At 50.2% G+C, this 288358-nt stretch overlaps 3 protein-coding genes and 1 pseudogene across 13 annotated transcripts; 1 reads left to right on the plus strand and 3 right to left on the minus strand.

The window, feature by feature from the left end:
- The first annotated feature begins 2745 nt into the window (after positions 1 to 2745).
- Positions 2746 to 12222, plus strand: SHH (sonic hedgehog signaling molecule). Its single transcript, XM_045792232.2, has 3 exons — positions 2746 to 3351; positions 8401 to 8662; positions 11373 to 12222. Exons 1-3 carry the CDS (start codon positions 3052 to 3054, stop codon positions 12194 to 12196), a joined length of 1386 nt encoding a protein of 461 aa, XP_045648188.2. The 5' UTR covers positions 2746 to 3051; the 3' UTR covers positions 12197 to 12222.
- Positions 12223 to 31364: 19142 nt separating this feature from the next.
- Positions 31365 to 160930, minus strand: RBM33 (RNA binding motif protein 33). Of its 11 annotated transcripts, none has more exons than XM_045792235.2 (19): positions 160668 to 160930; positions 135614 to 135692; positions 128129 to 128177; positions 124801 to 124877; positions 122115 to 122427; positions 118305 to 118421; positions 105590 to 105761; positions 100273 to 100481; positions 96643 to 96895; positions 91404 to 91462; positions 74417 to 74549; positions 73682 to 74025; positions 72166 to 72453; positions 70164 to 70454; positions 66722 to 67357; positions 50652 to 50861; positions 45865 to 46053; positions 38017 to 38105; positions 31365 to 37689 (listed from the first exon to the last, which is right to left on the minus strand). In XM_045792235.2, the coding sequence occupies exons 1-19, from the start codon at positions 160708 to 160710 to the stop codon at positions 37641 to 37643; spliced, it is 3600 nt and encodes a 1199-aa protein (XP_045648191.1). In that variant the 5' UTR covers positions 160711 to 160930; the 3' UTR covers positions 31365 to 37640. The 11 variants fall into 11 exon arrangements, with proteins under 11 accessions (XP_045648191.1, XP_045648195.1, XP_087716779.1 ...); XM_045792239.2 differs by having other exon boundaries at positions 50652 to 50858; positions 67103 to 67357; positions 96643 to 96928; positions 160668 to 160928; XM_087860653.1 differs by having other exon boundaries at positions 50652 to 50858; positions 66908 to 67357; positions 96643 to 96928; positions 160668 to 160928.
- Positions 80455 to 91397, minus strand: LOC123788745 (large ribosomal subunit protein eL21 pseudogene; annotated as a pseudogene).
- Positions 160931 to 283367: 122437 nt separating the features above from the next.
- EN2 (engrailed homeobox 2) lies at positions 283368 to 288323 on the minus strand. Its single transcript, XM_045793600.2, has 2 exons — positions 287622 to 288323; positions 283368 to 284070 (listed from the first exon to the last, which is right to left on the minus strand). Exons 1-2 carry the CDS (start codon positions 288286 to 288288, stop codon positions 283754 to 283756), a joined length of 984 nt encoding a protein of 327 aa, XP_045649556.1. The 5' UTR covers positions 288289 to 288323; the 3' UTR covers positions 283368 to 283753.
- Positions 288324 to 288358: the final 35 nt, after the last annotated feature.

Raw genomic sequence — 288358 nt, forward strand, 5'->3', positions numbered from 1 at the left:
AGGGCTGGGCAGAGGGAGGGGGGAGGGGAGAGGAGGGAGGGGTGCAAAGGTGGGCAGAGGGGTGCAGGGATGGTTGCAGATGACCACCAGAAAGAAGGGCCGAGCCCAGAAAAACAAGAAACGGATCCTGAGTATCTGGGATATCTGGCCAGGTCAGGCAGAGCCTGGGGTTTGGAACCTCTGACCTGCTTGGGGAGGGGCCCGAATCGTCTGGAGGGGGAAAGGCAACGAGAGGGAGCCATCTGGCGTCTGGAGGTGGAAGACAGCAGTGTCTGGTGTCTGGGAAGTGGGGAGGGGGCGGGATGAACGGAAGGGGAAGTGGGGGGCTCAGCAGCGCCCTTGCTTCTAAGGCAATAAAGGCCAACTGCAGCCGAGTTTTGTCCAGATGTCCCCCCAACCAGCAACAGGGAGCAGTTGCTGGGAAATAAGGCATCAGTGGTGGTACCATGGTGCACTGTTACTTCATTCTTGGGGACGGCCTGTCTTTAGGGCAGGCGGCCCCTGGCGGGCTCTGGGGTGTCCTGGACTTGCGGCGAGATGGAGGGGCATGCTGGGATGAGGAGGCCAGCAGGCCTGGGGAACCTCTGCTCGCCCCAGGAGCGGGAGCGCAGGGCCGAGGTGTGAGCCCTTTCTGCTCCCGCCCCGGAGGCAGCCCTCAGCGCCTGGCCCCCTAGGCACCGGCTCTCTGCTGCTTCCCTGCCAAGCAAGCTTTGGCCTCCAGCCTCCAAGGCGCAAGCAGCAGTGAGTGGCAGGGCCACGATCCCTGCACCTTCAGGAATCACGTGTCCTGGGCGCGCTCTATCAAGCTGGCCCAGTGCTCACGCAGCGTCCTGGGCCTTGGGCACGGGGTCATGACCCAGTGCTGGGCCCCCTTTCTCCTGTGCCTGGTTTGCAAGGAAGAGGCTGGAAGGAAATGGACGGGGGAGGGAGCGAAGAAGGCTGGAGTGTGCCCAGGGCCAGGGGGCTTCTCAAGGCCCACACCAGCCAGCACCGGCGTAGGATGGGTATCCTCTCCGTGTCTGTCTTCACTGGGAGCACAGACGCACAGACACAGCTTGGGCAAGGAGTCTGGCCCTTCATCAGCCCAACGGAGACTCTATTTCACCCGCAGGCCCTCACAGAACTGGGTGCTGCTTTCCCACCTTGCCCAGGGTGGGCATTCTCTCCTGAGGACGCTGATCTTCACAAACCACTGGATGGGGGACGGGGCAGGACGGGTCAACCTCTGGGGGCCTGACTGGCTGAGCCCCAATATTGCTCAGCCTCTCCAAGGCCCAGCTAGATGGCTCTCAAGGCGCTCCCCTCCCTCAGTGCCCCCCAAAGTCATCTGCACAGAGCCTTGTCTGGACTGCAGGGGACATCCCGTTGTTTTGAGGGCCCAGCCTTCGCCCTGGCCTCTCCCACCTCCCGGCTGGGCTGGGGTCCAGGGAGACCTTCAACTTCACAGAGGACACTCCAGGACCAGCACTTCCATCCTCCAGCAAGAGCCCTCCCTCCCTTGCTTTTTTCTAGAGCAATTCCTATGTAGGAGTGAGATGGGGGTGGGGGGTGAGAGGGGAGGGTGTGTTCTGCAAAATGGGGGATTTCAGGTTTTATTTTTCTGGCTTAAATAGGACTTTTGGGTTTGTTTGTATTTTCCTGAGCGAAGCGAAGGGACTGGGGACTCCAGTACTGCCGGCTCTGAGCACTGTGCCCTCCGTGACCAAAACAATGCTCCCCCAGGACCCTGCCCCACCCTGGGCTGCGGCCCCCGGAATCTGAGGGCTGGCTTGCAGAGCCCCATGGAAAGGCAGCTCAGCCCGATGTGGAAGGAGCCTGAATTCCACATTCAGCTCATCCCTGGCCTGCACTTTGCTCTAATCGATTGATCAGTGGGGGTGGTGTGCGCACAGCCTTGCCCCCTCGCCGCTGCCCGCAGGCACAATGGGCCTCCGCCCACCCCTCAGGCCCCAGCACCGGCTCCCTTCTCGGAGCTGGGCTGCAGCACCCAGACACACTTGGTCCAGCCAGCCGGACAGTGCCTCAGGCCGCTCTGCACCAGCTCCCGAGCAAGCCTGCATCCCGTTTCCAGAGGGTTAAAAATAATGCGTTCGCTGAGACACAATAAAGGAGCAGCATTTTCATATTTTTCTAAGCTCTTAAAGCACTTCAAATAGCATTGCTTTAAGTTGTGGTCAGTGAGAATTACCAGCATCCAAGGGTGCTGAACATTCAGGAGAAGGCACAGACCCTCTGTCTTTAAAATGCAAGGAGACCTGGCCTGCATGATAAAGTCTCTAGAAAGCAACAAACAACAACAACAACATTTAAATAGGACCTGGGCAGCTTTGCCCCTCAAACATTTGAGAGAATATTTGTTTGATGACCAAAGCTTGGGTGGGGGGGGGTCTAGACTGTCCTTTAAAACTTAAGTTGGTTTTAACTGAAGCACCTACCATTCTGGAGAAAGGGAAGGGGGAACAGCGCGCCCTGCACAAGGCAGGGGGTAACTGGTGTTATCCTAAGGAGCGTGCCTCCTCCCTCCCGCCCACCTTTGTCTCAGGAAAGATTTTTTTTTTTTTTTAACTCAAAGGCTTCAGGTGAAAATAAGGCAACTGCAGCAACAGAAAAAAAAATTTAGTCTTTTTTAGGGTTAAACATCAGAAGACAAGCTTGCGCTGCTTTGGCCAATCAGATACGCCCCTGCCAGCTATAATATAGCACCGAGGGCAGCCTGTCTCGCAAGCTCTCCAGGCTTGCTACCATTTAAAATCAGACTCTTTTTGTCTTTTGATTGCTGTCTCCAGCCCCAACTCCGATGTGTTCCGTTATCGGCGACCAGCAGCCTGCCGTTCCAGCCCCCGTCTGGGTGGGGACCGGCGGCCAGTCTCCCGCAGCACCGGCCGGCGAGGTAATATAGAAAGAGAAAGAGCCAGGCAGAGAGCGAGGGAGCCAGCAGCAAGCCGAGAGAGGAAGGGAGAGCGCAAGCCCGAGCGCACAGGCAGACACTCGCACTCGCGCGCACGGACCCGCACGGGGACAGCGTGGAAGGCACTGGGCTCCGCGGCCGAGATGCTGCTGCTGGCGAGATGTCTGGTGGTGCTTCTCTTCTCCGCACTGCTGATGTGCCCGGGGCTGGCGTGCGGACCCGGCAGGGGATTTGGGAAGAGGCGGCACCCCAAAAAGCTGACCCCTTTAGCCTACAAGCAGTTTATCCCCAACGTGGCTGAGAAGACCCTAGGGGCCAGTGGAAGATACGAAGGGAAGATCTCGAGAAACTCCGAGCGTTTTAAGGAACTCACCCCCAATTACAACCCCGACATCATATTTAAGGATGAAGAAAACACGGGAGCAGACCGGCTGATGACTCAGGTAGAAACCCAGCGCCGCGGCGTGGAATGTGCTGCTTTCCCGGGGGGCTGTGTGTAACCAGCCACTCCACCACTGAGTCTGTTTGCTCTTCAGGCAGATAGCAAGGCGACTTCACCCTCTCCCTCCCCACCCACCTGCCTACCTACCATCCCTTCCTCTTCTTGGAGGGGAAGGGAGGTGAGGGGTCCAGCCGGAGAAGTTTAGGGTCGGGGTGGGGGTCAGGATGGCAGGTGTGGTCCACCCATGGCCCTGATTTGCTCTGTCCTGCTGGGATGGCCTTCCCATCCTGCCCCAGCTCTGGCTTGTAACTTGGGGAGACCTTCACAATGGGGGCATCTGCCCCTCCAGAGGTGGGAATGGAAATGGTGGGAGGGGGGCAGAAATCCCCCCATAAACATCAAGTGGCTTCCAGGTCACTGTACCAATGCAGCCTTGGGCATGAGACAGGGGCGCTGACACGTTCCCCTTCTCCACCCCCACCCCGCTGCCCCCCACCCAAGACGCTCAGTGGGAAAAGCCAGGAGGCAGTGCTGACAAAAGGCAGGGGCTCCCAAGGCGCCGCCTGGTCCCTGAGAGTCTCACGCAGCTCCGCTGCCATTGCGCCCGGGGCAGTGGTGCCCATCAGAGTGTGAATGTATTGATATTTCTTTAAGGATGCGCTTCCATTCTCCCAAGCCCGCGGTCCTTGAGGGGAGGGACTTAGAACTTGCTGGCATTGCATCACTCCGGTCAACCTGCAGGCACTGGAGTGAGGAGCGACTAGATATTAGCGGGAGGGGGCTAGAACGGAAAACCAAAGCCAAGCACGCACCCCCTCCCTCCCCACCGCTGCTTGAGACTTCTGGCTGCCAGTCTCCCCGCCAACGGTAGACTTTCTGAAACTCCAGGCACGTATAACTGAGCTAGAAATGGACTTCCTGGCAAATATAGGTCAACATCCTTTTTATTGCCCTATTAAAATATCCAAGTCCTACCTTTCGGGCTAGGAGCGCACCACAGCTGACGGAGCAGCGGCGGTGGGGCGCAAGTACAGGGGAGGGTGGGCGGGGATGGCATGGCGGGGAGGGGAGCCCCCTCCGGGCCGCTCGCTTCCCAGCCCCATTCGGGCGGCGAGGCCGGAGGGAGGAAGGAGAGGGGCAGCCGGCCGGAGCTGACGGAAGGGGCTGGAGGGAGCCAAGGAGAGGGTCCTTACCCGCCCCCCCCCCGCGTTCGCATCTGCTCGCGACCACCTTAAATCTGGTCCGCGAGTGTGGACGCGCGCGCCGGTGCCCGAGAGCTGCGCGAGCCACAATGAACTCCGCGCAGGCCGCGGGGCGCCGGGGGCGCGGCCGGCGGCGGGGAGTTCTCCGACCTGGGTCACCTCGCTCCCCGCGGGAGGGAGGCGGCCTTCCCGGGGTCCCCTGGAACAGGGGAAGAGGGAGGCGAGGCCGGGGAAGGCGGCGGGGCGGGGGGCGGCGGAGGTCCCAGAGCCGCGGGGTCGGCGTGCGCGCGGGGCTGCGGCGCGGGGCCGACGCCCGAGAAGGGCCCCCGGGCCCAGGCACAGGTTGCAGAGCGGCGAGCGCGCGGAGCCGCGCACCCGGGCGGCCGCACCTCGGCGCCCCTTGCTCCGGGGTTAGCGGTCCCCGCGGCCGGGGCTCCGACGGCTCCGGGAAGCTCGGGCTCGGCGGGGGCGCCGCGCGGGCTCCGCCGCGTTCCCGGGCCCTCGCGCCTGGCGCCCCCGCCGAGCCCCCGGCCCCGGTGCCCCTTCGGGCGGCCCGCGGGGACCCACGGCCCAGCGGCCCCGCGCCGGCCACTGTCGCCGCCGCGCGCGTTGGCAGCATTTGAACTTCTGACCTTCTGTCAACTTCCCTCCGACTAACGAAACGAAAACAAATACTTTTTTTTCCTTGGGCAGTGGCCATTCCCGTTCCCAGCACAAAAGGACGGGGGAGGGGCAGCCACCGTGGGGGTGGGGTGGGGAGAGCCAGGCCAGGATTGTATCACGCACCCCACAGATGTCCCCTGAAAACGCGGGTGGCTGGCGGGGCGTGCTGGCAGGCGCCCTTCGGGGTCTCCTCTCCCGCCCTTGCTTCTCCCCGGATCTAAGGGTTGGGGCGGGGGCGGGCGACGGGCGGTGAGGGGCAGGGCCAGGGGTGGACGGGTGAAGCCGGGCCGCCTCCCCGGCCCCAGGAGCTTAGCGCTGCTCCGGGACTGTTCTCCCGCTGGCCCCGCATTTAGGACGGCCAGCTAGATTCTGGTCTCAGGTGCGTGTGTCCCCGCTCCCCGGGCTGGCCGGCCCTCCGCGTCTCTGTATGTCTCCGTGTCTCTAACGTGACTGCCGCCCAAGTCCCTCAACCATGGCGAGACCGTCCCCGGTGGAACTTTCAGAGCAGTTCTGGAACGCATGAGCTCCTGGTTAATATTAACTCAGAGAGGGGGAAGCGCAGACAGACACGCTCGCCCCGCAGGCGCGGGTGCCAGGCGCGGGTGCGGCGGCCGGGGGCTCCGGGGGCAGGAGGCCGCCGCTGGGGCAGGGCCTGAGGGCCGCAGGAGGGACAGCCCGGGACGCCACGCCGAGCAGATTTCTGTGTGCGTGGCGGCCCGGCCCTGGCGCTCAGGTGTGGTTCGAGGAGGGTGTTCCTGGTTGGATAGGAGGGGTCTGTTTTCCCGGAGTGGGGGTAGGGGGATGGAGACAGGTGTGTGGGGAATGGGGGGGGGTCTCTTTTGAAGTTGGGACACCCCTCCCCCCGCACTGGGAAAGCCAGGCGGCCGTTGGCGGTGACAGTCCCTGCTCGGGCTTCTGGGCACGGGGCGGCCGCGAAGACTGGGGAGGTGGCGGGGGCTCAGGCGGTGGGGACCACCTTGGCCTCCGCCGACACAAAGCCCGGCCCCGCGGCCCCGCTAGGCTTTACGGTGGCTGCACAGAGCCGGGCTTGATTCGCGGCACACGACCCAGGGAATTGCTAACCGGCCTGGACTTCCCGGCTTTGCTTGCGCCTCTCCGGCCGGCGGGTGCACAGCGTCCTGCAGGTGCGGGCCGAGGCCGTGCCACGCCTTGGGGAGCCGGCGGAGGGCGCGTGGGCAACGGGGCACCGCTTGGGCCTGGCTCGGCCTGCGGCTCCTAGCCCGGGGCCCTCCACCTCGTGCCCAAGTGGCGCAGCTCCGGGCACCGGGGGCTGGAACGTGGCCTCCTGGCCCTGCCCTCCCCTCACCAGCTGCCCCGTGGGAAGCCGCGGAAGCTTCACCTGACCCCCAAAACAAGGGGGCCGAGGTGGCGTGGGGCTCGGGATGCGGGCTGTGTGCGTGTGCGCGTTGGTGGTGTGCGCGTGCGCAGCCGGCCTCCAGCCCGGCTCTACGCTGACCCTGGTTTACTGATTGATTTTCATGTAAAACGCGTTCAATCCTCAAGATGACCTCACTCAAACTCTGCCCTTCCGACTTTTTTTTTTAATTTAAAGAAAACTGCTGGCAGGCAGGCCCAGGAACCATGCCAGCGCTGACCTGTTAGCAGGGCCGCCCCGTAGCCCCCTGCCCCCCCCCATTTGTTGTATGTTTAACTCTACAACCCTATTACTGGTTTTTACTGCTGTCCAACACGCAGGACTTTTCCTGTTGCGCAATCTTCACATCCCCGCAAAGCGCGGACAGCCTACTTGCGAGAGCTCCCCGCCGGCTCGGTAGGAAAACAGTCCCCTCTTCCTCCCACCCCGCTTGCCAGGTTCCAAAGCCGAGCATGCGCTGCCTGACGGAGATCGGCCCTCCCCTCTGCGGGAGGTCAACTTGAAATTGCCCCTCGTGCCCTGGGTCGGCCTCCCCTGGGGATGCCCCTTCGTGATTCTGCCACCATTTCCCCTTGTTTGAATCCCACACCTCACCGTCAGAGTAAACGCCCGGGTAGTGAGTTAGTACACACACGCACGCACACACACACTTGCCATGGCTCTGTTTTCTTGCATCCTTCTCTGAATGTGACCCGAGAATCAGGCGGGGGCTCCCCAACCCCAAGTTCCACTTCGCCCTGGTGTGTGTCCTGCCCATTCAGTGTTCCTTCACTCCCACGGCACAGGCAGCTTCCTTGTGGGTGCGTGGGGCGGGGGGGACTCTCCAGGGGCTCTGAGGCCTTGGGCCTCTCTGCCTCCCCATCCCCCACTCTTCACGCCCCGCCCCCTCCCTCCACCTCTTAAGTTTGCTCTTCAAACTTGCAGGACGCCATTCTGCTCTGGGGCCAAGAAAACAAGAGGGGGGAAGGGAACAGGTTAAGGAAAACAAGAGACACAATCAGACCACAGAAAAGCCAGAGAAAAGAGGTCTATGGAGAAGAGGAATGTGGCTGTCCAGATAAAGAATGTTTGTCCTCAGGCCTGGCCCGCATTGAAAATTATAACTCACCTGCTTGCCTTTCACTTCGGGCCCCTCCCGCCCCTTCGGTGTGGCTGTCAGCTTCCCACCTCCCTCTCGCCCTGTGGCTGGATCTAGGACTCAGAGAGGCACAGGGTAAGAGGGAGGGTCCAGAGATAACCCAAGGCTTTTCACTCTTTACGAAGCCTACCGCCTGTGTTCTGCAAAGTCGCACCCTGGGCCTCTCTCCGGCCTCCTGGTGAGGGAGTTAGGCCAGGCACAGGGTGGAGCCTTGCACAGGTGTGGAGAGATGGGGCCACGGAAAAGGATGGGGGGAGTAGAGGGCATCGTGGTGGAGGAGTGAGCCATTCCCCGGGGACGGGGGTTGCCTCGCAGGCCCTGCAGTTACTGTCTGAGACACACGCACTTTACTTGTCTCAAAAAGATGTCATCTCCTTCTCAGGCCACGGGAGGGGCTCTGCTAGGTCGGATTTTGGAGAAAGGCCCTCAGTTCATCCGCCAGAGGACTGGCTCCTCCAGCAGGCGCCACCCACTGCTCGCACCTCGCTGCACCTCCACGGAGCCGGCTGGGCGCCCTCCAGGCCCGGTCCCCCTACTCGTCCACAGAGCCCTGACCCTTAGGGACTGGGCCGGGCAGCCGAGGCAGGGGCAGGGAGGGGTGGCAGGCTTAGTGCTAACGTCTGCGGGGGGGGGGGGGCCTTCTCTCTGCAGAGGTGTAAAGACAAGCTGAACGCCTTGGCCATCTCGGTGATGAACCAGTGGCCCGGCGTGAAGCTGCGGGTGACCGAGGGCTGGGACGAAGACGGCCACCACTCAGAGGAGTCGCTGCACTACGAGGGCCGTGCAGTGGACATCACCACGTCAGACCGCGACCGAAGCAAGTACGGCATGCTGGCGCGCCTGGCCGTGGAGGCTGGCTTCGACTGGGTGTACTACGAGTCCAAAGCGCACATCCACTGCTCCGTGAAAGCAGGTGAGGCAGCAGCCCAGCCTTCCCCCTGGCCCCCACCCCGTGCCCACGAAGCCCCTCGACACCCCCCCCAGCAGCTGCAGATCTGCCCGAGAGACATCTCCATGGCGCCCTGCAGTAGGAGTCAAGGGAAAGAGACAAATGTGTGTGGGGTAGGGGGAGGCAGGAGGGGCAGGAGGGGCAGGGAGGGAGGGAATTCGCATCTCTGGTGTGGGAACATGGCCTGTAGAGGAATTGCCCCCACCTTTGAGGCCACAGAAGCCGAGGTGCCCCGAGCCCGGATGCAGAGGGCATATGACTTCCCGAGCCTCCCCCCCAACCCCGCTTCCGGAGCCCCCACTGCAGGTGGCGGCGACAGGGAAGATGGGGGAGGGAACGTTCCTGGTGCACTGGTAGCCAGGTCTGGCCTAGATTCTTCCTCTCATTGAAGGCTTAAGAATCAGCCAGCCCCCGCTCGACCCTCAGCACAGGAGGCTCTGCGCAGGGGGTAGGCCCCTGGTCCTCTCTCCTCCCCGCTGAGCGTCTGTGGACACCAAACTAACTTAACTCGCTGCCTAAGCCTTTGGGGAGAGGCCTGGTGGGAGGTAATGAACGCAGTGGTTACCGCTTCCAACATCTGGAGGCCACGGGCCCAGAAGCCTTGTCCTTGTCAGGAGCCAGCTGGGTTGCCCTGAGCCGCAGACGGGGCCAGGAGCGCCAATGGGAGTCTGCAGCTGCAGGCGGCCCATCCGTGTGCTGGGGACTTCCCTGGGCCTACAACGCCACACGCTGTCGCTGGCGAGGAACAGCCATGCCAGGAAGGCGCTGTGCCCACGGCAGAGATCCCAACTCCGAGGCTATTTATGCCGACCTCTCCGTCTCCACGCAGCAGCGGCTGCGTTTAGCGCAACAGCTCACAGTGAATTTCGGAGGAACTGTGTCTTCCCCGCAGCCGCCCCCCCCCCAGTGTTGCCTATCTGTCTCCTAAACGGTATTTTAGTAGCATGTGTTAGTAGAAAAACACTTTCAAGGTGTCAAGACACACTTCGTAGGGAAGGAAAATAGTGGCTTCTTATCACAACAGAAAGAAAAGGTGTGGAAGGGGCGGTGCGGGCGGTTGTGCTGCGCTTATAGCCCGAGAAAGGGAGGACCGGCAGGCGTCGCCCCCACTTGGAAGGGCTCCGCGGCGGGAGGCCCGGGGCGCGCCCTTCCCGGGACCCCGCGGTTGCGCTGGTGGGTGCGTGCGGCCCCCTCCTGGGCCAACCCTGCCCCCGGGGTCCCCCTGGCGGGGGTCCCTAGAGGTCTCCTCGCAAGTGAGCAGCGGTAATCCCGCGCCAGGATTCCGCCCGGGGAGGGCAGACCCCCGGGGCGCGGAGAGCCGCTCATTGGCATTCTGCGCACAGGGGCCGGGGCGCGGTGCGTTGCGTGTCAAGCAGGGTCGTGCGACTCGACGACTAGGGCTCGCCTGCGCCCCAGGTCGCATTCCGGGGGGCGACGGCGGGCCTCCAACGGCCAGGCCCGCACTTCATGCCGCAGAAACCGATGAGAAGATTAAAAACCCTCTGTAATTCCAGCAGGAAGATTCTTTCTCGCGATCTCTATTTGCAAAAAGCATGATCCCGGAGATTGGAATGCAAAGAAGACCGGGCTCTCTCCGCCCCTCCTCCGCGGCCCCCTGCTCGCCACCCCGGCTCCGATCATTGTCCTCGGGACAGTGAGCCTCAGAGAGCGACAGAGGGCTCGGGAAAGCGGGTAGTCAAGGGGCCTTGAGAACCCGGCCGCTTCCAGTGCTTGGAGCAGGCCCCGCCATTTAAAATTCAAATACACATCTTGAGTGCTTGGAAGAGGCCTGGCTGTGCAAATAGAGCTTGTGAGGCCCGGGCTTCTGGAGAGCCCGCGTGTGAATCGCAGGGGAGCTTGGGGGGGGGGGGTGCACCTGAGCAAATAGGGAGGGGGCGGCTGAGAAAGGGGAGGGGGGAAATGGAAGTGGCCCCTCTTCCAAGTGTCCCCCATTTATTGCGGAGATCACAGTGACAATGCTGGGCCCTTTATTGGATTTTAATTAGAAAATCTAAACAAGGCCCGGATTTTCACACCTCGGCCGATTCCCTGGAATGTTTGTCCAGTTGCTACAACTACTATAGCTATTTTTCGCTCCCGCCCCCCCCCCAAGTCCCCTGCAACCGGCCGGCACCAAGGCCCCCGGCTGGGCTGGGCGCTGGGGGAGGGCAGCCGGGGGTCCCCGCCGCGCAGCCCGGCTGCCCGGCGCACGAGGGGGCGCCGCACCCCGCGCCGGGGGCGGGAAGGAAGGAGGTGCACCCCGGCGCCCGAGGGAGCTCAAGGAGGCTTCCTGAAGAATCTAAGTGCAGAGCAAATAACCTGCGAATTCAGGGCGAGGTTGGGTGTGTGCTGAGCCGGGGGATGGGGTGGGAGGAAGGCGGAAGGAAAGGAGTGTAACCGGCCTCCCGCCGGAGACGCCAGCCAACCTTTGTCACAGCCAGTCCAATCCTGAGAGGGTCGTTAAGGAACGTATCTGCATATGAATTTTGTCACCGAGACGGTGGGGCTGAGGGAGAGAGGTCTGCGCTGAAGGAGAGGGGACTGTCTCCTCGGATCTGCGCGTGTCCCGAGTCTGGTGCGCGGGAGGGCAGGCGTGCGCCCTCTGCCCCACTTGTGCGTCCTTGTGGGCGCTCACCACCCTGTCCCCTCTTCTCTCCCTTCTCCAAACCCGCAGAGAATTCAGTGGCGGCCAAATCCGGCGGCTGCTTCCCGGGCTCGGCCACGGTGCACCTGGAGCAGGGCGGCACCAAGCTGGTGAAAGACCTGCGCCCCGGGGACCGCGTGCTGGCGGCCGACGACCAGGGCCGACTGCTCTACAGCGACTTCCTCACCTTCCTGGACCGCGACGATGGTGCCAAGAAGGTCTTCTACGTGATCGAGACGCGGGAGCCGCGCGAGCGCTTGCTGCTCACCGCCGCGCACCTGCTCTTCGTAGCGCCGCACAACGACTCGGCGGCCGCGGAGCGGGAGGCGCCGTCGGGCGCGGGGCCGCCGCCGGGGGGCGCGCCGGGGCGCCGGGCGCTGTTCGCCAGCCGCGTGCGCCCGGGCCAGCGCGTGTACGTGGTGGCCGAGCGCGGCGGGGATCGCCGGCTCTTGCAGGCCGCCGTGCACAGCGTGACGCTGCGCGAGGAGGCCACGGGCGCCTACGCGCCGCTCACGGCGCAGGGCACCATCCTCATCAACCGGGTGCTGGCGTCGTGCTACGCAGTCATCGAGGAGCACGGCTGGGCGCACCGGGCCTTCGCGCCCTTCCGCCTGGCGCACGCGCTCCTGGCCGTGCTGGCTCCCGCGCGCACGGACCGCGGCGGCTACGGCGGCGGCGGGGGCGGCGGCCGCCTGCCCGCGCCCGCGCCAGGTGCGCCTGATGCGCCAGGTGCGGCCGACGCGCCAGGTGCCGTGGGCATCCACTGGTACTCGCAGCTGCTCTACCAAATAGGCACCTGGCTGTTGGACAGCGAGGCCCTGCATCCGCTGGGCATGGCGGTCAAGTCTAGCTGAAGGCCGGGGAGCCGGGGAGGGCGCGGGGCGGGGCGGGGGTGGCGGGAGGGAGCGACGGCAAGGAACGGCAAAGACACACGGAAAAGCGCACGGAATGAGACTTTAATTATAATAATAATTAATAATAATAATAAAGTAGGACAGTCCAAAGTAGACTATAAGGAAACAGAGACCCCGGGAAGTTTTGTCGTTGTGTTTAGTTTATATATATATTTTTGAATTTTTTGGTTGTTTTATTTTGGTTATTTTTTTCACCTCTCCTGGCTATTTATTTGTTTGGTATGAATAGATGTTTTAAATAATATGAACCGGACCTTCAAGAGCCTTAAATAGTTTGTTTCTTGGATAATTTATTATTATCATGTGAACTCTACTCACAGGGGGAAAGATTATTTTGTGAGGCCAAGCGACCTGCTCAGAGTCTATTTTTCTACATGCCCCTCGCCCTGACTTTCAGAAAGCGAAACTCTGCGCTCTGCATTCCTCGTTCGCCACGCGCCTGCTTCTTGGCAAGTGTAAACTAAAACATGCTTCACGGGGGTCCACAAAGTATATTTTTATACACAGAATTGTAAATTAGATTTTTTGAGAGATCAATACTTAACTGAATTACATTTCATTTTTGAAATAGTGTAAAATATGAAAATATATTATTTTAATTTAACTAGTTTCCAGTGTAACACCTCCCGCACGTCTTCATGGGTTACTGTTTGCTCCGTCATCACCATTTTGGCCACATTCTTGGAAGTCAAGACTGTTACACACACACGCACACACACACACCTTTTTTTTTTGGACAAACTGGAAGAACTCTTATTTTTAACTTCAAAGAATTTATTAGAAAATAATATTTTTTAAAAGCACACATAGTGAGGAGCCCACGAGGATGGAGCCCGTAGTTTGTACAGAGAAAAACAAAGGATGTTTTTGCATTAATAAATTGAGAAATAACTGCTGTAAATTTACTAAAATGTATTTTTGAATATTTTGTAATAGTTTTATAGAAATAAAATGTGCCACGCACAGACTGGTTAGTATATAAGAACTAAGAATTCCTGTCGCAGCCCCGTTTTCTTTTCTGTTTTGGCTTCTTTGTTTGGGAAACCCGGTGCTGACAGGAGCGCCCAGCGTTTTATTTAGACGTGTTGCTTATACTGTGAATTCAGATCAGCTCAAGTAGGAAACCAAAGTAGGGAACCAAACCAGCTTGTTGATTTCCATCACTGGAGAAACCTCAGCTCTGTGTGTTTGTCGTGTGAGCGTCCTCGTGCACGTTACAGGCCGGGGTGCTGTGTGCAGGTGCCGTTCCGCTGCCACCCCCCCGGCCCTTAACCAGCGCAGCCCAACGCCAAGGCCCGGCGGAGGAGGGCTGCGGGCACCCACCCAGAACTCTTTTCCTGTGCTCCGTGTAGCTGCGGGCGGATCTCATGCCCTCGGCTTGGTTGCCCCACGTTGGAGGGCCTGGTCCTCTGGCCTCGAAGGGAGGAGGCCCCTAGCTGCTTTGTGAAGTCCTGGGGTACCCTTTCCAGATGGGTCCCCAAGGAGAGGGCCAAGTGTTGATCTTCTCTGAACCACCCCCCCGGGACCCTCGTGGCAAACCCACTGAGGACTGCACATTGTCCACCCGCTCTCAGGGGGGCCCATCTCCCCTCCTCCCCAGTCACAGCTGCTAGTCTCAGGGCTGCTGGGGTCCTCGGGCCGCGTTGGTGTTGTCGAGTCCAAGCCGTGTGTCCAGAATGGTTGTTCGGTGTAGACTTTCGTCCCTAGGGCATGGTCCTACTTTAGCGTGTGCCCTGTGGTTGGTGCCCTATGTCAGCTGGGTCTGGAGGAAGCAGTCCTCTATGCTTGATCTTGTGTCATAGACTCAGCTGAGAGGGGCTCAGCCCTTGGCTGTCGCTCTCAGTGCTTTGGCTTATCAAAGGCTACTGTCCTGATGTGTGTTTTGGGCCAACTGTCTAAGCAGGCTCGGCTTTGGAAGGATGGCTGTGTGCGCATAGGGTCTCTAAGCAACTTAAGCCTGTCTGGAAGCTGGTTTGGGTTTGGGGAGCAGAACGGAGCCTGACGGCTTCAGGCAGGCTTCAGTCCCCCCTGGGTGGGGGCTGGAGATCCTGCCCCTAAGGTTAGGCCTGTGGTGGTGTCTTCAGCCAGAAACACTGGTCCCTGAGGGGCTTCTGTGCTGAGGTCTGGCATGGTGTGCCTTTTCCAGGAGGCCGTGGGCCTGGAGGGACGGCGCTGGGGCCAGGGGCCCAGCGTGCACCCTGGAGCTTGCCCTCTGCATGCTTCCAAGGGGCCAAGCCCTCCAGGCGGGAGTGGTCCTTGGTTTTTCTCTGTCAGAGACTTTTCTTTGGTCTTCTCGGTAGTTAGCAGGCGCAAAGTTTGCAATTCCGGGTGGCATTTGGTGGTTTCTGTTCTGTTGACTGTTCGGTTCTGAGTGGAAGCCCTGGCACCCCGATGGCTCTGGCTGTGCTGATTGGCAGACTTGTTAGCGGTCAGCCTCATTGGCCAAAGAGAGAATTGGAGCGCCAGCCAGGCCCCAAGGGACCCACCGTTGGTGACGACCAGTGCTGGGGCACCGTGGCCCTCAGTGGCTACCCCCCCCGGTCAGGCGTGGTGGCAGCACCCTCCCGCTTCCCCCCCCACCCGGTTCCATGGCCGCAGCCCCTTTTCCACCTTTACATTCGGAATCCTCTCTCTCACAGCCACCAAAAGGGAGCCACGCGGTCGAGAACCTCAGCACAGGGCGTCAGGGTGGCGCAGCCCGGTCCCGCCAGCCGAGGCGTCCGCTCCACCTGCAGGGTGGACGGTGTGAAGAGCTTGTGCGAAGTGTCCGCGCAGTGTTGCTGCCAGCCTCCCTCGTGACTAAATGCATATCTATTCCTGTCAAAAGCGTGTATCACAATGTACTTGAAACTGTTCTCTTTGTGCTCTATTGTCTGAATAATTAAAGAAGTTACAGAGACGTCCGGCCATGTCTGTTCTGTGGCAGGCTTCCTGTCCCGTACGGTCCTCTGCGAGTCTCACTTTCCTCCGCGAGCTTGTGCTGCCATGTGAGAGACGACGTCTGTGGGAGCGCCAGCCGCGCGGGCCTCGGTGGTGGGGCGCGACCGGGCTGTGGGCGCTGAAGCACGTGGCTGGGACGTCCCGTGCAGCTGCAGTGCTGGGGGACAAGGCGGCGCTGTCTGCTCCTGGTGGAGTCCCTTGGCTGCCGGCGTCACACCCACGTGGCAAACTTGCACAGAATGCCAGCTGGTTGCAAGATTTGGCAAGAAAGTGGCAACGCGCCTGTGGTGAGCCAGCTGCAGGGCTGTGCGGGGCTAGGTCTCCGACCACATTCCGAGTTCTCTGATGACCCATTCTTCCAAAAGAACACGGAGCTCAGAGGGGTTGGGAGGCCCTGGGAAGTGGACTTCCAAACAGCTTCTCATGAACAAAGCACCCAACACCTGGTGAGCCCTGGTTTTCTGCAGGCGCTCTGCTGGGTGTACGTTCGCAGACAGGCGTTGGCACATTCCCCCGAGAATAATCCGGTCCTTGACCTGTTCTTACACAGCCCGTGAACTGAGGTGGGTTTTCACGTATATTTTTTTAACGGTTGAAAACAAAAAACCTAAAGAATAAGATTTCATGACAGGTAACAATTATATGAAGTTCAGACTTCAGTGTCCATCAGTAAAGTTCTCTTGGAACTCCCCCCCCCCATTCCTTCACACGCTGCCTGGGGGAGTCTTGGGGCACAGAAGTTGCATCAGGAACCACATGGCCCACAGAGCCTGAGATATTTACTCACTGGATCTCTACAGAGAAAGTTTGCTACCCATAGTCTAGGATGGGAAAACCTAGGTTGTGGGGAAACTGAGCCCCGCCGTGGGAGCAGGAGGCTGGGGCCGGAACAGAGCGGTGTGTACACCAACAAAGCCTGTTTTCTGTTGGGATCCAAAGGACCCCCCCCAATCCTCCTTTCTCAGAACCGTAGAGGGGGTGACAGATCCAGGAAGAGCCGCCAGCAGTCCCTTGGCCCTGGTGGTGTCCCGGGCAAAGCTGAGCGCTAAGCGGGTGTGGGCTAAGCGGGGAACGGGTGATCAGCAACCCCGGGCAAGGGCCGGCACCAAGAGCAGAGGAAGACGGGCGACAGTCGTGTCCGGGCTCCGGGAAAGCAGCCCCACGGTGAGAAAAGAGTCAGATTTGGAGATGATGTGTCCTTTCTTTGGCTGAGTTTGATTTTCTCCAATTAAGAAGAAAATCATAGGAATTCACAGTTTACCCTATAAGCGAGCTCTGGGGCGTGCTCCGCGAGACGAGGAAACGGAAGATCGCCTTTTCAATGCCTCGCTGTGGTTTTCGCGACAAGGGCCCCTGTGTTCCCAGACGGGGGGAGCTGGCTTCAGTAAGGGGGTTGAAAAACCTGAAGACTGAAGATAAATTAGAACAGATATTATGTCCAGAATCCAAGGAAACCATTCCCCTGAACAACAGAACTCGGCTTCTGGATGCAGTCCTATTTATCCCAGGTCAGGGCCTAAGTGTTTGCTTCCAGGGGAAAGTGACACCCTCTCCCCTGGATGCCGCCCCTCGTCCCCGTGGGGGAATTCCTTCCTCCACACCCCAGGAGAGGTCAAGGACTCCCTTTGAGAACCCTGGCCCCTGGCACTACAAGGCAGGAAGGCAGCCCCATGTCTGAAAGGAGCCTCTGCTCACTGGTCCCTGCGTCTGCCGCCCTGCCGTCCGTGTCATCCGAGTCCCAGCAAACCCTGCAGCCAGACTGTGCCCACGCTCCTAACTCAGCACTGGGCCACCCAACAGGCGGGCCACGCACGGGCCCAGCCAAGCAGGAGCCTTGGCAGAGAAGCGGGGTGGGTGGGAGGAGGCTGTGGGAATCTGATATTTGGTGTTTCGGAAAGAGCTCCCGAGCGTCAGCATCAACATGAGAAGACCAAACATCATTGGACCTGCCCACTCCCCTCACGGTTTATTGTCGATGCTGCCCTTGTGCTTGTTGTTGGGACCTGGTGATGTACGTGGGAAGGCACAGTCATCTCTCCCGTGCCTGGGGCTCTGAGGCTCTGAGAGCCTTGGCCCGGCCCCCAGCTCCCAGCTCCGAGCAGGGCCTCTGCGGCTGGCTTCCCTCCTGCGACTGCACAGCCCCATCACCGCCAGCACCGGGCAGCCAGCTCCCACGGCCGGCTGTGCATCCAGCCCTTAGGCGGGCTTCCAGCTCCGCCGCCTGCTACCCGGGCACGCCGCTGGTCCACACGGCTGGCCTGGGGAGGCTGGCAGGAGCGGAAGGCTGCCGGCCGCTCCCAGGTGCAGGCCGCCCCGCTCCTCTCAGGGACTGCTCCTGGTGCTGCCCCTAGCATAAGGCTGAGCGTAAGACGAGGCCGGCAGCAGAGGGAGCTGGGGAGATACGGGGTGCTGGGTCAGCGTGGCGTGGGTCAGCGCGGCACGCTGCCTGTGGCTCCGTCCCTCACCCTCGTCCCTAAAGGTGTCCGAGTGCAGCCAGCATCAGCAACTACATCCGGGCTGGAGACGCTCCGGTGAGTGGAGTCCGAGCGCCCTCTGCTGGTGACGGTGGGAGAAGGCGGGCACTGGCACTGCAGAGGCCGCAAAGCGGGGGGAGGGTGACCACCAGCTGGGGGTTCCTCAAAGTGTCTTCAAACAGAAAGCAAGTGACAGCAGGTCAGCCCCCAGAGAGGAGTGTCAAGGAGACGTGGTGGGTCCAGTTAGAGTGGGCGGCCCGGGCCGTCCGTGCATTCGGAGCGGCCTGCCTCCCTCCCGCCTTCCGTGACCCAAATTAAAGCTCAGCCGCCCCAGTGGACCGGCCCGAGTCGTGGGTCGGCGCTCTCCAGGATGACTTTATTCTTGGACGCCCGCGGTCAGAAAGGAGCAATAAAGATGCCGCCTTGGGACACGGAGAGGCAGTGTTACTTCTCTACCTGGTGCTGGAGGGGCACCACGGTCCCCCACTTGGTCTACAGTGGGGTTGAGGCCTCCCCTTTCTGGGCACGAGGCCCTGCAGAGGGAGGGGCGGCTGCTGCCATTTACAGGGCTGAGGGGCTGGGCAGACCCTCCCCCCAGCGGTCTGGGGCAGGGGCGCCTGGAAGGAGCGGGCTGCTGGCTGTGGGGGCCTCGCTGGGCTGCGCGGCCCTCGGCTCCTCTCCCTGGACCCACTTCGCACACCTTGCGGTAAGTGGGCGACCTGAGGGGAGGGCTATAGGGAGGACGGGGCCATACAGGGGGACAGTGGTCATGGGGCCCCTCTGAGAAGTCCTGGGGCACCATAACCGTTCTCGTCTGTGTGCATTCAGCCTCAGCGAGAGGGAGCCAGGCACTGGGGGCCCCTGTGGCCCCACCAGTAACCCGCCTCAACACTGCCTGGCCTCTGTCTGCTCACGGGGAGGGAGGCAGCAGACCCACGGTCCCTTGAAACGTAGAAATGCTCCCGCTTGAAGGCCAGCCATTTCCTACAACCGATGCTTGGGCTCCTCCCGGATCCAGGTGAGGCTGAACAAGTCTGTCTACACCCAGAGAAAGACTACCTTACAAAGTGAACATTCTGGAGATGAAGGCATTCTGATTCTCTGGGAGCAGACCCTTGGGGTCGCCCTCCGTGGGGTCACTGCCATCAGACACCAGCAGTCTCCTGAGGGCCGGTGACCACACTGGGCGGGCCACTGCACAAGACACAGAACAACGTTACAAAGCGCGACTTCCTTCCAGGGTGGCCCACCTGGAGGGGACCCCACACGTCGTCAACAGGAAAGAGAGGGCGGCCTTCCGCCAGCCGGGTATCCCGCCCAGCTCCGTCGGGGGCAGTGACGCTGTGAGGACAGTACCGTCCCACTGCAGTCCAGGGCTGGCCACGTGTGAGCAGGGTGGGTGTGCTGCAGCTGGGGTCGGAGGGCAGAGCTGCAGTCCCAGCTCTCTCGCTCTCCAGGCCACTTCCTTCCAAAAAGCACTTTCCTCCTGGGTGCCCCTGATTACAGCCCAGGGGTCACTTCAATGCAGATCCAGGGACACGGTGAATCTCTGGGTGGCCTCCGGGGCTGGGGATCAGGAAGAGCGTCCCTCTCAAGGCTTTTTCCTTTTTTTAAGGAAGAAGTTTCAGGAACAACAAGACGTCTAATAGACCAGTGTTCATCAGATGTCCAGAACCTTCCAGCAGGAGTTGGCTGTAACTGTGTGCTACGTCTGACCACGTCTGACCCCCACTGTGAGAAGCACGTCCCTGGAGCGCAGCCCGTCTTTCCCACCCGCAGTGAACTCTGGTATCTTGCGCGCTTCCTATCCAGACCAGGCCACAGACTGATTTCGGGGCCTGCCCACGGGTTTGGGGAGCAGGGGTGAGGGGCTCTGCATCCCCCCAGGGCCATATCGGAAGCGAGAAAAGGAAGCAGGGGGACACCTCCTCCAGTGGCACCGAGCAGTGCGCCCCTGTCCTCGTGCGGTGGCCCGGAGGACCTACCCCTCTGTCTGGCCTCCATCCGGCTCCAGGTGAAGACCCCCAGCGCGCATCCCCGTGACAGGCACCGAGTGTCCCACGGACCCCTCCCACCCCGTACCGGCTCTTCCTTCCTTCCCTCGTGGGAACTCCCTTTCTTCCCCAGGCCAAGCCCGGAGGGGCCAGAACCAGCAGGGAAACTGAGCCAGCCCTCCCCGGCGCCTGGGGAGTTGGGCAGGCGGGTCAGAGAGGGCTGCCTGGAGAACTGGCCTCGGCCGAGTGGGCGTCGTACATCATCGGGCAATAATTATGCACCACTGTGGGGAAATACAAGTAAAATCTAAAGCTCCGAGGCAACTTGTCAAAGAGGGGAGAGCAGAGCCGGGGGTGAGCGGCCCCCCGGGGCCTGGCGGCTTCCCAGATGAAGTGAGCCTGGGGGGCATCAGCACCCCAACATGGCTTGGTTGGGATTTGAGGGACTTTAGCTAGGTGCACGTTTATTACATTTTCCGTATTTTCCTAGTTCAATGTAAGGAACACACTTCCATTGTTCAAAAGAATAAACTCATTTTTAGATTTGTGGGGCTCAGATCCTGCCACTGTCAGCACACAGCTGTGGTTGGCGGTCGGGCCCGCCCTCCCTCACCTCTGTGGGCCGAGATGCCCGCGGCCTTCTGTGCCTCCCACACCTGTCCCGAGGGGGCAGGACTGGCAGCAGCGGGGGCCCCGGGGGCGACCGGCTCCAGTCCACGACGAGCCCCAGCCCGGCCCCGCCCCGTGTTCTGCCCGTGCAGCGCCCCATGCCGGGACCCCCGCTCGGGGGCCCCCAGACACCTGCAGGGTCCGGAGCTGTCCCCAGCGGCCTGCAGGGGCCACAGCTGCCTCCCCGGCTGGGGTGCTGAGCTATTTATAGGCCGTGCTCCCGTGTCGGTCCTCAAGACCAGGTGTTCAGTTAAAAAAGAGCCTTTTTAGGTCAGGGAAATGAGTTTAAAAATACTTCTGTCTGCCTGTGAGTATGCCAGGCCGAGGGACACAGGCTCTGCCGTCTTGAGCAACCCAGGCTGGCTTCTTCCAGAGACACGCACTCTGGGCAGGTGCAGGCAGCACTTCTGGCCATGTCGCTGCCCCCCCGCCGGCAGGCTGCTGGCCCAGTGTCCCAGCTCCTAGAGACTGGGGCTTCGTCACCTGGTCCCCTGCCCCTCCTGCCACCCGTGACCTCTGCTGTCCTCGTGGGGCAGGTGGGGCCCAGGGCAGCTCTGGGGAGGCAGGGCTCCCGCGGCTTCCCCTTCCCACACCACGGAAGGTGTGGGACATGAGGTGGCGTCCGCACACACACACTGGAGAGTGTTTTCCAGGGTGGCTGTGTGCACCTGTGTCAGTGTTCTGTGGGTGTGAGCGAGTGTAAGAGGCGAGTGTGAGTAGTGAGTACGTGTGCGTGAACTGTGAGCGTGAGCGTGCAGGTGTGTGCACATGTGTGAGGTGTGTGCATGTGTGCACGTGTGTGCATGTGTGAGATGTGAGGGCTGAGTGTGCACGGGTGTGTTATGAGGCGTGTGGCGAGGGTGTGCAAGCATGTGTGGGTGTGCGTGAGGGTGGAAGAGGCAGGCAGCGGGCGGACAGGAGAGTCTCTCTGGGGCGAGGGGTCCATCTTGCCCACAGGGCAGTCAAGAGCAGGTGTCCCGCCCGCGCCGGGTGTCCCGGTCAGGGAGCAGCCTAGGCGGCCGTCCCTCCCGTGAGGAGAGCGCCAGCCCAGGGCAGTCAGACTCGCGGGCGCTTCTTAAATATCAAACCCTCCTCTGAGAATAGCCTTTGAGAGGAATGGAACGGGGAGGGTGACAGCCCTGGGACAGGCGTCGGGGGGTCGGAGGGCAGCGGAGAGGTGGGGGCAGGCGGGGTGCAGGCAGCCCGGGCCGCCAGCTCACACGGGGAATGCTTTCCCTTCCCGCCCTAGCGCGAGTGGCGGAGAAAATGGGGCACGAGACAAACGGGATTCTGGGATTTCTGGTTTCGGTCAGTAAGTTGCTCGTTAGGCTCCTTAGGAACTTACGAGGCTGTTCCAGGTGCTCACGGAGCTCTGAGAGGATTCATGCATTCGGGGCACCTGGTGGCTCGGGCAGCGAAGCGTCTGCCTTCGGCTCTGGGCCTGGTCTCAGGGTCCTGGGATCCAGCCCCGGGGAGCCTGCTTCTCCCTCTGCCTGCCGCTCCCCCTGCTTGTGCTATCTCCCTCTCTCTGTCTGACAAATAAATATAGAAAATCTTTTAAAAATGTTTAAAAATTAAAAAAAAAGAATTCACGCACTCTTCAAATTTCATAGCAGGAATGGAAAAAACCCACGTTATTACGCGTGAAACATTTGGAGAGTGGTTTTTTCTTCCCATCTTTATCACCAATACGTGGCAGCAGCCCGCACGAGGCTTTCATCCTTCTACGGCACCAATCTCCCCCTTCACAGAGGACAGACGTACCTTTAGGAAAGCAAGTGGTTTTTCCCAGATTGCACAGCTAAGGGAAGGATCTGGGCTGCGAACATTCGGCTTCGGAGCTCCCTGTGCCTGCTGCTTCATCCATCCACCCGCTGCGAGGAGGGAAGGAGGAAACCCGTGCGTCACCCTCCCTGGACCCTTCCTCCCAGCTCGTCCAGGCCTGGCCTCTCTCCCGAACAGCGATGTCCCCCTCTTCTTCCCACATCTTTAAATTCTGCCTGACGCCCAGGCCCCAGTTCCACAGAGTAGATGGTGGGAGAAGTGGGAAGAGGAAGAGTATTTCGGGTTGGCCGGGGATTGGGGTTGGACGGCCGTGGGAACTGGTGTCACTGTGCCACCAGTAAGGCATCAACGCCAGGCGTTCCATGTGCCCCTTGGCTCAGCAATTCTGCTGTTGGAATTTATCCCAAGGAAACGACCAGATTTGCATATGCTCTGGGTCTTACCATGCTTCCAAGGTGGCGTCCACATCCTGCAAGCCTGGGCCGCGGCTTCCGCCTCCAACGCTAAGGAATTGGTGAAGTAAATTCGGGAGAACCACTCAACTAAACGGATCGCGGGTGCGGTTAGGTGGTTAGGCCAGATGACGCTAACACATACCCGACCTCATGAGGGCTACTTACAACGTATCACACGGTGAGAAAGAGCCGGTTCCACATTGTGTTAGCTTCGATCCCACTTCTGTGTGTGTGTGTGTGCGCGCTTTCTTAGAGAAAAGTTTGAGCACGCTGAAATGTCACCACTGTCTCCAGGTGGCGGAGTGGCAGGCGACCTCATTTCGCCCTTTTGCTTATCTTTATTTTCCATGTTTGTCTCAATGACAATTTAGTACTTTGTAAGCAAAAATAAAATATTTTCATTTGAAAACATTTAAGCAATTCCTTGTTCCACTTCGCCTCTAAATCCATCCTGGTGACCCCAGGTCACCAGTGAATCCTGGAACAGCCACCAAGCTGCTGCCCAAGTGGAAATCCTAGAGATCTGGGCACCCGTGCATTTGCTATTGCTTCTAGAAGGTTCTAAATGATCAGGAGTCATTTGGAGAAGCATCTCGTAGAGTTTGGGATGAAAACAAGTAAGGTCATATGTGTCCATGAAGTGCTGAGGCTCGTTTTACCAGGCTCAAAGCCAGCACCGAAATGACATTCCCCAAATGTTCTCATTGGTGGAAAAAGTGCCTTTGCCCCCCAGGAATGGGGCCTTCCCCATGGAGGAGCACAGGGGATAGGAGAGCCGGGCTCTGCTCTCAGATCTCCACAGCCTAGCGTGGTCCCCCACAAGCCACAACGGCTCCCACGTGTTCTCCGACCCGTGGCCTCAGTGCCCTGGGGCAGCTCTGTGCCTGCGCGTCACGGCTCACGGGGTGGGGGGGCAGGGCTGGCGTGGTCTTGCTCGAGGCTCTGTCCTCAGTGCCCGCCACTGTCGGGAGGCCATGCGGCAGGCATTCTGTACGTACTGAATTAATGAGTGACCGAGCAAGCCCACAGATGAACGAAGGCCGCGGGGGCATCTTGCGGGACTGTGCCTCGGCCTTCCCCGGTAGGAGAGCACCATCTGCTGGGGAGCCCGAGAGGCGGCCTTGCTCAGCAGGGGAGCAGGCAGAGTTCCCTGAGGAGCCCGCAGCCCGCACCCCCGCACTCCACGCTCCTGTGACCGCCCCGGCAAAGGACGGGTGGCACGGGAGACTCGCCCCCAAGGCGGGAAGACCACCCCCCAAGATGTCAGGTGTGGAGCAGATGTGCACACGTGAAAGCGTCCCCTGTTAATATAATGTCGCATTTTCAAACGTAAAGGGGGGGCCTCAAAACATGGAATTCACTATGAATTGCCTTCATATCTTCCTAAGACTCTTCACAAATCAACAACCCCACTTTCTGCGGCACGTGTGGCTGACGGGCAGGCACATCACGTGAGCGGCCCCGGGGAGCTCTGGGACACGAGGGCATTGGTGCCCACGCCGCCACAGCACACTCGCGGTGTCCACTGTCGGCTTGGGGTCACCCTGCTGCAAACCCAGCCAAATGTGGCCTTCCCCACGGGAGGCCGAGGTGCTGTAACGGAGCCGTGCCGACCAGGGGCAGCCACAGGCAACCGCTGGGAGGCCCTTCTGGACACCAGCAGGCAGGGCGGAGGAAGGGAACGTGTGGCTCTGGCCTCAGCAGTGGGATGGGACAAGTGGGGCAGACGCTGAGCGGAGCCCCTGGTCCACCGTCCTCTCGGCTCGGGTGGGGAAGTGAGGGAGGAGGACTGGACTTCCGCTCTGCTGGCAGCTTTGCTTGTCCGTCTGCACAGGTGGACCGTTGGCCTACAGTGACCTCGAGGGTTGTTCTCAAGACTCCGGGTTTCCCAGGGCAGGTCCTGGGCCCCGTGCTGGGCGACTCTCCGCGCTTCAGAAAGGCTCTCTCTCCCCTGGGTGCCCCTGGCCCCGACACCGGGAGCGTCACAGGCACGCCGGGGGCACAGACCTCGGCCAGCACGCTTCGGTCCACCAGCCCTCAGCCACGCGGTCTACAGTCAGTGCCTGCCCCCCTGCTGGGGCACCAGGCGGCCATCGTCTGATACCTACATTGCTTCTAGAGCCCTCAGTGGGGAAGGCTCTGGCTTTCCTCGACAAAGAGCTCCTGCCACTGCCGTCCGCACCAGGGCGTCCGGTAAAACTCCGCCCCTGACACGCGGGCAGCAAGTGGGAAACGGATGCTCCCCACACGGCCCCGTGACTGTGCTCTGGAGCCACCATGTGACCATTTGGGGGCATTGCAGACAAAATGTCAGACTGTGACTCCGCAGTCCTGCCCCCAGAGTCCCTTTGAGACAAGCGTGATCATGGCAACATGACTTCTATCTAAGTGGACGTGATCCAAGTGGCCTCCGACGTGGATTTGGTTAGTTACCGGTTAATCCAATGGAATACTTGCCAGAATGAGCCACAAGAGGCTTGACAGCCTTGTCCCCGCCTGGCCCACGAATGTCCGAGCGCGTGAGAGAAGCGGGTTAGCACAGCCCAACGGTTAGCACCCCGCGTGTATGTAAGTTGCTGGTTCAGAGTCTGAAACTCCGCACAGTCTACCGGTTTTCATGTACAGAAATGGAAATCTGTGCTTCAACCGATAAACGCACAGGAACCTCCCTGGGGCAATGGCCACGGACGTGCCTCGGCGGCAGGATTTCAGGTGACATCTACTGTCTCGGGCCGCAGAACAGTGAAGGCGCAGCCTCCGGAATCAGAGAGCTGGGGTCCAACGCAGGCTGCAGGCTGCCCGGAGCGCCGTGACGCCAGGACAGCCTCACTCGGGATGTGCGGGACCGCTCCATGTAAGCAGCACGCGTGCCGCACACACGTGCATGCCACACACGTGAGGGGCGCTCCGGCATCTGCTACAAACGACGCCTGATGACCAGCGGGCGCTGCCGGCCGCGGCTCTCATGGCCTGGGCCTTCCTCACACGGAGCTCAGGTGGGTCTCACGCGCCCGCCAAGGCACTCGTCGTCGGCGATGCCTCCAAGAGTAACAGCAGCACGTGTGCAAGTGCGTCTGGAGTGATTGCTGGTGGTGGTGACCGTCGGATGTGCCCTCCTGGGGATGTCGAGGGTGGAAAAATGGAGTATCTCAGAATCGGTGTAAGATAGTACATTGTAGATGTCTTTTCTAGAGAATGTTAACTTTGTTTTATAAAGAACAAGCACCATGGGGACACCCGGGGGGCTCCGTGGGTGAAGCGTCCGCCTTCGGCTCAGGTCATCATCCCGGGGTCCTGGGTTCGAGTTCCGCACCGGGCTCCTGGCTCAGCAGGGAGCCCGCTTCTCCCTCTCCCTCCGCCCCTCCTCCCTGCTCGTGCGTGCACTCAAATAAATAAATGAAAACTTAAAGGAACAAAACGAGCACCATCATGCCGCACCGTCCAAGGAGCACTTCCCGTCCCTCCTCGGGTTTCCGTCAAGTGATGGGAGGCATGTGGGCCACAGACCGAACACGCTCTCCTCTGCCAGGTGGCAGTCAGTCCTATGGGGGCTGACAAAACAAGAGGATGGGACCTTCTTCCCATCACGACGTGGTGATCACAACCCAGGGGCTCTCCTCCTGTAACAGGCACCGGCTGCGACCCCACACCGTCAGCTCCAGGGTCACCCGGGCCCGTGCGTGGACGAACTTTCCTGACTTCAGCGCACAGGGATGGAGCCCGCGTGGAGGGCCGCAGGGGCTGCTGAGGCCGCTGGAACCTCTGGTGCGGGGTCTTGAAGCACATGTAGCTCCACGAGGGGCCTCCAGAAACCCGCAGAGGGTCCCTGTAAGTCCCGGCACGTGTCCGGGGCAGGGCGCTGTGGGGCCGGGCCAGCCACCGCGGAGACTCCGAGAGACACGTGTCCGGCCATCAGCGCACTGCAGCAAGGCCTTCCCGGGATCTGGCCAAACCTGGCTGGAAATCAAGTCTCAAAAGGGCCAACGAACCCTCCATTCGGTCGGCTGCCCTTCCAGAACAAAAACGGACACTAAGGCAGACCCCCAAAATGCCGTGTCCAGAATGTCCGATCCACAATTACCGGACGTCCTGAAAAGCCAGCCACAGGCAAGAGCCCCCGGGGGAACCGCTCCAGCCCAAGGGCCCAAGCGGGCAGCACGGCACGGGGCCGCGCTAAGGCGGAGCAGGAGCCGGCCGCGACCCTGCCCGGAGAGGAGCGCTCGAGGCCGCGAGGAGGGCAGGGCACAGAGGCCTGCTCCTCCCTGAGGGCTGCTGCCGGGCAGGGGGAGCATCAGGAGGGTGGCAGGGAAGGATGTGGGCTTTACAGGATCCTTCCCGCTGACGTTGATAACAGACGGCGGAGGTAGGGCGGCTGCGGGGGTCCAAGGGGGGCCCTTGGAGACCAGTCGAACCCATGTGACAGAGTTTGGTGGCTTTCGCTGGGGTGGTAGCTGTGGAGCGAAGGGAAGGGCTGAGATCCCAGACACTCCTGGAAGACAGAGCTGGCCGAGTAGCGGGGGGTGTTGGAGAAGGCACCGCTGACCCCAAAGCTTGGAGTTCCCACCTCCTGAGCTGGGGGAGACCGAGGGAAAGGTCAAGAGCTCCGTGTATTGAGTTTGAAACAGCTGCTGAACATCTAAGCAGAAAGGGGGGTCTGACTGCCTGGGGTCATGCAGGGAGAGTGGGGGAAGTCCAGGGGCTCCCACCTTCAGCGGACAGGAAGACGGAGGACGAGGAGGACCCCACCAGGAGACCAGAAGGCAGATCCCAGCCAGGCAAGACGGAAGAGGTGTTCTGACGGTCACGGGAGGAATGCCACCGCTTTTCCTAAGCTGACGGGTCGACAGGCGTCCTGAGGCGCCTATGGAGCCCATGTGAATTCTTGGCAGAAGTTTTGGGGAAATGTTGGGTTGAAAAGCCAGGTCAGTGTGGATTCAAGAGGGAATTTTAGGGAGAAAATGCAGACAGCAAGAAAAGAAAGCCAGCCTTCTTGGTGAGTTTGCAAGCAGTGGGGAGAATCAGGTTCGAGGCGGAAAGGGAAGTGGAGGGAGTCTGTCTGCTAGTGGAGAGGACTGGCTGGGAAGAAACCTGCGGGCCGACCAGACTCCGCAGGTGCAAGGTCTTCAGCAGGTGCATGGAAGGGGGTGCAGTGCAGGTGGGGAGCTGGCCTTGCCCAGGACCGGGAACACACGCCTGCCAGGCGGGGGACAGCTGGCGCCATGGGGGCTCCTGCGGGCAGCCTGGCAGAGCTGGTGCCCGGCACGGCGGCCGTCTGTCTTAGTGGTGACATGGGAGGCCCGGGATCACCTGCGAGAGAGCAGGGGAAGACGATGTGCGCGGGTGGAGTGACAGCAGAGAGGAAATACTCCCCCACGAGAGTGACCGTGAACTGAGGAGGACTTCCCTGGAGCCCCGGGACCCCAGCTGGACTGCAAGGCTGGAAGCACAAGGAATCCAAGCTGTCCAGACGAGCACCCTGAGCCCCGGTTCCAGGAGAAAAGAAAACACAGGGAGTCAAAGGTGCTCAAGGAGGCGGTTATCGAGGACAGTCAGAAAACTGACTTTGGGTGAGAAAGGAAACCTCACACCAGGGTGAGGTGGTGCTGGCGGGAGGGGGCCCCGCAGGCGAGAATCGCCGGCCTCCAGCCTGGGGAGAGCTGAGTTCCTAGGGGGTGTGAAGCTCCGAGACGCACAGGCCATGGGGTGCTTCCTGGCCATGACCAGGTCGGCATAAGGCCTGGCACTGGGCGGCTCCGCGGGGTCGGGGGAGAGGGAGGCCCCGTCTCAGAAAGACCATGCTGTGGAAATGACAAAAGTCATGGTGGAGAGGAAAATGGGGAGCTAGGTCAGCCAAGGGGGGAGGCGCGACCCTCCACAGAGGGCGGCCACCGGTGGGTGGTGGGGAGCTAGTCTCACCTCCAGTTCTTGCAAGGATGTGGGGTCTCAGGCCGGGTTCCCTGAGGAAGAAGGAGGGCCCCTCAGTCACCCCAGACCCCGAGGCATTGGGGCAGCAAGGGAGAAATGCAGCCGCAGTCCCAGGCCCCCACACGTAGCAACACCCTCCGGGGCCGTGGCCTTGGCTCGCAGGGTGGGGTTTGGGGGTGCCGAGGTGAGCCCCTCGGGAGGATCCAGTGTGGGGGTGCCTCCCCGGCCCCCAGCAGCCTGAGTGGACTCTGTCAGTTTACGGGGCAATTGTGGGCCAGAGCCCGGGCCCGGGAACATGGCACCATGGGGGTCTTGCGGGTGGAGAGCGTGGGCCCAGCGCAGCGCCATGGCCCAGGGTAACCCCGGGCTCATTAGTCCCAGAGCCCTCAGCGCCACCCCCAGGCCTGTCTCCGCCCCCTCCCAGCACCATGAAGGGGTGGTCAGGGGTGCCACACGGGGGCCCCGGGAGGGGTGGGTGCGGCAGACCCGCCAGGTGTCCCAGGACCCGGCCCCGCTCCAGCACCACCCGAGCTCAGGCGGGCGTCTTACATCCCATCTCTGCACGGGCCCCCCGGGCCGGCCCCTCGTCTCCTTCCGTTGCGCCCCCCCGCCTCCACCAGCCACCCTCTTGTCCCCAAGACCGCCCCCTCCGTGACACTCTCCACCCACCCTAAGTTCTGGTCGTCTGTGAGGCTCCTGGCGCTGTTCTTCCTGTCACCACCCAGGCACAAGTTTGGGCGTGAGGGCGGCGCTGGGGCAGCCTCCTGAGGCCAAGACACTTCTGGAATTCGAGTGAGGCCCCCCAGCCCAGTGAAAGGGGCTCTGGTCACCCCCCAGCTGGGTGTGGGGCCCCGGCCGGGGAGGCTGAAGGATGGCTGGCCTGAATCGCAGACCCGGGAAGGAGACCCCTCTGCACACGCACCCCCCCCCCCCCCCCGCCCCACGCAGGCTCCGGCAACAGCCAAGCGCAGCCGGAAAATGCCGCTTCCGAGCGCAGATCTTGTAAGCCAACGTCTGGGAGCCGCCCTCCAGCCCAGCACCGTGCCTCCTGCCCGCTGTCCCCGCTCGGGGCCACACTCCCTACGCACTGCCCCTCTCCTGGAGAACTAACTCTCCCCTATTCTCCCTTCAGACTCGCCTGTAACTCCTCTCCTTCAAAACACGGGAAAGTGCGTTCTGGTACAAGCGCCTGTCGGAGGCGGTGGACAGAACCTGCCAGCGGTGCGGACTTCTGCTGCCCTTCCGGGGTGGTGATGCAGGAACAGAGCACCTCCCAGCCCACCCCCGCATCTGCAGGCGGCTCCCACCGCTCCCCAGCGCCTGCCACACGCACGCAGAACCCCACACAAACCCCACCCCAACCTCGGGGGTGCGGCCCTGCGCGGGGACCCAGCGTGGAGAGAAACCTCCGAAGGAGCTCCTTTCCACCTGGTACCTCCCACTTGCTCCCCGACCCCTACGGGCACTGTCAGCCCCGTCTTCTGCAGAGATCTCATCACTCAAAGCAGAGGCCAGGCTTTAGACAAAGAACAACTTACCCATGGAATAGGGATTAAAATGGAAGAAAAACGGTTTTGGCTTCAGTCACTAGCCTTCTGCAGATTCTGATTTAGGGTTAAATTAACTCCGTTAATTCGTTCCTGAGAAATTAATCCAACATGTAGACCTCTGCTAGGCATCGCTTCCTCCTCACTCAGACCCCATGTAAGGCCTCCTCCTCCTGTCGGGAGAAGAGGGACCAAGGGTGCCACAGGAGGTCTCTAGCTGGAACATTTTTGTCAGTGAGGCCGTGGCGGATGCTTGGAGGGGAGTCAAGGCCCTGCCGCTGCCCGTCCTCCTGCAGCCACCCCCACTTGTGGGGGCACCGTGGTCACCCCCTCCGTGTTGGCCTTTGTCACTAGAATTCAAGTAGGTACCATGCAGAGCCCAAATGAGAGAAGGGACCGCGGCCTTGAGGCCCGCAACGGGTGGCCGGGCTGAAGAGTGACAGTCACTCTTAAGAGAGAACACAGGTGGTTTTGTCCCATGAAGGGCACGAAGACCTTGTCAGGTGAGCCCGTATCACCCACACAACTCGAGGGACTTACTGGGGCAGCACGGGGTCCCAACTGACCAACACCGTTTCACTGGATCTTCACAAGGTAAGCCCCCTTCCTACAGGTAAGAAAGGTGGGTTTCAGGAGGTGAGGAGAGGTGCAGCCACCAAGCACCTCCCGCCTAAATGCCGTCCCAGCACGGGTGTGTGCGTCAACACCTGGATCTCTTCTCAGAGGTTTCCGTGAACGGGTGGGGTGGCGGGTTATTTTCAAAATACTTTGTTTTCAGAACAGACCAGAACTCAGGAGCGATCTGTAGCAACACGGAAAGCGTGGATGATGCACGAAACGGAATATGGACGCCCAGCTGCGCGCACCATGCAACTTCCCAAATGAAAACCGGGCGCCGCACGCAGCGGCAGCACACGGGCGTGACATTGCGGATGACCGCTGCTCTCCGGCTTCAGTGTACAGACGTCCTTTGAAAAGTAACAATTATTTGTAATGCCTTAAAAAATGTAAAAAAAATATAACTCCCCCACTTCCAACAAAAGAAAATACTGTCAGTTGAGATCTCTGCAGACCATAGACGTGGGTGAAGACGAGAGGTCGCTCTGACCTTCCTGGGGGTCCACTAATTAGAGACCATTTCCAAGCCAATGCCTACAGCAGAGGGGGCAGCTCTGGGGGGCCTGGGATGCCCCCACTCCCCGGGGAAACCCCACCCCGGTCTTCTGCGGGGTGATCACAGTGCCGTCTGTCCACGTGGCTAAGATGTGGGACGGACCGCGTCCGAGTGGCGAGATCAAAGAGAAGGTACACGACAGAAGCAGGAGCCGCAGAGTACTTTATTGACACATCTTTCCAATTACAGTACAGTCCGAGACACGCCTCGGGACGGAGTCACACAAATGATACACACATAATACATTTCCTTCCAACCACGTCACTACTGCTCTTCACATAGATTCCTGATAAAGCTGTCACAGTGATCAGCACAAAGTGAAAAATGGGGTAAAGCAAGGCAACGTCCTCTCCCACAACGCAAGTGCAGTGTTGGGTAGAAAACATGAAGGAGACCAACCCAGAGGAAAGCAATTCGGTCATCTGCGGTGTCTGAACTCTCAACGCACTCCCAATAAACACAGCGTCCGACTCCAGCTCGGAGCTGCCAGGCGCCGGCTCGGCCGCGCGTGCGCACTACGGTTAGGAAGGATCACGGCGAGAGCAGTAACAAAGGCTCAAACGGGGCGCCACTTCCAGGGGAAAATAGGCACGCCCCAACTAACACTGAACTCATGCACAAGAGGTCCTGCAAAAGTAGAGGGTGAAAACAAGGGGGTGATTAATCACACGCTGCCCGCCTGCGGCACGGCCGGGCGGCTGGGGGCGCCCCACACTCCTACAAGTCAAACTGCAAAACAACAGAATTCAGGTGTTATTCTCTCCAACAGAGACCTGGGGGAACAAACCATGAGTCAAACCTGTCAAAGCAAAAGATGAGATGCGATCGAATTCCCACAAGTGCAAAAAGATTCCCTCCATTGTCGTGCCCCCCCTCCAAGAAGTCTGAATGTTAGGACCGGACACGGGAGCAAGAAAGAACGCAGCACCGTCAGCCGATGAAGAAGTCCGTCACCAAAGGCAGGTGGGGAGGAGGAGGAGGACAAGTCAAAGCAAGGGATTCTCCAGAAGGGAAAGGAGCGCTCAGTGGTGGCTGCTGGCAGGCAGGCTCAGGGAAGGAAAGTGCAAGAGAACAGGAAGGAGAGGGGGCACGGGGAGGCCCCCAGAGGACGAGGCGCCCAACACGGAGAAGCAGCTCGGAATGGAAGGATTTCAGGCTTCGCTGTGGTTGAACCTGGAAGTTAAAGGGTGGAATTAGAGATGAAGGTGGAGAGCTAAAATCCTCACAGAGGAAAAGCGATTCTGGATCCCATGCCTGTGAAAAGCAAAGATGGATTATCAACACAAAGGCTCCCCTGCCCTTCGGCTGAGAGTACAAGCGTGTGCTGCTTCCAACACCTACGTCAGCTAGTCCGTCTAAGGCAACACTGCGGTGTGTAAAACTCAAACAGTCCTTAAAAAATTAGCTTCCACTACGTGTGCCCTTACGGAGAAAACAAATTTAAACGAAAATCATGCTAAAAAAAGTCAGGATCTACTTTCTAGAGTATATTAAGTACTAAATACAGAATATATTAAAATAGTACATCTGTCTACTCTGTGCAACGTATTAAAACTATAAAACTACATTTTTTCTTTTTAAAGGCCCTGTATTTTTCTACATCGTTTTAAAATTAAATAAAACAGAGCAACACACCAACATGATCTTTTTACATTTTAGTTGGTTAGAAATAAAAGGGAAAAGCAACTTCTCACTAAAGATACCTGCTCTCCCTGGCCATCTTAATGAAAAGATTTCCTACCACAACACGGCACAGAAAAGAGAGAGTTACGAGTTTTAAAAAACATCCTCTAGAAAAGGCAGGTTACACCGTGTAAAAGCAATGATCCTTCCCAACCATACGCCACCAGAAGAAGGTGTACCTGGGATCCAATATGAATCAGTGAGTTTGCTTTGGTTCTAGGACATGAAACCATAGGCGTTTTAAATGATGACAATTAAACAGGTTGCAAAAAACCTTACACAAAATCCTTAGGATTTACTAGTGAATCAAGGCCGAATGCCTTTGGAGAATTCATATTCAGGAACATCCAAAATAACACTCCAGTCGCAAGTTTTAAAAGCAGTTGAAAAGGTTAATCGAGGTGCTCATTAAACACAGTAAAATAGCTAAACTCCCCACATGATCTAAACTCCTGTGGCTTCCTGGGGGGGCAGCTGTCTCCTGGCCCCGTCTCTATCACCCGCCCCCGCCCACCGTCCAGGAAATTCCCTTTTAGAACAATGTCACTTAAAAATTTGTAAAGAACCAAGGGCTACTTCTCAGAAGCACCCCCCCACCGACTCCAAATAAATAAATAAATAAATAAGGTGGGTGGGGGGGTGAGGGGGTGGGACTCTACCTGACTGAAGGAAATAAAATTAGGTCTACCAGTGAATATATGAAACCAGAACAGTCCTCCAAGCAGGGAGGGAGGAAAAATTTAAAATGACCCAAGAAGGGCAGTGCACCCGCCAGGGAGCCCAAAGCCGTCTGCTACGGGCAGCACAGGCCGACGGGGATGCACGTCCTGACGGCCGGGCGCGTGGGCGCTCCAGGCACTCGGCACACAGGCCTCTACCAAAACCCAACTGTCCGCACCAGGGTCCCTGTCAGTCCAGCGGTCTACCAGCATGGTGAGCTTACCTTCAATTAAATAACAAAGAAATTAATTTAAAAAAACCAACAAAATAAACAGAACAAAACAGAAAATCACAAGCCAAAAGAAAATGAAAGAAAAAAAGAATGGAAGTGATAGGTTCTCAAAACCAACCCTCTGAGCAAGGCCCTGCCTCCGTGCGTCTCTACCCCATAGGAGCCAGTCCGGCCTCCTCCTGAGGAAGAGCTCAAGGCCCACGCAGGGAAGGGTGGCTCTCCCTGACAGGTGGGCACCCTCCCATCCCCCAGAGAGAGCCTTCTGCGAGCCCACCCTCCGTCTCCCAACTTGACTGGCTGACTCCTCTTAAAAGAGTCCGTGTGTCCGAAGTTCATTATAATATACTTATTACAACTCCTTCATTCTGCAAAACTCTCCTCCCCCCACCCTTCCCATCATTCCTCACTCCCTCCACCGTGGACAGCTCTCCCATTCTCCTTCCACGGGCAACAAAGTCTTCTGTTTGCAAATTAAGGAAAATGTTCTTTGAGAAAAGACCCCTGGGTGCAGGATCTAAGCTCTGTCACAGTTTAGAAATGCTACAGAACCAAGCGTCAACAATCGTTTATCCAGGACCGTTACAAATCAAGAGAAGAACGACCCAATGAAAAGTAGCTCTTATGAAGCCCCCCAGCACCTCCAGTCCCCCCCTGGGGCGAGGGTACAGGCACCTACTTAGGATGCTGCCTGTCCAGAAAGGGGGAACCCCTCAACATTTCTTTTGGAAAAAGAACAGGATTTCTCCTTTAGAAAAGTATCAGCAGAAGGACTTCACAAGCGGCCGGACCAATGGTAATGCAAGGTTATGCTCAGGTAAGCGGCTACGTGATCGTATAGTACAGCACAAAATCAAAACAAGACAATGCAAAAAGAAAAAGTAACTTGGCTCCACATCATCACCTATTGTTTACCTTATGCCATATACTGGTATTTACTGACTTTAGGCCTCTTGAATTTGGGAACAAATAATACACAGGTCAGGATAAATGTATTGACTTACTACCATCTTTATAAAAATCGAATATACACACAAACACATCAACAGTTATGGAACTGTATCCATGTAACTTTGATAAGACAACACAAAAGAACTAACAAAGAGCTAATAAGATTGTTGCTGAATTGAAAGCATTTCCAATAACATTTTAATTTTAAAAGGTTCGTATTTACATCGTATGTTAAATGCTTCTGCATCTCATTTTAAATGCATGATAAATAAAGAACAAAGATAATGGTTGCAACAGATCTTCCAAGAGGGCTCAGCTGACGGTGGTCTGACTGCACTGCAGAAAATGCACCGACCATGGCAATCCCGTTACTCTCTAACTCTGCTTCTCTCCTTTTCCGCAGTCCCCCTCAAGGAAACTAAGCTCCTGCTCCCGGCCCGGGGCGGGGGCCCTGAGGGGGGCCGCTCCTGATGGCCGTGCGCGCGGAGGCGGCGGCGCTGAGCCTTCTACCCACCTGGCCCACGGCTTTCAAGAACATCACAGCAAGAGGACGCTTCCGCGTGTGTGCACACTTACGGACACACACGTCCCGGACACCCGTGTCCTACTCAGACAATGCCAGAAGCAGACCTTAGAGCAGCCTCAAGGGCTGTCTTCAACAGTGCCACCCACGTAGGACTGGTTAGTTCATCACCACTAACTAGAAAATGCGTGTTTCTGTGCCTACTTTCCAGAGACAACGTGCAGCTTTTCGGTTTCAAGGCTACAGCACACTCAGACTATCCCATTTTACGGCGTCAGTTGGTCCTCGGCGATAGAGTAAGTCCGTCAGCTGAAAGCCTGCCCACTGGCCCTCGAGAGGGAGTGGTCGGAGCTCTCAAGGAGAGGTTCCAGGCCGTCAAGCTCTTCCCTTCAATGCGGCTCTCGGTGGGCCAGACCAAAGACACTACACTTTTCAATACATCAACACATCCGTGTCTACTTGTGACAAGCAGACAGGACCACCCGTGCCCGCCAGCTGAGGGCAGGCTCCCGGCCCTGACTCTGCCACGCTCCGCTGGACCAGCAAGGCGGCCCAGCGCACGACACCGCCTTCCACAGCTCCGTCGGGCCTTCAGGAACCAGCGAGGCCGGGCACCTTCGCTGGAGGGTGTTCTACTGTACCCTACGAGTGCCTGTTTGTTTCCTGGCACAACGCCTTCGGCAAAGCAGCCCTCAACAACCACCTCCATCTTCCGGGCCGACTCTCAGCACAGGACGCACTTCAGATCCACGCTGCAGCCTCACGGGGTCTGCACACTCCCCTCCAGTTCAGCTAACTTCAACTGAAAAAACACTAGAAAATGTCACCTGGGGAAACACGACGACACAGGTTCCCAGGGCCTGTGTCCCAGGGCCCAGAAGGCAGAGGCGGGAGGACGCCCGGCTGCAGGGGCTTTGCGGTCTACAGGGGGTGCGCTGGGCTCACCGGAGGCGGCAGGTGGCAGCGGGCTACTATCTCCTCTAATTCTACTAATAAACCTGACGTGAAATCTTAGGTATAAAACACAGCTAAAAAGTCAGAGGATGCCCTAGTATCTAGTACTTGCTCAAAGAGTTCAGGTCTGCATGAGAATAAATCCACAACAGTGAATCTCCTTCATGAGCGGAAATACAATAAGGCACTTTTTTAAACATTTGCCCAGAATGAATTTTACTAAAGGCTGCTTTATGGGGAGTAAGTGTCTCACCTAAGGAACCTACCTAGAACTCCTCAAGCGGGTTCATGGCGATACGAACACACTGCGACTTCACTTTGGGCTTGGCGGTCCCTCACACCACACTCCACAAGGGGCGACCTGCTCCTAGTCTGCGGAAGGACGGCGCAGCCCTGCTCAAAGGCCTTCCAAAACAAGAAGTTAATCGAAGCAATGATAACCAGGTTCCCAAAGAATGCCCTATGTTACCGAGCCAGGGACACAAACATGCCCCTATGGGCTGCATTTAAAAAAAGGAAAAAACCACGACACAGGTCTGTTCAAGCTCCGGGCCGTCCCTCCACCTCGCGTGGTAGATGCGTGCTGTAGCCCGCCCAGCAGGGCGTTCCGGAAGGGCCACGCGGCGGCAGCACTACGGGCACCTTCCCTGGGCCCAGGGCAGCGGGTGGCGCCTGCCAGGTGTGCTGCCTGATTTGGGAAGGGTAGAGGGGTGGGGAGTCCCCTCTGGAACTGGGAACGCACAGTCGGTGCTTTTGGAGTATTCACAAGAAGCAGAATCTGCCACACAATTGGCACCACTCCCAACCACCCTCATACCCCGCTTTCCAGGATGTGCAACTGTCAGTCATAATCACCCACATTTTAATCTACGTTTTTCCAAGAGCCTTTTGAGGGCTTTCTGAGAAGACAGCGCAAGTTACGCTGGGCTGGGAAAACACTTGTCTAGCCTGCACTGAAGATAAGTGCAACCATTATCAAGTATTCTTTGCTGTGAAAAACTACTTAGAATTTGTGACGTTAATGTTCCTTCCTGAATCTAAGTCACTGTGATCGATGACACAGTACGATCACGAAGAACGATGTCTACATGCACTGTGAGCACTTGGAAAACAAAAGCAAACAAAAACTATAGTTCTCTGTGGTGACAACAGAACATGAAGCTGTCTAACAGCAAACCCCAGTCCGCCGTGTCCCCAAGTTCAGCTCTGCTGGAATCGACACTGGGCCGTGCGACGCTCCGAACAACAGTTACGCAAGACTGCAGACGGAGAGGCCTACACTCGCGGGGATTCTGCGCTGCAGCTTCCGTGAAGAAATTCCACAGCGCGTACAGTGTCAGGTCAGCGTCTCCTGCTAGAAATCACTCAACAATCAGGGCCACGTTTATGTGGGACAAATCTATCATGTGCCTGTGGAAAAGCAAACAAACAGTCAACGTGAACTGAACTCCACACCAGCAGCCAACTCAGCAAGGTACAAGAACACTGAAGTCAAGCGGGGGGTCCGGAGTAACGAAGATGGTATAAAAATGCAGATGGACAGAGATCGATGCAAAAACAGGGGGCTGATGACCCACATTACAGAAGTGTGTGCCGCGTGTGCTCCTTACACACTACTCGTGCATTTGTACAGCAGCTGGTGGGCACACGCACGCATGCGAGACCACAGCCGCTTTGGCGGAGAGGCTCTCCCGCCCCCTCCCACAGCACCCTAACCACGGAACACACCGTAGGTACCTGTGGAATTTCTGCTGAAATGCTAACGCATGAGCTGGTTCCTTGAACTTAGCTATGGCTTTCCGTTGCTGGGGAAGCATCTGTAAACTCTAGAGGAAGAAAACAGAGAAACGTTTTAATATCATGTACGTGTTTAAAAAAAAAGAAAAAAAAAACACCCAACATATTTACACGTTAGCTTTAAGACAAAATTCGAGTCCAGGCTGATACTTGGATCACTGAAGAAAATTCTATCTCCCTAGCAATTTTTCTTATCTTATCCAGAGTATCTATCCCAAAACGGTCATTCCCACAAGTACATGTATAACCTCCAGCCTGGTGTTCATCCGGCCACACGAGCCACTCACTCTTCCCTCAACCTTCTTTGTGAGGCCTGGTGGCAGACACTCTTGGAGAGTTGCTTCCTGTCCGCATGCCTTCCTGCCAGGCGTTTCTCTGAGGGGCCCTCACAAAACTTTCTAAAATACTCATCGGACAAGAGGAAACTGCTGCTTGGCAATGGGACTCCCCAGTTACCACCGGGGTGAGAAGAGGCTTTTCTACACCTAGCTGGTCACGAGGCACGGCTTCGCCGGTGGCGGCTGTCAGCATAGTGTGGTCACATTTCGTACTGAGAAGCTGATTACTAAGTGACATCGCAAATGAAATCTTCAGGAGCTAAAAGCAACCATTCCAGAGGCCACTACTGTCTATAGCGAAAACCAAGTTAGTTCGTGAAGAAGACAGACGGAAAGAAATGATCCACCGAGTGCAGAGAATCTTATTCATCTGAAAAGCAACATCTGGACAGAGGTATCTCATGCCTGGTCCTCTCGCCTGCCCTGAGGAGGACACACGGCTCTGAGTTTTCCCTGAGGCCTTGGGGTTTAGGATCCGAGGATCTGGGAGGGGCAGGTCAAAGGAGGAGACCTGTGTGATCTCTCAGCCAATCCCCCTCTTGAGAGCCTCATGTTTCCCGAGTACCCTGGGGACGCAGCCAGCTCAGCTCGTGTGTCTGGGGCACGGTGCAGACTTCAGCCTCTGCAAAGGGCAGGGCACGCGGCAGCTGAGGCGGGACCCCTGCTCACCCCAGGACACACTGCCCAGGGATTGCACAGGACCCCATGCCTCAGTGTCTGCGCTTCTGTCTAGTGAAGTCGGACAGCCAGGAAAAAACCGATGGTAACACAGGACCCCTGGAGTGTTGACCTAGGAGACGATTTCATTTTAAAACACGTGTCAAAGATCTACAATGGAAACACATGGCTGAAACATCAAATACTCTTCACTTTAGTAACCACAGAATGTCTACCAGTTAACACGACTAGGAGAGCGCTACGAAAGCAGCCACCTTCCCCAAAGTCACTTCCGGTGCTTTACAAAGAACGAAACCGTGTCAAGTCTGCAAACTACACTGGCTGTGCACACAGACCCCGGAAGAGGAGCGGTCAGCTGGGGGCCCGCCCAGGAGCACAGCCGCCCAGCCGGCGGGGACGGCTCGGCGGGGATGGCCCCTCGGGCAGCGTGGGCTGGGTCTGCCTGCCTGCTGTGCTGAATGAAGCAAGCTTAGGACGACCCGAGATTTCTTCTCTTCTTTGGGATATAAAGCTTCTTTAGGATATAAACACGAGTCCTCGTTGGCTACACCCTTGACTACACCCTCGGCAACGCGGCCTCTCTGGCCTCGGAGGCACACCTGATATGCTGGGGACAGGCCTGCTTTCCCTTCCAAGCGGCCGGCCTCACCCTGCTGCCCACGCCCAGTCTGTGCCTTGTCCGTGACTGAGTTCAGGCTGGTGCAACTCTGGAGCTCGGTCACCGGGTGGGGCGGGGGGACTACGGGCCAAGACCCGCGCCTCGGTTCACGGCAGAGCCAGCTTCAAATCCCACCTTGTCCCTGAGCACCTGCACAGGGCCCACTGCCAGGCCCTTCTTTTTGCTTCTGTGTGCCTCTGGCCTGCTCTCCTCTCCTCCAGCCACGGTGCTCGCAGGCGCCAAGGGCAGCGCTCCCACAGCGACTGCCACCAGCGCTGTGACAGACCTCACGCGCGAGTCAGAGGAACTCATCTACACTCGCCTCATCTAAAAATTTAAGAATTTCATTAGGAACAGACAGGAAAAACTAACTTCTTATGAAAACCCAAGTAATTATTGACACTACAATTCACACGTGGAATCTGGACTATGAAAATACCATGTTCTTTTTTTGAGAAAAAAAAAATGTTTCCAGATTTCTAGGGTGATTTCCTTTGGGTGACTTCACAATGTGCAATGAAGGCATGAAGCTTCATTTTTACCATTTACCACATAAACGTACATGGTAAAGTGCCTGATGCAAGAGAATTTATTTGTACCTAAGTAGTTATACCTCAGGCTGACCGAGGAGGTGCCAGTCCACACAGCATCAACCCTCAGTGAAATTCCTAACAAGGAACGACCGGGTTCTCAAGTAGTCAACACAGGTCATGAGCACATGGTCTTAAAACCTGCGTCTTATCTGTTCCCTTTTATTGACATTTTTGTACCTTCTTTCAAAAAACAAATGATGTTTTCTAGACAGAAGACTGGATTACAGGAAGTGTCCATCTCCAACCACTTCTGACTTGTCAAAATGAGAGCTACTACTAATTTCTTTACTGGGAGTAGAGGAGTAGACACTTCGCACTGAAAGCTGAAAGACTTCTTTACGCTCACTGGCTTCCACTCGGAAAACACGTACATCTACAAATCAGCAGCACACATTCATGGTGAAACACCAATTCACACAGAAGCCAAAACTCAAAATGCGTCTCAAGGCCTCTCCCACAAGTGCCTTACCGGCATGCAGGGGGGAAGCTAACACACCAACTCTCATCCTGACTGACTTCTCGTTTTCAGAGTGAGACTACTTCATTTCCTGAGAGTAAGTAACCGTGCTTCTCTACGTAGCAAAATGCATGGAGCTTTGGTTGGCAGCTGCCTGCGTGGACACCCTGCCACCCCACACGGGGCCGGGCCGCTCTGTCCTGACACGCAACGACGCGAGCAGTGACAAGCTCTGACAGCCTGTGGTTGGATCCCAGGAAGACGTCTGTGTCGCTCAGAGCCCTGGCCTCTTTCCCCCATTAAGAAAAGTTCCTTCTCCTTCTAGGAAGTGCCTGTTTGCCTGTGTGTGTGCGTGTGTGTGTGTGTGCATACGCTCAGATAAACTAAAATGTTATGGAGACACAGGGTTCTGCAGCACTGAACATCTGTTTAGACTTCTTCCCCTCCAGGGCCACCTGGCTCGCTCAGTTAAGCATCTGCCTTGAGCTCAGGTCACGATCTTGGGGTCCTGGGATCGAGTCCTGTACCTCTCTCTGCCCCTCCCAACTCATGTGTGCATGCTCTCTCTCAAATAAAATCTTTAAAAATAAACTTCTTCCCCTTACACCTTCAGTGAGTAGCCAAAAACGGTACCAGTTGCTTTAAACACAAGTGACACTGCTTGAGAGCAGCCCCACTGCAGCCTGGACCCAGACACTCATGGATGGGCCCCCTCTGAGGCAAGCCCGAGCGCCATGGAGAGCACAGAAGCCTCCCCTTGCGGCCAGTGCCACCGACCTGCTCTTCCCCAGGCCCAGCAGGTCCGAGTCCCCACGCAGCACAGGGCGCCCGCAGCAGCACACGGCACTGACGGCAGGAAGCATGCACCGCACAGCGGGCCGGCCACACACTCACGCAATCAGCCCCCCTCCCGTGCCTCCGACACGCACATCTGCTGCTGCAACGGGCCTGGTCCGATCCCGTCTGCTCCGGTGCCTGGTCGGGGTCATTCCTGAGGTCCCAGGGCTTCGGCACATCCCCCCGTGGTTCCGCATGCCCTGCGGCATGCCGCTCGTGCTGACGCGGTGCAACGACCTTCTGATGGCCACCCGCCACTCCTCTCGCTGCTGTTCCCGCTTCCCTCCAAAGAGCTCTCGTGCTGTCGCACTGGTCTCCTGAAAATCTGTTCTCCTTTTGGGTTACTGACATGGTGTTTTCAGGGAGGGTTTTTCCCCAGTGCAGCTTCAGATCATGTGTCCACACCTTTATTTTCTTTACACCTCGTGGCATGGGTCTGTCATCCATCTACTGCTGACCACACCTACTGCTTTCTTTCTCAAACGTCCTCAACTTCGCAACGACTCGAGTCGAACCTTTTCTACCTGGCCGACCAGACTCGTTGGTGGGTCAGAACGAGCTGCACCTTCAGAGCAGGTCCGACTCCTGGACATGAGCCCACCTCTCAGAGCAGCTCAGAGGGGCTCCACGTAAGGTGGACTGAGATGCACTGCAGGACGAGACGCCCGGGAACTGCAGTGTCGGGAGGCAGCGGGCAGGCTTGGTGGGTCCTGGAGGGCTGTCCTCTCCAGCCTGGAGCAAGTTCAGGAGCGCACACCCTCTGGGCCAGCAGCCCCCTCCTGAGGGCACACGCGGACACCTGGCGCACCTGCGGCTCGGCTCGTCCTCCCGGTCTTGCTCGCTGCCCCTCGAAGGTGATGTGGAGGCAATCTCTCCCATCCCCCAAGGTCTGCCAGGGCTTGACGGGACAGTTACAAAGGAGCGGTTAAGTTCTCCTGTTGGTGATGAGAGTCTGATGGGAGGACAAGCGCTCTGAGAATTACACACCAAGAACCGGCAGAACTGGGAACCTGCCCCGAAGCCTCGTCTCAGAGCCCGACACCGGCTGCGACCCCGGCGGCACGGTGAGGGGCCCGTCCAGCCTCAACCACAAGCTGCCCGGGGCCACCTCCACTCTCGTCCCAGCTCAGGAACGACTCACAGGACTGCTGGGAGAAGTGACTACAGAGAGCAGCAGAGAGAATGCGCACAGCACCCCTGCCTGTTTGGTCTCGGTGATCCTAACACAGAACGGCCACAGAGTCTAAGTGATTTCAAACGTTCTGATTTTGTGAGGAAACTACTTTTCTGTTTTTACACCATGACGTTTCATTTATTTATAGGATAACAAATTTTTCTCCTTGGCACCATTTTAGGCATAACCCAGTACACAGGGAAACAAAGACAATGAAGCAAAAAAGCCACAGGTGTTTTAACTAGCTTACTTCCTGACGTTAAGAGCCCCCTTGGCTCCCCTGCTTCAGGACAGAGCAGGAGGTCAGGGTCACTCCTGCGGGAAGCCGTGCAGGTCACCGGAGAGCAGGGGGCGTGTGCTCAGCGGCTACAGCGGCCCAGGCCCTCCCTGAGAGCAAGGTGCCTCCCGCTGGGTCTGGGGCTCCGAGGCACGGCCTTCTCTCAGACGCAGACTCGTGGCATCGCTGCTGCTGAGCGCCCCATGGCTCTCTCGCCGCGCCCTCTCCCCTGAAATTCTGAATACGCTCCTGTACTTTTCAGCCCTTGCTACCTTCCGTTGTAACACGTCCACAAAACCTTTCCGTCTCTCCTTCTGTAAAGAATGGGTCAATACAGGACTCGAACATGGACTTCCTAAGACAGACTTCGGAGTACCATTTAAGGGGATACTGCACTAATCTGAGAGAAACGTGGCGACCTTGTCACAGCCCACTGTCATAGTTCAAGCAGCAGAGCTCACATGCAGTGGCTGTGATTTTCTCTAATTTAAAGGCCCAAAGGAACAGGGGACCTTCCTGCTCTCGACACCACCACTTGCCGTTACACCAAGTGGACACGAGGTGGTGCCAGAGTCCAATGCACACAGAAGACACACACACACACACACACACACACACACACACACACACACACACACACACACACACACACACACACACTTCCTGCCGGCAGGACCGAAGAAGGTCTGGGTTACCCAGAGCCATCCCCATCCAAGCCCACTTATACTTAAACCATAAGTGAGTCTTGTTATAAACATCTTTCTAAAATGTGTACTTAATCGATATATCACTCTTTAGTTATCTAACATTGGCATGGACTTGTTATAGGAGTTATTTTTTTTAATTAAGAAACTTGACATTTTGTGAATGCAGTGTTTAAAAATTTATAAACTTGCCCTCAAAACCATCTTATGGGACTAAGACTGGCAAGATGTGAGCATCTGCTTTGTTCCCCGGGATGGAAAAACAGGCCCTTATCTAAGTGCTACATTCATCATTCCACAGGGACTTCACCAGGGGCATATGAAAGCTCACCTTCACCCCATTTGAAGGGTCACTGATGTAACCTAAACAATTCATTCTCCTCCTATCTTTCTCTCGCTTTCTAATTAGAACAAGGCATTAAATAACCCAACATTGTTTTTGTTCAGCTTTAGGCTCCCTCAGTCAAACTTTACTTATAACACCCTGATCTCTAATTCTTTTCCAAAGAGGAAGGAAAAAAAAAAAAGGCCATTCAAGAGATCTATAGGCCCCAAATGCAAAATTAAAAATTCAAGTTTTAAGATGGTTAAGATCAAGGTTAGGTGGCTTAGCAATGGCTCCAAGCAGCCACTGACCCTCAGTGTGATGACAAGCAAGCAGCACCACTATTCAGATGTGGACCCAGAAAACCACATCCCAGCTGAGGACGCTCGGGAGAATTATCAAGACCGCATGTAAGGAAGCAAAGTGGCTCACGTGTAGAAAGCGGCCATGCTGTCACCCCCCCATCCCACATGGAGACAGAGACACGGGGACATGAAATAGCCCACGAGCCCCCACAGAAAATACCAGTCCTCAGAACTCCCACATTAGGCTCTGGCTTGTTAGTCTGGACTCACTGGTACTGGAGCCCAGATTCTCCACCACCACGCGCAGGAGAGTCTCAGACCAGGGCGAGCATGTTAATAAACCTGCCATGCTCCAGTGTCAGCTCTGCTCCTGCAGATTCGTCCCCATCGTGGTGACCTGTCTGAAGGGGCTGCCTGCAAACACAGCACAAGAGCTCCGGGTGACCGACAACGGTCTCCCCCGCACCACCGCACAACCGACGGCACTGAGCACGGAAGCCCAGCGTTAGCTGTCTATTATGACACACAAATAGAAACCAACCCCAACCATCTCCCTAGGAATCCAAAAATGAAGGTGGAAGTTGTTATGCCTGAAGAACAGGGCGGGTTCTGGAAGGGCTTTCATCCACGCCTCACGTTTTGAGACTCTCAACAGCAGACAGATTTCAGACATGTTGAAAATCATTTGTATCAACTCTAGCCTGAAAAGGCTTCCCCATTCACTCCTGCAGCAAGAGGCTATAAAACATCTTGAAATGAAAGCTCGCAGAAATCTGATATTCACACCCCACGCCTTGCCCACATGAGCTCTGACCGGTGCAGACGGCGGCTGGGACGGGGACAAGAGAGACGCATGGCTCAAGGAACACCAGGTCAACCCGATTCTCTGCTGCTTTACCTACAGGACTTGAGAAGATGCAGACACGAGGGGTCTGAACAGAGCTTTCTGCTCACTGCAGAACTGGAGACATACTGCAGCCAGCTCAGTGAACACGTTCAAATACAGACATCAAACTATAGTCTACGTTATTTCACGTCTGTAAAATCTAAACCAAGTCTCACAGTAGTTAACAAGTGAGCTATTTCTGGGAATTATGGCCAAGAAGGCTAAGTGTTTTAAAAGTTTTCAGTTGTTACAAACAGAAGTGTGTGACAGCACAAAATGCACCTATGCACAGATGCCTATGTAAACCTTAGGATAACGTGAGGGTTTCAAAGAATAATTTGTTCAGTGGGACAAATTATTTCATAAATTTCATAACTGAGCACCTGAAAATTTCCAGATGATCTAACTCTAAGGCAAAAGTCCTGCTATCAGGTACGCACAGTCAATAAAATACGTGTCTTTCTTCCTGAACGTGCCACTTCAACATAAAGCAAGCCACACAGAGGGACTGTGAGTCAGGACAGCACAGTCCTGGGGCAGGGCCCAGGCAACCCACCTGAATGGGGCCTACTGACATCAGCAGGTTCTTCAGCTGGACGTCGGTGGTGGACGAAGACAGCCCTTCCACAGACACGACACAGGGCTGGGGCTTACACTCCACCACCCGGAGGTTCTGCTTGTTCGGCATCAGGCGTCCTCGGCCCATCGCTCCAGCCACGCCTCGGCCTCTCCCGTGCATGAGCACCTGGCGACGGCAGAAATACCATTTGACTTTTAAGCTTTGGATTTTTTCCCCACAGCTACTAAGATTATACAAGTGGGCAAACTCAGAATCCATTAAAATACACCACAAGCGACAATATCGTCTGTACTTTCCATCCACTACCAGAGCAGGGCTTAATGTCGAAGTGAACCCACCCCCAGCAAGTCCGCGTGGAGGCAAAGGAAGGAAAGAGAAGTAGCTAAGTGTGACTCCATCTAGGTACCAAGAGCAGTACGAGGAGGCACTTTCTGCGTAACCACCGTGCGCAGACGAAGCAGCAGGATCAGAGGGGTTGAGAGACTCCCATTTACAGTCCTAAAAGGCCCAGAGCCCAAACTGCCCCCAGCGTACACCACGTACCCACAAGCCACAGTGGTGACTCTGTGTGGCCAGCACCCTGAGAACCTGCAAGGCGGGTTCTGTAGCTAGGGTCACCTTCCGGATGCTGCACGCCACCATCCCACACACCACAGCGCTTTAACAACACCAGAAAAAAACCCAAGCCACAACAATGCGTGCCCATACCCACCACAGTGATGACGTCACTGGTCTAAGGCAGAGCCCAGACCTCAAGAGATTTTTAAGTTGCTCAAGGGTTCAAAACCACTGTTCTGGGGTCTTTTAAAGAAGAGGAGACCGCTGAATCTTTCTGTTATTTTCTAATTAGAAAATTAGCTAAAGCGCCAAGTGCTAAGTGCTTTCTCCAAAACAGAAGTCCACCTCTGCAGGCAGCGGTGAAATGCAGGCAGCAGGTGGGCTGAACAGCACCAGAGCTTCCAGAAACCCTAACCCCAATTCTGGCCTAGAGTTGGGTACAAAGGGACAAAATGGCCCCCGTTCCATCACAGAAAAGGCAGAGAGAAAGGTAAATGGACATCAGAATGGAACTTCTGAACATGAATGGGCACCACACGAAGGGAAAGGCGTACAAAACAACATTTCTTAACACGTCGCAGAAGGCGGCAAAACTCCTCCTGGGAACTGAGTTTTTGAAAAATGCAAAAGGGTATTTCAAGAGAAGTCACACTGGAAAACACACATCGAAAGGTGAACGTAAAACACATCAGTAAGAGAAAGGATAACAGTATGATCATTTCCACAGATGCAGAAAAAGCATCTGACAAAATACAATATCCATTCACGACAAAAACCAACAAAATAGATCTAGAGGGAACATACCTCAAACGTGATAAAGGTTATATATGAAAAACCCACAGCCAACATGTTAGTCAAGGTCGGGAAACTGAGAGCTTTTTGGCAAAGATCGGCAAGGGGGAAGGGGTGTCCACTCCCACCAATGTTTTTCAACACAGAACTGGAAGTCCTAGCCACAGCAATCAGACAAGAAAAGGAAAGAGAAAGCATCCAAATTGGTAAGGAAGAAGTAAGACCCTTACGGTATGCAGATCACATGATACCATATACAGAAAAACCTAAAGACTCCACCAAAAAAACCACTAGAACTGATAAATGAATTCAGTAAAGTCGCAGGATTAAAAAAAAAAAAAAAAAGCAATGTACAGAAATCTGTTGCATTCCTATACATTAGTAATGAAACAACATAAAGAGAAATTAAGAAAATCCCATTTACAGTTACACCAAAAAAAAGATACCTAGGAATAAACCTAACCAAGAGGTGAAAGACCTGTACTCTGAAAACTATGCAACACTGAGGAAAGAAACTGAAGATGACATAAAGAAATGGAAAGAGATTCCATGCTCACGGCCTGAAGAACAAATTATGTTAAAATGTCCATGCTACTCAAAGCAATCTACACATTTAATGCAATCCCTACCAAAATACCAACAGCATTTTTCACAGAACTAGAACAATCCTGAACTTTGTATGGAACCACAAAAGACCCCAAACAGTCAAAGCAACCTTGAAAAGGGAAAGCAAAGCTGGAGGCATCACAATTCCAGACTTCAAATTATATTACAGAGCTGCAGTGATCAAGACATTATGGTACTGGCACAAAAACAGACACACAGATTAAGGGAACTAGACAAAAAACACAGAAATAAACCCACAACTATCTGGTCAATTAATCTTTGACAGAGGAGGCAAGAATATGGGAAAAAGAAATAATGGGAAAAAGACAGTCTCTTCAACAAATGGTCTTGGGACAACTGGACAGCCACATGCAGTAGAATGAAACCGGACCACTTTCTGACACCATACACAAAAATAAACTCAAAATATATTAAGGACCTAAATGTGTGATCTAAAACCACAAAAATCCTAGAAGAGATCACAGGCAGTAATTTCTCTGACATTGGTCATAGCGACATTTTCCTAGATTATGTCTCCTAAAGCAAGAGAAGCAAAAGCAAAAAAAAAACCTGCTAGGACTACATCAAAATAAAAAGCACAGTGAAGGAAACAATCAACAAAACTAAGAAGCAATGGAATGGGAGAAGATATTTGCAAATGACGTATCTGATAAAGGCCTAGCATCCAAAATACATAAAGAACTGATACAACTCAACACCCAAAACCCAAAGAATCCAATTGAAAAATGGGCAGAAGACAGACATTTCTCCAAAGGAGACATCCAGATGGCCAAGAGACACATGAAAAGATGGTCAACATCATGCGCCATCAGGGAAATGCTGATCAAAGCAACAGTGTATCACCTCACACCTGTCAGCATGGCTAAAATAAAAACACAATAGCTAAACTGTGGAAGCAGCCCAAGTATCCACAGAAAGATGAATGGAGAAAGAAGATGTGGTGTGTGCGTGTGCACGCACATGCACGCACGCATGCGCACACACACTGGAATGTTACTCAGCCATCAAAAAGAATGAAATCTTGCCATTTGCAATGACGTGGATAGAGCTAGACAGTATTATTCTAAGCAAAGTAGGTCAAAGACAAATACCATGAGTTCATTCTTACGTGGAATTAAGAAAGAAAAATGTACAAAGGAAAAAAAGAGGCAAACCAAGAAATAGCCTCTTAACTCTAGACAACAAACTGGTGGTTATCCGGGGGAGGCTGGTGGGTGGATGGGTGAGACAGGGGAAGAGGACTAAGAGCACTTCGCACGGCGAGCACTGGGTGATGTATGGAATTCACCGGATCACTATACTGTACACCTGAAACTAATGTAACACTGATGTTAACTACAACGGAATCAGAAAAAACAAAGTTGCAAGTAAAACTGGCTGGAAACCTGCAGTAAGTATTCTTATGTTCTAGCTATAAGAAGTTATAATACTAATAAAGTATTATTATATAATATTAATACTATTAATATTATTTATATTATATATATTATATATATATTATTATATAATATTAATCAGACAGTATGTCCTTTACCAAATACTTCCTTATACACCAGGGACCATGCTATTTATACACATGTTCTTAGGAAGTCCTCCCAAGAGCCCGCATGAGCTAGGAAACTGCTGCTCTCACTTCGCAGGAGAGTAGATGAAGCCTTCAGAGGCGCACAGCTGTATGGGGGAGGGGGCCTCTAAAGTCACTCCTCATGGATTGACTGGGGGAAGCCCCTGACTGAAGCCAGTTTAGACCTGAGCAACCTTCAAAGACTGAAGTTAAGATTTAATGTCTGTACCCATCTTCTGTTGCAAAAAGGGAATAACTATTTTCTCCTACATATTCAAGTGCTTATGAGATAATACAAAGTCACTTAAATACTTCAAAGACCCAGAATGGCCTCCATATTAAGACTATTACTACTTAATTATCAGAAGGACAAGCAGATAGGAAGAGCTAATAGACTGCAGAGCTTTCCAGAAGAAACTCAAAGCAGTGTTGCTGCTCTGCTTCCTCGCTGGCGTAATTCCATCACACAAGGGGAATCTGACTTAGGCGCCAAGAGGAGACAATATTTACTGTCAGGCAGAGAGGTGAAGACTTTGGGGAAGCTACAGAGACCAGCTGAGGGGAAGGGCGCCCTACCATGGGGACATAACAGGATGAGGTGGACGCTCCTCTCCTAGGGGAGGTTTAAATTCAGTGTGCGAAAGGAGAACACGCACCTCCGTGGGAGGCATTCTAGATGCCTTTGTCTCTCGTCACACAGTCCGAATCAGAGCCCCTTCCATCCCCAGGGCGAAGGAAGGAGGAAAGATCCAGAGTCAGGGCCACTTTCCTCGCACAGGATCCTTCCCCTGCAAAGGCCCTGCTTTCCCCCTTGTGAACTGGGTAACAGCAAGGAAGTGGCTGAGCAGAAGTCTCTCTGGCTCTCTGCCAGCAGAGTCTGGAGAACCAGTGAGCAGGGGGACGAAAGATGCCCGACTGGGATCTATGAGCACAGGGTCGTCTCCAGGGCAGGGGTCAGAGCTGTAGAAAACAGCCACAGCCCCGGCTGTGTAGCCTTTCCCCTATGTGTCTCATGACAAAGTCACTCGAGGAAAGTGCTTCTGTGAACACATTAACTTTCAAAGCCAGAACAAAGGAGATTACTGTTCATTTATAAATCTGCTTGGGCCCTCCTACTGCGCGCGAGGCACTCCCATCGGAGAACTGCCCAGACGCCAAGCGCTGTTTTAACTAGGAGGACATCTCCGCGTTCCCGGCCCTCGGCCTCGGTAACAAGCAGTACCTTCTTGGCCGGATGAACTCCCTGGATGCTCTTGATGGCCGGAGGGCCGGCCGAGTGCACGTGGGGCCCCACCGGCGGGTGTTGGGGCTGCTGAAGGGCCCCCTTGGTCAGCGTCACCTTGCGGGCGGGCTGCTGTCTCACTTCTGGGGGCTGCGGGAGCCGCTGGGGCTGGCCCTCAGGGTGAAAAAAGCCGTCGCTCTCTCCTCCCTGCTGAAACAAGGCAGCGTGCTGGTCAGTACCCGCGCGGCTGGGCGGCCTGCCCCAGAGTCGGGGAGTCCGCCTCGGTGAGCGCTCAACCGAGAGCAACGCTATCTCAAACAAGTGAAACACCAAACCCTCCATTTCACTACAGCCACTAAGGAAATTTCTCATCTGACCGTGTTTGGGTTTTAATCATATTACTGAAATTTAAAACACGAAGATCTTTAATTACTGTACCCACTCAAGAGGTCTGTGATTAAAGTAAGTGCTGTTCAGCCCAGTGAAATACTGCTGAACTTTTTTAAAAACACTTCATACTCAACAAACATTTGCCACTTTCGAGAGAGTTCTTGTTAAAATCTGACAGTCCGCATAGGCAGTGGTTTTAAACTTTTAACCTGTCTTCAGACCTAATGCAAAGGGGACTGTCGTCAGGACGCACCTCACTGGCCCTGGGGACACAGCACTGACCCCTGGGGTCCTCTCTCGGCCCCTCCCTCCCGTGGAGCCGCAGCGCCTCATCCTCCCGTCAGCGATCTCAGACGAGGGACTCGCGCGCCTATGACAAGCTTTACAAGGGTCAGAAATGTTACCTTTTGAGTCTTACTAACAATCCCTTGTTTCTTGACCTTAAAAACTGTTGTATTTGTTAAAAAGAAAACCACACGCCCGAAATGGTGTCACTTAGACGGAGCTCCCAAACTGAGTCATCAACCATCCCCATCCCCCCATCTCCCCCCCCCCCCCCCCCGCGCCAAAGGTGGTCTTCGCTGGTCAGTCGGGAAGTTCCCCCTGGGGAAAGTGAGCTCACCTGCCTAAGACCCTCACTTTTCCCCTAAGGGAGAGTCGCCTGCCTGAAGCCAATAGCTTCCCCGCCCTATTCTCCCTCTATAAGCAGCTTCCATTCCGCATACCTCCTGGGGGGCTCCTCGGCTTGCCCGATGGGATGGTGCCCAATTCGCAAATCATTTAATAACGCCAGTTAGATCTTTAAAACGTTCTCAGTCAAATTTCTGTTACTGAATACATTCAAGCCGTACTCTTTATGTTTATGATACCACCGGGCAGCACAAGCAGTCTCTCTAGATGGTGCCTGTGGGCTACTGTCAGTATTAAGTGCATCGTCTCTCCAAGAGAGTAGCTGGTGACCAAGAAAGAAAGTGTGGACAGCAAGAAAATCCTATCTTGCCCTACTAAATTACGTAATCTGAGCAGAAACGGATGCCTGAATGTGCGCAGTGAGGCTCCGACCCTGGTCAGCATGAGGCTCCAGTCCTCACGCCCACAGGAGCCCCGGGGAGCGGTCAGTGAGCCCAGCCTCGCGGCTGGCTCAGTGGCACTAGTGCTTCCGAAAGGAGCGGGCTGAGTTAGCTCAGCAGCAGCCTGTAGCCTGTGCCTCTCCGTCTCTACACTTATCTTTTAGAGGCAGTGAAATGGAATAAAGTGAAGGGACAGGGGCTGCAGCGAGATAGGTGTAGATAAGATTTGTGTAAAAACTGCCCAAAGTAATTGGGACCCAGGAGAAACGGGATTAAAACTGTCACCTACGGCAGGGCTTCTGGCTACGGCAGGAGGAGAGGACAGCAAGTCTCCCCCCACCTGCCCCCCCCCATAAATATCTGACTGACAAAACCACCCAGAACAAGCATTTCAGGTCTCTGGGAGTCAAAGAAAGTGAAATGAGTCACGGAGCAGCAACTACTCCTCAGACCTGGTGTGCAGGGCAGGCTCCCAGTAGACGGGGAAGGGGGTGGGGGCAGAGCCGGGGTGGGGGCAGAGCAGGTGTGGCCTATCAGCCTGGGAAGCCCCAGCAGCACTGTCAGTACCAGCAGCAAACTTGGGGGGAAGAGAATGGGGAATGCCCACCGGGCTCTCAGCCCAGGACCTCTCTGAAACCATAGCAGACCAGCCAGTATCAGAGGCACAATGGGAAATTCTGGAAATGAGAGCTCCCGAAGGCCTAGGTAAGTGCTCTCCACGAGGGTGCCAGGGAAGCTCACACGGGTAGGGGGCGGGTAGGAAGGGCTAGCTGAGGTGGGCTCTGAGAGCTGGTGCCCCCCACTCACAGACCACCCGCCAATCTCTTCCCTAATGACTGACTGGCCGACCAACAAGCTATGTAGCAACAGGGTTGACCCCTAGGAAGCCAGGCTAAGAAATGAGGTAAGAATAAAAAACTCATAAAAAAATATTCTGAACTGAATAAAAATGAAACGTATCAAAATGCAACATATCAAAAACTCTGCAACTGAAGAGTTATGTCAGAAAGGAAAGAAATCTGAAATCAATAACCTGAGCTTTTATCTCAAGACGCTAGGGAAAAAAGGAAATCAAACCTAAAATAAGAGGAAGGAAAAGATAAGATCACGGCAAAAAGCAATGACACGGGAAACAGAAAAACAACAGAGAAAAATCAAAGAAACCAAAAGTTGCATTTTTGAGATCAACAAAACTGATGACCTCTAACTAAACTGATCAAGAAAAAGGGAGAGAGGGTACCAATGACCAAAATCAGAAACAAGAGAGCAGGTCATCAAAACAGGTCCCACCAAAATGAAAAAGGACGTCACGAACAACTTATGCCAACAAGTCAGGCCACTGAGGTGAAATGGACAGACTGCATAAGAAATGCAAAACACCAAAACGGATTCAAGAATAAAGAGAAAATCTGAAAATTCGAGAAGACACTGAATTGGTAATGAAAAACGTCCCGCAAAGAAAAATCCAAACGGACTCACTGGTGAGTGGTGAGCCCTGTTTCAAAGGGAAGACGACCAATCTTACACACGGCAGCCTCTCTCAGAGAAGAGAGGAGGAGAAAGAACCTTCCCACTCACCCTTTGAGGCCGGCATGACCCGGACAGAAATGCTAAAGACCTCACAGGAGAAGAAAGGCACCAAACCACACCCTAACAAACATAGGTGAAGAAAGGTCCCTACCAAAATAGCAACAACCGGACGCATCCACAGAGAAAAGGGACCGTGCCCCACGCCCGAGCAACACTGACCCCAGGAACGCAAGGCTGGCTGGACACCGCAAAACCAAGGAGTCTAGCTACACGGGTCTACTGACTGATTCTCCAACTTCCACCCTATTCACCCATGTGAATAAATGAACTGGCTAGGTACCGGATAGTTCTACGGGAAAGCCCTCCACTGTAGCGACGTCGGGGGTCTAAATAAACTCCCTGGGAGCCTACGGACAAGGGACAAGTTCGAGGATTCCTACAGCATACACTATCCTGTGAGCATCTACAGAAACCAGAGGTTTAAACCCTATCAGCCTGTTTTGTGCACCAAGCTGGAATTTCCTGTATACATCAAAGGTACTGAGGTTATCTACTGAATGAGTTCATAAATAGTGCATCACACTTGAAAAACAGGAGTTCTCAACGTGCCAGAAAAAAGAGCATAGTATCAGGAACCTAGGTTACAGCCACTGCTGGGTAGCACACGGGTATTTACTCCACGTCACTACGATACTGACCAGGCCAGCTTTCAAGGTAGCAGCACTACCTTGTGTGTCAAGAATGATTATGCCACGCTGCAGAACAGATAATTAGCTGGTACATACGGCCTAAAAGGATGATGGACAAAAAGAACGAATGTTGTCATCATTTTCTTTCTTTAGTAAGCCAAAGCTAAAATCATGACCTAGACAGTGAACTTTAACTTAAAAAGAACAACTTGCACCAAAAGTTAAGATATTGTAACTTGCCTCTTTTGAGGTAGACAATGTGTATACATATTTGGATGATAAATATAGAACACTGGTGATCAGATGATTTTTAAACTGCGAACTGAATCGAGAACATCAACATTTAGTCAAGAAACACTCCAAATAATAAAAATTCTCTTCATTGTTATTTTGGGTAAGAGACTGGTGGTAATTTACTATAAGAGGAGACGTTAATGTCAGATAAAAACCCTGAAAAACAAAGTTCCGAACTTTCATTTTCCTTTCACGAGAAGTTTACTTTTTCAAGTAGGCTTGATCCCCTCAAAGTTCAGGAAAAACAGGTACCACAAACAAAAGCCTCTCCTTTCCTCATCTGTGAGGAAAGCAACTCAGCTTTCCTTCTGCAGAGTATGAAAGCTCGTGAAACGAAGAAAGGGTCCCAGTCATGGTGTAAAGGCCTCTTTCAGGGTTTTCCAAGAGATCACCTGAAGAGATCACCTGAAAAGACACGGTGATGACACCATTTCTGCAGATCTGCACGCACCTCGTCTCCTGCGGCTCTGGCCCCAGGGCGCGCACTGCCGGCCAAGGGGTCCCTGTCCTCTTCCTCCCTGCCTGGCCTGCATCCTCGGAGGCCCCCACAGCACTCTCCGCCCCCAGGGCTCCCCAGCCAGTAAGTGCTTTGTGCTTCTTCATGCTGTGCTGTGCTGCGGGGGAGCCCCACGGGAGGCACCGGTCCCCACAACATCCACAGCATCCTCGGGAGACAGAACAGAGCAGGTGGATGGCAAACACTTGCTGAGTTAATGACGCACGCAGAAAGGGGGATGTTGCAGGCGGGGACTGGGAGGAGTGCCCAGCTTTGAGGAAAAACTGTTCCTATCAGTTGTTTATTGGAAAGCGGAGGAAGCCCTAGGTAAGCTCTGGAGTTGCTCATATTCGAACCAATTTGTATACCTTTACAGCTGTAAATGATGCCACAGACTCTGTAACAGAACTTCCAAGGCATTCCTAGGATCCCGATCACCAAGTTTTGGTATGATTAACACGTCCCACGGTCGGGAGGGTGGGAGGGGCTCGTGTTTCTGGAATGTCTACAATGTGACAAGAAGTGTACTGGGTTCTGGACAGACATCGTTTCCTTCAATCCTCCCTTCAGGGTAAATACTATTATCCTCATTTTGCAAATGAAAAACCTGGAGGCCCCTGGTCACCGGCACCGGGAGCCGGCACCCGCGGGGATTCCTGTCTGTGGTCAGACTCCACCTTCCTAGGGGAGGGCTCAACCTGAACACAACTGTTCTCAGCAAAAGTTGAAACAGAAAGGACTAGCCCTCCTGCAACTGCATGAAGGGTCACTGTGATGCTTAAATAGAAGTTATTCCATTTTGTAAGAAAAATGGAGAGGTTTCCTTTTTTCAACAGAGAGAACAATTATTCTCTTTCAAATCAGCACAACGAAAAGCTAGTTCTTACATTCCAGTTAACACGTGGAAAATTGTCAAGGCATTCCTGACTCTGTTCTGGACAGGAGTGTACTGCTGACGCCTACACTCACACACAGACCCAGACAGAGGTCAAGGAGAAGCAAACTGAACGCGCCCGTGCATCTGGAATCTTCTGCAACTTATACCAACAGTTACAATGCACTGAGAGAGGTCCTAAAATCGTTAGTACTTCGGTGTTTACCTTTGAAAATACTGTTGAATTCAAATTAGGATTTTCAGAAACCTGCCAACACTAATGTAAGGAGACTGGTCATTTGTGGATGCAAATGATGGCCTCTTCAAAAAAAGTCAGTTCCCTTTCAAAGTGCATCTCTCTAGGTGGCCCAGCTCCCTCTCAAATTCCTTGTGTAGATGCGAGTTTAAGGATCTGCCACTTTCTCTAAACACAGATGAGGCGAAAAAAGTTTAGCCTATCTTAGACCAAACCATAACTATTTTGTTGGTTGTCTTCTCAAATGATTCTCTTTTAATGAATACTGTAAAATGTCTTCTCAGAGTAGTTTTTCTTTTTTTAATGTAAGAGGTACTATCTGAAATTAAGTAAGCCTAGGGAACACTCTGTATCAGCTTAATCATTACCAAACAATGAAGTCTGAGGCCAGCAACATTAGCAGGACAAATTTATTTATAACAAATGGTTTAAATGCATAGATAAAAATGCCCACTGATACTGTCAGGGTTTCCTGCAATTTGACAGATCAAATCTTATTTTCATTCTTAAACCCCGTGAAGAAGTGATATCACTGACTCGCATTCACTAGTGAGCAAACTGATTAATCCCTCTCTATAGAAATCTCAACTCTTGATTACACCTATCAGACGTTAAGCAGCATTATTCTAGAGTGACAACACTTGACAAATTCCCCAACCATTTTTCTCAGCTTTTGTGGCCCTGCTAGCTTGTATTAACCCTGATGAAAAATTAATTTCCCTTATCTTCTTCTAAACCCCAAAATCCAAATCCGCCAAACTGGCAACTCTTTCTGTAAAGGTATTATGAAAACCTCTAAAAGATTAATTGCATGTCTTCAGGTGACATTAAATTAATTTCTGTACTCATGACAGACATTTGATACTCCGTACTGAGAGGACAGATAACATTGTCAGGACACACACAAGGACAGTGGTTAGGGTCCCAGGGCAGCCTCTTATGAATTCTCCTTCCGATAAGGCCCACTTCACTGTCATGGCAATGCTGCTGATCTTATAGCCCACAGACCTCACGGAACAGGCTTCTATTAACTGCAACAATGCTGGGCCTAGCCCTGTAATCTTTAGAAAGCTCACTCAGGATCTGGACAATAAATGATATGCATGCTATGTGAAGTTTCTAAATATATACATTTAAGGCTCTATTTTGTTTTTGAAGACTACTCTTTAAAGGAGAAAAGGTAAAAGAAAATAAACAGGCTAACATTTTTTTCCCCAGGTTCCCAGGTCAATTCCCTAATTGGACTGTTACAACAGAATAGGAGGTGAGAATATTTTACATTTGTTGATTCTCTGCAATCAATTATCCTTACCCGTAGCAAGCATGCAAAACACGTATGCAACTTCAGTCTACAATACTTCCCGTAAAATTTCAGTAACAGGCCCACATGAGTTGAGTGAAGCAAAATCCATAAGGTTAAAGAGACCAGGGCACACAGACCCCGTAAGTGCCTGGGCTTCCTGATAAAAGGACCTGACCGGCATGTACGCTGGACTTTACGGTACGGTGCTGACACGGCACAGTTCTCGAGGGCCCGCCCACTTTCTCTCACCGTTCTACCCTTCTGAGATGAGTCAGGTTTGGGGATATCTTTAAAAAACAAAATTAACTGGCCTTTGGGGGAACAAAACAAAGCCCCAAGCCCCCCCGGGACTGCCCAGGACTCCCCAACCTCTCGCACGAATGGACGCCTCTCCAAAGGAAAAGGTGGCTGAGGGTAAGACAGTGGGGCCCTGCACACTCGGGCTCTCCAAGCAGCAGGGCTCCTGTAAACTTGGGCTCTTCCAGCGGAGCCCCCCACGTGGGTGGGGCTCCAGGCCAGGGAGAGAAGATTCCAGCTTGCACTCGACGAGCAGCTTGGAAGGAGCTACTTGGCGGTGTGAGGCCCAAGGCAACTTCCCTGCCGAGGCAGCATGGCTCTATCTTTGGCAGTTGCTGCTAGTCAGGAGAGGGAAGTTACCGAAGACACCAGAGAAAAATGTCCTCCTCTGCTGGGGAGAATGAGTTACTGCATCCCGATTCCTAGTTATACATGAAGTACTTCTGATTTAAGCACTTATCTTACTCCCCAACATCATACCCCTTAAAAACCCCCAAAATTAACGTAGAGAGACGGATTCATTACAACCGATTTTGGTCCTCTAACGAACAACTGCGGATTTTGCCCAAATTTAGAAGCCACGTGTTTAAGAATGCTTAAAAAGTCCTTTCTCTGTAAGTTATTACTTGTGCCCACTAAAGCATTTCAAAGCTTTATATACAATAGCTTCCGCTCCAAAAGGAAGTTTCTGGAATATGCATATCCTCAAACATGGGACTAATCAGGATTCATGCCCCAAGTCTCTTCCGCTAGTTGCCTTCAGGCCGTTTGATGGCTTATCAGCACCTGTCACAGGGAAAGGACCCCGCAACCAATGAGCCCACCTCCACCCCATCAGCCTCCCCCCTACGGGAGAGGGATGAAGCCTGCAAGGCAACAGCGTGGACTCACCCTCGCCCCCGGCCCTCCTGGCTCCCCCATCTGGGTTCAAGCAGCTTCTCTTACACTCAGTTTCCCTGACCGTCTGGTCTTCCCAGAACCCTTCTATTCCAAGTCCACAGCAGCTCTGTCCTTTCGTACCTCACTTCCAACTCACTTCCACCCAACTCACTTCTTCCCGATCCTCGAGCATGGTCTCAGCTCCCAGGGACTGCCTGACACCACGTTAGCTTCTGCCAGAAATCAAGTGAGTCAAGAGGGCCGTGCCCTCTGCGCTAGTGAGGCAGCTCAGCGCAGGTCACAGAGTGACCTCCACAGCGTGGGATGCGCTCTGCTTTGGCCCACATCTCCACACGAAAAGTCCTCCCACATACCCACCACTCAACACAACCCAAAAAGTGCCAACTGTACGCATGATATAATCCCACTTTGTACATCAAATAAAAAGGAGTTTGCGAGGGAACCATAAATGTTAGCGTGAAAAGACAACCAGAAGAATTAATAACAAGAATTAATGCTATTTTCCCCCCATTTTGCTAACTGGTGCCATCCCCATGTCTACAAGAAACAGCTATTACTTTTACAACCGGAAGTATTCATGGAAAAAACACTGTTCAAATTTCTTCTTCGGTATTTCATTAAAGAAACCATACACAATGTCCAGATTTTTAAAGGGTTAAGATACTTTCTCAATCTTTTCAACAAATGTTTTTTTAAATATTTATAACATTCCTGAAACTGTCTTCCACCCTGGACACAAAAAGTGAGCAGAAGCGCAAGCCCAGCCTCAGTAGGAGCAGTAACCAGGAGACAGCTCCGTGAACCCGTGGCTGTGCACGGCAGGTGGCGCGCAGGGCAGGTAGCCAGCAGGCTAGAGGCAGGAAACAGGCCACATCCGGAGAGCAGGAGGCAGCGAAGGTGACCAGTCCAATCCCACCCTCTACGCGTAGGAGCTGCAACTCCTCCTCAAAGCAGGAGTCCCCACACGAAGACAGACGGCTCCAGGATGAACACTCTGGCTCTAAATCCAACGCTCAGGAGTTGTGCCTATGACTTTCTGTGTATTAACATGAAGGTAGAGCCTCAGAAAAAAACCAGCAAGTAAGGACTAGTTTAGACATATACTAAAAAAAAAAAAAAAAAAAGGTTCAAAAACGAGGTCCATAATCCCTCTGCTGAAACTTCCCAAAGGCTCTCACTGCTCTAGTGATCAAGATCCGAGGCCTAGAACAGTCTGTAAAGCCCCCTCTCCACTTACTTGCTCTCCGCACTCTGGTCCAACCGGCCTTCCTATACCTAGAAAACTGGCCATGACGTCCCTGCCACAGGACCTTCATCCAATCTCTCCCTCACCTGCCCAGAAGGCTCTTTCCTTTCCCCCTGCCCTCCTTGCTTCAGCCAGGTAGCTCCTCCTCTTCACTCAAAGTCACTTCATCAGGTCTCCCTATCTTGCTCCTCACAAGCCCCTCAACCCGCACAGCACCCAGGCTGTGGAGCAGCTCCTAGTCTCCTCATGCAGCGGCAGGAGCTGCCACCGCACGCAGGGCTCCTCAGCCCCCATCATGTTTGCCTGACACGCTCTATCCCAGCTGCCCTGCTCAGGAACGCCGGCACCAGGGGAGGACCCTTCTGAGATGGACCCCACCCCGAGAGGGACTGAGCTGTGTCCTAGCTACAGCTGCCAATAAGCCCTGCGCACATGCACAGCAAACAAAACAAAATGCAGAGCTACAACTTCGGACCCCTGCACCTCCCAAGACCACCAGGCCCCTGCCACGGAGACACACTCCCTCTTAGTACTGTGCACCTCGGCCACTGCTAGCCTCCCTGTCCATCAAGACCCTCATGTTCATTCACACAGTATCTCTTTTTGATTCATTTTTCTGCCTCTGGAACTCACAGTGGAGGGCTGGGTGTGTGCAGACAGGGCCCAGAGCAATGGCGCTCGGAGAGCACACCCGGCGCCCCCCTCTCCACTACGCCAAGGCGGGACTGACCGCAGAGCTGAGCTTCCCCTTCTTGCACCAGATTTCAGGATGTGTTCAACGAACACAGAGCCACCCTGAAGGGGCTCTCACTGGCCCATCTGGGACAATTCGAACCTCAAAACCAACAATAGTAACAGTTCACTGGATAAAGTAAGAATCCATAAGCCCATACTGCTGTAAATAAATGAACCAATAAGTAAGTGAGAGAAAAGAGGAAGCTATCGCAGTAAGCGCACAGAGTGTGCTGACATTATAAAAATGTCAAGGCTTGCTAAAAACAGTGAAAATCTGACTAGAAATGAGACATTTCCATAGTCCAGAAGTATCTTCTCATAAATTACTTATCAATTACAAAGAGTGGGACCGTAACCCTAGGGGGAGACTTGGCAAACACCACCTCGCTCAAGTGATCCGAGTTGCCAACGCTGGACAAGCCCACCAGGAGCCTCCCGACAGGACCCACCAAGGACACGATGTCCTTCTGTGGGGCTCCTGCCCAAAGCGCACAACCTGAAACAGCACGAGGAGAAGTAAGACAAATCCAAATTAAAGGACATTTGACAAGACCACCAGCCTCTCCTTTTTAAAAAAGTCAAGGGCAGAACACACAAAGGCCAGAGATGCTGTCCCAGAGTCGTGGGGACTATGAGGACCGCACGTGCCCCTGCGCCGGGCTGGGGGAGCCGCGCTGGGGTCACAGAGGAACGCTGTGCCGATGCTGCGTCTGAAGTTCTGATGCGTGTACCTGCGGGCTGCGCGAGGGGACAGCTCCCTGCTGAGGAGAGACGTGGCACGGCTCCAATGTCCTCCCCAACAGTGGCGGAGCATGTGAGTGCGAGGGGGGCAAAGAGAAACGGCAATGCAATGTGGCAGAACACCACCTGCTGAAGCCGATAAAGGGGGCGCAGGAGTTCCTTACGCTATTTTTGCAACTTCTCTTAAATTGTAATTACATCAAAATAAAATGTCCTCCACCAAACACAGAAAATTCAGGTATGTACGTGTTACCTCTTCTACCAGCTCCTAAAGAATATCTGAGAATAACTTCTGAGCAAGGGAGGGTGGGAAGGAACCTACGAATACAATCCAACCCCTGAAAGCAAGCTCAAACACACAAATAAACTGGGACCTTTTGCAAGCAGCATTTGACAGCCTTTTAAAAATAAAACACAAGAGTATCACAACTGGACAGCTGGCCTTCCTGCTGAGGCATTCTGAGCTTCTCCCATTTCTCTGTGTGGCCAGCAGGACAAAGGACTGTTTACTTAATTTGCTGCCAAATTCTTAAAATTTTTATTACCTCAATTAGAATAAAGCCACTGAATTCAGAGTTTGCTTTCATCTTCTTAAAGAGCATTAGGAAGTCCTGCTCTGAAGAAGCCACTGCTCCTCCCTCGGGCTTCAAGGAAAGGGTGGTCGGTCACCCTCCTGAGCGGCTCCTTGCACCCGCGACCACCTGGGAACCCCCCCTGCCCCCCCACCCCCCGCCCAGCCAGCCTGGGGGAGCATGCCGCATTTTCCCAAGGAGACCGGGGCCCACTGGGGCCACGAACCAAGGTTACCTGAAACCACGACCCAACGTGCCCTGACCTGGACACGGAGCTGCAGTCCTGATTAAAGTCCTTCCGAGGAAGTGCCTGTGGCACATGCCTGTTCTAATTCTATTTCTGGTGCATGATCACAAAGGATGGCTGCATGACTATAAGTTTACACTGAGTAAACACTACATTTTTGTATTTGCTCTGATATTACTTGAATAGTTTTCCTGGATTATGTATTGGTTATGAACAAAATCACCATTTAAAAAGATTGCTCTTTGGGTTTCTGAAAATTAAATACTTAAGTAGCTTTCCGAGAAATGAGCAAATGAATTTTTCCATATTTTAAGAGTAATAAAAAAGAACCATTCCATCAAATACAGCTCTTTAGGTAAATTACTTATATATAAGTAACCCTCAGGGAAGCATATGAAATTCTGGAACTACTCAAGAAAATTCAACACATTTCATAAACCACCACTCTACACACACTTACTCCTTTTGTAATCTCACCTAGCAAAGCCAGACCACAAAATAGGAGTGGGAAAACTAAAATCCACATATATATTGATGAGCCATACAACACAGGTCTCTTTAAATAGCAAATTCCCCTGATTTTCACCCCAGTGTTTTATATATAAAATGTGACCTAATTTGACTTATACAGAAATGTTCAAAGGTTCATTTGGAGCACACGGCAAGGTACAGCTGCACAGAGCCAGGATACCCTGCCCCTCACTGCACCAGATCAGGGGCCAGGGGCCCTGAGCTTACCTACACGCTACAGTTCCAGAACAGCAACGACGGAAACCCGGCCACTCTCCAGTCTTGTAACCACACAGCTGCGGCTCTGCACCCAACGTGACACTTCTCTCCTACTTTGAGAATCCTTCTCAACACTTTCCAGTCACTCACTACCACTTGGGGTTGGCAAAGAAAGTGAAACCTAATCATCGCCCTCATTCGAGAAGCCCCAGCTACAACTTTTCTGAATCAATTCTGCTACGTACTCACTGGAAACAGTTGAATATTATCCCTGATCAAGAACTAAGGAACACTTTGGAACAATGCAGCAGCAAGAACAACCATTATGAATACTAAGAACCTCAGCTCTACCAACAAGTAGCCGGGTGGCCCCAGGCTACTCACGCAGTGTCTCTGAGACTGAATCTACTCCCCTGTGAGACGGGAATCCAAGTCTCCACCTCGTAAAGATGCTCGGAGTAGATGCTAAGCACTGCTTTATGGCCACCACTACGTTGTAAGAAATGAAATCACAGACTGCATTCCTGGAAGGGGCCTTAGGAGCACCCCAAAAAGAAAGCAGACGTTCATGGAGTGCCTTCCACGTGCCAGAAGGCTCATTTACTCTTTCCCACAACTACTTGATAGCCCTGTCCACAGCCTGGAGCCTGGGGTTCAGAGAAACGATGGATAACACACGCCCATCCAAAATGCGGGTCCTCCTCACACAGAGCCACAGTTTCCACCACACCGCGCCACCACGGACGGACGGACAGACAGAAGCGCTCGGTCCTGCCGAGGGACAGCTTCAACTGCTACCTTTCGTGAAAGGGAATTTCACAACAACCAATGACCAAGAAGACACTAACAGAGAGCCCCCTGTGAAGGTGAAGAACCACTCTTCGAGCTTTCCCACGCCGCTGCTCGCCATGACTGTGAGAACCAATGCCAACAAGGAATTTGTATTAAATTCTTTTTGAAAACACTTCCTACGCCCGTGATGCATTAGCCATAACAAAGAAAAACGATATAAAAGGACGAGAAATTCCCTTAGGATGATTAGGGTGAACTACAATCACTTTAAAAATAAAATAATAAAAGAGAAGACTAAAAATACAACTACTGTCTTAAGACTCGGGCTCTTTCACATTTTAAAAAACCCAATTTAATAAAACCCAAAGATAAATTATTTGACTATAAATAATGAAATACAGAAAATAACAAAAGAGAGCTCTGTATTGATTCACAATCGCCTCACAGGTAAAAGTACACCTAGAGAATCCAAATTAAATTTTAAGGTATTTCCAGAATAAGAGTTCCAAGACTTTAACCATTCGACGGACACCTATCTGAGCTGTGATCTTCACCAGGCCACTTTCTAGCACTGCCATGGTCCTGTGCCCTCTCTGGAGACCAAACAGTAGAACTAGAGGAGGCGACTGAATGGAAAGAATAATCTAATTGCATATATTTGATGCCAGTTTAGATTAGAAAAAAGTAAAGGGAACAAAACTGACTCTCTCCAGAGGAAATCTCTCTAGGAAACCTCATAAATACAACATACTGTGTCTTTGTACTAATAGGATGTATAGAAGTCCAGGGCTCACAACAAAAGACAAGAACATGAACAGACAATGAGATGCTTTTATTCCATTAGTAATTATAAACCTGAAATGCATAAATAATATTCTGCATGGGTGTGATGTGCTAAGCCCGTCAAAGCCTTACAGGGGTGCTGGCTGAGCCCCAGGCCACGGCCCACAGAGGAAAGAGGGAGGGCCAGCAAGGGCAGAAACAAGAGTCAGGAGAAATGTGAGCTCACTTAGCACCTAACAAAAGAATTTCTTCTTTATATCACCTGCACAATTATGAATAAGCTCTCTTAAAAACAGTCCCTACCCACACAAAAAAATCCAAAGCCTCTAGGGAAATACTATTTTTTCCAGTTCAGAGACAGACACACAAGGGACATTTATCCTCTGGTAAGTGGAAAGCTGCCAAGATGCTACTGTAGGACTTGTTGGAATAAATCCTAAGATACAGAACATGCTGGTGCTATTTTCACGTAGCATTCCTCTGTTGTTTCTCTGTGTATTGTAAAATTACACAGCATAATTCTGGAATACAACCTTATAAAAAATACATCGCCCCCCCCCCGACTGGAGAAAAAAACAACAAAAATTTAAGTAGATAAATTCTTCTAAAGGAGAGGTGCTTATTAGTTTGAAAGCTGTGCCCTGCACCTCCTAGCCCACGAGAGGCTCTCACTTTACACCAGCCACACCACACACAGCACCAATCAGGAATGCCACGGGAGAAGGGCTACTCCCAATCATGGCCCCGTGGCCCCATGTCCCCTCCTCCTAAGTTTTTAACTCAAGTAAAAAAAATGAGACATTGACGAAGTCTCCCTAAAACAAGGTCAAAACAGAAGACCAGAGATACCATGAAACTGCTTAATGCCTGGGTTCTGGCCTGAAGAAAACAAACACGCACAATGATAAAACACACTGATGTGATAGAGGCCATCTGCTTATCCACACTCTGAATCACGACGAATGGAGGTGAGAAAAAACAGATTTGAAAAACCAGCACTGGATTTATTAAAGATAGAATTTCCTACTCATATCATTCTATCAAAATTTTTCTTATCGCACGTGAGAAAGTCACACTTTTAGTCTACAGACCTAGAAATAAAAACAATAAAACTCAACTCGTGAAACCACCAGTGAGGAGCCGTTCCTAGGCCGGCACAGCCGCGCCCCTCTGCGCCCGTCTGCACCCGTCCCCAGAGGCGCGGCGAGCTCCGGCTGTAGGGCCACCCTGGTCTGGCGGGCCTGCTCTAACAGCCCGCGTCTGCAGTTCCTCCCGTCCTTCTGCAACATGCAGCACAGACGGCGCACGAGGGGCAGCACGGCCCGTCCCGACACAGAGCCAGACCGCGGGGCACCTGCGGCAGGACTCGCCGCCATCCGCACAGGAGAGGCAAGAGCACACGGCCGGGGAAGCAGGTACGGATGCTACAGAGCACTCCCTGATGGAGAACCGTCTGCAGGGGGAGTCTCTGCGGCCACTGTGTTTACTCTGACCACAGGGTCAGCCAAACCGCAGTGACTGCGCCTCACTAAAACTCATCTACAAGGGGCACCGTCCAAAAGGAAAGAAAGGAGGCGCGCTCCACTTCTGAAAGCATATGGTCAGATCATACATGATTTCACTTTAGAATTCCGTTAATCCTTTTGTGTTTTCCACCAGGGGAGATTAGCCTGAAAAGAGAAGACAGGGAACAGCCTCCGAAACAATTCTGCTTGAAGGGAGCCACGCCACAGCCACGCTCACCCCCACCCACAGGTGCTCCCTGAATCTAACGCTACACACAACATATTACTTGTTTTGTGGTAAAGGAAATTTTATTTTTAAAACAAACTTGATGGTTCTATCACAAATTATCTACAAAAATAAGCTAAAACTGAGAAACATCTAACTGGGGGACTGTCACACGGTCTTTCATGAAGACTCAAGACAGACAACTGAGACAACATGGGTCTCGGTCAAGAGAATCTAAATGACAACTATCGTCACCGACTGCAAGCACGGAGAGGCTGGGCCCCAGGACGGTAACAGGCGATTCTGACCTCCCTTTCTTCGAAACCCTTCTCTGGGAATTAGGACATTCTGAGTGAAGCAGATTCCAAGAGGCACCAGTTACCTCGTCAACTTACCCCGCCTGACAACTTAATCACCCTGACCTTGGAGCTGACGTGCGGCCCATCTCCGCCACCGCTGTTTGCCCGGTGCATGACAGTCCTTTTCGCGCCGGGCTTGGCGTCCGGGGGCCGGCCCTGGAGGGACGCCACTCGAGCGGTCTGTGAGGGGGGTGGCGGCCCCTCCCCGTCCGCAGGTTTTACCTGCAGGACTTTGTGCTGAGCTGGACTCTGAGGTACGGTTCTGGCCTGTCTCAAATGTTTCAATGGTTTCATCTGTTGTCCTTGATACTGCAAGTTAGCACCAGATGGCACAAAATTTGATGTTTTGGGTTGAACATTTGAAACAGTGACATCTTGGTTTTTCACGAGAAGTCTGTTTTTCACATTTTGTCTGACCTGGGCACCTGGGAAGGGTAACAGTGGGTTTCCATTGGTGGGCGACGGCGAGGCCGCCGGCCGCTCCTGCTCTGCCACGGCGGGGGGCAGGTGCAGCTGCTGCTGCTGGGCCAGCCTCTCGAGCAGCTCCTTCTTCCTCGCGCCCGCCTGCTGCTGCCGGCGCAGCTCCTTCTGCTTCAGGATCTCTTCCCGGAGCCGCTTCTGTTCTTCGATCTTCAAGCGATACAGCCTCGTTTCTTCGTCTTCGTCAGGAAACTGCAAGAGAACACATGCCTGCTTTACTGCGGAGGAGGAGGAGGAGGCGAGGGTGGCCGACCTGGTCGAGCGCAACGGGCTGAGAACACGCACCTTCCAAAAACGCTCAGTTCAGGATCGGCAAGAAGCCATCTGACATCTGCGTATAGACTTTAAGTCTAACTCCCTCCTCTGGGGAGGGGAACAAAATTACACACAGCTAAAGCTCATTTGGAAAGTCTTATCAGAATATTAAAAACTATTGAAATAATGTAAATTTCCACTCATTTACAAGTTTGAAACCAATTAAACTATTCATTTACGATATCAAAATATGTTTCGAGTGGAAACGGCAACAGTGGGGAGACCGAGCTGCCACAGAGGTTTTATCTGGCTCTTCTCTGACGAACCAACAAAAGGTGGGTGTAAATGACCTGAAAGGGCCTGATTAGAACTATTGATTTTTCGTACAGAATTTTCAGCCTGATCTCAAACTCATTTGTCACAGAATAATTGGTGATAATGAACAGCACAAGTCAATCTCTCTGACCTTGAACTCATGCACTCTCCACAGAATCAAAATGCTGCCAATTGCGGTATTCGAATATTAATGGTGTAGAAGGAGAGCCTTTAGTATGCCAGCCCCAAACCACTCTGAAAGTCTGCCCAAAAAATCTTTGAGAAAGTTAGTAACTTTCATAAAAAGCATCCCATGAGGAGAGTTTATTAAAAGTTAAACATTCGTTAAGAATTATAATAATTTTCTTTTAAAAAAAAAAAAATCGCAGCTACCGTCATCCAAGGATCCTTTACAAAAGAACGTAATAGGATTTAATCTCTCTACAATTCAGCTAATAACAAATAAACCTTAAGAATTAGGAATTAAGACCAGAAGGCAGCTGAGGAGTCCGTGGGTGCTCCTAGAAGCCAGGCAAATGACATACGGGACAGAGTCGGGCCTCATCAGGACTTGCCTGGCATTTCAGAAGCCATTCCAACCAACCTGGTTATCTATTTTCAAAGTCTACAACACATCTACAGCAAACCGAAAGGCAGATGAGCGCTCAAGTAGGAATCGAGAGCAAGACACGCGTTAAAGGGAGGAAAGACCAACAGGAGGATGTAGACAATAGCTCAAAGGCGCTGGGGCTGGCCAGGCTTTCAGGGAGAGGCAGACTTCTGAGGGAAGCATGCAAGTCCAGAGCACCTGCTGTCTCAACACAGGAATAATTCACATTCACCAAGGATTTTCCCCCAAGCAATCAAGAAAGAATTAAACTATGTTCAAATACACAGGAAGAAATACTTGTACACAGATCTGTCCTTTGTGATATCATTACCAACTGGGTGAATTTAAGAAAATAAACCATGTTTACCCAAGCCAAACAAATACAAGACTTCTTAAAAAGTAAAACGGTCTCACTCTTGGTCCCACGGCATGTGTCCACAGAATGACAAGTGAACACATGAAAACAGTCAACTTACACTACGGCTCCCCGCAAGTCTCACTTCAGAAACAAAGCACCTGCTGGGTGCCACAGAAAACGTCCCCCAGAAGCCGGCCTCAATCAACTGCTGTGAAGAGAACAGCCCGAAGAGGCCCGTGCTGAGCCTAAAGCTCATTCTGCTCAGTTCAGCCAGCCAGCGTGACTAGAGAAGTAAAGGGTCACGTGACTTAATTTTTCTGAGCCAAATGAGGTTACACGTGCAAGGAGCTGCTAGCTATTGGGACTACAAGCAGGATAAAATTTTTAGCAAAAACTTCTTTTTATAAACTACCCGAACCCACGTTATAAATCTACCTAATTTTTTCATATATTGATCTTAAAACCAAGAAACTCACCCCTTCTTCTTATGATCTTAGTAAATATTAACTCTATATTTTTACTTTGTGTTTACTTCCTCATGTGGCAACATTTCACTGCTGCAAGAATTTATTAGGAAAACCTGGGCACTTGGGTGGTGCAGTCGGTTAAACATCCAACTCCTGATTTTGGCTCAGGTTGTGATACCAGGGTCGTGAGATCAAGCCCTGTGTGAGGCTCCACACTCAGCGAGGAGTCTGCCTGGGATTCTGTCTCCCTCTCCCTCTGTCCCTCCCCTCCACACACTCTCTAAAAAACGAATAACTCTTATCTTAAAAAAAAAAATGTATTAGGAAAATCTGACCCCACCCCCAAATTTCAATGGAAAGATAAGTGATTAAGAAAACGTGACTTATTCTTTCACACCTGTATTACCTAAGGAAGTTCTTCACGCTCATATTTTCATTATGTTATGTTAATAAATGATACTAACTTACTATATACGTTCCACGTAGTTTTTAAAAATACTGGTGTAACTTCCCCATACTCATCTTTTCCCACATCCCAGACACAAAGGCCACTGCTAGCAATGGTGGACCCCTCCCAGGGCGTGTTACTAACCTATGGACAGTAGACTCCCGTTCTTGGTCAGAACCTACGTCTCACAGATACTACTCAACTGCTGCATCTGTAGGTCTAGGGAGCAGCCTGGGACGGAACCCCCATCGCACGGAAGCATCAGGCAAACAGATCCGATCACTTGCTCCCCCCTCCCCAGGAGACAACATGTTCGACAGCATCAGTTACAACTGCAAAATACAGAAACACTGTCTGACACCACACACCCGTGAGGATGAAAGTGTGTCTCATGTGGACATGCTGTTAGGTTCAAAGAAGGATCCGGTTAGAAATAAGTGAAGATTTTATGAAAAACTCACTGGACGAGAGTACGCTAAGAGGTACAAGTTGATTATAAGGCTTCCTGTTTGAGATCAAGTATTTTTTAATCAAAACAGTCTTACCTCTGGTTCTGTTTTTGCCTCCTCTTTGGGCTGAACCACAGGGCTGACTGGCTTGACTTTGGCTTCGTTCTTGCCCTGTGCGCCCCTGGGCCCACCCCCTGGCCTCGTGGGCCCCGGGGACGTGCTGGCGACAGGTTTTCCTGGAGCTGCGGGCGTGGAAGAGCAGCGGCTGCTACTCATCTCCATAACGTGCGACGGCGCTATGGGCAACTCGCGCAGGTTACTGTTTCTTGGAGCAGTTGGCTGCATTGGCTGCATTGGCCGTTTGGTTACATTCTGAGACGTTGTATTCTATCATAAGAAGAAATTTGAATTACAACAGGATACTTGGGAGAAAGAACATAAAAAGGCACATATTATTAGATGAAAATATTGTAAAAAGCATTTTAATTAGTAAGTGACTTCTTCTGGGGTGCAGATAACTTTCCCATGGCGAACATTTTTTTTTCATGCACGAATGTTCCTGCTCTATGGGGCAGCACACGCTACTGCTGAGGGCAGGACTGGTCAAGGTTATCCTACTTGCCTATAGATAGGCTCCTTTTAAAGGGAAATTACACCAGGGGACCGCAGTTGGTACCTGAGTATGGGGACCGACATTTCTAACAGAACTCATAGGGCCAACAAAGGATTACTGGCACCACTTTTCCTGGGCTCCCTAAATTTAAGGTGCAACAAGAAAAGAATCAAGCAGTAAGTCAGTGTCCTAAGAAAGCTATACCCTGCCAGAAAAACATGCTCAAAAGTTTTACCCGAGAGGAAATTCTTAGTCACTCTCATCTCCCGGACTCTTAACAGAGACCCAAAAGCTGGAGGAGCTTACAGGTAGGAGGGATGGCTGGGAGAGGCCTGAGCTCTGAGAACACCGGGTCAGTATTTAAGAACACAAGGCAGGGCTGTATCTGCCACTGCTGTAACAAAATGAAGCCTCAGTAACAATGCACCTCTCCGAAAGTCCTTCCTCATTTCTTCTATCATGTTAGTCTCAATGCTACTTTAAGAAAGAAAGAGGCTGGTATGAGAAAAATTGAAATTAAAAGTAGCTAAGTGGGGGCGCCTGGGTGGCACAGCGGTTGGGCATCTGCCTTCGGCTCAGGGCGTGATCCCGGCGTTATGGGATCGAGCCCCACATCAGGCTCCTCTGCTATGAGCCTGCTTCTTCCTCTCCCACTCCCCCTGCTTGTGTTCCCTCTCTCACTGGCTGTCTCTATCTCTGTCAAATAAATAAATAAAATCTTTAAAAAAAAAAAAAAAGTAGCTAAGTGGCACGCTTAAAGCTGCGGGTCAAAGGGACAATACTAAAATGAAAATCCAACTACCTCCCCTTGGCCCAACGCTCTAACCGTGAGCCTCTTTAAGGAGTTATTAATGGAGAACAAGGCAATAGCAATGACTACTATCTTTTGTTTGTGGAGCAATGCACATTTTCGAGTTTCTGTCAATGGGGACCTGAGCCTGTACCCTCACAACTAAATGCATTGTTAACCCCCCACCATTAAATACAGGCTTCATGAAGGCAGGAAATTGGTCTCTCATGTTCACTGGTGCATTCCCAGGAACTGGAATGGTGCCTAGCAACAGAGGCTAGCCAGACAATTCTTCCTGAATTCTTCTACTTATTTATTCAGAGCCCAAGGAGAAAGAGACAATCTAGCCAGCAAAAAGTAAGCTACTGGCAAAGGCAGAGTGCCCACCACCCACAACTATTTGCTGAAATTACACGTCTACGAATAACACCATCTATCACTATGAAAATACCTAGATACACGAAAGATGAGCAAGTACAGAATATCAACGCAGTCTTTTAGGCACCAACGGGGCTTCATTAATTTCTGTAGTCAAGAGTATCTGTTTCCTAAGCAGTTTTTTAAACATACACTAACTTTAGAGAAACGTACCATACACGTTTCAGTCATTAAATCAGAAATGGAAAATATTCCAGCTCCCAGGGTCTGCCCCTTAGTCCCGTGCCCTCCAAGCCCCCCCCCAGTAAGACACTCACATGCCTCAGCCCCTGGCGCTGGGGGCACTGCATCCGGCCGCTGCTGGGCGGAGGCTGGGCCGTCTGCACGTGAGGCCTGAACTGGGGCTGCGACATGGGCATGAGCGGCGGAGGCGGGACGGAGAGGTGGTGGTGGTGCTGGTGCTGCGGCTGGTGCGGAGGCTGCGGGGGCGGCTGGTGCTGCGGGGGCGGCTGGAGCGGGGGCTGGTGCTGCGGCTGGAGCGGTGGCTGCTGCTGGGGCTGGGGCTGAGGCTGGTGCGGAGGGGGCAGTGGCGGGTGCAGGGGCCCCTTCCGTGCCAGAAGAAAGAGAAACAACGGTTTGTAAATGTAGATACTTGTGACGTTCCAATTTGGCCATCCCCTTAAAACCCCCAACACCAGAAACTTGAAGTGGTGCTAAAATTCATTTAGAATTTGCAGTTTTTAAAAAGCCAAAAGCTATGCTCGTGCATTTTGTATTTGCCCTAAGTCCTCTTAACCCCCAAATCCAGGGATTTGTTCTAAGGAAACAACTGAGGGTGCAAACAAACACAATGTCAAGGATTCTAATACCTAAGTACTGAAACCAATAAACACGTCCCAAGAGCAGTGGCCGCCATAAAACACACACTTGTGCAGCACTTTTTAAGTGACACAGTGAGAGGGAATTCTCGAACAGGAGATCCCACCACGTTAACAAGAGCATGGTGACGAGGACGCACTAGGACAACTGGGGAGACCACACAAGCACCCAAATCCTGGTGGTGACGTTCCTAGATGATGGGATTTCTCAATTTCCTTTTTAAATTCTCAGATACTTCTGCAAAGGAGATGCATTCATATTTTTTTCATCATATTTTTTAATAAAAAGAAAAATGAAGACACATTTAATGCTACTTTATCACCCAAAATAATATTTTTTTTTTTAATTTCAATAGTCTACATGTTTCTAAATAGTTGATTCAAGTATACCATCATTCTGTATCTTACCAGTAAGCTTAAATCTGAGCAGAATCACATGGGGCAAGAAGGATCTCCCAGAAGCTCCAGACCCCCATGAAATACAACCTACAGCAGAGGGCACTCAAATCTTTCAAACAACGGGGTAACAGCAACTCCGTTTTCTCCTCCATGCGTACAATCTTTCTGCTACATTTTGCAGGAACATTATTTGACAAAGAACTTTACTTCCATTCGTGAACACTTCCAGAATCTTCCAATGATGAGCAAAGGTATTATCAAAACATGTCCTAACTTTATTAGCAGTACCACCAAAAAATCTGAATACTGAATTTTTTCATTTCCCCCAAACTGACAATCACTTTTTTCTATTTTTCCTACCATATTAGGGAGAAAAACAATATTGTCAAGAAAGTTGCCTTTAATAAGTAGCACATTTAAGACTAAACCCTTATTCTTTACATCATCTCCACATTCTAGAAGACTCAGATAGCAACAGGAAACTTCATTTTACGAAACACAAAGACCCAAAGCTCCAGGTGCACGCCTCCTCCCCACAGCTCGCCAAGATGCATACCTGCAGATTAGGCTGTGCATGGGTGGGCAGAAATGGCTGTCCCGGACCAGGCAGGAAGGGCTGCCGAGGAGGGATGAAAGGCCGCGTGGCCGCTGAGCCTGGCTGGCTGAAGTGAAGGATCCCCACTGGACCTGGCGGCTGGAGGGTCGGCCTAACGGGCCTCTCTCTCGGAAACACGGGCTGCTGTCCCTGCTGACTGAACGCTGGTCCAGGCTGAGTGAACGGTAAGGGACTAGGAGTGGGCACTGGGTGAGTGCTGCTAAGAAGCGTGGGGGGCGGTGGCGGCGGAGGGGGGCTTCGCTGTTCCAGAAAGAGATGACTCGGGAACCTTGGTTCACCTGAAACTGAACGGTGGTGCAACATTACCCTCGGCTTGTACACAACATGCCCGCCGCACAACAGCTGTTTTACGTACCATCTTACCAGAAACAATTACAAGTGGTGGGCAGATGTGAAAGTCTGAAAAGAATCCTACATTTTACAACTTATTTCTAGATTGCCTCATTACTCATTTTCTATAGAGCAAGGACTGCCTCCTTTGTATGAGAGTCTCACATTGCAGCTATCAACAACGTCCAATTTTAGCATCTGAAATGACAGGAAGTGCTCTGGTACAAAAAACTGACACTCTTTACAAAAATCTCTTACTGGAAGCTCAATTCAATCTAAAACATGAATGTGTTGAGGCACATCACCCAATACGACTTTGTTCTGGGAGCCTGCACCAGTCTTTACCTCCTAAGAAGAAAGGGTCTCGCTCCTGTGGCGGGGGCGGGGCCCTCCACTGGTCCTGGAGAGGAAGTCGTGGGGGCTGGCTGAAATTGCTGGGAACAGGCCCAGGCGTGTGCTGCGGGAACTCTGGAGGGCCCTACGGAACAACGGGAAAACAAGCTGAGAGGCAGAATAGTCTGCCATTTCCAGACATGGATACATATGTGGTTCCCACCTGAAAACATCAAGGAACTGCCTTCCATAGCCCTCCCCCCCAATATATAACTAGATGTTACAAAGTAAGTGATCCCACCATAATGAAACAGTCAACATCAAAATGCAGCATCGAAACATGAGTTCCATTTTCTAACATCACTATAGCAGAACAAGAACATTATTTTTAAGCTTCCTGAAATCCATGCAATTATTGACCCTTCTTGCCCATTAATCTAAAAGGCTAAATGTCTACTTTCAGCGTCCTTGGCATTGATCTTCCGGAACGTGCTATAATTTGCTACATTTTGAACACAACCATAAGCTACACCTATGAAGCTGCTTTATTTCTAAAGAAGAAAAAGACATTGAGTGTGTCCCATAATAAACATCAGTAAGCTCTGACAATGGAATATGTGTAAGAAACCATATTGCTACAAAAGAAATGTTTCACAGTCGGATTCCACTGGATAAGACACTTTGAACTCTTACAGATTAACATTCTTCCACTAGAACTCTATTTAGAGACAAACTAAATTACTTCATTTTTCAATTGGCCTTTTAAGTATTCGTGGAGATCTTTAAAAGCACCACATTTGCATTTTTTTTTGTGAGGCGTTTAAAGAAAGCCTCACCATCTTTTTTCAGTTCTCCAGAAAGAATTAATTATACAGATCATCAAAATAATTTTCTTTTAAAAACATCTTCTTTGAAACTCAGCCAGTATTTCTCAACTTTTAAAACTCACATTCCCTTCTCATGAACTTGACCTGAGCTCATGAATGCACAGCAGGAGCAGAAGTCCCATTTCACAGCCAAGGAAATGGAAACCCAGGACATTAAATAATTTGCCCATGGTGATACCATTCTATTTTCTTTTAAATTTTATTTATTTTATTATAATTTTTTAAGTAGGCTCCACGCCCAGCATGAAGCCCAATATGGGCCTGAACTCACGACCCTGAGATCAAGACCTGAGCCCAGACAAAGAGCTGGACGCCCAACCGACTGAGCCTACCCAGGCGCCCCTATTTTTTTTTTTAAATCAGAGATTTCAGTACTCAAGAAAAACAAGTTAAAAAGCTCCCAAAGGGTTCATTTTATTCCTGACGTGAGAATGAACGAGGGGAAGTTTCAACCCATATGATATAAATCTTATTCAAATTACTAAATGTGGGGATTTTAAAAACCAGATCTTCTCTTGAGTTAGACATGAAAATGACAGCCTACAGCCAACTCAGAATTGTGAATTCTGGACACCATCACGTCATACACAAACCTCCGTATTTCATACCTCATCCCTCTCTTGGGAAAATTTTCACTCTACATGCTGTCTCAGCCAAAATGCAAAATCTCTACAGAGAAGGGCTTCTCCTTAAGTCCTCGGGACAGACACTCCATTTTCTCCTGCCCTACTTCGCTCTCTCGCCAGCTCCCTGTCTGGCCGGCTCATGATTTCAGGAGACCCACCCTGCACATGGCCCATGGAGGGACCCATGCGTCCCACTTCTCCACACACCACTGAGTTGCTGGATGAAGCTGCAATCACTGGAAGTGTGGATTTAACTTTAACTGGCCGATCAATGTCCCTTGGCAGTTTCTCATCTACTCCTGCTCAGGTGCTCCCACCGCCCTCACGATGCTGTCCTCCCTAACACTCCTATCACATTAGGTGCTTCCTCCTCTGGGCTGACAAGGACTCCCAGTCCTCTCCCCCTGCAACGCTCTCTGCATCCTGTGTCATATCTGCTTTCATTCCCCTCTATCTACACAGAACATTCTAGCATGAATAATGTGCTTGCCGCTAATTTTCACTCTATTATTACAGTGGTCAGATTTTTCATTAAAAACTAGGAACAGTATGCTAAATTATAACCAGGGTTAAAAGTATTACATTACTGATTTGCTGGCAAGCTTTCATCCTGAACTTGAGTCAGCAAACTTCAGGGCTCGTAATTCATGAGCTGCATCAGTCGCTTCCATGTTAATGAGTTGACCAAAAAATACAGACACAAGGGCACAGTGTCAGAAAAGAGGACAGACAGAATAAAAGGTACTTTCTGAGAAAGAGGGGGAGCCCTCCGGGGTTACTTTCACTCAGCCCTTAAATCCTGTGTTGTAACGAGAGCTGGAAAGCAGCGGCATTCATCATGAGAACCTCTTATGAACTTACAACTGTTTCACCTATTCCAACAAAGGGGAGAGCAAAGTGTAATTTCTCCACTGTCCTGAACCACTCCTGGATCAGCACTGCTCTCTCCTACCCTAGGCAAGCCCGACCTACACTCCTTTCCCGTGAGTGACCTACAGGACCCAGTCTGCGCAGCACTTTCCGTCAGGGTCACCCACACCCGGTCACCACCCAGTCCCAGGGAACTGCCTCTGGAGCTGGCACTCCTTCTCGCGGCTGCACGGAAGCCGGCGACCAGCAGTTTCTCCTCACCTTCCGTCCCAACTCTACTCACAACTATGGGAAGGGGAAAGAGGATCCTGACTTTTCTGTCTCGACTAAAAACCATGGCTTACTTCGTGATTTAGTATGTGAAGACCCGATACTTTCTGCTAGTTTTCTCGCCAGGCTCACGTCATGCGGTGCTTACAGAGACCTGGAAAATACTCGGTTTCTTCTGAAATCTGTCGTAAGCGATAAAATTCCACAACTGTGTTTTACTGGCCCCCATCCCTCCCCTGCTGATGAAGCCCCAGACAGGACTGGTCATGTGGCTGCAGCAACACAGCTCTTCACAGCCTTCGTTTTCTCCTTCTGTTAGAGAGTTAATTTCCAGTCCTCCAAAAGATAGGTTTCTCATTATAGATAAGGCAAAATGTAACTGGAAAAGTAGACTGGATCCCCTTCCATTATAAGTAGAGGGTCTGCTAAGTTTTGATTTTGACTTTGCCATAGGCTGAGATCCAGAAAAGTATTCTCAACCCCCTTCATCTGTTTCTAAAAGGAAGCAGTTACTGAATTACAAGAATGAACTCAAAGAGAAACCAATGTGGTTCGTTTTCAATAAAAACTCCAAGCTGCCTGAGAACTAGGTACATTCCTGGGAGATTATTTTAAATATTCATTTAAAACTTCTAAAGACGCTTTTTGTATTAAACTGAAAATACACTGGGATCATAAATCTTGCCCCCTTTGGAATTCTAGTATTGTGATTTTCATCTCTTCCCAGACCTTCTTTCCTTTTACTAATTATCTACATGCTGTCTAACTGCATTTAGACACAAGTATTCAAATGTAAGAATATGTAACAAGGCCCCCCAAATCCTTTCTTCATCAGTCACTATTCAGCCAGAACATCAGTCTTCCAGCTGGTCCTCTCTCCAAAAGGTGTGGGCTAGCAGAAGCTGAGCGAGCGGGTGGCAGCGTCGGCCCTCCCATCACCTAACACAGCCCCAAGCATGCAGCCGAGCCTCTCTGGGCCTCTGTTTCCTCATCTGGAAAAGGCAGACACTGATGGTGCCTGTATCTCATGGGAGAAGATGAAAGAACACGTTCAAAGTACCTACGACAGTAGTGGGCAAATAACAGAAGTGCTCAATGTTTGCTATTATTGTCATTTGTACATGACATTTTTGCAGACAGCATTCCATACCGTAAGCCTAACACAGAGCTGCTGACAAGCGGCCTGTCTCCTTATACACTGCAAGACAGATCAGCACAGACCCCCTTCCTGCATTCTCACTCCTGAGTCACAGAAGGAGGCCTTCACAGATGAGCCGTCAATATCCGAGCAATTCCACCCGGTCGCAAATCCACTCCCACTGCTCTCTGCCCTTCATCTGACAGGTCCGCGAGGGGTGAGACCATGGTCTGTTTTATTCACCAATGTATTTTCATGCTTGGCACAGGGCCTGGTACACAGACGCTTACAGGTATTCAACAAATGCATAAACTGCCTATTTGTAATAGCAAGGAAATCCCAGCCCCACATTCGAATCTAAAGCCTGGCTGCCCACAAAGCATACAGACAGCAGACGGCTAAGTGCTCGAGGAAGGACACAGCGAGGCGGGAACAGACCACCCAGGCACTGGGCAGTGAGTCCCAGAGGCTCATGGCTAACAGACTCAGAAAATACACAGTGCAGCAGGACCAAAGAAAAGCCAACATCAACAGAATCTAGTTCTCTGACTTAACCGTAGGATAGAAATCATTTTAACTTGCTCTATCATGACATAAAATACTTAGAGGAAAAGTGAGATGAACGTGGACTCTTCTCCACCCTGCAACCACTCCCTATTTTTAGAGAACAGAAAATGAAGAATGAAAATTAGATGGATGGTCTGTGGGATTTCCTTCCAATGCTGCTGTTAAGGCGCATGGTCTAGGCCAGTTTTCTTCTGGGCTGTAGACTGAACTTTAGAATCCTAACACCCGTGGGCTGCCTGGGGAACTCAGTCGGCTAAGCGTCTGCCTTCGGCTCAGGTCATGATTCCAGGGTTCTGGGATCAAGCCCTGTGTCAGGCTTCCTGTTCAGCGGGGAGCCTGCTTCTCCCTCTCCCTCTGTCCCTCTGCTCATGCTCTCTCTCAAATAAATAAAAATCTTAAAAAAAAAAAATCATACACCTGTAAAGATGCAGGACGCTCATATAAACACACAGAAGAACTAGAGTAAAATGAAAAAACAAATAAACAAAAACCCGCTTCATTTTACTCAAATGGTAGTACTTAGCAATAATCGTGCACCACAGATATGGTAACAAGGCATTTTTACAGGGTCAATCCTAAAAGTAAATACAGATGAACAAGTTAGAACTATAACCCTTCAGCCAGAAAATGCTCAAGGAAAAGTAAAACATGGTAGGACCAAGTCTGCATAATGGCAAACCTGACCATACGACCCTAACAGCATGATAAAATACATCCATAAGTAAAATATATATATATATGCATATCTGTATATATATATATATGTATATGTATATATATGTGTGTGTGTGTGTATATATATATATATATACATATATATATACATATATATAAATACAAACCCATTTGTAAAATGTAAGAAACATAAACCAGAAAGTATACAATATAAAACTAAATGCCATTTTCTGGATAGACCTATATGGCAATCTGTCCAAGTTCTAAAGATAAGGATAGAAGTGGATGTAATATCTTGTTAATGTTGCAGGGTGCTCATGAAATAGAAGTCAGTCTGTATTTATGAGCTTATTTGGCTTTCTATAAAAATTAGCCGCCTTCCTCCCCAACGAGGACACAGACCCCTGACGCTCCCCACATGTGTGCCACATCTTCTTCCTGAGCACCAGCCAGGCTCCGTTTCCCAGCCAGTCCTGCAAGGCAATGTGGCTGGCCGTGTGGGCACGTGCAGCCGACAGCACGTGAGCAGAAGTGATACAGGCCAGTCCCAGCCCTGGCCAGTTACAAACTCCCAGGAGTGACCCTCACCCTTTCCCCACCAGACAAGTGAACGCAGAGGTCTGTGGGGCCCAGAGGAAGTAGCCCAGAGGGCGAGGTGAGTAGAGAACACCTCGCAGTACCGAGCCTCTGAGGGCTCAGGGCTGGTCAGTCACTGCACTTCAGCGGATCCTCTCGTGCGGGACACTCCGGGGCCATCGCCACATCCCCTTTACGTGCAGGTGCCGCAGGCCCCAGCTGTTGCAAATGCTGTCCTGGCCGATGGGTGCTGTTCCTCCAAGGCCTGCCTGTGACAGTCCAGAGCGGACAACTCTGAGGGAGGGCTTATGCTCCAGAGGCCCCCTTCCATCTGACCCCAACCCCACCCCCGAGGATCAGGCCAGGGCCAGAGACTTTGACCTGAGACTACACGGTAGCCCAGTTCCACCCCCTTCCCATCTTGCATCCCCAGCACCCTTACCTAAGCCTGTGCCCCCAAATCCCCATCTTGGGCTGTGTCCCTGCTGATCCAAGGTTGCAGCCCACCTACTGCTGCTGCTAGCAAACTGCAAGGGACTCCTCTGCCATCTCCTTCAACCCCCAGAATGCCCTCTGAGGTAGGGATTCTGCTCACAGCATCTTCTGAGCATTTCGATATTTCATACTCAGTACACGGCGAGAAGTGGCAGAGCCTGGACTCACTCCCGGGTCACCCATCTCCACAGCACACAGTCACCCAACCGTCCTTGTTATGAACGGTTATTTCATGTTCTGTCGTCTGTCTTGCTGTTTCATTATCACATATGTATATGTAACTGAGGGAGAGTATGTGAGTGCTGGAGAGTCAAGAAAAACCAATAAATACGAAATCAAGTCTACAGTCACAAAGCCATGGAAATTCCATGGCTGGCCTGAATGGTAAGAGAAATTAGCAGTTCTTATCTGATCAACCTATGAGAAACTGATAAAGGAGGCCAGACCAGAGATGTTATCTACAATTTAGAAGAAAGCGCTGACTCAAGTTGAGTAAACAAGGGAATTTCTGGCTTTGGTATTTGTCCAACAAAATAAGAATGGAAACAGAGGGTTCTGCCAGTGTAACCTTGAAACCACAGGCTGACACCAGCCAGGTGTGATAACCCGGGGCAGCCAGGCGGAGGGCACTGATTATGGTGGGTCAACCAGGCCCAACGACACTGGCACCTGCGTCAAATCTAACCAGAAAGAAGCCCATTTCCAAGATGCCAAATGCCTGCATAAGGGCCAGGGGGTAGGAAGATTAGAAAAAAGGGGCAGATAATACAAGATATTATTCAGAAAGAAAGTCAATGGCTGATACATGAAATAAACCAGAGTGACAAATATTACTTCTCTGGAGGGAGCAGTTCACGACCGACACAAAGGAGAAATCATCTGGGGAAGACACGCGGGCCCCTCGTCGTGTCCACTGGCCTCAATGGATAACAGAACCCCGAGAATTTGAATACTTACGTGAACTTTAAAACTTTTAAGCTTTAAGATCCTAAAAGCTTGACTATCATCAGTATGGCCTTTTTGAAATAGAAATTTAACAATTAGCAGGTATCATGAAGCTCACAGTGCCATTTTCCTCACTGGTTTCTCTTTCACTCTGAACAGAGGTCACTTTCTTTTTCTGTATTTACATAACTTAAATTCCAGCCTTAAGTTTTAGCCATGTGGAAAAGATTGCTCATTGCTTACCTAGTATAAATTCTCACTTCTTCCTAAGTAGTAAAAGGGCAGCACTGCCCATCTAAAAAAACCTTAAACTTGTAACAAGGATGGTCATGTGACCAGGTCCTGGCCAACAAGACTTCGCTGGCATTGTGGGATGGGGGCTCTAGGGAGGCTCCTTACAGGCTAGGCTGCCTCAGCTGGCACACAGCTTTTGTCCCCATCCTTCCTCCTCTCCTTTGGCCTGCAAGTTGGGCAGAAAAATATATTGGTCCCTGTAACATCACAGAACTGCTATATCAACCCAGAACTTTCTCATTTTTATGCAAAAATAAAAGATACTTGGATTAAGTCATTGTTAACGGAGTTTTCTGTCACGTGCAGCCTCATTCACATCCTGACCCCAAACAAGTCAAGTACAACACCGTATCTTTCACAAACACAGTGCCAAGAAACAGGCACAACAGACAACTTTCCCTTTAAGGGATGAGGAAACTCAGGTTTACAGAGTTAAAAGTGGATTAGCCCAAGTTCCACCGTCCACACATAACTCAGGACATAAAGGCCCATTTTCAGACTCCTGCTTTATAAATTGCTCTTTCTGCCGTCACACACTGCTTTCTGCTGTGACCAATGTGTCTTCAGGTAATGCTGAATAAGCCATGGTTCCAGGCTGGCATTCCCCACCTCAGAGGCTCTCCTGATGGGAGCATTCATTTAAGAACTTCTATCATTTCACGGGTATAAAAGATAATAAATTACCAATTCCCTCTACCAAATGCACAATTATTTTAAGACTGTTAGTGAGCTGTGAATACATCACTTAACAGAACTTTCAGTACTAATTCTTCTGCCTCTTGAAAGAAAAGGCTACCTTAATCTTTTCGACTAATTGCTCTATTTTGCTTTTCTTTATATCCCTTTAAGAGTCTAAGGTAAAAAAAAAAAATTATCATTCTTTCTCATATAATTCTTATACAAACTGCACTCTCACTTGTTCCGCATCTCTTGTTAATTACATGATGTTATCTGTGTTAATCCTACTCCGGGAGAACTGACAACTTCAACCACAAAAAAAAAAAAAGATGAGAACTCTGCATAAATTGCTTAGCCCAAAGTTAATCGTATAATGCGGAGAATAAAGAGGCTCTAACAGCTATTGTATGACTTATCAGCTTCCCTAACAGGGTCACTTGGTATATTTTAATAAGACTAATTAAATATCTTAACAATGTCATTGAGACTTCATGAATCTTTCAATGAATTACAACCATCCTTTACAGCATGTTTTCATTTATTAATCTCACTTAAAATGCAAAGAACTATATAAGAGACCAACAGACACTTAAGAACGCCTCTCAGTTAATTCTGATTAAATGTGGGTTAAATGCAAAGAATAAAGACCACTAGTGACCTCTGACAGAATGAAAATTATGCCCTTCTATCACAATATTAATCCTCTTATTTTGGTATTTTCATAGATCTTTTTTCTTTCAGATTGTGCCTTGTTTAATACCTACATTTATTCCCTAAAAGGTACTTTTGGTATTGGGAGATGCTTTCTAAACGTTCTGAAGCAGCACATACCTAGGGCTAAGCACCAGCCTTCACAGATGGGGGACTGGGGCAGGACCCCACATGGACTTAAATACATGAAGATAATGCTATTGGCTCAAGCAGTGAAACCAGAGCACGTAGCACACATTGTAACATCTTTAACTTAGTACAAAACACTGCTTTTGATGAACATACTGAAGCCTATTTATTTCTCTTATTTCATACAATGAAAAGCCCTTTATCCCTGCACCTTACCCCTCCCCATTGTCCTCCCCAAACAATCCCACCCAAGGACAGGAGTGGCCCTCCCAGAACAAACAGCCACTTCAGCTCTTACTGACAGTCAAAATCTTAAATACAGTTCGGATCCAATCTGCCAGCTTACTCATGTGCATTTTAATACTCAGGAAAGGGAGAGGTACACCATGACTAAGAGACTCAGGACTGCCGGGGCTGCAACCCCATCTCCTGCACACAGTTACGTGAACTTGAGCAACTGAATCTTTCCAAGACTCAGTTTCCCCACCTGTAAACTGGAGAAAACGTTACCTTCACATGGCTGTTGAACACAATCTCTGAGCAAACTCTGAGACACAGTGAACACTCAGTAATTCTTTCCTTTCCCAATGATTTGCAACAGTATGTGCTGAAGACAACGATTTCCTCACTCAAAAAGGACGGAGTTAAAAACCAGACCTGCAGCTCTACCAACTGAGAGCACAGTCTGTTTAAAAATTCTCATCTGTGAATACACCCACCACATGACCCACAATCCCCACGCCTAGCTATTTACTGACAACTACGATCACAAAGAAAAGGATGCACACGTTTATACCAACTTTATTCGTGAGAGCCCAACTGTCCACGTAGTGAACGGACAGACTGTGGTACATCCACACAAAATAATACTTGCCAACAAAAAAGACGAGCCACTTACAGGTGCAACATAATGGATGAAAGAATCTCAAGAGCACTGTGGCAAGGGCAAGAAGCCAGACTCAAACCAACATGCCACAGGAGTCCACTCACAGGACAGGATTTCAGCGACAGGAAACAGATCGTAGCTGCCAGGGGTTGGGATGGGGAGAGGAGTGACCACAAAAGGGCAGCACGAGGAAGCCCTTCGGGAGACAGGACTGCTCTCGACATCTTAACTGTTGTGATTACACAACTGTATGTACTTGTGAATTTTCACAGGCTTGCGCATCAAAAGGACTAAGTTGAAAAAAAAGAGTTTAAGTGTCTCATCTTTTGGAAGAAGTACTTTCCAGTCCTTTATAATAAAATAGGGCCTCTTTCAAAGCTTATCTTTAAAAATGCATTTTAACACAACTACAGGTCTTCAGAGACTCCAAAGAAAATAAGAATTTAAGATGAAAATTGGTGTGCTTTGCAGGATGCATCAATAAAAACAGGCCATCAAGATGTTCTTGGCACATACAGGAGGTTCCGAGAGTTTGACAATCTGGATTATAGTCAACCCTGCACTGGCTGGATTGTTACATCACAGATGGGTAACCTGCACTCGAGAGTTTTAGTCTACTATTTATGAAAGGATGCATGAAAGGTTTTCATTTCAACGTAACAGTTTTACTTAGCCAAAGACTCAACACAACAGTTTAGCACACACTTTTAGAAGGTAGCTTTATAATGTGGCCTACTGGCTGACTTACTGTATTAGAAACCTACTTCATATAATTTCAGTGGGTACTCCCGGGGCTCGGACTTATGTGTGCGGACTCCTGCCCAGCCAAAATCTACCCGGCACATACAATGTACACTGGCAGGATGGCAAGTCAAGTCAATGGGGTGCTGAATCTCATAACCACCATACTTAATAGCTGTTACCATAGTGTTTAGCTGTTCCTCTTATTGCTGCAGATGGGAATTCATTGATATGATTAAATTTGATGGTATGATAATATATGGTAATCATGATTAATCAGAAACCCACTAGCAAATGGAGGCTGTTGGGTATTATGTCACCTGCATTTTAAACTGCATTCTCTCCCTGCAAGCCTGACAATTTTTGACAGCTGGAAGGCTCTCATCCCACACTCGCCTCTACTACTCGTAGATCTGATAAGAGAAAATGCCCATCATTCCTTCCTGATCTTAAGTGCCAATAATTACAAGGCATTGCAGGCAAGTTGTAAAAACAGTTAGGGGTTCAAAAGAAAGGCTGGAATAAAGTCTAGATTCACATCTGCAGGGGCTCTAATCAGAAAGAAATGGAATTTGAGGCAGCAGTCTCATCAAACATGATTTGCATGAAATGCCATATAAAACACATCCAGGACCTGTCAATCACCACCACCTGATACCATGCACCCGCTCCATGGGAAAAGAATGCACTCAGACCTACCTGTGAGGTGCTATTAGCTCCACAGTAAACACAAACGGAAATCTTACTGGGTTAACCTAAATAATAATGTAATTGCTAAGAAGACTAATTTAAACTTATTAGTAGTCTTTTCTTTAAATGCAATTGTTAGTTTTAATTACAACAAAAATCACTGAGAAATTACTCAGCAGCCAAAGTACTTGGTATTTAACTGGCTACCCTGAAATACCAGCCTTTACCTAGTACATCAATTCAAAATCAATGACTGAACAGGTTTCAAAATACGCTCCTAGGTCAAGAATCTTTACAACCTGAGTTACTCAGGATTTATCCATATGCTTAAAACCAGCAACTGCACCAAAACTTAAAACAAATTAGGTTAGCAAAATCTCAGAGCAACACTGTAAAATTATTATTAACCAACATTTTAGTGATACTTTTTTAAGTGGGCAAACTTTAAAAACAATAAACACCTGAGGATAAATACGTAACTAGAAAATATACTTATGGATAAAAACAAGACTTTGAACTTTACATTAGTGGCAAAAACATCAGGGACAGCCTTTGTGGAAAGGGAAACCTATCAGACTAACACAAAACAAAGAGCATTTGGAAATGAAAACAGATTTGAAAGACAAAAGAGAACAGCTCACGTGCAGAAAGGTAAATGAGCCTTCCCACCCCACTCCCCCACAAAAACAAAACAACAAAGAAAACCACAACTGTTCTGTGAAACTACATTCAAAGGTCTTAACGTGAATGAGAGCATGAGGGATGGCAGGTGGTAGATGGCAAGACCGGAGGAGCACACAGACCAGACGCAGTGCAGAGCGGACGCGCCCTCACGCAGCACCTGTAACACCTAAGGGCAGACGCTTACTTCCTGTGCCGTCAGCTCCTGGGAGGACTCATTGTTCAAAGAGCTGAGCCGTATTTTACATTTGGCAGAGTCACTGTGATACAAAAATGAGTATGTAAAGAATTCATTCTCTGATAACGCTATCAACTGAGATATATTTTTATGTGTCAAAGAAAGGTTCACAATTCAGATCTGAAAAAATAAAACAACCTGGGAATTAAAGTTTGTGATGAGAAATGTTTTAAAGTGCAGAACTAAGAGCTGCATCCGTAGCGAAACTTACATACACAGATCTAACTCCTGGACGCAAACCTAAATCACAAAGCACTTCACCTAATTCCAAAATGGGGTGGGGGGGCCAGACACAGAGCCTGATGGGAGCACAGAAGGGGCAACTCGATGCCAAGAGCTAAAGCAGTATTTTCCAAAAGAATCAAATATAAGGATGCTTCTGAAACTTATTACTTTGACATTCAAATCTTTGTCTTAGAAACTCTTTATTCAATTCTCAATAAAATTCACCAACAGGAAATAAAAATATTAGTTCTCCTACTATATCACGCATAGCCTAGAATACCATATTTTCACCTAAGATTTGAATTTTTGAAACAATCTTAAATAATTCTATGGAAAATAGGTTTAATATTAGGTTGCCTAGAATTCTCTGATTTTTAATTAAAAAACTAGAGGCATTACCACCTAATACAATTTCTAGGCGTACTAGTTCTAAATTAAGAATTTCTCAAGTTTTCATAAAACTGTCAAGCAAAATGGATTTTTAGGAAAGTAAAGCTTGTCACTGTAGGGGAAGAGCAGGAATACCTTAGCATTAATACCAACTAGATACTAATTCCTTTAAAATTTGGAAATTTAATGGTACTTGTACTGGCTGCCTATTTTACTCTTCAGTCAGATGGGTAGAGCTTAATTTTTGTAAGTGAGCGTGATGTAATTCTCCAGAGCAAATTCACGTATGTATCCTTGAAAACAACAAGTAAAAAAACTAAATTACACACCCCTTCTCCCAACTATTCATTTTATGGAGGGTTCACCATGGAGTCTGTCTGAGCCAGCAGACGTCCCTGACACACCAACAGATGTGAACTACAGAAACGTACTGAGCGGAGTGAAGCTCACTACGTCCTGTCCTTCCCCAGCCTAAGCCCCTTGAATGACTCCGTACTGCTCCTTGCATCAGTGAGGCTCTCCTGACAGCTCAGGAGTCCCTGACGCACGTCTGCAGGTCAGCTTCCATAGAGTCCTACTCGCCCTGTGCCCAGCAGAGCTGGCCTAGCTCTGGGCCTTGTGCACACAAAGTGCAGGTAAACAGCGGGTGAATAAGTGACACAGCAATTTAGTACTGAGCGATCTTGCTGCGAGACTACAGTGAACTTCACTTTGCTCAACAGATCAGCGTGATTCACACCTGTTCGTGTGCCACGGAAGTCTACCGATTCGAAAAGACCCATGATGATTCCGAAGTCTGGCTTCCTAATGCGAATGTTTTATCAGTTTGGGGGAGGTCGTCTTACGAAGCAAAATTCAGTTTAGTGAAAGTAAGAGGACAGACCCCGGGGCAGACTGCCATCAGTAAGAAATCTCCAAGGGGCTTTGTTAAAACACAGCAAGACTGTCCCCACTAGTTTTATAATTTTACTCTGGTCAAAACTGGCTTCACTGAACTAGCTACTCTGTTTTATGGTTTGGGACTAGCACTAGGCAGAAGCACTTGGCATGAAGGAGAAACTCAACATGCTCACAAAACTACATTTACACTGAGAGCAACCAAGTCCAACCTAGTAGAAAAGGAAAAAACAATTTTATTCAATAAAGATCTGGTCTACATAAAATAACAGGAGACGGCCCAGAGTTCGTCCCCCTTCGTAATGATATTTTAGACTACAGAAGTTAAGTAGAGCACTGCACTTTCCTTTCTTTCCTTTTTTTTTTAAACAGTCTTGAGGTCTTTTATTTTCTTTACATTTATCATGCCATGAATTCATAAGGAATGGGTTCCAGCAGTTCAGGCTCCTTTCCACTGGTTCTCCCAAAGTGTGCTTCTCTGGGTGGGGCAGGCTCGTGCTTCAGCTGAACCCAAGTACCTTTCTCTTTGGCTTCCTTCTTTTTCTGATCATTTTCCTTCACACGCTTCAGGAAGCTATCTCGGCTCTTCGAGTGTTTAATATGCTCCATGCATACATTAATTCTCTCGGCAAGAGTCTTGCCCTTGTTTGTTGACAATGCCAACAGCATGCTGGGTAACACTGTAGACACTTCCAGTTTTGCCATGGTAACATCTGTGGGGCATTCCCTTTTGAACAATGCCCATTCCCTTGATGTCCACAATATCACCTTTTTTATAGATTCGCATGTATGTGGTGGCCAAAGGAACAACCCCATGTTTTCTAAAAGGCCTAAAGAACATACAGCGGGTACCTCTCCTCTTTTCCTTTGTGTTGGTCATTTTGGTGAATTACTGGAAGATGGGGGTTCTGGCCGAAAGGAGCACTGCACTTTCAAGACCACGGGTACACTGTAACTGCAGCTCAAGATTCAGCATTTGGGACTTAAAAGGTACAAGAAGTGTTAGACACTGACAGATACATGAGCTGAAGAGTCTCTCCTACCGCTGCACATACGTAATTCCTGTGTAGCCCAGCCACTTCCTGCCACCCATACATACTGCCCATCTCAAAAATAGTAACAGAACAAAACATCACACCTTGCAGAAACTTTTCCAAAAGCAGTTCAACAGCATTTACTACCCCCACAGTACTACATAACTTAAAAATAAGTTCACAATTTCGGGGTGCCTGGCTGCTCCATTGCTGGAGTGTGTGACTACTGGTCTCGGGGTTGTGAGTTCAAGCCCTACGTTGTGTGTAGAGACTACCTGAACATAAAATCTTTTTTAAAAAAATAGTTAAGTTCAGTTTCTCAAAGAAATATTTTTTAGGGGCTCCAGGGTGGCTCAGTAAGTTAAGCGTCTGACTCTGGATTTCATGATCTAAAGGTCATGATCTCAGGGTCATGGGACTGAGCCCTGTGTCAGGCTCTGTGCTCAGTGGGGAGTCTGCTGCTTTCTCTCTCTCTCCCTCTGCCCACCCCCCTTGAGCTCTCTCTCTAAAATAAATAAATAAATCTTTTAAAAAAAGAGAGCAAGAAAGAAAGAAATTTTCTTTTATTATCCCCTTATCCTCCAGTATTGTGTGGTTTGCTTCTTCTAGGATCAGATAAATTATATTTGCAGAATGGAAAAATAAAAATAGATGAAAATTACAAATGATTATTCTAATTTTATATTAATAAACACATTTTTATAAAAATATCAAGTACACACAACACTGTTTTATGTTTTTCTTAAACTAAAACTGGTTTTCACATCAAATTTTATCCCTATAATGCAAACAAAACACAAAAGCAAGTGTAATAATGATTGTAACACAGTTGCTTACGTTTCTGAAAAACAGCAAAAAGTACTTAAAATATTAGTACTTTATAGTAACTAGCAGTTGAACTAGTAACTAGCAGTTAAACGTCACCAGAGAAATGTATCTAACAACTAAATCACATGTGCCTATCACTGGGCCATGCAATTAATAAACCCTGGCTGTTACAACAAGTGCTTTGAACAGAAAATTGTACTCAATAAACACCACCTAATTTTAAAAACCTAGTTTTTGTTAGCACTTTGTAAGTAATTTAAAGGAAAGATTAGTTATTATAAGGGAATAAGATCATTAAGAATCAGTTTTAGAAACCACATAATTCATAAATAACTACAAATCAAAGACGTTTCTAAAAAATACTCTGAACCTTAAATCCAATATGATTTTATTTTTGAATAATCATCTGACTGGACACCTAGAGCTCTCGTTAAAACCCTTCTGCTAAATGCCTTATAATAAATATGCTATCTACTTAAGTGTCAAAGCCAGGGTCAAATATATCTTGTAGATATTTCCTGAAATCAGAGATTATCCAGTCTCAACAAAACTGTATCTGTTTTACATACAAATGATACTAAAATTTTACAGTCGGATCCATTTTTTTTATCACTGTAAAAAGAACATGTCCTCACTGATTTAATGAAACCAAGAACTAATGACAAATCTAACCCAAAACCCAAAGAAACCCAAAATTTATTTAAACAGATGTAACTATTTAATGGACAATTTTCTTCTAGTTAAAATGTACTGAAGAATGGACGAAGTTAAGGAAAGCACAGCAAAGTATGGAGGGGGGAGAAACCTGTGCTTTCTTGTAAAGATATTTTTAAAGAGAAAACCTTCATTTTAAACTATAAAACCCATAGCTCATTAAGACTTTTGAGGTTTGGCTGGTTGTTTTTTTCTTAAGCAAGTGAAGAGATCTCTCTCTCCTTTTTTTTAAGATTAACTTATTTATTTGCGAGAGAGCGCACGGACAAGAGACAGGGCGGGGGGGGGGGGCAGAGGGAGAGAGAATCCTAAGGCTGAGTGTGGAGCCCAATGCAGGGCCCAATCCCAGGACCCTGAGATCATGACCTGAGCCGAAACCAAGAGTCAGACGCTTAACCAACTGAGCCACCCAGGTGCCCCGAGAGATCGTTATTATTCCTTAGAATTTCACACACATACCCACATGAACACAAATTCACATGTGCGTGCATGCACGCACACACAATAATAAAGCAAGGCCCTTTCTCACTTAACATACAGCAATAATGGAATCAAAATTCATACTCTTTAAGATGAAAAGCGTTGTATGATGATCCTGATTCAACACTTTTACAGTTAAACAAAATTAATTCCATTCTCAAAAATCCATTGACCTTAAGCTTTTAACAAACATTTTCCACTGCAAAAATTATTGTCAATATTTACAAATCTTTAAACTTATATTTAGTTGGAACCACTTGTATTTGCTGTATTAATATTTCTTAGTGAATGTATGCTCATCCCTATCAGAGCAGAAGGAGCAGCTGCTACTCACTGGGAATCTCTGGGGCCCCACGGCGGGTCTCGGCTGGCTCGGGACTGGCAGCAAGGGCACTAGAAGAAAACACCTTTGGTTACAAACACCGTTTACTTCACAAACAAACCCACCGACAAAGGAATACAATATGTTAAGTTTAATATAAAATATATACTATGTGTAAAATACCAGTAATATACTAGGTTTACACTTAACCTAAATCCCATAAAAGGGAAAGGGAGAGCAGAACGCTTGCCAGCATACAACAGCATATGCAGAAGATAAAATTTCAGCAGGGAATTCCTATTTAAAACTAAAATTTTTGCAATAGAAAAGAGCTTACTCCTCTAAAATAAAAAACAGCCTTGTGTTTCACATCCATATCCCAGTTATCCAGACTATCTATTCCAGTCACATTTTCTGACCCCAATCAAATACAAATTTAAATCTAAATCCTCTAGAAACATAAGGGGGTGGGGGGGCAGAGAAAGGAAAACACACACACCCATGGTAGTGTTACAGAAAACCATCTACTGAACATTCTACTATGCCAAGACTTCGGTTTGGTTTTGGCTGTTGTTTTTTAAACAAGCAGAACTCCAATCCATCTACCGGAAGAACACAAAACCATGTCATTTTAATACAGGCATTTTACACCAGGGAAGAAGCCGCCTGTTAATTTTATACCCTGGGGCTAAATCAGGTACACTGAAGCTACCTGAAACACACGCGTTGTGCTGATCTTGACTTTGGAGGGAGGGAAAAAAAAAAAAAAAAAACCACACCCGCCTGGGGAGGGGACTGCTACCCGGTGGAGCGCTGTAGCTGTCATTAAAATGTGCGGCCAGATGCACGTAGTAAGCTCTCAGGCGTTCAGGTGTCATGGGCCGACCTGCGGCCCCCCTCCCAAATGTGTAGGCTGAAGTCCCAACCCTCAGTCCCTCAGAACAGGAGTGTATTTGGGCCGGGGACCTTTAAAGAGATGATTACAGTAAAATGAGGTCATACGGGTTGGCCCTGATCCAGTGTGACTGGTGTCCTTATAAGACATCAGAACACAGACATGCACGGAGAAAAACCAAGCCATGTGAGGATACAGAGAAAATAAAGTATCACATACCAAATTTATTTAAAAAATGTCTGGTGAATGAGAAACAGAAAAATGATACAGCTTAAAGGTCAAAATTACTTTAAAAACAGAACACTAAGATAAATATTATTTACTACAGGTATTCAAGGCACTCTATACGTCAAGCCTTGTAATGAGGGTCAGACACCCACAGGTCCAATTGAAAGTGCTAGCGTGTATGGGACAGAGTCACTACCCATTCAACACGAAGTGTGGCTAAAAGAAACTTACTTGGATAAAATGTAAAATGGCAGAAGCCCGAGAGAGAGAGCCCCTAATCCAATGAGTCAAAATTTCAAAATGAGAAGAGGTCAATTTGAGAGACTCTACACAGAACAAGCTCCAGCCCCCAAGTCTGCACAGCCTCCTAAAAGGCACTGGGGGAGGGGGAGGGGGAGTTCATCAATTTATCTGAAACAAAATAGTAGATTGTGAAGTGGAGAAAGAAACAATCAGAGTCCCTCAAAAGATTATAATGAAAGGGAAGGAGAAATAAACTACCTATTAAACAATATAAAGACGATGGTGTTTAAATTAAGACCAAATATAAAGTACCCAGACCTTCAAGACTATGTGCCACTAATCTTTAAACTTGGCATTTAAACATCAATTCCTGTCAGAAACCTCCAATACAGTGAAAAGATTTAAAGAAAAAAATTAGGTCTCTTTAACTGGGGGGAATGAGAGCAAGAAAGCTAGGAGCGATCCTGGGAAGAAATCTGATTATAATTAACAGATTTCTTACACAGAAGGAACCTGGTTAGCTGGCTTTTATTTTGCGGTGGGGGGGGGGGGTGTTTGTTTGTTTTAAGTAAACTGTAAAAAGCAACAAAAAAGAAAAAAGGGAAGAAGAACAGAAGCTGACAGAAGAGAGCACCTAAGGATGGTGCGAGAGAGGCAGATGAGAACTCCAGCCCAGAGGGAGGGTTCCGGTCAGCCGGCCAAGGCCTCTGCAAAGTGTCGCTCAGGAGCTCTGCGGGCTCCTGGGCTCTCGAGCAGGGACACTTCCAACTGGCTGCCTTCCTCTGCGCCGGGAGCAGAAGGATTTAATACTTGTAATGGTAACACCACCCTAGTTGAACCCTGGACTCGGGATATTTGATATTTAACATTTACCTTTCTATTGTCCCATGTATTTAATGGACTAAACTGATTTAAGTTTTTAATTCATTATAACAGTTTAATAGGGAAAAAATCTAGAAAATAAATTTCCATCAAAACTAGTTAATTATAATATGATGGAACCTTCTTCATCCCTGAAAATGTGTGCCAGTAGGAAAAGATGTGCTTATGCTGTTACTCTTTTTTTAAAACAACACTTTCATGTACCTTTCAACGGCCTGCAGCTCAGACCCCGGGGTGAGTGAACGGCCTATGCACAGGAGACACGCACACACCGACAGCCTCCCTCAGGAAGAGCTCGCTCATTTAGCGAACACACGACTCGTCAATGGTGCCCTGTGTGCACGCCCAGCTAGGACAGGGCTGCGCTCTCTCCCCCAGCAGCCTAGCTCAAGATCAAAGGTACGCTAGCGAGAAGGAACATGGGCTCTACAGCAGTCAGCTTCAAGTCGAAAAATCATTTAGCTGGTTCGAAGACTGTAAAAACTATTGTCAGAAAGCTGATCTTGTATTTACTGAACAATGAGCTTTGCGGCGTAAGGCCTGCATTCTGTATCTGTCAGGCTGCTGACTTTTTGACAAGGCACACGGTTTTTGTATCTGGAAGACGTCCTGGGGTTTCCTTGGAGCTTTCCCACTCCGGACTTCTAATACTATTTGTTTTTATTGGGCTAAAGAAAATCTGTGCACCCTACCGTCTGCCAGTTTTCCACTCAGTGTTTATGAGGAAATACAGAGTAACAGATGCCGGCCTCAGTAAAATGCTTCTGACAATGACGCTGACTGCAGGTGCCTGTCCAGGGAAGCCACTGTGGAAAGGGCTACTCCAACGTGGGGGTTCGCGCATCCCACAGCTGCTGCAGGAAACACAGGCTGTGTGCCAGGCACAGGGACGGCGGCAGGGAAGTGCAGCCGCCGTCCTGCTTGCCTCGGGAGCCCAGAGCCCCGGCAGAGGAGACCAGCAAGAGATTCCAGTATAAGGTGGGGACAGGCGGAGACTGTCAGGGGGTCGGGGACCTGCACTGACTCTGCTTCCCAGGTGTCTGACACAGGAGCGGTCTCCCATCACAACACACCCAAGGTCAGCCTGCCACTGTCACCATCACTGACATGGCTCCAAGGGCACAGCACGATTTCAGAGTGCCTCCAGGCCACCGGCCTCCTCCCACACTTCAAGTCCCATCTCGGGCTTCTCCCCAACTTCTGCAACTTTGGGATTCCAAGTTCAGTGTCAGCAGAGCCCATGGGGGCCTCAGCCACGTCCTTCTCGCTCAAAGAGAAACCCAACGCTCCCAAAGATGGGGCTGTTTTCCTCCCTGCCAGCTCTGTAGGTGGGGTGGGGTCCCTCAGGGCTGTCAGTGCTGTTTCAGACCCCAGCTCTGGCGCTCACATCATCTGATGTGTCACACCTACCTCCGGCTGCTGTCTGTCTACTGGCCCAATTGCAGCTCTGTCTCCCAGAGTTCAGCTCCTGTCCTACCACTGTCTCCAGCCCAGTCTCTGGTCTTCACAGAGACCATGCTTCCCAGACCCGGGTCCCCGACTACTGTCCTCTATCCCTCTGCAGCCACATCCAAGACCTGGCCGTCCAGGTTCCAGGCCTCGGGCTCTCCCCACACTTCAACTTCCTTCCTCTGGGCCTCTCGACCTGCCTGCGTGACAACCACCCTGCAACTTGTGCTTGCGCCTAGACCCCCTCGTCCGAACGCTTACTACCTCTATACCAGACACCTCCACCTGCAGGTCTCGTTAGCACCTAAGACGCAGAACACCCGGAACAGAACTTGGGGCCTCCCCCCTCAACACGTACTCTGCCCCACCACACGTGGTGGCACATCCATCCTTCAGACGCTCAGACCCCCTGGCCTCACGTCCGCCTTCTCCCTCCCGCACACCCATCTGGTCCACCACCGGCTGGCTCTGTCCTCAGCTCTATCTAGCAACTGACGGCTTTCCACCATCACTGCCACCGTCCCAATCTGAGCCACTGTCATGTGTTATCCGGATTAGTGTCATCTTCCCCTGGCTGGACGCCGGCTTCCAACCTTACCCCTACAGCCCACTCCCAACAGGGCAGCAAGAACGACCCTTTTAAGACAAACACCAGATCACATCACTCCCCTGCTTAAATTCCTCCAGTCACAGTCCATTTTGCTCAGAAGAAAAGCCATGGCTCTTAGAAGGGCTTGAGGTCTTACATGACATGGTTCTTTTCTGTTCTTACTCCACTTATGTCATGGCATCTCTTTTCGGTTTCTGGAACACTCAAGGCATGGTCTCACCCTCTCTTGCTGACCCCTCTGCCTGGAATATTATCCCCTGAAACAGTGACATTACTGGCTCCCCAACCCCCTTCAACTCTGACCTCTGCAATGAATCCTACCCTCATGTCCCAAGTTACACAGCCGACCCCAGGCCCTTGCTCTGCTCTCTGTCCACGGACGTGCTGCACACATTCTAACTGTGATATTCCTCGCTCACTGCCTGCCTCTGTGCGCTAGAAAGCAAGATCACCACTGCAGAAAACTTTCTGTACTGTTTTTCAGCAATGTATCTCAAATGCCAGAGATAGACAAGTATCTCAGTGTGTGCTGAACAGATGCATGAAGATATGCTCCACAGCCCCTGCTCAGAAGTGGCTTCCTAGCTGCAGCAACATGTGTCTGTAGTAACAACACTGCAGGTTATTCACTTAAAATAACCACCAGAGCATACCGAGGGGCAGGCACTCACTGCGCACACATTCCCACTAGAGAATTCATGAAGGGTACGAACTCGGGCATTTCCACAATGACCTCTGCTGCCCCTGAAATTCAGAAGTTGCTCAGTGCTCCCCACCACATTATAGAATAAGAGGTACAAATTCTTAAGCAAATGAGTTGGCCCGTCAAGCTGACACAGGGCAGGGGGGGGCTGTGCAAAGACGCCAGGTTGCCCTTACAGACTTGCTCGTGACAACGGCCTGGCCACCGCAGCCTGCGGCTGTACGACAGAAGACACACGTACCTTGCACGGGCGTCACCACCGCCCCTTTGAAGTGGGGGTTTATGTGTATGTTCTTGGGCTGCTGCGGGGTCACGGGGGGAGGGGTCATCATCACCCTCGGGGCCTCAATCTGGGGCGGCAGATGCACTCCCTGGGGGGGCGAGGCGTGGTGCGGGTGCTGCAGGGGGAGCAGAGGCTGCAGCTGTTGCTGCTGGAACAGACTCCGGATGGGCTGCTGCGGCGGCGGCGGCGGCGGTGGCGGTGGCGGCTGAGGCTGCGGAGGAGGAATTAATCTTGGAGAGTGCGTCTGAAAACCAGCAAAAACAAAGACAAGTTTACAGAAATCAACACTTAGAGGGAGAGTAGCGGAAGCCTAAGGCCTCACAGATTTACACCGGCTCAACAGGAAGAGCGGCGGCTGAGAAGTCCGTGCACAGCGACAACCTGCACGAACGCAGCGGGACCAGTACGCTGCGCTGCTGTTCCCGGCCAGCACCGCGGCCTCACAGTGTGAATCAGCTCCGGGCAAAGAGGGAAAACTGCAGCCTCAAAATAACTCACATAGATCCCAAAAGTTAAAAAAATTTCAGTTCAGCCAATAAAACCCCCCGGAGCGAACCAAGCGCTGGCGCTGCGGGCAGAGCCCAAGCTGCCCTCGGCCTCCTTGGAGCCAGTCCTGCTCCTCCTCTGCCAGAAACACCGGGGAAGAAAGATGGGGATGTGCACAATCAACCGCACCAGACGTGAGGCCTGCCTAGCTCCCAGGAGGGGGTGGGAGAAAGGACGGAAAGGGCAGACACACACCTGCTGGGGAAAGCCGCAGAGCAGTGTGGCCACAGCCATGGAGGCAGAAGACGCACGGGGGCAAGGGTGTGAGAACAGACACTCGAAGCAGTCAGGGGTCCTGGTGCGGTCCCGTCAGACAACAGTCCCGAGGGCAGGGAAGTGGCCACAAGCACGGCGACTGCCGAGCATGGGGCTACCCCGTGTCGTAAGCACCTATTGCAAGGTCCGAGTACAGAGTAACTGGCTTCCCCCTGACAATGCGTGGAAGGGGGTCCTCGTGAAGGCCCTGCTTTTACGAATCAGGAAGCTGGTAAGTGGAAGAGCTGCAGGTGGACCGCACACCACCTGACTCCCCAAGTCCTGCTCGTGGCCACGCTCCTCAGCACAGCTGGTGCGGTCTCACGCAGCAAGCTGCCTTCCCTGCGAGAGTGCCAACAGACGGAGGCTTCCAAACTCCACCGCTGAGGGAGGGACCCGTCGCTCCCGCACACACCGCGCATATGAGGAACTACGGACGGTGACGTGGTGGACGGAGTTCACAGCGAGGGAGACAGACCACTCAGCAGGCCATGGCAAGAGCTGAATGGAAGAAACAGCCAAGGATGGATGAAGAGCAATAGGGAAAGAGACATTTCAGAGAAACAAGGAGAATTCTGAAACCAAACTCTTTGACCTTGGTCTCAGGGAAGACTTTTCCAGAGATTCCAGTGCCAGGCTACATCCGCGGCTATCCACGCTCCAAGAATCCCTCGTGTTCCCTCTTCTAACTCATGGCAGGTGAAACGTGCACCTCTGCACAGGACAGTTAGGGATCCTGTCCTATCACCATGGACAGAGGGTCACCTGAGTCCGATCGGAATTGAACCGATGGTGAACACACTGCAGGGTCATCCACTCAAGAGCACAAAGGCGTCTTCAGGAAATCCCGTGTATGAAACAAGTGAGTCAAGGGGCCGTGAGACGCCTGGGTAGAGAGGCACAGCGCAGCTAGAAAGCACACGGGGAACTCGGAGCTGGCAAGAAGTGAGGGCTGGAGACTCAGACTTGCACAGAGAGGGCCAGTGGCAGGAAGGTGATGCCGCCCAGCAAGAGCTCTGACCAAAAGGAGGGCTGACAAGAAGGCAGCTAAAGGAGGGAAAGGAAGGACAGCAGAGCCCAGGCCTACGTAGGAGAGGCTCAGGGTGCAGAAGCTCACTCGGACGCCCGAAGCGCCAGAACGCAGCAGGAAGGACTGGCCCAGGGGAGGCAGCGATTCTGAGAGCACCCTCAGGAAGAAGTGAAGGGAGGGGAGTCCAGGCGGCAAGTGACCAACCTAGGAGAAAATGCACTGATGTAAGGACATGAGAAAGAATATTCTTCCCAGAACTCTGGAGAGTCAAGAAGACAGACAGCTCTGGGGTGGGGAGTAACCAGGATCGAGGGCGTTTGTGGTCTGAGGACAAAGGTGGGAGCGAGGTTAAGTTCATCTCTGACAGCTTTGGTCCTCCCGATAAAGTGAAACTTTAAAACACCATGGCTAACAAAGGTGGGCATAGAGCTTATAGCCCAGAGCACCACGAGGCCGAACAGGTCACGCCACAGGCTTATCCCCAGTTCGCAGTGAGGTGCAGAGCCCACCTCGGTCATGAGAATTCTGGAGACACCACACCCCCGGCGGGGCGGCCAGGCCATCTTCCACTTGGCTAACAATGTTGAGGGACTCACAGTTCCTCTCAGCCCAGCCTCTCTTGAGGGAGGCTGGCTGGGCACGCCTCCTCTCTTTGTGGATAAGAAAAGCTACCTTTCCAGGATCACAGAAATACAATTACACAAAAACAGGTCGCCGTGTGTGGTTGCCCCCCTCTCTTCCAAAGAGGCCAACATAACCAAACTGGCTCTTCAGTACATGGCAAGGTGAGGCTGGGGGTGAGGGTACAGAACAGGGAAGACGGTCCAGCCTTTTTGCTATGTCAGAAGCTTAAGATCAAAACAGTTGTACGAACAAATAGCAGTTATTAACATCATCAACTTCTCTACACTGTCATTAACCCACCAACTTCTCTCTCCTTCCTTTACTTCAAAATTGGAATTCTCATGCTGAAATAGTAAGGCACCTCTTCTACCTTGTTATTTCACAAGTGAATGCATCCTAACATTGACCATTTCTTCAAAGAGGCAAAGTGTGACTTTCCCCTAAATTCAGATAAAAAGGTAGGAGGACATGTGGTAGACAAAGTGGAAGGCATATTCGTATTAAATAAGTTTGTCCTTCAAGACTGACTTCTGAAGGAAAAAGCCAGAAAATCCTAAAGCTAACCAAAAGAACATAAAAATCACCATAATTCCTTGCTTTGCTTCTGCGATTATCTCATCTTTGAAATGCAAACTGAGCTGAAATTCCAAGTACATGATCATGGACAGGATAGGACAGTTACTCTACAAGAAACTGCTATACTTAAGGAGAAGCCTCTGGTAAAGTGTATAAAGGAAAAACTATTTGATGAAATAAACAATACCGCCTCCATTCTACGTGTACCACAGCCACCTTTTTGAGCACGGGTACTCAGGAGCAGCAGCCCTCTACGAGCAGGGAGAGGGCGGAAGCCAGGCTCCTCTGCGGTTCTTGTCACTTGAGGACATAAGCCTCTTGTTACTTCTTTCTCCATAAGGAGCTGCGAACAGAATTCTCCTTTTACTACGTGAATACCAGGAGGACTGAATTAATAAGACCATAGATGAGATCATATTTTAAAGAAACTTTCTCCATTATTCCCACTATTAAACCTTAATTTCACATTAGGAGATATACACCAAGTATGAAACCCACAACGGCACACTTTCGTTTGTTCTAAAGTCTTGGACTATCACAATAAAACTAAACATTACCACGCCAGGAGGCTGCGTCGGAAGCAGGGCAGGTCTGTGATCTTTTATTCTTGCACGCTCGCTGTTCTCTCTCCTCTGGTCTCCCATTCCGCGACACACCACAGAGCCTCCTCTCCTTCCTCCCCGCCTCGAACCATAGCGCCCCTGCTTATGCTGTCGCTCTCTTTCTTCGAATTCAAGCAACGCAGCTTTGGCTTCTGCTGAAAGCTCTATTTGAAAAGATGCATATATGTTAGATATCTTCAAATAGCCTAAACCAGATTTACAGGCAGAAAACGGGGAAGACATACATGACAAGACATCCTAAAAGAGCAAGTGCCTCACCCCCGGGGAGATAACTAGACTAGCGACAGCAAGCAGGGCCCAGCCAGAGACACCCACAGCCTGTTAGCGACACCTGTTAAATGAAGACATGACCCTCCCAGGTACCACGTAGTGAGGTACAGGAGCCACACACAGAATTTTCACTTGAGACCACAAAAACGTACAGAGGAAGCTAAAAGGAAGGGGCCAGGACCCGACTTCACACAGCCCTCAAGCCGCTGCGATCCCCTCCTCACTGCCGGCGGGTGGCACCAGGGAGGAGCGGGCTCGGCCAGGCCCACGCCAGCACAACGACCTCAGTGAGACCAGTACAAGTAGTGCGGGTGCACAGCGGCACGCAGACTCCAAATGAAGAGGTAAAACACATTCCTGCTTGTTCTGATGTAAACGAAACTATTAATGAAAACACTCTGAAATCTATTTCATACAATGGAAAACTCATTATCATTGCAGATCAAAAAAGATCTTTACTCTGCGAAAAAAAGACTTCTATCCATGCGGTCCGATATGGAAGCTGTATCTGATGAGAGCAAAGTCACAGAAGAAAAAACTCATTAATGCAAATGCTTGTGGGACACCCAGGAGATGCTCACCTCTCTGACCAATGCTTTAAGGACACAAAACACACAGACTCTGGCCCTACAAGGCTTCAGTTGGCACATTATTCTAAATCCCTAAAAGGGAAAAGCTGACTTACTCATATACAGTTCCTTTACTTTAAAATATTATCTGAACTGTGGTATCTTACATTAACAAATGTATACCTTCTAAAGGTTTCACTGAATCCCAAGAGGCATTCTTATACCTTCTTCTACAGTGAAGGGCAAATTTTAAACATTACCAGTTCATCTCCTACCTTGGATTCCATAATCATCTCCAAACTCTCCAAAATCTCTAAGCCACATTTCATTTTCTTGATATTGTTTCTATGGTATTCCCCTCCCCTTCAAATAAATCTAGACCCCATTCAAGAGAAAATTTAATCTCTTCGTAACAAGCACAGACTTTTACTCTAATCTTGACTACATGATTGGTTCACATACACATTTTATGCAGTGAATCAGCAATTATTTTTCTAGTGGTTCTAAGTGTCAAGATTAATTTCACTATCCCCTGTAATAAAATGGTTTCAAATGACATCTTTAATCAGCAAGTAAAAATGCTTTCCTCCAATTGAGACAAGCTGTCACAAAAGGTCACCAAAATATGACAGGATGGAAATTACATTTGTAACTTCAACTGAAATGTTAATTTCCTCTTACGTGTTTTCTGAACTATGTCCATATTCTAAAGTAGAGAGATATGGCTCAATGAAACAAAGTTTTACACTGTATTGTCCTTTTCTAAAATGTGCTTAAGAAAAACATTTGCATACAACTAATTTTTATAACAGTTGGACTAATGCACAATGAATAAACATTTATAAAATACACAGCTTATTTGGCAAAATAAAAATAACAAATGATAGTCTGAATTTTTTTTTTTACAAGAGAATTCGGATCAAGGAATTTGTAAAAAAAACCTTGCTTGTAATACAAGGACCGCTGTGTAAACTGAAGCCAGGATCCTACTGCCAGCACTACCAATCTTGAACTGTTTATTACTAGATGAAAATATTCTTCCCACAGATCCTTCGCCTTGAACAAAATTAACTAAGGATATTATTTCAAGAGGACATTATGTGGACATGATAAGAATGTTCTTTAGGCTAAAACAATAAAATACAATTTAATGTATTACATGTGCCAATAAAATTTAGAATATTGCAAAATCTAGATGCCTACTCATAGACTAATGGATAAAAAAGGCCTAACTAACATGAATGTTGTCTTTCGGGTACTGTGTGTACTGCCCTCAAAGAGAATCTCAGGTCTGCCTCCTAGGGCCAAAGAACCAGCAGCTCTGAACTTCTGTGCTGAGACTTTAGGAAAACCAGTCACGGACACCTACTTTTCAGAGATGGCTTTTGACATTTCCATTCAAAATACATCACTCCCTTACACACATCAGTTCTAGAAACCCTTCTCAGCTGGGTTCCACAAGAGAGTTAAGTCCTTAGACCCCACGGCATCCTTCGTAGAAAACGAGCGAATCTATCTGCTAAGCATGTGGTTGTGCACCACCCTCCGGGAAACTGAGAAAAGTCACATTCGCTGAAAGGCTTAGTTCCCAGAATGCTGGCTTGAGCTCCTTACTTAAGATCTTAACCTACGTGAAAGCCCAAAATTCTACGTGAATTCAAAATACACATCAGCAACTATGTGTCAGGTTCTATAGCCATATACGAATCCATGGTCTCCCCACTGAAGGACGGTGTCCCCGATCTAAATGCGAGAACCACTAAGAGAGACCCAGCCCCTCACAGGTTCTGAAGGGAACTCACGACCCACACGCAGACCAATGGGTCAGGACGGGGGACGCCAGAGCGTGAGTCCAGTTTCCTTTTCAAAGAGTGGAAGGTTCTCAACATTAATCGATGATACCACAAAATCATTTTTATTTGTATTCAAAATGTTAAAAGACATCATTTGTCAAGAAATACATACATAAGAGACAACAAATGGACTCTGGTAGCAAGACATTTTAATCCCATTACAAAGAGTGGGTAAACAGCTTTATACAGTCAAATAAATGTTAAGTATTTCTATACAGAACCTGAAACTAATATCTCTATCACCAGGAGCACACAAATAAACTGATGGGTAAAGCTTATGCAGATTTCTAGTTTACCAAATACTGTAGCAGCTTTTCTTTCTCAATCAGTATTTTCTTATATGTAAAACTAACCTTCTGTTGGGGGGGGAGATCAGGGTAATAGCGTGCACTGTTTTAGGAAACCAATCTGTAAATGGACAGAAAAATCCTTTTTGTACTGGGAATAAGTCTAACTCTGAGTTACTAGAAAACTCGTGTTTCAAACACTAAGCTTGCTTATGTCAGGGCTCACGCATATGGAATAGAGAAAGACACATTTAAGCCCCATTTCCACTTGCCCTATTACCTGGCCACAAACGGATTTAAACCTCATTTCTTAATGTTTAAAAGAATGTCTCAAACTGTTTATGCTTACAGCCCCTCTGCCTCTGAGGACTCCAGACTCTCTCCCCCTGTATTTAAAGGCTCCAGCTTGCCTACCACTAACCCCTTCCAACCTCTTCTCTCAGGAGGTACAAATGACCCTGAGAAAGGCAAAATGAGGCAAAGGTCCTGAGATGTAGGAATGAAAGCAACACAGATGATGAACAAAAGCAGGATGGACGCCTCAAGATGTGCTGTCAGTGCCTGGGGCAGCTACAATGCACAGAGAGAGATGACCCCGGCTGAGGACAGACGGAGGAGGGCGGTGTCGAGGCTCAGGGGAAAGTGATCTCCATGCTGGCCTATAGGGAGCTGGCTATAGACGGGAAAGGCCCTTCTCGGTGTTTGCCAAGTGATTTCACATCCTTAGAACCTATAACTATCCCAGTTATAATCTGATACATCAAGTCCCCAACTTATGTGACAATGTCACAGCCACTACAAAACTGCACAAAAGTGATGAATTCACCCCCAGCCCCAACCCACCTCTCGAATAAGATGCTGCCCGATACCCTCCGTTGTTCAGCCGGGGCACTCACTCTCCCTTGTTCATCTTTCTCCAGCCCAAGCCTGAGATGTCTGCTCCCGTATGTAATGTTACCAATTCCTCCGGCTGAAAAACAACTTTTGTGGGTTTTTTTCCCCATCCTCCTTTTACCCAAGGCCAACTTCAGATCCACTTTCTTAGAAACTTAGGTTGTCCTGCTTCAGACCAACTGGCAACTTTACAGCATAATTTGAAAAAAGTCCAGGGAATTCTTGGGTCAAAAGCTAGAGGAGGAGGAAATCAGAGGGCAGAGACTGCCAGGAGTCTAATAAATTAGTCGAGTAACATGGTAAAACTGGCTCACTATTGTTAATCTGTCTACACTGGGAGATTGGCTTCCTCATGGAGAATTTACATCTGCCACTTACAGATACGTGCGCATGTTTCCAAATGAAAAGGGCTATAAATAATGGTTTAAGAAGTAATCAACGTAGTGACTGACGGTTAGTTTCTTGATTTTTATCTTGACCAAGATCCGAAAGCGGGTAAACCCTGTGTCCTTCCACCCTCCCTAGAACACAGTACAACACCCCAGTGGTTCTTAAAGTACAGGTTCCCGGGCAGAGCAGCAGCATCACCTGGCAACTCATCAGAAATGCAACTTCCTTGGGTACCACCCTAAACCTACCGAATCAGAAGAGCAGGGAGTGGGTTCCGGAATCTGTGTTTTAATAAGCCTTCTAGGTGATTCTGTTGCTCACTCAAATTTGAGAACCACTGTAATATTCTTGGCAAAGGACCCTGGAAAAAGGAACCACTGGGGGTAGGGTAGGGTGAATAGTGAAAAAGGCTCTCTGCCGACCAGCAACAGCCTGCCGCAGGTATCTAAAAGCAGGGTTTGCTCAGAATGATGTTCAATTGATTAGGTCTATAAACAAGTCACCTTATCTCATAAAACATGGAGAGGAAATGACATCCAGAAAAAGAACACAGAAAAAAGATGGTTGTAATGACACTAACAGGTACAAAATACAAATAGTCTGGTCCAGAATCAGCCCTCCAGAGGGGTCAAATGGCCCTGCACCACGCCCACACCACCTTCCCAGAGCCAGCCAGGACCTGCACGGTGTGCACGAAGCATAGGTCTAGGCCATCGACTCCAAAAGAAAAAGCTATTTAAAAAAATGAGCAATCAAATACTTTATTCAAACATTTTTAATCCAGAAGACAGTCATTTTTATAGAATTTATAGAACGACTTTTACAGCACCGTAACTCAGCTCTAACTTCACACACCATCCACTCTGGATGGCACGCACAATAATCTACAAAGTCGAGCTGCTTCTACCGATTTCATCAATCATAACAGCACTATGGAGGAAGTTGAAATGGGAGTGAAGAAGGATGGGAGACAGGTAAAAAAAGTTACCCAAAGTTTCTGGAATGTTCCTTCTCTCTCTAGTTACATCTGAGAGCCTAATAATTGTTCCTTCTTTCCTTTCAGTTTTGAAACGTAATCGTCCAGACTCTTCATCATCATCATCTTCTTCATCTGATTCTTCTTTTATGTCCTTCTGTAGTTCCAAAGTTTCCATACCTCCCTACAAGGCAGACATACAAAACAAAAAGGGAGACTGAGTTCCCATTCTTTTGAATTAAATACTAAAGCATGATTTTATATATAAATATGAAATTTATATATATAAATATAAGATTTATATATATAAATATGAAGTTTATACATACAAAGATTCTTTATGTTTAAGATGTAAAGATACTGTAAAATGTTCCATGACAAGGCCATGTAGAACACTAAACTGATTCCAGGAACAAATAACCTCAAACATTTAAAAAAAGTTAAAAAAAAGTTCAATTCCTACTTGTAATTAATATACAATATATACTATTGTTACATATACTTCTGAGAGAGGACACATAAATTTTTTTTTCTATTTTTAAAATTTTTTTAAAAAGTAGGCTCCATGCCCAACTTGGGGCTCGAACTCACAACCTTGAGATCAAGGGTCATATGCTCTACCTACTGAGCCAGCCAGGGGGCCCAAGAAACGAAAATTTCAAAAAGTCCCTGCTGGCCTCAAGTCTGATCCAGATTCCAGCAAAACTCAATATATTCATTAAACTAACACTGGAGTTCCATGAGTTCTGTAACTCAGATTCGATGAGAGCATACTCCTTCCTGTCACACAGGCTCAGCACTTCCAGTAACTCCTGACCTCATCTACCATGATTTTTACTCTAGGCACGCACCCCAAACCTGCTGTTAGGTTGGTTGGTTGGTTTCTTCAGACTCCAAAATCTTTCCTCACTCACTCTTACCCTCTACTTTATTCCACTGTCCAGAGTTCGTGCATCACTGCCTCTGGCTCAGAATACTGCGACAGAAAAACTTTTTTTTTTTTTTCAGTCACACTAAAACCAGCTTTTATCTTTTATTTTATTATGTCAGCATTCCTGCAAAAATACTGTCTAATCTAGTCCCAAGTAAAAGTAATTTCTTCATCAACAATTCTTACTCTACATGTTCCCTTTGACACTGACCACTTTTCCCCTTGTACTAGGTCTTAGTGGCCTCCTGTGAGATAAGACAGGGGCTTACGAGTGCCAGGTTCACTTCAATACTTTTTGTAAACGTAAAGAAAACAGAATTTGCCCCTTTATTTTCGTGATTCATTAATTTTAAATATCCTTTACTCTTAACAGAAAATACCCAAGAAACAATTTAACATAAACCAAAGATACAATTGTTTTGTATTCTTTTCCCGACATTTTCTGTGCAAAAAGATAAACTACAAATGCATACTCATTGCTATAAATACTTCAAGTCTCTAACATCTTCAGGAGTTCAAATGCCTGAAGATAAAATAATGAATGTAAACTAGATTTTAAGCCTAATGACTGTGATACAACCACCTTTCAGTATTCTGACATTTAGTATACCACGGAATTTTAAAGTACCAAAGTCTTGGCATTTTGTTGGTTTGAGATCGTTATTTCTGTCTTACTGAATATCTGAAACCAAAATGAGTAACATATGATGGACCCAGCTAGGTTTGCGCTGTACTACACTCAAATCAAACAAAGGTAAACTCATTTACAAAGTACTCTTCCCTACTTCCCTAATTCTCCAGAGCAGTGCTTCTCAAATTTAATGTTCATTCCCATCACTGGGAATCCTGTTAAAATACAGACTGTGATTCTACAGGTCCATGGTGGGGCCTGGGACTCTGCATTTCTAACAAGCTCCAGGTGAACCTAACATGCTGGTCCAAAGACCACACATTTTGAGTAGCAAGACCACAGAGGAGAAAAGAAATGGCTACCAATGAAGCAAATATTCTACTTCCTACAATGGTCATTTCTAATTCAACCATTAACAGTAATTTCAGTTCAAAGACTTTCCAAACAAGTTTTACATAAAACATGAAAGACTGAAATTAATAAAGCTTATTTTGCATCCAAATCGCCATCTAAGAAATCTAAAGAGGACGAGTTGAAAATTGTTTCTTTGAAACAAATGCTACAAGCCACCAAAAACAAATAAATCAAGTCTATGATCCAACGATCGCATTCCTAGATATTTACCCAAGAGAAATGATCATTTACATTCATGTAAAAAACCTGTAGGAAAATACTTACTGCTCTCTTTTGGATCACCAAAACTGGATCAATAGTAAGGGAATGGATACATAAATCGTATCTACCCAATGCTTGTGAGCAGTAACAAGGAATGAGCTATTGATACACACGTGGGATGAAATCACAAAAGCCACGCGGGATGAGAGAAGCCAATCGCGATACACTGCAACGAGTCCACTCACAGGACATTCTCCGAGAGAGAACCATCATACCAGTTCCAGTGGTTAGAAATGGAGGGAAGGCAGGACTGCAAAAGGACAGCATAAGGTAGTTTTCTGAGCAATGGAATTCCTGGAATGCAAGCTTCTTGTCTAAGTCTCAGAGGCCAGTTAAGCCTTGCACTACATGAAGGACTACACTGGAGCGGGGCCTAGTCTCGCCTGCCTCGACTGCAGCCTACTTACTACTAGACAACCTTCTCTGAGCCAGACCCATGCCGTCAGGCACTGGTTCCTACCTCTGATTCCAAACACTGGGCTCAAAAAAAAAAAAAAGGCATCTCTTTCGGCCATATGATTTACAGAATCAAATAACCTATCTGCCAAACTGCTGACTTTCTCCACAGTTTTTAACTAGTATTCTATTCACAAGTAAAACTCCAATGAAAGGCAGTGTCAATGACATAACAATCAAATTATCCTAAGATTCCATTGTGTAAGAAGTTAAATATGTGTGTATATCTGTGATCTCATTATTAGGCTTTGCCAAAAATACTCAACGGCTTGATTTTTAAGTACTTAATTATCTTGAAAACCTGAAAGATGTAATTGGAATTCTTAACAGAGGGTACACATGAAAACCATTACGAAAGTTCCTTAAAAATAGACAACTCTATCAAAATCTTACCACACACAGTTGACCCTACACAGGTTGGAAATGCACAGGCCCACTTATATGTGATTTTTTGGGGGGGATAAATACAGTGCTGTAAATGTATTTTCTTTATGATTTTCTTAATAACATCTTTCCTCTAGCTTACTTTATTGGAAGAATACAGTATATAATACATATACCAAACAGGTGTTAACCGACTATTTCTGTTCCCAGTAAGGCTCCTGATCAACAATAAGCTATTAGTAGTTAAGCTCTGGGGGAGTTAAAAGCTACACACAGATTTTCAACTGAGCGAGCACCAGTGTCCCTAACCCCAGCGTTGCTCAAGGGTTAAAAGTATACATAAAGAATTACAAAGTCTAAGGGGAAGCAAGACGCAGACCTGCATATACTTTCAAGTTCTCCAGATAATTCTGAAATGAACCTTTGATCTCAGTGTTTTAAAAGAAAATTCAATATTCTTTCCCAAACTCGAGGGGAAAAAACAGGTAGTTCTCTGACGGCGGGGGGGGGGGGGGGGGGTGTCGGCGGAGGGCATAGAGACCAGTTTCAAAAAACTTCCCAAAAGTTTTTAATTGCTTACAGGATATTTAACAGAGAATAGTTCTTTATTATACCATGAAATACAAATCAGATACAAATACTAATTCTGCCAATAGTGAACATTTAGGGGCACCTGGGTGCCTCTGTCTATCAAGCATCCGACTCTTGATTTCTGCCCAAGTCATGATCTCAGGGTCCTGAAATTAAGCCCTGCATCAGGCTCCGCACATGGCAGGGAATGTGCCTGAGATTCTCTCTCTCCTTCTCCCTCGCCCCCTCCCCTCTGCTTGCTCTCACACACACATACACACACACTCTCTCCTGCCCCTCTCTCTCCAAAATTAATCTTTTCTAAAAAATAGTGAAAATTTATAAGTTGTAAAGATAGAGCAAATTGCAAAAAAATTCTAAGAAAATTACAGACCAATATTCTTCATAAATACAGACACAAAATTCCTTTAAAAAACAAAAGCACATGGCATCCAGCAAAATATAAAAAGGAAAATATATCACAACCAAGTGAGGTTTAGCCAGAAGCACAAGGCCGATTTAAGATTCAAAAAAATCAATTTAACAAATCTTAGAGAAAAATTCCAAATATATGTAGATAGCACTGTCCCCAAACCCTCTTCCAGAGGTGGAACTCCAGTCCTTCTCCCCTTGCTTTAAGGGCAAATTACTAGGGACTTGCTTCTAAGGAATAGGAAAAGGAAAGACCATACTTCACAGACCTACTACCTGTAACTGGCAAACAGGACATGACCACATGATCAAGACTAACATTGCCAGGGAGGTCTTGTACACCCAGTGGTATGATGGATGAGAAGGGCACCGAGCCTCCGTGGCATTCCTTCCAAAAAACCATAACCCCAGTGTGATCACGAGGAAAGGATCAGACAAGCCCAGACTGGAAGACATGCTATAGGATATACCCCTAGACTGGCACGGCTGTGAAACGCAGGCGAAGACTGACAAACTGGCACAGACCAGAGAAGACACAACAGTGTGGGCCCCTGGACTGGATCCCAGAACAGTAAGAAGACATAAAAAATGTCTTGTTTAAGGGAAATAAAGTCTGGAGTATAGTTAATAGTTTTTAAAAAGCCAGTTTAATTCACATAAATAAAAGAAAGGATAAAAGCCACAGGAGTATCTCAAAAGATGCAAAAAAAGCACTGACAAAATTCAACACCATTTCTCATTTTTAAAAAAAATCTCAACAAACTAGATAGAGAAAAGAGCTTCCATCTGATCAAACGAACACAAACCTCCAGTGAGCTCCTATTACTTACCTGGTGAAACACTGAGCACTTCCCCTACCATAGAGAACCAGGTAAGAATGAATGCCTTCAGTATTTCTAGTCTTTCACAGAGGTAAAAGACATAAAAGCACAGGTAGGAAATGAAGAATTAGAGGGTGTTTATTACAGGCAACAGGACTACTAAGGCATTAGCTTTCCCCCAGCGTGACGGAAAGATAATAATGCGTTCTCTATCAAAATCCCAATCAGATTTTTGGTAGATATTGGCAAGTCAGTTACAGAATTTATATGGAAATTCAAAGGACCTAGGATAGCCAAAACAATCTTGAAAAGAAAGACAAAACTGATCGATTTATACTACCTGCTTTCATGCCACAGTAATCAAGACAGCGTAATATTAGCAAGGGAACAAAAGAGGTTCCAGAAAGAGACCCAAACTTAAAATGGTCAATTAATTCCCAACACAAGCACTAAGGCAATTCAATGGGAAAGGAAGATTTTAAAACAAATAATAGTGCAACAATCATATAAACATACAGAAAAAAGTGAAACTCACACACAAACACATAAATATTATTAGTTGAGATAGATCATAGACCTAAACTACAAACAGCTAATACCACAAAGCTTCCAGAAGAAAACACAGGCTAATATCTTTGCAACTCTGGAGTACGCAAAGATTTCTTGGGTCACAAGAATACCTGGTCTTCATCAAATCAAAATTTTCTGCTCATGAAAAGATACCTTTAAGAAAATTAAAACAGAAACCACAGGCTCAGAGAAAATATTCACTATACATATAAACATCTATCTGTCTATCTAGGGGCACCTGGGTGGCTAAGTCAATTAAGCATCCGACTCTTGGTTTCGGATCAGGTCACGATCTTGTGATTGTGGGATCGAGTCCAGTGTCGGGCTCTGTGCTCAGTGGGGAGTCGGCTTCAGATTCTCTCTCCCTTTCCCTCTTGTGCACACTCTCAAACAAACAAATAAATTTTTAAACAATCTATCCAGAACACACAGTAGATATAGATACATATACAGATATATGTTCTATGCAGAGACTACACAGACAATATATATTCTCTACGTGGTGTCTGTACACTATGTACAGCATAGACAGACAAAGATTAAAAAGAACCCACAATTTTTTAAGACTAAAAATGGACACAAGGAAGATCTAGAAGGGAAATCAGCACATGGAATGGTGCTCAATATCGTTAGTCATCAATGGAACACACACTAAAACCATAATGACACACCAAGTCAAAGGACTACACAGAAACGACTGACACTATCAAGTGATGGAGAATGGAGACTCTCAGGCAGGACTACGGGGAGTACAAAATGATACAACCACTCTGGGAAACCATTTGGTGGTTTCTTATAGAATTAACTTCTACTGTCTCTAGTAACTCCATTCGTACTAGGAAAACAAAAAGATACATCCACGAAAAGATATGTAAAATAATCTTTATAGTTACTTTATTCATGACTTTAGAAAAAAAGGAAACCTGGGCACCTACGTGGCTCAGTCGGTTAAGCATCTGCCTTTAGCTCAGGTCATGATCTCAGGGCCCTGCGACTGAATCCCACGACGGGCTCCCTGCTCAGCGGGGAATCTGCTTCCCTCTCTCCCTCTGCCCCTGCCTGTGCCCGCTCTCTCTCTCTCTCTCTCTCTCTCAAATATCTTTTTAAAAAATATTTTATTTATTTATTTGCTAGAAAGAGAGAGAGAGAGAAAGAGCACAAGCAGGGAGAGAGTCAGGCAGAGGGAGAAGCAGGCTCCTCCCTGAGCAGGGAGCCCAATGCAGGGTTGGATCCCAGGACCCTGACAACATGACCTGAGCTGAAGGGAGACGTGTCACCAACTGAGCCACCCAGGCACCCACTAATAAAGATTTTTAATAAAAAAAAAAAAAAAGAAAAGGAAAGAAAGAAAGAAAAGAAGAGAAAAGAGAAAAGGAAAGGAAAGAAGAAAAAAAAAAAGAAACCCAAATATCTATTATCAGGAGAATGAACACACACACGGTACACCCCTGGAACGGAATGAACTACCGACATACACAACTACTTGTATGAGTCTCAAAAACATGCTGAACAAAAAAAGTCAGACACAGAGTAATAATTGTACTACCTGAGTACATCTATGAAGTCCTAGAGCAGGAAAGACTAATTTAAGGGGACAAGTAAGAACACTGTCTGCCTCTGAGGAGTCAGGGCGGACAAGAAAGAAGAGGGAACATTCTGGGGCCACAGAACCGCTTCCAAGCAGAGGAAGCATGCTGACTTGCACACACACTCGGGTCCAAACACTGAACTGCACACTTCAGATCGCTGCCTACCACGGACCGTAAATGGCCCACAATTTAGAAAGTAAATATTTTCAACAGTGCACAGATTTCTTGACACGTCTCTCACTACTCTCCCTCTACATGAAGAAAGCATCTCACGCAGCAAGCCTGTTTAAACCACGGGTGACGACGACAAGCACAAATGGCCCTGGGCATCTTCATACTCACGTCCTTCTCATCCGCGGCGAGTACAGAGAGTCTTTGTTCTAACCAAGCAAGATCACTAATGAAGCGGAGTCCCCTCGAGCAGGCTTTCCAACTGAAAGGCCTCCTCGGCTGCATCGTGCAGACGCTAACAGGTACTTCAAGGCGCTCCCGGACCGAGGCCGTGTGCAGGACCCCACCGCGCACCGCGCGTCCTCCCTCCTCCCTCGGCTCTACGCGCACCCTGCGGCCCCCCCACCTCAGACGCTGCAGGGGTGCCAGCGGCTGGTTCATCAACACCCTGCAGACACTTCAGAAAACGGATGAAAAGGCTAGAAAGATATCCAAACACAGGCACTGTGGAAGACTAAAACCGTTACTCCTTAAGGACTCTAGTCTGACTTCTAAAAAAGATGGAACAGCAGCTCTCCAAAGGAAAACCTACCACAAGGTACTAAAACAGCACGTGGCACCTACTTTTCAACACCTGAAACAATAAAATGCACACTTCTCAATAATGGTATTTTAGGCTGCCTGACATTCAGTGATTCTACTATAAGAAAGCAAACAAGCCCCACATATTTGTTGGTAGGGGCAAGACCAGCACATTACTCGCCTCCAAGAAGGATGATCAAAAAAGTCCAGAGAGCAAAGCACATTACAAAGAATTCTCAGTCGATACAAAACAAGCCACATAAACAAGGTAAACTTAAAGCAACCATCAAGGACAGAAAGATAGGAAAGTAAAGATATTTAAAACCCTGTTACAAATACAAATACATTAAATATACAAAATACAAATGCAGGGGTGCCTGGGTGGCTCAGTCGTTAAGCATCTGCCTTCGGCTCCAGTCATGATCCCAGGGTCCTTGGATCGATCCCCGCATGGGCTCCCTGCTCAGCAGGAAGCCTGCTTCTCCCTCTTCCACTCCCCCTGCTTGTGTTCCCTCTCTCGCTGCCTCTCTGTCAAATAAATAAATAAAATCTTTAAAAAAAAATACAAATGCATTAAAAATATTTTAAAATATTTCAAGCAACATAAACAAGGCAAACGTCAACCAACCATAAAGAGACAGAAGGATAAGAAAGTGTAACAGTGACTTTTTAAAAATACTTTCAAATACTAAATTTAAAATTAAATGATGGGACATACAGCTCAAAAGAAAAAAGCAAATACTATACCTCCTCACAGATGGCATTAAAAAAAGAGAAACTAATCAATCTGGAGGAGAGTTTACCTTCTGCTCTATAAAAAGACTCATACTGAAAACCACCTTTCGGATGTTTCATGCGAGACTTAGCAGCTAGAAGTCACAGGAGTTCACAAGTGCAATCCCATTCTTTGCCTTATTCCAGGGTCAAAATCTTAACCATCTTCTGTTTCCCATTTATAAAAGTTATTCTTCTCATAGCAAAAATATTTTTAAAATATTTGGGGTACGAAGTATCAAATAATCCCACCATCTAGAGGTAATCCCGGTCATCGTTTTTGTCTGTATCCACACAGATGTGCAGAGTGACACAAACATCCAGACGTGCAAGGTTACAGGGAACTTAGGGGAGGAACTGTACTATCTTCCTCTTACACTACATGCCCGACAGAGAGCTAGAGCATCCTTCACTTAACCTTCTAGAAAAATCTACATTGGTTCCATTTATACTCCAGGCTGCAAACGAATTAACTGGAGCATGTATCTTTGAATACATCTTAGATGAACTCTTCTGGATGACTTTATCAAGGTGGAATTATTGAGTCAAAGGACTTAAGGCTTTTGATCCTGTCAAGATGAGTGGAGAGTGTGAGATTTTCCCCTTCACGCAAGGCGATGAGGTAGTTTGCCACTGTTTCATGGAGGCTGTGAGAAGCCATTCGACCCTGCTCACAGTTGAGGATGATGCATTACTCTAACCCAGAGCAGTGGCATTTTGGGGCCGGCTCCCTGAGCTGATTCCCAGTGTGCCATGTGAACAAACGGGGCTGTGCTACAGGAGAGACTCTGAGTTTAGGGACCCCCAGTCTGTTAAAAGGAAGAGAAAGCATACCTACCCCAGGTCCCACAGGAAGATACTCCATCTTTCAAGGCTGTGTGCTTGAAAAGACAGCTGAGAATAAAGGGGCAGTCCGTGCTTTGCCCACAAAATATGCAGAGACACGAGAGACCCACAGAAAACAGTCTCTGGGCAGTTAACACCTCTAAAATGGTCCCCCAACAGAGACTGTATCTGACCAATAATTCTGATTTTTGCCAGTATTAAAAAAGGTTAAAATTACCAATTTTAATTTATTTTATTGAATATATTTTATATGCTTAATGGTCATCTGCTTATCTTATTTTTGGATTACTTTCTCATATTATTCACCGTTCTTTCTACAGGAGTGCTCATCTGTATATACCGATTATATTAACTTCGCTAAATATATTAACTCTTAGGCTCACATGTAAATATTTCCCCAAATTTGTCATTTGTTGAACTTCTTTGTGGTGTTTTGGGGTACTTAAGAGATGATCAAATCACTCTTTTCCTTTACTACTAGAAGTAGTAGAATGGTAATAACCAAGACAACTTGGTGCTCGTTTTTCCTCATTTTCTATCATGTCCTTAATAATAAAACTCCCAATTTTGGCTGAACACATTGTCACCTACTATCTTCACCAGTTTCCCCTGCTGTAGGTTCAGGCCATGTGACCAAGGCCTAACTCCTGAGATGTTTATATAGGGCTATATGAGAACTCTGGGACGTGGGTTCAAAGGGTGGCATGGTCCCCTGTGGTCCTCCTGCAATCCACTGTTTGGATGTGGACCACGCTGAGAAAGGCAGCCCTAGAACTTACTAGCCACGTCCAGAAGAAGCCTGGGTACATGACTACCTGGTGAGGCCTATACCAGATCTGAAACGTCCTCTGGAATTTTTTGACATTAATGAAAAATGAACTTCTCACATTTGCTGGGTTTTCGGTTTTGCAGGTGAGCTTAAGGCCAGTCGGTCACCATTATTAAAATATTTTCTTCTAATCTGCTGACAGTTTGGTATAAGTATGTGCATGTGCACAAGTGTCATGTCTGGTTATTTTTTACACAAGAGTCAATCAATCTGAGATCCGCACTGGTACAAGGTATAAGGGAGGGATCTAACTTTTCCCCAAATGATCAATCCTTTCTAAGTGTGTCTACAATACTCTGTCATATTAACACACACATGTTATGAGTTCATTTCCTTTGAGGCTGGGTCCGATCATTAATGTTCCTCCAAAGACATCTCTTTCTCCAGAAGATACTTGAAAATGGAAGACAAGATTACATTTTTTTAAATAATAAACCACTTTTGCTTTAATATTTTAATGAATACAGTTCAGAAATCGAAAGTCTGAAATACCTAGATCTACAAGTCAGACCCAGAAGGCACTTCCAGAAGGCACCTAAGCAAGGGTAACACCTGATTTTCTTTGACTGCTTCACTCAAAAAAGTTTATCTCCAGAGATCATTAGACCTTTCCTCATTCTAAAGTATCCTATAAACACAATAATATTATCAAAGGGTAAAGAGACTATTACCTAAAATACTAAAAGAATAAATTACAGACAAGTATCAATGAAATTAATTTTCCAAACTCAAAATCCCACACACTAATAAGCAGGACATGAACTAACAGGTTTCCCTCTCAACTATTCACCACTGGGAACAAACCCTGCAGCGCCCTATCTGCGCCTTCCCCTTCTCTCCCTCATAGCTTCTTAAGAGTTTTCCTTAGATGCCTTCTGCCTGAATCAGCCTCTCACAGCTATGACCTAGACGTGCTCCAGGCCCCAGGCCAGGCGGAGCGCTACAGGACAAACCTGCACACAACTCTGGTTTCAGTGAACCTCGGGGCAGCGGCTCCTTGGGACAGTGGCTCGTTACTGCCGGCACAGAGTAATCGTAAGGAGGGGAACCATCTCTAATTTAACATCTTCTTCAGCTTTGTCTTGGTTCCTTATCCTGGTTCCTTCTGCAACTGGAGAATCTGGGTAAAGAATTCTCCATACTATTCTTCTATCTTTTCTCTAAGTTTCAAATTATTTCATATAGTAAGAGACAGAAAGCACAAAAAGAAAAATCAAATTTAGCTTATTAGGGAGGAGAAAGGATCTGTCCTGGAAAGTGTCTGCCCACAGCATGTATGTCGACGCACTCTGTCACAGCACTGTGTCAGGGAAAAGTAAGAGTAAACAAAATGACCTGTATACTGAGTTTCTAAAGCACTGGCGTAAGTATCTCAAGTAAACGACCTACGCCACTGGAATACTGCTTTTCGTGATTTTTAAAGGAAATTACTGAGGAAAAGAACATTAATAAGGAAAAACCGTTTTTAAACCAACAAATCCTAAGGCTATAGAATGACTACAGCTTACATGCTTGGCCCACCAGACAAGTTCTAAGGTTGGAAAATGGACTCTATGCCTCATACCACCTCTATTCATCCAAACGACATTTATTTTTCAGACTAGCCCACAGATCACCTCTTCCACAAAGCCTCAACGCCCCCCCACCCACTTTCCCCATGCGCTCCAAGACCCACTCCCAACTAGAGGGCCGCTCCGTGAGCTCCCGAAGCAGGGACTGGAGCCTCTGCGGGCAAGCTTCACTTCTCCTAGGCTTACATCACAGAAACTTGCCCACACGTCTTCCCTCTCCTGCATTAAGCAGCACGTTCCTCAGTACAGGGGCCGAGCTTCTCAACCACCCTCGTTTCTTTAACACCTAAGACAGCCCTAGGGGCGCCTGGGTAGCGCAGTCGTTGAGCGTCTGCCTTCGGCTCAGGACGTGATCCCGGCGATCCCGGATCGAGTCCCACATCGGGCTTCTCCGCTGGGAGCCTGCTTCTTCCTCTCCCACTCCCCCTGCTGTGTTCCCTCTCTCGCTGGCTGTCTCTCTGTCACATAAGTAAATAAAATCCTTAAAAAAAAAAAAAAAAAAAAAAAACAACACCTAAGACAGCCCTAAATACAGGAACCCGGAAGTGTTTTTTTAATAATGGTCATAACTAACAAATGGTAACTAATTTAACATGATTACAGCACTCCTTTCAAAGCACTAACACATACATCACATTTTTAAAAGATTTCTACCCACGCCCCCATAAAACACTGAAAATACTCTAACACTTAAAGGGCAAACAGCTATGTGGAAATCACAGCTCACCAGAACTCATTGCCCAAAGACTCTAGAAAGCTCAGGCTTTTTACTGCCCTCATAGTTGAAAGAAGAGATGCAGTAACTTTTCACTAATGCTTAAAAAAAATGCTCATTTTAAATCTGGAAGAAAAAAAAAGCACCAAATTTTGGACTCTTTAAAAGACGAACAAATACCTCTTCAGTTTCAGGAGCAACCTGGGGGTCAGTAATCTCATCTAATTCATCTTCAGCAACACAGTCTTCCTGCTCTTGCAGCCCTTGTTGCCCACAAGCCTGCAAGTATTCTTCATCCTAACAGCCATTAAAGAGAAAATAAGTCTTCCTCATAGAGCGTCAGGTTTTTGAAAGCACTTTTCATCTTCACGACTCATGCTTCATTATTTTAGCAAATGTGACTATGGCAATTACCCGACGAAGCAGAAAGCACGAAGCACGCACATCGAATGTGGCCTCCCCTGTGTTAATGAGAACGGAGTGCAGTATGCTGGCCCCATCGCTAAGGTTAGTGCCACAGCTCTGCTTCAGCCCCCAAGCGCCCTGATAAATAGCTCTTCTTACAACTAGCACTAAGGAAAAGCAATCCTCAAAAGAATGTTCTCCCACAGTGCAGCTCAGCAGCAGGGAGGGAGCTGCAGTCACACCCGACGTGCACCATTTTTACGGCAATAAAAGACAATGAAAGTATAAGCCATTCAATTCAACACAGGAGCTTTATTAAAAATCATGTTAGAATCTGCTTCTCCATCAGCCCATCCCGTGAATCAGAGGGTGATTCCAGGTTTGTATGAAATGTGAGGGGCATGTCAGCAGGCAGACATCCCTTGAAGGGCATATGGAAGGAAGCAGACAAGCTGGCTAGAGACAACTTCAAGAGAAGGAAGGGTTCCTACAGATAATACCATCCAGTAATAAGAACATCTGATCCTTCGTGGGGGAGCTGAACTTGCCAGCATCTCCCCGCACTGGCTGAAATGAACAGTGGTTGGTTACAAGACAAGCAACCAAGACGGAGCACGTACAGAACCTGAGCAAGTACGGGGGGGGGGGGGGGGGCACAGAAGCCACACCTACAACCCCCAAAGAAACCAGCTGTACTCAAGGTGACAAACTATCGTAGGTCCCACAAATGTCTCTCAAGGCTATCTGAACTCACTGTATCTCACTCTCCAGATGAAACCATCACATCAAAAAGAGAAACTATCACTACCCACAATTCACTAGCAGAACTGTTGGATTTCAAATAAGGCCAGACGATGCTAATCAAAATTTTCAGTTAATATGTAATGGAGAATAGTCTATACCACTGGGTCCTCCCCAAGAAACAAAAATCTGCTACCCAATCTGAAATTGTTTTTACAGAACAATGTTTTATGAAATCACAATCTGTGGTAATTTTAAAAACCCTGAAAAGATTGTGCTTAAAAGTATACATCACCTGACAATTTTCTTATATTTTGTCGAATAATAAGGGATAATCGTCTCTTAATACAAGACTACAAGTTTTTAAATCAATTCCCATTTCGCTCTCAAGAACAGGACTGGCGAAATTCACAAAACCCAAGGCCTACTTTTGAGTGTAACAGGAAAGAACAATGGAGTTCTACTACCAACTTTTAAATGTGGACCTCAGCTTCTTCCTATGTAGAAGTGTCCCTTGCAACTGTAAAATTCTGTGGCTTTACGACTCCATTCCCCGTTACACGCAAAATCCGTCCACGCAATTTTAGGAGTGAGCCCCAATGGACAGAACGTGCTCATGCTCGGGTGTCACCGAGCTGGGTTCCAGCTTGAGAGGACACGTTAACAGTTCCTAACTAGGACACGAAGCACAGTGAGATAAACCATCCCACAAACTACGACGCCCCTGGGATACACAGGGGCACAATCGACTCGTGCGCTCGCTCATCCTCTCCTGACTACTTCCCTCATGGTGCACCCGTCCCAGAGCCGGAGCAGGGTGCGTCAGTTGGAGGCCAGCTCTCTCCTCCGTCCAAAGAACAGGTAATGGTACACTCCACCACCGTGGGAACTGTGAAGAAACCAACGATCCGGAACAAACAGGGGAGAGAGTAAGACTGGCCAGGGCTATGAAGCCAGATGTGCGGAGGCGAGCGGACGCGGCTCGCGGGTCACTCGCCTCACCTCTCAAGTCTACAGCTCCCTGTGAAAATATCAGGACACTTTCAGAAATTCTAAGCAAAACTGTTTAAGGCTTTTTTTTTAATTCAGAAAAAAAAATTCATTTTGACGTGGGCAAGTACTGTAAGTCTACTGAACTGACACACTGTTTTTCTTCTGGATACCGGACTCTGAGACCACAGATGTCAGATAACAAAGTTGGATTTTATACAACCAGGAGCCTGAACGTAACCTCTAGCTTGACAATGGAACACAAGGGACGGAAGGTCCCGACCTATGAGAATTCCTTGGACAACAAAGTAGGCCAGAAGGCCACGGTGAGAAACACCTCCTATGCGGCACACTAGTGCTTTTCACGCTGATCTATTTCACCAAATTCTAAGTTCACAGAAGGCAGGGGCCATGCCTCATGTCTCATGTTTTAGCAAAACTGGTGCCCCCAGTGCCTGGACATCAGTAAAGATGTGCTGAACTGTTGAATTTGCAAGGGAAAAGGACCCGCATGTGATTAACCAATCGTCTTCTCTTACCGATGAACAGGAGAAAGAATAAATGCTCTAACCAAGGAATAACTAGGTACATTTTTAAAAGATCTTGGCTTAATCTTTAAGAATCATTTTAAATTTATAGTATCCCACTTTCAGACAGTATACAAACACACCAGTAAACCAGAAGAGAGCCTGTCCACAACCGTGAAGGATTTATTACCAAAACAAACCGTTGCCGTTAACAAAAGACCAAGTAGCCATGAGGCCTTTTACATGACTCCATTTACCAAAATGACATTTTTTCATTACTAGATCTGCTAAAGAGAAAGCATTCAAAATGAATCAAATCTTAAAAATAACTACTGAGATAAATAAACACAATTATGATTAGAACTAAATATTCTAAAGTTCCACATAAACAATGCCTTTCAAAATTACTCCCATTTTTATATATGTATGACCAGTGACCAAAATTCAGATTTTGAAATTTTTTCTCAAAACCAAGCTTCCTCTGAATAAAAACATTAGTTAAAGGCAAAAAGCTATTATCCCTAACTCTGCATGCCTCCACCCAGCCCTGCAGCACTGCGGACAATGCATCTCAGTGGAACTACAGTGCCACGAAAATCCGAAGATTCTACTATGAATATCACGTCCTTCCCACACAAATTTCATTAAGTGCGTATTTTAAAAGAAAGTATCTTTTAATGATGAATCATTAAGACAGATGAGCAATCTTCACCAGTACCTTTTGCTTTCTTGACAGTTCAACTTTAAAAATAGCTACCTATCAAAATCATCTTTCTGAAATAGAAACCAGCACAATCTCTGCTTCCCGATTACAGATAACAAATTATGTGTGACATTTCCAAAACTAACCTCCAATCTCTTTATTCATGTTTAGACGGTTCTCAGTTACAAAAAAGGATGAATGAACAGGACATCAATCACTCTGGAATATTAGCACCTTAAAGATGTCTTTAGCAGGTCAATAATCTTTTCACCTTGGAAGGACTTTATCAGATCTTGTCTAAAGCCTGGATAAAAGCTCTGCATTAAGTACTTCTAACAATTGACAGTGTATCTCCACCACACAAAGCTGTTTTCTTCCTTAAGGTGCAATCCTCAAGGTCACAATTCCGCGCAGCCTCCCACAATAACAAAGGGGCATTACCTCCAGCCAAACAAGCTGTCAACACAAACTTTGTCATAGCTCAGATAAAGAAACTGGCAGACAGTGATAATAAGGTCTAATTTCCCTCCCTCCCGAGGGAGGGGAAATAGATTTCAAATCAGTCTAGAAAACTATGCCCAGGCAGCCATGTTATCTTTGGCCATACAAAGGAAAAAGACTCACTGTGAACTCATCTAAAGGCTCATTGATCTCGATGTCTAACACTTCATCATTGTACAACTGCTCCTCCTCCGGCTCCTCCACATACTCCATGTGGTCCTCTGTCAGCTCGGCATCGTGGCCTTCATACTGTCCTTCTTCTGGGTACTCGTGAGCGTACAATTCAGATCCATCGGATTTGTGATAAACAAGTTCATCCTCTCCTTGTTCATACTCGGATTCCTGTTCTCCAGACTGGTCGTTAGTGTTGTCAGACAGTTCAAATGATGTGACCATGCCAGATGTGGTATTTAAGCTAATTGTGACACCCTGAGAACTAAAGAGAACAAAAATATAAAGAAAGGTGCCCAATTAGAATCAAGTTCAAAATTAAGTCACTACCTGCATAACTGTTACAAAGACGTAGACTATGACCAGTGAAAAGCTGTTCCCGACGACTGATAAACGCCCATCACTCCACCTGTGAGGAAAGCAGAGCTCAGCGTGCCACGGTGAGCCTGCACCCCACGCTCCGAAAGCAGACGGCACCCGCACATCACCAGCTGCAGGTTATCTGCCCAAAAGAATCAGATCAACCAGATGGGAAACAAGTCTGGCAAAACTCCAGGGCTGAAAACAAATAGACTATATTTCATTCTAACTTCCAGAACGAAAAGGGTGGTGGTATCTGTTTTCTAAGACTCCGACGTAAAAATAGAGGAGTATTACTCTATTAACAGAAAATGAGACTGAATTTTAGAACAATTTGTTCTTTTTAAATCTACAATGCAAATTATAAACTCCTATTTAAAAAATCAAAATATTAAAAATCTGTGTGAAAATACATTTCAATATTCAAATAAATAAAATTTGTACTAATCACCAATTTCAAAAAAACTGGTTTATAATTTCTGAGTAAAATACCTAAGACAGTTTTAAAACCACACACACAAAAAATCTTATTCCACCCACTGAATCACAACAGCTACATGCCTAACAGTAAGCTGCAAGATAGCAACACTTACAGCGCAAGATTTTGCAGAAAAACCTAAGTGCACACATATCAATTAGATATCTAATCCTAACAAGAACCTGAATGCACCATACAGACTTAAAGACATTACTTGGCTGTAAACTCCAAACTGCTGTATTTCGAGGGCAAACTTAACTCAACAGACCAAAATATAATAATGATGTCAAAGAATGGAACTGGGTAACTTAAATAACTGGGAGAAAAAACTAACTTAAAACTGTATTTCTATCCATAAAACTCATCTTAAATTAGAAAACCTGTTACAAATCTGTAGTTCAGGGGCACCTGGGTGGCACAGCGGTTAAGCGTCTGCCTTCGGCTCAGGGCGTGATCCCGGCGTTATGGGATCGAGCCCCACATCAGGCTCCTCTGCTGTGAGCCTGCTTCTTCCTCTCCCACTCCCCCTGCTTGTGTTCCCTCTCTCGCTGGCTGTCTCTATCTCTGTCAAATAAATAAATAAATAAATCTTAAAAAAAAAAAAAAAAAAAACAAGAACAAATCTGTAGTTCAATAATAAATGGCATATTTATTAACCTCATTTATAACCGAGAGATGTCTCTTTAAATTTTCACAACACTGAAAAAATTACTCCACCTACCAGAGTATACAAAATACCGCTTCCTCTTATAATGGAGCTATGTCAACAACAAAAAGACATTCACAATTGCTGCGGACTGGTTATTTGTGTCCCCCAAAACTCATCCTGTTGAATCTGTAACACACCCAGTGTGATGGTGCCTGGAGGTGGGACCTTTGGGAGATGATTATAAAGGTCATAACGGTGGAGCCCCGTGAATGGGATCTGTGCCTTTACAGAAAGGGCCCCAGAGAGCCCCCTCCCCCTTCCGCCCTGTAAAGACATAGCAAGAAGGCGCCATCTATGAACCACAAAGTAGCAACTGACCACACTGATACCTTAACCTTGGACTTCCTGGCCCGAAAACTGTGAGAAATAAATTTGTTATGAACTACCCAGTTCATACTGTTTTGCTGAAACAGCTGAAAAAGACTAACATAACTATGTTCACTAAAACAATGACATTCAGATAGTCAAGTAGAGTCTAAAGCACAGTCCAAGGGCACCTGGGTGGCTGGGCTGCTGGAGCAACTGTCTTCTGCTCAGGTCATGATCTCATGGGTCCTGGGATGGATACCCATATGGGGCTCCCTACTCAGCAGGGGGTATACTTCTCCGTCTGCCTCTCCACCCCACCCCTCAGGCTCTCTCGCTCTCTCTCAAATAAATAAATAAAACCTTTTAAAAAATATAAAGTACAGTCCAAAGGAATTTCCAAAATGGCAATTCAGTAAACAGATTTCATATAAATAAAAACGGTCTAAAATAACAAAAGGAGCAACATCAAACTGCAGCCAACAGTATTAAGAGCCTGAGGCCATCGCCCCCATCCAGATAAAGGAATTCTTTAGAAGAGCAGTACATACCTTTACTGAGTTTTCATAATCTGTACTCAACAGAATTTACAGAGGTCATCAAATGCAAGACCAATACCTATTTACACAAAAATATATATGGCTTCCACATAAGAGAGTTATATTAATATCCTGTTTAAAATAAAATCATATTGAAGATACAATACACATTATCAATTATATTCCATTATAATTATAAATTAGTTACTAACAATTTAAAGAAAATTTTTAATGAGCTAATAATACCTGAAATTTTCTTCATCCTCATTATCACTCTGTAAAAGATCATCGTTCAGCTCTTCATCTGACAAATCCGACTGATTCTAATTAAAATAAGAAATCTAATTAATGCAGGCCACTTCCACAAAGACTTGTTACAAGTATGCAAAATTACATTGACTGCATTACTTCTAACCTTGTTATTAAAGCATGTGCCATTCAGTAAGCTATCTCACTTTGATATGACAGCTAACAATTGAGAAATTCCACATATGGTATACTTGTGACCCCAAATTTTCAGATGCAGAGTCAAGTAAGTATAGAAGCAACAGGCCTAACGATCACATTTATTCTAAATCTAACAAAAAAGGAAAAAGAGTCCTTTAGCAGTATCCTACAAATATTTTTCCCATCATACACACACAAAAAAAATGGTATCCTTAAGATTTGACTAAATTTGATTTTACTCATGTGGAATTTAAGAAACAGAATAAGAAAAATGAAAAAATAAGACACAAACCAAGAAACAGACTCTTCACTATAGAGAACAAACTGACACTTACCAGAGGGGGAGAGTGGGGGATGGGTGAGATGGGTGATGGGGATAATAATAATAATAATAACATAACACAGACCATGTAGTTTTCTTGAAGAAAGGAGAATGGATCTGTATGTAAAGAAACAGACTGCTTAACAAGGCCAAAATAAAGTTTTGCTTCGTTGCCCACATAATCTGTCCTCTACTAAAGGAGATGAGCCAGGCCTGCCTAAATTTAGCTAATTTATTAAATAAAACCACAGGAAATCTTTAAAAATTAACAATTCGATGAAAGCCAAATTTCATTCAGTAAGAGTCTGCTTGAGTTTTTTAGTTAAACTTTTAAGGACTCCTCAAAAATCAGTGAACAAATAATTCACCAAACAAACAGAAAGGAATGTATGCTGTGGTGGGCCCTGATGGTGATCAGATCTTACTTTTGGATTCTGAGGATTCAACCTCCCGTATCAATTCTGAATGTGAAGAGGAACATACACAGGAGGCAGCTGACCAAGATACCACTTTGCTGATAAAGTGGAGATGCGGAGCTAGACTCAATCTCCGAGACAAAAACTGATTTTCAACCACATTCCAAAGAACTGAAGTGAACTGTTTCCTCAGGCAAGGGTGGAGTCACCAGGGAGGATCCTGTTCTGGGTGGTCTGCAGAAAAGAGCAGCAAACACAAGCCCAGAGAGGAAGAGAAAGTGGCAATGAACACTACGGAAATCCTTTCTCCCAACCTTACCACACAGACAGGTCATTCCTCTCCCGGAAGAGACCCAAGTATGAGAGAAAAAGCAAGCTTCTCCGGGACTCCCCAGAAGGTGGACCGTCTGCGGTAGATCTGGAACTGGCACAGAGCCCCTGTCCGGCAGTATAGCAGCTGCTGCTGCTGCCGTAAAACAGAGAAACTGAAGAGGGGGTCACGCGCTGGCAGGCAACTGGCACCAAGCTTCCCCCATTTCTCAAGGCTCTATCTGGGTCATGCCAGCATGCTTCATCTTGAGTTTGCAACCTTTCCTTTTTCACCTGTATTTAAAATCTCACCCTCACAACTTCCCTTGTTGAGCATGTCCTCGAGTTGCTCCTGTCGGTCTGATGCTGTCACTATTCTCAGTATGTGGCTGTGCGGCCCTCTGACCCTTCAGCCTAGGAGCCTCTGTCCAGACAAAGCGACTTCACCACTGCACAAGGTGGGTGAGGGCCTTCCCACTGAGCAGAGGCTGCAGAGTGCTCCATGGGAAACACACCAATCAACTAGTCCAGTAAGAGAAAGAGAGCCTACTTCCCCAGAAGAGTCAGCATTACTATCCAAACCAAACTATGCTTTTCCATCTTTATTGGTAAGAGACCTGACCAAAGCTTTTACAAGATGGGGACAAATGTACACCAAAAGAATTATCAGGGCTGGCAGAACATCCTGATAGAGACACGGGACAAACTATGCTCCCCAGGCTTGCCAAGGATAGAAATCCAACTTAAGTAAAAAATATCTTACTACATTTAAACATTTTAACATCTAATTGGTATTCTTCACTAAAGTATCTTAAATAATTACAAAGGAAAAAAACACATTTACGTTAGGGTAGTGAACTCCCAGGTACACTGAGAGCACTTCAAGGATGTGCGAAGTAATTATCACCGAGTCATCAAGAAAACAGTACCACCTTCCCTGTGACCATGACACAGGAAGGACTAGCCCTGCAGCCCGAATCACACGACACATGCAGGGCACCCTGAGACCGGAGCATGAGCCCCTCACACAAGGACGGGCTGAGGAGCCATCTCTTCTCACTTTCAATATTTTGATGTTTCCCCATTTACTTACATGAGATAAGTGGATCTACAGGGAACTCAACTAATTTTTACTGAGAGTGACAGGTGATGAGACCCACTTAAAGGAAGAAAGGCTGAGGCAGGCTGAAGCCAGGCCACCTGAGGGCCAGTGATGCAGTAAGAAACAGGAAAGAGAAAGGAAAGTGGCTTCAAGAGAATCCTGTAACAAGTTCATGTATTAGCAAAAAAGCTAATAATGCAACATAGGAAGTTTCAAGTAAATGGCAACACTGGTACCTCTCCTACTACAAGATCTTCATTAGCTTTATTATAAATGATATTAAAAGGAAAATATAATCAGATGTAATAAATTAGACAAAGGACGTGACCTTATCACCTAAAAGTATAATGAGTTTACATATAATAACTATGGACAGTAAGAAGCCATCACAATCTTAAGACTTTAAAAAAATAAGCATTAAAAAACTACCTTGACACTTAGTTAAGAACAAGTGTTTTTACACTGTTCACACACATACATTACACATAGGTATACACATATCAGAGTTAATTACTGCAAAGTTTTGCTTGATCACAAAGATTTAGAGAAACCTATATTGTTTTAGACTTTAAGTCTCATTTATCTGAATGCGTGTTACATTTCAGTACAGCTACCTTTGAGCTTATCTCCACTTTCAAAAATGGAATGCAAACTACTAGCCTCCAAACGTTAGTTTTCTTGTGAGTGAGTGGTAGTTTTATGTTGCTGCTTTCACAAACTCAACACCTGAGTGCCTTGGACTGAGTGAGAACTAAAATATTTGCATCAAAGGACTGATCACTTGAGGAATAAGTTACTGGAGAACTTACTAACAGACTAAATACGTCAGCTCTCTGTGCATTTAAAAGATAATTCGATTCACAACACTGTAACCCGCACCCAAACTTACAGTACCACATCCCATTCATGATATATTCCTGTATGATCAGTACAATGAAGCAGCTGGAGGCTGGCTTCAGAAAGACCTCGATTTCTTACCTTTTTGCCAGACAGCAAATCTTCTCCAAGTAAGTCATCTTCAAGTTCGCTGGAGAGAAAGAAAAAAAGACATGCCAATGCATTATTCCTACAACACTGGAAAGTCTGCAGATCCCTGGGAAATCTCCCCAGGACTTCGGGGTTTGGGTACTGTCCTGTTTGCTTGCTTCAGGAAACTTGCTATGCTTCCCTTTTGCTTTATTAATAATGAGAACATTTTCAAATATACAGGGAACATGTGGTCTTTTAAGAGAGGGAGGCTCTGCTAGAGGAGGTGGCTCTCACCAGACTTCTGATCTCAGTTTTTACCTCAATCTGAGATCTTTTATTTCTCTGGGCCTGTTCAGTAGTCAGTAAAGGAAGAAACTACAATAGGTAACATCTAGGCTTTCTCCTGCCTTGAAAAACCTATCATGAAATAGGAAAAGATGTCCAACATCATGAACTAGGAAAATTAAAACCAAAACCACTGAGAGAGACCATCCGACACTCATCAAACTGCAAAACCAAGATGAAAAAAACGATGCTGATGAGAGCACACAAGTACATCATCGTGACTAAGAGTTATCTTTGTAAACATGGAAGTCCTATCAGTACTCTGAAATGTTTTGTCAGCATGCTCATGCTCTGAAGTGCAAACGAGGAACAGATTACATCACAAATTCAAAACCCTTACCAGATCAAAAAGCTAAAGAAATTTCCCACTTTATCTATTTTTGTGGGGTTTTGTGGTTGATGAAGAGGCTACCACTGAATTACATTCTCAGCGCTGGGGAACCCAATGTCTTAAGAACAAATATGCCTTTTAAGGACAACATCTAGAAGGAGAAAATCAGACTATGCTTCCAGGTGCAAATGCACCAATATCCTTATTAGGGCTGTTACTCTTTTTTATAAGCACTCTGCTTACCAATTTCTGTAGGTTTTGGGCACAACTTTATCTGAAAACCTTGTTTACTTGAAGTCTGCTACTTTGCGGAATACCAGAATATACAGAAACACCTAGTGGTGGAGTTATGACAGAAACACCCGTTTCTATATGCCACGTTTTAGAACTAGAAATAACTCGACAAATCTTTCCATTCATGCACTGAATACCTTTTTGTTATCTTATTACCCTATTAAATCCTTTACACCCTCATTTTATAGATAGAGAAAACAAGAATAAGAGATTAAATAATTGGCCCAGGGGGCGCCTGGGTGTCTCAGTCATTAAGCGTCTGCCTTTGGCTCAGCGTTCTGGGATCGAGCCCCACATCAGGCTCCTCTGCTGGGAGCCTGCTTCATCCTCTCCCACTCCCCCTGCTTGTGTTCCCTCTCTCGCTGGCTGTCTCTCTCTGTCAAATAAATAAATAAAATCTTTAAAAATAAATAAATAAATAAATATAAATAAATAAATAAATAGCCCAAAGTCAAACAGCATGGACAGACCCAGGACAAGAGGTTACCCACGGGGTAGATCTTTCACAGACCTGTATGACTAAGACAGCTATCAGAGAATAACATGTAACTTCTTCCAACATTTCCACAAATCACCTAATCAGCTTTCAGATACAATGTCTGCATCTTCAGTGTTAAAATCATCCTCTATAGGTGAGGGAAAAAAGGATCTAGTCACCATACTGACAGGAACCCCATTTGAGAATTGATTCTAGACGACCAGGACACTCGACCCTTTGAAGACAAGCACCCCCGCTAGGCCATCACTCTAAATAACCAAAAATTAAAAGGTAACACCACCCGCCCAGGGGATACTGAGAACTCTTAAAACCAGAATACAAAAAGGTGCTGGTAAATAGACAAGCAAAAATCTAGAAACTACCTGTACTGTTTGCTAACAAGGGATCTATACAGAGGAAATCAGTCTTTGAGGACCACCCATTTTTCCTAAACAAAAGCATTTTTTAAAAGAAGATAAAGGAAAACTAACAGTTATAAATGAGTGGAGTGTACAGAGATGGAGAATAGTTGCTTCCCTGACTAACAAAGACAACAGCATGAAATCAGAAAGCAGGACGGGAGACAGAAGGATGAGGTCCATATAACCACAAGAGACATAAATGACAGCTCAAGAAGTCGTGAGCTTCCACTGAGTATATTACTTCAGGAACCATTCTAAGTGTTTCACGTGTAGTAGCTTTTTTGTTGACACATCAACCCCATTACATAGATATTTACATCATCCCCCATTTTAAAATGTGAAAACAAAGACACAGAGATGTTAAGTAATTGGCTCAAGGTCACCCAGCTAGGAAGTGTCAAAGTCAACAGGCAAACCATGAGACACTCTAGCTCCACCAGGGTCCAAGTCCTATAACCACTACGCACAAACCCCACCCAGAAAGTAACTGTACTTCCCTACTGTCATCAACAAGTTGGATCCTTACAAAAGATGTACACAAAAGGAAAGAAATTTATACAATATAAAGCACTACCCAAATCACACCAATTGTCACCAAAAACAACAATGAACTCATGGGAGTGACCAGTCCAATCCAGTCCTTGCAAAGAGCTGAGCCTCAGCGCCTCTGCGGATGACCGCAGCTGTGTCAGGAAAGGAGAGCAGCACAGGACGGACTGAGACTCCCTGTATTCAACTGTAAGACGCCCTCAGGCTCTCCCCCACCATCACCACATGAGGAAGAAGCACCTCTTGGGCAGCTGTTTCTTAACCAACATTAGGGACAATCAGCGCTTTGACAGCAAGTATACTTTTACTAGTAAACAGGTGTACAAAGAAAGACACTTCCAGGAAACAAGTATTTTGTAGTCAGCCACGTGGCTGCAGCCTCTCAAAATCCCAAGTGTAAGTGACAACAAACCTCGCACTCAGTCCATTCCCTCGGTGTGCCTGCCCCCTCCAGGCCACCCTCTTCTGGTCTCTCCCAACTCCGTTTCCGGAAGCTTTCTCTGGGGAGACTCGTGCAGGCTCCCCCGGCCTTTGCTTCTGGATGGTCTTAGCCCATGGGATGACCCAATGGAACATTACCAACCAGGAGGAGAGAGACTGCCCCCTCCCTGACACCTACACAGTCCAGCCCCACCTACTGCTACCACTGAGACCTCCCACCGGCCCTAGGATGCCACTTCTTCCCCCTAAGGCCTCGGGCTACGCCCTGACACCCAAGCAACTCTTACTGCTTCTGTAACACCCTCCCGTACAGAGCCCGGCATCAAAGGACTTCCAGTTGGAGCCTCGAGTACGTGGTCTTTCTCCTGCATGGATACAGATTGATACAAGCACATCCTTCAAAAGAAACTTCAGAACTTCAGAACTTCAGGGGCGCCTGGGTGGCTCAGTCATTAAGCGTCTGCCTTCGGCTCAGGGCGTGATCCCAGTGTCCTGGGATCCAGCCCGGTATTGGGCTCCCTGCTCCGCTGGGAGCCTGCTTCTTCCTCTCCCACCCCCCTGCTTGTGTTCCCTCTCTCGCTGGCTGTCTCTCTCTCTGTCAAATAAATAAATAAAATCTTTAAAAAGAAAAAAAGAAACTTAAGAACTTCAGGTGTTGGTTCAACAACGGCACCAGGTTCTTTCAAATACACCATTAATGCAGCATCGCGGCAAGAGCTGGTCGTAACAATTTCTGACTCCCTCTTCTCATTAACTTTCAAATTTCTCCCTCTATTATCCAGTACACTGAGGAGGTGGCTTTATGTTTTTAAAATATCAAAGAAACACACAAGATATAGAACCTCCATATGCAAACACGCACTGAAAATGAAAGAAGAAAGGAGGCGCCTGTTGGTAAATCATGCTGGGACAGCTGCCATTCACAACAGGGAGGACGAGAATGTCCGTGAGAGCAGAAAGCCAACTACTTCTTGACAACTGAAAGTCCCACTGAGCGGATATTGGAACGGTTCAAATGTTTTTTTTTTTTTTTAAAGATTTTATTTATTTATTTGACAGAGAGACAGCCAGCGAGAGAGGGAACACAGCAGGGGGAGTGGGAGAGGTAGAAGCAGGCTCCCAGCGGAGGAGCCTGACGTGGGACTTGATCCTGGAACGCCAGGATCACGCCCTGAGCCAAAGGCAGACGCTTAACGACTGCGCTACCCAGGCGCCCCGAGGAACGGTTCAAATGTTAATAAAAATAACTGCAATGAATTAAAATACATATGCAGTATTTAAATCTATGAGTTGGAAAGGATTCAAAAATAAAACTCACCTTTGGAGAAAACCGGTAAATAAAAGTAAACAATCAAGTACTTATTTAGTACCTCAGAGGAGACAAACAGTTTGCAGAAGTTAACTGGGATCATCCATCCTCCTGCCCATTTTCAAACCTAAACCTAGATCAACTCCTAGACCTATCAATTTACAGAAACTGCAAGAGATGAAAGAACACATTAACACTCCAGGGGACAAACCAGCAAAAGCAGAAACTCCACAAGACAAACCACCTTGTTTCTTCAGCAAGTTGCAGAGAACTAAAAAAAAAAAAGCATGAAAACCTACACATGAAACAACACTTGGAAAACCTACCCATCAGTTGCAATCAAGGGATCTACTATGGACTCCACAAACTATAAAAGAGCATACAGACCCATACCCACACTGTGTGTGTGTGTGTGTGTGTGTGTGTGTGATACACGGATACTTAACTTACATGAGACAGTCAGTAATAAGACATTAACATCCAGGGAGTTTTTCAAAATGTAACTCTGTTGTGGTTGTCTTTGTAAATCCTTTATTTTTTAGAGAAATACAATCTGAAATATTTTCAGATGAACTTATGTCTGTGACATGAGGAGCGTTACAAATTAACAGATAAAACAAGACTGGCTTTATACCAACCAATAACTGTTGAAGCTAAATGATGGTACACTGGGTACACTGTACCAGTCTATTCACACATTTGCTTGAAATTCTCAATAAGTTAAAAATCAATCAATGTAATCAATTTCAGGCAAATTATAGATCTTAACTATAAAAAATAAAAACATTTCACAATTTTCATAGGAACATGCAAAACATTCCAGAACACAGGGCAGGGAAAAATCTCTTAAGGACAGAAAGTGGCAAACACCTTTACCACACACCTCCGTTAAGTGATGCCCTCAGCAAGCCTACAGCATTGCCAACGAGTATTCCTGACCAAATACACAACTTAAATCTATTCTGAAGAGACACCTGCAAATCCATGCCGAGGGGAGTCTACAAAATAAAGGGCCTGTCCTCTTCAAAAATGTCAAAGTCCTAAGAGGCAAGGATACATAATTCTTCCAGATGTATAAAGAGGGGACAAAATGCACTGCATGATCGTGAACAGAAACTTGAACCAGAAAAAAATAAACTCATTTTTGGCTATAAAGCACATTTTTGGGAGAACTGTCAAAACTTGAATAACCACTGTAGATTAAAAAACACAATTCTGTGTTTGTTAACTTCATGATTTTGAAATGATCCAGTGGGTATGTAAGTGAATGCCCCTGTTCTTGGGAAGCTCACCAGGAAAACTACATGCTGAGGCACATGGGAAGCACAGGGCCTGATGCCCTCAGACCACTGCGCAGCAGGGCAAGGGGGGGGACCTCAGTGAGCGGGTGCGCAGAGGGCACAGAGGACAGCAGGCGGACGTGGCAAGAAGCAACTGGAAGTCTGAGGGCCCATAAGAGTGTCTGTGTCACTCTTGCAACTTTCCTCCAAGTCTGAAAATGATTCCAAAGGACACTGTTCATATTTTAATAAAAAAATAAACAAAAGCCATAGATGAAAAGATTATACATTTGATCATTTATAAAAATCCACCTGAAGGCTATTGTTTCAAGGAACGCACATCATCGACTGGGAGGAGATATCTCCAAGTACAAAAAATAAATCGCAGGGGCACCTGGGTGGCACAGCGGTTAAGCATCTGCCTTCGGCTCAGGGCGTGATCCCGGCGTTACGGGATCGAGTCCCACATCAGGCTCTTCCGCTATGAGCCTGCTTCTTCCTCTCCCACTCCCCCTGCTTGTGTTCCCTCTCTCGCTGGCTGTCTCTCTCTGTCGAATAAATAAATAAAATCTTTAAAAAAAAATTAATCAATAAATAAATAAATTGCAGAAAGCATAAAGAATCCCTAAAACCAATAAGGAAAAGACAAACAGCCATAAGAAAAATACACATAGATATGAATAGACAACCGACAGAAGAGAAAATCCAAACGGTAAGTGAACTACTAAAACACATTTTTTACTCACCTCCCCATCACAATCTTTGAAACACAACTACTTATCAATACTTCCAGCAGGGGCGTTTCTCTTACAGGAGATTTTGTTGAAAGCTCTAAGTAATTTTTATAGACTGCCTAAGAGCCACTAAAGAATAATTATCTTTATGTAGGCTCTAAGTTTTTAATGTATATAATTTTTAATGTAGATTATTCTGTAAAACTCCTGGAGCATCAGTTTTCAAACGGCAATCACGTAATTCTTTTTACTGCAGAAGATCATTGTTGTTCTTTATTCAGATCTATTTACCTTTATTATTAGATTTTCTGACTGCAACTACAAGGTAATTTTTTTACATTTTCAGCACAGAATATTTAAGATCTTAATCAATACGTAGGGGTGTCTGGGTGGCACAGCTGGTTAAGCGTCTGACTCTTGGTTTCCACTAAGGTCGTGAGTCTCAGGGTCATGAGATGGAGGACTGCATGGGACCCGCACTAGCATGAAGCCTTATGATTCTCTCTCTCCCTCTTCCTCTGCCCCTCCCCCGAGCTCTCTCTCCAAAAGAAATAGATCTTAAAAAGAAAAAGAGTGTGAAGAATAATCCTCATCTGAGAACCCCACCACCCAGACTATGCCCCCATGTACTTCTCCCAGTACACATCCCTCTAACTTCTACTAGAGCTGCTCACCAGAAGTAATCACTATACGGAACTGACATTTATCACGACTATGAACATTTTTAACACCTTTAGTGCATGTGTGCGTGTCCCCAAAGATACTTTCATCTTCACCAGTAATCAGAGAAATAAAAATTTAAATTCCAGTGAGATACTATTATACACATATTAAATTGGCAAAAATTTTAAAGTCTAGCCAAATATTGGGTAGGCTACAGAACAAAAGAACCCTGGCAATGATACCTCTGGGAATCCACCACATCAACACCACCACTGTGCAAAAACAGAGACAGAACGGACAACCAGGGCCCTAAAGACATACAGGCCTAGAACTGGAGCCCACCAGAAAGCCTTCTACCTGGAAGGCCTGCCCTTGCCCTCACTTCAGCCGAGCAGGGACAGGCGCACTTGGGAAAGAGCATCAGGGAGCCAACATACTGTTCTCAGTGAAGATCTCTGCAGAGCCGGGGCACCTGGCTGGCTCCGTCTGTAGAGCACACAACACTTGATCTTGGGGTTTTGAGTTTGAGCCCCACACTGGGTGTGATTACTTAAAAATAAAATCTTAAAAAATATATATATGTATCTGCAGAGCCAAGTGGCAGAATGAAAGAAATGAGCACGGACTACAAGTAACCAGCTTCCGTACCTGTCCCAGTCCTCGTCTGCAGCTCTTCTTCTCCAAGATCGCTCTGCACCGGGCTTATCAAACTGGTCAAAGTCATCATCTGTGAAAGACAGGCCATGAAAGTCAGTCTTACTAAATTAAAACAGACACAGATATTCAAATACTGACGGCCCCTGACTTACATGTTAACTTACGATTTTCAGCTTTACAATGCTGCAAAAGCAATATGCGTTCAGTAAAAACCATACTCCAAATTTTGAATTTGGGTCTTTTCTCAAGCTAGCAATACACGGTATGATTCTTCCTCATGATGCTGGGCAGTGAGCAGCAACAGCCACAGGTCCCAGCAGCAAAGGGATCATGAAGGTAAACAATCAATACACTAACAACCATCTCTACCCACACCACCATTCTGTCACTCTCAGTACAGTAGTCAACACATTACATAACTCAGTCAACTTTATTATATTATAAAATAGGCTTTGTGTTACATGATTTTGCCTTAAAGTAGGCCAGGCTAAGCTATAATATTATGTTCAGCAGGTTAGGTCTACACATTTTTAAATTACAGTATTTTCAACTTACAGCAGGCTTACCAGGACAGAACCCCGTAAGCTGAGGAAGATGTGTACTGAAACAACTTGTTCCTTTTAAGGATTCCTGACGTAACATTTAAAATGTAAAAGTTCTGGCTCTCTGCTCCTTACTATCTGACAGATGGCCACTTCTTCTTATGCAGTGTCAGCTGCACCCCAGACACAACGGTGAAGGTCTACACGTTCCAGTTACGATTCCACCCACGGCAAATTCAACGGCACAGTCAAGGCTTATCGAGGAAACTTGTCATCAATGGAAAGCCCATCTCCATCGGCCAAGAGCAAGATCCCACCAACACCGAATGGGGTGATGCTGGTGCTGAGTATGTTGTGCAGTCCGCTGGGGAAACGGAGAAGGCTGGTGCTCACTTGAAGGGTGGAGCTGAGAGGGTCATCATCTCTACCTCTTTTGCTGAAGCCCCCATGTTTGTGATGGGCATGAATCATGAGAAGTATGACAACTCCCTCAAGACTGTCAGTAATGCCTCCTGCACCACCAACTGCTTGGCCACTCTGGCCAAGGTCATCCGTGACTGTGGACGGCCCCTCTGGGAAGCTGTGGCTTGATGGCCGAGGGGCTGCCCAGAACATCATCCTTGCTGCTTCTGGCACCACCAAAGGCTGTAGCCAAGGTCACCCCTGAGCTAGCTGAATGGGAAGCTCGCTGGCATGGCCTACTCTGTCTCCACCCTCAACGTGTCAGCCATGGATCTGACCTTCAGAAAGCCGCCAAAAACAATGACATCAAGAAGGTGGTGAAGCAGGCATTGGACAGCCCCCTCGAGGGCACCCTGGGCTCCACTGAGGACCAGGTTGTTTCCTGCAACTGTAACACTGACATCCATTCTTCCACCTTCAATGCCGGGGCTGGCACTGCTCTCAATGACCACTGTGTCAAGCTCCTTTCCTGGTATGACAATGAATTTGACCACAGCAACCGAGTGGTGGACATTACGGTATACACAGTCTCTGAGAAATAAGAGCCCCCTGGACCTAGCAGGGGCACAAGAGGAAGAGAGAGGCCCTGCTGAGGAGTCCTTGCCCAACTCCTCCCCCAACACACTGAGAATCTCCTGCCCTCCATTAAGTTTCCATGCCAGGCCCCCTGAAGCGGGGAAGCGGCTTAGGGGGCCCTACCTCATCATGAATAAATAAATACAGAAATTCCACACACAACTATTATAAATGCTGGGGCACCTGGGTGGCTCAGTCGGTTGAGCGTCTGACTCTTGGTTTCAGCTCAGGTCATGATCTCAGGGTTGTGAGATGGAGCCCTGTGGCGGGCTCCACACTGGGCATACAGCCTGCTTAAGATTCTCACTCTCCCTCTGCCCTCCCCACCTCCACTCATGTGCACCTGCACGCGCTCTCTCTCTCAAAAGAAAAGTTAAAGAAAATTTAAGTACAAAGCTACCGAACACAATTAGGCATGAAAAATCACTAACTAGAATTTTTTTTAAATCATAAATTTTAATAAGATATTTTCCTTACGAAGGAAGTTTTTCAGTATTTATATTACAATTACATGAAAGGGGAAAATTGCTGCTTTACTAAAAGTTAAAGATACTTTTATAATATTTTTCCAGTCTTTATATTTTTCCAAATTAACCACAGAAAACAAAGAGCTTCTTTAGGGGAAGTAGAGATAACAGAGAATTGCTGAACAACAGAAATAAAATGCAAGTCACATATGTAAGTTTTCTATTAGCCACGTTTAAAAGTAAAAAGAATGAAACTTTAACAGGTGGCATTTTAACAACATATTTCATTGAACCTAGCATATCCAAAAGATTATAGCATGTAACCAATACGGAAATCATTAGTAAGACATTTTACGTCTTCCCCACACCAAGTGTGTATCTCATTTTTAAAAAAATGTTATCAGGAAAAACAGAATTAGAATGGGAGTTTTTCCTCTTGGATACACACGCGAGCCAGAGGCCTGAGGAGCAGCGGTAGACAGACAGCTCCCCAGAGAGGGCCTACTGAGGGGAGTCAGACAATAAACACCAACAATGCCCCAGGAAGTTTTCCAGCCCAGGGCTAGAAACTAGCAAGAGTTCTAATAAGGTAATAATACACCAATTCCAACCACACACTTCCAAACAGAACAAATGATTAAAAAAAAAAAAATCCAAGAACAAAGTACTAGAAAACTGGTATCCTTGAGGAGCTCCACGACCAGCATGACGACACGGGGAGCACCACCAACCCCACTCCCTGATGGAAAATATTTTTATTGAAATATTTTTGAAAATTATTATTTTTAATGACATGACCATTTAAAGTCTCTGGAACTGACTCTAAAGACATACATCAAATGAAAAACACTTTTCCAAGAAATCTATTCAAAGAACAGCTGCAAGAATCTGTGGCTTTTGAACCAGGACCTATTATTCCCTCCTCTCCCTCCCACTTCAGTGGGGCTTCAACTCTACTCCAGACTGGCGCAGCTAAGAACTCAGACCTCCGCATTCCTCATCCTGTCCCTGGTGCACAGGCCTGGGCTAAGTTCTGGGTGAGTGCCACTGAGAGGCAGGAGCTCCCCTCTTCCTTCCATCCAGGCCCCAAGGCCCAGATACAGCTCCTAACCCAATCCATGGGGTTTCGCACGGGGAGAGACGTAGGACAAGGAGACCTAGAGCTACTCCACCCCCCGCCCCAGCCCCACCACCCAAGGCACTCAGCTCCCAAAGCGAGGATGTCACTGAGAGACAAGTACACCACTGTCCCCACCCACAGCACAAGAGCTGTGACTCGCGGTTTGCCCAAGGAGAAAAGCAAGGCTTAGACCAACAGAGCTCCAAAACTCTCTCAGATGAGCCAACTTCACGGAACAGAATGCAAAAAAATTCTAGCCAAAAGGTACTCTCAGAAACAAAACTGTGGAGAGAGGTAAAGGGAAAGAAAGTAAGAGTCACTGGAGGTAAGAACTGAATTGTCAAAAGACAATTCAATCATGAACATAAAGACTGAACTTCTCTCTGGCTGCCTACCATGCGAGAGAGAAATAGGAAGACAGGTGGGAAGGGCTCTCCTAAGTTAAAACGGATCTCAAACACTGACCCCAGATACCATCCAAAGGAGCCTGAATTTAACTGGATCAATTTACAAAGCAAATTACACCCCAGGACATTGCTAAAGGTGTGATCAGAGAGAGACACTCAGAAAAGAACCCAGCCAACTCACTACTCTCCCAGAGTGACTACATTCCCAAGGCTGTGGCCTCTGAGGAGTGCTATCAGAAGTTTCACACAACCCAAAATAGAGTGGGGGATGGAACAGACTTCACTTGAACAACCTAGCCAATCACCAACAAGTAAACAAGCAAGTAAAAATAATAAGCCCAGGGGTGGGAGATAGGGAGGTCAACACCCAGAGTGGACACAATACATTATCTAAAATGTTCAAATTCCAACAAGAAAGTACAAGACATACAGAGAAAGAGGAAAAGCATCACCCATATCCCACTGGGGAAAAAAAAGTAGGCAACAGAAACGGCCTATGAGAGGACCAGATGTTAGATTTAACAGAAAAATCTGTTGTAAGTACATTCAAAGAGCTAAATGAAACATGACTAAAGAACTAAAGGAAGGTAGGGGCGCCTGGGTGGCACAGCGGTTGAGCGTCTGCCTTCGGCTCAGGGCGTGATCCTGGCGTTATGGGATCAAGCCTCACATCAGGCTCCTCTGCTATGAGCCTGCTTCTTCCTCTCCCACTCCCCCTGCTTGTGTTCCCTCTCTCGCTGGCTGTCTCTATCTCTGTTGAATAAATAAATAAAATCTTTAAAAAAAAAAAAGAACTAAAGGAAGGTATGATGACACTGTTCCATCAAATAGATGATATGAGTAGAAATTATAAAGAATCAAAAAGAAATTCTGGAATTGAAAAATAACTGAAATGAAAAATTCACTAGAGGGGCTCAACAGTATATTTAAACGGACAGAAGAATCTATATCCTAAAAAGAGATCAAGAAATTATCCTATCCAAAGATCAAAAAGGAAAAAAATAAAAATGAATATAGCTTCAGGGAAACGTGAGACACCATTAAGCATACCAATATATGTGTAATAGGAGTATGAGAAGAGAGGAGAAAGACAAAAAGTATTTGAAGAAATAATAGCTGAAAACTTCCCAAATTTATTAGTAAGTATTAATCTATAAATCCTGAAATCCCAACAAACTTGAGGTAGAACACACACACACACCCTAGTCAAAATGTTTCAGAGACAAGGAAAGGCCCCTAAGAGCAGCAAGATAAAAACAACTCATCACTTAACAAGGGAACTGCAAGTAAGATTAACAGGTGATTCTCATCAGACACATAGCTGTCAGAGACCTATACAAAGTAAAGTGCTCAAAGAATTCTATATCCAGCAGAAATATCAAAAATTAAGGTGAAATATATTCACGGATAAACAAAAACAGGAGGAATTTGTTGCTAGCTGACTCTGTGTAGCTGACTGAATTGCATGCCCTAAAAAGACATGTCAAAGTCCTTTCTCCCTATTCCCCCACTTATGAATGTGACCTCATTCAGAAACAGAGTCTTTGCACATATAATCATTAAGATGAGATTATATTGGATATCAGACCTAAAAGACAAATGCGGGACACTCAACCAACGACAGAATAGACATTCTTCTCACGTGTTCATAGAAAATAGTTGACGGTATACGTTAGGGCATAAAACAATTCTTAATAAACTTAAAAAGGACAAAATCACACCAAGCATAGTCTCTGACGAAAATATAATAAAACTAGAAATCAGTTAATAGAAAGAATACTGGTAAAGACTGAATGCTTTCAATCTGGGATCAGGAACAAGGTCAAGATCGTCACTTTGACCACTTTATTAGCATTGTACTGGAAGCTCTACATAGTGCAACCAGACAAGAAAAAGAAATGAAAGGAATCCAGACTGAAAAGGAACAAGTAAAACTGTCTTTATTCATAGCAAACGTGATCAACTTCTTAGAAAATCATATGGAATCTATTTTCAAAAAGTACTAAACCTAGTATGTGAATTGAGCAAGGTTGAGAAACATAAGATCAATACTAAAAAATCAAGAGTTTTTCTACATACAAGTAATGACCGATTGGAAACTGAATTAAAAGTCAAAACTTTGCAGTAACATAAAAAATATGGGATACTAGGAATAAACTTGATAGAAGATGTTTAAAGACCAGTACATTAAGAACTATGAAAACTATGCTGACATAAAGTAAATGAAGCAACAGTGATGTGAAATGTTGCAGTTGGGGGTCAAGAAAGAATTCTTAAGACGTCTTCAGTACAAAAAGCATGGTTTTATTAAAGCACGGGGACAGGAGCCATGCGCTGAAAGAGCTGCACTGGGGTCGGGAGGAGTGGCCCATTATACACTTTCAAGTTGGGAGGGGGTCAGGGAGAGCATAAGTCTCTAAGGAATTTGGAAGCAAGGTTTCCAGGACCTCGAGGGGCTAGCTGCTGTTAGGAAAGGGCCACTTACTACTGTCTAGGAAAACCACAGTCATGAGACTCTTCAGATGTGTACTGGTGGGCCATGTGCTTGGAGGATGCCACCAACACATATTTTGGGGGAGAGGTAGAGATAAAGGAAATTTCCAAAAAGACTTTTACAGGATCCTGGAGGTCAGGCTAATGTCAAGCTAAGGCTGCCTTTCGCCTGCAGCAAAGTATTCATCTTGAGGTGGCCGAGCTCCTTGAGGAAGGTCACCCTGCCTATCCCAGGAACTTGTCAATGGGCTGCAAGTTGTAAGGGGAGTTAATTTTTTCTGTATTCTTTTGCCTTTGTTCTCACATCAAGAGATCCTGTTCACGAGTCAAGACTCATTATTACTGAAATGTCAATTTCTCCCCAAATTGATCTATAGATTCAATGCATTCCCAATCAAAATCCTAGCAACTTTTCTGTAGAAATTTAAAAAGTGATTCTAAAATTCATACTGAAATACAAAGGACCTAAAATAACCAAAACAAATCTGAAAAAAGAACATGTTGGAGAACTAACATCATCTGATTTTAAGAATTACTAGAAAGCTGTAATAATGAAAACTGTGGTGTTGGTATAAAAATAGACAAACAGACCAATGGAACAGAACAGCTGTCCTGGACATACATGGACAACTGATATTTTACAAAGATTCAAAGAACAGCCTTTCCAAATTGTACTAGAAGAATTGGATTACCATATGGGAAAAAAAGGGCGGGAGGAGAAAGAGAGAAGGATGGAAAGAAGAAAGGGGGAAAAAAGTGAACCTGGATCCATTCCTTACAAAAACACAGAAAAAAATCTTTGTGATCTTTGGGTCAAGCAAGGACATACTGGTGACAGCAAAAGCACAATCAGTAAAAGAACAAAATGACAATCTGGACTTCATCAAAATTTAAAACTTCTATCCTCCAGAAGTCATCATTAAGAAAATGAAGACAAGCCAAAATAACAGTACATCTTTGCAAAGTATATGTTTATTAATAAAGGACCTGCATGCAAAAATATTAAAAACTCTCAAACTCAACAATAAAAACCCAACTTTTTCTAAAGGGAAATTTTTTTTTTTAAGATTTGGGGCTCCTGGGTGGCTCAGTCCTTAAGCATCTGCCTTTGGCCCGGGGCGTGATCCCGGCGTTCTGGGATCGAGCCCCACATCAGGCTCCTCCGCTGGGAGCCTGCTTCTTCCTCTCCCACTCCCCCTGCTTCTGTTCCCTCTCTTGCTGGCTGTCTCTATCTCTGTCAAATAAATAAATAAAATCTTTAAAAAAAAAAAAGATTTTATTTATTTATTTGAGAGAGAGAGAGAAAGAAAGAGCCGCAAGCAAGGGGAGAAGCAGAGGGGGAGGGAGAACGGGGGAAAGAATCTCAAGTTGACTCTGGGAGGAGCCTGGACACAGGGACCCATCAACCCTGAGATCATGACCTGAGCTGAAACCAGGATTCAGATGCTTAACCAAGTGAGCTGCCCAGGCGTCCTTAAGGGGAAAAGTATTTAAATACAGACTTCATCAAAAAACATGTACATATGACAAAGAGCATATGAAAAGATTTTCAACATTACACTGTCATTAGGGAAATGTAAATTAAAACCACAGCAGTATACCAGGACAGAGCTATGAGAATGGCTAAAATTTAAGACCTACTATACCAAGTGTTGTCAAGGGTGTGGAGCAACTGAACTCACACTCTGCTGACAGGAATGAGAAGCGATACAACCGCTTAATAAAATAGTTTGGCATTTTCTTTTTTTTTTTTCTTTTTTTTTTCTTTTTTACAATTTTTTTTTATTTATTTGAGAGAGAGAGAGCACAAACGGGGGAGTGGCAGAGAGAGAGGGAGAAGCAGGCTCCCCACTGAGCAGGGAGCCCGCTGCGGCACTCGATCCCAGGACCCTGGGATCATGACCTAAGCCAAAGGCAGATGCTTAACCAACTGAGGCACCCAGGTGCCCCATTTTGGCAGTTTCTTAAGAAGTTAAATATACCCCTACCACATGATCCAGCCATTCCACTCCTATATAACTACCCAAGAGATAAAGAAATATAAATCCATGCAAAGGCTTGTACACAAATGTTCATAGGCACAATATTGGTAAAAGCCCAAAACTGGAAACAACCCAAATGTTCATCAACAGGCAACAGATCAACAATTGTGGAATATCCTTGAGTACAATTCTACTCAGCAGTAAAGGAGAGTTAAATACTGACATACTCAACAACATGGATGACCTTCAAAATAATTATGCTGAGAGAAGCCAGACAAAAACCAGAACACATGTTCTCAGATTCCTTCTTATAAAATGGTACCATTACAACAGTAACAGAATCAGCAGCTGGAATCAGGACACAAAGACACTTCTGACAATGACACATTCCTTACACTGACTGTGGTTGTGGTTTCATGGATGTATATACATATCCAAACTTACCAAATTGTGTGTTTCAAAGATATGCAATCTCCTGTATATCAATTACACTTCAATGGACTCCGTTTTTAAAAAAGATAATCAAGAAACTTTGGTCAGGGATGAAAAACTCAAACGTCTACAGGAAGTACACAGGGGAATATAAATGACCAAAGCAGACTGGGTGGGAATTACGTCAAATTAGCAGGACTTTACCTTGCTTAGAGCCTTACCACATATTACAGGAAGTGCAGGCCCAGTGAAGGCAGATTCCAACTTTTCAAGAGAAGACAAAAATATGGATTGTTCCCTAGTTTTTAAATGTAAGTAACTAACTCAAGTTTCTGGGGGTGCCTGGGTGGCTCAGTCGGTTAAGCATCTGCCTTTGGCTCAGGTCATGATCCCAGCGTCCTGGGATCAAGCCCTGAGTCAGGCTCCCTGCTCAGCAGAGAGCCCTGCTTCTCCATCTCCCTCTGCCCCTCCCCACCACTCATGCACTCGCGTTCTCGCTCTTGCTCGCTCTCGAGCTCTCTATCTCACATGAATAAAAATCTTTTTAAAAAATAAATAAAATAATTTACGTTTCTGTGGTTAGTTTTCTGTTAGGTTTCTGTGTTAGTTTTCCTTCCTCCCCTGAATTACACACTTCATGAAAACAGCATTCCGCAGCTACAACAAGAAGAACAAAGTCCCAACATTTTATAACCAGAATGGCTTGTTTGTGGCTTTTTTCACATCAGTTCACAGTGAAGGTATTAATGGTCACAATCACCCTTGGCAGACACTGCTAATTACAACACCTAATTCTACTGAGGACAGAAAACCCTTATGCCGAGGTAACAATCACCTAGAAACCTTGTTAAAAATTATACGATCCCTAGCCCCACCCTGATTCTGATTCAGTGGGCTCTATTTTTTGTTTTTTAAAGCTTCCAAGTGTGACAACAGCTAGAGTTGGGAATCCCTGCCCCCAGTCCACCACAATCCATCAGAGAAGATACTCCACAAGGAATTTTAACTGTCATCTTGCTATATAAGTACTTCTTGCAGTTAAAACCACAAAAGTCAAAATTAGAAGAAAAAACAGTTAAATACTTCTCCAAAGGAGAGACCCCCATAAAATGTCCAAGATAATTAGCTATGAAATCATTCCAAAACAAGGATTAGTGCAAGGTGAGAAGAAACTATGAACACAACTGAGGTCGTGAAACCCACATCCTTCATTCAACAATTATTTGAGCACCTAATGTATGCCTGGCATTGTTCTAAACACCTGACATACAGGGGTGCACAAGATAAAAATTTCCACCACATATAGGTTAGAGTCTAACAGGTAGAGACAAACCAAAACCCCATGAATAAATATATATATATGGAAAACAAGGAAGAGGGCAGTAGGAGGTGCTAACCAGGCTGATTACAATTTTAAAGAGAATGGTCATTGTAAAACGCATTAAAATGTACCTGGGAAGCACTGCCAATATAACCAAGGACACTGGGGCGCCTGGGTGGCACAGCGGTTAAGCGTCTGCCTTCGGCTCAGGGCATGATCCCGGCATTATGGGATCGAGCCCCACATCAGGCTCCTCCGGTATGAGCCTGCTTCTTCCTCTCCCACTCCCCCTCCTTGTGTTCCCTCTCTCGCTGTGGCTGTCTCTATCTCTGTCAAATAAATAAATAAAATCTTTAAAAAATATATATATATAATCAAGGACACTGTAATAGCCCCGTACGGTGACAGACGGGAGCTAAACTTGTGAGCACCCAGAAGGTACAGAGGCACAGGTACACAGTCGTCAAATCACTGCTGTAACCTTGAAACGTAATATTTTGTTGATTATATTCAAATTTTTTTAATTTAAAAACAAAATGTACATGGGTTGTCTCTTTCAATATTTACTGTATTAGAAATTAAAACCAAGGCATTTAAAAAATATTTTATTCACAAATTGATGTAAAAGAAACAATAAACCCATTACATGTTAACGTAACATTTCTTAATGAAAACTGTATTTTAAAAAAAGGATTTTTGTTTTGCAAAACTCTTTTAACATCTGTCTTTATAGAGGACAGCTTGATTTTCACATCTGCTTCTGCATTCAATCTCCTGCAATATACTGTTCTGACTGAAGTGCATGAAAGAGATCCAACTTCAAATATATGTGACTCTGTAAAAGAGTATTAAGTGTTTTCAGATAATTTCAGATATTCTTGATACTATGCCAACACTCGACAAGTGGTGGTTTCTCAAAGGCTATTTGCAATGCAGAATCTGAAGCCTTATCAATGAACATTTCATACTCTCATCTCACCTGTTCAAATGCACTGGTATGTCTTGCACTGTTAATGTATCTTATAACATGAATGATTGTATAACGTCTTGAAAATACTGGTTCACTGAGTTATGCTGTGCTTTCAAATGTGGACACCTTTCATTATTCAATATCAAAAATTACATTTGTTAATAGAACCACCAATCTCATCAGAAAAGTCTTCAAGTATTGGGACATTTTCAAGTTCACCACAGCAAATACAACTTTTTCAAAATTCTAATTTTTGCTCGAAAGCTTGGATTTTCTCACTGGCAATCAATACTGTCAGTTGTTCCCTTGAATAGACAGGCTCACTTCATTTGCAAGAAAACATCTGCCAACTACTAAAGTCTGAATAATTCTAGTTTTGTCAGTTGTCTTTTCAAGTAAGACTGGTGTTCTACGAAAAAAACAAAACAACAAACAGCAAATTCAGCTCTCAACTCAATCAGAAAAGTACTTTCCCTAGAAGCCCCAGGTGGTAGTGACAGAAACACCTTATGCATACTTCCCATTTTGTCACAAACCTTTTTTTTTTTTTAAAGAGGGAGGGAGGTGGGGAGGGGCAGAGGAGAGAGAGAGAATCTTAAGCAGGCTCCACATCCAGCGTGGAGCCCAAGAAGCACAGCTGGATCTCACAACCCTGAGATCATGACCTGAGCTGAAATCAAGAGTTGGACACTTAATCAACTGAGTCACCCAGGTGCCCCAAACAATATCATTTTTTTTTAAATGTACCTCAGGGTCAAGATTTAATAAAATTAATAACTTTACTGCTTCATCAAGGATCTTCCTAAACAAACTGCTGTTTTGTTTTTTTTCTATGTGGCCTGACTTCTAAGTTTGTGGTCACTGCCCTGATTATGCTAAGGCAACAAAATGACTCACCATTACTTTTGCAACATTGGTGCGAATGAAAGCACAATAAAAAAGGCACATCGGATCTCAGCACTCTTAGGAAAATAGCCCTCACAGACACTCTGAAATAGTCTTGGGGTGTCTCTAAGACTTTGAAAGCTGTTGTATGGACAAGGATGCTCACCAAAGCATATTTTATCAACAGGGGAAAAGTGGAAATGGAGCAAATACCCAACAAAAAAAACTACAGAGCAGAGAGGTAAAATTAAAATACAGTCTTGCAATTGTATACTAGGCAGCAATAAGAACTATCACTAGTATTGCTATATTTTCTGACATGGAAAAATGTCCACAATAATATAAAATGGGGGAAAACACTGCACTGTATCATGCAGTATAATGCACCACTTTATGTGTAAGACATATACGTGTATGTGTGTCTGGAAGGATATAAGCAAGACCACAAATGGCAGTTATCTTTCTGTATGGAATTAATTACAGATTGTCTTCTGTACTTTTCCTTACATTTTTACAGAACCTATTTTCTTTCTTAGAATAACAGCAATGTACTTACTAAAGTAATATACAATCATAAAACCTTCTTGCAATACCTAAAAGGTACAAAGGTACTGAAATCACCCCAAATTTCTCTGATCAGAAATAAAAGGGCACCTGGGTGGGTCAGCTGGTTAAGCATCCAACTCCTGACTTCTGCTCAGATCATGATCTCAAGGTCAGATCAAACCCCACATCGGCCTCTGCTGTAGGCATGGAGCCTATTTTAAGATTCTCCCTCTCTCTCCCCCATCCACGGCTAGAGCTCTCTCTCAAAAAAAAAAAAAAAAAGAAAGAAAGAAAAATAACAATCATAACACCAAATGAACATCATTCTAAGTGTTTATCTATGCACACATTTGAACATACAACGTGCAAACTTTAAACAAGATGGTACGATGTTTTTAGATGTTTTTAATGAAGTATGAAATTTCATACCATTTAAATTTATCAGCAGAAAAAGCCACTGAAGCTGTGCCTGGGTACCTCAGTTAAGCGTAGGACTCCTGATCTCAGCTCAGGCCTTGATCTTAGGGTCAGGAGTTCAAGCCCTGCGCTGGGCTCGATGCTGGGCATGCAGCCTACTTAAATATGTATCTTAAAAAAAAAAAAAAAAAAGGCCACTGAAGTAAAAATCAATGGAATATCTGAAATTCAAGTAAAAATTTATTCAACCCAGGAGATACTTTGAGGTTAATTTCCAGGCACCACCCCCGCCCCCCCGCACAAAAATGCATACAGCATGACAGGAGTTGGGGAAAGTGAAGTTTGGTTTTACAGTAACAGAGATGAAGGATGAGCAATGACTAGATTTATGACAAGCAGATGGGCATACAGGGAAGACAGCAGAGAGGGTGAAAAGTGCTGTTTAAGCCCAGAAGACCGTGAATAGTTTGCTGGTTTGAAACAGCCATTCATGGAGAGAAGCAACATGAAAAATAAATGCTGAAAAGGTAGATTTGGGGCACTGCTGAAGAATCAGTGTGAGAAATCCACACTTAACACGCAACATGACTGCAGTTTAGAAAAATTATCTAGCAGCAAAAAGCAGCAATGACTGAACTGATAACAGATAAACAATGGTCTGAACAACAACGTACTACAAACCAAGTAATAAAAAAAAAAAATCCTGGCTAACATCACAGTAAAGAATAGATGGGTAAATAAGACAATGGATAAATCAGAATCTATTTTTTTTTAAGATTCATTTATTTATTTTAGAGAGGCAGAGAGAGAAGCATGAGCAGGGGGAGGGGCAGAGGGAGAGAGAGAAACTCAAGCAGACTCCCCACTGAGCGTGGAACCCAACTCTGGGCTCAATCCCACAACCCTGGGCCGAAATCACGTCGGATCCTCAACCGACTAAGCCACCTAGGTGCCCCGGAATCTGTCCATTTAGAAACTCCAAGTCATGCCAACTAAATGACAAGGACAAAAGAGAAGTCAAAGAAAACATCAGTATTCTGAATCCAAAATATTAGAGGGATATGAATTGAATGATAAATGTGCTGGTTTATTTTGGGGTTGGGGATGGGTAGAAGGTAATGAGTTTGGTTTTTAAAATGTTGCATGGGTCTTATTACACACCAGGCACCTTTTGTAATACTAAAAGCAAGTCTGACTTGCTGACTGTACAGGACTGAACAGTCTCTGATTTTCAGACCCTAGGCAGATCTTAACAATTCCATTCCATTCTGACCCTCATAATCCAAAGTTAACAAAGAGGTTAAGGGCTCAGTCTCACGACACTGCTCCACTTTAGATGGTCAGCTGCAAATGGGGTGCCCTGGCTACCCACACTTCTATTGGCCAACTACAAGTTCAGGAGTTCCCACAATCACCCTTCCCCCAGGTTAAATAATTAACTCGAACAACTTGCAGAACCCCTCACAGAACCCAGGAAAACATGATACTCTGACAGTTTATTATAAAGGATAAAAATGAAGAGCCAGATATAAGCAGGATGAAGCTAGGAAGAGTCCAAGGGCAAAAGCCTCTGTCCCCATGGTAAGGGTATGCCACCCTCCCAACACAGGAATGTGGGAAGCTATCCCAAATCCCTTCACTGAGGGATTTTTATGGAGGTCTCATTAGATAAGCATGCCTTAACCACTGACCAAAGATGACAGAACTCAATCTCCAGCCCATCTCCTACGTCCTAGGAAATGAGGTTGAGGCTGAAAATTCTAACCCTTTAAACATGTGGTTGGTTTTTCAGGCAACTGGCCCCCATCCTGAAACTATATAGGTGACCCTCCCAAACAGTGAATCATTCATTAGCACACAAACGACAATAAGCTCAAAGGGTTTTAGGAGCCCTGTGCCAGGGAACCTATTCACCAGAACCTCACAATGCAACCTTATTTAGAAATAGGATCATTACAGATATTGTTAAGAGGAGGTCATACTGGATTAGGACGGGCCCTAAATCCAAGTGGCAATGCCACTTCTGGGTATACTTACAAAAGAACTGAAAACACAGGTTTGAAGAGGTATTTATACACCCATGTTCATGGCAGCATTATTCACAATAACCAAAAGGTGGAAGCAACCCAAGTGCCCACCAATGCATAAATGGATAAATAAAATGTGGTCTAGCCATGCAATGGGATAGTATTTAGTCTTGGAAATTCTGACACCTGCTACAACATGCATGAACCTTGACAACACTATGCTACGTGAAATAAGCCATTCACAAAAAGACAAATGATGAATGACTGCTCTTATACAAGGTCCCAAGAGTAGAAATCACCACTACAGAAAGTAATCTGGTGGGTACCAGGGGACAGGGGGAGAGGAATGGAGAGTTAGTGTTTCATGGGGGCAGGAGTAAGAAGGTGGAATATAGATGAAATATGACTGGCCATGATTTCATATTGGTATAACCAGATGATGGACATACAGGAACGGTGCAATTATTTTTAAGTTGAAATTTTTCCCACAATAGGTCTTTTTTTAATAAGAGATATTTTAAAGTAAACTATGAATAATTTCCTACTTCCGATAAATACTCAAAACATCGGACTGTATACTGTTGATGAGAGTGTGGGGACACAGGCATTCGCTCTGACTAGTGGTTAAGTGCAAAATGGCAAAAACCCTACACGAAACTGTGTTTGACAGTATCTGGCAAAAATCTACACGTCTTTATCTCTTTTTCCTCACTCGACAAGTCAAAACCAAAGGCACACTGGAAAAATACGAAATGACGTACCCACAGACTAACCTTCCTGGCATAAAATAAATACTATGTATTGGTTACGAATACATATACCCAGATGTATTTCTTAATTTAACATCTTGATGTTAACACATAACAGAAATATATATTGGAAACACACCAAATTCTTGACTGTGAGAGACTCTGGAGAAGAGTTAGGCGATCATGCAAAGCATAATGGGGACCTTATCTGTAATACTGGCCTTCATTTAAAAAACAAACATGCCACTGTGACCAAATGTTAAATGCTAATTCCAGCTGTGAAGTTAATAGATTTGTCCTGCTATTCTTTCACAGATTCTTTTACTGAATGATTTCTCCGGCACACAGGTCAACAGGAAGTGAGAGGGACCCAGACAGTATTGCTTTACACAGGTTACATGCCCTCTCAGGCAGCTTTGGCCACGATGTACGAACATGGAACAGATGCTTGAAGGCAACCGTTTGACAGAGAAAAGGTATTTGTTTTTTCTTTCAATGCAGGAGCAAGCCATAACGTGTAGATGTCTGTGTGCAAGGTAAAAGTGATCAAACATGAGGGTGAAGCAAAGGAAGGAAAATTACTAGCAGTGAGGTCCCAAAGGGAAAACTGCTGGGAATCCCAGTCCAAGTGTAAATCCCTGCAAGCTTCGGGGAAAAAGTTTGTGGCTGAAAAGGCTTTTTCTGAAGAAAGCAATCTCATCTCCTGACACCAAAGAAATAAAAAAAAAAAAAATTTAAGTAGTGCAGTGAGATACAGCTACAGCAACAGTGGGAGCAGAAAACAACTAGAACTTCCAAAAGGAAGTAAGAATGACTCTCAATGTGGGTGAACCTGTGCCTGGACAAAGACCACATGTAACGAAGCAGAAAGCAAGCTTATTTTCTTCCCCCTGGAATACGGAATATAAAAATGCAGATGGAAAGGACCATGACACGAAATCCTAGGAAATACACTAAGACAAGAACTCTGGGCCCATTCTTATTATTCTTACATTTCCTACAGTCATTTCCCTTCTGTTCACCTTTAGAACACGGATAAATCCTTTTTGTAAAGTTGCAGTTTATATCTGCCACACTGAGCAGAACCAAGAGAACAAAAGGTGTCCACACAGGCCGGCTGAAGCAAGAACAATGCACCCCTGAAGACCAGGGGGAAGATGAGCTTTCGCAGGACAAGCGTGGTCCATGCCCCTGCCCACGGACTCTCCCTGGAAGGCCAAACGTGGTGCTAGACATTCATTCTATTTCCATAAGGGAGCACCTCTCCTTAGAGCAAGATTACAAGGATCTACTGGAATTTTTACACCTTTCAATTACACAGCAACCAGATGTCTATAACTAATCCAACTCTCTTAGCATTCTCACTATTTCCTCTTTTCCAAGAACCCAAACTTGGATTAGAAACAATACAGAACATTAGCTTGAGTAGGGTTCTTGTCAGTTGCGTAGTCCAAGGGCCAGCAAATTACAGTCCACAGGCCAAGTAGGGTCTGCCACCCATTTCTGCCCAAATTTGGCTACTACTTGTTTATGTAAGTAAGCTTTTATTGGAACACTGTATGCCAATTCAATTACATATTGTTCACAGCTGCTTTCAACCTACAAGGGCAAAACAGTAATTGCAACAGAACCCATGTGATCTGCAAAGCCTAAAATATTTACTATTTGGCCCTTTAGACATAAAGTTTGCCAATCTTTGCTCTAGTTCAAAGTTCTCAACCTTCTTTTTGCCTCAACATCACTCTCGTGAATAATATGCTCACATTCTGAATCACTAACAGTCAAAATTCCGTATTTTATAGGCAAGTAAATCTAGACCCTTTAAACTATAACTAGAAAAAACAATCAGGATAATGTTCGAGACCTTTGAAAGTGAGCATATTAGCCCTACAGAGTAAAACTACCAAATTGAGTAACCAAGCAAAATATTCACATAGAGCCCCTATACCATGTTGTTCGGAAAATAATTTGCAGTCATTCTTTTAACAATCTCTCACCTGGGGCGCCTGGGTGGCTCAGTCTATTAGGCTTTGGACTCTCGATTTTGGCCATGATCTCAGGGTTGTGGGATCAGACCCCACATTGGGCTCATGTGCTGGATGTAGAACCTGCTTGAGATTCCTCTCTCTCCCTTTCCCTCTGCCCCACACCCAAAATAGTAAATAATAAGTAATCTCTCACGTATATGGGCCCCTGGAGAGGTTCTCCCTAAAATGAACTTTGTATTTTGTTTATGAATTGTAGTGCACATTGACCATTTTTGCCTGTCTTACTACTGAATTTCTCCTTCCTGTGTTTGGATATCAATCACAGTGAGTCCTAACAGAAGACAGGGCTCTGCCTCCCAATATGGAAACTATAAAAGGTAGGTCCTTGATTCTCTATCAACCTGGGCAGCCTGGAAGAGGACAAGTGGTCTTAGCTCAGCCAACGAGATGGTCCCATCATGACTTAGAATCAGAGGAAATGACACCCCATTTCTTTTCCCAAGAATCTAGACCCTCTTTTAAAAAAGTGAAACCTTCAAAAATAAAAATAAAAATAAATAAGTGAAACCTTCTAAACTGGTGAAGATCAGCTGCTAAATAGGTGAAATTTAGGGAAGAAACGTCAAAGAAAAGGAGAAAGTCCACCCACCAATCCCTCTTTTGCCTTCCACAGACATAGGAAACACTTGTGCTGACTGTGGTCACCATACTCGCCGCAAGGGTGCAGTGGAAATGCAGGAATACGCTTCTCAGAGCCTTTCTTTGTGGGGTTCTGAGTTAGGCTGTATGGGGCGAGGCAAGGCACTCGCAGGAGGTTTGAGTCCCAAGTATCATTACAGTTATCCTCAGGTGGCAGAGGCAAGACACACACACAGGACAGGAGGCCGTCGGGAAGGGGGGAGGAGCTCCGGAAAACCGCGTTGCTGCACCTGGGCTTGCGAGAGCCGGGAGAGTCGGTGGTGACTTCTTGAGAATCGGCAGGGTCAAAAGTCAACACCTGCAGCGCCGCAGACCAAGAAGGCCCCCAAGCTTTCCCAGAGTCTTCAGGGTCACAGGGCTTCCAGGCAAACTCCTGAGCTGAGATTATCCGAGAACGTTTTCCTGACCGCTGTACCTCCACCTTTCTAAGGATTGTGTAAGCCTCTAATTCCTGTATTAAAATAGCTTCATACCTGAAATGCATAGCATGGCTTCTGTTCTGCCTGAAACACAGACTGATAAACTGAAATAATCCCAGCACTACTGAAGAGCTTAACAGAGGCTTCATTTTACTTCAACAAGCTATCGGTTTTCTCCTTTAATCCAACTGCGAGTTTTCCCTTTACAGATGTGAAAAACAAAACTAACCAAAGTTAGGAAACAACAAAACCAGTTTTAAACTCACGTCTACCCAACACCAAGTACAGCACTCTTAAATTTATTTAGGAAGCCCCTGTAGTAATATACCCTCTGATTTCCTATATAAAATATTATAGAGCAACTATGACTTCGTTGATGTTTAGCTAGGAAGATCACTTATTCATGGCACCTACTAAATCACGCGGGCAAAATCGCTAAGTATAGGCTGCAATCTGGCGGTGTACAAGACGCATACTCTCTGAATTACACTGTCTTTTCTTAATTGATTTAATTGTTAACATTTTTAAAGTGGTATTAACATGTAAGTGTTAGAGTCCCACCTTCTTTCAAAAAAGAGAAAAATATCAAAAGATCCAGAACAGCAGACACATTTAGCCATAACTAAAACAGCTAAAGCTAAACAGCATGTGGCCCAAGAGGAACAAAATCCCTCCTACTGAAGGAGTGGTAACCTCGGAGCATCCTTGGAGCACAGTGCCTGAAGGAGCAGCCGAGGGCGTGTCTGAGGCCCCAGAGCAGCCCTGTGCTTCTCCAGCCTTCATCAGTGACATATTCTTTTACTTCCCTCGACGAACTACCAAAGTGCCTATCTTCCCAAAAGCATCTTAACGAGATGTCTCATTATTCTTATGTTTTGTACGTAACTGAAGCAACGGAAACCAATAAGAGTTTCAGAAGGTGTGAACAGAAGAGATGAAAGGAAAAAAATACAATTTCCCAGAACTGAAAATGCACATTTCCACACTAAAGCGTCCACCAAATGCAAAGCACAATAAAAAGACCTACACTAATGAAATTTTGGAACACTGATGAAGAATTGTTAAAATCCTCCAGGGAGAGGAAATGGTTATGTACAAAGGAATCAGAATGCCATCAGACTTTTCAACAGAAGTAGAAGCCAGAAAACACAGCAACCAAAAATCTAAGGAAAAGGAATTCAAGTCTAGAATTCTGGGCCCAACCAAATCATCCATCAAGTATAAGAATAAAGAATTTGTTCACACACCCATGAGCCTCAAAAAATTTACCTTTAACAAACTAGAAATGGTAGTATCGAACCCTACATTAATTCAAAAATATAAACATAGGGGCGCCTGGGTGGCTCAGTCGTTAAGCATCTGCCTTCAACTCAGGGCGTGATCCTGGGGTCCTGGAATGAGCCCCACATCGGGCTCCTCTGCTGGGAGCCTGCTTCTTCCTCTCCCACTCCCCCTGCTGTGTTCCCTCTCTCACCGGCTGTCTCTATCACTGTCAAATAAATAAAATCTTTAAAATATATATATATATAAAGAATTGTTTTTCCAGAAAAATTTATCAAAACTGACCAACTGAGGGGCGCCTGGCTGGCTCAGTCAGAAGAGCATGCATCTCTTGATCTCGAAGTCATGAGTTCAAGCCCTATTTTGGGTGTAGAGATTAAACAAATAAATAAACTTAAAAAAAAAAAGATCCAGAGATTTCTAAAAAGCTAAATAGGCCAATAATGGTAGAAGAAACTGAAAAATAAAGAGCTACCAGACCCAATCAATGGCTTTGCAGTTCTTCCAACTTAAATTTGACAGAGATTTTTATACTGTCCCAGAAAACTTCACAACTCGTTCTAGGAAGCCAGCATTTCATTAAAAAAAAAAAAAAAAAACCAGGATAGTACACATGTACAAATACGAAAGAAGAAAACTATAATCCAATCTTTCCTATGATCATTGATAAATCCTAAAATGAAACCCAACAATATATTTAAAAGAACAAAGCATGCAGAAGGTTTTGAGACCAAGAATGCAAGGTTGGTTCAGCACAAGAAATCTATCAATATAATACATTAAGAGATTAAAGAAGGGGTCTCATAGATCACCTCAACAGATGCAGAAAAAGCATCTGATAAAATTAAAAACCCAACTCAAAAAACAATTTTCTTTGCCAAAAAACAATAACTATCAGAAATCTACAGTAAACACCATATTTAATGGCAAAACATCAAAAGAACAAGTTAAAACTCAGAAAAGGGGCGCCTGGGTGGCTCAGTTGTTAAGCGTCTGCTTTCGACCCAGGCCGTGATCCCGGCCTTCTGGGATCGAGCCCCACATCAGGCTCCTCCGCTGGGAGCCTGCTTCTTCCCCTCCCACTCCCCCTGCTTGTGTTCCCTCTCTTGCTGGCTGTCTCTCTGTCAAATAAATAAATAAAATCTTAAAAAAAAAAAAAAAACTCAGAACAAGATGACAAGATAGAGATGCCTGTTGCCACCTATATTCTTCAACATCATACTGGAAGGCTTGACAATGAAAGCCTCCGAGACAAGCAGAAGACAAAAAGAAACGAGAGTTATCAATATCAAATAGAAGACTATTAAAACAATGTTCCAAAAACCAGCTATATATAATTCAATTATATTTTTAAAAAAGCTTTTCTATAATAGACCAATAACAAATGTGAGAATGTAATAAGATAAAAATCTACGCCATCCACAATGACAAATATAAAATATTTAAGAATAAAACCAACAAGAAATGTGAAAGAACTACCTAAAGAAAATTTTAGTGGGGAGCCTGGGTGGCTCAGCTGGTTGGGCATCGGCTCTTGATTTCAGCTCAGGTCATGATCTCAGGGTCAGGAGACGGAGACCTGTACTGGGCTCCATGCTCAGCAGGTAGTCTGCTTCCCCCTCCCCGCCTCCCTGGAGCACAGGCGCACTCTCTGAAATAAGTAAGTCCTTAAAAAAATTTTTTTTTACTTAATGTAAGTTCCTAAGGGTAGGGATCTCTAGTATATTTGCTATGTACCCCAGCCTCTTAGATTAGTGCCCAGCAGAGTAGGTACTCAACAAACATTTGGTAGAGATGACTGACTGACAAAAAGAAAAGCTTGACAGAAACACTCTTGTTACTAGATGAAAGGACCCATATTGTAAAAATATCAAACATTCAAATTATGTAAATAAACTCAATGCAATCTCAATAAAAATTCCAGTAGAATTCTTTATAGAACATGACTGATGATTCTGAAGTACTTTTTCTTAAAAATGCGCAGGACTAATTGAAGAAATTTCTGAAAAAGAACATGCCATCATACATACATAACATATACCCGTACATAACCACATATATATGCACACACTACGAAACAGTAATTCTAAAAAACTGTTAATGAAAACTTAAGATATTATGAAGATAGAAAAGACGGAGAATTCCATAAATCATATCAGAGCTGTTATAGGTCCCCAAAGCACACAACACCCAAAATGAAACTCCATATGGAATAAAAGCTGAATATAAAAAAGCACAGGGGCTCCTGGGTGGCTCAGTCAGTTAAGTGGCTGCCTTTGGCTCAGGTCATGATATGGAGGTCTGGGATCGAGCCCCCCATCGATCCCTGCTCAGTAGAGTCTGCTTCTCCCCCTCCCTCTGCTGCTCCCGTTTGTGCTCTCTTTCTCTCAAACAAATAAATAAATAAATCTTAAAAAAAAAAAAAAAACAAACCACCATAGAAGCATAAAATGTTAAAAGCATAGAGGAATTCTTGGCATAAAGCCACCATTACAGAAAGAAAAAAAAACTTATAAAACCAAGTGACATATTTCAGAGTAAAAATTTTAAACTTCCATATGGTGAAAAGTTTAAAACAAAGTTATTTATAGGACAAGCACAATCTTTTTTAAAAAGGGGGCTAATAATCCTGATAAAATATACAAAGAATAAAAAATATATAAATAATGACAAAGATCAACCACCCCATAAAAAAAAGGGAAATGATATAAACATGCAATTCACAGAAAAATAATATATGAAAAGATGCCTAATTTCTCTGGAGATCAGGAAAACATAACAACATTATGGCTATTTTTCTGTCCCAAGATGAACAAAAATTAAAAAGATTCTTAGAAAGGGTATGGGAAATGGCGTGCTCCCACACACTACTGGGGGAGGATAAAGCAGTACGAACTTTTTTTAAAGGACGACTTGCAATAGCTATCAAAATTTTAAATGTATATAACTTGCAACACAGTATTTCCACTTCTAGAGGTATGTATCCTCCAGAAACATCTGCATAAGCACACTAAATTGTGTCTATCGATGTTTTGCACAGAATTTTCCACAGTAGCTTAAAAAGCAGAAAACTGAAATGCCCATCAATAGAAAAATGATTAAATGATCAGGAGTGGATCCGTAAAACTCTCACCTACTGACATGGAAGATTCCCCACGACTTACTTTTTTTTTTTTTAAGATTTTATTTATTTATTTGAAAGAGAGAGAGAGCTCGAGCCCGTGCACAGGGGGCGGAGCAGAGGGAGAAGCAGACTCCCTGCTGAGCAGGGAGCAACACTTAGGGCTCGATCCCAGGACCCTGAGATCATGAAGTCAAATGCTTAACTGACTGAACCACCCAGGCACCCCCCACAACACCCAAGACCTACTTTTAAGTGAACAAAGCAAACTGCAGAATACTACATGATTCTCTTGGTACCATAAAAGGCCACAAAGCTAAAACCGTTCAACTTACAGATGCACATAAAAGGGTATAAAAGGATTCATAAGGAAAACATTTCAAACTTTAATTCACTCATTTGTCAAATTACTGGCTGAAGATACACAATGTGCCAGGAACTTGGAATAAGCGGCAGGTAAAACAGGCGTAAAACAGGCAGCATTCCTGTCTTCATAGGGCTTACAGACTAGGGTAAGAGAGACTTAAAAAAAAAAAGTAGTACTAAATAACAAAATGAAATTACAAGTTGGGATAAATGTTCTGAAACAAGGCTACCACAGAACAAGAGGGAGGGAGGGAGGCTCCTACCAGGAGGTGGACAAACCTTAGATAAGAATGCCTCCTGGGGAGCCTGAGGCTGGCTAATGAGCAGCCAGCCCCCACAAGAGGGCGGGAACAGTGCTCCTAGAGCCAGCAGGAGATACTCGGGTTTTCGGTGAGGCCCTAAGAGCCAGGTCACGTAGAACTCACGAAGATTTTGGCTTTGGTATAAGAAGGGGAAACCAGGTGCCTGTGATGAAATGGAAGGCAAACCCCAAAACATCAGGGATAAAGCCTACCTAATCCTCTAAAACAGCAATTCTCAAACTTTCTAGACTCAAATTCATCGAGGGCACCGAAATTCTTTTACTTACATGAACTGTATTGATTGACATTTACCGTCTTACAAATGAGAAACTAGTAACTTGAAAGAACATGCCAGCACACATTCCAGCAGCCATCTGTGTAACATCTTCACACATCCTACAGCCTCTGAAAACCGCCACCGTACACCGTGTTTGCTCTACTAATGAAAACAGTGTTGACCCAGGAGTTCCCAGACTACACTTAAGGAGGATGATACAAAACACCGGATTCTGAACCCCAGAAAGTAACCAAGTAAGGGACACCATGCATTTTCAAACTTCAACTAGAAAGCCTCACCTCTAACAAGCAAAAAAATCGCCTGACAAAAAGGCGGTACCTAGCAAACTTACTGCCCAAAGTGACATATCTGCGTTTAGTCTCTGTGGTTTCTTCCATTTTGCCATACAAACGTTTTAATATTCAGACCAAAGCTCTGAGCAAGAAGACTGCAATGTATTCATAAGGAAGCATGACTCAAAAAGACCTCTACAGTGGACACTGGAAAGATGCTCTTGTCGATGATACTTGGCCATCTAAGGGGCTCCCTTCCTTTACCAGAGCTTTCAAGCAATCATTAAAGTCACTCTCAAGAAGTTTTCAATATTTAAGATTTAAAAAAAAAAAAAACACTTCAATCAACAAAATGTGATTTCACCACTGATTTTACCTGGAATTTGTTGGTGTCCTGTCAAAATCACTGATGCTTGCGAAACCAGAGAAAACCACCCAAGGAAACGGATTCAGTATCTAAAGCTCTTTTGCCCTGTTTCGTCTCTGTAAACTGCTGATGAAGCACTCAGAGACGTTCGTTGGACCAGTGAGGAGTTCACGCAGTAGACCCACGAGTTGGGGCTCTCCCCTAATGACCCCTAGTTTCTGAAACGCCGCACTGCCCCACACTTCTGCACAATGGGGCTCTCCCAGCCGCGTTTCTGCCCCGGGCGCGGAGCCCACCCATGCTGGTCAGAGGCCACCCTCCCACAAGCTGGGCTCGCCGCGGCCCGGCAGGCCACAGCCTTGCCGCCCGGGACCGGCCGCCGCACCGAGGGGCCCACGGCTGCGTGCAGGCTCGCGACCGCCAGCCCCGGCGCCGAGGCTCGCAGGCCACCGCGGCGAGGCGACCGACGGGGGAAGCAGGACAACGCGGGCCGAGAGAGCCCCGGCCCGTCCCCCAGCGCAGGGCGGCTCACGTACCTCCGGCGCCGGCTCCTCCGCCCGCTCCCAGGGCGGCCGCCATGGTGCTCGCGGGCCCGGCCTTCAGGGTCGCCCCGCCAAGCCAGCCGGTGGGCCACCGGCCGGCCGGGGCCCGGGGACGCGCGGCGGGGACGGGGGACGGCGGGCCGAGACTGGGAACAGGGCGGGGGCGGCCGGGGGTCTCGGCGACTCCGGCCCGGCTCCTCCGCAGGAAGAAAACAACAGACTATCGCAACATGGCCGCCGGCCCGCCCGCCGCCGCGGTGCACGCCGGGATGATGGCGACCGGCAGGGCGGGCGCGGGCCGCCTCCGCGGCGCAGAAGCTCCGGACCGCCTCCAGAGACGCAGGGCAAGCGCAGAGGGCGAGCAGGCAGGCAGCCGCCGCGCTGGATTCCTGCAGCTGTAGGATTTGCAGCGGCGGCGAGGGCGGTTACCGGCCGTACTCCGGTCCCGGGTTCTGTCGTACGGCGCTTTGCAGCAGTTGACGCCGCGCTTTCCGGCCGGCGGCCCGTGGGGCGGTGGGCGGGTCAGCGGCGCCGTCAGGACCGGGGCAGGGCGTGCTCGGAGAGGCGGGGCGGTATCTGGAGGCGGGCTGCAGGTACTACCCGGACACGCTGCGCGACGGGGCGCAGAGGTCAGTGGGAGTTGGCCCTTCTGAGCAGCGAGAAAGGCCAGAAAACGAGGTGCTAGTGAGTGACGTCAAGGAAAGGACGCGGGGTTTGGGGAGCCTTGGGTGCTTGTTGGCACTTGGGGTGTGGAGGCTGTGAATGCAATGGGGTCGTAGAGTACGCACGAGCTGCAAACCTGGACTCAGTGACGGCGAAGGTGGGGGGTTTGCGGGGGAAGGAAAGAAAGGGCTGTCAGGGTAGAAAGAGGAGGCTGAGCAGAAGCTCAGAGATGTCAGAGGACTTGCTAGGAACCGAGAACTGCCCGCAGTGCGTGCGGCCGCGAGCGTATTGGAGGAGGGTGCTCCGTAAGCAGTGACTGCAAAGGGGAGCAAGGGCCAGATGCACCCAGGACTTTGGGGCATTTTCCTGAAGCTGTAGGGCGCATGAGAAGGTTCTAACAACAGAAGTTACAAGGTAAAATTTGTGTTTTAGGAAGACGGCTCTGACACCAGGAGACCGGATGGGCAGCATGGAGAGGTAAGACACTCTTAGGAAACGGCCGCTGCGGTCCAGAAAGCAAGTGGCTTCCTGCATGGGAAGATGGGCATGTGACAAAACCTTAGTGGTAGACTACATGAACTTTTATAAAAGTCTTAGGACTTTGACATACGTTTGAAGTTTTCCATAAGAAAGTGTTTGAAAAAAATAAGCTTTCCTGGATTAATAACTAATGTAAGTAATCCTCATCTAAAAGATAAAAACCAAAGAACAATTTTAAAAGTTATTTTGATTCAGCCGCATGTCATCACTGCAAAAAATAATGATAAGCTTGGTAAGCAACCTGGAAGAACTAAGTCTCCATCAGAAAGCACATCCGCACATCCACATCTCAAATGGCTTGAACCTCTAATCCCCTTGCATTATTTTTTGAACTGTGGAGGATGGAATTCCTAACTTAGATGTTTTTCAGGATTCACTGGTGATCTAACACTCCACACACACACACACACACACACACACACACAAACTGGTGATCTTGAGAAGGACGATTCAAAAAACCAAATACCCAGAGATGAAGCAATCTCATAGTTACTTTGTAGCCAGGTTGTAATTGAGGAAAGACCTCTATCTCAGTTGTGAATGACCTAAAAATGAATTTCTTTAGGACAAGAATCTACATTTTTTTCATCAAACACCCACTGGAAAAACTTGAGCATGGACACCAAATATTTGAAGATGCTGACAAATTACTGTGAGTAGAGGTTTAACAAACCCCTTTTCTTCTCATCAGACAGATTTCACTTTGGGTTGACTTTTTAGTTCGTCCTAGAAACCCAAGGAAGTCAGAATGTCAGCTGTGTTATAAAACATCATTGCTTGTGTTAAAGATGCACTCTGGCTGGTACACTGCTGCTCGATGGAGGAAACTGAGTGATCTTTAAACATCTGTCAGGAAGCCAGACTTTGGGCTCTGTTTTTACTGAGTTTGGGGATCTAAAAGATAAACTCGGGTAACTTATTAGATGTATTAGTTCCCAGGGTCAAAGACTTCTAACCTAGGGCCAGTCCTACTCCTTCATCTTGCCCCTGCGTCACAGCTGGGGAGTCACAGAGCAGCTCTGCCAGGAGCTCATGCATGCCTGTATGGACTGCAAGGAGGAGCACCCGATAATGCCCTGCCCCCAACGTATGTTTCTTCTCTATCCGCTTAAATGAAGCTGCTGCCACGTGTGGCATTACAGGAGTGTAAATGGTTAAACGTAAGAAGACCTCCTAGTGAGCACTTACAATTTCATACATCTGAAAATCTTACAAGTTCAGCTTTAATTTGAGTTAGAAGTGAATACAGAAGCTTTCCTCTTCTGTCAATATGGATGGAAAAGTCTAGGGCCCCTCCCTCCTGCTATAAAACGGATTTTGCAGAAAAAAAAAACAACTTGTTGGATTGCTGGATTTTAGAAATTAAAACAAATCTCCAGGGGATCGAGAGAGAAGGGGGGAGAAAAGGCCTGAGCTGTAAGTGAGCATATAAGAAAGGGTTCCCTGAGGGAAGGTACCCCTACTAGCACTGCTAATAGGAAATACGTTCTTAGACCTCTGGCAGGGTGAGAGAGTATGAACATGAGGCTCCCAGATTAAGCCATTGATCCTGGAAGGGCTTCCTCAAATTATGCTTCCATGTTTTTCACAGTTTAGGATCAACCAACTGTGAACTTACAATCAGAGATCACAAAATATACAGGGGAAGAAACCACTGTAATTGAGAGTTGGAAAAATATAAACTGTAGATTGCCCTCCCAAGGACCTCAGCTATTGAAATTAACAGCAACAAAAATATATGAACTGTTTAAGGAAATGAGTGAAAGTGAGAAACCAAGGGGAGACCCTACAGGGACCACAGAGCCCTGTAGCTGTCCTTTTCTTCCCAGCCTTCTCAGTCTTGTCCTAAAGCCATTAGGTGACACCGGTTTTATGGCAGGGGTGGGGGAGGTGGAGATGGCTGTGCTGACCCAGATCCGAGTATTAGACCTCATGCCCCATACGAGGGCTGCCCAGTATGGGAAGTGAGATCAAAAAGGTGACGAGTATGTCCTTGTTGGTTGGCAGGCCAGGGTAAGGACTCACCTGGACAGAGTAAGGAAGGCCTCCACCCAGGGGGGCAATGCAACACGGAGAGTCCCAGCCTAGGCAGGATACCAGGACATCACCCTGGGGTGTGGACCCAGCATGAGGTGGGAGTAGCTCCAGAGGGGGTGAACTGGGATGTCAGCACATCAACCCTGTGAGAGGGCTTCCGTAAAACTGTAACAAAATTAACCGTTGAAATAAAATGGCAACAGAAAAGTTAAACAGATGAGACCCAGTTAAGGGTATTTTAGAGTTGAGGAGAGGCAGGAAAGGATTGCCGAGAATGGACCACAAAGAGGAAAGGCGTGGAACAGTGTGACTGAGGCGTTGAGGAACTGGGAGGGCAGAACAAGAGTGTCAGACTGGAGGTCATGGAAGAGAACAAAGACCACGGAAGAGAGGCAGTATTTGTAAACATGACGCTTGAGAATTTTCGAGAACCAATGAAAGACATCAGTGCACAAATACAGGAAGCATGATGAGCATTAAGTTAGAGAAGTTGGGAGAAATCTACACCTAGATGCATGTGATACAACTAAAAAATATATCCAAAGAAAGAGGAGACCTTAGAAGCAACGAGAAAGAACCTGCCACATCTGGTCACGGCACAGCAGCAGGAGCAGGTTCCCCCCATGAGTGAAAGCTGGACAAATGTGAAACACACTCTTTTCTGGCATTGGACAGCACACAGCACTGGACCACAGTCACCGAGAGAGGAAACCACCACGGTGGGCCTTACTGTCCAGTTTTCTGCCGGGAAGCACTTTCTGGACTGTGGGGGAGGAGGGGAAACACAAGTAAAACACAGCAGTCGTAATGCTTTGAGAGATCAGAGTCTCGAGGTGCTGCTGGGGGGCATTTGTGGGGCTCAGTGCTAGAGATGATGGAGCAGTGTCGGGAAGGAGCTCCAGAAATCTGCGTCGGCTCACCTTGAATATTGCTGCAGGTGAAACCCCAAGAGAATGGGAAAAGTACACCGAGAGTCAGCTGTAAATGGAACAATTCCCAGAGCTCACACCACTGTCCCCACGACCTCCACGGCCAGTGTTCAGAGTTCCTGAGTTACGTGCGGCCCACTTTAGATATGGCTGCTCCCCCAATCCCTAGACCAGTGTTTCTCAAAGCGCCATCCAGTTTAGAAATTTGCTTTAAAATCAGTTGGGGGGGGGGGCGCCTGGGTGGCTCAGGCAGTTGGGCATCTGCCTTCAGCTCAGGTATGATCCCTGGGTCCTGGGATGGAGCCCCACGTCAGGCTCTCTGCTCAGCAGGGAGTCTGCCTCTCCATCTCCTCCTGCTGCCCCTGTTTGTGCGCTCTCTCTGTCAAATAAGTGGACCATAATCTTTAAAATAAATAAGATCACATTTGGGTCCTTGTGAAAATGCAGATTCCTAGGTTTCGTGCCAGTTTTATCAACTTTTGATTTCCGGAAGTTGGATCAGGAAATCACTTCCCAGGTGCCTTTTATGCTCAAAGTATAAACACAGCTCCACAGATGTGTCAAGTTGGGAAATGTTAGGTTATTCAACTTAGTTCTCTTGCACCTCTCCTATTACGGAACTCGATGATGAATTCACATTTTACAGTGGAGGAGCTGTGTGCTTCCTTAATTTTACAACTTCAAGCTCAGGAGTCTAGGGGCATGAGGTCTTTAGGAAACTCTGCGGCAGCTTCAGGGTAGTGTCAGTGCTGATGGGGTAAGTGATGTCGAGGAAGGTGAGGGAAGGAGGCTCGCCAGGCATAGATGTCCAGCACGTGGCAAGTTGCTAGACTCCCGTCTGTGTAGTTGGGTGTGTACCTGGCTTCCTGTGGTGCCGGGGAGAAAGCGCACGGCTGAGTCCTCAGGAGAGTACCTTACAATGCAGACTGCTTCGGGCCAAGGCAGAAAAGCTGATGAAGCCACACTTTGTATTTCCCCAGGGAGCTCAGAATCCTCATTTATCCCCCACACATCACCTATGGTAAGGCAGTGAAGTTGCCTTACCTTACTGGTGAGAAAGCCAGCTGGCCCAGATCACAAAAGGGGCTCATGATACTGTCCCCGCTATGAGAGCCCACCCTCCCCACTCTCCTGGGTGCCCTGTGGTATCAGCAGGGTAAGGCCTTGCCTCTCCTGGGACCCCAGCACAACAGCACAAACCCGTCTTTCAAACCCTGCATGCACCTGCACGTGCACCCAGCCAGGCCCCCCCCCCCCACTTTGGCCTAAACCCTCACAAACTCAGGCATTCGCACGGTGATCCTTTTGAGGGGTTCGTTGCTGTGACTTACATATTCACCCTGTTCTTCTCAGTTATTACTTTCTGTAATCGTTCTTTTTATGGTGCTTTCTTTTCTTAGCCTGTTTTTCTCTCGTTATTAAGAACATTTGCTTCATAAAAATATGGGAAGGATGTTGTCCTAAGTCACACTAAGAGTTAAATATCCTATATGAACTGGATAATTTTAGATGTAAAGAGGCTAAATAATGCATTTAGTGCTGACAAGCAGAGTAGCCAGCGAGACGTCAGATACACACCTGAACAACCTACTGTAGAACAGCATGCAAACCCCAGGTCCCGAGCCTCGTGGCTTGCTCGAATTTCAGTTGCATCGAAGTATAAGCATAAGATGGTAACCGACAGATTGAAGACAGAACAGTAGTAAGTCTGATTCTCATTTCTAGCGTAGGAGCAGAGCTCCACACCGGAGACAGCCCCACTCCCCAAGTACAAGTGTGCGAAGGAAACCGCTGGCGCCCCAGGATGTTCCTTTGCTAACAGTGACTTACCGTGTGACACCTGAGGTCCCTGGTGTTACTCTGGTAAGATACTGTTTGCAGTTGTGTTTCAGATATGGTCACCTAATCCAGCCAAGAAACGGGCAGAAGACATGAACTGACATTTCTCCAAAGAAGACATCCAAATGGCCAAAAACACATGGAAAAATGCTCTACATCACTCAGCATCGGGGAACTACAAATCAGAACCACAATGAGATACCAACTCACACCAGTCAGAATGGCTAAAAGTAACAACTCAGGAAACAGCAGATGTTGGAGAGGTTGTGGAGAAAGGGGAACCCTCTTACACTGTTGGTGGGAGTGCAAGCTGGTGCAGCCACTCTGGAAAACAGTACGGAGGTTCCTCAAGAAGTTAAAAATAGAGCTACCCTACAACCCAGCGATTGCACTACTGGGTATTTACCCCAAGGATACAAATGTAGTGATCCAAAGGGGCACCTGCACCCCAATGTTCATAGCAGCAATGTCCACAATAGCCGAACTATGGAAAGAGCCCAGATGTCCATCGACAAATGAATTGATAAAGAATATGTGGTCCCCCCCCCACACACACACACACTGGAATATCACTCAGCCATCAAAAAGAATGAAATCTTACCATTTGCAATGACATGGATGGAACTAGAGGGTATTAATGCTAAGCAAAATAAGTCAATCAGAGAAAGAATTATATGATTTCATTTGTATGTGGAATTTAAGAAACAAAACAGATGAACATAGGGAAAGAGAAGGAAAAATGAAGTAAGATTAAATCAGAGAGGGAGACAAACCATGAGAGACTCTTAACTCCAGGGAACAAACTGAGGGCTGCTGGAGGGGAGGTAGGTGGGGGGATGGGGTAACTGGGTGACAGGCATCAAGAAGGGCACGTGATAGAATGAGCATGGAGTATTATACGCAACTGGTCAATCACTAAACTCTACCCCTGAAACAAATACTACATTATATGTTAATTGATTGAATTTAAATTTTTTTTAAATTATGTTAACCTACAGACAGTGCTTTTGAGCATTGCAGATGGCGCTGGCAGCCCCCCTGCCAGCTCGTTGCCTTTTCCCTTTGCTGTTTTACAAATGGGAAGCAGGGAGAGAAAGGGTCCCAGATGTGCCAAGGACAGAGAAGAAGACAAAGCTCCTCGCTTCGCGTGCAGTCCGCCCAGTGGATGACTCCTGTCTGATCATGTCCATGTTGTGGAGAGTTGTGTGAAATCACCGCATGATACTAATAGCGACACTGGGAATTGTATAAAAGCAAATAAAACTGTGCTTCCGAAAGCAGCAATGTCAAATCACCGTTTAAATTACACCTTCTGTCCGCTTGGGACCATAACTGATGTTTCACCGTGCGTGTGTTGCGCGTTTGCTCCTAATGAGTTCAAGCTCCCACCTTCTCCTTGCCTTGTTTTATATTTCTGAGTCCAAATTATTTGGGCTATCCAAATAGCCCTGATTCTTACTTCGCTCTCCATTGTACCAGCTAACAAGTAGTTACGCGTGTGGCCCTCCTTGCCTTTGGTTGCCTTCCAGAGGGTGAAGTACGGCAGTCCCTGTGTATTCACTTCCCACCAACATTACATGTTCACCCAGCCACCATGTGCAGAGGCATACCAGACCTGGGAGGCATGAACAGGACCGAGGTGCCGCCCTGCCCTGGGGAGCCCTACCTAGCCTGGCATCAGCCGACAGCCCTGTGCGGTCCTCATGAGAACAGCGCTGTCCTGGAGTGACTCTACAAGCCTAAATCATTAAAGCACACCGTATTGAATGAAGTTAGAAATCCCTCAGAATCAATATGTCATGTCCAAAGCTGACTGTGTTGCTCTAACAACCATAAATTTAATTCCTCGAGTATTGACTATTTATTAGATAAAGCAATCTGGCCATGGATTATTGCAACTCAACATTAAACTGTTGTTTGTCATTTTAACTAACGACAAATCTCATGAGGCCACACCTCCACAGAGCCCAAAACACTTTTTGGGAGCCTTCTATGGTGTCTAACCCCACAGCAGTCACTTTCATGTGGACCTTAGCTTCCTTATTTATGGGGGAAGGGCAGGTGCTAATGTGTCCTAAGGCACTTAGGGGCTCATAAGTACGCTGTGGAGTTTCTGTAGCTTCAAAAACTTGAGGAGGGCTCAATGTCCTACAGAGGTCTCAAAAGGAGAAATCCTTTGCCCTATTCCTTCTACAATTCTAGGATTGTGAGACAAAGTGCATGCTGGGCTGAAACAGAGGCCATGTGAAAATCAAGGACTTGACCGAGGTCACAGAACCTAGAAGGATCTGAGCCAGGACTGACACCCCATGAGTTAGACACATTCTAACAAGTTAGGGAGAATTACCCTCCTCTTTGGGTAATTGCTGTCTCCCACCCCCATCCCAATCTGTGGCTAGCGGGGGCCACTGGGATGCTATCTCCCCAGCCTTAGTAGCTGGCTGGGGTAGAGCCTGAGCCCATGGTAGAATCTGTCCAGCACACTCCCTCCCACCACCCCATCTTCTGAGACTGCCCAGACAGTTGGACATGTAACCCAAGCCAGGGGTCCTGCTCAGGACACTGTGCACCACAGCTGGGGGATGGGGCGGGAGCTTCCTTTCCAGCAGTGAGGTTGGGAGAGTGTGGCCTGAAAGGTGCCAGTGGGCCATGTCCTTCCTCCAGAGAACCCTGGGCTCAGAAGATGAGAACAGAGAGCAAGAATGAGAGAGTCCAAAAATAACCTCTTGCAACTTCAAAGGCTGGAATTTTCACCAGCAGAAAATGAAAGGAAGGTGGGTCGCTGGTTTCTGAGTGGTAGATAAATATTTACCAGCCATATAAAGTCTAAACAATCCTGTCCAAAGGCATTCACCCAATGTTTTTTCAACTTTTCGTTTAACCACCTGCCATTTTAACATGCTACACAAAATGCTGGGAATGATAACAGTCTAAGCCATCTCTGGCCAGGGGAGCTTTGAAGGGGCCTAAGTGATGAGGGAAGGCCAAGTGTGGGGCACTAGCAAGCCACGTAAGTAGCTGGAGGAGGGGGAGGCATTTCGAGAATAACGGCCTGGACAGATCGAGGGGAGCACGGTCCGAGTTTGTGGTGTAATCCACATCGAAGGGCATACAACTAAGCCATTGTTAATTTTCAAGTCCTCAATACTGAACTAGATGTCTGGACAGTTCGGAGATCTCCTTTTTTAAAAAGATCATGTATTTATCAACTATTTCACTTGAACTGAAAACCATCTGTACAAACTTTTGCTGCCAGAGTAAGTGTTAACATTTTAAACAATTGGAACAGTGATTACTGAGATTACCAAAGTTGATACATTGGGAAAGCCACTAACAAATCTCATTGACCTATGTTGGAACTTAGAAAAAAAATCAATGTTTTGATAAGCATTTTCCTAATAGAATTATATCAATTCAGTGAGTAAGGAAAGATCAAAAAAAGATTAAGAAGAAAACAGCATAAAGGCAGAGACTGATCAATTTGAGCTCATTAAGATTTGAAACTGCTTTGTATGTAAAGATACCATTTAAATGTGAGAAGGCAGCCATAAACTAGGGAAAGGTACTTGCACTTAGACTAGCAGCAGATTAGTGTCCAGAATATACATGTATCTCTTACTAACCAATAATTATAAAAATCAATAAATAGTCCAATAGGAAAATGGGCAAAGGGTATAAACGCAGAGATTAAAGATGAGGAAACTCTAATAGCCAAGCATAGGAGAAGCTGCTACCCCCCACTTTGTGTAAGGGGTGCACAGACTGAAAAAAATTCACAGCTATCTGATTGGTAGAAATTTAAAAACCGGACATGCCAAATCTGGTGAGGATGTGATGCTGGTTGAAGCATAAACCAGAATCAGCATTTGGGAGAGTAAGCTGGCAATATCTGAAGAAGTTGAACAGGAGCATTCTCTTCTACCCAGCAGTTGTACTTCTGGTTGCATAGCCTAAAGAAATTCTTACTGGGCGCCTGGGGGGCTCAGTCAGTTGAGCGTCTGACTCTTGTTTTGGCTCAGGTGGTGATCTCAGGGTCATGAGATGGAGCCCCATGTCGGGCTCCATGCTAGGCAGGGACCCTGCTCAAGATTCTGTCTCTCCCTCTGCCCCCAACCCTAAAAAAAAGGGGAAAAAAGGAAGGAAATTCTTGCACGTGTGTGATAAGTTGTGAACCAGAATGGTCCTGCTGTATTACTATCACAAAAACAAGCAAAACCCCCCAAACACATAAAAACATAAAACAAGAACAGTATCTAAATGCACAACAATGGCAAAGAATGGATAGATTGTGATATATTCACCAAGTCTACAGCATGCATTCCAAAACGCAGCAATCTCAAAACAGTGTTGAAAAAAAAGATTCAAATATGACTACATCGAGCTAAAAAGCATCTGCACAACAAAGAAAACCATCAACAAAATGAAAGGACAGCTTACCGAATGGGAGAAAACAATTATAAATCATACATCTGATAAGGGACTAATATCTAAAATATAAACAACTCCTGTAACTCAATAGCAAAAAAAAACAAAAACAAAAAAACAAACTCACAAGTAATCTCATTAAAAATGGGCAGAAGACATGAACAGATGTTTCTCCAAAGAAGACATCCAGATGGCAACAGAGACATGAAAAAATGCTCAAAATCACTCATCATCAGGGAAATACAAATCAAAACTACAATGAGATATCACCTCACACCTGTCAGAATGGCTAATACCAAAAACACAAGGAATAACTGGTATTGGCGAGGACATGGAGAAAGGGACCCCTTACGCTCTGTTCGTGGGAATGCAAACCAGCGCAGCCTCTGTGGAAAACAGTATCAGTTTCCTCAAAAAGTTAAAAATAGAGCTACCGTGTGATCCTATTGTGGATTGGTATGAAAATGGAAAGTCAAAGAAGAACTTTTATGCCACCTAGAAGCTCCAACCGCGTGTGAAGACGAATAGATGAAGAAACGGCATGTCAGAGTTATGAGGGGCATGTTGCGAGCTCAGTGGGGCACACGGGAGGCTCCAACCCAGCCAGGACTGTCAGGGACGGCGGCAGGGGAACGGAGTTTTGCAGAAATTTCTGAGCATCCAGTGCGGTGTACAAGTACAGCGGACAGTCATCATTTCCTAGCTCTGTGATCCAAGGGTTTTTTTTAACTCTTAAAAGTAATGTATTGAAAGAGGAACTGAGGTCTGCATGGTGGAGGTGTGACAGTGACCGCTCAGCCTCTCCTCCAGCGTTTGGAGCAACACACACCCACGCGCCCACCCACATATACACATGCGCGTGCCTCACCATGGAACCAAGTGTGGGGTCTGCCTTCCTTAGGCTTCTGGGTCAGGGAGGGAGTGGCTTGGAGTGTTTTTCTTGGAGTGCCCCTCTCGAATGGAATTCTAGTAAACATAATACTTGCCATGCTCTACATGTCTAGTGGGTTTTTATGTGTGTGTCTCATGCAGACTGACACGGCAGGAAACTGCCCAGCTGGTCCACCCTTGGAGGTGTTGTCGACCAGATCTCTCCACTGTACAGTTACTTTTCCCTTTGTAATTAACAAGTATCTCATGGGGAGATACTTTGAGACTACGTCAATAGTCTGTTTCTAATCAAACATCATCCACTAGTTTAGCGTTCATGATTTTTGCCTGAATTGATTATTATATGGTGCCAGGTGATGCTTTTATAAAAAACTTCATAATTCTACACGTATTACTTATAATGCTACCATAAGGAAGAGCTTTCACAGCTTCCTGTTATTTGTTCAATTATTTATTTGTGTCCAGATGGACTTGTGAATTTTTATTTTTTTCTATAGATGATCACCTATTGTTATCATTATTTCCTATGTTCAAATTGTCACAGATTTGCACTTTGAAAAACCCTTCTAGTTGGATCTGGTACCCTCTCACCTTTAGCTTTAGAGGGTATTATGGAGCAAATGGTCCCCCCTCCACCCCTCCATATTCATATGTTGAAACCCGAACCCTCAATGTGACAGTATTAGCAGATGGGCCTTTAGGAGCTGATTAGATTTAGATGAAGTCACAAGTTGGAGACCCTGTGATGGGATTAATGCCCTCAGAAGAAGAGACGCCAGGGCATGCGCTCTATGTGAACAGACAAGAACACGGCTGTCTGTGAGCCAGAAGAGGGCTCTCACCAAGAACTGATCTGCCAGCGCCTTCAGCTCAAACTTCCAGCCTCCAGAAATTGGAGAAATGAGTGTTTGTTGTCTGAGCTGCCCGGGTCGGGGCTATCTCGTTACCAGAGCCCGAACTAAGAGAATATAGTCAAATTACTGGTTCCCAGAATTACGAGTCCTTTTCTTGTGCCCCCCCTTCCATGTAGTGATGTTATGTGTTTGTAATACAGGTAGGTTCATTTGTTCCTGTTTGTATGTCATTGGAGTTCTTCTCAGTCCTTATTGACTGACTGGCTTATGGGGAACATTCATTTGGGTCTGCAGCCAGAACTACGCGAAGGGTGTGTTCAGGGAGGTGTCCCTCCCAACCTGACCCTCCACTCCCACCTGCCCTGCAAGTAACCGGCTCTTTCGGCCCTGATTCCTCCTTCCTGAATTTAGTTTTTACACAAATGAGCAGATAATGCATGTTTCCTTATTCTTATTTCTTACATGAAAGGAACTCCAACAACTAGACACACACAGGTTGTTTGATTCTTTCTCTTTTTGAAGATTTATTTATTAGAGAGAGAGAAAGAAAGAGAGAGAGGGTGGGGGTGGAGCAGAGGGAGAGAAGCAAGACTCCCCACTGAGCGCAGAGTCTGACACGGGACTCCCTTCCAGGACCCCGAGATCATGACCTGAGCTGAAATGAAGAGTCAGGCGCTCCACCACCTGAGCCTCCCAGGTGCCCCTCATTCTTTCTCTTTCGCTGGTGTCCTGTTATTTGGCGTCTGGGGCCTATCATCAGTGACCTTCATCCTCCTTGGGTAGGATGTGGCCTGTGGGTCCACCCCCTCAGCTCTCTTCACTGGAAGTGCCCATTGGGAGCACAGAGGAGCCTCGGAGACTTGAAGGCTGCAGTGGGCCATCCCTGGCCGGGCTCCTTTGTGTGGAGATGCTCCAGAGAGTAGAGTAAATACTGCAGAATAAATCCCATTATCTCGGAAGCTGTCCTGCAGAATGATAGAAACAGATGGTTACTAGGCAGTGCCAGGGATGCCCTGCTTCTCAGCCTGGTCTGGACACACGTCTCCACTATCCCATGCTGCCAACATGGCATGCGGCCACAGGCCTGCGCCCTACTTAACTAGGAAACCACAATGAAGTCTTCAAGAGAGGGTTGAAGGGAGATGGTTATCGCAGTAAGTGCTTTTAAGGTGGCCCCCGGCAAAGTCCAAGCCCCCAGGGGTGGTGTCAGGAGGGCAGAGGGAGGCAGGAGGTGCAGTCCGCATGCAGCACTAGGGCCAGCTGCCTCCTGGGGAGTTTCGATAGCCGTGCCTGAGGGGCTGGGCCGGTGCTGGGGCCAGACTCCCAGGTGGTCCTAAGGTGTGTCCTGGTAAGGTCTGTTTCCAGGCTTGAAGCCCAGGTGTCAGCTCGCCTAGTTCAGGGAGCTGAAGCAAACTGCATCCTCCCAGAAATACACAGCTGGTCTGGCCGCGGGGTCCCTCCCCAGGCCCTGAAGGCCCAGCGAGATGGAGAGCGTGGGACGCATCCTCCCTGCTGTGCCTGGACCATCACAGAGGAGAGGAGGAGGGTCAGGCAATCCCAAGCCTCCTCTCAAGCGTTAAGTGCAAATTTATAAAAACCGATCCTTTTTGAATAATTCCTACTTGATTTTATTTGACCTCGTTGTAGATTTTCTTTTGTATAATAGATGAGAAAAATAAGATTTTTTTTAAATTTTCTGTTTTAAAGTCATAGCAGTTAGAGTCACACTGTGGCGGTGAGATAGGGGAGTCAGGAGACCAGACCAGCCACTGTGGGACCCTTACCAAGTCTTGTCCCTCTTCGCTGTCTCCCTGTGCTCATGTGTAGGGTGGACGATTATAACGTCCATCTCTGGGGCTGTAGACGGGACTGAGCGAATTAATGCACTTAGACCGGTCCTTGGCATTGGGTAAATATTGATCAGTGCCAGCAGCTTGATGGCTTCTCCATCAGCAGACCAACAACAACACCATCATGGACCACTAACAGGAACACCACTACCATCACCCCCACCACCGTCATCACCAACACCAACACCACCGACACTGCCACCACCCAGCTATTGCTAGCAGAATGTAGACACTGAGTTAGTCTGACAGCATTCAGATAACAATGAAGTCCAAACAGCTGGTGAATACCAGGTAATGGATCAGAATCCGGGTCTGACTCAAGTGCTCTCTCCATGGTACTGGTGATTCACTTGGGGGTGGGAGTTGGGGCTGATTTAAAATACAAATTCCTGGGCCCTGCTGTCAGACACTAATGCAGCAAGTCTGGGGTGGTGTCCAGGAATCTGTATATTTAATAAGCACAACGAGTGGTTCTGCCACAGGTTCCTTCGGCCCACACTTTGAGAATCATTGTGCCACCCCAAGCCTGGGGCTGGGGGATATGGGTAAGACCCCAAAACCATGTCCCAAGCTCCTCCCCCCTTACCAGATACAATGTAAAGCTTGTCACTCATTAATTCTAATTTATAGGAAAGATGTAAGAAATGGCCCATCCATCCATTCCTTGACCTGACATTCCGTTAGTTCCTGTTAAATATCTGCCAGACGCTGCTCTATTCCAGTTGGAATATGTTAGGAAAGAAAATGCAAGGATCCTTGCCCTCATGGAGTTCTATTCTTACTGGGAAAAACAGGAAATAAGCAAAACATAATGAGTTAACTAAATAGTCCACCGGGTTGTGAAGGTGCCCTAAATGGTAATGGAAGTGTGCGGGTGACAGACGATCTGGCTGGTGCTAATTGCGGCAGCCACGGTGGGCCTCGCCGAGAACGTGACATTGGAACGGAAACTTGGAGGAGGCAAGGGCCGAGTCACAGAATATCGGGGGAAAGCTGCAGGCAGAAGGAAGAACCAGTGCAAAGGCCCTGGGGCGGGATGGCGCCTGGAAGCTTGAGGACAGAGAGGTCAGCCATGGGACAGGCCGCAGGACTAGGAAATGAGGCCTGAGAGGTAAGGACTCTATTTTTTAGTCAGTTCTTAATTTTTAAAAATATTCAGTTCCCAAATAGTTGAACAGCCTCTGTGTATTCTTGAGTCTTTCCCTGTGAAAGTTGCTAGTGAGACATTCAGGTGGTGCTGCCAGGCCCCTGGGTTTGCTTTTCAAGTTGTGCATTACTACCCATGAGTGGGCGATAAAGTCAATTAGTGGGTCATGGCGAGCGTTTTATAAAAATGAAACCGTATAGAGGTGACTGGGTGGCTCAGTTGGTTAAGCATCCAACTCTTGATCTGAGTTCCGGTCTTGATCTCAGAGTTGTGAGTTCAAGCCCCACACTGGGCTCCGCACTGGACATGGAGCCTACTTTTAAAAAAAAATTACATATATATGTAAACATATATGTAAACATATATACATATATATACATACATAAAATACATATGTATGTATTCTCTCTATATATATATATGAAATGGTATAGAACAGAACAAAAAGCACCTAGCTACAGTGTTATTACACGAAAACTTTTGTTTCCTGTGTGTAACAGAAAATTAATGGAACAGAAGCATATGCTTAAAGTGAGCTTTGAATCTTATTGAATCAAACCTCTGCTTGCGCTGCTGAATGAAATTAATTAGTGACCAAACTGGCCTTGTTTCCAAAAGTCCTCACGTAGCTTCAGACAACCGCTCCACTGTCACTCAGCAGAGAGGAAGAAGGAGCACCTTACCCTTTCTGGAGATGAAACGGCTGGATAATGTGGATAATGTGGAGGGGAGGAGTGCCACGTGCAAGCTGGGTGGCTTAGATCACGGGGCCACCTGGACCTGTTTTCTGACCTTTAGAAGGGAGTGATTCGAAGCCTAGTGCGCTTCACAGGGATGGTGTCAGGATTGATGATGTAACAAAGATGGACGTGTTTTAAAAATACAATTGCTACCCAACGATAAAATAGAAAATTTTGTTTTAAAGATTTATTTATTTATTTATTTATTTATTTGTGGCGGGGGGAGAGCACTTGTGAGCGGCGGGGGGGAAAAGGGACGGGCAGAGGGAGTGAGAGAATCTCAGGCAGACTCCGTGCCGGGTGCAGAGCCTGACGCGGGGCTCAATCCCACCACCCTGAGATCACAACCTGAGCTGAAGTCAAGAGTCGGACTCTTAACTGAGTGAACCACCCAGGTGCCCCTAAAATAGGATATTTTTAAAAACCTTAATGATTGGCAATCATGAAGCTGTTTCTACAGTGAAAACATGCATAAATCATGAAGTTTCCATGTTAACCACGTCTAAGTGCCCAGTTCAGCGGCGCTAAGCACACACACGGTGTTGTGCTACCACAACCACCATCATCCACCTCCAGAACCTTTTCATTTTCCCAATAATTATGAAACTTCATTCATGAAATTAAAGAGTAAAGTTCACAGTTTCTAGTATACAACTATATGAGTTCTGACACATGGATAGAATTACAGAACCATCACCTCAGTCAAGATCTAGAATACTTCTGGGGCACCTGGGGGGCTCAGTCGGTTGAGCATCTGCCTTCAGCTCAGGTCATGATCCCAGGGTCCTGGAATCAAGCCCCACATCGAGCTCCTTGCTCAGCAGAGAGCCTGCTTCTCCCTCTCCCTCTGCTGCCCCCCTGTTGTGCTCTCTCTCGCTCTCTCTCTCTATCAAATAAATAAATAAAATCTTTAAAAAAAAAAAAGATCTAGAATACTTCCAAATCTCGCCAAATTCCTTCTCGTTCCTTTGCAATCAACCCCTCCTGCAACACCAGCCCTCGGCAAACCACTGATCTGTTCTTTGCATTTATTTTGCCTTTTCTAGAATGTCACATAAATACAATCACATGCACGGAATCACACAATACGTAGTCTCTACATCTGGATTTTTTATGTAGCATGGCACATTTGAGATCCATCTATGTTGTTCAGTGGGTCAGTGCTGGGTAGCATTACACTGTGAAGGCAGACCCCGGATTCTTCATGCATTCACTGGCTGATCTGGGTTGTTTCCAGTTGTTGGTGATTGGGAATAAAGTGCTTAGGCAGGTTTCTGAGGGAGCGTACGTTTTCTTTCTTTTGGGGTTGAGAGCATTGGAGTGAAACAGCCGGGTGATGTTGCTGCACTGTTGCCTTTACGGCAAAGGAATATGAGAGATACAGTTGCTCTGAGTCCTTGTGGGCACTTGGTATTGTTAGTGTTTCGTTTTGTTTTTAACGTAGTGATCCTCAGAGATGTGCTGTGGTGTTTCATTCCATTTTTGTTGGCATTTCCCCAGCGGGACCAAGGATGCTTCAACAGCTTCTCATGTGCTCCTCGGCCACCCATCTCTCTTCTTCAAAACGTGTGCCCATTTTTAAATTAGGCTCTTTGTTTCCTATTGTCAAGTTTTGAGGGTTCTTTTTATATGACAGATGCAAGTCGTTACCACACGTGTGCCTTGCAAATATTCTCCTGGTTAGCGACTTGTGTTTTCCTATCAGTATGAGATGTCAGCCGGTATCTTTCCAAAAACAGAAGTTTTTAAATCTAATGAAGTCCGATTTATCCATTTTTCTGTTATGGGTTGTGGTTTTGGCGTCCTAAGTAATTTTTGCTTAACCCAAAGTTGCAAAGATTTTCTTCTAGACGCTTTATGATTTTAGGTTTTACATGGAAGCCTATGGTCCTTTTTGAGTTAATTTTTACTATGGTACAAGTTATGGGTCAGGGTTCATTGTTTTCATTAATTTTTTTTTTTCGGTACTAAAAGATATGTATGCCTGTTGTAGAAAACTGAAAATAGAAACAAGAATAAAATTACTCATAACCTAGTCATACATGATAACTACTTTCAACCTCTTGTGTGTTTCCTTCCTTTATGCATGTAATCTTACACAGGGTATCTAATACTGTGTATTACATTTATACCTTCCTCTTATCCACTTAGTATTTCAACACAAGCATTTGCTCATACACTCTTAGTTAATTTATTTTTTTTTAGATTTTTTTAAAGATTTTATTTTTCTATCTTTTTATTTCATTTTAAAGATTTATTTATTTATTTGGGGAGGAAGAGACAGTGCAGTGGGGGAGGGAGGGGCAGAGGGAGAGAGAGAATCTCAAGCAGACTCCACACTGAGCACGGAGTCCGACGCGGGGCTCAGTCTCATGACCATGAGATCACGACCTGAGCCAAAACCAAGAGTTAGACACTTAACTGACTGTGCCACCCAGGCACCCCTAAGATTTATTTTTAACTAATCTCTACACCCAACATGGGGCTCGAACTCACAACCCCAAGATCAAGAGCTTGTGATCTTGGAGCACGTGAATGCTCTACCGACTGAGCCAGCCAGGCACCCCAGCAAATTTATTTCTTAAATAAAATATCTTTTTAGAGTTTTCTTATCACTGGAATAAACATGGTTATTGCATAAAACAAAAGAAGTAGGTAAACAAAAGAATAGTGTGAAAAATACCCATTTTAAATCATTTAGAAACGATTTGCCTACATTCTTTCATATGCTTATCTCTGAAACTGTGTATAGGTATCATTCTATTGACTAAATATGTATAATCATGTGAGTTTTATAACTTAGTTAACTATTTTATTGGCGATATTTAGAATGTGCCCTGTGTTTTTCTCTTGTGTGCACTGCTGGAATAAACAACCTCATCCATTATCTTTGGATTTGAGATTTTTTTTTCCTGGATTAGATTCCCAGTAGGGTCACTAATGAGTCAGAGGCTATGAACATTTTTAATGCTCCTGAATCCCTGTCCACATCTCCCCTGCCCCCAAGAAAGATTGGATCGATGTATCATCTCTCATTCGGTTCTTGTGATTAATACATTTTTTTGTGTGTCATAATTCGACTGGTGGATCATAACATCTCAGTTGGGGTTTCCTTTGTATTTGATTGCTCCTGAGGTCAAACACGCTTTCCAATGTCCACGATCCTTCATAATGACCTCTTTCATGATTTGTCTGTTAGTCCTTTTACCTGTAAGGTGGTATCTCTATTAGTAGGCATGCTAAGGCAATTCCCCTTTAGATAGAAAACATCATGAAGTCCTGTCAGCTTGACATCTTTCCTGTTTAGTATAATGTGCAAAAGAGACAAGGAAAATGCATTTCTATCGATCTTTATGTTGTTGGCCTCTTGATTTCTTGAAAAATAAGAAAAACAAAATAGAATTTCTGACCTTTGAATTTTCAATTCCCATGCCACGCTTTCGAGACGATTAAGATATAAATATTCTTTATATAGGAGCTTGTCCCTCTTAATCCATGCTTGATACCTTACGTTGAAGTGGCATGGTGGCACACAAAAGAATTGTCTCAGAGAATTCAGATGTTCACGAACGGGGGGTTGTCAAACATGTTTGGGAAGAAGACAACGAAGAGAGAACATAGTTTGCCTTTCTTAGCTGTCCTGACAGTATCACGGTAGGCTCCTAACACCACTCGAACTCCCCTCTGGGGGACTGTCACGTCACCCCTGCTGGTGGCTGTCAGCACTGCATGGACAGCTCCTCTAAAAGGACCCATTTTGGAACGTGGGCTGAAATTTGGATTGAGGATGTGGGCCTGTTTCGTATTTCTGACTAATATATAATGCATTTTATAAACATAAGTTGTTCAAGATGGTCTGTTCATTGGATTAACAATGGAATACAGACGGTCTGAGACCTAACCGTGGTCCCACTTACGTGGTTTTTCCACCTTACGATGGTGCAAAAGTGATACACACTCAGTAGAAACCGTGCTCCGAGTTCTGAATGTGGATCTCTTCCTGGGCTAGTGATAACGTGGTCGGAGCCTCCCCCGTGATGCCGGGCAGTGGCCGAGCTCCCAGCAGCCACGCGATCACGATATACCGACAACCGTCTGTCCCCACACAGCCGTCCCGTCCATCACTTTCGGTACAACAATCCGTGCATTCCAGGAGATATTTGACACTTAATTGTCCAAGAGCCTTCCTGTTCCATGACTTTGCCCAACTGTGGGCTAACGTGAGAGCTCTGAGCACACTTAGAGTGGGCTGGGCTACGCTGTGATGTTTGCTAGGTTAGGTGTGCGAAATGCATTTTTGACTTAATGATATTTCAACCTACAGTGTGTTTGCCAGAACATAACCGCATTGTATCTCTTCACTCCATTTATTCAGAGGGAAGACGGGGCGGGAGCAGGTGAGTTCAAACCATGCCGTGCAAGATGTTCTTCTTAAGGAAAACAAGATCTCTGAAACTCCAAATTGGTAAGTTGGATAATTTAAAATTAGAATTTGATTGCATTACAGAGGATTTTTGCAATTTAGAAAAACATACTTTATATTTCTGATAAATATCTACTCTTTTCATTCATTTAAAATACTTGAGCTGAGGGGTGCCTGGCTGGCTCCGTCCATCGAATGTGAAACTCTTGATCTCAGGGCTGTGCGTTGGAGCCCCATGATGGGTATAGAGATTACTTAAAAATAAAATGGTTACAAAAATAAAATAACCGAGGGGCGCCTGGGTGACACAGCGGTTAAGCATCTGTCTTCGGCTCAGGCGTGTTCTCGGCGTTATGGGATCGAGCCCCACATCAGGCTCCTCTGCTATGAGCCTGCTTCTTCCTCTCCCACTCCCCCTGCCTGTGTTCCCTCTCTCGCTGGCTGTCTCTATCTCTGTCAAATAAATAAATAAAATCTTTAAAAAAAATAATAAAATAAAACAAAAATAAAATAACTGAGTCAACACATTTTTTCATAATCACCACCTTCTTCTCCTTCTCCTTCTTCTTCCTCCTCCTCCTCCTCTTCTTCTTCTTCTTCTTCTTCTTCTTCTTCTTCTTCTTCTTCTTCTTCTTTAGTGCACCAAACCAGTATCTTCAAACTAGTCTGAAATGCAAAATCTTACTAACCTTGTATTCTCCCTTATTCTCTCACAGTTTCCATTAGTTACATAGGGAGACAGTAGACCGAACAGGGATACACGTCGTCAGTCCCTTTCTAACTGAAACGGGACTCATCAGATATTTATCATTCAGTGTTTGGGGAAAGATGCGCATTTTTTTTCCTTTCCAGTCAGAATGATTTTTTTTTTTCAATAAATTTCCTGCTGGGAAAGCATTTGGGCTGAAATACAGGAGCAGAGCAGACCCATTTAGGCCTCTTACACAATGCGATGTGCTCGTCACAGCTCAAGTCTGAACCAGCTAATGATTTGCAATTTGGGACGATAAGCCTGTGCAGACACCCAACTTCTCAACTTAATCATTTATTCCACGAAGGCTGCTGTTCTCGGAGCTCCCAGTCCATCAGTGAGTGTTAAAACGAAACAGAAATGAGCTTTGGGGACCCGAGAATCAACACAGGCCTGCGTGTTACCCTGTTTCTGCGTCTTCAGTCACGAGGAGCCCTTCCGGTCAGACGTGGCCACCCGTTAAGTTGGTGGGACCCTGAGACCCAGGCTGACCAGCACAGACACGCCCGGCTGCTCAGGGCTGATGGGCGCTCGTGGGTCCGCTGCTCGGTTCTGAAGAGCCCCGTGTGTGTGGCCACGATCTCATCTCACCCCGCGTGGGGGCTCATGGGGGGGGGCGGTGCACATAGACTTTCAGGCAGTTTTGTAATGAAGGAGTATTCGTGACAGATGAGCTCATCCCAGGAATCTTGCCTGCTTTGTGCAGCAAAAAGAACATCTCCCGCCTCCCGGGGAAGGAGGCCTTGACTGACGTCCCAAACGGAGGGAAAAGCTGTGATCTCTTCAGAGGCCATCAGCTCAGGGCTTTGAAGATAAATGAGTATGTACATATTTCGACGTGCAAAACACTGCTCCGTAACTTTAGAAGAATCTCGCATCCCCTTGCCTTTTGAAGCTCCCGCAGATACAAAACACAGTCATTTTCCTAGGTACCAGTTAGTTTATTGATCTAGTCAGACAAAAAAGAGCAGAACTATGAAAAATTACTCCGGCAAACATTTCTTTCATCTTCTGGCGGTGAGGCATCTTTAAAATCTGATGAAAACACTTTAAAACAAATGAAATGGCTTTCGGTTGAACAGCAGCGGGAGGTCCAGGGATCTCCCCCGCGTCTCTAAGCTTCGGGAGCTCATGTTGAAGCCAGAAAACCATAGTCTCCAACCTCAAGCCTGCATTCTGGACTATGTTTTCCTCCATCGCCCTTTTGCAACCTCTGTTGTGACGTATGTAATTCGTTTCTGGACGCGGTCTCCTGTCTCTGCTCCTAGGTTCTGTGCAATTTGGGGACCAGGCACAGGTTGCTCCAAGGGTCCCAGCCTCCCTGCGATCAAGGAGACGGGCTCAGATAGTGGGAGTGGCCAGGGCAGCGGGGGGCACGGCCAGGTGGGACGGGAGGCTGAGCTGGTGCAGATGGTGACCACCCGAGTCGGCTGCCTACCGCCCTCTTCCCGCCCCTCCACCTCCCCTTTGGACGCATCCTGGGTGTTAATTTTAACGTGATGTCACTGATGTCACGTGTTTTGAGAACTTCTTATACAAAGACATGCCCTATGACTCGTGGCAGTGGTTTGAAGGCAGAGAAACAGCCAGTAAGCCCGTCCATGCTTCCTGGTGGCAAATGAGCCTGGATACTTTTGAGGAACTGTCTATTCCATATTGTGTGGCCTGCACTTTTGGGGGAGGGAAGGGAGGCGCAAGTGTCTGTATTCTGCAAAGTTTCCGACAGTGAATTGAGTTCCCTGTCCCCAGCTCCCCTGCCTCTTCCCCCGGAACCAGTGATGTCCCTCTTTAGATTTACAAAGCTGTCTGCAGACACCTGTACTCATTAACTCTTCTGGTAATGGGGAGAACAGGGGGCATGCCACGGTCACCTGTTCCAGAAGAGCAGGAGTAAAACACGCCACTCACCCAGCCTTCCCGTGAGAAGGACAGGAAATAAGCTAGAAAAGACTGCTTGTGAGGGGCCAAATTATTGGTCAGAAGCAAAGTCAGTCTTTCCCATAGCTCAGATTTGTGGAACGCTAGTGATAAGGTGACAGATCCTGGTCACAGGAACTCTCACGAATAAGTGAGAATTTGTTTCTTGTGAAATTAACTTTTTCTCATTAGATGTTGGGGTTTCGTACTCTTCTTCCCCTCGGAGGTTGTTCACTGAATATTTGTTCGTTTGGTTTTTTTTTTAAAGATTTTATTTACTTGACAGAAAGAGAGACAGCCAGCGAGAGAGGGAACACAGCAGGGGGAGTGGGAGAGGAAGAAGCAGGCTCCCAGCAGAGGGGCCTGATGTGGGCTCGATCCCAGAACGAAAGGATCACGCCCTGAGCCGAAGGCAGACGCTTAACAACTGCGCCACCCAGGCGGCCCCTGAATATTTGTTTTTAAGAGGAGTTTGAGTTTAGGGTGGCTCAGTCGGTGAAGCGTCTGCCTTCGGCTCAGGTCATGATCCCAGGATCCTGGGATCTACTCCCTCTGGGCAGGGAATCTGCTTCTCCCTCTGCTCCTACCCCCGCTTGTGCGCTCTGTCTCATTCTTTCTCTCTTTCTCAAATAAATAAATAAAATTTAAAAACAAATAAAAAAGAAGAGCTTGAGTTTAGAATTATAAGTAATATTTCTTTAAAACATTCTTTTTAAAGATTTTACTTATTTATTTGACACAGAAAGAGACAGCCAGCGAGAGAGGGAACACAAGCAGGGGGCATGGGAGAGGAAGAAGCAGGCTCCCAGTGGAGGAGCCTGATGTGGGGCTCGATCCCAGAACGCCGGGATCACACCCTGAGCCAAAGGCAGACGCTTAACGACTGAGCCACCCAGGCACCCCTCTTTAAACATTTTTTAATGGAATGCATTGTAAATCTCATGAGATTTTGCTATAAAAGTGATACGTCAGATTTCCAAAGCAACGCAACTTCATAGTGTGAACTGCATTTTAGTGACTGAGAAAATATTCAAACACGGAGCAGCCTCTCACACCTGAGGGCACCCTAGCACGGCACAAAACAGGCTCGAGACATCTGAGCCTCCAGCAGGAACTGGGCAGCCTCCCAGCGACTGCGGGCCATCAACACGAGAGGAGAGCTGCAAAGTAAAATAAATGTGTGCAAACAACTCCTAAGGGACAGGACTCCAAATATAAACGTGGCCAAATACGGGTTATGTGCAGCCAGGAAACGCCACATTCAAAAATAATTCTCAAGAAGTTCAGCTGTAAGTTGATTGTTTGGAGGTTTGAATAAATGTTTCCAAAGGAAAACAATTCCAAACGCTGGGTGGCTCCTGGCGGCCGGGAAGCCTGGGGGCCTACCGCAGCTGGCAGCCGGGCCCTGGACGGCTCCGCTCGGGCGGGAAAGCTCGAGGGAAGGCCCCGGGAGGCTTGCAAGTAAATGAAGGTCCCAAGGGAGAGCAAGCAGAGGCTGCTGGCTCAGAGCTGGCTGGCGCCCGGGGGTCAGCCGCCATCGCGCAAGCTAGGTAGGGACACAGAGGCAGGCACGGCGGTGGGACAGCCTCAAGGTGGAAAAGGGGGGTCAGGTGAGCCCTGCAAGGGTTGTGGGCACGGCACGCAGGCGGGGTGGGGGCATTGGCTAATGGAAGCAGCATGCTACAGGATGAGTCAGGGGAGTGGATTTGGCTTTCCCCGTTGGCCCCGAGCTGGAGGCGGGGGAAGCTAGGGTGGCTGGCCATTATCAGTCAGGGCCTGGCCATTCTGGCCCAGCTGTTTCAGTGCTTCCTGAGCTGGTCGCTCAGTAGAGAGGTCCAGCATCCTGGGAGTGGGGCTGGCTCCTGGGCTGGTCCCTGGACGGTGGGATGCTTTCCAGAACTGGCCCTTGTGGGCTGCGGTGTTTTCATTCTGGTCTGGCGGTGGGCCTGGGCCATCCAGTCTCTCGGCCCTGACCACACCTCTGGCCTCTCACAAGCCACAGGGCCGACGGGACGGTCCGTTTTCTCGTATGTAAACCCACATGTTTAGAGTACACGGTCACCGGGACAGCTGCCGCTCTCAGTTTCCAAGCAAAGAACAAACCTCAAGAATGACAGTTTCCTGTCCACTGAGGGCCTGCACGCACGCCTACCCCCAGGCCGACCCTGAAGCCCGGCCACATCCGTGTGGAGCCACCCCTGGTTCTGCCGGCCTGCCCGGGGCTGGGAGGGTCCTTGGACGCTCTCCAGCCCTGGGCCCCCAAAGTCCAGAGTGGGGAGAGCCTTTCCCAGCTGTGTGACTCCGAGCCCAGGACAGATGGGCATGTGGGGCGGAAGCTCCTTCACTAGGCGTTTCCGGCAGACCCCCGTGCTGCCAGGCCTGCAGCCGCAGGGGCGGGTTGCTCTGAGGCCCCAGAGCAGCCCAGCATCTGCCGTGGGTGCGCAAGCAACACATGGGTTCTGCTGTTGGGGAGGAGCAGACCGCTCTTCCCAGACACGAGTGTCCCGTTAGACCCGGGGACCCACCTGGGAGCTGCTGGGGCCACTGTGTGGGTGACGCCCGCGGGGCGTCCCTGGGCAGACAGAGCCCGGGCTGCCCACTAACGTTGGAAGTGCTGCCTCTGGCGGGATGGGCGCTGTTTCCGGGAAGGACCATCCGCACTCGTACAGCCTTGATTATTTCCAGTGGAAACCGGGGAACATGCAAAATGCTAACACAATATTGTTTATGATCCATTCGCCCATTATTTTGCAAGCGTGAGCCTGTTATACACAGCCCTGCCATGCTCAGGCAAGCGGGCACACATGTTCCCCAACCCCTATTACAGCGAGATCAGAGCGGTGGCCGCCCTGCTGCTGGGGAAGTTTCCTGAGAGCCGGAGACTCGCAGGGCCCACGGGTCTGGCCAGAACGGTGCTCCCAAGGTCACAGTCAGGGCGGGACCTGCCGAGTGCAGCCAATGAGAACACTGGCCTCTCGTGCCAAGTTCTGTTTCCCGTGGCTTTTAGTTCAAGGACAATTGCTGAAATGTTCAAGCTGGAAATGCTCTTGGAGTTCACGTAATAATATCCTCTTTTTTATCGTTGGAAAGATGGAGCCCTGCAGTCACAGGGAGCTGCTCAGGTCAGTCTGTCACGGATGCGTTCAGAAGCTCTGTACCAGTGTCATGGCCCACCCTCCAGGCTCCTCCAAGCAGATGGATTGGCAGGGACCATCACAGTGCGGACGGAAGGGGGCGCTCTGAAAGACACTGAGCACTGCCCTGGGGGCACCACAGCCAGACCCAACCTTAGACTGGAGGGCAGGCAGGTGTTCAGGGAAGGCTTCCTGGAGGAGGTGACGCTTGAATCAAGTCTTGAAGGACCAGGAGCAGTTGGACAAATAAGGAAAGGTCTGGGAAGGGAGGACCAGCCTGAGGGGACACCTGTAAACGGGGTGCAGAGGTCTGAAGAAACATGATAGGGAACGTAAACCCAATGGCAGAGAGAGAGGCCGGTGGGCTGGTTGTGTGGGACTTCCACACCAGTGCTAAGGACACTGCGTTTTACCCTCAGGGCGGTGTGGCTGCCACTTGGGTATTGGGTCTGAGTTGCAATTATGTTGGTGTCTTTGGAGCAACTTGGCTCCAGCCTGGAGGAGGCAGTGTGGTGGGAGCCGCGAGCTGAGCCGTGTAATCCAGACAGGGAGGAGGGGGGACGGTAGGGTAAAGAGGGGATGAGAGACATCCAGACACTCAGTGGGTTGTTTAGAGCAGAGCAGAAAGGGTGTAACCCCAGGCCTCCGTGCAGGACCCCTCCTCCATCCCTCCCCAGCCCTCCCTGAGCCCCGGGAGGCCCACCCACTGGGGTGTCCTCTGCTCCAAGCCCTCCAGTGCCAGCACGGTGGCCCGAAGCTGGAGTGTGCAGGGTTATGCTTGCTCCCTGGGTCGGCAGGGGGTGTGGGCGTCCCTCCACTGAAGGTCACGATTCGTGAAGCCAGCCTTTGTTACGACTGTCCTCTCCGAGCTCCGGTCGTCCTTCTGGGCTCAGAGCTGGCGAGGCCCCAGGGACTGCAGTGTCCTTCCCACTTTGCTTCAAGCTGCCAGGCCCATTAGTAAACTCCCCTGAAATCACCTGTTTGCTCTCTGCCGTGCCTAGCTTAGGGGCCTGGGGACAGCAAGCAGCTGGAGGTCGGAGCCTGGTGGCCCATGTGTGACCTCTGGCTCCGCCCCAGGTCTACGGTCCCCAGTGGGGTCTGCATGTCCAGGTGTCCCTGTGGCTCCCTGTCCCAGTTCCCATCCAGCCCACCTGCTGGGGCGTCAGCCTGCTGCTCGGGGGCCCAGGTCCTGAAAGGCTCCCACAGCAGCAATATTTCTCCCAGAAAACACAAGACTCTGATTCTGTCTCTCAGACAAATACGTTGAAGAAAGGAAGGTGAGCAGGGAGAAAAGAGGTCGGATGGAGGAGATTCTCAGATTCTCAGCTCATTTTCCTTCCTCTTTCTAGAGTTCCTTTGCGGCAGCTTAGGGAAAAGCTCTTCTGGCCAGTCTCTACACCCAAAGGAGGGAGCTCCCTCCTTTGCTGGCCAGCGGGGTTAATTGTCCAGCACTCTTGCTCCAGGGGTCCCTGCCGCAAGTAAGGGTGATGCTTTTTAGAAACAAAAGCTCGTGCACATGCAGGGTGTAGAGGAGGCATTTGAAGCCCCGGTGGGAGGCTGGGGGCAGGAGGCCACTTTGCCTGAGGACACCCTGGAGGAGGGCTCGCTTCCTGCCTGCACCAGGAAGGAACCCCGAGCCGGGAGGGGGGTCGCAGCCCTGCTTTCTTCCTCTCATACATCCGTGAATCTGTTCCGATATTCCGGCCATGACACGTGCGCTCCTTTCTTTAATGCAAGCGGTTATTGTTGCTTCCGATGAGGAGCGGGGGGTCACGCCGGCCGTGCCCAGGAGGTTCCAGTCTAAGTAAAAGAGACAAAACAATTCAATGACAGAAAAATACCTCTCCCAGTAAATGAGATGGTGCTTGAAACCTCAGAGGGGTGAGGTTATTGGCTTTTTCTCTTATTCATTCTTTCTTGCCTCGAGGGTCAGCTCAACACTACCTTGCCACAAAACCTTTAAATGGGAAATGCTATGTTAATACAAGTTGATGGCATCCGGTTCAAATAGAACAAATACATTGATTTTATTTATTTTTTAAAAGATGTATTTGTTTGTTTGAGTGAGAGAGAGAAAGCGCAGGGGGGAGAGAGAGAGAGACTCTGCAGCAGGTCCCTGCTGATCACAGAGCCTGATGCGGGGCTCATCTCACGACCGTGAGATCATGGCCTGAGCCGAAATCAAGAGTCGGACAATTCTAAGGATTTTAAAATTCTAGGGAATTAAAAGACAATTCTGGGGACGCTTGGTTGGCTTAGTTGCTGAAGTGTCAGCCTTTGGCTCAGGTCATGATCCCACGGTCCTGGGGTGGAGTCCCGCATTGTGGGGAGTCTGCTTCTCCTTCTGCCTGCTGCTCCCCCTGCTTGTGCTCGCTCTCTGACAAATAAATAAATTTTTAAAAATAAATAAATAATTTAAAAAAGAGATTAGCAGGAGATAAATTTTGAACATATGGCAACCCCCAAAATATGAGGCTGATAGGGCGGCCAGGTGATTGAGGCTTACAGAACACCCCAAGCAGAAGGAAGGGATGGGGTCCGGGGCTGCAAGGGGGAGGAAGGCCAGGCAGAGGAGGTGTCTGGAAAACACAGGCTGCCCTGTGATGCAGGTGGGTTTCCTAGGTAAAGAGGAATCTCTGGCTTTAGCTTCCTTCCTGGCCCAGGTCCCCTTCCCAGTGGAAATTTAGGCAGCTAAGGGGGAAGTGAAGAGCTTTTCCTGGATCTGCAGTTTCTTAAAAATAATCAACCTAAAATAATCCTTATGCCAAAGAGGCATAATCTGGGGCGACAAAGTCTGCTCCCCTTCAGTAGCACATGACATCATACGCATGGTTTGGAACCTTTTTTTTAGCTTAAATATACGTTTCGGGGATGACCCCATAGCAGTACATGAAAAGATGCCTTCACGCAGGACGGTACCATTTCCCGCGGACGGTGAATTATTTCCGACCACCGCTGTTGCGGTGGTGCTGCCGTGCGTGACCCTGAACCATTCTGTCCCCGTGCAAGTGTGTGTGTGGCGTGGATTCTAGAAGTGGAATCCTGGGGTCACCCCCTATGCGTATTTGTCGCCTGAGGGGCTATCTGGACACCACCAGATGGCCTCGCACGGAGTCCATACCCGTTCACGACGTGGGAGGATGGCGCTTCCTCACGCCGGTACCAACTTGCGGCGTGACCAGCTCTTTGATTTTGCTCATCTTCCCATTCAAATCCTTATTCAGTTTTCCGTAGGTTGTTAGATTAGAATGTGTTTTGTTTTGAGTGGTCTGTATTTTTTAGTTTCACAGCGATAATGAGCAGAATTTCTGACTTCCCATGTACCCTCTGCACCGCCCCCCATGGCCTGTCCCGTCATCAACACACCCCCATTTGTTGCCTTTGTGACCAACGGTGGGCTCACACTGACACGTCTTCATCATGCAGAGTCCACAGTTTACACTGGGTTCGAGCCTATAGGCTTGCACAAATGTATACGGTCACGTGTCCACCGTAACAGGATCACCCAGGGTACTTTCACTGCTGTGAAAATCCCTGTGCTCTGCCTATCGGTTTCATTTTATTTTTTAAACCATTATAGGAGGAGGGACACCTGCCTGGCTCAGTCTGTAGAGCGTGCGGCTCTCGATCTTGGGGTCATGAGTTCGAGCCCCACATTGGACGTAGAGATTACTTAAAGAGAAACGATTACAGGAGTGTTCTCCTTCTTCTGTGTTATGGATTTTTTTTCTGTTTTGGTACTGGTTAAAAAGCCCTGTCCCATTCTGCAATTATATTAAAAATACTCTCCCATAACGTAGTCTAGTATTTTTATGGTTTTGTTTCTCAGTCCATCTGGAGTTTGCCTGGGGTAAGGTATACTCCGAGACCACTTCTTGAACAGCCCCCTTTTTTGGAAAGCCCACCTTCCTCCTGTCCTAAGGCCTGTTTGTGAAAAGCTTGCTCTGGCGGCATGGGGAGTAGAGCGGGTGGGCTGAGGGTGTCCTGGTCAGCACCTGCTGTGGCTGCTGGTGGGGCAGGTGGAGGTGGCAGACATGGAGAGAAGCTGACCCATTCCAGAAATATTTAGGAAACAAAATCGACAGGATTGGTCCCGAATTAGGTATGGGGCCCAAGGAAAGGGGTTGCTAGGGAAGACTTCCAGGTTTCTAGACTGTGTAATCGGTGGATGGTGGCCCTGCAGATAGAAGGAAACTGGGTGCTTATTAAGGGTCCAGAGACCCCCAGAGCTGAGGAAGGCAAGCCAGACCGCATGGGGTCTAGAAGGCTCTCACTCACCCCCCTCTGGCTCCTTTGCTGTCTCTGGGGTTACATGGGACACGACCCCATGCTCCATTTTCCTCTTCCTCCTGGCTCTTCAGCAAGGTCCTTGGGTCTCGCCTCCAACAACTGCACTGGCCCAGCCCAGCTTACTGACTGGTTCCTCTGGAATGGGGTGACCTGCTGGTCCAGGAGGCTGGGGTTCGCTGGGGCTGACACGTCTGCACTGCAGACTAAGTAGACTGTCTAACGGGAGGGGAAACAATCACCTCTCTGCTCTCCTCTGTTAGGAATTTCATTCAGCTTCTGGCAACATAATGCCAACAATAACAATGGCTTAAACCTGGAGGAATTTACTTTTTCCCTAGATGAAAAGAAGGCCAGAAGTTGACAGTCACGGGGCTGGTATGGAAGCGGCACATAGGCCTCACGGTCCAGGCTCCTAGGTTCTCGCTCTGCGTCTGCTCTCAGCTTTCCAGCCTCAAGGCTGCCTCAGGGTCTGGGATGCCTGCGGGAGTTCCAGCCATCAGATCCACATTCCAAGGAGGAAGCGGAAAGCGCAAAGGAGAGGCAAGAAGGACCCATTGCAGCTGCCTTCCTGATGTGGAGAATAAAGCAAAAGAAACGTAGAAAAAATTAACTCTCCTTACAACTTGCAGCCCATTGACAAGTCCCTGGGATAGGCAGGGTGACCTTCCTCAAGGAGCTCGGCCACCTCAACATGAATACTTTGCTGAAGGCGAAAGGCAGCCTTAGCTTGACATTAGCCTGACCTCCAGGATCCTGTAAAAGTCTTTTTGGAAATTTCCTTTATCTCTACCTCCCCGCCAAAATATGTGTTGGTGGCATCCTCCAAGCACATGGCCCACCAGTACACATCTGAAGGGTCTCATGACTGTGGTTTTCCTAGACAGTAGTAAGTGGCCCTTTCCTAACAGCAGCTAGCCCCTCGAGGTCCTGGAAACCTTGCCTCCAAATTCCTTAGAGACTTATGCTCTCCCTGACCCCCTCCCAACTTGAAAGTGTATAATGGGCCACTCCTCCCGACCCCAGTGCAGCTCTTTCAGCGCATGGCTCCTGTCCCCGTGCTTTAATAAAACCATGCTTTTTGTACTGAAGACGTCTTAAGAATTCTTTCTTGACCGTTCGCTCCAATACCCCACTTCACATCACATCATTCCCACTTGTTTTTTTTTTAAAGATTTTATTTATTTATTTGAAAGAGAGCACGAGAGACAGAGAGAGAAGGGACGGGCTCATGAGCAGGGGGGAGGTGGGGAATGGGGAGGGGCAGAGGGAGAGGGAGACGCACACTCCCCAGTGAATAGGGAGTCCGATGTGGGGCTCCATCCCAGGACCTCAGGATCACAACCCGAGCCGAAGGCAGATGCTTAACCGACTGAGCCACCCAGGCGCCCACATCATTCCCACTTTTAATGAGTTTTTCCGGCGTCCCACCCAGCTCCTTCTGCTTACAACTCAGCACCCAGAAGTTCGTCTAGTGGCCATCCCTGATCGCCAGGAGGCTGGCACCGGAGCCTTTTAGCCGGGTACCCTGTTGCCCTGATGGGAAATAACGTCCTCGCACCCAGCACGCAAGCTGGTGCACGGGAGCAAATGGCTAACTGCGGAGGCTTAGGGGGCATAGCAGGGGAAATGAGCAAAGAAACCCTGGAGAAAACGGGGGCCAGCTTTCGTGCTGCTGGAGAAGGGACTTAGTAGTGTCAGAAAGGGAGGTTAGGAAGAGTCCGAGGTGTGCTGGATTGGGCTTGGAGGTATTGTGTCTGCTCGGGCATCGAGATGTGTGTTGGGGGGTGAGTGTGTCTGAGCCTGTGGACCCATACACACATTTCCTCCTCTTCCACTGAAAGAGACTGGAAACAGTGACATTCCAGTAGCAAGAAACAGTGAGTCCCCCAAACTTGGCTTCCAAATGCTCTTCTCCACTAAATGGTACCAAGGCACCTAGAAAAACAGCCTATTGGGGCTGGGGCAGGAGCTACAAGTGATCCTGAGACAGCCTTCCCTCCTTTCTTCCCTCCCTTCTTCCCTCCCTCCTTTCCTCTTTCTTTCTTTTATCCCCCTTTCTTTCTTTCATCTCTCCCCCCACATCCCCCGAACACACCCCCACTTGCATCTTCTGTGAGCTAGCGTTGTTTTAGTAGCGAGGGGACGAGCCTTCACGACCAGACTGGACAGAGTTGAACCTGCTGTGCTCTCCCAGAAAACGGAGATCAGCTAAATTGGGGGAAATTTATTCACTCAAAAATACTTACCCCTTTTCTCCATCTAAACCCCGCCCCTACAGCCTGCAGCTGGACGGCAAGCCTGGCCCTGGAGAGCGAGGAATGTGTGGGTGGGACCCAGGAATGGGGGAGGTGGTACTCGCTGCTTTCCTGGCGAGATTTCCCTGAGACTCATTTGGATAAAAGATGCCCTGCTGCTTTATCAAAGCAGCGTCCGTTTAAAATGTAAATGTGGTGCTCGTGCATCACCCTTTCCCCGTACCTGGCTCTGGGGTGGGTGGGCATAGGGTGGGAAGGAAGGGGACCTACAGACGGGTGCAGGGGACACTGGGGAATGGGGTGGGGGGACCAGGGCAAGGACCCCCACAGGAGCCTGGAGAGGAGCTCCCCCCCACCACTGCGTCTGCAGCAGTGCTGAGAACAAGGCCCAGCGGTGCCAAGTGACCGGCAGAACGCACACCTTCTCCCGCAGGGGAGCACCTGCACTCCGCAGCATGGACACCAGAGCCTGCGGCTGCATCCAGGGGCCGTCTGCTCCGGGGAGCTGAACCCACTGATGCAGCAGCTCCGGGTGAGGGGAGCCAGGGCGGGCGTGAGGACTGAGGGTGGGACCACAGACCAGGATGGAGCTCGGAGACCTGGGATGGGGTTGGGGGTTGGGCAGGGATGCGGCCAAGTGGGGGGTGATGAGCTGAGCCGAGGCCAGCTGCCAGGGTCTGGTCACAGGTGCAGGTATGGCACTTGCAGGGCGGGCACTGGTCTCCAGGTGACAAGATGACACCTCCCACTCCCTGGGGGCGCCCAGCAGGGGGCCAGCTTCGGAGGAGTTTGGCTGTGAAGCATGGGGTCAGTGCTGCTGCTCGTGGTCCTGTTGGCCCTGCCGGCATGGCCGGCGCAGGCCCTGGGTGCTAAGGACCCCGACGTGCTCTGCGGAGGTGAGTGTGGCTGCTGGACGGCTTCTCCTCTGCGCCGGGGCACCCAACCGAGCAGCCGTCCAGGGCTCTAACGAGGCCCAGGCATGGGTCCTGCTTTGGAGCCGGCTGGGCCTCCTCTGCCTGCCATGGCTCTGTGGTTTGGCCAGTCCCTTCACCTGCTAGCCTCCCTTTCAGGGTGGACTTGGGGGTGCAAGGCCAGCTGTGGGGGTCAGGCTGGCACACCCACCCTGGAGCACTTGGGTGACATCTCTTACAACTTATTTCAGCAAATGCCCTTGCCGGTTTTCTCGTCATAACATTGGCCCCTGGATTCTAGAAGCATAGGTGGGTTTAGGTTTCCTCGTCGTTAGGAGGACAAAAGGCAGCAGGGGCATTCTTCCCGTCTCTCGAGGTGCTCGGGTGAGAAGCAGGGGACGGAACAGAGAATGGCAGTCCTGTGATTGCCCTTCATGGTGGGGACGGGGCCCCTGTCACAGAGAGGTCTCCAGTGCTGGGACAGAAGCCTGGATGCTTCCGGTTGGCTCTGGATTCATAGCTGAGTCTAGCTCTGCAGTTGATGCATGCTCCGTGGCCCCATCGCGGGGCCCCTGGGTCTCTGAGTGGAGGCAGGCCGCTCCTGCCTATCCAAGCTCTACTCTGACCTGTGCTGGCTTCCCTGGCTGGGCTCTGGGACCGGGGTGCAGGGGAGTCCTGCCAGTGCCCTGTGTGGCCAGGACTGGGGGCGTGGGAGGCAGGGCAGTGCTGGGGGCCCCCAAGCCGGTGTGAGCAAGGCTGGAGAGAGGATGTGAGCTGGGGACCGAGGAGTGAGTGCTGGGGGAGGAACAGGGTGCAGGTGTGCGCGATGGGCACTCTGCTCAGAGCGCCCATCATCTCGCCTTTTCCACGTGGCCTCAGACATGGTCCCCTCCCCACCCCACACACAACCAGCAGTCACCCCTGTATCGTCCTTCGTCTGGACCCAATGCCTAACATCACTTCCTGCTAAAATGCAAACATGTAACTGAGCCTGGGAGGAGCCGTGTACCGTGTCCCATGTCCCGTGTCCCGTGTCTCGACGAGAGACAAAGATAGTTTGCCAGGTGATCCAGGACAGAGCCATGCTCGGAGAGGAGGAGGCACGGGATGAGTGAGCTCTGACAAAAGAAAGGTGTTTGGACCCGTCCAAAATTCTTCTTAGCAGTAGATCCCTCGTTTCCAGTGAAGTTGTCCGCAGAAGCATTCTGTGGACAGTGGATAACAGGGCCGCCTGGCCGGTCCAGGGTCTCCAGACTGAGGCGTATGTTTGGAGAGAAGGTGAAGAGCCCGGGGGGCCAGGAAGGAAGTATTAGACCTTCTATTTATGGATCTTTTATCTTAAAATGATACATAGTATATTTCGAAGGTGTTTTCGAGCCTATGTATAAAGCTTTGAATCGACGTATATTGGGGTGCTCACAATTCCTTACTTACTGACGTGCCTCGGACCCACCCATGCAGGGCTTGGGGTCCCCAAGTAGCTGCAGAAGCAGGAGCTCTGAGAAGGGGGGTGGAGAGTGAAGAAGTCTGTCTCAAGGCCCTGGGCGTCGCTGTGGGAACCAGAGAGAAACTGAGGCACCAAGGAGGGGCTGAATGTGGCTCTCTGTGGGGGTTCCCCGGCTCCCCCAGGCCAACCCCAGCCCCACTCGGGAAATCCTGCCCCCATGGCTTTGTCTCTTTTCTCTCTCTCTCTCACTCTGTTTTGCTCTTTGAAAATCTCTTTCTGGTTATCCTTGCATTTGAAGCAAACTCATTGAGGGAAACCTGGGAGGGGACGTCCCCTTCCATTCGGTTGAACCCCGTCTCTCTTGCACAAATGGCCCTGAACACTGACAGTTGATGCAACGTGGCTGCTCTGTGCCCCGAAGCAACTCTCCTAGTTCTGCCATAGAAGGAAGTAGAATACAGAAAACTTTCCCAGCGGGGCAAAGGAAGCACCTGCCCTCATTGTAGGAGTAATATTAGCAATAAAATGCACGAAATCAGCATTCTCTGCCACTTTCCCCCAACCCTTGTCCTTTTTGCCGAGAGTGTCGTTGGCAGAGCAGACCGCCCTGGACGTGGTTCCTCTCCCTGATCCCTGGGATGGCTTCCCTCTGAGACCCTCTGTGGTCGTCGGCTGTTCTTGGCAGGCTCTGTGGGAGAGGCCAGTAGGATCGAGAACTGAAATTCTGTCTAATTTCTGTGTCCAGCACGGACATCAAGCCGGCAAAGTTCGGCACGGTTTGCCTTCCTCAGACCTGTCACGGCCCCGTGAGCCGGCGGGGCAGCCGATCCATCGGTGGTTTCCTGTTGGGGCCTCCCCGGCACCTGCACCTGCACCTGCAACAAAGAAAGCATGCAAACAAGGGGCACGGCTGTGTTTGAATAAAGCTTTTTTTTTTTTTTAAGATTCTATTTATTTGAGAGAGGGAGGGAGAGAGTGCAGGGGGAGGGACGGAGGGAGAGGGACAAGCAGTCTCCACGATGAGTACGGAGCCCGACTCTGTCTCTACCCAATGATCCCATAACCCTGAGATCATGACCTGAACCGAAACCAAGAGTCGGACGCTTCACCAACTGAGCCACCCAGGTGCCCCCCAATAAAGCTTTATTTATAAAATCGGGCGCAGGCTGGATTTGGTCAAGGGCTGTAGTTGGCCCTGTTCTCTACAGTGTCCCGGGGTCTCCAAGGATTGCGCCCCTGCCGCCCACACTGAGGCATCCTCTGCTCTCTGACCTTACTCCTTTGTGTGATGGGGGGGGACGCAGCTGAACACTGGCAGATGGAATTATTACCCTCATTTGACAGATGAGGAAACTGAAGCAGAGCCCAAGGTTTTTTTGCCCGAGGCCGTTGAGCTGGGAGAGGGGAGCCTGGGGTCCTGTCCTGGTGGGCTGGCTCTGCTGGCCCTTCTCAGGCGCTAAGCTCTCTTGCATCGCTTCATGTTCAGGCGGCCAGCAGACAGTGGGCCGTCTGGGCACCGCTGGTACCATAGAGATAGAAACTGTGGCTCTGTAGACAAAAGGAGGTGCACAGACGAGCTGGGTAGCAGCAGATGAGAGGACTGAATCCGCAGGGGGCAGGGATCCATGCCCCTCCCCCCACGGCGGCTTCCACGTTGACAGATCCCAGATCCGGGGGACCTTTCTCCTCTCAGCTGGGCTGGTGGGCCGAGGCTCTGCGCTCTCCGTGTCTTTGCTGTCACGCTCTCCTGGTTTTCTTGCTAACACTCTGGCTGCTCCTTTTCCACTCTGCTCTGGGCGTTCCCTCCCCTGCCCATGTCCAAGTGTTGGGGGCTCAGACTTGCCCACCGTGAGCTTCCTGGTTCACTGTCTCAGTAGACACCCTGGGGAAAGACTCCCCCTCATGGTGCCCGGCCCTCGGGACGTGGAAGCCACTTTGGAGATGTGACGCCTTCGTGGACCAGACAGCCCCCAGAGCGGTTGAAGCCTGCGGGCATTGCTGTAAAACTGGCTGATGGCAACTTTATTGCAACATAGCAGCATGAGACATGAGCGTGTCTTGTAAATATTTGGTACTTACGATGAGGCTGTGGTGCTTCAAGCCCTGCATGCCAGTCCACCATCAGTGCGCTTGGGCAGCCTGACCCAGAGTGTCCCATCCTCCTCATGTGATTAGGCTGCCAGCGCCTGTTGCTTGGCCACCGAGGATAAAAGGCACATGACACCCAACTGGCTCCATGGGGGGTGGAGGGCTGGTGGCGCCAGTGGCCTCTGTCTGGGGCAGCCTGGGGCAGCGGAACCACGGTCGGCCCGTGTCGAGCTGACTCTGCTAGGAAGGTCTCCGTGCCCTTCTGAGGTTGTCAGTCCCACAGCTCCCCACCCTTTCTCCAGCACTGGCAAGGGGTAAGCCCCTGCTGAGATGGTAGGAAAGTAATCCTGAGTTCCTTCCTTTCCAGGGAAGCCCCTTCCTTCCCTGCCGAGTGCAGGCAGGATGCTGCCCTGGTCCCGCACAGCCGGGGTCTGTAGAGAAGGGTACTTTCCCAGAGGAGGAAGAGCCCGTGTGCTCTGCCCATGGTCCCGGAAGAACTTTTTCCATTAGGTGAATCCATCCCCGTACTCGATTTTGGTGATCTCAGCCACGGCCTGGCATCGCTCGTCATGCCACGCCAGCGGCTCCAAAGTCCCTCTCCACACGGCCATTTTCCTTGAGTTCGTGGTCATATGCACAACCCCCACTGGTATTCCACCGAGACGTCCCACCCTCCCGTGTCTACACGGACGTCTGCACTCGGTTCCCCGCCTGTGTCACTTTGCTGAATTCTCTGTGTCCCTAGAACTCTTTCAGGGGATTCATTTGCATTTTCCAGCTTTCCTCTGCAAGTGATTGTCAATTAGCTTATGTCTTGCCGATGGTTCAAACTTTCCAGCTCATTCTACTTCTCCAGATGGACCCTTTCCCATTCGGACTGGGACCCCAGACCTTCACACCCTCGTCGGCCCATCTCTATGGGCCCAGAGCTCCCAGGGTCCCAGACTCACCTACAGACATCCATCCTGCTGCGCTCCAGCCCCAGGGTGTTCCGTGCTTCTGCCCCAACAATATCCCATGGTGAACCTGTTCCCATCCCAGGTTCTGCCCGAGGGTGTGCACTTGGGGAGGTGGCCTCTGCGTGCAAGGATGGATATGTACGGTCTCAACCCTCCCGGATACGTTGGCGTCCTGAACAACTTGTTCTTGTCATCCTAGACCAGCTCCCCTCTCTCTTAGTAACACACACCCTCTTAGAAAGCTGAAAACACCAGCTGGACCCCGTCCGAGCGTTCCTGAAACCCACATCCTTCTCGGTGGGCGTGTTAGCTGCTGCCGGCGGGGGGGGGCCGTCCTGGGGGAGCAGGGCCCCGCAAAGGCTGGCGCTTATCCCCGGCACCCACTCTGGGCTCCTGTCCCAGGATTTACTTCTGTCCCTACTTTCACTGAGAAGAGACAAAGATGGAGCGAGTGGGGAGAATCCTGCTGGGTGTGAGCACCACAGACACAGTGAAAACGCTGCCCTGGTCCCACCGCACGAGTCGTCTGTGCAAATTGCATTTCTTAAGGGAGCACCTGCATCGTCGTCCTGTTGTTCTCGGGATGCCTGCGACACGGAGAGGGTCACCTCTCTCCCCCTCTCGGGGGCCTCGGAACGGCGGACAGAGCAGATTTTTATCTCTCCCTGCCTGCAGCCCGATGGCTCTGTGGAGGGCACGGGGCGGTCTCCCGCATTGTGAGCAGACCTTCGCGTGGGCGTCAGCCGTCAGCTTGATGGCCGACGCGGGCTATCGATTTAATGACAACGATCACTGCAAGGAATTGATCTAATGTTTTCATTACACTAAAAATGCTTTAACAAGTTCATTCAGAATCGGGCGATGGTAAAGGTCCCCTCGGTCCTGACTGTGTCCCCGAAGAAGGGTGACCCGTAGGCGACCTTCTAGGAGAAGAGCTGCCCCCCATGCGGTGACACAGCTTCACGCTGCGTGGCCGCCTTCTCCGCCGACACCAGAGACCTCACTGTCTCTGTCAGGCCTTCCTGCTTGGAAATACTGAGGGCGGCGGGTGGCCGGAGCTCCCTGTCCAGGGGCCCTGCCTCTTCCTCGCCTCCCCCCGCACCCCCTGCACGTGGGTCTTCCTGTCCCAGTTCTTGGACAGGCTCAGCCCCCGCTCTGCCTGCTGTCAGTCTGCACACAGGGAGGTCAGCTTACCTCCCTGGTTTCCCCGGCGTGAAGGGCGTCTACAGCGTGTGCGGCCCTACAGTTTGAGTCCTGACTGCTTCCCGGCCACGGGACTCGGGGCCCCAGACAGAACTGTGGCTGAGCCACGCCTGCGGGACTCAGTCGGTGAAGCGTCCGACTCTTGGTTTCAGCTCAGGTCATGATCTCAGGGTCCTGGGATCGAGACCCGTGTGGGGCTCCACGCTCAGTGCCGAGTCTGCTTGAGTTTCTCCCTCTCCCTCTGCCTCTGTCCCTCCCCCCGCTGGCACTCTCCTTCTCTAAAATAAATAAATGAATCTTTAAAAAAAAAGGAGAAGAACTGTGGGTGAGAGCACTTGTGTGTAGGGAGGTCACAAGTATTCAGTGTGAGGTAGCAGGAGGCCGTCTCTCCCCGCGGCCTGGCTGGCACCCTGGGCTGCAGGGCCCCCAGCCAGCTCTTGGGTCTGACTCCTGCCTCACCTGGCCCCGGTGCCCTTCTCCCAAGTCCCGGTGCGCAGCCTGGCCTCGTTCAGAGGGCTGGCTTTCTGCTTTGACTGCTGCTCTGAGCTGGCAGTCAGCTATGGGTCACTTGGTCCCCATGACTGGACCCGCTGTATCATTTTTGAGGCCCAGTGTGAAATGGAGATGCAGGGCGTGTTCACAAATCGGGAAGAATTCCCAGACAGCAACACAGCGCGCTCACGGAGCACAGGTGGGGCCCGCCCCCGAGCCCCCCGCCCCACCTGCCAGCCTGTGTCCCAGGAACCGGGGTCATAGCCACCTTGGGGCGCAGGTCACCTGCCCAGAAGCCCTAGCAATAGACTACTTGTGGCCCTTCCTTATGTTTTCTCTTTGCCTGGATGGGGTGCCTGGCTCTGGGCCTGTGGGGTCTGCTTCCCTGGGGGTCCCTTCAACTGGGCAGGCCCGAGATCAGACCCACGGGTTCACCAGCAAGCTCCATAACCCAGGGAGGCCTGAGGCAGGCGATTTGTTCCTTTGTGGGGTTTTGTGCTTTTTTTTTCCCCTCAAAAATGTGGTTCTCATCTTTTCTCACGTGGCAGGTGAAATCCACACGTCTTGGGGGGTAGAGGTAACAAATGACCCCCAAGCCCTGTGTGTATGCCACTCGGCACATGGCAGCCCCAGGGCTGCCTGGGCTTGGAGCTCGGTGGGTCCTGATCAGAGCACAGGCCCAGACCCGGAGCTGTACTCACGCTTGTGCTCACTGTCCGTGGGCCAGGACCGGTGGTTTGTCACCACCCAGAGCCGTGCAGCGGGGAACGCCACCTTCCCACGGGCCAGGGAAACGAGAGGCGTTCACCCTGCCGTGTCTCTGAAGAGGGGCCGGGTCTAAGCATGGTTCCCAGATGCCAGCATGAGTCAGTGGCATTGCTGTGGAGGCCAACACAGGCCCAACCCATTTATTTAAAGGAAATAAAAGCATCTGGGGGTCTTTCTAATGCCCATCTTCCCTGTGCTGTGCGTTAGGCTACTGGACCTGAAAAACAGACAAGTAACAAAAAACCCCAGCATCTGGCATCCACCCCCAGCCTCGAGGTTCTCCATTCTTAATTGATTTGGACATACATTTCACAGGAGTTCTTTTCCAAATGCGACTGATGAAATGAAATGTCCAAGCTTATGGGGCGCAGATGCGGCAGTGTGAGATAAGTGCATAAACCAATTCGCTTTTATAACCTGGCTTCCCATTCCTCACCCCCGTCACACACTTGTCTCCATACTGTGTCAGTCAGCTATCGCTGGGTAACAAACAACCACAGAATCTCAATAGCATTCGTCTCATTCCTCTCACAAGCCTGCCAGTCGGCAGGGGGTCAGCAGGCGGCTCAAAGGGGTAGGGCAGGTCCACATTCGTGCCAGACGGGACTCCTCCTCCTCTGACCCACGGGCTGCTCGGGACCTGTTCTTCTCCAGCAAGGGATTGGGGCTCCAGGGCAAGTAGACATAGATGACAACTCGGGGGCACAGGCTCGGAACTGACGGTTGGCACTTCTACCATAGTCCACTGGCACGTCGGATGTCTGAGCCCAGAGGCCAGGTATGGGCTAGCAAGCCCTGCAGACCTACGCAGCAAACAGCACGGATGGAGGGCTGTAAGAAGGGGGGCAATGACCTGACATGCCATGTGACTCACCTCCTTGTCTTCAAATACCCTTCACAATCGATGGGGGAATCCCTTCCCCGGCTCTAGCTTCAGCCTGATCTTTCCCTGGAAGTTAAACCAGGGCTTCAGCAACCAGGACCGTGTTCTCCCTGTTGTCCCCTCCTCAGCGCTGCCCCTTCCCCTGCAGCCCCAGCTCACTCCCTCCCTGCGGAAAACGAGATACTGGTCTGTGTTTACTTGGCACATCCCTGAATTAAGGCGAGGGCCGGTTTGTGCTCTGGGAATCCTCATCGCGGCAGTGTTGGTGGTGGTGGCAATGATTTGTGGGTTTTTCTTGGAGTCCTCAGCACTCAATTTAGAAATGTAAGCCCGCTTTGCCACAGGTTTGCCTGTGTGAAACACAAAAGACACAAAATCCTGGCTTTTAACGTCATTTTTCCTCCTCTGATTTGAATCCCCACTAAAGGCACACAGATGGCATTTTAAAGGTGGGGACACGATAATGTTATTCACCCCGGTTAGAAAAGCAAACTCGCAGGTGCCTGGGGGCTCAGTCGGCTGAGCGGCTGCCTTCGGCTCAGGTCATGATCTCAGGGTCCTGGATTCCAGTCCCGCATCGGGCTCCCTGCTCGGCGATGACCCCGCTTCTCCCTCTCCCTGCTGCTCCCCCTGCCTGTGCTCTCTCTGTCTCTGTCAAATGAATAGATGAAATCTTAAAAACCAACCAACCAACCTGCATGATTCCTGTTTTGTTTGGTTCTCGGAAACGGTTGCTGTCGGCAGTGGACATGTTCCATGAGGTTCTTTATCTAAGTGGACTGTCTTGTGAGTGTCTGGTTGGGCCAGTGAAGCCAAACCGGTCAGTGCAGGGGCTTGTCAGTGCCCACCAGCCCTCACCAGCCGCCCTGTCCGGCCTCCTTCCCTCTGCCCTGAGGTACCTGAGTGGACCAGTTTCTTGGTATCAGTTGGGGAAGGCTGTGGGCTGTCTCTGGAGGTGGCTTGTAGTGTGGCTTCCTGGCCAGATACCGTGGCCGTGGCCGTGGCCTGTGGATTGGGAACCTCTTTAGCAATGCTCACGCCAGGGCTGGCGGGAAGCTGCGTGGTTTGGCTGCATGGACACCGGACACAGTGGCTCCGGCCTCGTCTGTGTGTCCGCACAGGGTGCGTGGAAATGTGCGGTGCTTTGAGCCCAGGCACCGCCCAAGGGCGGCTCAGACGGCAGGGATCCAGGGGGTCTTCTTCCTCTGCGCTCTGCAGGGGGTCTGCATCCACAGAGGAAGTCAGGCCCAAGCCTTCAAAGAGCGGTGTGCGCCCCTGCTCTGGAAATGCCCACGTGGCCACAGCCAGGTGCCTCACTGCCGAGTGGGATTCGCTGACGAAATGCCCCTGGCTTCCCCCATGGAGCCAGAGATACGCTCCGGCAGGAGAGCCGTGGCCTTACTGGAACCCACGTGGGCCAATTTTCACTGTCGGGAAGTTGCTTTCTTCCTGGGAAAAGCAGGTGTCTTTCTGAGAAGACGCGTTGGGGAGGCTCCTCTTGGCAGGACTGGAGCGCTCCCGGGTATGCAAGAGCCCACTGGCGCAGAGGGTCGGACTCACGGCCCGTGAGATGAAGTCAGCCTGGGCTGTTTCGTGGTCGACGTTAGAACTCACGCCATGTCCTGCATTTCGGCTTCCTCTTACGACCAAGCCTTTTTAATGAAAATGATGAACCCTAGCGAGGGTCTTTCCAGAGCCCTCATGAGATGACATGCTCACGTAAACTTGCTCTCGCTATTGTCCTTGGAAGGCGCCCTACATGCTGGTGCTCGCCCATCACCAGGGGCATTAATGCCTCTCCACACAGAAGGCGTTTGAGTGAAATGAGGGTGAATTCTAGAGATGCACGTGCTCTGGAAGCTTGGTTCTGCAGCCTCGTGTGACCAGAAGCAAGGCACTTAACAGCTTCAAGGCTCAGTTTCCCCATCAGCAAGATGGGATGACAACAGTCCCTACTGTAGAGAGCCTCCCATAGGCTTCAGTATGATGGCATGTGGAGTGCCCAGTAGTCCACAGATGAAAGCCATTGTCCCCTGGCAGGGAATTCACCAGCCCCCCCATGCAGAGCACCAGAGCTGACTGTCCCTGGGGATCCTTATTCACATCGTGCATGGTGTTAATGGACAGGGACCCAAAGGACGGAAGCCCTGCTCAAATAGCTGTGTCTAGGCCTTGTGAACATAGCTAAGTGACCAATTTCCCAGACTTTTCTTAACACTATCAGGTCTTATAGAAGAAAAATGTAGTACTCAAGAAATGGACAATAAAGAATTTCTAAGAGCAATCAGAGGGGGAACCGCCTGACTAGAATAAAGCGATTTCTGGCGGGTGTTCTGCTTGGTTGGATTCTGGTATCCGATGGCTGCTCAGATACCTGTGTTTCGCTAGTTCCGGAGATCTTTCAGCTGTGTGTTCGTCTGCATTTCTCCCAGAGTAGACAGCATTTGCTGATCTTAATTATCCCTTCCCTTGGTGACTAAAGGCCATTATCCTGAACATCAAGGATGACTGAGTGAGACTGGAGGTAAATAGAATTATAGCGAAACTAGAATGTTCCCTGGAAAACAAACACCACCAATAACAAATTCTAATATTGCTTCTTTTTCTTAAAATCCTGTAGATGGAAAATGCCTGTGGTTTGGGTTCTGAGTAAAGTATTAATACGACTTTTCTCTTCTGCCATTCATGTCTCATCTTTGCCTCCTATCCAGAGCATCTCAAAGTTGCTAAAATGAGTTCTCCTTCTCACAGTGACTCTGATTTTAGGCCTGGAAAATATAATTTGGGTTAAAACTCGATGGGGAGTCGCTCACACGGATGGGTTGCCGTGGTGATGTGTTGGCGAGGGGAGATGAATGGCCAGCGGTATTTGCAAGAGCCTCGGGTAGGGCTTTGTCTCTGTACCAGCTGGTGGGCTCCTCTTTCCAGCACCCCTCCCCACCTGCTGCCTCCCTGAATCACTGCCCAGTGCCGAGACTCTCATGGAGTAGGGCATTTCCTGGGGTCTCCGTGCGGGGCACGTCCTTGCTGACAGATCCCTGATTTTGTTCAGCTAGAGAGTGGCCAAGTGCTTCCTGGGACAGCTTGCGCTCTTTGTAGCACAAGAAGATGCGTCCCCACTGGTCTAAGCTAAACATAGTAATTTCATGTCCATGCCAGTAACTGGGTTGGGCCAGGCCTTAGGACAGTTCCGGCCAGGAAGAGTAGGAGGACGACTGCTGGGGGCATCTGGGAACACTTCCCTGCAAACAGAAGTGGACGGGGGAGGACTCTCGTCTGTGACCCCGGGCATAGGAGTCTGAGAACTGGAGGCTTGGAGCCACAGACAACATCTGGCCACCGCGCAGGGGAGGCTGAGAGCAGCGCGAAGAGGGAGAAGCAGAGTCGGATGTCTTTGAGGTGCTGAGCTAACCAGAGCTGAAGCTGCTGGCCTGTGGCCGTCCTGACTTATGCAAATAAGCTTTTGACCTTATTGCCGAGTGGTGTGCCCCCCCAAATTTGTATGCTGCAGTCCTCACCCCCTTGTACCTCAGAATGGAACCATTGGAGGCAAGGTCTTTAAAGAGATAATTAAGTTAAAATGAGGTCTTTAGAGACCCTAACCCTAATGAGGATTAGGGTTATAATTAACAACCAACGAATTAGAATCAATAACTCACAATCCAATACAACTGGTCTTCTAAGAAGAGCGACTTTAGACAGAGACGTGGGCGCGCATGGAGGGAGGACGACGTGAAGACACGGGGGGAAGACGGACATGGACGAGCCCAGGAGAGACGCCTTGAAGAACCCACCCTGCTGACACCTTGCTCTTGGGCTTCCGGCCTCCAGAACCGCGAGGGAAAGTGTCTGCCGTGTAAGCCGCCACGTGTGGTACGGACCTATGGCCGCCCTAGGAGGCCGGGCCGGGCTTCGGAAGCAAGCCGGCAGCATCCGCCAGGACTCGCATGGCTTCAGCACTGAGGACAGTGTTCGCTGCGTCGGAAGTCCGGCAGCCCCGGGTGGTCTCTGCGTGAGACCCCGAGGCTTACATCTCCCCTTTGCTCGGCTTGTGGGCTGGCTCCACCGGACGGCCACCACATCCCCAGCTCCCTCCTGTGTGTCAGAGGCTGGGAGGAGGTTCCTACACGTCTCTGTGTTGTCCAGGAGAGGAGAGCCTTATCCTGTGTCTCACCGGCAAGAACTCCAGCTCCCATGCATCCCAAACCAAGAACTGGCAACGTGCGAGGAATTACTATGGTTGGAGGGAACCGGGAAGGAGCCAGCCTTCAGTTACAAAGGGCTGTCAGGAACCAAATATGAGTGGTGCTTTACTAATACAGAAGGAGAACGTGGAACGGAAATGGTGGTGCAACCAGCAGGGTCCGCCCAACCCGCACAGCCAATCACCGCTGATCCTACTGATTTTACCTCCTGAAGAGCTCTCAAATTCATCAACCTCTCTGCATCTCCTCTACCATTACTGTAACCCAAGCTGCAGTCATCTCTTGCTGGGATGCCTGCAGTAGCCTATCAGCTTACCTGCACACACCCTGGTCCCCTCTGTCTCTTCTAACAGTAGCCTAAACGATTTTTGAAGAATGCAAATTACATCAAGTCTCACCTTAGTCAAAATGCCACAGCATCCCGCATGGCTTAGAATAAAGGCACATCTCTTTACCTCTGCCAGCAAGGCTCTGCCGGGTCCGCTCCCTGCCCACCCTGCAGCCTCATCATGGGCCAGAGACCTTTCATACACTCCTCCTCAGGAGCGGGGCTATTTTGTTTTATTGTTCCTCAAATTCACATTATGCTTTTCCATTGTGCTGTTTCAGCCTGTGCTGTCCCCGCTCCTGAGGACCCTGTCCCCTCCGCTCCTCCCCTGGTGGATGCCTCCCCACCCCTCAGGCCTTCCTGGTCCCTTTCTCGGGGAAACCTCCCATCCTTTCCTACAAAGGCCAGCCCACGACGGTGGGACCACCGCACACTCCGAGGCCTAAAGGAGAACTGGTTATTCTCGCGGGTTGAAGTGGCTCCATCTCCCCCTGCCCTCCCCCCACCCCGTGCCCACTCATGCAGCTTCCTCCTGCAGCGGCCATCCGGCTCCCCCCACACCTGGGGCCTTGGTGCAGCTCTTGCTTCGATTCCATTCCCACGTGGCCCGTCCTCAGCCGCAGGTGCGGTGCGCATGCCCGGGATGAAAGCCGGAGAGCCCGGGAGCCAGGCCCCGGGAGCTTCTGCAAAGCTTCTCCCTCCCATTGGACAGGCCGATGCAGGCCTCCAGCACCCCAATCTCACAATGTGGCGGCCGTGTTCTCTAGTCCTGGCCCGAGCGGAGGATCTCGAAGCGTGGGAGCGCTCCTGTCCTGAGCTTGCTGGCAACCCCCCTCCCACGTGGGAACTCCAGGAATGGCTCCTCTCACTCTCCACTGTGTCCCCTGCGCCCTGGCTCAGAGTACGTGGTTTCGTAATGAAGTCTTCCCTTGCTCGAACACGGCCTCTCCAGCTCGCTTCCTCCCAGCGGCCGACACCGGCCCCTCTGTGTCCCAGACTGGCTGTTCGCGTGTCCTCGGGGTGTCTCCCAAGACCCGAGCCAGCAGGCGTCCTGTGAGCCTCCTGCCCAGCTCTGTGGTGCCCTCAGTGTCAGGCCGTCTTCTCGGCTGGAGTGCAAGCCCCACAGGCCCGCCGTCCACTCCGGCTGTGTTTCTGTCACCTGGCACGGTGTTGGCATAACGCTAGGTGAGTCCAGTGACTTTCCTCTCAGTGACCAGATGGCTTAAAACCTCCTGGTTCCTGCAGCCCGGGCTCTGAAATCCAAGTGTCGGCTGGGCCACGCTCCCTCTGAAATGAGGGGCCTTCCTCACCTATCCCCGAGTCCGGATTGTTAGCTAACAGACCCTGCCTCTGTCGTCACAGGGCTCTCCCCACCTGTCTCTGTGTCTCTCCTCTCACAAGGACGCTGGTCATATGGGATCAAGGCCCCCAGCTTAGCCTAACTGTCTGCAAAGACCCTGTCTCTCGCTGAGTCACATTCACGGGTACTGGGGGTTAGGCTGGGGACATATCCTTTTCCGAGACACAATTCCACCTGCGACGGTGAGGGAGGAGGGGGGAGGAAGGAGGTGAAGTGAGATTGACTCCCCAGGCCCCGGGCTGCTTCCTGCATCCCCCCCACGGGCACCTCCCCCTCTGTCGGGGGCTCCTGGCTCCTCCTGCATCCTCAGCCCCGACGGAGGCACACGGCCAAGCTCGGGTCGTTGTTTCAACACAGGTGTGGCTCGCTGTGGGTCTCTCGGCTCGTGTCTCTCTCGCTGCCTCCTTGGCAGGATTGTTCAACACCCCAGCAACTCTTGGATGTCTAGTGCCCACGGTGTCTCAGAAAGACCTCTGCTTGCGGAGAATGAGTGTTTCTTGGTGGGCGGAGTGTGGGGTGGTGCTACCTTCTCCGGGACGTGTCCCCCACCCCAGGGACCAGAGCTTCCTCTACGATGAAGGTGGGCTCCACTAAGCAGCACACAGGCATTTGGGTGGTGGGAGAGTGTGGGTCTTTGAGTAGCCATCAGGTGCTCGCCCCAGATGCAGACAGAGCCCAGGCCACACCCAGACCAGGGAAGAACCAAGGTTTGGCCCCGGGGTCTGTGTCTTGGCATCTTCCCAGGTGCGTCTGGGGTTCAGCTGCATGTGCAGCTGGGGGGCTGGGCATTGCTGGTGGCTCTTCTTGGCTCGGACTCCGGCACCCCCTCCCTGCTTGGCGAGGTCTCTGCGGGTGCCTCTGCGCTTTCCGGGCCCCTCTCCACATCACTGCCCCTCCGCGACCCCAGTCGAATGTGAGTTCCTCCGAGGGCCTGGGCTGCGGCGTACCCTCTGCTCCTTCCTTGTACTTGGCTCATGTTCTTGAAGACGGCAGGTGCTCAGACGCTGGGGTCAGGAGCATGTGGGGCGGGTGCGGAGCAGGGGCCTGCGGGGGGGCAGCCCTGATTCACTGCAGTCGCTAGTCCCCTGTGCGAACTGCACCCGGTGGCAGCTCTCAGGCCTCCTGTGTGAGGTTGCTCACCAACGGCAGGGCCAGGATGATGTGAGCCCTCTGCAGACAGCTGCAGCCCCTGAGCCCCAGGGGTCACCCGAGCCTGCCGGGCCATCCTCCGCCACCTCCTTGCCATCCCCAAATCTCACTCCAAGAAAGAGCGGGAGAGCAAGGGTGGGAGAAGCGAGGAGGCAGACAGACAGAAGAGGTTGGCGGGCCCAGCTGGGAGGAGGGCTCGCCCTCTGGCAGGCAACGTGACCCGCCAACCCCCCCATGAGGCTCCGCTCCCGCCGCCTGCTCTAATAAACTCGAAACTCCAGTGACTGAAGTGAAGATTTCAGATTAACATTTAAATTAACACCGGACTGGAAATCTGGAGGCCCAGGTCGCTGATGTGACTCTGTTAACTTGTTCTGTGACCTGGGGCAGAAATTTAAAATGATCTTTTCTCATCGAGCCGCCCCTCCACGGGGAGGTCAGGGTTGGCAGCCCTGGAGACCGGCTCCCTCCCAGCCTGTCCTGGAAGCTAGAGCCTTCCGTGCAGGTGGGGATCCCCTTTGACCCTGAGACGCTCTGCTTGACCCGTGAGTGTGGACCCTCCCCACCCCGGCCGTCTGGGACTCCAGGCAGCCGGGCCACAGGAGAGAAAGGCAGGAGTCGTGGGCCTCCCTGACCACCAAGACTTAGGGATGACCAGTGGCCCCGCCATCAGCTCAGTCCCTCCAGGGCTCCCTCTTTCACAAGCCCTCCTTTACGGGGCCTGTCTTAGTGCCCCGAATCCTGAGTGGAAGGGAACAGGTGTCATGACCGGATAGCCCCAGGGGCCAGACAGCTCCAGCCTTGTGAGCTTTCAAGAGCCAGGAATGCCCCAGATCAGGCTGGAGTCTGAAACGTGGTTCTGCAACACAGAACAGAGAGACCTTGGAGATCTGGGATCCCAGGTGGGTCACCGGGTCAGGTTGGGGATTCCAAGAGTCCGGACTCTTCCAGAGGGTGGGGAAGGGGCCGGCCTTGCGCATGCCTGATGCTTTACAGACGCTGTAATCCTGAGCCTGGGACGAGGGAACTAACCATAAGTGAGGTTTGCCCGGGAGTATGGTGAGCTGCGGACAGCAGGGGTGAGCAGTGTGTCCTGGAGGACAGGGCATTGCTGTCCCGGTCAGTGTGAGGCCGAGCCCTGCAGCTCTTCCCCTGCTGTATCTCTATATTCCCTAGTCCCGGGGCCTCTGGCCGAGCTCATGGGGACCCCCACCACAGGTTGGGAGGGGCAACACCAGGGCCAAGGGCGAGTGCCACCTCTCTCTGCAGGAAGATCCTGGAACCGGGTCCAGAGCCACGATAGCCGTCAGGGTGAGGGACAGGGACAGGAAGTGTGTGTTCTCTGTGGCCAAGGGTGAGGCCATGCGTTCCTTCACTGGCGATAGAGGGAGACCAGCGACGGGAGGAGAAAGTGCTGAGTGGACAGACCAGGCAGGGACGGATGCTTCTGGCAAGGGGCCGACAAACCTTCCGTCTCCTGCTGGCGACGGCCTTGGAGAGACAGGCTGTTTTGTTCGGGGCAAATTATGCCCGGAAACTGAGATTGTCTTCGCTAATAATTTATTTAACAGAGGTTCACTGCAGGAATTGTAATAATAATACCTCACAAGCCAATAGCATACGGGATAGTGTCTGTTAATAAGCCAATAAAGAATAATATACCCCGAACCAATGATAGATTAATTCCACTATTGTTCCCGGCAAAGGAGGGATGAAAGAAAGCAAGCCCGGGCTTAGTGGAGGTGGACTTCTCTACCAGTTTGTTTCTTGGCCGCGTCCCTCCTTCCAGCCAAAAGTTGTGCCAGCCGTCTGCGCGGGTCCCTCGCTGCAGGGGAGCAGAGCCAAAGCCAGGGCACCGGGGTTGGCGGGGGCGGGGGAGGGGCTGTCCCGGAGCGTCTCTCTCCAGGGACCACTGCACACTTCAGCTGTACCCACGAGAAGCCCGGCCACGGCTGGAACAGGTGTCTCGAGACCTTCGGAGACTTGCCCAGACCCAACGGTCTTCGGAAGGGCTCACGAGTTCTTGGTATTTACACGATAAGTGAGATCACGTGAGGACGGCTGCTCGGAATGGTCACGCTGATAAGCACTCAGCAGCACAGCGATTTTGGTAACATCATCCTGACACGGCCTCCCCCACGTCAGCCATTTCTTTCTGAGATGAAAACAACTTACTCAAAACAGGTTCAAGCAACTTTGTCCGAAACAAGCCTGCACAACAGTTTGAAATCCCCACCACGAGCTGTGTGGGGTCCCGGAGACCCAGGAGGACTGAACGTTCCATAATAGCAGGCAAAAGGGCCTAGGGCTGCTCACAAGGGCAGAGAGGGTCCTGGCCAGGAGGGGTGGAGGCAGGACGGCGCCGGGCTGGTCCACGCCCAGGCCTGAGCTCTCGACCTGCGGGCCCGTGCGGCAACTCAGGGGGGCTGGTGCCCTGAGACGCGCTCACTCGTGGTCGTGCCTTGGCACCTCGGGAGTGAATCCTGGGGAAAGGTGCTTGATCTCCCAGTTCCGGCCGAGAGGGGGGGTGGTACTGGGGTCGTGCTCACGGGGCTGTGTGTGTGTGGGAGGCACGCCACGTGGGAGCACAGCTTAGCCCACGCCCGGAAGGCAGGGAGCAGCCCAGACAGAGTGTTAGCGGCCGTCAGGGTTCTGGTTGGCCTTTGTTCTCACCTGTGCGGCTGAGCCCTCAGCCATCCCGTTTCTGTGTACAATCAGGAAACAGCAGCAAAGCGGTGGGGTCTCTGGTGCCAGAATTCACATTCTAGGCATTTAAAGATTGTGCTGTTCTAACAAAGACACCGAGACGCTTGAGTAAGACAGAACGTGCTCGTGCCTCCTTCACACCAGAGCGGTCTTGAGTGGTGGAGGCCTTGCTTGGGGCGGGGGCGGGTCATGCAGAAAACCAGGGTCCTCCAACATCCCTCATCTACAGTTGGGACAAAGACAGCAAGTCCAGAATCAGTTTCCTGCTGAGGAAACGAGGCTGATGTTGGAGGCATCATTCGTTTACTTGTTCGTGGTGACGGTTCTCAGCGGGGCGGGCAGTGCGTGGCAAGAAGGGACAAAGTCGGCCCCATAGCCCATAAGAAGCAAGTTTCAGAGGCTCCCTGAGATTTTAAATCCAGCAAAAATGTGTCATTGGGAGCAGGGCCCAGTTCGGGGCAAACCTTTCCCATAATGCAAATGTTCCCTGAGTATAATTAATGCCACCCAGTGGGGCTTGGGGATCTCTGACAGACTAGGAGCTAGGGTCTCTCTATTCTTTAAAAAAACATATTTTAAATGAAAAAGTCCTATGTATGTGGTTTGAAAAAAAGTCACTGTGCAAAGGAGTATACAAAGAAAACAAGTCTCGTCGACTGTCTTTGAAAGCTCTGCACGTCTCTGCTTTCGGAGAAGCAGTTGGGGGACGGGAACCACTCCCCGTTTCTGGGGAGCGGGCACTTGCGGAGGTCCAGCTAGAGAAGGGCTCGGGGGGGCCTTCCTCTGCCCCTTCCAGAGGTAACAGATGCTTTGTGTCTTGTCTAGCATGCAGGGCCCTGATGGATGAGGTGGAGTACGACGTCACCAAGGCTCGGCAGAAGAAGACCAAGGTGGGCTCCTTCCGAATAAATCCTGACGGGACGCAGGAGAGGAGAAAGGTAGCGGAAAAGAAATCATGCGCCCGTGTATAATTGCGGATGTGGGCAATTACCAACCATTTATCCAAACAGCAGTTGGTCTTAATCTTGTAACCTTCCTCTTGTTCAGGGTATCAGCTCTAAATTGCTTCTGAGTCCTGGGGGACCCAAAGTAATCTTTAAGCTTGAAATTGAAGTCTCTCTCTCAGCACCTAAATTTTGTGTCTTGTCATGTCGGAAGACATTTAGGCACTATTGTTCATCAGGATAAAAATAGCACTTCCATGGTTCTTGGCGAGGCCAGCAGGGGTCCCAGAGCAGCTTCGGGGGCTGCCTGGAGCCGCTGGAACGCTGAGCACCCTCCCCTAGGCACCCACCCCTCCCTCCAAGGTCTACAGAGATGGCTAGTGGGGTGAGAACGCAAGACCCATCTCCGGGACAGATGCGGACACTTGTCCGAAGGGAAAGAAGGGTGTGCTTCCTCCGCAGGGACCCTCTGGAGAGGGGCTGGCCCCCGCACCTCTGATAAGCAGGGAGGGTCGGATGGAGCCACTGTGAGCGCCGGCTCGTGTCCTCCCCAGCCCAGCACTAGGGTCCCAATGCTCCAAACAGGGACGCCGACTGCAATGTCATCATAAGGAAAAAGCAATGGGAGACGTTACCCTCAGCATCACCTGACTCACTCCGCGCTAAACAGAAACCGGTTTGAGATTTCTTGCTCTTTTGCCCAATGCGCTGCTCTCTATTTCAGAGCGAATAATCTAAGTGGGCTGTCTGCTTTTCCCCTGTCTTCTGGGATTGCGTGCCCATCAGAGAGGAAGGGAGGAGGGGAGGACAAGGTACAGCCGAGGGCTCCGGGGGGAGTCGCGCTGCGTGAACCCCACAGCCTCTACGGAGGGCCTCGGTGTGACGTTCCGCTCAGTCCGGAGGGCGGGACGCTCTTCTCCAAGTTGGCCACCTGCTGCGCACGCAGGTGGGGAGCTCGGGTCTTTCTTGGGTTTGTTGTGTCTAGGACGGACCCTTAAAGTTCAGATCATGGTAACTGTGCAGGCTGTGGTCCCTGCTTATCCCCACGTGCCCCCCGGGCCCACGGGGTCGCAGCAAACTGCAGAGCTGTAGTCCCAGGCACTGGCGCCCGCCTGGCAGACTCGAGGGTCAGGCAGCGCTGGGAAGACGTTTGCACACAGGCCAACACAGCTGCAAAAACGAATGCGGTGTTAGTGCCAGAATAGGCTAAAATGTGGGTTGTCTGACGCATTGTCAGTGCACCTAGGCCAGGGGGAAGGAAGACATCTGTCTCTCAAGAGTAACAGGGCAAAAGGGAGGGACGCAGGAGACAGGGGAGGGTCCCAGCAGAGGGAACGAGGCTGGCACGCAGAGCCTCGGGCCGCGTGGGGGCTCGCGCGGGCACCCCCGGCCCTCCCGCCTCCTGGCTCACCCGAGTCCCGGCTCATGTTTCCGTGGAGGAAATAGGCCTGCTCCCCCGTTCCTCTTGTTGCCGAGATAGTCCACTCGGAGTCAATCGAGTTGCAATGACTTGTTCAATGTTGCCGTGCACACTTGCTCTGCACGGCTCTTTGAAAGCCATGCCTGTGCTGCATTCGTCGGCTTGACCAGGTGACCTCACAGTCCTGGCTACAGGCAGTCGGTGCCACCCGGGGTCATGCTCCCCTTGGAGCTGCCACCGGCCGTGGAGCAGGGCTCCCCAGCGGGCATGTGGGTGGGTGTGCGGTGCCCCGAGAAGGCTGGTCTTCAAAGCTCCCGTTTGGGAACCATTCAGTTTTGGGGTCAGGGGTGGAGGTCAGTTTTCCTGCCTCTGGCCAGCTCACAGCAGAAGGACCCCAATGGCCCCCATTGTTTAAAGAACCCCGCAATCTTCCCCAGGAAGCTACTGGAACGTCCTCCAACTCAGAAAACTGTCCCCTGCTGTGATTCACAGCCCTGTGGCATTGTTTTCTTGGGCCAGCAGGTGGCTGGGCCAAGCTTGAAATGCAGGGGAGCCTCGCGGTGTGAAGTCAGGCCCTTCAAATGCCCATCTTGGCTGGGGGCCAGGCAGCTCTTGCCTGGTGTGGGTCCAGAGGCATTTCTCTGTCCTTCTGCTGAGAGCTTGCAGGGCGTGTGCTCAGCTTGGCGTTCGGCAAAGAACAAAAGAAGTGCCCGCACGATGCTGGGGGAGGGAGGGTTTGCACCAGCCGCCCTGGCTGGGAGAGGCTTCGGATGCCAGGGGCCCCTCCCGGGCCTCAGGGACGTGGCTGGCCAGAGGGGCAACACCACACACCTTCTTGCATTTTTCTGCTTTTTCTCTCCTCTTCTCATCCTGTGTTTCTCCAAGGATCAAAGGAAACACGAATGTGCATGGTGCGTCCTCAGAGCTGAGGGAGCGAGGAACGTCGCAGGGTCCTTGGAAGCCTTCCCTTCCTCGGAGCACGGGTGGGAGCGCCCCCTGAGAGAGTCCAGGTTCTGAGGGGGATGGGGGATGAAGTGACAGGAGTTGGCCTTCCGAGCACAGCATGGATGATAGATGCACAAGATGGCCCACGTCCGTGCGGGGCTATTCAGTCTGCGTTCGGCCTGGTGCTGGGGCTGGTCTGGGAAGGGCAGCGTGGGCTTGCCTGCCCCTGGGGTCACTCGCTAGAGTCACAGACTCCCAGACGTGGCCACCAGCAGGATGCTGGGAGGTGGGGACACTACGAGAGCTGTCCCTTGGAGGAGCGGGTGGGACCCCGGTGGGTCGGGAGTAGGGTTAGGGGAGTGTGGGGAGCCACAGTGGGTGCAGACTCTCCCATTTCCCTCGGGCTGCAGCTGACTTCCAGCGAGACCTGCTCTCTGCCTGACAGGTTTCTCTGCTGAGCAAGAAGGGAATAAACCCCCAGGGAGCAGCCCCAGGAATGGGGTTTTCAGGCCTCCTTGGGATCTTCTGAGTACTTCTCCAGGGTGTGGGGCACAGCTTCTGGAAAGTTCCCAGTGGAATTAGGCCGGGGCCACTGCTGAAGAGCACGCCCTTATTGGCTGCCCCCACTTCCCATAGCTCTGCCCCTCCCGCTCCCGTGCCGTGGGGCCTCCCAGACGAAAACCCCAAGCAGGCGCTGTGGCTGAAGACCCCCTCAGGCACACTGCCCCTCCATGGGCCTCCACGTTTCCTTTGAGTTGTGCTCACAGAGCTGAGTGTGGAAGTGTGGGTGCTCCCAGACGGACATGGGAGCCCCCGCCAGCTCTCTACCCGGCACGGGTGGACGGCCAGACCCTGGGGCAGGACACCCGCATTTCTCCGAGTGGTAGTGGGGCCGGGCCAACACGCGGTTTCTGCCCCCAACCCGAGCAGGCTGCAAGGGCACGGCACGTGGGGTGGGGTCTGAGGAACTGTCTCCTCTGGTTTGATTGACGTCACCTTCCGGGCAGCTCGGAAGTCTTCCATGTTCCGATGTTAGGGACAGCCTCTACGACAGATGGTGCAAGTCCCAGCGATGGACGCGCAGCACGTGGGCCACCACCCCCAGAGACTTACGAGGTTTTGCCGGGAATGTTCTCCTCTCTCCCGGTTCTAAATGGAGACATTGAGGTCACACACAGCAACGTTTCGCCTGACATTGTTTAAGGAGACGCACCTGCCTGCCCTCCTCTTGCTGGGCAGTGTCTCGGCTGCAGAGCGGGGACAGAGGGTGCCCTCCCCGCAGTGCCTGATGCTGGCGGCCCGGGAGGGACCCTCCCGCTGGCTGCACGCGAGCGGGCTGTCCCCGCCCGACATCTCCCCTGCGTGTGACAAAGCCGAGTCTGTGCGGCGAGAGGCAGGTGGTCTCAGCCTCTAGGTCACCTCTTCCTTGTTTTCAACAAACCGGAGGAGTGGCAGGTGTAGTGACACACAGCGAGCGACGGCAGAACGCAGTCCGGAGGCAGCGACGTTCTGTTCGCTTTTTAAGCAAGTATTTACCGTCCTCTCCTAAGAAGTACAGCAGCCAGACCTGCGGGTGCGGGGTGTCAGTGGCGGAGACCCAGAGTCTGGGAGCAGGGTCAGAGCACTTACACATGGAGACTCCAAACTCCGTCCACTGGACGCAGGACCCCAGTTCTGTACGCCCCCACCCGCCAGGGCCCAGGACACACCTGTCTCGTGTACGAGCAGTAGACGAAAACGCAGAACACGGAGGCCTCCTTTGCCTCGACTGAGTGAGACTATGCCAAGTTCTCTAAACTTTGAAAGTTCAAACAGCAAATCCCATCAGTCAATAATGATGATGGTGTAGACTAGAATGTAATGCCTTTTTTGGTAGATTCTTTTACACCTCTGGAAGGTAAATAAGGCCACTTTAATTAGCTTCATTTTCTCTTTTTCCAAGTAATTTCTACGCCCAACGTGGGGCTCAAACTCACAAACCCGAGATCGAGAGTTGCGTGTTCTACTGACTGAGCCAGCCAGGTGCCCCTAATTAGCTTCATTTTAGAAATACGGAAGATGAGGCTCAGAAAGCTTTAATGATTCACTAAATTTTGGCACATTGGTATTAATTTAATTAGCTAATAAGTCGATTTAGACAGATTCCACATCATTTGCTATCAATAGAGTTACCCCTTCCTGTTACATCCCGTATGCTACGGCATCTTGGAGTTGTGCAGTGCACAACCCGCACAACTGTATGTGGGGCCTTGTTTGCTATCAAGATGAGAGGCATGGGCCCTCTGTAATAGGCCAGCTAGGAAGCAGATGGGAATTTAGTCCCTTGGTGATTTTCAGACTGTAGTGTGCCACCTGCTAGTGGGCCATAAAATCGGTGTGGTGGGGGGAAACCAGCATGTAAAAATACACATAGTGTATCAGCGTGCGTCTTATAGCAAAGGGAACTGCTATCTCATGACACCATGTAATGAGCTGCAATGCATAAAGTGGGTCATGTCCAAAAAACTGAAAGCCACCATACCAGATGGCTGTTCTCAGCATGGGACGGCAGCCTAAAGATATTTCATTTGGGAAGATTATTAATACCAAACAGTGCTGCAGAATTCCTGACTCCCTCTACAGAAACCGCCAGCACTTGTCTGAGACCAGACACCATGGCAGACATAGCTGGGAGCTTGGTGGTCTATACCGTTCCTAGGCCAAGGATGCAGGGCAGGGGGGTGGGGCCCATGTCTCCCGGCTCCCACAGCCTCAGCGCCGTGCCCCCGCGCAGTGGTCTCCCTGCATCAGGATGCCAGGTGCAAGTGCAGCCCGTGCTGAATGTGGTGTAGACAAGACGAGGTCTCACCCGGAAGGAGTGACACCCTGACCCCCGTGAACACCGTGTGTGATAACTGTAAGACCTACATTTGGTCTTTGTCTTCCATTCCTGGCACAGAGCTTCTGAAACCCGGGTAACGTCCTGAGTGACCAGGATGAGAGCTGATGCTAATGAGGTGATCCTTGGGGTTGAACTCTCAACCCCACCTGGAGCCCTGGGGAGGGGAGGGGGCTGGAGACAGAGGCCAGTCCCAACACCCGATGACTTACTCAACCACGCTGAGGTAATGAAACCTCCATCACAACACTCAGAGCACAAAAGGGAAAGCTTTGTATCGTGTTAAAAAACACGTGGGAAACTTGGGGCAACCCTCTTGGGTCCCCTCCCGCTTGGGAGCTTCGTACTATCACTTTGCTATTGCTCAATAAACCTTGCTTTGCTGCCCACAAAAAAAAAAAAAAAAAAAAAGGAAGGGCGCCTGGGGGCCTCAGTTGGTGAAGCATCTGCCTTCGGCTCAGGTCATGATCTCATGGTCCTGGGATTGAGCCCTGCATCGGGCTCCCTGCTCCACGGGGAGCCTGCTTCTCCCTCTCCCTCTGTCCCCCACCCCACTCATGCTCTCTTTCTCTCAGTCTCTCACTCTCTCTCTCAAATACATAAATAAAATCTTTTAAAAAAACCACACATGTGGGAAATTTGTCCTGAAGCCCCAGGCCACCCCTAAAGCACTTCTCTCCTGGGTCAGGGTCAGGAGACCCCAGCTAAACCCCTCTCTGGGAAAGGGAACCAGCCCACTGGTGGTCTCCACTGATGGTCTCCGCTGATGGAGACCCCAACTCAGGTCTCCTGAGGGTACCTGCTTGAGCACAGGAGGGGTGGCAGGAGCGGGGTCTGTTCAGGGAGGGTGGAGGTGGGCTCTTTACCGTTCAGCGTCTGCTGCTAAGTGTGGAGCGCTCGGGGAATGGGGGGACAGCAGCCGGCCAGAGCCCCGGTGTGGTGCGGGAGCCTGGAGGTGGGGTAGGGGCAAGTCCAGTGTTCTTCCTTGCATTTTCTGGTCAGCAAGAGGAGGAGACGGTGTGCGGATGGACTGCAGGGCTGGGAACTCTACTGAGCAAGCAGGAATTTGGGGGATCGCCCCTAAGTTGGTCTATGGACATTGTCAGCCCACAGACCACGTTGTAATAAGAGTTACTTTGGTAACAATTGTGAATAAAAATATGCCTCCGGGGAACTGTAGATCACCAACAGAAAAAAAACAAAACCAGAAAGGTGTTTTCCAGTTTTCAAGTGCAGAAAAGGGGTTATTAACCAGCGTGTACAGACGACCCTATGTGTACGTTGTGGGCAGAAAGCTTCCAGAATACTCATCACACAGTGGTCTGCTTATCTTCGGGTAATACCGTGACTCTCTTCTCTTTTGGCTTGTCTTTTAAATTTTTTTTTCCATAACGAACACATTATCACTATAATTAAAAAACACAAAGTGTGGCTTTGGGGGTGGGTTTTGTTTTTTTGAGAAATCAAAAGAATTCCAGGTTATTTCAAGAATTCCATGTCATTTCAAGAATTCCAATGCTAGAATGTAGCATTGATCTTGGTTGGAAAGCCACGCATGGACTCATGACTTTCTTTTTTACAAAATACTTGACAAAAAGCCACACTGCGGGCTTCTCCTGATTTGTTCAGTGCCCGTTCCTGGGCTCATACTGTCGTACGAGTGACGCAGTCCTCACGCACTCATCCTCTGGACGTTGTGAGAGTCCCGGGAAGACGGTGTCGGACTGGGTGGCTTTCCAGCTCTGTCTCTGGTCCGGCGCTGTCTTCTCTCGCAGCCCTTGCCGGCCAAGAACCTCCCCTGAGACGCAGGTCTCGTCTGTCCCAACCTTCTAGTGGGACACGAACAGGTGTTAGTGTGTTCGGCAGGAAATAACGCTGACTGGTCTGCTTACATCCTTCACCTTCCCTTCCTCCCAAGGGAGAGTTAAGAGGCACGAAATCTAGTCCTTGAGACCGTAACACTTGGGGTTGTGTGCACCTGTGAGGAAAATGTGTTTGGTGACTTTTATTGTGTATCATCTTTCATTTTACTTCTCTATTTTTTTAAAAAAAGAGAAACACTACCACTCAAGCTTTCGCTTGAAGTGCCCGCATAATTGACGGTCGCACGGTGGGAGCCGACTCCTTGCTCAGCCGGGTCCCATGTGGGTCGGCAGGGAGTCTGCTCAACCCAGACTCCTTGTCACTATCCTTAGACTCCTGGTCATGAGCAGGATGGTGGGGGAGGGAGGATTCCTTGGGAAGGTTTCTGGGCAGACCTAATGAGAAGTGGGATACCTTACTTCTGCCCCCGCCGAGGCTGGGATGTCACACATCCTCACCTACCTGCAAGACAGGCTGGAAGCGGCTGAGCTATGCGTCCAGGAGAAGAAGAACACGGGTACGGGGACCATCTTGCAGTTGGCCTGGTGACACGGCGCACATCCTGGGGCTCGGTGTGCATGAGCAAAGTTTTCGCAGACCCGTTACCATAGAGCTCGATTTCCGAGCAGCCCGAAGCTTGTCAGCCTCCCAGGGCAGGGGGAGCCACCAGCTCACCCTGCAGGGCTTACCTATTACCCCGGTGCCTCTCAAGACCCCAGGTGAGACCACCCCGCCTGTACTCTGGCCCCGAGGGTTTCTTGCCTGTGGCCAGTTCTTCCACCAGACGGTCAGGGCTCTACGGAGAATAAGAATCCCTCCAGCTATTTGAAACAGAAAGGAGTTTGATAGAGACTTTTAGATGCTTCCACACAGCACACCCAGACCACCAGGGAGCTGCCCACAGGAGAAGGGAGAGTCCAGAGGCCATGGCCCTCCGAGCGGCCCTGTTGGATTCAGGGGGACGGTTGTGGGCTGTGACTCAGGGCCCAGCAAGTGTCTGTGGCCGCTGCCCTTGCAGCCGGGACCTGCCTGCTGGGTCCTCTGCCACAGAGGGAAGAAAATGGAAGCCCTCACTCCTCCCCGTCCTAGTACGGTTCCCATGCTGGGGTGCTGGGAACCGCCTGGGCAGCCGCAGAGGGCTGCAGACACTGGCCGGGGCAGGACGGCGCAAGCCGCTGATGGATGGCCTCCCCTCCCCCGTCTCCCCAGTCACACGGGAATGCATCCAATTGGCAAGACCTCGGTCCCAGAAAGAACCCCAGCTGCCAAGAGGGCAGAGCTGTCCGTCCCCCAGTGCCCGGTGGAGGCGGCGGGCTGGGGGCTGTGTGCCAGGCTCCCCCTCCGCCCAGCTCGCTGGCTTCCAGAGCAGAGTGGCGGCCTGTCTGTGAGGGGGAGCCCGTCGGTGCCCCGATCCAGGTGTGTGCTCTGTGCATGAGCTGCTCTCCGGTCTTGCAGGGATGCCCTCCCGTCTTATTCCCACGGCTTCCGTGAAGCCCGAGTCTCCTTCTTTGAGCCAGGGCACCTTTGTCGTTATTGTGACCGTGGACCTAGGTTCGGCCTCTCCCCGTCTTTGGAAAACTCCTTCCAGTTCTCCGGCTCTCCCCTCCCGGGGGCCCCTCGCGGGCCCAGGGAGGCTGACCCAGGGTCTTGGCCCCATGGCACTGACCTCCCCTGACGCAGGGGCGGGAAGGGCAGGCGGAGCCGCAGACAATGGGCAGAAAACACGCACCGGCACCTGAACGACGTGTGGTGGAGCCCTGGTCCGTCCCGGGGCGCCGGGACTCCGTGGGTGTGGAGTCTGCACGCGGGAACTGGGGCCGCCCCTGGTCTTGTCTGCTTGCTCTGGGGCGGCAGGAGCCCTCTCCGCGCTCTGCCTCCTGCCACTCGTCCCACCACCTTCTCCGCTCCGACTTAGCCCAGATGGCTCCCTCATTAGCCAGGGCAGCCTGCAGCTACCTCCCCCCCTCCCGGAGAACACTCCTGACCCAGAAATACCCACCTCCTCCACCACCAGCCTTTTTCAACCGCATTCCTCACGGAAAGGTGACACGCTCCACCTTCCCTTGCCCGCCAGCCGCTGAGCGCTGAGCGAGGGCTGAAGGTTCCCCGTCCTTCCCCCAGTTTGTCACTTGCAAAGCTGCCCCCAGCTTGCTCACTCAGTGTCTGGGAGGCCGTGCTGCACAGGCAGTGGAGGCCCCCTGTGTCCTGCGGGACCGCTGAGTCCTCCTTCACCCACTTTCCCGTCTCACACAGCCCCTCCTCTCCCCCACCTCTGAACTGCCCAGGACCTGCCCCGGGGCTGCCTCGGGGTCAGTGCCCTCAGCTACCCCCACACTGAAACTGCCCCTTCAGCCAAATCACTTCCTTCTCAGCCTGTGAGGTCCCCAGGGAGGCCAGGGTGACCGTGCAAGCCTGGGGGACAGGAGCAAGCATCTGCAGGCTCTGTGTGTGTGTGTGCACACATGTGTGTGCATGTGTGCATGTGCGTGTGTACACGCCACTCAAACGTGTTAGCTCGGGGTTGCCTATCGCAGAGCAGACTGTGAGACTCGGTCTCATGACCTGGGAAGGTGAGCAGGCCTGGCTGGGACCCAAAGGGGGCCCTCGGGTCAACGGGACTGTTTGTGACCTCGGGCTGGGGCGGGCACCTGTCTCCTGCCCGGCTGTTTGCCCCAGCGTGGGGGCGCTCGTGCTCTTCCCGGAGGGGCCAGCAGGGGGACCTCTCCCCAGGGCTGCCCATCCTGGCCACCGCCTTCCCCGCCCCAAACCAGGGATTAAACATTCCTGCCTTCCCCAGGGATGGGGGGCGGAGGGCGCTGCAAAATGAAAAGGGAAAGAGATTAGTTTGATCCTCTCGGTGGGCTGCAGCAGCCAGGGGCAGAGCGGTGGCGCGTTCGCCCGGTCTGGCTGGCGCGTGAAGGACAGCCCCCGAGATTGCTGGGCGCCCAGACTTCCGCAGCGACGAGATGGCCTGCAGCCCCCCCGCCCCCCACCGAGGCAGCGTCTCCCAAGCAGACGCTCACAGCTCCCCAGCCTGGCGCTCCCGGCCCGTGGGATTCAGGCTCAATGCCACCGGGCGCCTATCTGGGGTTTCAAACCCGGCACGCCCTGCGGGAAGTGGCCGCGTGAACCCTCAGGACTGCCGGCTGTAGGGTGGGTACCTGGGTCTCCTCCTCACTCTCAAGCCCGGCCGCCCTGGCCCGCTGGTAGCTGGGTGACCCGCAGCCTCCTCCAGCCTCTCCCGGGGCCATGGACTGAAAAACAAACAAGAAGTGAACTTAAACATTGAGCTGCTTTGAGAATCTTTGGGGCGATGGTTTCCCTCCCTGGCTAAGGAACCAGCGTCTCCAGGACTGAACACAGAGCAGCTCCCGGCGCTCGCCAACTGAAACCGTGAGCGGCCTGCGATGCCAGTTCAGGCCCGTTCCCTTCTCCCAGCCTCCCTGGCGTGGCCGGGGCTCCTCTGTGCGGGGCTTGTTGGCCCTGCGGTGACCGCGGAGGGGCAACACATTGGAAACCTGCTTCTGAGCTTATCTGCCCCGGGGCGTAAGAAGGTTCCGGTCCCCACATGCAGGTTAGCTCCATCTGGTTTGTTCTCCGTTCCTCTGGTGGCAACAGAAGCTCCCCTAGATCTGCCCTGCCGTCTTCTCCGGAAGCAGCCAGTCTGAACGCGTATCCGTGGGAGGAGCATTTAGCGTACCTTGTTTTCCGACATAGACCGAGGGGGTGATCTCTCGTGTCTGATTTGCGAGACGAACTTTGTTAACAGTGTCCCCAGGGGCCGAAGGTGCCCGTGGGCAGGAGAAGCCACGACCCAGGCCTGTGACCAGGCTGCAAGGTACTCCATCCACACGGCAAGCTTCTCATTCCCGTGATACGGGATAGTTTCCTAAGGGTGTAGCGGGAGTTTTCAAGGCAAGCTCTTCTCCGTTGGGTTTGAGAAAGTTTTCCAGCAACATTTCTAGGAGGAGATGGTAGGCAACATAAAATAAAGCAATGGCATATACAGGTGTCCTGGTTCCAAAATGGTGAAGAATTACTGTCAAAGAATTGTACAAAAGGCAACAGCCCTGGGAAAGAAACAGGAAACAGCCTCAGGACCGGTGACAGGTATGTCTCTCGGGCCAGCAGAAGAGACAGGAACTTTATTAACAAATTAGCTTGGAACTCCAGGCTGAACTTCCAGAACCTGGGTTTTTCCTCTCTACATGTCCTCATCGGGGCGCCTGGGTGGCTCAGAGGGTTAGGCGTCCTACTCTTAATCTCAGCTCAGGTCTTGATCTCAGTCAGGGTTGTGAGTTCGAGCCCCACATTGGGCTCCATGCTGGGTGTGGAGCCTACCACACACACACACACACACACACACACACACACACACACACAGCAATATCACTTTTACTTACAGCGTACCCTACGAGCCACCCATCCAAGTAAACTCACGTTTATTATTCTGAGCCAGTGTTTGCATATATTCTATTTTATGGGCTCAAACTGTCCTCTGGAATCCAAGCTGACTTGGTTGTCACACTTTAATGCAAAATGGGCAGTGGGAGTTAGGACAAATTACAGCAGGGAGGGGACACCTTTTCGCTGAGGTCCTTTCTAACGTGTCTGGACGTCCTAGGTTGATGGTGTTCAGGGGCTCAAGACTTAGACATCTAGGCAACAGACGAGGCAAAATCCCCCTTCCCCGTTTCCGAGGCATTTCCCTGGAACTCTGTCCCTGTAGCTGTCACCATTCGGCCTGAAGCCTGGCCTGGGGTTTCCTGTGGCCTGACCGTGTGAAGGTGAAAGCAGCCAGAGCTCTCGGGAAATAGGAATACCGAGAAGGAATCATCCTGTCTCTGAGTGTCCGTCTGACAAGGAGGTGCCCGTATCCTGACCTGCAGGGAGGGTGAGCCGGGCAGGGTGGCCCGCCCAGGAGAAGTCAGGGAGGCTGCCGCCACCCCGCCCCTGCTGTGCGCTGGGCAAGCCCTTGCTGCCCCGCACCAGCACCGGCCCCACTGTCCAGCACTGCGTAGACATGCTAAATGCTCTCTGAACCTCCCAGATTGAAATGCCATGACTAGTGTAATGACCTACGTGCTCGATTCACCATGTTGAGGGGAATAAATTCTGCCATTCAGCTTAGCATTAAGCAACAGAGGCTACTGCCAAATACGGACACTATCCCGTGACTTTCAATTTTAAAAAATAACACAGAACATAGAAGGCAGAGATTAGTGGACAAGAATTTTGACATAGTATGACCCAATTTTTTCTTCTGCAGAGAGTCTATCTACAGCAAGAAGTCTACTAACAAGTAAACGGTCCCACATTTTGCAGCGTGTGTGGGCCGCAGAGGCCCATCGGGCGGGCATGCGTACTGGGGGCCAGCAGGTGGGACTGGCCTGGGCTCAGCGGCCACCGATGCCGAGACCAAGCAGCCGATGAGTTCAGCTGGATGCACTCTGTGGAAGCCCCGGCAGTGACCCGGGGGCCTTAGAAGTCCCTGCAGACACGTACCGCCTGGGGAGAGGAGGTGCTCCTGGCCTCTAGTGGGTAGAGCCGGGGTGCTGTTAGACTCCCTGTAAACGCAGGAGAGGCCCCACGACAGAGGATTCTCCAGTCTTAAATGTCAGCAGTGCTGAGGGGAGAAGGCCTGTTCTATGGAGATCAGGGGTTTTCCTTCCTCAGGGTTTGGGGAAAGTCGTGGCTCTAACTGCACAAGGAACGCCCGACTCGAGGAGCCTCGCTGCTTTAGGGTGAAGAACGCTTGCTCCCGCTCTGGGCCTGGACTGGGGTCAGATCCAGTGGGGAGAGGGGGACGCGGCAGCAGGACACTGAGGATCGAGGTACCCAAGTCCAGTGAGGCAGTGCACGGGGGCAACAGTGCCCCCCAAATTCACGTCCACCCGGAACCTCAGAATGTGACCTTATCTCTAAATAGGATCTTCACAGATGTTTTTAGTTCAGACGGGGTGATCCTGGATTAAGGTAAACCCTAACCCAAGGACCGCAGTCCTTCCCGGGAGGCCAGCAGGACACGGAGAGACGCGGAGGGGAGAGAGGCAGGGATCGGAGGGTGCCGCTGCAAGCCAGGGTCCCCGAGGAGGGCCGGGACGCCGGCAGCTGGGGCCAGGCCCAGAAGGACCCCCCCCCCCCGGAGCCTTCCGAGGGAGCAAGGCCCTGCCGACACCTCAGTGTCACATGCGGGCTTGCAGAACGGCCAGGGCACATTTCTGCTGTCGTAAGCCACCGTGTGGGGAAGCAAGCAGGGCCGGAGCATGGCAGGGGTGAAGCGGGTGGTCCCGCAGGGAGAGAGAGTGGAGGCTCGGGCACATCCAGTCCTCACAATGTGCAAAACAACCGAACAAGACCACGAGCCAACAATCGTGTGTGCACGATTTCCTATCAGCAGTGGCGTGTCTGGCTCCTCTGGGAGATCGGGAGACCGGCCCCTCGGGCCTCAGTCATCCCTCCCCCGTCCTGCACGTGCTCTGTAGCGCCCACCGCCCTCCGGTGGCCTCGAGGCGCCCAGCCCGGGGCTCACGCTGGGGCGCAGTGCTTTCCGCACAGGTGGACGGTCTGGGCCCACAACCAGGCCTCTAACAACAGAGACACCTTTTAAAAGACCAAGTTGCCCCATGTTTGGAGCAAAGTGGGAGCCCCGGGCTGTCCTCTGGAAGGAAGTACAGACAAGCTCCCCTTCTTTGGAGTTTGGCTCGAGACGAGGGGCTGCCTGGCGCAGCGTGGGGGGTCTAATTCAGTGCCTGGCCTGAACGCCCCTTCTGTCCGGTTTCCACGTGACCAGCACGTGGGTGACAACAGCAGAAGGGAAGGTGACCTGTGGCCAGGGCCAAGGTTGGCCGGCTGCCTGAGACCCTTTCCGGTGTGGCTCAGGGACCGGCCCCTTGGCTGTCCCACGCCGGGAAGAGGAGTGGAAAGCTGTGAAAGGAAGTGTTGGCGTGGACAAAGGTCTGATTGAGAGACTTTAAAATTTATATTAAGAGGGTCTTATTCTCCTGCCCATTGTTTAAGTCAAGTGAAAAAATAATTAGGCTCTTTGGGCCCTTCTCATGTCTATCTCTGTGAACTTTCTGGAAACATCAGAGGGAGGGAGCCTGTCCAGCCATGTTGAATTGTCGGAGTTTGGGCCCTTCTGGAGAGCCCTGCTGTCCCTTCTGCATGAAAATGTAGAATTAAGGATCGTCTCTAATATTGTGGAGGCTCCTAGATTTCACTAACAAGATCACCTGTTCAGCCAGGCAGCTCTTGGGCTGTCCTGATGTTTCAGGACGGCGCTGAGTTCTGAGGGGGTCAGGGGATGCCGCCTGCAGGCTGGGTCTCTGTGGGTTCCTGGGGTCCCCCCAGCAGTGGGCTGACTGTGGGCTCGGGGCACCTGCTGGGCTGTGAGCAGCTTCCGGGTGGGAGGAAGTCAGACCAGGGACACTTGCGTCTGAGGACTCCACTCTGGGCTTTCTGATTTTTTCTTTCATTAAACATTTTACATTGCCCAAGTAATGCATAGTGATCTTAGCTGGAGGTATGCAGACGCTTTTGTAATCCACCGTTCCCACCCACCCAGATGGTCAGCAGTCAGAGAGCCCCCGCCAGCCTTCCCCACACTCACCCAAACTCCCAGAAACATCCACACACTCAGTATTCTTTCTGTTTTTGTCTTTTTGTCATTTTAAAGTAATAGTAAAATCATGCTATAATTATTCCTCCGAAGAATGTGGAAATGTTAAATAAAATAAGCTCCTACGTTCCATGCTTTCCCCAAGCCCTAGACTGAATTGCGCCCCCCCCATCCGTATGTCAAAGCGCTGGCCGCTCGTGTGAGCACATTGGACATGGGGCTATTAGGGAGGTGAGTCAGGTTCAAGGAGGCCACAAGGGTGGGGCCCTGATCTGATGGGCCTGGGGTCCTCATGAGAAGAGAGGGTGGCATCAGAGCTCTGTCTCCACCCTGTGAGGACAGAGAGCAAGCCAGCCGGACAGTCCTCACTGGGAGTGGAGCCAGCCAGCGCTTCCATCCTGGACTCCTAGCCTCTAGAACTGGGAGCAGTCCATCCCTGTTGCCTAAGCCCCAGAGAGGGCCGCCTGAGCAGACGAGGACACCCCCTGATGGAGATGCCTCAGGACCCCTCCAGCCCAGTGGACAGAGACCCCACCTGTTTCCGTCAACATCTGCCCCCGTCAACTTCCCACTGCAGGGTGTGTCCCGCGTGGTACAGGACCCAGGGACCCAGCCGCACTGCAGCCAGCCTCCTGGCAGCATGTCCTCCTGGAGGGCGAGCATGCTTTCCCCAGCGCAGGCTCCCCAAAGGGCGCAGGCGCCACCGTATGTGCGCTTTGCTGGAATCGCCCGATTATTCTCCCCAAAGCTTGCTGCATTTGATCCCCCACCCTCGGTGTACGCGGTGGATGAGAGCTTTCCTGCGTTTTCTCTGGCCTCGAATTACATCATTCTGGATTTTGGGTGATCGAATCAATGAAAGGTGGTATTCACTCTTGTCTTAACGTTGCTTTCGCCGGTTCCAAATGAAATGCGGCATTTTTTCAGCAGGCACCTTTCGGTTAGATTTCCTGGGTTTCCAGGTGTGTTTGTGTCCTTTGCCCCCTTTCTGTTGGCTTGAGTATTTCACAGCTCTGGAGACAGGGACAGGCGCTCTCGTCTGCCCTCCCCGCTGCACCCGCGTGTCCCTGGTCGAGGTGTGTGGGTGGCCTCGGCCTTGTTGGCACATGGACAGCCTGGACTCGACGGCTGGGGGTTTCTCGTCTTGGCGAAGGAGGCCTCCCCACTGTCTGTCCTGTTAATAGTCTTCTGAGTTTTCTCCTGATGGTTTGTGCTCGTGGGCGTAAGCGTTGTGTCTGTGTGGCGTGTGGCTTTGAATGTGGCTGGCATGAGGTGTGGTCTGGCCCCCTCTCCCAGGGTTTGGATGACACCTTGTCAGCTCTTCATGAAGATGAATTTGCCAGAGCCTGAAATGCGGACTTTCCCTCACGAATCCCTGACATCAGAAGTGTTTCTGAGGCTTCCTTAGAGCATGTGTTCATTTCCACCTTCTCCTCTAGCTGTTGGCACGCTGTCCTATGTCTGTCCTGAACCGCACCCTGTCCTTGCGCCCCCACTCCCTGCCCCTCACAGCACAGGGTCTGCTTCTCGTGTGCTCTCAGCGTCTGCGACATGAAAGAACAAAGGAATGAACGTCTGCTTGGAGACGTGCCCCGTCTCTACTGGTTCTGTGACGTGTTTGGGGACGATTTGCACTATTTTGTGAAGACTCTAGAAAAGTGATAGAACGTCAAAGAAAAAAGAGGATTCATCACCTGTGAACCCTCTGAGTAGCTGACGTGAGGATACGCGTCTGCGGTACAGGTGCGAGCTGACCAAGCGGGGCGCGATACGGACAGAGTGTCTGGGTGAGGTTGACGTTTCCGGACGAGACTCGGGAGCTATGGCTTTGTGCTGTGGTCAGTCCTGCTCCCCCAGAGGGCAGCGTCTCACAGCCTCTGGTCCTGGAGGTGAGCCTGCAACAGGTGCCTGCGTCCCCGGCTCCGCCTCCTTCCCTGCGCTTGCACACGCACTCTGCTGGCAGCGACACTGCCCAGGACGGACTTGAAAGTTGACTACGGTCTATATCGAGGGGGTGGAGGCACCGTGTTCCGATGAACCGAAACATTCTGGCGAAGGGAGAAAACCGCAGCTCTAGCATTTGGGCATGTAGATGGATTAAATGCTATACCATCCGCAGGGAGAAGAAATAGAACAGATGATTCAATACCCCGACCAGATTAAAAACAATACTTATCAGAGGGCATAAAGTGATGGGAGAGAATGAAAGACCGTGGCAGCTTCGCGCAGAGGAATAGGGTTAAGTAGCCACACGCTGGCCACGCAGGCTTTCTTCCTTCAGTACAAACAAAAGGTGTGCTAGGACGTGCTCCCCACCCAACCTAAGACTTGCCCTGCGCCCTGGGCGGATGGAAAACCTTCCTCTGACCACACATGTCCTGGGGGGCGCATTCACAGTTCCACCTCTAGCTGGGGGGGCGGCCCATTGGACCCCCCATCAGTTCTTTGTGCCTCACACCGGACTTGCATGTCTCCTGGGGCTGCCGTGAGGAAAGACCACAGACGGGGTGGCTGAAACAGAAACCAGATTTTCCCACCAGTCAGGAGGCCCAAAGTCCAGAGCAAGGGCTTGGTTCTTTCCAGCACTCAGGAAACGTGGATTCCCTGTCTCGCCTAGCTTCTGCTAGTGGCTATACCCTCCGCTCCCGCCGTCGCTGCCTCTGTGGGCACATGACCGTCCCCTCTATGGGTGTCCATGTCTTCTCCAAGACTTTCTGTTTTGTTTTGTTTTTTTTTTAAGATTTTATTCATTTGTCAGAGCACAAGCAGGTAGAGAGGGAGAAACAGGCTCCCTACTTAGGGACATGGGGCTTGATCCCATGAGGCTCGATCCCAGGATCCCAGGATCACGACCCGAGCTGAAGGCAGATGCTCAACTGACTGAGCCACCCAGGTGCCCCTTCTCCAAGTCTTATAAGGACACCAGTCATGTCAGGTTAGAACCAATCCGAAATGAATACAACCTCATCTGAGCTAATTGCATCTGCACAGACCCTGTTGACAAATAAGGCTGCACTCACAGGTACCAAGGTTCGGACTGGAGCATGTCTTTTGGGGGGGGGACACAATTTGACCCACGACGGGCTTTAGAGTTGATGACCCGGGGCTTCCTGCTGTCTTTCTGATTCCATGAGGCTGAGTGGGCTTATCCTCTCTACCCCGTCATCTGCCAGGCTGTCTCAGGCGATGGGGGTGCTGAAGGGTGGGGCAACGTCCCCTCTGCAGCCCCCCTTCATGTTGGCAGGCTGCTAAGCAGCTGCTGGCCGAGGGCCACCTGGCTGGAGCTGGCAGTGCCCACCCCTCGCATCGCCCCGTGGCGGGCACAGCGCCCTCCCCCTGCAGATGAGTAATAGAGGTGTTACGGGAAACCAACCCTAACACTGACCTCCACAGCCCCCCAGGAAACAGCCCTCCCTTCCCCCGCCACTGCCGACCCCCATCTGGCTGTGCGGCTGAATGCCATTTACCCTTTGTCTCTGATGTTTGAGTTCATTTCCGGTACATGAGACTGTTCTCATCCAGGCTGGTTCAGACCATTTGGCAAGAATAATTTCACAAGCCTGGTATTAGACGCTGCACAAAAGTCTAAATACATAATGCATTTCGTAATTCTGTCACACTCAAACCAAGCTGTCAAAACTGTCTGCATGACTTATCCTTAATAAATCCCTAGTCCTGTTAATTGCTCCTTATTCCTCTGAATAAGGGTTGTTGGAATCCACAAATCGGGTAAAGAATGGAGGGATAATGGGGATGCATTTAGAGGATTGCCACTCTTTCTCCCCCAGGACAAAAGGGGTGAGGACTGACGGTGGGCACCAAGCAGCCCGCGAGCAGGGAGGCTTTGAGCCTGGCGGCGTTCGCACAGTCCTTTCCATGGAATCTTCCGAGGGAAATTGAGGCACTGAGTGCCTTTGACAGAGACCACCAGGACGGGAGATGAGTTCTGGGACACTAATTCTCCTAGAAACGGGGACTTTGGGGGCACCTCCTCGGTGCTGCGCGAGGGTGTGCACGGCAGTAGAGACACCTGCGGCTGGCTCTCCGGAGGACAGCAGGGATTCCCAGCGGGGAGGGGTCGCTCCCTCCGACCCTCAGAGAAGGACCCGAGCCTCAGGTAGACCCGGCTGTCTTCTGGCTTCCACATAGAGACTGGTTTGTGACCTTGCACGAGCCCTCACTCTTGGGGTTGCCGACTGGGGAGGATGGGCAGGACCAGGGACGGAGGGAGCACCCCGGGGCTGCACGCAGGCGTCACCATCGTACGCCTGGGTGAAAACTGCTCTACTCTCCATTCAGGGCGAAGCAGCTTGCTCACGGTGTGTGCGTGTGTGCAGGTGTGTGCGTGTGAGTCCACGTGTGTGCAGGAGTGTGCGTGCAAGTCCACGTGTGTGCAGGTGTGTGCGTGTGAGTCCACGTGTGTGCAGGTGTGTGTGAGTCCACATATGTGTGCACGTGCGTCCACGTGTGTGCAGGTGTGCGTGTGAGTGTATGTGTGTGTGCAGGCATGTGCGTGAGTACACGTATGTGTGCATGTGCATCCACGTGTGTGTGCAGGTGTGTGCATGAGAGTACGTGTGTGGGCAGATGTATGCGTGTGAGTCCACCTATGTGTGCACAAGCGTCCACGTGTTTGTGTGTGTAGGTGTGTGCATGTGACTATGTGTGTGTGCAGGTATATGCATGTGAGTCCACGTATGTGTGCATGTGCATCCACGTGTGTGTGCAGGTGTGTGCGTGCAAGCCCACGTGTGTGCAGGTGTGTGCGTGAGAGTACGTGTGTGGGCAGGTGTATGCGTGTGAGTCCACGTATGTGTGCACAAGCGTCCGTGTGTTTGTGTGTGTAGGTGTGTGCGTGCAAGTCCGCGTGTGTGCAGGTGTGTGCGTTCAAGTATGCGTGTGTGCAGGTGTGTGCATGTGAGTACACGTACGTGTCCACGTGTGTGTGTGTGTATGTGACACGCTTTTAGAACTACTGCCCCATCATCCAGGAGGGAAGTGCTGTTGGCATCTAGGAAGGGAAGAACGCTGCTGGCAGGGCGGTGGAGACCGGAGCACGTCCCGTGGGCAGGGGCGACGGGGCAGCAGGAGTGAGACCACCTGGGCAGAGGGGCTTGGTCCACGGAGAAGGGCTGGGCAAGCGGCTTCTGGAAAGAACCAGGCGGTGGATGGTTTAGGATCTTCGGCCCCTCTGTCACTGTAGCTGGGCGGCAGCCGTGGATGAGGTGTGTATAGACGGGTGTGCTGCGTCCCATGAAGCTTTATTGTCGACACCGGTATCTGAATTTCGTTTCATTTTCACGTCTCACGAAATATGATTGTTTTGATTTTTTTCAGCCACTCTAAAATGTGAAAACCCGTCTTGACTCACAGACTGCACACACACAGGTGGTGGCCTGGGGACCCCGGCACCACGGGGGCGAGGGGCTCCACCCAAGGCCAACACGGTCCCTGCGTGACTTCGGGTGGGGGGCTCAGACCACCAGTGGCCCCGGGCTGGGAGGACAAGGACCACCTGGATCTTGCTCGCTGCCGTCTCCTCGTGTCTCGCACAAGCTAGCACTCAGCACGTGGTCAACAGTCAGGGGCCACGTGATCAAATGTCACGGTGTGGCTGTGCGCCGTGCTGGCCTCTCTCTCCTGCAGGCTCTGCCTCGTCCCGCCTTCTCCTTACCTGGCCTGTTAGAACAGACCACGTGTCCTGGCCATCCGTCCCCAGCTCGGCACTCGGTGGACAGAGCTCAGTGAATGTGCTCTGCCATCGTCGGGCCCGGCCGCCGACCTCCCTGGAAGGCTGGTCGCACCCACCACCGAGGAGCGGGGAACTGCAAGAACCGTGGGCCAGGATTTCTTCTCTGCGGGAGCTTTACGGGGAGTCTTTCTTACCCTCAATTTAGAAATGTAATCTTCTAAGGTGTGGATACTAACTAGCAGAAAGATAATATTTACCTAAATACAAAGAGAATCGGGAAGGAACAGATGTAATATTATCTCTTGGGATTAATAACTTTTAAATAGTGGAAAAATAATTCGATTCCAACAGAGCAAAATAATCTCATATCCATCTACTTCAGAACACATGGCAGAGGCCACAGTGACAGCAGCGCCGAGGAGAACGGAGGCTGGTGGTCACCGCCAGAATGGTGCTCAGAGGGCCTCCAGCCTGTGGCTGTGCCTCGTGCCGCCACGACGGATCTGAGCGATGGGCCCTTCCACCACCTGCTCTCCAGCTGGAACGAGGAGGAGAAAGACCTAGGGTATCTGAGGAGCCTCAGGACCCGGGAAGCCACTGGAGAAATTCAGTGATCTGGCTCATACTTGATTTTCAGAGATGTCTTTCTGTTATGAGCCCACGCAGGTTTAACGGGCTGACTACAGAGAGCCGGGTCGCCGATAAAACACGCGGAAGTGTGTATCGGGAATGACCTCGTTACCACACGCTTACACCCATGGTCCGAGAAAATAATCCAACAGCAGGAACACTGCATATACAACAATGCACGGAGGGGAGTTATTTTTTACACGTGGGCGATACCCTCGCTGACCCAGAGTCAAGAAGCTGTGAGATGGGCTCTGAATGCTCATGGAGCGCTCTGCCACCAGCGAACGCGGACACCAGACCGCGACGCCAGAGAGTGGGTCTGCGGTCAGGGCCACGGGTGGACCCGCAGCCAGGTTCCAAGGGGCTGGAAGCCTGAAGGGGACCGGGGTCGGTGGCACCCGCTCCCCGCCTGCTGTCGGTCCGCAGAACAGAGCGAAGGTCAGACTGTGCGCGAGAAAAATACTGCCACAGAGAAGGAGCTAAGCAATGGCTTAGAGAATGTTCGGCCGTGGGGTACAATAAAAGACCTTCCTCGTAGGACAGGTGCTGAGGAGCTGCCAAACGCCCTTTGTCGTCCTTCGCTTCTCTCAGTTTTCTGTGAATGTCGATAAAAGACCTCCAGTCTGGAAGCGTGTTCTCTAATTAGCAATACGGGGACTCACTGTACTCAGCCCTCAGCAAGAAAATGGGAGCATGCGGCTCTCCCAAAGGGGCCGTCTGCGTGCCGTCTGGGTCTGAGGATGGAGGCATCCTTTTCGGGCCATCACACACCGTGTCTCTAAAGACAAGCCCTTCAACCAGACCTCTCACTAAAGCACCCTTCCGCTGCTCTCTGCTGGCGTGCTTCCTCGAGACGAGCCCGGCAGCTTGGGCACCAACACACTTGTCTCCACCACACGCATCGTCCTCGGGACTCTGAGCCACACGGCCCAAGCTTCCCTGTGCACACGGGCCGCCTGAGCGCCTTGAGACCGTGCCGAGCGGCACGCGGTCGGCTGGGGGAGGCCAGGGCTGTGGGACCCAGGGCGGCCCGTCCGGGACACGCTTGCCGTGCCAAGCGCCTACATGGCCATCCTGGCAGCTCGCGGCTCTGAGCAGACGGGAAGGGGAAAGGGGCGGCAAGGAGAGCTTCGAGGAGCTCGGCCCCATCCCGGACACGTGAAGGACGGCAGCTCCTCTCCCTCCAGCCTGTCAGCAAAGAGAGCACAGAACTCGGTCTGTGCCCCTTACACCAGCGTCACTTGCAGGACGCCGACAAACTAAAACGGCATCCAGCGAAGTGGAGGTACGGGTTGCACCCTACATCCATTTGTCGGGCTCCAGAAGGGTTTTCCTCCATCACTCGGCCTGATCCGACGCAGCACGGGCCGTGTTACTGTGGTCCCGGTGTTACGGGCAAGGACCGTGGACGAGTGGGCAGGCTGGCAGCTGGCCGGGCCATGGCAGACCAGAATGGGGGTGTTTGGAGGCTCTCCCCACCCAGCACAGCGGCGGGACAAACGGAGAAGATGGGGCCCCTGCACGCGCACCAGCACGGACCTGTGTGTGCCTCGTGCTGTTCAGTATTCATGGCTCGGCCGGGCCCGCGTTTCCTCGAGCTGTTCGGCCTGTCCGGCCATTGAACGCCCAACTGTCCCTGCAAATATTCAGCTCGACGGGCTTGAGCTGTGGCTGGCAAGGCTTCAGGCTGGGGACCTCGTGGTCTGTGGCTGTATTTGCAGCTCAGGCTGCCACCATGAAGTGCCGAAGACCGGCAGGGCTTAAACACCAGAAACCTGGTCTCCTAGTTCTAGAGGCCGGGAGTCCAAGATCCAGGAGTGCGCAGGGCTGGCCCCTCCCGAGGCCTCCCTCCCCGGTGTGTGGAGGACGTCTTCTTATCGCCACACATGGTCATCCCCCTGCATGTCTGTGTCCTGACCTCCTCTTTGTATAAGGACAGCAGTCCTGTCGGATCAGGGCCTGCCCTAGTGTCCTTAGTTTACCTTCATGACCTCTGTAAAGGCCCTGTCTCCAAATGAGGCCACATTCTGAGGTCCCGACAGTTGGTGCTTCAACATAGGAATTTGGGGGCCACAATTCAGCCCCAGAGTGCCCCTTCCTGGTCACTGAGTGGGGGCGTGGCACACGGCCAGGGCTGAAGGCAGTTAGGAAACAGCCTGCCCCCGAGGTCCGGCCAGCGACGTCCCCTGGCCAGGCTACGACCCTGGCTCCGTCCTCCTCTCCATGTCTGTCCCCTCCCCTGGCATGTGGGGGGCTGGCTGCAAGGTCTCCAAGCTCCACTGCCCTTGTGTCCAACAGCCGGGGTGGGGGGAGACGTGGAGAGCCACGGCCTTGCGGTGACAGCCACCACCCCCGGGGTCTGGGCCACGGCGCGCCGTTCAACACCCAGCTCCTCACTCAGGAAATGGCGGCAAAAACTTTACTCCCCTTATCCCACGCAAAACTGGCGTCTGGGGATAGAATAAAGTAAGACTTACTCTAAAAATTGATTTTTAACAAATATTCCAGAGATTCGCCACCGCTCACGACAGCCAGCAGCCCCTCCTTTGAACCGGCGCTCGGTGTGCGGTGCCTTTGCTCTTTCTCCCATCGACGCCTCCACCGTGAGTGTGCCTCCGTCCGGGGACCGGTCAGGGACAGACGCGGCTGAGCCCCCTTGTCACCAGGTGAAAAAGGGCACAGCAGACCACGTGTGCACTGTGCTCTAGTCTGTGTGCAAAGAGGACAAGGGGCACTCCCAAATGCACACCCATGGTCACGTGTATGCACACCCATGGTCCCGTGTATGTGTGTGCACACGGTCACGTGTGTGCACACAAAACCATATGTATGCATGCACGGACACGTGTGCACATGCAGACACACACACGTACGGATATGCACGCGGAAGGTCTCTGGCTGGTGGAGAAGTGGGGCCTTAGGGTCTGGGGTATCAGCCTCACTTTGACTCTGCCCTTTTGCTCCTTTTGGATTGTTTTTTAATCAAGTGAATACGTTACCTTTTCTGTTAAAAACGTTCTTAAAGAAAACAGCGCTGTGTTTCTGGTCCGTGGAAACCAGCGTGCGCGCATCGCCACATCTGCGGAGAAGGAACGACACGGGCTCTCGGGATCCCGGGTATCTGTCCCTCTTCCTCTGAGCTCGCCCGCGTTTCTAAGGAAATCTTACCATTTGCCCACTAAGTTGGGAAATGCCACAAAAGTTTCCACAAACGTTGAGTTTTCACCTTCTCTGTTTGGGGAAAGTGTTTTGCGGAGCTGGTTAGAAACAGCCACTCGATTGTCGTGTTGTCGGCTACGAGATGGTGAAGGACACGCGGATTTGGGGAGAGGGCAGGAAGCTGTAAAAGAAGAAGGGAGACGCTGTATTAATGAGATCTTCAGCTCCACCGACGGAAAGGAGCCACATTATCGTTCATCAGCATTTGCTGGACCTCTACCAGGCCCATCGTCTCCCAGCACCTTAATTTTTATTCAGAATCACCGAGAAGTCCCCCTCCAAACCACCTGAATGATCTGTCTGACACGTAATGGCGTTCAATAAATGCGTGTTGAATGAACGGACAGATTCACATCTTACTCTGTGACGCTGCCTCTGCCCTTTCACGCTCTTTTCTAGCTCCTTTCTTTCCTTTCATCTGCAAAATCCTTCCGGGGCATCCGGAGGAGGGCAGAGCTCAGGGACACACCGTGGGAGGGGCGCCCAGAGCCCTTGCTTCGGGGGTTCCTTAAAAAGATTGAAAAATTGTGACATTTTCATGTGGATAAATGTGTTTTCTTTCCATTTCACCTAAAATGCGTGAAAATTAAAGGTTTTCTTGAAGATGAACAGAATACTTTTTAGAATGGGCAAACCAAATGTGAGTGCCAAGTTTGCATCTGATAACGAAAGGAAAGTTTTTCTAACTGTAGCTGAAAGTCAAATTGAGTTCAATGAGCCCATCTGGAGCTCATCAATGATGGTCCACGATGCAGTTTTTCTCTGATTCTGTTTATCACTGTGAAGTTGGAAATAGGTTCCAAATTTTTTTAAAAAAGTGATTGAAACTTTCACAGTTTCGAATTCTAGGAAAATTTCCCCCCAAGTCACATTGTTCTTTTTTCGTATTTCTATTTTGCTCACAACCTGATCATCTAATTGTTATAACGTAAGATGTCCAAGAATAACAGCAGGAGGCACTTGCAAAATGTTTTATTTTAAATGATAAGAATGACTCTTCACTATTCAAATTAAGGAAGGCAAAGTGTTGATGTTATTTTCATAAACTGACTGCGTCTTTGTGGCAAATCGTGCTGAAATCTTTGTATTTTTGTCCCCAACGTTTCATTGATTGCAGAAATTCACCTGTTTTAACATGGAATTGATGGTAACTGGAAAAACTCATATTAATTCTGTGGTCTGTTGGCTGGCTTTAGTTCCCTAAACAAAGGCTACTTAAAATCTCCGTTATTGATTAAGTCCAGATGGGATTCACTTCTCCTGATGCACAGAACACGGTCAGATTTGTCAGGCTGTATCATTCCTCATCGCAATGAGCTCCTTTAGCTTTCTAATTATATTGTCTAATAAAACTAAACAGTCAATGCTATTTGCATATTATATGAAGAAGTGTCATACAACAAACTCATAGCAGTCAATTAACATAAAAGCTAATTATATATCTCATCATCTTACAAGTTTCTGAATTCATGCTTCCCTTGTTGTAGCCTAGAGCAAAGGAGGCTTGAATTTTCACTTCTAAATATTGACTTTTAACTAATATCAGAAGTGATTTCAATATTTTTATGGATGAAAAGTTAGTGATTAAGCTAGATGCAATATTTGCTATAATGCAATTAAAATTTCTACATTAACCAAACCTCGAGGAAGAGAATCTTTGCATCAATATGGAATCAATTTTATCAGTCACTAAGCAGGTTAAGTACTGGTTTCATATCCGAGGAAAAAGATAAGTGAGATTTATTTGAGATTGCCAGACTGTTATGCAAAAGACCGAGCTACCACAAGGACGTTTCCACGTCCAATTGTACACTGTAAGGTAATTGTATTCCTGCCTCATTGTGATAGCCATCAAGCAAGAAATTCGCTACAAGATGAAGAGACACAGTACTGAACGCACAGGGGAGGCACTCTGTAACGGGCTGTCTGGAATAAACCCCTCTCTCCAGTCTTCTAGAGAACCCAAAGCCAAAACTTCCAGCTACTCCCCCCGCCTCCGCTTTCCTGTACGGGTAGGTCCGTCCACCCCCATTTCATTGCTCGCAGAACAAGCACATGGTCAGAAGCCTGAAGGAAAAAGGAAACAGACCCTACGTACACTCCGCAGGGTTCAGAGCTGTAGGTAGGCTTCAGAATGGCAGGAGTTAGGGTCTACTTCGTGGACAATGAAGCGATCCTAACGGATCGCTTCTGCACATATAACTCAGACCGACGAGCGCTTGTGGAAAAGTAACGGTGATAAGAAAACTGCCAGGGAACCGGGTTTTCTCCTGCTGCAATGATGGCGGCCGTTGCCATTCATATTGTAATGAGGCCAGTATCTCTGAGCCGGTCCTTCCAGGGTGGAGACAGCCCTCCCCGAAGATTACAATAGGAGTTGCTTTATTGACAAGTACCATTCAAAACCTTCCTGGTATAGAAAGAAAGACTTCGTTTTATTCCACTTGTCTCAATACTTATTGCACTCTTATAATCAAAACACTTTGAGGGGAGAAAAAGGCCCAATTATTCTATGAACAGTCTTTAAATTTCCCGAAGGCCGTTGGGCTAAGAGGACTCATTTTAAACCCCAGTCGTGTGCGTTTTAGCGAACGTGGAAAGAGCTGCGATGCTTAAGCGTCTTTTTCTTTAGCATTTTGTCATAACATTGGATGCTTTGATGGAGATTTTAAAATCTATTTTTTAAAATCTTCTGAAAACAGCCCCCAGTCATCTTCCGTTGAGTGTTTTTCCTTCTTGTTTTTGGTGCAGATTGTAATGAAGCATTTTCTGAGCTATCTGCTGGCACACATTTTCTACTATTCAAGAATGCTTACTCAAAAGAGCCAGCTGGTGACATTTTTAAAAGCCCGTTCGCCTTCACACTCATAAAATCAACAAAATTCACGTGTTGACCTCTTGCTACAACATATTAGTGTTAAAATAGGCACCATACTCGTATATTCAGACATGCAAATTTACACTCTCAAAATGGAAAAAAAAAATCCCGTTTTGTGGAGAGTTTTAATGTGGGGACTGTTTTAAAAACTCCCAGCCCCGGAAACAAACAAAAAGCATCTCAAAAGTAAGTTGTGGGGGTCTTGTGCCCATTAACCTCTGGTCTGCTCACATCTGAGCTGCTCGGCGATCTCTGCACACAGCTCAGGACGTCAGGTCAATTAAAAAAAAAAAAAAAACATTTTCCAGAGCGGCCTCAAGTCAATGTGAAATATTGGGATGTATTAGGGTGGTGCTGAGGGTTCCCCAGGCTCTTCCAGGCCAGACCCCTGCCCTCCCGACATTACCACCCCTGCCCTGTTTACTTTTCGATGGGGGAAGGAGGGGGGAGGCAGGGGAATGAGCGTGGATTTCTCAGTTACAGTTAGATTTTTTAGGTGAAAGAGTCTGCTCGTCACTGGGAAGTAAAATGCCGATTTGCTGACATCCAGAAAATACCACGAACCCATCTCAAATGTATCAGCTACGGAGATACGCTGAAGGCACACGCAGGGCAGGAAAAAACCCTCCTCATTCTGCTGGTGATCAGCTCGATGCACTGTGATTAAGAATTGACCTGTGTGTTTTATAACCTGCAGACGCAGTACAAATTTAATCCTTAGCTCCTGTAAGTTAATAGCACAGATTTTCGGTTTGCTTGTTAACCCATGTATCACCGTTTGTTTACAACTATCAGTGCTCGACTGGCATCACTAAAAATGTAAGTAAAACACAATTTGTATTCAGAATGCACTTTAAGCCACTTCCTTTAGGGTCTTTTGACTGAGACATTAAACACACACACACACACACACACACACACACACACACACACCCGGGAGTTTTTAAAAACTTGATGGTTTCGTGAACAAATAAATGCGGCGGGATATTTTAATAAAAGATTTAACTGCGAAAAGTGAGCGCGTGGGCCTTGGAAGAATCAACCTCGGATCAAGTTTTGGGAGATAAGGGGGGGACATCATTACCGTGCACACGGTGGGGGCAGCGGGAAGTTAATCAGTGGTGCTTTTCTTTGGCTCTTTCCCCGTCCACGTTTCTGTGAGCCTGGGTGTCACAGAGTCGACTCCTCCCGGAGAGTGGGGGCTGACGGCGGGGACCCCGGAGCGGCCTCCCCCGGGAGCGGCGGTGCGAAGGCGCAGGCAGGGCCACCGCGCCGGGCGCTGCGCTCGCCCGGGAACCCGCGGCCAGATGGCGGGAGGCGCGGGGACCCTTTGTGCGCCCGGAGCGCGCGCCTCAAAGCCGCGCGGTCGCCGGCACCGGAAGGGTTCACACTGCGTCTGAAAGGGGACAATGGAGTCTGGATAGATCAACATCGCAGAAATCGAGTTCATTTGTGATTCAGCCCCTTTCACCATGGTTGTCATGCAAACTTCCTACTTTGATCAGCAGAGGGTGGAGAGGGAAAAAGCCCGCGGAGGCCGGGCCGCGGCGCGTCCGCGGCGCCCTTGGCGGGTCCCCGCCCCCTTCCGGAAGGAGCCGCGGGGACGCAGCATCCTGCACCTTGACCTGTCTAGACGGGCCCCGAGTTTTTGTCTCGGTTACCAAGGGCGAGGGGTGCTCTTTGACCCCCGCGCGGGCGGAGGTGGTGGCCAGCGGGTCCTCTGAATCCTCGCCAGATTCCGGAGGGAGCGGGGCGCGCGGAGACGGGCACCAGCTGTTCCCGGAGCCCGCGGCCGCACCCGGGGCCGCCCTGCCCGCCCCTCTCCCCCCGCGCCCGCGGGCGTAAGCGCGCGGCCGGAGACCCGCGCCCAGGACCTGCGCCCTCGGGCGCCGCTGTTGGCTGCGCCGAACTTGTCCGGAATGGAGGGGCGCGCTGCCTCGCCGCGTCTCCATCCGTCCCTGTCCTCCCCTTGTCCTCTCCAGGTTCCAGGTCTCTCTCTCTCCCCTCCCTCTCTCTTCCCCCCCTTTTCTCCCCCCCCCCTCCCTCTCGCCCTCTCTCCCTTCTCTCCCTCTCCCTCTCTTTTGCAAGTAAATAATCACAGCCATGTTCTGTACTCAGTGCCTTAGTCTGCATGTCCGGGGACTTTGAAAAATGATGACCTGTGTAAGTGTACTTTCTACTTTGAATATAGGGTTTTTTCTGTCCACTTTCAAACATCCGCACTTTTTCAAAAGCACCTTTTGGGCTAAGTTCTTAAATTCTGTGCGCCAGACACCTAAGAGAGTCCCGCATGCTGGCGTCCTTGGGGTGGCGGGTGTTTCCATCTGCCTTCAGCGCGAGCTCTCGAACCCTGCGCGCAGGAAGACAGCTTCCCCGCCCGTGTTGTCTTCACAGATCCCCTTAGCCCACTCGGAGGCTTTCCTAACAGACCTGTTGGATGGAGTGTGCGAGCGGATGAACGACTACAAGCTGGAAGAAGACCCCTTGACCAAGGAGAAGGCGTTTAAGAGATTTGCCCCGAGGAAAGGAGACAAAATGTACAAAGAATTTAAAAAATTCTTTTTTTATTCTGATGCTTACAGACCTTTGAAATTCGCGGTAAGCTCTCTTCCTGGCAGGTGACTCCTGGGTGCCATGAAAACACTTTGGTTACTCCTTTTCGCTGTTTGCTTGGGTTGTTGAGTTTCAAGACACTGGACATTAAAATGTTATGTGTTTGCTTTGTTGTCCTGCTTTTTCAGTGTTGACCAGGCATTTAGGAACTTGCCTGTGAGACACCTAACGGGGCTCTGGAGACAGGAGACATTTTCCAGAAAGTGCTGTTGCAGCTCCCAGGGACTTGGAGACACAGTTTGCCTGTTTCTGTGCTGTGGGGCTCGGGGAGGGGTCCCCGTGGGTCCTCTGGCCAAGGAGGTCTCTTCCAGGTTCCCACAGAAGGAATCAGGGGTCGTGGCTCCAAGGTTACAATCCAAATTAAAATGAATGTCGCTTTCAAATATTTATAGCCAAATGATGGAGGAAGAGTGACATCCATCATCCTTCCCCCCCCCCGCCCCTTTCAGGCTTCACAGAAGAGAGAGAATTTCTTTCCTGAGTTAATTCAAGTATTTTAGCACAAACTAAGTTAAACAAAGGCTTAGGTATGATAGCTGGCTTACTGCCAAACTTCCGTCCAGTATAGTGTTTATTTTAGATGAAGGCTGGCCTCGAGCTTGCTAGAATGTGCCTGGCAAAATATATTCCAATATATTTCACTTTACTTAACGCTGTTGAATCAGACAAACTGATGGGAAAGCCTGTTTAAAAAATGTATGAAGTTCACACATTGGCCAAAATGTCAGGCATGCTGAAACCCTGAAATAAGGGCTTTAGCTGACTTCTGAAGATTTCATTTTAATTAAAAAGTATAGGCAATAACTCCAGGTTAAAAGTACTGTGGAGGAGAAATTGCAGCGAGTGAGTGTGCTTGCATTTCACAGGTTTTAAATAAACACATTACAGTGGAATTTAAATATTTTTAAATGCCATTTAAAAATTGTAAAGTCTTGCTTAATGAACTTGGAAAATGATTTGCAAGTGTTGAGTGAATGCCCTCCTGTAGCTTCCCAGTTCCTGAAACCGTAACCTTGTGGGTCTCTAACACAGACACATACTTCACTTAGAAATTAAGGTTTTTTTTTTATGCCTGGGCAAATTTGGGCTCCCTCTTCTCTGAAAAGTTAGATTTGGGGGTAGAAGCAGAGTGAAATTATGAATGGATCTCTAATGGTATGAAAAGAAACTTGCCGAAGTAACTGTCAAGCATGTTATCCACAGTGAAATTGAGGGTGGGTTTGTCTTGATGGCTGCGAAAGCTTAATTGTTTTCACACTTCAGACTCTGTTTTAAAACCACAACATGGATTATTATGTTAAATCTGAGGGAACCGGGCTTAACCATTTCAAGGAGCTGTGTTCTTTAAAGGGTTCTAAAAAAAAAACAAAAACAAAACCAGAAAGCTAGGACTTTTCAGCTCCACCTAGGAGACCCATTTCTTCCCAGTCCTCGCATTCCAATTTAAGGAAGAGGGACTAACACAAAGAACTAGTTTCCTTCCTCACCCTCGTCTTTCAACACGGCTAATCAGTTGGTTAAGTCCCAGGAAAACGATGCCGTTAACATTCTGGGGCAAGGGCGGATCCCATGCCAGGATGTCTTAAACCAAAGAGGCTAATACAAACGGGCCACGCTGGCCACACGATTTTCTACTTTCAGCTAAGGAAATGTTGGTAAGTGCTTCTCACGAGGCGCCGTGCGTGCGGGTCCGTCCACCTACGCTGTGACTCCGTTTTTGCAGTGCGAAGCCATAATAGAGGAGCATGAGGATGAAATCTTCTCACTTATCGCCCAGGAGGCACACCACCTCGCTGACAAGATGTGCATTGAGAATGCAGGTACTGTGTCGGATGTAACATGTGTCCTCTGCGCGCCCACCCCCTCTCCCCCTGCACTGCGCCAGCTTTTTTTCAAAGCGCCTTGCTGTCTCCCTGCCACCACCGGCTCCTCGCCACTGAATCAGAAAGACACCAAGTGAGAGAAAACAAACAAACAAAACCACAGGGCTCCCGGGCTCTTGGTTGGCACTCCCGTGCCTCGCATTGTCAAGGAAGTGTGGAGGACTCCACTTCCAGATGTTTAAGGAGCACATGCTCATTAGAACCGGGTGGATCCAGAGCAGTTCTTCCCAAACTCGGAGAGCTGGGAGTCTCCATCCTGCATCAGGAAGGAGAATCTCTTATGACGTGCCTACACTGGCAGAGGGTGAGATCTTGATTCAGTACGAGATTGGGAAAGGGTTTTTTGTTTGCTGGTTTGCGAAGGGTGCTCGGTATTTGTTTTTCAATTTCATTTCCCAGAAACCCACTTCTTAAAAAAAAAATTTCTTTTCTGGCAGAGGGTAGAAAATAATACTTGACTCATATTCTCACACACACACACTCAGAAGCTAGAAAAAATTACCAGAACTTGATTTATACAAAGCTGAAACACGTTACCACCATTGGCCTTTCCACCTGTTTGGTGGAGTGTGAACCTTCTAGGGGGTGTCACTGTAATGCTTCTTTAATACATTTACTAGAATGGAGCCCAAGTTGTGCAGTCTTTTCAGATATCTTTGAGGAAATGAACAATACACATGAAGACTGATTTAAAGTTCTGGGAGTATTTTTATGCCATTGCAGAAGCTTGAGCTCTTTAGCAATTATTTATAATAAAGTATAATATACCTGCATCCACAGTATCAGATTTAGTGCCAAAGTCCTTATAAGTTACTGCACATTTGTAAATATTCATGTCATCAAAGGTTATTAACAAGAAAGTTAACAGGAAAAAGTTTTCTTACTCTCAGTAGATAATGGGGTTGCTTTCTGCTTAAAATCCAGTTGGAAAAATAATAATAAGATCCAGTTTGGCTGGGAGTTTGAAGAGTACGGTGGAATGATCCAGTCAGGACTGTTCAGGAGTTTGAGAACTTTTTCATGGAGTTCAGCTACGTAATGTTGCAATTTGTGAAATTCACATCAATAGTGCATAGCCACGATTTTCCAAAGAAAGTATTTTCCAAGTTTTTTGAACAATTCGGACGTGTACCTATGCTTGGAGATACAAGCAAAAATGCGACGACTGATCCGAAAAGATCTGTTTTCCTATTTTTTCCTCACAAAGGGTTTGAACTCGTCATAATCACCAAGGGCGAATCCAACTAATTTGCTCTATAAACACCTGTTCAGGTCTTATAGCGGGGCCGAGAAAGTTTCACCAAGTCTTCACAGCAGCCCTTGACCCAAAACATAAGATCCTGGGGGAAAGACTCTGTTCCTAAGTGCAGCAATTTGACTTCAGTTCAATAATATTGTCTTTTTGCTCCTTTTGCATATTGATAATTGGAAATAAAAATTAACGTGAACCCTGAGAAAATGCAAACATAAGGGGGAAACCTAAGATACATGCAGGACTGCTGGTGTAAAGTAAAGCATTCGATAACTAATTCTAAATAGCATTAGATTGTTTAAAAACTGGTGGCGTCTTACACTATAGACATAAACGTCAGTGCCTCAGATCTGAGAACTCCCGCTGGCCACCCCACAGGGTCGCCTCCTCATGACGGCACCCAGTGCACTGGACAGAGTCTTTCCAGGCTGTGCTTCTCTGGGAAACCTATTTATGGATGTTCTAAGTTTCATAAATTAAAAACTGCGAGTACGTTAATCCTAAAACGAGGCCAGACTTGCCCCCCGCCAGGGTCCCTACTGTGGAAGTCAGTTAACACCCCATAACAAGCTGGAGTTTTTTCAAACTTAAAAATTATTGCCAGAAAAGGCGGACGCAGCACATCAATGAGAAACATTACACTTGATGACCACGGCAACAGAGAAGCCGTGTGTTTTAACATACTGGGATGGTTTCAGATTACTGTGTAAAAGGTGAGACGCTCACGTTGTAGAGAAACTCCGGTGCTTTCCGACGTAATGTATACATGCGTCTAGCAGGTGTCCTGGGAGAGCATGGCGGCCGTGGTCTGTCCCGTCGAGGGAGTACTTCATCTCGTTCTGTTGTCCAGCGACTTTGCTCTGATTGATCTCCATGGTTAAGGATGTTTTGAAGATATGGCCGTGTGTGTGTGTGTATGTGTGTGTGCGCGCGTACCGGATACTCTGAAGCAGTGACAACCAGTAACGCGCTAGCCAGCGTCTGCTGCGTGCAGGACACTACTGAGGTCTGCTAAAATGTCTACAGGCTGCTGTGAGGGACAGAACTTCTTTAAATAGATATTTCTAGAACGAGAGGTTTAATTGTAAAGCGAGTCCCTTTTTATACTTTATATATGTGTGTACGTGTGCTCCTGTGCTTGTTAAATGTGTATAGACATGAATTTTACTTTTTTCTCTTTAACGTAGACCATTTCACTTAATTTTTTACTAATTACGTGGGAACAGATGAGGGCACATTCACGGACTTTGAAACTCCAGCTTTCTTGGGGTATAGTTGACGTAAAATTGTACGGTGTTTAAAGTGCACGTCGGGGCGATGCGGTACGTGTCTGCGCTGTGAACGTGCCTCCCATCTCCTTAATCAACACTGGACTCTTGAACGATTAGGGTTCTATGGTGCCCCCACCGCCAGGCCGCAAACAGATACACAGGGGATGATGGAGGGGACATCAGTTACATTCAAGATGACCGTTTGGATTTAAAAATAACACATCAGAGGGATTTTCACGAACGTTAGGTGCCACTTTTGAATCAGTAAAGAAAAGCTCAGTGAAAGACGATAGGGTCGCAGATGGGTTGGTGGGGCCCCTGCAGCTTTATTCGCTGCATAAAATAAAAGTTTATCAAGTACACCCTGTTCTCGGGGTGTGAGACGGAGTAGGGCTACCCCACACGTAATCTGGTTTTTTTCCTAGGCAAAAAACCAAAAGTGAGCTCATTAGATTTTCCTGATGGAATATTTTGTGGCACATGACCCAGCCTTTGCCAGATTGTCGTTTTATTTTTTTTTTAAAGATTTTACTTATTTATTCGACAGAGATAGAGACAGCCAGCGAGAGAGGGAACACAAGCAGGGGGGGTGGGAAAGGAAGAAGCAGCCTCATAGCGGAGGAGACTGATATGGGGCTCGATCCCATAACGCTGGGATCACGCCCTGAGCCGAAGGCAGACGCTTAACCGCTGTGCCACCCAGGCGCCCCCAGATTGTCGTTTTAATGTCTTGAAGTCAAAATGGTGTTTTAAAATCTTAATAAGATATCCGGGCATGCTAAAAAGTGTAGCCACATTCCACTGACGGTAGAGAACGTAGCAGTCTAGACCACGGATGCGTGGCTGTTCTGAGGCTTGCGGGGCTTCCGTTAGCTGGAGGGTGAGGAGGTAGCTGGTAGATGTAGGTATAGAAATGTCTTCTGGATACACGTGTCTTCTGCTCTGATAGTAAATCTCAACATTTAAACCATTAGACTGATGAATCTGTCACACGATCATTCTGAACGCAACACAGGGAATAAGGTACCAAGTATCTTGACATGTTTAGCCCACATTTCAAGGAAAAGCATTTTTACCTTTTTGTGTACCCTTCACTAAGGGTGGCATTGAATTCTAACATGCCAAATGATTACTTTCAAAGGCCAGTATGTTTCCTATTTAAAATAAATGATGTAGTTAAAAGAGTCCATAGCCTTTCTAAAGAGAGTTGGCATTAATTGCTTCCAATTGGAAGAGGAGTGAGTATCCGGGCATCCCCTTGCCTCTCTGCTCCTTGGGTTAAATGCCAAGCGTGCTGTGCCCCCATTTAAAGCATTTCTCAAATACTCCCAAGGCCATGGGCAAAATGGTACGTTCCCTGGGCTTTGGTTTTTAAATATTCCAAGAAAAGGGGCGCCTGGGTGGTGCAGTCGTTAAGCGTCTGCCTTCGGCTCAGGGCGTGATCCCGGCGTTCTGGGATCGAGCCCCACATCAGGCTCCTCTGCTGGGAGCTTGCTTCTTCCTCTCCCACTCCCCCTGCTTGTGTTCCCTCTCTCGCTGGCTGTCTCTCTATGTCAAATTAATAAATAAAGTCTTTAAAAAAAATAAATATTCCAGGAAAAAATGCTGGACGATGGAATAAGAATAGTAGAGCATTGACAGGTGTCGAGATCAGGTTTGGGGTCCGAGGGAGTAGATTATACCCTTTTTTCTGCTTTTGTGTATATTTGAAAATTTCCACAATAAACAAGTTTTTTTAAATGTGCTTCCATAAAAATGTGGGTTTTTTGCAGAAAGTTAGTGACTCATGCACTGTGATTAAATGTGAGAGTGACGCCGTGTAACTTTTCCCCCAGATCTCTGTGGAACCTCTGCAAAGCAAACTGAGCTCCAGGCTGCCCGTCCTACCAGGTGGTGAGGAGGGAAGCCATGGCCCACAGGTCCACATCTGTGTTCACATCTTTATGTTTCTTCACGAAAAGAAAGTTTCTGTCTCCCCTCTATACCATCTTGTCTCATGTATGACATTTTATTGAAAATCTGTTGTTTGGCATCATGACAAACCTGGTTCTTTCTATAGGGGAGGCTGAGGAATGCAGAAAACAAGTTTCCTTTGTGGATTTTGGTACAGACAGGGTTGGGAGTAAAGCATTTAACTTGGTAATAAAGAAGTGAAGCATTTTCATGAAGGAAATAAGGACTCAATGTGTATGGTATATTTTATGCACATCTACAAGTACATTTGATAAGAACTTGATTTCTTAAATACTTTATTGGTCGTGAAATTAAGAAAATATATTGCCACAAATTCCAGACTCTGTCTTCTGGGATATATATGGTGTCAATAAAAGAAACAAACATACTTGAGATCAGGAATGAAAACCAAATTTCCAGCTTTAAACCTTAAGTTTAAAAACTTTTTAATCTCTAAAATGTAATCGAATGTGTCAAAAATAATGAATGTTTTTATAGCGAGCGGGACGGCGGCCCTTCTCACGCACACCTTCTGAATTTGGACGATTCAGAAATTCGATTGAGTATCACATCATGTACTCTTCAAACACAACACCAATGACCAAGTTTTGTTTTGCTGCAAACTCTGTTGCGTGTGTGTTTTTTAAAAGGCTTCCAGCTGGGGCGCCTGGGTGGCACAGCGGTTGAGCGTCTGCCTTCGGCTCAGGGTGTGATCCCGGCGTTGTGGGATCGAGCCCCACATCAGGCTCCTCCGCTGGGAGGCTGCTTCTTCCTCTCCCACTCCCCCTGCTTGTGTTCCCTCTCTCGCTGGCTGTCTCTCTCTCTGTTGAATAAATAAATAAATAATCTTTAAAAAAAAAAAAGGCTCCCAGCTAACAGTCAGTGTGTTTATTTTACTACTAACTAACCTATTATTCTCCCAGTTTGGGTGTTTTTGTTGGTGTGGACATGGAGGGGAGGTGGGACCTTGTGAGAAGTCACCTACTGACCACACTTACTACCAGGTCATAGTAATCATGTTGCTCTGGGATAGTTCATTGTCTCTGTTACATTTACATTCGGTGGAATCTGCCTGAAATTATTTAAAATGTCAGGGCGCATTCTACACACTTCTTCTTAAAAAGAAATGCTCGTTGTCGGTGGTGAGGATTTGCTAGGTAGGATGAGATCAATTCTGCCCCCAAAGAGCAAAAACTATGTTGCCATGTGTTACATCATTGCCTAGAAAGCACTCAGCCGGGGCTTCCGGGAGGGGGTGGTTCTGAAACTTTGGAACATTTACCAAAATGAAGAGCAAGCACTTTCCACTTTTCTCCTTCTGTCACCCCACTTCTTACTGGAAGTCAGATTTTTAAATTAATGTCACTCGTTTATTTGGGGAAACTGAAAGGCACGCGATGTGTGGAGGCATCTGTAGCCGCTTGGCGAGGACAGACCCCACGTACTGTAGCCCAGGGAACCTGCATCTGATATGAAACGGAAACAGGATCTCAGAATAATTAGCACCGTCTTTCAGTCAGGTAGTGAGACTGGGATTTACAACAGTCTCTACATCTTTATGTAACCCTGTCTATTTAAGATCAATCCAGCATTTCAAATAGCAAGTCATACGCGTCCCCCGAACTTGGGCTTCCTTGGTACGCGCGCGCCCAGGAACCTGATTCCTTCACGAGAACATTGGCCGAGGCCGAGGCGGGCAGGTGCCCCCAAGCCGGAACATGTGTGACTGTGGACGTCTGACCTCAGGCTTCCCAGACGCTCACTGGTAATTGTTACCGATGCTCAGAGACAGACACCGCTAATGCTGGGCACGCGCCGCAGAAGAACGTGGGCTCCTGCTTACAACCTGGGCGAACATGAGGAGTCCGCCTTCCTTCCCCCCCAGAGAGGGGGGGTGATGCGCTACCTTTGACTGGAGCGAACATCGAAGCTTCGCCCAATACGCCTTTTCAGTTGTTTCTTGTTTCCCAGGGAAGATAGTCTTGTCTCTTCCAGGAGTTTTGATAGCTCATGACTCACCTACTTTTCTTTCCAGAAATCCTTTCCCAGCTCCAACTTGTTAAGCTCATGTAAATATTGCAGCTTACCAAGTTACCGATGACACATGGAGGGGGGGTAGACACAATCCACCGCCTTTCTTAGGGCTGCAGATTCCTAGGGCTCCCCTGTAGGGCGAGGTCAGGCTGTGTTGCGTTTGCTAATGAACAATAATGAGACACAGTAGTTGCTTGCTTTACCGTCCCTGTGAGCCTCGGCCCTGCCTTCTTAATGACGTTTATTGACCAAAACCAAAACAAAGCAAGAAGCCTGGGGGGAAGAAAAAGGCAACACCCAGAGTGTGGCACAAAAGTTTCTCGGAGTCAGTGAAAAGCAGCCTAACTCTGGGTCAGAAGATTTCCTGGAGGAAAAAAAAGCAGGGGCTGTGATACTCGTTAAAATAACGGGGAGAGTAGACACGTTGCAGGGCAGTGGTTTCAAGTTGTGCTTTTTTATGAGACAGGTTCTTGGAGTCTCCCTGAAAGACTCCGGGAGTCTGCTTTCATAACGAGAAAGCAAATTGGCTGAGATGCTCTGTTTGTATTTTGTTACGTGAATTACTACTTGCTAGGAATAAGCCAAGACCAATGAATCCATTTCACCGAGGATGGGAAGGGGAATTGAGCCAAAGTCCCAAATGGGAGAGATCAATACTTTATTTACTAAGACAAGCCCTAAAAAAATAGAGTCAATAGCTGGTTATATTTGTTCTACCTAGTTCTCTGCTTGGGTTGGTATTTATTCATATATGGAATGGCTTTATCTAAATAAAATAATTTTAAGCTATCACTCTTAAAATTCAGATTATACTGGAATATGAGAAAAAGCCATTCTTTGATGTGATTCTGTGGCCTGTTTTAAGAGTTGATACACATTTTCGAGCTAATCTTAAATGAGCTAATCTTAAATCTTGACACCCACCCAATAGCATGTTGCATAGTTTTACGCCAAAATGCAATTAGCAATGATCTTAAATTGTCGCAATACCTGTTGGGTACAAGTGCACGTTTTGTTATGATTCTCTGCCTATAACTTACTGCCCCTTTATACATTTCCCGAATTCCTCAGATTATTTGCCTATATTTATAGCAAGGAACTAAATAGATAAAAGACCAAATGAGCTGGATACAACTGGAATATGGAATCATAGACACTCATTGCCCTTGAGTTACCCAGGGAAAGATGCAGCAGACGACAATGTCCTCTCCCCGAGGACTCGCTGCCCCCGGCCCTGAATGTGTATTTGCTGAGGGGAACGGCCCACTGGTTTTGTCCATTTTCAGGACCTGCCCCTTCTTGGAGATGGTGACTAAATTTAATGTACTGTGAGCTCATGTGTCTGTAAGGACATTACCTGAAAAATCCGGTTTGGCTTCCTAAGGACAGTGTGTGAGGTGGCTCTGAACTATCAGAAACAGTTGTCCACCTTCTGGATTCTCAGGGGGCTCAGGAGACGGATGGGAGGACAGAAACAGACGCACACACGCAAACCCACACACGTAGATAGAAAGGAAGTCTGGACACAGGGAAGTCAGCTGAGGCTGGGATCGCTCCAAGGCGGAGATCTCAGAGGAAAATGTGTCTGGAAATTTCTGTAATTCCTTAAGGGGGAAGAAAATCATTCCTGTGCTCCTTACTCTTGATTTTCAAGATTTTCAAGAAAGAAAAAAAAATACCCTAAATTATAACACACAGAGAAAACAGTCTCCCTCATAACAGCAAGATATTTACAAAACACATTAAGAAGTTCTTGGAAAACAACAAGGTTGGAGACTGTGCTGGAAGCTTCTCAGAATTGTATTGTGATGTGGCTCGTTATTACGAAACACAAGTCTTATTGTGGGTCGAAACCGTATCCCCCAAAACATAATGGCACAAAGTAGGAGCCAATACAGGGAGGTGAGCACTTCAGTAGGCTGGAGAGCACCGCGTTCCCTGCAACCACGTTGGGGCGAGCGCCGCCCGCACACTCGGCCGAGCGATGACAGAGCTCGGAGGCGCGCCTGCCTGCCTGGGAGCAGACGGGCCCGGAGCGTCCTCCTCCTGTCAGGGGTGTTCATAAACCAATATCAAAGGAATGCCGGGTGCATAATGGAGCGTTGGATGCCCAATGCCAGCTAATTAAGCACGGCTGAGACTCGGAGAGATCCTGTAAGTGATAAGTGAAAATATTAATACCGATTTCAAACTTCACGAAGAGCGCGGCTGGCACCCGAAGAGTCAGAATGTACTGCTGACGTTTTATGTGAAGGGTTTGCCTCCAAGCCGCTTTCTGAACAAGTAGGAATTTCTGTACGGCATAGTCTCTGATACCAGCCGAGAAAGGCTGGTGATAATCCTTGAGGTGACACCATTGTCAACAGAGAGAGAAGATTTCAATCAGGTGATTTTCATTGTCTGATAGAAATGATGTTTATGGCTTTGTTGTTCTTCAAAGGCCGCTGATGAAGCTCCTTCATGCCCCGTGGTTTGCAGAAGAAAGCAGAGAGCCAAAAAATAGACTATTTGGCCCCCATTAAAAATGGACCCTATTTAAAGCAACATGGTATTAAAACAGAGCAAAGTCTGCTACAAATGCAGGTTCAAGTGAGTGTTATTAAATTATTAGACCTTAAGGTGAAAATATACCCCTGAGCTGCCTTTCTATGCAATCAGAGCTGTGATTAAATTTTAATGCCCTAAGATTAAAGGGCCACTTGAGGGGGGGGTTGGGGTTTTTTTGTTTTGTTTTTGTTTGTTAGCAATACCCAAATTTCACAGGAGATGTTGTGATTAGCTCCATTTTGTACACTTGTGGACACGGAAGCCTGGCCCGGTTTCCAGAGTGAAAACCTCCAGGCTCTGGCTCGGCCATGCGTGGCTGCAGTGGCGTGGGCGGCCGTGCTCGGTCCGCCAGCCGCAGGAAGCCCCGTGGCCCCGTGGCCCGGCACAAGTGGCTCCGCGGGGTCCTCGTGCAGAGAGACAGAGGCCGCGCTCAAGCCGCGCCGGCGTTGGAACAAACCGCGTCAGCAAGGCCGGATGCGGGCTGCCGGCGCTCCGCCTATCGGGCGTGGTGCTTTGAACCTGAAGAAGAGAATGCTTTTTTTTTGAGAAATGTTTTTCCTTCTTGCTGGTGACTGAGTGTCAAACCCAGCAAAACCTTTGCTCTTCTAGTTTGTTCGACTTATTCCCGAAGATGGAAGATGGAAGAGTCCCTTACGCTCTAACCCAGAGTGAAGTAAGCACACGGTGGCCTGGAGACCCCCCGGCCCCCCCAGGGAGTGCAGCTGCGTGACTCGAGCCCCTCGGGCAGCGGGCCCAGGTGGGCAGCGCTTCGTCCAGCGCCGGCCTGCGCCTCGCTCTGAGCAGCCTGAGCGGGCCCTCGAGCCCGGCCGTCCGGGCCCCGGGCCCCGGGGACAAATGCCACGGTCAGCCCACAAGCCCCCAACAAAGCGCTGGCTCCCTTCCATTTGTTCTCTCCTCATGGGAGCCCCGCTCCCGGCCCTGCTCTCAGGCTGGGCCCTGAATCTGGGCTCCACGTTCAGCTCAGAGCGAGCCGTGGGTCCAAACTGGAGAAACTTCTCACCCAAAGCCCCCTCCCACCTGGCGGACAAGCTCACACAGACTGGATGCTGCCTGCCGGGGCTGGGGGACCCCGGAGCCTGCGCCCCCACAGCAACGGTCCCCCTTTCTGACAACTCTTGCTGACCCCACGTTTCATCAGACACCTGTGCTGTAAGGCCCTACAGTGAAAGGCAGGGGGCTGGTGGGCAGGGCCCCTTCCACATTCAGATGGGAAGTTGGGGATTTTCCGTGGGAAGGGGAGCTGTGGGGAGACCTCGCTGGAGGCCTCGATGTGAGTGCTGTGCCCTCCAAGGACGGGGGTCCTCGTCTTCGTTCTCGAGAAGGCCACCTCCTTCTGGGCCACCACCGTTTTTGAGATCAGTGGTGGGAAAAGCAGAGCGGGGCAAGACCCCTGCTGGTGGCAGGAAGAACCTCTAACCAGACCCCCTGCTGTTGAGAGGTGGGGGCTGGAAGTGTGTTCCCTGCTCAGGGGCCCTGGGTGGGAGCAACGGGCGGAATCTAACAGGCGAGGAGCTCCCGGCCCTGAGAAGGAAGAGGCAGAGACCGTGGAGGGGCGGGGGTGTGGGCAGAGCGACTGGGTGATCCTTCTTCCGCGCCCCTGGCGGGCACCTTGCAGGGATGTCTTCCAAGTCCCCCATGATCCCAGCCCAGACAGAGACGGACACGATGGGAGTGGCAGTTGGTTTTGCAGATGGACTGGCGAGAACGCCGGGCCTGGTCTCCAAAGGCCGTCACTGTACGTAGCCCAGGCCACGCCTGGAGCCAATGTCCCCGGACTTACTTTTCCCGGTCGCCTACAGGGGCGGGTTTGGGGCACGCACGTTACTTTGAGCTGAAAGCAAACTCAGATTATAAAAATATTTCATCTCCTCTTGCTATTTTTCAGTAGAGTAGAAAGCACATTATTTTTCTTTGCAGTCAGGCTCCTACAGTGCGAGGGGTGCTTAGGGTGGAGGAGAGCAGATGGAATGGTTTGGACCCCTCTGGAGTTTTTATTTATCTATTTGATTAAGTGCCTGTGACCAGTTCACATCCTGGTCATCTTCCTTCTGAAAGCCTGGCCTCGGGAGAGCATCTCCAACCCAAGCGAGGAACTGAGGGACCCTGCTCAGCGAGGGACCCTTCATTGAGCTGACCCCGTGGCCTTCCAGTCCCTGGTTTATCTGCTGGCCTGACCTGCTCCGTCTCGAGCCCGCTGAGCGGACACTGCTGGTCTTTCTCCCCCGTCCTCCTGGGAAGACCTCATGCCCGATCGCCAAGTGCCTCCCGCCTCCGCCCCTCCTGGAGGCAGCAGGGCTATTCGGGGTCCAAACCGTGTTTGGTCCTCCAAACACGTGGGAGGTGCCGGTGAGACCAGGCTCGCTGTCCACTGGACGGCTGGGTGGCCAGTGCCCCGAGCAGGGGGACCGCGGGGGAGGCGCCTCGGTCTGTGTGGCTTTAGTCTCCTTCTTTAAAACCAGACAAAACAAAAGAAAATCACGCACACACACGCACAAACCCTACATTTTTTCTTAAAGTAAAAAAGAAATATATTTATTTAGAAAAATGTAGATTTAAAAAGAAGAAAATGAAAACATTCCTAAGTCCCAACACCAGGATGAGTGTTTGTGTCATATATAGGTGTGCACACGTGCGTGTGTGTGTGTGCAAGCGTGCGTGTGGATTCGGTGTGTAAGTGGGTGCTCTCTGGCCTGGCCTTCCACTCCAAGTGTTAGGAGTTTCTTCTCGCGTTGCTCAATATTCTCCTACAACGTGACTTGTCCTGGCTGCAAGGTGCTTACTTCTCATGGGGTAATGTCACCTCTGGTTAGCGGGTCTCCCACGGGAGGTCACTTAGGTTATTCCCAGTTTTTACTATTGTGAACAAGGTGGACATGACCTTGGTGGCTGAATCTTAGAAGGACTTCCCTTGAGAGGAGGTTGCAGACCTGGAAACGTTGAGTCTAAGCAGACGGGAGACTGTCGCTGGGTGCAGGGCGTGAGCCGCTCACGACAGCGCCGCTCCCACTGACCTCGCCGGGGCTTCTTGGGGCTGCGGGAAGGCCTCTGACAGCTCGGACCCATACGACCAATGATGCCATCCCAGTCTAGAACAGCGCCTGCCGTCCCGATTTGGCACCCCTGTACGTGAGGAGCCCAAAAAGTCTTCTCCCATTTGGGAAATGCCCTGTCTTGAGTCCCAAGACACCCGGAGGCCTCTCGGTGCACCCAGCCGGCAAGGTTCCCGAGCGATGGCCTGGAGCCCCTGCTGGGTCGTCTGGGCCCTTGGGAGCACTCCACAGCTCTAGTGACAGCAGCGTTGGGGACGACCACGAGCACGACTTTACAGTCCATCCCACGGGCACCCTGCACATCACCCTCACACAGCCTCATGCAGAAATACAATTCTTATCTCCACCTTGCAGAAGAAGAAACCAGGGTCTGGAGAGCCATGAATGGCCAGGTTCAAAGGTCCCAGTGTCCTGACTGCGGCACCAGCAGGGGGCCCTCCAATGCGGTGAAGGGGGGCCCCTGAAACGCACTGGGTGGACAGGACAGTCCCCGAGGTGCTCTGGGTTCCGATGTGAGGCCATGACGGTGGGAGGACCGGGCGTCTGGGCTCGGCACCTCCAGAGCCCCCAGGAGACCTGTGCACAGAGCCCCGGAGCGGAAGTTTGCTGCACAGAGAGCAGGACTCTAGGGGCAATGCCACGGCTGCTCTGACGTGGGCTTGTCCACGGGTGACCTCTCCCCTGAGGATCATGACAGGAAGGTATGTGTCAAGGGGAGGCAGTGGGCACGGACCTAACGGGGGGCTCAGGCCGTGGGCGGCTGCGTCCACCTGCAGCGTCACAGAGGCCGAGCTTGGCCTGACACGGTGCTCACGTCCACAGGCACAGCCAGACTCCGGAGCAGGGGCCCAAACACCATCCTGAGGGACTGGCTGCTCGGAATGCTAATCATTTAGGGTAATGCCACAGGGTCAGCCCTCCGCTCCACAGAGCTCTTCATCGATTGTTCTCCATTGTAATGACACCGTTCTTTGAACTTCCGTGACTCTCCTTTCGCCCTAGAGAGCGGCTGGTCCTTTAGTAAACCTGTGGTTCACCTCTCAGCATCCCTCTAAAGCAAAGCCTCTGAACCTGCTTCAATGCCATGGAGCCTTCTGGCAACCTTGGGACGCCCACAGCCACGCCCTCCTCTGACGGATACACGGACGTGCATGATCCCGAGAAACCCAGTTCGATCAAAATACTTGCAAAATGTCTCTCAATTGTGATGCGTTTCTTTATTACCAGATTAGAAACGAAGATGTGCTCACAGGTCTGACAGTGATTTTGAAACAGTGACGAGCAGAGATCTTCCACCGTATCTGCAAGTGTAGTGGGTGTGAAAGTGTCTGTGGTTCCAGCTGGCGGCAGGGGAGCGAGAGGGTCTCCAGCTAAGGGAAGTCAGTCACAGAAGGACAAACACCATATGTCTCGCTTACAGGTGGGATCTAAGAAACAAAACAAATGAGCGAAGGGGGGAAAAAGAGAAACAGAGACAAACCAAGAAGCAGACTCTCACCTACAGAGAACACACTGCTGGTGACCGGAGGGGGTGGGGTGGGGGCGGGGAACGGGGTGGGGAGGAAGGATGGCACCTGTCGTGATGAGCACCGGGTGCAGATGGACGTGCGAATCACTATGCTGCACACCTGACACTAACGTGACACTAACATGACACTGTATGTGAACCGATGGGAATGAAAATGAAAACTTCAAGAAATTAGCAACAGGGTCACAGGCAATGCCGAACCGTCCTGTGGTATCATGAGGTCTATTGCATAATGAAAAGAACTGGTAAATTGCTGGTAGACATAGAGTAGTGGGAACAGGATGCATTTTCCCTGCCCGAGTTCACAGAACTCTGGCCCTAAACAGAAAGAAGCCAACTCTCTGTGTTCAGAGAAGAGACTGAGGCACAGAGACACTCGCTGCTTGCTCTAAAGCAACACAGCAGGTCAGAGTCCCACAACGACTGGTCACTGCTGGCTCAGACGTCCTCCTCCGGGTTGGTGTCCCAGAGAGCCCGTCCTGAGACGCTTCCACGACGATCGCTTGACCGCATTCACTACTCACTGAAGAAGACCATTGACAAAAGTATAAGACATTGGAAAAAAAACATTTTAGGAAATAGGAGAAGAGTTACTGATAATAAAAACCCAAACCTGAACCACACGTGCAGAATTGCTCAATCGGGGGAATTAGAAGATTCATTTTATCAGAGAAAATCTCGAAAATTCAATCCATCGAGCTCATTTTGGGGAGCACTGCAAAATTACTAATAAGATGAGAAAAGAGACTGCTTAAAGAAATCCTTCAAACCAAGTTCAGATTTAAAAGAAAAAAATATTTACAGATATATTAACCGTAAGCTTCACTTATCATATTTTGATTACAACAGAGGATGTGGCCGTTGGGTCTTCGGGTCCCAAAATTCTGTAAAGATAAAGCGCTCTGGGGGCAAGTAGCCCCCCGAATACAGACAAATTTCATATGTTTCTAGAAATATATACAAAAAAGAATGGAACGGTACACAATTTTTTATTCTTTGAACAAATACTCCAGATGAAAAGGTGAGCAATTGGACTCTTCCGCCGTTTCCATAAAGCAAAGGTGTAACTTCTCCTGAATCTCTCCCTTCCTCTCGTTTGTTTTCACATTCCCGTGGCGGCCAGGACTACTGTGCACAGGGCCATCGCCCCTCACCAAAGACGCTCGAAGGCAGCCACAGGGAGATTTCACGGGAGGACTCGAACCCACACTCCCTCTGCCGCTGTCTTCCTCTCTCCTGCCTGGTGACTGCATCTCTATGGCACCGCCCCCACCCCAAATCAGCCAGCTCTTCCTCAGTTCCTGCTCCAGGCTCACCTGCGCACCGCAGACCAAGATGGTCCCTGATGCTCCTCCCGCCGCCTCCCCTCCTCCAGCTGCCTCCCCCTCCTCCAGCATCTCTCCCTCCTCGAGCTGCCCCCCTACTCCTCCAGCTGCCTCCCCTCTCCAGCAGCTCCTCCCCCAGCAGCTCTCCCTCCTCCAGCTGCCCCCCTACTCCTCCAGCAGCTCCCACTCTTCCAGCTTCCTCCCCCTCCTCCAGCTGCTCCTTCCCCAACAGCTCTCCCTCCTCCAGCTGCCCCCCTACTCCTCCAGCAGCTCCGACTCTTCCAGCTGCCCCCCCCACCTGTCTCCTGCCAGCAGCTCCCACTCTTCCAGCTGCCCCCCCACCTGTCTCCTGCCAGCAGCTCCCCCTCCTCCAGCTGCCCCCCTACTCCTCCAGCTGCCTCCCCTCCTCCAGGTCCTCTAGCAGCTCCCACTCTTCCAGCTGCCCCCCCACCTGTCTCCTGCCAGCTGCTGCCCCTCCCCCAGCTGTCCCCCTGCTCCTCCAGCCGCCCCCACCCTGTCCTCCTTGGGCTGCGCCCTTGAGCTGCTCACAGCCTGAGTTCTGCCCCTCTTGCTCCCTGTGCAATTGCTTCTTCCCTCCCTCTCCACAGGGTTCTTACTCCTTCCAGGTTTCTGATCCCAGAACTCCAGTGTGACCGGGTGTTTAAAAAGTAGGCTGAATATATGGCAAAGCCATCACCACGATAAGTCTAGTTAACATCCGTCACCTTACACAGTTACCGAATCACCGGTGTGTGATGAGAACTTTTAAGATACGCTCTGTTAGCAATTTTCCAGTATGCACGACAGTGTTGCCAACCACAGCTGCCATGCTGGGCGTCACACTGTTTCACAGCAGATACAAGTATCGAATCATCGTGCCCCACACCGAGGGACTATAATGTTCTATGTCCCTTGTACCTCAATACAAAGCAGGGAAAGAAGGAGGGAAGGAAGGAAGGAAGGAAGGAAGGAAGGAAGGAAGGAAGGAAGGGGAAGAAGAAGGAGAAGAAGAAGAAGAAGAAGAAGAAGAAGAAGAAGAAGAAGAAGAAGAAGAGGGGAAGGAAGGAAGGAAGGAAGGAAGGAAGGAAGGAAGGAAGGAAGGAAGGAAGGAAAGAGAAAGAAAAGAGAGAAAGAAGAAGTAATGAACAGCAGTCTGAGCGGTGCCCGGGAAAGAGCCTGGAACGGAGGGACCCAGGAGACCTGGCGGTGTGACCTTGGGCCATCTCCTCGAGGACCCTTGGCTCTCAGTTTCTGTGCTGCGCTGGGAAAGAAAGGGGCTAAGCTCCTTTGGTTCCCCCTGACTGTGTGGCATTGCAGCCCCGCTCTGCGCAGTGACGCGTTCACAGACATTCTGCAGTTGCCATTCGTTTCCTCGACTGCTCCTGTCCATGTGTTTCGGTCCCACTTCCGTTGCCCACGCCTGCCCCCTCCTGTCTCAAGAGCTGCTCAGACGCTCTGCACGCTCTCCCCTCCCTGACTGTCCCGGTGCTGGGGCGACACCTCCACCCTGCCCCACACCCCCCCCCCCCGCCTGTGTGCCTCATCTCGGGACTGAGTCTGGCTTTGCTCTGCACCCTTTGTTGTTTTGTCTTCCCTCTTTTCCTTTTGTTTCTGTGGGGCTCACTAAACTGTTTGCACACTTCTAGAAAAATTTCCGTCTTCCCCATGAGCCCATTCTCTCCCGCCCTATCGAGTCCCACCACCGTGTTTCCTGCAGCCCCCCGCGGATGCCCGGAGTGAACCATGGCAACAGCTAGAGGCAGCGGCTGGCCTCGGGACCCGCGCTGAGCCCGGCCGCAGCGTCCTTGTGCAGAAAGGGCGAGAAGGAGTAGCCCAGGGGTCTCGGGGGATAAAGAGAGAAGGTTCTGGACACCTAGCCCCAAGTCCAGGTGCTTAGACGGCTCTGGCCTCGTGTGTCTTGAGGCTGCGACACTGGCTAGGCGCGAGGGGAGCTTGGTGGAGAAAAAGCTCCTTGCTCGTCAGTGACATGTGTCACTAAAAACCACCAGGTAATTTTAAGTGTTTAAAAATTACACCTTAATGCCAAGATGGAAAAGAAGGCCATCCTGTAACAATCCCAGCGCTGGGGAGGAATTTCAGCCTTGCCAAGGGGCGCCCCTCTGGCTGCACGTGAAGACTTTCTGTCTGACCTGTTTCCTCCTGGGAAAGCCCGGCACCCCGAACTCAAGCCTGTCCCTGACTCTCTGCCCAGGCTGCCCCACGGCTGTGCCTCCTGGCCTCATTGTCCCCACACCAAGCCTTGTCCATCCCAGGCCCGGCTCCTGATTAGAAATGTAAAAGAGTCTCTGTGGTGAGAGCAGATGCCCCATCACTTCCTGGGATGTTCCTCCTTTTCTCTTTGGGTCTCAGCTCTTCCCACTTTTAAAGACGCACGGCACACAGAAAACGCAGCCATGCGTGCAGCCCGGATCGGCCCCTTCCGGGCTCTGGCGGGGTCTGGGAACGGCCGCCATTCACCCTTTGCCTTCTGGTGGCTTCTGAACCATGAAGTCCTGGTCAGTGGTGCTCAGGACAATCCCTGGGAGCAAGGGGCAGGCCAGGGGCCGGGGCCCTGGGAGGGGCTCCCCCAGGAGAGTGTTTCCTGTGATGAGGGTCCCTCCTCGGCTGACTCAGGGCTGGGACGGGAAGTGCCTGAGGAGAGCACCCAAGGACACTTAGCTGCAAAGCAGTGTTGTCCTGAGCCTCGCTCACCCCACCTGTGCTGTGTGGAAGGGATAGGGGGGCCTGGCCCCGCTCTCCCCTGGCCAAGGAGAAGGGAGTCTGGGCCCAGGGGGCAGATGCAGGCCTCAGCGGGAACAAGCCTGCCCTGCCGTCGCCTCTCTCGGCCTCCGCTTCTTGGGGTCACCGCCGATGCCTTCACGCCCCACACAGGCCCTCAGCCCTTCTCCCTGGCCCTCTGTCCAACCACCCTTCCTCTGCCGCCAGATATGCCTCCAGCAGCAGGGCCTGAACACAGCGCCCCCCACGGCCTGCTCTGGCTCGTTACACCGTCCACGGAGCCTCGGCTCCTTGCTGGCTTCAGCTGCTGTTCTCTGCATCCTCTCTGGGCCCAGCCCGGCAGCCAGGGAGGGGTTCCGACACCCCTCCGGCAGGCCTTCCCCCTTCCCAAGCCCCGCGAGCCGCACTGGCATTTGTGCCCCCCTCCACGTGCACAAACTCTCACCCAGCCGCTGTGTCTGAGACCCAGTGGCCGCCAGGACTCTGCCCTGCTGTCGGGCACTCGTCCAGGAGCGGATGCAGCTCTAGGGGAAGCATCTGTCTGGGCCCGGACCCCAGCCGCCGGTGGAGCGTCCTATGCGGGAACGTGTGCGTTCTTGTAGCGTGACCGCAGGAGAGGTCTGTCCACCCGCCGGCGCTCCGCACATCAGGAAGGAAATTGCTCAGCCTTAAGTTCCCCGCGCGACCCTCTGAGCCTCAGTTTCTCTGCCTGTAAAACGGGCAGGGCACAGTTTGAACCGCACAGCCCTGTTGTGAGCAGTAGAGAAGCTGACTGTAAAGTGCGTGTGTAAATGGTCACGCTACTTGTAAGGCAACCACAGAATCTGTCCTCCAGCCTGAGGAACCGCGCGGGGCGGGCTTGGAGCAGCAGGTCAGGGCCCCAGGAGTGAGCAGAGCTCTCTGGGGGCGTGGGCCTCCACCTCCTGCGGGTCCTGAAACGGTCTGCAAATATTTATGGACAGGTAAAGTTTGAAATGATTAGATTTCCTGTTAGACAAAGTGGGGAATGCAGGGGGCGTCCTGGCATCTCTCTGTGTGACAGAAGGGTGGGACGCTGGGGCTTTGTTAGAGGGAAGAGGACTTAGGGGAGAGCGCCGGGCCGAGTTCGCTCCTCGGGGAGGGCAGATGGTCCCTCTCAGGGCTGCTGGGGAGATGGAATGAGCCAAGGGTCATCCACATCCTCTGACAAGGAAGTGGGGGTGCTCTCGGGCTGCTCTGAGTCCCTGGCTGGGGTGAAGTGTCCCAAGGGCTACAGGGGCCAGTCCCCAGAGCAGCAGGGCCCCAAGAGGCAGGGAGCCCTGTCCAAGGGGATCAGAAAAGGATCAGCGACAGGCGGGGGGCACACAGCTCGGGACGGGCTCCAGTGTCAGATGAGGAAGGACTGAGTGAGAACTGAGCGAGGTGGGGGGGTGGGGGCATCTCTAGTCAAGGACTCCTGGGTGTGCAGGCGACTGCCAGGGGCCGCCAAGTCCCTGGTCTCACCAGCAAGTTCTACGCACAGAACAATAGCATGCATAAGGGTTAGGTGGCATGGCTCAGACAACCGTCCACCAGTGCCCCCGTCCCTGCCCTGCAACTTGGCGCATTCCAGCTGCAGCTGCCAGGTCAGTCCCTCGCCCGGCTCCCTGCCTTGAGGAACGGCCCTGGACTGATTCTCTGAGTGTGAGGACACAGTGCTCCCCCCCCCAGCCTGCCCCCTCCATGCAGGGTCTCCCAGCTGGGACCGGGCAAGGCCGGGGTGGAGTGATGCTGTCCTGCACCGTGGCCACCAGCCGTGGGCAGCTACTTTAAACAAGCTAAGGTTAAATAAAATTGAAGTTCTGTTTCTCAATGGCACCAGCCACACTGCGAATGCCCAATGGCCACACGGACAAGTGGCTACCATGCTGGAGAGGGCACACGCAGAACGTTTTTGTCCTCTTGCAGAGTCCTGTTGGACAGCAGCGGGGAGGAACGCGGGTGTCCAATGATCCTTGGACCAGAGCTGCCCCACCATCCACGTCCCGGTCCCTGCAGAAGCGTGTCATCAGAGGAAAGTGAACTTCTGAAATCTTTGCAGAATACATTGTATTTTGGGGCATCTTTGTTATAGCAACTTCCCTTTACATATGTATTTGTGGGTGTGTATGTTTATGTATGTATTTATACGTGTATACGTGTAGGTGTATATATTTATATAAATATATGTCTTGGGGGTATCCGTGTTTATAAATACACATTTGTGGGTATGTATGTCGATATAAAGATACATTTATGGGTGTACGTAGTTTCGAATGCGTATATTTGTGTGTATACATATGTACACGTATATAAACAGTGCCTCAAATACGTGTGGGTGCTAATGTGATCGACAGATGCAAAGGGTTTTGGGTTCTGTCTGTTTTCTCCGAAAGTACTAAAACGATAACCACCATCGGGTTATGGATCTCAGAGTCTGTATTTGGATGTTAACAAGAGATGCTTTTACCTGAAAAGGCTGAGAATCACGGCAGCAGACGAGAGACAAACCCGGCTGGCGAGGAGGGCGCGGGGCTCCTGGACAGACAGCTGCCCAGCCTGAGGTCTGCACACTGCTGTGCGGAGGCCGTGCGGGCCCTGGGGCCTTGCAGCACTCACCCTCTGTCGCAGGCCTGGACCTGGGCTGTCGGAGCACATGACTCAGAGCAGGCCAGGCAAGCAGGAGGGTCCCGGTGCCTGGCCTGGGGGTGCGGCTGATCGTCCGACAGCCAAACGAGGAAAGCACCAGAGATAGGGAAACTGAGGCACAGGCTGGGAGACTTCCTCGGATTCACACGGCTGGGCGGTGCCCCACTGGAGATCCAAACCCGGAGTCCTGCTCCCAGCCACCCCGCAGTGCACCCTCCCCAGAGGCAGCTGGTGGTGGGACAGTGTGGGGGCGCGTAGGGGACACCCTCGTCACCTCCCCTCCCCACGTCTCCCTACCCTCCCACTGGCCTGTGTTCAGGCTGTCACATTACAGGCAACTGTGTGAATATACCCCCTGGGAATTCACATGACAGCCAAGAAATTAATTTTGTACAGGTCACCCAACACTTTCTGCTGAGTGACGGCAATCGTCAGTCCTCCCTGTGCCTCAGAGATGGGGACGCTGTGGCAGAACCTACGTTTGCTCGGTGTGATGTCACATATGCATGTGTCCCCTCCCGCAGCCTTAAGGTTAGCCTCTCTGGGTGAGAGGGCCTGGTGGGCAACCCGTAGCTCAAGGAATTCTCCCCGGGAGGACCCCTCCTTGAGCCCCTGTTCAGGGTGCCATCCAACCTGACCCCTGACCCAAGCAGAGAGGGCCTGGGGAGAGGGAGCCGATGAATGTGGTGTGGACCAGGCCACATGGACAGTGTGAGAGCCAGGGCGGAGAGGAGTCGGGAAGAATCCTGGATGTGTGCTTGCACGGGCCAGCTGGCCACAGGGACAGGGAGGCCCTGGTGGCTTCCTAAAGCCAAGGAAGGCCCAGTCTGACTTGGGAGGATGGAGCTCTGATCAGAGAAACCTCACGGGTCAGCACGTTCTCATTACAGCTATGCCCAGAGGCAGGTGTGGGGCAGGTAGAGACCTGGAGCCCAGATGGCAAAGGGGCTTTTCTCTTCCTGGGATGAAAATGGGGTCTTAGGGACAATGACTCCAGGAGGAGCCGGTGTCTGGACAAAAGGACAGCGGAGACCCTGAAAGTCACTGTTGGGCCATTGCAGAGCAGAGGCGAGTGGTGTCCAAACGCACACCCGGCAGGAGATGCCCGGGCCTTGCACGGACCCGAGTGTGGGCCCACAATGGACACGATGGGAAGGGGGGGCCAGAGGGGAAAGGACAAGGAGCAGAAGCCCGGGAGGAGACATAAGGAGACTAACATGTCCTAAGGGGGTAAGAGCCAACAGGTCTCAGCGCAGGGTGGGAGCAGAGCCGGGGCAAGAACCAAGAGATCTGGAAAGTGGCAGGACCCCGTCCCTCGGGTACGTGCTGTCGTCACTTGTATGCACTCCCCAGGGTGGGGCAAGGCCCTCGTACAGAGTGCGCCCGGGGGTCCCACCTCCTGTGGGCCCCATCCCTCCCCACCCCTGCACTCTTCCTTGCACACAGAACCTGGGTTTTCTGTGGAAGGATTGGCCCCGCCCCCAACCCCAGGGAAGGCCCTGACCGGGTGGGTCAGTCAGCACATCACGTGATCATTGGCTCAGGGAAATCACACGACCCAATTTAAGCCAGTGAAGTGTGGAGAAACGTTCCCTGGGAATCGTTGGGAAGGCTCTTCTCTCTGAGGATGGGACCTGGGGCTGGGGGTTCCTCACTCTCTGGAGGTGAACTAGGAAACTCATGACCCGCGTTTTTGTGGGAAGCCAACTTGTATCCATGCAGGGAGGAAGGTTGAGAATGAAGCTGACCCCATGGCAGGCAAAGGGAAAGACGAAGGAAACCAGCCCTCGTGACTTTGGCAAGCCTTGGTCAGGCCTTACCTGATGCCATCCCGCTGAACCGTGGGGCTTCCATCCGGCTGAACCGTGGGGCTTGTCTAAGCCAGGCTGAGTTGGCGCTTACCGTTCCTTGTGACTGAAAGCATCCTAACTGACACAACTACTAATTCATTGCATGTTAAGCAATTCTGACAGGCTGGATAAATGAAGTGTTGCGTGTTTGTACAAGTCGGTATCTGGCGATGCCGTCATGATCACTGCATCTAAAAGCATTTCTTAATTCATCATTATGTCTTCTCAGTGAGGGAATAGTAAAGGACGAGGGCCCTGGTGCTGCGTCCCTCGTGTTTTGGTTGTTTAAAAAGGCCTCCTGCTGACGGGAATCAACCAGACGGACAGACAATTCGAGTTCGTGTAGGAAGAAAATGGAACTCCTATTTTTCAGGACTTTCCAGATTGCTTTCTTCTCTCCTCCCCGAAGTTGGACGCCCTGTGGGGACAGCTGGGGGTGGGTCTGCAGGTTCTCCTGCAAGGCCATGTGCCCCCTTCCAGGCTCCTCGGCAGGGGCACCAGCCTGGCCAGTGTGCACTGGGTCTTCTCCAGATGTCTGGGTCCCTGTTAGCAATCCTGAGGCCCCAGCCCCCGCCCTGCTGGCCGAGGCTTGTCCATCCCAGCTACGAACAGGTGCTCCTGACCCCAAGCTGACGCCAGGGGTCTAACCTCAGGTGCCCAGAGCGGTTGCCCGATTAGTCCCCAAAAATCTAGTGGGAGGGGCGCCTGGGTGGCTCAGTGGTTAAGTGTCTGCCTTCAGCTCAGGTCATCATCCTCAGGGTCCTGGGATCGAGCCCCACATCGGGCTCCCTGCTCAGCGGGAAGCCTGCTTCTTCCTCTCCCACTCTTCCTTCTTGTGTTCCCTCTCGCTGTCTCTGTCAAATAAATAAAATCTTCAACAACAAAAAAAATCTAGTGGAAAAAAAGGTTCTGTCCTCCTGTTGACTACATCACCATTTGACTTCAGGTCCCAAAGCAATTAGTATGTGATGACAAATATAGTAACAGGTAGAAACTGGCCCTCATATATACCTTACTCAGCCGACACACAGGTGGGCACACACACGAATGCACCCGTGCACACACACATATGCATGTGTATACACCATGCACAAACAGGCGGGCATGCACACACACAGGATCACACACATGCAGGCATGCACACTCACGCACACACACACACAGCTGCACACGGCACACATGGTCACGCACAGACATCGCACAGACGTGCACACGCACCCACATACATGCACACCTACTCCACTTCCAGAGATGGCTTCTCGAGAACGTGAGCTTTCCTCGGTCAGATGGGCGGTCCTCTCCTACTGCTGTGCTCACCAGAGGCCGAAGGAGCTGGGGAAACAGGCCTTGCCTGTCCTCCCAGGCTGCAGGGGCTGGGGCCTCCCTCACTCCACTCTGGGGACCCTCAGCTCACCTGGCTCCTTCAGTCGGGGTCTCTGGCCCCACCTCCACTGGCAGGCTGAGGCCGTCCTGCCTGGCCAGGCCTGCTCAGCCCCTCGGCTGGGGTCTGCCCTCAGCCCTCTCACCCCTGCCCACCCCCTCCCCGGCCTGGTCCTGCAACGTGGGCACATCCGTGGTGGATCTCAGTGAGCTGTCCCTGCAGTTCAGTGCTTAGGAACACCATCTCTTCGGGTCTGTTCACGATGCAACTTGAAGCCGGGCTCCACATCCCCATCCCTGCATGAACTAGAATCTGGAAGGCATGTCTGCACGATCTCCCACCTCCCCACCCTGACCTTGGACAGTCAGGCAACAGTCTCTTTCATAGCCACCCCTGGGCCTCCGTCCCCCAGGTTGTGGCCCGAAGGCCCGAGCCCTGTTTGCCTGCCCCCCCCCCCGGCCAAGAAAAGCTTCAGGCTGGCTCCGGCGCTCTGGTCTGGGAAGGGCACCTGCACACCCCTCCCCACCTCCTCCCACCCCTGAGATAGTAGGGGTCCTGGGGGCCTGTCCGAAGCTCCTGGCTCAGACACAGGTCATGCTTTCCCCAGCACCCCCCAACACACACACACTCTTCACCCAGAAAGAGGTCTGAGGGACGTGGCCAGAGGGCTGGGCTAGACCCCCATGTGAACTGTCCACTCAGGGAGGACCCTGTTCCCAGGCATGGCAGGATGGAGACCCCAATGTCCGTGCAACTGTCTGCCATTTGCTGGGCTGGGAGAGGAGATCTCGGGTATGACCAGACCGTTTTTAAACAAGCAGGAAGCTCATGGACCATGATGTGGTTTTCCGGACAGCATTCACATCACGGTTGTGCCTGTTACAGTGCAGTGCATTGTAGGTTCTCTGCATTCTGGCCTTTTTTCTCCATCTAGAAAAGGCTCTGCCTTGGGGCTGGGCTTTGAAGGCTAGAAGCCCCAGGACGAACCGCTGGGACTCACACACAGAGCATCTTCAAGTTGCCTTTATAACCTGTGGGAGGCCCTGCTGTCACTGGCCGGGCTCCCCTCACCTCTGTGCATGGGCTCAGGGAGGCCTCCCCATGACCCAGGTCTATCGGGGTGCTCCGAGTGGGTTTGGCTACAGTGAGCGGTCCCTTTGCTCTGGTCATGTGACATCACAGGCAGAAACGGTAAAAGACAGGAGGAGCCCCCTCGGCTCTGTGGCCTCTCCCGGGCTGGTCCTCATGGAATGCAGAGTAGAAGCTGTGTGTGCCCCTCGGCCCGCTCAGCCCCACTATCACTCCCAGCATGGCCTCAGTGCCCCAAATCCCACAACCAGTCTTCTTCCCTGCAATGAAGGCTGCGGGCCCAGAAGCCCACGTTGGAGGAGAAAGACCTGTGGAGGACAGTCCTTTCCTGTCTTGGGGTGTCCCCCAGTTCAGCCTTAGCCAGTGGAGTGGCTGGTGCTACAAGGCTGTGCGACCCTCCCCTGCCACTTCACTGGACAGGAGTCCCAACGAGCGCCGAGGCCGCTCTGTACCGTCTTGCAGGCCAGCGCCGAGCTCGGCATCTGCACCAGAACCACCTGCCCCGTGACAGCGCCTGGCCACCGGCTCCTGCCCCAGCCCGGCCTACACGCAGGGGGCTCGTTCCGTGCAATTGCATCGACATGTATTTAAAATCCTCAAAAAGAATCAGTCCCAAATTCCAGATGTGGGCAAAGAAGGAATTTGAAAGGGCGGAGCTGGCTATTCCCGTCGTGGCGCACGGAGGGCTGCAGGATACCACAGGACTCTGTGGTGGCCCGCGAGGGCGCGCACCCATTCTGCTAACCAGGGAGGGCTCCGCTGGCAGCGCGGTCCCCACGCTTCAGGGCGGGTTCGGGTCTGCGGCACGTCTGCTCATGCGAGTTCAGGCTGCCAGAAGCAGCCTCGTCTCACAGCCAGTCTCGGGGGCACCAACGTGAAGCCAGAGACGGCTGCGTCCTGTTACCGACCGCAGCTCGACGCCCAGGGGGTGGGGAGTACACTCCACGCGAGGAGGAGAGGGGAGGAGGAGGGTGTGAACCCTTGCTGGGAAGAACAGTCCTGCCACCAAGGTACTGAGGCGGTGTTTTGTGTCACCGTGGCTGTTGTTCCTGAGTTTCAGCTTGTTTATGTTGAAATGAACAGCGGGTGCCGGCACTCATGTCCTGATAACGTGCAGATTGCCTCCCGGCCTCTTCATGGGTCTCCCCAACCTTTCTGCCAGGGCTGCTTCTACAGTCTTCGTGCAAAGAAGAGAAAGTCTCCACTTTGGGCAGTCGCTGCGGACAGTCGAGTAGAAACCTTGGGGAGTGGGTAGCAGCTTCATGCAATTAAAAAAGTGCGGCCCTTCCTTGAACTGGAGGCAGGCCTGTGCCGGGACACAGAGCTTGGCAAACACATCTAAGCCACCTCGGTGGGCTGCCCTTGTGCGGTGGATAACCTGTTCAGCTGTGTGGCAGCCTGGTTCTAGACCACCTCTGTCTCTACACTAGCAAATAACAGGGAACTCCAATGTAGGTCAACAGACGGTCTCTGAAAAGCAAGGAAAAACCCACCTCTCTGCTTTCAGTTTTCGGTAGTGTATAAGCACTATTTTTTTGGCCAGAGGGGTCATAAGAGACATATAACCAACCAATAACATCTGGTTAAACATACGGTTTTCTCCTAGTCAAGTAGAGCTGAAAAATGTAAATTTATCTGAGTTAGACAAGGGTCACCCAGAATCATCAGAAAAGAGGGCTGGATGTAGGAATAATATTGAACCTTTAGCCTTGAATTTTTATCATCCCGAGCAGATTACCAGAATGTGGCAAACACCAACACATCCCATCCCATTACAGGGGGGTCCAGGCAGTGGGAGGACGTGTGGCACACCCAAGGGCTTCGCACGTAGCAGCAGACACACACACACACACACACACACACACACACACACCCATGGAAGATGCCACATCCTCTGAACCCCATTCTTTCCCTCGTCAGCGAATGCCCCTGTGTAATTACGCAGCAAGTGCTTATGACAATGGAGACGATTTGGGCACAGTGTGTGTGAGCCTCAGTCTGCCTCCGCATTCCAGGTCTAGATGCCTGGAGGTGCAAATCGGGGGAGGAGGAGAATGAAGACACAGAGCTGGAGGGTCAAGGGCAGGGAGACTGTCCTCCCTCAGGACAGGCTGGCCCCAGAGTCCTGTTACGAGGTACAGGGCTCAGGGAGGCCACTGTGTGCCCAGGGCCAGCTGGCAAATCCGTGCATCTCATGGTCGGCTGAGCCCACCACCACATGTCCAAAGTGAGCTGTCGGCTCTGCTCCATGCAGCCATTTAGGGACCCATGCAGACGTGGGCCTCAGTGCTCCATGATGTCACCGTCTAACCCGGGTGTCCAGACCTGTGAAGGCAGGAAAGAAAGAATGTGGGGACCCCACCTGCTTTTAGTAGCCTCGGACCCAAGGGTCCCAGTGGGCCACTTTGCCCCAAGATCATTGGTCAGTGTTAATCTGGTGTCCCCAGCTAACTGCCAGGGAGGCTGGGAAACACACAGGTGCACGTGGAATGTTTGGGGAGCGTCAAGTCTCTGCCACAATTCCCTACCCAACGTGTGTCCTGACGCCGAGCACCCACCCCAGCAAGGCACTCCTCGGGATTAGCCAAGCCCTGCCTGGAAGGAAATCCCAGGTCTGCCAGGTCCCAGGGTGGTGGCTTTTGGAAGTCCCGTACTCTCCCTGGGCCTCGCTAGAACCTTGCTAGGAACAGGGCTCACCCACTGGAGGTGAGCTAGTCTGGGCGGGCTTTGCGTGGCACCTAGCGCCTAGAAGTGTTCGGTGAATGCTGGCGGTTCCCACTGTCAGCAGTCAGGATCGGCACTCAGCAGGCCCCGACGCGGCCAGAAGATGGAAGCCGGGCAGAGCCAGGACCAGGCGCGTGCCCTGCACAGCTATGTGCTTGCGGCCGGGCCTCTGAGAAAGAGCGAATGCAGGTCTCCACCTGACGCTTCTCCTTCTGTCCCTCTCGGCCTAAAATAGAATCTCTAGCTGCATGGTGTCTGCTTGGGGGCCCGAGGACGGGCTCCGCGGGCTGCCCTGCACAGTGCGCCAGCGTCTGGCCTGAGACACGCAGTCCCACACTTCCCTGGTCTGCTCTGTGGAAACGAGACGCACTCCCACGGGAAGCTAGGGAGACAGTGACGACACAGCCACCCGGTAACAAGCGTTCTGAGGGCGCAGGGGGCCACGGGAGGGCCAGGCTCGGCTCTCGCCTCGGTCAGAGCGCCAGGGCCTCCATGCGGAAGCCCATACGTGCAGAACGCCAACCACCGTCCGAGGTGGTAGAATTCTCTGTTTTGAGAAAAGCAGGGCCCAGAGCTCTCAGGGGACTTGGCCGGGGACCCCGAGTTCACAGACAGGCCTGGCTGGTCCCCAGGCTCACGCTTCCCTGCATCTGCTGCTCACAGAGCCGGGGAGGGGAAGGGAGGGGGTGAGACTTACCTGAAACTGAGACACCAGAGGGGAGCGCAAGGAGTTCATAATTCCACACTTGCACAACTAAAGCATCCTAGGTAACCTTGGCGAAGAGGAACGGGAGGCCTGGGTACTAATCAGAGCTGACGCCCACCCAAAGTGTGACCACCCCATGCCAGGCCTGATCCAGCGTGCCTCACGCTAAGCCGCCAGCCAGCCCACGCAGTAGCCTCTATCAGACGCTCTCTCCGGTTCCAGGCGAGGAAAGCAAGGCACAGAGGGGGAAAGGGGTCGTCACAACCTAGCAACCTTGGGCTCCGCATCTAACAAAGCCCGTTCCTATCAACTGTGTCACGGGAGAGATGATGTCTCCCTGGGTCACACGGACGCGGGCTGGCCAGGCCCCAGCTAAGTCAGGGGTGGTGTCAGCAAGGCCCCAGACCAGCAGGGGAAGCTGAAAGTCTGTGTCACACGGAGAACAAAGGCACACGCAGACCCAGGCACAGAGACCTGCTGCACGCTCGCCCTCCTGGAACATCTCACTTCCAGTGGCCGCGCCCCAAAACTGGGGGTAAGAACGGACTCCACGGTACAGGGCTTGATGCCAGAGGAGTTTAAGACAGTCTACACTGCATGCCAAGTCCTGGCAGTCCTGGCTGCACTCGTGTGCCCCCAAATCCAGATCCATGTGTGAACCTGGGAACGTGGCCTTATTTGGAAACAGTCTTTCTAGATGAATCAAGTGAAGGGTGGGCCCTCAGTTCAATGTAACTGGTGTCTTAGGAAAAGGAGAAATTCAAACGCAGACACACACACAGGGAGCAGGCCTGTGAAGACAGGAAGGGACCGCCAAGCACCGAGGACCAGAGCTGGAGGGGGTGTGGGACTGCACCACCCTTGGAGCCCCAGAAGGAACCCACGCCTGGGTTTCTGACTTCTGGTCTCCAGAGCTAAGATGACACTTTCTGCTGCTTTAAGCCCCAGGGTGCGGCTCTTTGCTGCCCTGGACTTAGGAAAGGATACAGGGGCGCATAGTAGGGACTCCGCCCCTGTCAGGCCACGTTCTTCTTTAAGTCAGAGGGCATAGCGGGCTGGATGTCCGGGAGCCAGGGCTGCTGGTACCAGAAGCACAAAGGAAGGGCTAGAATGTCCTTTAAGGTAACCACGAGCTAAAGGGCAAAACCTGAAAGGCACAGAGACAGAGAACCCAGGACTGTTCTCTGGCCGCAGCCCGGAAGCTCCTGGGCCTGGCTCCCGGCTGGTGGAACCCCAGGACCCGCTGCGTGGGTACGGTAATCACCGTGCTTGCCAGGCGCTTCCTAACTTGAGGGAGGCTTGAGAGGATTAGGGCAGACGGACATTCCCAAGTCCTGGAAACCGGGGCGCGCCAGGGTGGGGGCGGGGCGGGGGCGGCGGCGGGGCTGCCCCTCCCCCGCCGTCCGCCAGCCGCCTGGGGGGAATGGGGGGGATGAGGGGGACCGCAGGGCGGCCCGAGCTGCAGAGCAAAGGCGGGTCTTTGGAATGCAGGGGTGTGCGGGGGGGGGGGGGGGGGGGGGCTTTAATGGGAGTCAGGTTTTCTGCCTGAGGCCGAGGGAATTCTAACACACATTGGAGCAGCGAGACAGAAATTACCTTTTAGAGGGCTGCCACCAGCAATATTCTGCATGCGGGTCTACGGGCAGTTTCCCCTTCGGTGACCTTACGGTGAAGTGGGCGCGCGTGCTCGCTCCCGCACTCACTCGCGCGCTCACGCACTCACCCCGTGCACAGGTACACCCGCACTTACGTAGACTATTTCACCATAATGGCTTTATTTGCGGGGCAGCGCTGCGGACTGAGTTTTTCTTCCTCTCTTTGTAACTATTATCCTCCATATGCATACACGCCCGACTTACAGATTCACATCTAACAGGAATTGAAACTCGGAGTTACAAGAACCTGCGAGCTTCTTGCTCATCAGGGAGGGCAACACCGAATATACAGTTGGAGCTCAGCAAATAATTAATAGTAATGAAAATTGACATTGTAAAAATTAAAGTGAGGGGGCTGATAGGAAGGAATTGGTCTGGTTGTCAAACCTCAGGCCTAAAGGGAAACGGATTGCTTTGGAGAATCTTTTAATTAATTTCAGAGTTTCCCTGTTTCTTCTCTGCCAAATGAGCTGGGTTTCCTTCTCGGCGGTCAGGATCCTGTACAGAAGAGGGAGGCATGGGGAGAGATGAATGGTGTCAGGGATCATCCCATCCCCGCAACCTCCCGAATCCCCACCCCCCAGCAGCGCGAAGTCTAGGTGAGGGGGACGCAGCCCAAAGAGGGGTTAGCTTTGTACACTTACTTTTCCTACCTATGAATAAACCAGGAGGTCTACCTCATTCATAGCTAAAATAAAAATGGATCTCTAGCGTCTGACCAAGTTCAGCCACTGAGCTGCAGCATTAACTTGTATTCTAACAAGATTAAAATATATTTGTCCTGGGGATTAGCATACTTAAGTCTCCTTTTGCCTTTTTAGCAGTGGCAGGGCGCTTTGATCTGCCTTGCGTGGCAAGAGCAAGGCTTGGGCCCAGCTATCCGACTGCCAAGTGTGAAATCGGCCTGATGTCATCCTCATTCTTCATCTTTTACATCTTTCACCAGTTTAATTATATTTCCGCCACAAAGCTCTGGCGCCTCATTGCATATTCAAGTTAGACCAGGAAGCATTTAGAAAAAAAAAAAAAAAAGGTGCGAATGAGATACCCCTGTAGGGGGAAGGGAGGGGGCTGCAAATCTTGTGGTGCAAGGTGAGGGGCTGGCCCTCGGTCCCCCCCGCCCATGCTCCTACCTGTGTGGAAACCTGAGCCCCACACCGGCCGGCTCTGCGCTGCGCCCAGCTACCCCATTCGGTGCCGGGCACAAAGACCATTGTCACTCTCGCGTTGGGTTGGGGCAGTTTGGCTTGTGACTCCAGTGGTTTGTATTATGTTCCTCCTCTGACAGCTGGTTCTGTCTCCTTAGCGCTCCCGTAGCTACCTAAAAGCTGCCTTTCTCCCTGCCAGGTGATGAGTCCCCAGCGAGTCGCCCACTTAGGGGCAATGTGCAGTCAACCAGAATAAATTCTGGGGCTCACCCGGCGTCCAAAGGGAATGTGTCTGCCTGACCTTTGATCACCTCATAAGAATCAGACGATGTCACTCTCCACCCAGACCTGATACTTTGACCCTCCAGCCCTCTGCAGGTTCCCCGGAACTGCTCAGAAAGGCCAGCTTTCCAGCAGAATGGGCCTGGAGTCAATCCCAGTGGGGCCCCTCTTAAACTGCCTGGCCTCCCATGCCACCAGACTTCCTCCAGGATGGCTTAGGGGTGGGGGATGGGAGGGAGGGAGAAGGGAGGGGAGCCAGTGACAGCCAGTCCTGTTCCCCCGGGCTGCATGGGGCACCCCTCGGAGGGCACTAGTGTTTGGGAGAGGAAATGAACCACCTGCAGGGGTGGCTGGGGTCTGACCTTCACCTCAGCCCCCAGCCCCAGGCTCCAGGCTCCATTCAGTCCCAGCTGGAGTGTCTCAGAGACGGGCATTCTCTGGGGGGGGGGGGCTCTCTGTCAGGGACCTTGGGTGTTACTTCCACATACAAGCTGGACAGAATAGAAATGCAGATGGGCTTCCTTAGCATTTGAGAGCAGGTCAGCACTGGGAAATGCTCTGCTCCGACGGCCCTCTTTGTCTGAGGCTTTCCAGCATTTTCCACTTTCTTGGTGGGTGTATGTGCAGGTAAAGGGACAATAGGTGGGCTGAGTTGATACTCACTTTTGCCATTTGGGGAAAACCAAGAGACAGCCCCAATAGGTCTTTTAAAAGGTCCAGATTTATGACCATTTTTATTTTGAATCATTGCTCTTGTGAAAATTGGAGGTTAACAACACATTGCTTCTTAAATTGAATGATATAATTATAAAATTATCTCCACATAATTAACTCAGGATTATGTTTCATTCTGGTTAGCATGTAATCAAAGCCTGTTATGCTTTTAGCTATAGGAACAGCAATTAATTTAAAAGGGTTACTTAGACCCTTCGCTATTTAGACCAAACAGCTCGTCAGGAGGCCCACTCGCTCTTGGAGGAAGAGCCAAGGGGGGGGGATGGCAAGATGCGTGAACACAGGCTGGGACCCATGTGCAAGGTGTAGCTTGGCTTCCGGCCTGGCTGTCCAGTAGGATGCCTGCATCCTGTGCTTGGAGTCAAATCGGGTTCAAGGCAATGGACTATGGATGGGAACCGGAAATGGAGTGGTGTGTGAAGTTACTGGGCTTCTGTGGGCACCCCAGGCCCAGCATCTTACTTATGTTGTGATCGAGAAAAATGTGGGGGGAAATCCTGATGTGAGGATGTGTGCGTATGTCCGAGCCCAGCAGTGCTTCACCGAGAGGAGTGTTTCTGGACCATGAGGACTAGCGTCCCCAATTCCCTCCAGCAGAACCACCTGCCATTCTCCCTCAGCCCCTGTGATGGTTCCACTTTGTATAACCGTGTGAATACTGTCTCTCCTAGTCACGACTTCCTCTTTTTTTTTCCCCCTTTCCCTAAACAACTCTATAGAGGCCGCACTGGGTGGTGGGAGCCGGAAAGGCAAGGTGCTCTACCAGAAACAGGCACCGGGATGGTGGAGGGCGCAGCCCCAGCCCGCACAGGTCATTGCCAGAAGGAAGGCAACCTCTCGCTTCCCGAGCCCTGTTCTGTGCCAGGGGCTCTAGGCTCATTTTCCCTCCCGAGAGGCTCCACGGGGAAGCCCATTAGGTAGCTTTTCTTGCTATTGGAGAGAAGAATGGCTGAGCTGGGTTGGCGGCAGTTACAGAACCTTCACTGCAGGGTACTTTTTTCTGTGCTGGGCCGCGTTGTGTGATTGCACGCGAAAACCTGAAATCAGAGCCCAAGCGTGCAAGCACAGCTCTCCGGGCGCCTGACTGCGAGCTCAGTCCGCTGCTTTCTTCTCGGGCTTCAGCCTTTCCCCAAAGAAACAGATGTTTGGAAGCCAGCATATTCACCATTCATTCCAGGGACTGAGATTTTCCCAACTTCATCCAGATGCGTTAGCATGGGGAGGTCTATGGGAGACTTTTTTTTTTAAAGATTTTATTTATTTATTTGATAGAGATAGAGACAGCCAGCGAGGGAACACAAGCAGGGGGAGTGGGAGAGGAAGAAGCAGGCTCATAGCGGAGGAGCCTGATGTGGGGCTCGATCCCGTAATGCTGGGATCACGCCCTGAGCTGAAGGCAGCCGGTCAACCGCTGCGCCACCCAGGCGCCCCTATGGGAGACTTCTGAGTTGTAACGCAAGCGGTTTATTGGGGGCACCTTACTCCTAGTAATACAAAAGGGGTACTGGCCTTGGAGCTTTATGATTCCGCCATGTCCCCCCCTACTGCCTGAATCCACAGAAATGCCAGCTTCCAGGACTCACATTGTGTTGCTAGCCCTGGGAGAGGAAAGCTACCCAAAAGCTCAGGACAAAGTTTTGGCCTGAAGGGAAAAGTCCGATGCAGCGTTCCCTGGCCACTAAGTGACGCCAGAGGGCAGGGGCCGGGGTCCCCGCGAGGTTGGAGGGAAGCGGCCCGTCTGCTGCCGGGAGGGGCCGCAGACCCAGAACCGGGGCAGCAGCTCCTCGCAGCGCGCTTGGCAGCTGGGGCCTGTGATTACCCATCCAAGGAGGAGAGAAAAGGGAAGGGAAGAAAGGGCAGTTAGCGGAGGGGGTAGAGGTTGGGGGAAGGAGGAGGCAAACCGCGGCGGAGCTGACAGTCCCCTTCCAGACAAAGGACTTGGCGGGAGGAGAGAACCCCGAAGGCGCGGCTGAAAGGCTCTGGGCGGCCCCTTCCGCAGGCGGCGCGCGCTCGGACGGCTCGGCCAAGTTTTGCAGCCGGACAGATGGGGATGAGCGGCGGCCCGCCCCGATTCTTCAGACGGTCCGAGCACGCAGTGATCCCCACCATTCCTCGGCCCATGGAGCACCCCTCCGTGCCAGGGTCCCTTCCGCCGGTGCGCCCCACCCCGACCCCCTCTGCGCAGGAGGCGCCGCAGGCCAAGCAGCGGGCGCAACCCACAGGGCCCTCAGCTCTTCTTCCCTCCTGGTCTCCGGGACACTGGGATGGGGCCTCTCTGGGATGCCTTCCAGGCAGAGGGGACGAAAAGGCGGCCGGGAGGCAGATCTGGCTACTCTTTGTTTCTGCTCCGAGGAAAGCGCGGGGCTCAGTCCTGAAAGGGGGCCAGCCAACAGAGGGGGGAGGTGTCCCGGGCTCTGGACCTAAGGTTCCCCTTCCCAGAAAACCGGCCCTGGCATCCCTCGGGAACATGGAGGGCCTAGGAGTCTGGGGACCCCCCCTACCTCCACCCAGAGCTGTTGCTCAGGCCTTGCAGGGCCTGGGACTGGGTCGACAAGGGCAGTAAGCTTGGACGACACCTGTTTCCGGGACTCCAGAGTCGTTCAGCCCCTCTTCCTCCATCTTGGGGCTCCCCAAATCCCCAGACTGAAGAAGTGGCCGGCACTCTAGCGCCTGAGCACCGGGCTACTAACAACAACAATAACAACAACAACAACAACAACAACAACAACAACAATAATAATAATAGTAACGCCATCATCGGCCTCACCAGCCCAAGCCAAGCAGCCTCGGACCACACTTGATTAAATCTCATAATTAGGAGCCACTTTAATGAATATTATTACATTTCAGGCGATTTCAAGAATGGCCTTTTATTTTCTGTGGGCAAGCAGCGGAAATATAATGAAGCGTTTGACATTAGGAACAACATCAATTTTGTGTCCGGGGCTCACGCGGCGCGGCCGTGGGGCGCACCCGCCAGGGTCACACACACCCGCGCAGGAGCTCCCCGCGCCGGCACCGATGCGCGCGCCACTCTCCGCGGGCGAGGCGCCTCCCCCGCCTGCCAGCCCTCGGGGTCCGGAGGACGCAACGCTCCGTCCCGCCTGTGGCCGGCCCGCTCCATGCCACCCCATCCGCCTCTACTGCGAGGCCTGCAGAAGGCCTCGCCCTCGGCCCAGGGGGCGGGAGAAGCGCAGGAAGGGGGCCCCCAGCTGCGAGGCCCCGCGCGGGGGCTGCCGTCCGGGTGTGGAACAGGTGCTGGGGTGCAGGTGTGCAGTGCAGAGAGCAGGCGGCATTGCGCCCTGGCCCTTGGTCGCCGGTCTCCGTGCACCTCCCAGACGCCGCAGCTCGTCGTGGCAGGCGGCAGGTTTCGGCGGAGCTGGGACGTCCCGGGACGCCTGTCGGGGCAGGCAGAGACCGCGGAGGTGGGATACTAAATCAGCGGGAGACACAATGACTTGCAGCCGAGCAAGAGCGAGCCAACGCGGCCTCCCAGCCAGCGCCGGGCGGCCAGCGAGCGCATTTGCATACGTAGTGTCTGGGTATTTGCAGGGAGCTGAGCGCCGTGCGCCCGCCACACCTGTGCCGGGCGGTCTAGAAGCCCCCAGCGATTAACCTTTTTCACTCACGGAACACACACACACACAAAACCTAAACAAACGAAAAAAGTTGGAGTCCTCTTGGAGATTACACTGATGTCACCCGCAGGGCTCCTTCCTTGCTTCCCCTAAAGAAAGCGCATGGCGGGTCCACTCAGGCCTGTGTTGACCCTCGGATTCTGACTGCGGCCCGAGGGTCGGATCCTCTTCATCTGACCACCTCGGGCAGCCGGAAGAGGAAGGCCCTCTGAACCCCAAGGGGCCCTGCGAGGCCTCTCTGTCTGGCATCCCCGCAGGACCAGAAGCCGCTGCTGGAGCAGGCCTGGCACAACGGTATCCACACTCCAGCACCGGCGCTCCCAGGCCGCGCCTAGATTTCGCTGGGCTGTGGAGGGTCGTGGACACAGACAGGCGGGGGGGGGGGGGGCAGCTCTCTGGCGGAAAGGAGCAAGGGCTTCCTTTAGAACCGGGCTTTCCTCTGAAGAACATTGATGAAATGAGCCTTCTGGAGGGGCAGCCGTCTGGCTGGGGTCCAGCCTGAGGCTCCACCAACTCTCCAGGCTGCAGTCCTGGTCCGGGCCCAAGGCCCGTTGAGCCGGGAGTCCAGGAAGAAGGGAACAGGCTCTGGGTTCAGAAAGGAGCATTGACTCGGCTGCAGGCCTGGCTCTGGTCTCCACTTGCCACTAAGAGAGAGAGGGCTGGCTGGTGCAACGGTGGCTCTTCATGGGTCTCAAACTTATACGTTGAACTTAAAAATGTAATAAACACAGGAGCAAAAACAGAATCTCAGCATTTCCAGGGTCTGGGGGTTCATTCAGTCCAATCCCCTATCAGGGACAGAAAAAGGAAAACTCCCTATGCCACTGCAGGCTTAATGTTTGCTTGCACTCCTCCGAGGACAGGGAACTCATTACCTTTAAAAAGGAATTTATTACCTTACAAAACTGTGCATTGCCCTTAACGTTGCTATACGGTCTTTTTATTAAAAAGAGAGAGTGGCCAATCAGGTAATAGAAGTTATCCCCGTCCTTTTTGTTTAGTGTTTACACTAAAGAATCCTCAGAATTGTGTGTGGGGGGGGAGACACTGGGATGCCCTGAATGATCTCACCTCATTGGCAATGACCCTGGGGGCACTCCTGAGACCAAGCAGCTAGGGCTCCAGAGCCTCCGTGGTGAGACCCCAGCTCTCTCTCGCTGGGTGCATCTTTGCAAATCCTGGGAGTAGCCCCTCTCCTGCCCCAAAGCCCAGCTTTGGAAAATGCCCGTCTCCTTTGGCACCAGACGATCCTTGCTAGTCTCTGAGCTTCTTTTACTGGGAGAAGAATCTTTTTCAAGCCAGGGAAGTTTGGACGTAGATCAGTTGGGCACACTGGGTGCACTCAGCTATCCTGGCTGGACACACAGCCATCACCACCCTCCACAAAACACTACCCGGATGAATGCTCCGGGTCCTCTGGTCAGCTAGACAACCTCTGTCCTTTCCCCACCTCTGCCTTTGGATGCATCCATGTCCTTTGCTTTGGGGGGTAAAAACAACAGACAGACATAAAAGAGGAGAGCCCTTCCCATGGGACCAGCATCTCTCTCCCTCCCATAGGAACAGTGGGGAGGACAGAGACCTGTTGCTTTCTGTAGAATTTTCAAGAATTATGCAACGAACTTTTGAACACTTCCTTCCGGTAAAGAAATGTACTTAAATTACTTTGGTCGTTCTGTGCTCACACAGGAGATATCTTCGTTTTTTGTTTTTGTTTTTGTTTTTATAATTTGCACCTGTGGTTACAGGTGCTCTGATGGAGGCAAAGGCCCATCTGAGCCACACGGAGGAGGCCCGGGCGGTTGGGCTGGACTTAGAAACACGCTTAGAAAAACTAGTCATGCCACCTTGGACATCCGATATTTTACAATAAAGCGGTTTTTTTATTTAATGTAACTTTCAAGAATTTAAACACACAAAAAAAATGCAAGGGGAATGTTCACAATGCTGATAACCACAGTTGTAAATAGAAACATTCATGTCTCGTAAGATTATAAATATTTGATACCGGAACTGAAAAATGCACATGTTTTATAAACTAAAAAATAAAAATAAAAAAATAAAAACCAAAAAACTCTGCTTCCTGCTAAAAAGGCATCGCATTTCATTGAGTTTCCTAAGCAGCAAATGGTTATTCACAGAATTTTAAATTACAACTTTTCTTTTTATAGTTTCCTTTTTAAAAAGGTTTGCACTAGTATGTACAAAGTGAAACTATTATCGCAGTGAAATAAAGAGGTTTAAGGCAAAGAGAGAAGTTCACCCTCGGTCCTCAGGGGTTCAGCCATGGGTCCGGCTCACCCGCTGGCGCACCCCCTGGGCTGTCCCGGCTGCAGATGGACATTTGGACACGATTCTTTTTCCACACACTAAACAGAAGACAGTGCAGAGTTATAGATATAGATAATGTGTTTGTTTATATATATGTACTGGTGGGGATATATTGAATATATTTAATTTACACTGTACCACACCTTCAAAAAATAAAATGTATATTAAAAAAAACAAGAAAAGACAAAAAGTGATAAGAAATGATTATTTACACTTTTCTTCCTTCCTCTCGATCCTGGAGGATTCTGAGTTCCTTTACAAGTCAAGGTAGCCACGTGCTGGGCAACTGCGGACTCAGACATGTCTGCGTGCGTGCCCACGCAGTACACAGATATGCACACACAGGTACCTTGAAAGAATGCTCTCCAAAGCAGAAGCAGCCACTTACCAAAAAAGAAAGAAGGAAGGAAGGAAGGAAGGGAAGAAAAAAAAAGGAAGAGAACACCAGCTCCCTCTGGAGAGCCCTCTGCCTGCCTGGAGGCAGCGGGCCTCTGCCATTTCTGGGGCCCTTGGCGCGCCCGGTGAGCTGATGGGGCCGCAGGAGATCCCCAGGGGCCTGGAGGGACAGGACAAGGGGCGGCTCCACCACCCCCTGGGCCTCCGGCCACAGGGCCTGGGATCCCTGAAGCAGTGTCCGGAGGCGAGAGCGCTGGCTCTGGCAGCGGGCGGCCAGATAGGGGACAGCAACAGACGCGGACTAAGCACACGGAGGTGCCGGATTGGGAGGGAAGGCAGGAGGAGGGGGGCCGGGTGAGGCTGGGGGCCTGAATGGCCCAGCGCTGCGGGCCCACCGCCCCAGGCGCACTCCTGACCACTGCCAAGCCCCGGCACCCCTCCCGGGACCCCAACGGTCCTCCGGCCCTGCCAGGGCCCCTGCGCTGCTGCCCCCCCTCCCGGGGGGCTGGGGCTGGGCGTGCAGACCCTCCTGCTGTGCCCACCAAGCCCACACAAACAAAGTGGCAGAACTCAGAGACCAAGTAGGAGCTATTTATTCGGTTCACAGTCATGTGAAATGCAGCAATAAAAATCTTTGGACTTCAGCAAGTTGTTTTAATTTTTCTTCTTTTGAAATTAAAAAATAAAAGTGTCCCATGTCCCACAACGGAGCCTAGGGGATTAGAAAAGATGAAACCCTAAGCAGCCCCCTTCGCAAAAAAAAAAAAAAAATCATAAAATTAGCATAATCTCATAAACACAGAAAAACTCAAAAAATATTTTATAGTCAGATATTTTGGATTTTACACCACCTGTAAATTATATACACATAGAATATTGCAGAACCATAGCTAATACACGATATTTTCACTATTAATGCTGGTATAATCTTTATACACTGGCCCTTTATGATTTTAAATTATTGCATTGTTTCGCGCCTACCGAGACCGGACTGAGGCGCCCGCCCGCCCTACTCGCTGTCCGACTTGCCCTCCTTGGCGGTCGTCGAGTGGTTGTACAGGCCCTGCGCCATGAGGTGCACGGCCAGCGTGTTCTTGTTGCCCGTGGCCTTCTTGATCTTGGCACGCTTGTTCTGGAACCAAATCTTGATCTGCGACTCATTGAGGCTGAGCTCCTGCGCCAGGCTCTGGCGCCGCTGCTCCGTCAGGTACCTGTTGGTCTGGAACTCAGCCTTGAGCCTCTGCAGCTGCTCAGCCGTGAAGGCCGTGCGGGGCCGCTTGTCTTCTTTGTTGGGGTTCTTCTTCTTTGGTTTTCGGGACCTGGGACCTGGGCAGGCACGGTAGACAAAGAACAGAGTTAGGAGGGCTCCAGGCCTGTCTGCCTACTCAGGCCGCCCAGACCCAGGAAGAACGTGCCCAGTCCGGCTGCACTGGGGACAGGGACAGGCCTTGCTCCGAACCGGCCTCCAGGATCCACCCCGGGAAAGCCAGAAGCCGGGCCTAGGACTTCGGGGTGTAAGGGGGTGAGTGGGGGTAGAGGGCAAGCTTAGTGGAAAGGTCTCCAGGGGCACCTGGCTGGCTCAGTCAGGGGAGAATGCGACGCTTGATCTGGGGGGGGTCAGAGTTCGAGCCCCACATGTGGCGCAGAGTTTACTTAAGGTTAAAAAAAAGAAGAGGGGCGCCTGGGTGGCTCAGTCGTTAAGTGTCTGCCTTCAGCTCAGGGAGTGATCCCCGCGATCTGGGATCGAGCCCCACATCAGGCTCCTCCGGTGGGAGCCTGCTTCTTCCTCTCCCACTCCCCCTGCTTGTGTTCCCTCTCTCACTGGCTGTTTCTCTCTCTGTTGAGTGAATAAATAAAATCTTTAAAAAAATAAAATAAAATAAATAAATAAAAGAAGAAAGAAAGGTCTCCAGATAAAAGGAGAAGTCCTGCAGGAAAGCACAAACCCCAAACTTCCTAGCATGGCCTTTTCCATCCCTTTCTGTCCCAGAGTAAGGGCAGGGAGGCACAGGAGAGGCAAGAGGAAAGGTTGGGGGAGGGGAGGGGCAGCCCGAGCAGCAGCAGGAGCCCAGGGAACAGTGACAGGATGGCCACAGGGGATACCCTCAGATGCCAGGGGCGGTGGGAGTCAGGGGGCAGGTGCATGCAGAAAACAGGAGGACCCCCTGGATCTGCCTCCACCCAGCCCCCTTTCTGCCTCCCCTAACTGGCCTCCTGGGCCCAAGTTCATTGTGTCCTTCCTGGAGGGGAGGGAGCACACGATCCCTTCCTGCGTGGGGAAGGAGCGCTGAGCCACTTCAAGCGCCCCCTTCCCCTCCCACCAAGTCTCCCAGGGCAGGAGAGGGGACCCGGTTCCCCCAGACTGGGGCTGCCTCACTGGAGGCGACAGAGGAGCCCAGCTGACCTCGTGCAGCGGGTTCACACTGCTGACTCCCACCCGGGTCTCCTCCCGCTGGGACGACCCCCCCTCCTTGAGGGTGGTTTGGGACAGTGGTGGCAAGGCTCCTAGGACCCCACCATCTGAAAAGGCCTGAGTGAGGGGAGCAGAGAGGAGAGCCAAGCGCTTTCTTTCCGTTGGCCTCAAGAAGTTCAGCCCCACAAGGGTGTCTTTGAGGGAAGAGTCGGCAAAGGCCATTAGGGGAGGGAGGCTGGGCTGCACGTGTGGGTTTCTCACTCTGTGGAGGGAACCAACTCTGGGCAGCTCCGGCCCCAGCTCCTTCCCAGACGCCCGCGGCGGGAGGCTGAACCCCTGCCGGCTCCCTCAAGCAGCCAGACCACCCCCCTTCGTGTCCGCCTAGTGCCCACGACACCCTGCAGGGCCAGGGGACAGCCCGGCCACCCTGCGCAGCAGCGGCGGAGGGATCTCGCCGGACGCCTGCGGCTGCGCCCGACCCCAAACCGGAGAGTGGAGAGTGCGCCGGGGCGGGGGGGCGCGCGAGCCGGGGGTTCTGACTGGTCCCTAGGCCCGGTGGGCGTTGAGAACTCCCTGCCCGCCGGCCCAGCAAACTCGGGAAGAGGCGCTGTGGGCGCCGGCGAGGGGGCGCCGAGGGCCGTTCGCCTCAAACTCCCGGCCTTTTAGATTCTAGAGCAAACCCAACACTCACACCCGCGCCCCCGCGCACACACCCACCCCCGCGCGCGCACACCCACCGTCACCGCCGCGCACACGCCAAGGGCGCCGATTCCGCCCCGGCGGGCGGGCTTTGATCGAGAGGCTGCCGGGGCGCGCGCGAAGGGTTAGGGGGTTGGCTCCGTGAGGCCTCGCGAGGCTCCGCACCTGCTCGGACCCGACCGCGGCCTCGTGCTCCGGGAGCCGGTTCTGCGTCTCCACCGTCCCGGGGAAGCACGCTCCCTACCCTCCAAACTCCTCCGGTCCTGCGGCTCTTGCACACACACGAACCAGCCCGTAAAAAGATACATCCCATTTTGCGGAAAGAAAACCTCCCTAAAATCAGAATTTTTAGTTCTCTTTTTCTTTCAAAACGTAAATACTTGAGAGTCGAATTAACAGAAGCAAACCTCGGCAAAGAAAACTCTCTGCCTTGCTTCTTTCTAAAAGGCCAAGAAATACAAATGTTACCTTATGGGGGTTTTTTTTTGGTGGGTTGTTTTGTTTTTTTTAGTCCAGGAAGACAAGCGACTGGGGCCGGCTGGGCTGCGGGGCTCCCGCTGGCCACCGGGGCCTGGCGCGGCCGGGCCGCGACTCTGCCGCTGCACAAAGCCGGGCCGAGGCTCCTCGCTGGCCGCATTGTGAGCTTATATGTTAATTAAATATTAACAAAGGAGGGAGGCGAGAACAATGGGGCAAATTTCAGATCTAGCTGGAGAAATATGGATTTCATCAGAAATATACACACACACATTTCTGCCCAAAGGTGGCCGAGGGGTGACTCAGTTGTGCTGTGATTTGGGTAAACAACCCCCCGCAAAACAGCTGAGGGTTGGGGGGGCAGCGGGGTCCCGTCTGGGTTGCCGGCTCAGGGACAAATGGAGTCCGCTCCTAATGGCGGTTCGCAGCGGCAGACCCCCATTTCATGCAACTGATGAGTTCTACAAGGACGTGCATTTAGCTTTTAAAAGTCCAGATCTATGAAAAATACACCCAGAACCCCTGCACACACCCGCGGGCCCCTCCACCCACCCTCCCACAGAAATCTGCTTCTTTCCTCCCTGGGAGCTGCCCCAGCAAACCTCTGGGAGAAGGTCCTTTCTTTGGGGGACTGCAGGCCTCCCTCCCCCGGGCAGCGTGCACGATGGGTGCGGAGCTTCTCCACCGTGTGATCAGGTGACCAGAGCCAGACGAAGGGCCCCTCTGTTTTCATCCCTTCCCTATCTCCATCCCGCCTGCTTCGCCCTCCTCAGCCCAGGCCAAAGGGTCGAAGGAAGAGCCTGGAGCCTTGCTGTTTCTTCCCTGCCTTCATCTGGGATAACTGGGTCGTAGGATGCGTCTAGGTCTGGGGGGGGGGAGCTGGACATGGGTCCTGGGTCTGGACTGAGTTGAAAGGACGGAGAAAGGATTAAGAGTGCCAGCTTCTAAGCCAGTCTTCCAGCCACCCCCGGTCTCACCAAATACACTCCAGCCAGGGGAGGAGTGGGCTAGGGACTTCGGGGAGTGGCCCCACAAAAGGCAAGACAGAGAGAGAAGGTCCTGTCGCTTCTGCTTTTCTAAGAAATCTGTACCCCCCTGCGAATCAATCGTGGCCCCCTCTCCTCCTGGCCGCTGCCCGGGCCAGCGTCAGCCGCACACAATGTCCCTGTTTGTGCGTCTTTGTGTGTGTTGGGGGTGGGGGGTGGTGTCCTAGTGTCTTCTTCCTCTGGGTAAGTTCCCGCGCCAGCGCCGCCCTGCAACCCCGCTGGCTTCCCCGCGGCGGGCTCACCTGAAGAAGGCCGGTCCGAGTAGCGCGTGCAGTAGACCCAGGCCGGCCAAAGCATGGGCTGCGCGCCCAGGTTGGCGCTGGCCTGCGAGCTGTCCGAGTCCGAGCTCACCGACAGGTCGCCGCCGCCCAAGGCGCGGGCCTTGAGCGCCCCGTCCAGGGGGCCCACGGTGTCGCCGCCTTTCTTGGCGCCGCCGTGCAGCGAGAGCGCCTTGGAGCCGCCTTCCCCGTCGCCCGGAGAGTCGCCGCCGCCGCCGCCAGGCAACGGCCCGCCCGCACCGGGCGCACTGGGCGCGTTCTGCCGAGCCTCTCGGCCCGACCCCAGGAGCTGCTCGGCGCTGCCCGCGCCGCTGCCTCCTTCCGCTCCGCCTTCCCCGCCGGCTCCACCGCCTCTTCCTCCGCCCGCGCCGGCACAGCACGTCCCTGTGTCCTTTCTCCGGCCGAACTCGGGCCGCAGGATGTTGTCGATGAAGAAGTTGGTGATGCGGTGCGGGTGCTGATGGTTGCCCGGCGCCTGCAGAACTGCAGGCAACATCAGAGCCCGCCGGCGGCCAGTGTCCGCGTCGCCCGGGCTGCCGCCGCCGCCCGAGCCGCCGCTGGGGCTGGATTCCGGCTGCCGCTGCCCCTCCGCCGCCGCCGCTTCGCTGGGCTTGGGGTCATTCTCCTCCATGCTGTTCACAACAAATCCTAAATTGGTTCTCCGGGGACCCCCCCCCCCTCCAATCAGCCCTCGGCCCGCC

This window comes from Ursus americanus, chromosome 3 (genome assembly GCF_024610735.1).
Source record: "Ursus americanus isolate L20-20 chromosome 3, mUrsAme1.1.p, whole genome shotgun sequence".
Classification (NCBI taxonomy): domain Eukaryota; kingdom Metazoa; phylum Chordata; class Mammalia; order Carnivora; family Ursidae; genus Ursus; species Ursus americanus.

Excerpts from the sequence above, each read along its gene's own strand:
- SHH (XM_045792232.2), top strand. The coding sequence starts at position 3,052 with ATGCTGCTGCTGGCGAGATGTCTGGTGGTGCTTCTCTTCTCCGCACTG. Across the intron at positions 3,352-8,400 it reads CAGACCGGCTGATGACTCAG|AGGTGTAAAGACAAGCTGAA; the intron begins GTAGAAACCCAG and ends TTCTCTCTGCAG. Across the intron at positions 8,663-11,372 it reads CCACTGCTCCGTGAAAGCAG|AGAATTCAGTGGCGGCCAAA; the intron begins GTGAGGCAGCAG and ends CCAAACCCGCAG.
- RBM33 (XM_045792233.2), bottom strand. The coding sequence starts at position 160,710 with ATGGCGGCCGCCCTGGGAGCGGGCGGAGGAGCCGGCGCCGGAG. Across the intron at positions 128,178-135,613 it reads GCAGACGAGGACTGGGACAG|CGAACTTGAAGATGACTTAC; the intron begins GTACGGAAGCTG and ends CTTTCTCTCCAG. Across the intron at positions 72,454-73,681 it reads ATGCACAGCCTAATCTGCAG|GGGCCCCTGCACCCGCCACT; the intron begins GTATGCATCTTG and ends CTGGCACGGAAG.
- EN2 (XM_045793600.2), bottom strand. The coding sequence starts at position 288,288 with ATGGAGGAGAATGACCCCAAGCCCAGCGAAGCGGCGGCGGCGGAGGGG. Across the intron at positions 284,071-287,621 it reads CTCGGACCGGCCTTCTTCAG|GTCCCAGGTCCCGAAAACCA; the intron begins GTGAGCCCGCCG and ends GTGCCTGCCCAG.